This window comes from Brachycentrus maculatus, unplaced genomic scaffold (genome assembly GCF_059751285.1).
Source record: "Brachycentrus maculatus isolate JH-2025_06_01 unplaced genomic scaffold, ASM5975128v1 h1tg000293l, whole genome shotgun sequence".
Taxonomy (NCBI): domain Eukaryota; kingdom Metazoa; phylum Arthropoda; class Insecta; order Trichoptera; family Brachycentridae; genus Brachycentrus; species Brachycentrus maculatus.
The window spans coordinates 344,308-572,500 of NW_028281044.1; the positions used below are offsets into that span (position 1 = coordinate 344,308).

General features: G+C 34.0%; 3 protein-coding genes across 8 annotated transcripts in view; 1 reads left to right on the forward strand and 2 right to left on the reverse strand.

Annotated features, from left to right (window-relative positions):
* Window positions 1–7,043: 7,043 nt before the first annotated feature.
* On the reverse strand, window positions 7,044–131,269 carry dop (microtubule-associated serine/threonine (MAST) protein kinase dop). Of its 4 annotated transcripts, none has more exons than XM_088267382.1 (32): window positions 130,812–131,269; window positions 89,656–89,735; window positions 82,302–82,370; window positions 80,722–80,870; window positions 78,938–79,016; window positions 76,562–76,710; window positions 71,749–71,874; window positions 70,589–70,760; window positions 69,591–69,695; window positions 68,720–68,890; window positions 66,032–66,165; window positions 63,952–64,071; window positions 63,147–63,252; window positions 60,698–60,903; window positions 58,824–58,894; window positions 58,629–58,738; window positions 55,107–55,224; window positions 50,848–50,972; window positions 48,915–49,017; window positions 43,076–43,230; window positions 42,207–42,323; window positions 41,078–41,219; window positions 39,495–39,660; window positions 37,312–37,625; window positions 34,552–34,678; window positions 34,017–34,143; window positions 33,238–33,414; window positions 31,374–31,562; window positions 29,927–30,135; window positions 26,139–26,306; window positions 16,877–17,032; window positions 7,044–16,058 (listed from the first exon to the last, which is right to left on the reverse strand). In XM_088267382.1, the coding sequence occupies exons 1-32, from the start codon at window positions 130,951–130,953 to the stop codon at window positions 13,865–13,867; spliced, it is 6,576 nt and encodes a 2,191-aa protein (XP_088123508.1). In that variant the 5' UTR covers window positions 130,954–131,269; the 3' UTR covers window positions 7,044–13,864. The 4 variants fall into 4 exon arrangements, with proteins under 4 accessions (XP_088123508.1, XP_088123507.1, XP_088123510.1 ...); XM_088267381.1 differs by having other exon boundaries at window positions 41,066–41,219; XM_088267384.1 differs by lacking the exon at window positions 26,139–26,306 and having other exon boundaries at window positions 41,066–41,219.
* LOC148305013 (uncharacterized) lies at window positions 131,075–152,280 on the forward strand. Its single transcript, XM_088267386.1, has 8 exons — window positions 131,075–131,831; window positions 141,623–141,697; window positions 143,490–143,610; window positions 144,403–144,494; window positions 145,024–145,090; window positions 145,724–146,290; window positions 147,950–148,082; window positions 148,434–152,280. Exons 1-8 carry the CDS (start codon window positions 131,769–131,771, stop codon window positions 150,346–150,348), a joined length of 3,033 nt encoding a protein of 1,010 aa, XP_088123512.1. The 5' UTR covers window positions 131,075–131,768; the 3' UTR covers window positions 150,349–152,280.
* Window positions 152,281–183,851: 31,571 nt separating this feature from the next.
* The window catches only part of Shal (Potassium voltage-gated channel protein Shal), a 169,492-nt gene continuing 125,150 nt past the window's right edge, over window positions 183,852–228,193 (reverse strand). For 2 of the 3 annotated variants that reach the window (XM_088267339.1, XM_088267340.1), the window contains exon 6: window positions 183,852–184,523. In XM_088267339.1, coding sequence (XP_088123465.1) covers window positions 184,425–184,523 — 99 coding nt within the window. In that variant the 3' untranslated portion in view covers window positions 183,852–184,424. The remainder of the gene's footprint in view (window positions 184,524–228,193) is intronic. The other variant, XM_088267341.1, reaches the window with a different exon arrangement.

Sequence of the window (228,193 nt, forward strand, 5' to 3'; positions counted from 1 at the left end):
TGAAAAAGAATCATTAATTCACTAGAGACATCTATTGATGTCTCTAGTGAAGTTCTAGTGATTCAAGAACAAGGTTCCTAAATTGGTTCATATATATAGAACTTCCAAGAATTTGAGAAGTGTGGTTGTCAATAATGGGTAGAATTGGTGAATGTTACACGTGTGTAAAGCGATCACTTAAACCAGCCTATGACGTATGATATATGTAGGAGTTTCAAAAATTTTGTAGTTTGGTTGTCAATCACGGGTAGAATTGGTGAATATGACACGTGTGTAAAGTAGTGATCTCTCAACTAAGCCTATGACGGTCGTCAGCCCCGTAAATGCCCAGACCTCTATATTCTTCTTCATCTTTAATGAGATCTCAAAAAATAAAATGAAAAATCATTTACATTTATTTTGACCCTACTGGGAGTCAAACCCGGGACCTTCAATAGTATATGCAGAAGTAAACGGGGAACGGGTAGAAGATTTCCTATACTTGGAAAGTATGTCTTCTAGGGATAGAAAGATTTATAAAGATATAGAAAGGAGAGTGAATACTGGGAGCAGATCGAATGGTGAACTGAAATCAGTTAACATCTCAACATAGATGAAGAAGAATATGGATGTCTGGGCATTTACTGGGCTTACGACCGTCATAGGCTTAGTTGAGAGATCACTACTTTACACACGTGTCACATTCACCAATTCTACCCGTGATTGACAACCACACTGCTAAATTTTTGAAACTCCTACATATATCTCTCTTCTCAATCTCACTCCCACTTCAACACTTGAAATTACCATACATCGCTCACTCCTTTCAAGAACGTCAGAAATCAAAAATCGACAATTTTCAGTTTTGCATATTTTCGGAATGCTATATCCCAGCAAAAGAGGCATATTTTAAACTTAATACTTACCCGCTACAGGGCAGAAAGTGTTGTTTTTGCATTTTGAAGAAAAGGTATTGTTTAATTTTTTTTTAAACAAACTAAATATTTTGTAAATGGAGAAAAAACCTTCAGGTTTTACTTAAAAAGATCTGTTGCACAGTAAGTGGTTTGATATTTATTTTTATTACATTGTATTATGTTTTTAAACTTTAAAAATGTTCTCCTGAAAAACCAAGTTTTTTGATTTATGACGTTCTTGAAAGGAGTGAGCGACATGTCATTTCCTTTACTCAAACAGTAATAAATCTTGGGGGCATTATGGATTAAAATTTATTCTGGATAGAGCAAATCACCAAGGTTGGGAAAAGATTCTACTGCACTTTTTATTCATTAAAAATACTTCACAACTTTGTCCCAACTACAGCGAAAATAAAATTGTCTTATTCAATCCTTCTGTCTTCCGTATGCTACGCTAATGTTTGCTACATTGATCTTATAAATCATCCATAAAATCATAGCATCCGTTTCTTTTTTAATTTTCAAAAAATATTATCATGTTTCACCTTCTCGTACGGAACTAAAATGGCTTCACTTCGACCAGCGCACAAATCTTCAATCTCTCTTTAGCTACTTTGAAATATTCTTCATAACCCCAATGCATCTAAATATCTTGCTGAAAACTTTATATACCTCTCAGATCATGGTCTATCCTTCGTTATTCCCATGAAACAACACTTTCTATTCCTCGCCATAACACATCATTCTTCAGTAATTCCTTCTCTGTCCAAGCGGCCAGACTATGGCATGAATTACCTCTCTGCATATAAAATGCAACTTCTCTAATAACTTTTAAGAAACATCTGAGACATTACTATTTATCATTATAATCCTAAATGTCCATCAAACCTCATGCCTTAGTTTTTCCCTCTACCTCCTTCCCTAAACTCCCTTTTTCCTTTGCCTTCCTTATTTTCGTTAATTTGTAATTTATGTTCTTTTTTAATGTTCAAATACTTTCTATCTACCCGCTGATTGCAAACAGCTATATAAGGTATCAAACGATTTTAACAAATTTCACTAGTCTATTTTGGTTGGTTTGAAGATATTGCTTTTAAGCAATAAGCTCGCCAATGTACTTATTTCTTTTCTGTACGTGAAGTTTAAATAAATAAATATATTGATCAAACTCGTGACATAATGCATGTGAGTTCACAACAGCCATCTATGCTGGAATAGAGAAAGCTTTTATTAAGCAAATCAAGCTTTTATTACCCAGACTTCATCTATATTGAGACGTAGAATTGATTACCCAGATTTCATCTATATTGAGACGTAGAAAATGTAAAATATGTATTATTTATTTCCCTGAAAATATCGTATGCTTTATTGACTTCACTAAGGCGTTTGACCGAGCCAGACTTAATATAATTTTTTTATTTATTGGCAAAGCACCCAAAATTGAGTGACACATGCCATACTAATGATTTTACATAAACATGTTTTTTAATGATTTTATTTGAGGTTACTGAACTGTTTTTGCCATACTTTTAAAAAAATTTTATGACCGCACTATTGACATTTTGGGAGTTCATTGATAAGAGGTGTTGGACATTCAGCGGGAAGGACAAACCCTCCGAGCGAATGTCCTGAATGAACTCAAGGTTAAATATGAACTCAAGGGGCAGTTAAATAATATGTGATCAGCAGTCTCACCCTCACTTAATGATATAACGCAAATACTGGCTGAAAGGGGAACGCTCCCGGAAATAGTCAACATAATCAGGCAACTCAACTCAAACACAAACACCAGAATCAGAGCAGATGGTAAACTCTCAAATCCTGTAGGATTCGGTACCGGCATCAGGCAGGGAGACAGTCTAAGTGCATTCCACTTCAATCTTATCTGAGATGGGATTGTGGAGTATATTAAAGGACTACATAAAGGATACAGACTGGGAGAGAAAACCATCCATGTTGTCTGTTATGCGGATGACTCTGCTGTATTGGCTGAGACTGAAGGGGACCTGCAACTACTCTTGCACGCATTCCATCTTGCTAGTCAAAAATACAACATGACTATATTCGCCATAAAGACTAAGAGCATGCTGTTCTCTCGGATCCTAGTGAGATGTAGCGTGACTGTGGTTGGCGTCTTAGTAAAACAGGTGGAAAAATTCAAATACCTGGGTGTGGACCTGTGTGGTCTAACGGATTTGCGATGCAAAGTGATGGGATAAGTAAACAAGGCTGCAGCCATATCAGGATGCCTGAAAAATTCTATGTTGAAAAATCCTGAGATCGGCAGCAAAATCAAGATTTACAAAACATGTGTCCGACCCATCGTGACGTATGGGATCGATTGTAGAGCGGACACCGTTGGCACAAAAAACGCGCTTAGAGTGTCAGAAATTAAGACTCTAAGAAGCATATCAGGCAAGAGTCTTCGAGATAGAATAAGAAACGCTAAGATCAGGCAAATGTGCGATATCGAAGATGTCATTAGGTGGGGAAGGCAATGAAGGAGACAATGGTATGCGCTTGTGAGGAGAATGGAACCATCCAGACTCCCCCACATTGCACTGTACTACAACCCCATGATAGACGACTCCCGGGCAGACCACCAAAGAGATGGATCGATAGCTGGGAATCGACATCGCAGGAGGCTAGTCCCTCTTGAACACAGGCCACAAGGCCTACAACATTTTTTTCAAGTGTACATAAAACCACCAAAAGAACATTCCATCGTGCGTAGTTCATATCATATCCCATATATGGAAGTATCTCACTATCGTGACATTTTCTTCTATATACCAATATCCGTGTTGACAAGCAATCACGACCCGTGACAAAATTGTTCGATTTGAAGCATTTGGAAAAATGTTTGCTTGAAGCAACAAGATGAATCGTTATCAACGAAACAATTCTGACAAACAAAAGAAGACTTCTCACTAAAATTAATTTTATTTTGTTAACAACATTTTGAGTGTGTCCAAATTCTTGTTTACAAAATCTGGATTATCTCCAATTACAGGAGTTATTTTCATATTATTTTTTGACATCTCATCAAAGATGAAAAGAATATGGAAGTCTGGGCATTTACGGGGCTGACGACCGTCATAGGCTGGTTTAAGTGATCACTTTACACACGTGTAACATTCACCAATTCTACCCATTATTGACAACCACACTACTCAAATTATTGGAAGTTCTGTATATATGAACCGATTTAGAAACCTTGTTCTTGAATCACTAGAACTTCACTAGAGACATTATTTTGTTAATTTTTATTATTATTTTTTTATATTACCCAACTCTAATCTAATAAATATGTTTGATTTTCATTTTTGTTATATCTTCTTAAAAAAATAATAGATATACATATTTCTTGTTTGCTTTGAATAATAAAAGAAATTTTGTTTTACAGCCCGGTAGGAAATATCATTTCTAAAATTTGGCCCGGCTGCTGAAAAGGTTGGCCACCCATAGCCTACACCAAGAAGAAAAAAAATTCAATGAATAAATAAAACACAGTTTATGTATTAATTATAAATCAAACACAGATTTTTTGAGTCTACTAAGTTGTATTTTATTAACAAAAACACATAAAAATTGTACTGTGACAATTGTTTCACCTTGTTAGGGCATTATAGAACGAATGTCGTTTGATAATGCCCTAACAAGGCGAAACAATTGTCACAATATAATTTTTATGTGTTTCTGTTAATAAAATACAACTTAGTAGACTCAAAAAATCTGTGTTTGATTTATAATTAATACATAAATTAAAATGGAGTTCTACAAATTATACGCCGAATCAATAAATAAAACACAGTTTATTAAAGGAAAAATAATTTAATTAACAGTCATTGCACAGAGTTAAAATACGCAAGTATATCAAAAGAATACTTCGAACCGTAAACATAGGAACTTAACATAAACACGTTTTATAGTAAAAGTATTATTGTTACATCAGAGGACATTTTAAAACACTTAATCCATGAAAACTTAAAAAATACAAATTAAAAAATATTAATTTATTTAACAAATGATTCAAGGGTGATACATACATATTGCTTGAGAATTCAAGTAGTGGTTGGCATGCTTTGTTGATATATTGAATGTATGGGCTCGATAAATGATACTTGAAGTCAAAAACGGTATATACATATCAGTGGCGGTACCTAGAAGCCCAAAAGCCCGGCTTGCCTAACAACTCCAAATAAAAATGATTAAATTTAGACCAAATGATTAAAAAAACATAATTAATGCATGACTATTTTTAAATTATCGCGCTTACATGATTATTAAACACTATGCATGCCATTATATGGTGATGGTACTTATTGGTTATGGTTAATATCTGAGGAAAATATATTATTATAGTGAACATTTTCTTTATTTCAAGGTGATGGCTATAACTTACAAAAGTTACATGTTAGCATATTTTTACAATGATTACAATACATTGTTTATATTTATAATACTTTCTGGGTGCTTACTATACTGGGAATGATATGAGGTGAAGAAATTATAGGTACATCATGTATTCACGAATGTGAAAAATAATGGGCTTGCCTTACTGGTAAACCCTAGGCACGCCACTGATACATATATAACTTTTCCTACTTTTACTACATAACTCCCTTTTCACACGAAAAATTGAACAATAAGTAACAGTAATTTTGAATTGGCTACATCATTCGCAAGTACTTTGCGCAGAGATGTATGCAGAAGGTAAAATCACTTTTCATATTGTTTTTTTGACATCTCATCAAAGATGAAGAAGAAAATGGAAGTCTGGGCATTTACGGGGCCCGTAAATGCCCAGACTTCCATATTCTTCTTCATCTTTGATAAGATGTCAAAAAATAATAAGAAAAATAACTCCTATAATTGGAGATAATCCAGATTTGTGAACAAGTAATTGGACACACAAAATAAATCATTTTTATTACTTCTAGAGGTGTTTAAATTTGATATGAACAACAGAAAATGAAGAAGATTTAAACAAATATAGAATTAAAGTATACAAATGGAAATCTCAAGATATTAGCGAAACATTTCTATGATAAGTGAGATGCGTTCAGACATTTATATATTTTTAAAATATCCTATGTTATATACTAACATTAATTTTTGACACTAAATTTGATATTTTTATTTGTTGATTATATAATTGAATGCATGGTTTACGAGAGAATCCACGATGAAACAACATTTAAATATAAAAATTACTTTGTTTAAACCCACTAAAATTCTATGAATAAAACACAGATTTGATTAAAATTCATATATATATATATATATATATATATATATATATATATATATATATATATATTAATATATATATATATATATATATATATATATATATATATATATATATATATATATATATATATATATATATATATATATATATATATATATATATATATGTATATATATATGTATATATATATATATATATATCGCTCACTCCTTTCAAGAACGTCATAAATCAAAAAACTTGTTTTTTCAGTAGAACGTTTTTAAAGTTTAAAAATATAATACAATGTATTAAAAATAAATATCAAGCCACTTATTGAACTTTTTACTGTGCAACAGATCTTTTAAGTAAAACCTGATGGTTTTTCCTCCATTTGAAAAATATTTAGTATATTTAAAAAAAAAATTAAACAATACCTTTTCTTCAAAATGCAAAAACAACACTTTCTGCCCTGTAGCGGGTAAATATTAAGTTAAAAATATGCCGCTTTTGCTGGGATGTAGTACATTTTCTGGGCATTCTAACAACATGCACAACTGAAAATTGACGATTTTTGATTTATGACGTTCTTGAAAGGAGTGAGCGATATGTATAAATAAATATAAATAAATAAATACATACACGATAATATGCTTCAATTCCATTATATACATAAAAAATACATGGCTAAGTGAGCTTAAGTAAAATAAAATAAATTTACAGTAATTTCATCTACTAATTCGGCATTACTAGTGGTGATTTATAAATGTTTAAAAATGATATTTTCAAACAATTAATGATACACGTGTTTCATTCGATGCGAAACACGCGCGAATTATACACGCGTGTTCGATCAAATTGAAACACGCGTAAACAATGAACGTGTTTCGAATTTATGTGGAATTTATTTTGAAAAAAAAAATCGATGTAAAATTATTTAAATTATTTTATTTCGAAAAAATTAGTTTATTTTTATTTTTAAATAATGAGATCATTGAAATACAATGCGAGTATACTAAATTTACAATTATTTAAAGACATTTTCATTGCATTCAGAACTATCGCCGGTATGATTCAATCTATTTATCAATCCCTCTCTAAACTCACTGCTACATTCAAACACCGTCTATATTGCTATTTTTCCACTAAACATTCAGAAAAATATTGCAACAGGAGAAAGTTAACAAAAACACATTTTATTGACGGGAAAATCTAACATAAAAATATCCAGTCATTACATAAAAATTTTATTCCGGACTCTTATTTCACAAAAAAGAGAAATAATTCTAAAGAATCTCACCCGAGTTGATATATCGTTTATTCATACATAAAATTACAGCATAATTTTTACGTACGGTCTTTGAGGAGAATCCATACAACAAAAAATGCATACAAACTTTCCACAACTTATAAAAAATAGCCAAAATTTCATTAAGTATTACATTATAGAAAAATTAAAATAACGCCAGAAACCAACCAAAATATACAATTCGATAAATCACAGACTATGACATTCCTTTAACAAACTACCCTACCCTTCGCTACCTTCGAGGGTGTGCAGATAACAATTACAAAATACTCTATTTGACACAACACATACATACATACATTTCCAGCATCTCAACTCGTATCATCTCATATATTCCATATAGAGATTTTATTTTAAACAAGTAATTTTCTACTTTTATATTTTTTTTAGAAAAATGTAAGTAATATTAGTATACAACCACTCACCGAAATTTTTATGTCTACCAGTTTCGAGACGTACCCGTCTCTTCGTCAGGACAATCACTACCACAGCATGCAAACAATACCACCCTTCACCACCATAGGACCATTTACACACTTAAAACTACACAAAATGTTTATAATAATATAATAATAATAAAACCCTTATCCGCACCCCAATGGTGCATAGGGCACTGCGTCATATAAACGCAGTGTTATCTTGATCGTTTACACATGAAGGAAAGGTGATCAGCCCTCCGCTTCAGGTACCAGTCCAGGGTAATATTGAATAAATATTACAGTGAAAAAATCACTCATATTTATTCTACCCCCCTGGGAATCGAACCCGGATCCTCCAGAACGGTAGCCGAGCGTGCTGACCATTACACCACGGAGGCGGACGAAAATTCAATTGAGAATAAAAATGTTTGACACATGCGATTTTGGACAATTTTTTTTGTCAGTTTGATCAGTTTGTTCTGCACCCTCTAGTGCATGTTGGTCTTCGGGTCGACAAAAATCGTATGTGTTGAACGTTTTATGTAGTTTTAAGTGTGTAAATAGTGCTATGGTAGTGACGGGTAGTACTGTTTGCATGCTGTGTTAGTGTTGTCCTGACGAAGAGACGGGTAAGCATATAAATCTCGGTGAGTGTTATATACTAATATTACTCACATTTTTGTAAAAAAATATAAAAGAAAAAATGACTAACCACAAACTTTAAATATGAATAATATTGAGAATACAAGTAATTTTCTATTCACATACTCGTATATTCCTTCCATCACACTCTCCGTTCTATGATCTGTTCTGCGCTTCATACGACATTAAAGGGACAGTGCACCGAGAAATTAATTAGCAAGGAATAAATATAAATTTTTAAATTTTATATCCCTAACTTAAAAGCAAATTATAATTAAAGTACATATTACAATTTGAATTGAAATAATTGAGCAAAAATCTTCATGCGCAAATTATTTTTAACCATTAAAATTTGAATGATTTAAGTATGAATTTTCTTACAAAAACGTGAACTATCATTCTTCTTCTTCTAACCCTTATTCCCACCCAATGGTGCGTAGGGCACTGCACATTCATCTAAAAAAAAATACTACATAGACTTTTTAGAAATGTATTAAAAATTCATAAACTTGTCTTGGAAAATCATTAAGGAATTATTATATTATTTTTTGACATCTCATCAAAGATGAAGAAGAATATGGAAGTCTGGGCATTTACGGGGCTTACGACCGTCATAGGCTGGTTTAAGTGATCACTTTACACACGTGTAACATTCACCAATTCTACCCATTATTGACAACCACACTACTCAAATTCCTGGAAGTTCTGTATATATGAACCAATTTAGAAACCTTGTTCATGAATCACTAGAACTTCACTAGAGACATCTATTGGTGAGATGTAAATGCCCAGACTTCCATATTCTTCTTCATCTTTGATGAGATGTCAAAAAATAATATGAAAATAACTCCTGTAATTGGAGATAATCCAGATTTTGTGAACAAGTATTTGGACACACTCAAAATGTTGTAAAGGAATTATTATGCTACTATTTTTTTTTAGCCCTTATCCGCACAAATGGTGCTTAGGGTACTTAACGAATGCCTTCAATATTAATGTTTCACACTCTCAATGTCATCTTGTCTCTCATGCGTCGTTATACAGTACATTGCCTTTTAAATACAATATTATACACGATAAGTCATGTTTTAAGATTATTTTATATTTTATGTTCGGTACGGTTAAAACATTGCTCCTATTTTGTGACAAGATTCAAGCGATTTTGCCAGTAAAATCATTTTGGTTGTTTTCAATTAGTTATGAATTATGAATATTAAAACAATCAAGAAAAACTGAACGATTTCATAGAACGTTTAAGAGTTTCAATCAATTTAAATTAATTTTAATTTTTTTTATACACAGTTGCTTATCTCTAAAACATGGAATATTTCTTAAATTATGGCAGTGATGATGAAAATTTCATTTACCGACAAGAATAAAGCATTTTCCATTGACAAAAGGAAAAGAAACCTTACAATATATATTTGAATAGCCCACATATCGCTCACTCCTTTCAAGAACGTCGTAAATCAAAAAACTTGATATTTCAGGAGAACTTTTTTAAAGTTTAAAAATATAATACAATGCATTAAAAATAAATACTAAGCCACTTATTGAACTTTTTACTGTGCAACAGATCTTTTTAGGTAAAATCTAAAGGTTTTTTCTCCATTTGAAAAAACATTTTGTATTTTAAAAAAAAAATTTAATAATACGGCTCACAAACTCACAACACAGTAAAGGACAATTTTTTTTTAGTACGTTTTTTTTGCATTTTTGGACTAAGTAGATTCTACTTAGTCCAAAAATGCAAAAAAAACCTAGTACAAAAAAATGTCCCTTACTGTGTTTTAAGTTTGGACAGCCGAATACCTTTTCTTGGAAATGCAAAAACAACACCTTCTGCCCTGTAGCGGGTAAATATTAAGTTAAAAATATGCCGCTTTTGCTGGGATATAGTACATTTTCTGGGCATTCCGAAAACACGCACAACTGAAAATTGACAATTTTTGATATATGACGTTGTTGAAAGGAGTGAGCGATATGTGTCATTCAATGACAGGAGTCCTTTGTGACCCAAAAATGCCAGCCAAGTGAAAGGGAAAAGTCTACCAAACAATTGTCAGACAGGTACTCCTCTATGGCTCCGAATGCTGGATATATAACACCTAGTCTAGGCAACTAGAAACTGCTGAAATGCGAATGCTTGGATGGTCAGCTGGAGTGTCCCTTAGAGACAAAATAAAGACTTTACGCATTGTAGAAGTCTGGGTGTAACAGGTGTCAATTGTAAGGTAGAGGAAAGCCGATTAAGATCGTTATGGGCAAATAGGATGCAGAGAACCCGAACATATTGTAAACCAGGTGATCGAAATAGATCTTCGAATTTCATCTAGAGGAAGAATAAAGAATTCATGGATGCTGTAGATAATAACATGATACAAAGGCATGGCCTAGGTAATGTTGCCCATGACAGAAAGACCTACGACCTGAGGACGAGGAGAGCTGATCTCAACAGTCTATAAGGACGATAAGTTAGGATGGAGCCATGAAGAAGTGCCTTCAAGACGTGGTGTTGGCGATGCTTGCTCCGAGTTCCCTGGATGGCAAGAAGGACAAACATTTCCATTTTGAAGAGCTATATATGGATGGCAGACTTTTCTTCGTCTGTTTAATAAGAATCCTTCAGTTCTTTGGAAATATCACCAGAAAAAATGATGACAGCGTTGAAAATTTAATGCTCATGGGATGCGTCGAATGCGTTGACTAAGTGCCAAAAGCAAAAAACGTATGCAAAAATAAACTAATCAGTTATTTTTAGCTAGAGTGATACAGTAATACCTTGCTTAATGCCACTCCTATTCACACCGTTTCGCTATAACGCTGTTTTAACACACTTCGGACGGGAAATGTATTTCTACCAATCGATTGATGCTTAAGGACGGGAAGGGTATTTTTACCTTCTGCGCCGGCCTCATTTCAAAGGCAGCAAAGAAGAAATTATCCAACGTTTTTATATGAATATTATAAACCAATCTCTTTGTTAAGATCTTAGCCATATGTGCAATTATCAAATCCTGTCGCCAGCGGTCCACAGGTGTAAAAAATACCTGTCTGAAAATGTGTTAATAGGGCGGTTCAGTGATTCACTGAGGAACAGAAAATGTGATCATTTACTCGGGGTTTCCTAATATTTATTCGTATCGCATCGCATCGGTCGCGTGTATGGCGTATCGACTCCCAATCGTACTGCAATACTGTTTTATAGTTTAAAACGCATGACTTTTTGTATATAAATTCGCAATAATTGAACACTACGTACAAAAATGGCAGACATTTGTGCAAGAAAGTGTATCATTTTGCTGTACCATTGTCATTAATATATGTGGAAAATAGACTTCCCTAAGCACTGATTCGTTTAGGACGCCATTTAGCTGGCATGGATTAATCACGCTATTAAGCAGGGTATTACAGTAAATCGTGCTTTTAAGAGGGGTATTACTGTATATAACGCTTTAAAGCGGGGTAGTACTGTATATCACGCCTTTAGGCGGGGTTTTACTGTATATCACGCTTTTAAGCGGGGTACGACTGTATATCACGCTATTAAGCAGGGTAATACTGTATATCCCGCTGTTAAGCGGTGTACTACTGTATATCACGCTATGAAGCAGGGTATTACTGTATATCCCGCTATTAAGCTTGGTATTACTGTATATCATTGTATGCAGATGCCGAAATAAGCGCTCTGGCAGGTAGGTAGAATAAGCAAGATTTTTTTGATACATCAACATAGATGAATAAAAATATGGAAGTCTGGGCGTTTACAGGGATCACGACCCGTCCCAGGCTGGTATAAGTCTAACGCTTTTACACTGTGTAACATTCACCCTTCTACCCGTGATTGACAACCACACTGGACAAATTTAGGAAGTAATATTTGTGCTTCCATTGAAAATATATTCCATGAGCTAGTTCTTCGGCGACATCTATGATTGAAATTAGTAATAAAAAAAACAATACATAATTTTAATAAAAAAAAAAAATTGTGATATTTTAAGGCGTCTCCTAGTTTAAATAATTCGAACTTTAAATAATTCGAAAAGAATCTTACAAACATTTAATGAAGTTTTTTTGTTGATAAAAAACTAACTAATTTTAACCATAGATGTCGCTGAACAAGTAGAACATCTTTTCAATTGAAGCATAAATACAACTTTTTGAGTACTGGTTGTCAACCACGAGTAGAATGGCTAACATAACAAATGTAAAAAGTGATCACTCAAACCAGCCTATGACCGGTCATAAGCTGTGCAAATGCCCAGACATAAATATTCTTCATCCATGTTGAGATATCAATAAAAAATCTTGATATAAATAACTCTCAAATGAGGCGATTTCCAGAATTAGCGAAAAAAATAAGGTTTTAAAAATGCATTTTTTTTTGTTTACAACATTAAAAACGCTACAAAAATATAGATTTTAAAGTACCAATACAATAATTGAAAATAAATAAATAAGGTATATTATTATATATTATGTGACATTTATTTAAACATATATTTAATTTTTAAAAGGTGCATTTGTAAGCAACGGTGAATACACAGGTAAGAAATAATATTTTACATTTTAAGTCCAGGCCATTTGCTTTATGTTCTGGAGTAAATACCGAGCGCCTTCTATTTCAAATAATTAAGTACTAGCCAAAGTGCTTTTTTATCCGTTCCTTTCATGCGAAGAGTAAAAGCGATCGTGCGATGGCAACACCAACAGAAATGTCAAATCAAACTCGAAAAGAGAATGGAATTTTAAATTCAAAATATTCAAAAAAAGTAATGGAAGATTATGTTGTTAATTTAGTATGGATTGGGAAGAAATTCCACAGACAGGTACTGATGCAATATCGAAATTTAAAATTCTAATGTCTATTTCTGTATACAGTTGGCCAATTACGAGACGACGAATCCAGAGTTTAGATCTGTAAGGAAGTACTACGTTAAATGACGAATCTACAAATCGGATCCGCCGGAAAAGGAAGTACGCCGTTGAATCTATAATTTAGATCTGTCGAAATAGGAAGTACGACGTGTAGTGACGAATCTACAACATGGATCAGTCGAAAAATGAAGTGCAACACTGAATCTATAATTTAGATCCGTCGAAACAGGGAGTACGACATGAAATGACGAATCTACAGCTTGGATTTGTTGAAAAATGAAGTACGACACAGAATCTACAATTGAGATTCGTCAAAACAGGAAGTACGACATGAAAAGACGAACTACAGCTTGGATCCGTCGAAAAATGAAGTACATCACTAAATCTACAATTCGAATCCGTCAAAAAAGGAATTACAACATCACACGGGCAGAATACTTTATAGAAGTTGCTTCGGGACTATTTACTTCCAGAAGAAAAGCAATCCTCATTTTTTCTTCTTCACCATCTTCTCGGCGTACATGAGCACGCTGTTACCCTGTTGGCCTTCCGGCGCGCTGGAACTGGAACTCCCGGGGGCTTCCGGCTTCGGAAGTCCTAGCTTCGAAGACTCCGGAGCCGCGCTGACCCCGGTTTTCGACGCACTCGCACCCGGATTCGAAACAGCGACTGTCTGTCTTTCGTCCGCGGTTTTGACGGACTTCGAACCCGCGTCACTCGATTTGGAATCCTTGGATCTATCGCCGCCCGGATTTTGAGCTTTCGGCTGAACCGCGTCCACTTTGGACACATTTTCACTGCTTTTACTCGATACTTTGACGCTATCCGCTTTTTTGACATTCGCTGCGGGCGGAATGCAACTAGACTTGCTCATCACATCACTGAATTGTTTCTTGCCGACACTTTCATCTTTGAGATTCTTATCTGCATTTAAAGCGAACTCCTTTTGTCCTTTCTGAGTTTCAACTTTCTTTGTGCACTCTTCTACGTTAATGACTTTAACGTGTGCATCAGGAACACTGTTGATCTCTTCTGCTTCTTTCCCAATCGTCGCCTGCTTTTGAATACCTGTGACTTTTTGATTTGCCGCAACTGCTGGCTTTGCGCAACTCGGGTCAGTTTTAATGACGGCTGCGTAAGTTTTCGGAGGACTCTGTTCAGTTTTTGCATCAAGCTTCGATCCTTGTACGTCTTTTATGGTGAAATTACCCATTTCATTTGCGTTTTTGCTGGATCCTGTATCGTCCTTGGGCGTGACTTTTTTCTTAGAGTCGCTTTGCTGAGCCTCCGTCTTGCCTTTGAAGAACTTCTGTTGACTCTCGCTGTATCCTTTGGGGGATTTGCAATACTGATTGCTCTCTTGGACCGACTTGAGGTTCAAGCTTTCCAACTTGGAAGTGATCTGTTCTACCAGAGACGGAGACCGAGGTAATTCGTGCTTTTTACTCGGTTCCGGAGTTTTTTGGAATGTTTGTTGGTCCTTTTTGGATGGACCACCTTCTAGGCTATCTTTCAAAGAATTCTCAGATAAATTTAGCGGTTTGATGTCTCTGTTAGAGAACCTTTTGGATTCATCCGGTTTAGAACCACTCGGTTGTCTGTCCACACTCGCACCCGTCTGTTGTCTGTCCAGACTCGCACCAGTCTGCTGTCTGTCCAGACTCGCACTAATCTGTTTTCTATCTACACTTCCGTCGGTCTGTTGTCTGTCCACATTCCCACCAGTCTGTAGTCTGTCCACACTTGCGCCGGTCTGCTGACTGTCCGCATTCCTGCTAGTCTGTTGGCTGTCCACACTCCTACTTTGACTGGTCGGTTTTGGGAAATTTTTCGGATCGTTAGACTTGAAAATTCCCGAACTATTTGCTTGCAAGTTTTTAAGGATTACTCTTTCAACAAAAGAGTCATCATTCATGCCGATGGAGCTGTCTGATATATCGAGAATGCTGGAGAGGTCTGAAGTGGCCGTGGTGTTGAAATCACTGGATAGATCTATGACGGTCTCCGAAGTTTGAGTGGTGTTCAGCGAAGAGTTGAGGGAATCGAACGTGTCATCCAAGCACGTGAACTGGGGGACGTTTTTTTCGTTTTTTTGATCTCGTAAGATGTGAACGCCTTTCGGATCAAGGATCAACAGTTGTTTCTCCGCTTCGACGATCTTTTGTTCGATGGATCTCTCATCTCCCAGGCTGGTGACCGCCGTGTTAGTCGGCGAATCCTTTTCCTCTGCAATTCTCGGCAGTAATTCTCCAGGAGCTGCCAAACTTAAGGAAAGCCTCGCTTGCCCGTTGTCCATGAACTGTCCCAAAACGTCGGAATTGGAATGGCCGGATGAGGATCCATCATCCGAGTTGCCGTTGTTGGCTTGGTTGTCGGAGTTTTGCCTTTGCGAAGGTTTTTGCTGCGGGATCACGACGGCGAAACTGGAATTAGAAGAAGGTCCCAGGGTGTGTTGCACTGAGCCGCCGAAGTGGTGTTTGATGCTGTTGCCGTTGCCGTTATCCGAAGGTTCGGAGACCCTATCCGCCGGGCCTGCGGTCTGAGGAGCGGCGGAAGCCAGCGGCCTCCACAGAGCTGATCCTCCTTTGCCCCGGGAGTGAGCCGAGTTGGCCGTGGCGGCCTGGGCACAGCACAAGGGAGAAATGAGAGCGCATTTGCTCTCGGCGGATCGCGGATGAAGCCTGGGAAACAAAACCAAATACAAACATTAACAAAAATAATGACAACCGACAAATTGCGAGATGATCGATAATGAAAAATGCGGCACTATGCGAACAGATAAAACTACATGTACGTCTAAACACGACATATATAATATTGATTACAACACTTTTTACACAATCATTCCAGCCTAAATATTACAATATCAAACATTTAAACTAATAACAATGCTGAATTCAAAATGCATCAATGGTTTACTATCAACAATAACAATCATTCGCAATACTTTTATTCTGTAAAGAAAAAAATATTTAGTTAGTCCATTGCATAGTTTCGATGAATTATATTTTTTTTCCATGAAACTCGGGAATCGAACCTGGGATATTTTACGTGCTTCCATTGGGTAATGGGAATATAAAGACACAAATATATTTTATTTTATTTATTGTAACTGCAGACAGTCGGTACAATTCCATTTAAAATTTTTGGGTAATATATCCAAAATTAAACGAGGTTATTGGATTGAATTCTACTTTTATTTACATATATATATGATACAATGTGACGCGTTTCGTCTTAAGACATTATCAAACACTCAAGTACCAGTCCAGGGTAATATTGAATAAATTAATAAATATTAGAGTGAAAATATCACTTATATTTATTTGTCCCCCCTAGGAATCGAACCGGGGACCTCCAGAACGGTAGCCGGGCGTGCTGACCATTATAAACACATGGGGGCATATATAAACACATTAGCCTCAAGATGGTTGCGCATTAGAACCAATGGGTGGGTGTTCCCATCCTCTTTGTTCGCATGAAGGTAGATTGTCCTCACCTGTCGGGGCTGAGGGCCCTCCGCAGCAGCGGCGAGGCGGGCTCGCGCGGCCAGGCGCGGGCGGGGGCGCGCGCGTGCTCGCGGCCCCGGCCCCCCGCGCCCCCCGCCAGCGCAGGCGCCCCGTGCGCGCACGCCACAGCCAGCGGCGACGGGGACCTGGAAATGTACTCTTGATTCGCAAACGTGTCTCTTGGCTCTGCTGCGCTCCTGGGTGACCCGACCTAGCCCTGGCCTAGCCTCTCTTTTCATTTTTATCACCTAACCTAACCTAATACATACTAACCTAACCTAAATTGTAAATGAAAACACTTATTTTTTACCACTTGAGTATTATATTTAACCTAACCTAACCTAACCTAACCCAAGCTCTCTATTCATCTTTATCATCTAATATAACCTAACCTAAATTGTACATGAACACTTATATTTTACCATTTGAGTATTATATTTATTTTTTACTAGTTTCAGATGTTACAGATGCTTCCATCTACGGAATTTAATATAAACATTTTTTTCAACCCTAATCCGCACCCAACGATGCATAAGGCACTGGATCATATAGAAGCAGCGTTATCTCGATCGTTAAATACTCGAAGGAAAGGCGATCAGACTTCAGCTTCAGGTACCAGTCCAGTGTCATATTAAATAAATATTACACTGAAAAATCACCAATATTTATTTCGACCCAACCAAACCTAGCCTTACCTCTCTATTCATCTTTATCACCTAACCTAACTTAACCTGTCTTCATCCTCATTACTTTCTAACAACTAACGTAGTCTGTTCACACTGTTAGGCGTCGTCCTAATACGAGTCCAAATTTTACTCGTATGAATCCCTGATTAAACATATAGATCTGGAAAAATTGTCCAAATTGGCACTCGCGCTATGTGGTCACGCGACAAATTTTTGATAATCTATCCGCGCGAACTAAATTCTACCGATTATTTTATACTACAAAACAAATTGCTTAATGTATTTTTTTAACGTGTACTGTTATGAGAAAACGCCTATTACAAAACGAACTTTCTCCTAAAAGTACATTATTTTAGTTAGTATTTTTAATATATATATATATTTTAATATATGTATTTACCTAAACAAAAAAAAAAAAAAACAAAAAAAAAAAACCCTTATCCGCACCCTGATGGTGCATAGGGCACTGTGTCATATAAACGCAGTGTTATCTCGATCGTTTACACATGAAGAAAAGGTGATCAGCCCTCCGCTTCAGGTACCAGTCCAGGGTTATATTGAATCAATATTACTGTGAAAAATCACTAATATTTATTTGACCCCCCCTGGGAATCGAACCCGGGACCTCCAGTGTGGTAGCCGAGCGTGCTGACCATTACACTACGGAGGCGGACAACAAACCTAATATTTTTTTTTTCAAAACTATACAATAGTCAATACAATATACAATACAATATAGTAAAATATAGCTTTGTATCGGTAACACTATATATTTTAAAACGTAACAAATTGCAATATTGCAAGCAAAGATTAGACAATGTATATTTTTGATTAGATTAAGAATAATATAAAAACTATATACTTTTTTCCACTCACATATCTTCATATAAATTAGCTAGATTTAAATATATTTCGTTACCTGTATTACTCTGCTACTTTCAATAACAAGAAATATTTCAAATACTTCTAAAAATAATAATAATAATAAAACCCTTATCCGCACCCCAATGGTGCATAGGGCACTGCTTCATATGAACACAGTGTTATCTTGATCGTTTACACACGAAGGAAAGGTGATCAGCCCTCCGCTTCAGGTACCAGTCCAGGGTAATATTGAATAAATATTACAGTGAAAAAATCACTTATATTTATTTGACCCCTCGGGGAATCGAACCCGGGACCTCCAGAACGGTAGCCGAGCGTGCTGACCATTACACTACAGAGGCGGACTTCTAAAAAAGAAACCGAAATCCTAAAGGTTTCAATATAAAAATGAAACACTTGTATAAGACCACATTTGAATTTATTGGTGTAAACACAACTGGTTTTAAAACTAACAGTGCCGTAGAACGGGGCTACTTGAACTTTGACGTGTTACTTGAGCCCAGTACAAAAAAAAATTGAGACTGTATTTGGTCTACAATAATGAACGTATCGACACAATTCATTGTTTCCCTGACAGGTGACACTTATTGTCACGATACTTCGATCGATACCACGATCTAAATTTTTTTTTTGTACTGGGCTCAAGTAACACATCAAAGTTCAAGTAGCCCCGTTCTAGGGTGTATAGTTTTTTTCGCTTTTGTTTTATTTGAAAAGTGACCGGGTTTTGCCGTTACAATGATGTCAGTAAAGACAAAACTTGATCACTGGTCAAATAAAATAAAAGTGGAAAAAAAGTAAAGAGATGTTATTTTATTATATAAAATGAATTTCCACCAAGAAATATCAGAACAAAACTTAAATCTTATAACATTATATGATAGCTGTTTGAATGATGAAATAAACAAATCATAGCTGAGATAAGCATGAAATAAAACAATGAAGAAATTCGTAAGAAAAAAAATATCAGGAATAGATCACTTTTAGCTATCACCAAAATATTTACATTCATTAATTCAAACCCTTACCCGCACCCTATGGTGCATAGGGCACTGCATCATATAAACGCAGTGTTATCTTGATCATAAACACATGAAGGAAAGGTGATCAGCCCTCCGCTTCAGGTACCAGCCCAGGGTCATATTGAATAAATATTAGAGCGAAAAAAAAAACATATTTACAGTATAAGAGAAAGATTCATGCTAACGATTCACCAACCAATCGGATACTAAGAGGAAAATTACCAAGAAAATATTGACCGACGTACGCAAAATATCTATGTAAAAATCCCTGCGTCAAAATGATGCTGAAGAAAATGAGATAAAGACTGAAGAAAGAAGCTGGAATGGAGAGATACAGTATTTATTAACACATTGTAGTCGGGCGCTTCGAACAATAGACTCTAGCCTATAGCGGGTGTTTTTCGCGATTAGCGCAAATATATATCGCTTTCTTAAAATTGACACAATTTCTAAACCAAATAATATTTTCGATTGAAATTTTCAAAGAAATCATAAATGACATTTGATCATCAAAAATAAATTATAATCATAATTTTTGATTAAGTATTCCGTATTTCACAATTTTAGAAGCATTGTAAACTATAAAAAATAGTCTTCCCCTCCGAGGTGTCATTCCCTATACAATACTAATATATTCAAATAATAACATACCAAACAGTAAACAAAACAGTGCGAGCGGTGTGAAAAAAAGTCCAATACGTGAAATGGCTCAAACTAAACTTGAGATTGAGATCGCATAAAAACTCTAGATTTCTGGGGATGCCTTTACAAGCGACACACTAGCCAATCTGGACAAGACATCTCAAATAATGTCAACAGACTATCGCCTAGCACCCAGGTAGCAGATTACACTTCAACGCGTTTTATTTCACGCTGATGACAAACCCGTATATTGCCGTTTCCATTGGCATTTGCCGTGTCCCGCAGTTGACCGACAGTCCGCGAAAAACGGCAAATGCCGTGTCCCGCCGACAACGTGTTAATATGAAAAGAAAGTAGAGGAGATTACTGAGTCTTGCGTTAAAAGCGGAAGGAAATAATGCAAAGCGTTCTATTCCAGATTACCTTATATTAATAAGAAGATTTACAATTTGGTGGTGGATAAGGATACAATAGCGCAATCAATACTCTCCGACCTAAAGGGAAAGTAGAGGAGATTACTGAGTCTTGCGTTAAAAGCGGAAGGAAATAATGCAAAGCGTTCTATTCCAGATTACCTTATATTAATAAGAAGATTTACAATTTGGTGGTGGATAAGGATACAACAGCGCAATCAATACTCTCCGACCTAAAGGGAAAGTAGAGGAGATGACTGAGTCTTGCGTTAAAAGCGGAAGGAAATAATGCAAAGCGTTCTATTGCAGATTACCTTATATTAATAAGAAGATTTACAATTTGGTGGTGGATAAAGAAACAATAGCGCAATCAATACTCTCCGACCTAAAGGGAAAGAAACATAGTATTACTTACAACATTTTGAGTGTGTCCAAATACTAACACAAAATCTGGATTATCTCCAATTACAGGAGTAACTTTCATATTATTTTTTGACATCTCATGAAAGATGAAGAAGAATATGGAAGTCTGGGCATTTACGGGGCTGTCGACCGTCGTAGGCTGGTTTAAGTGATCACTTTAGACACGTGTAACATTCACCAATTCTACCCATTATTGACAACCACACTACTCAAATTCTTGGTTCTATATATATGAACCATTTTAGAAACCTTGTCCTTTAATCACCAGAACTTCACCAGAGACATCTATTGGTGAGATGTAAAGAAGCCCTTTAATAAGCAGAAACTCTTATATTAGTATGTGGTTAAAGTGATCACTTAAACCAGCCTATGACGGTCGTCAACCCCGTAAATGCCCAGACTTCCATATTCTTCTTCATCTTAGATGAGATGTCAAAAAATAATATAGTATTACTTCATATAAAAATGTAAAGAAATGTACTTGATATAATTTATATTTGAAGCACTAACTATGTGTTTTTCCATTTTAGAATTAAAATGTGACTTTGGTTTAAAATCACTACAAATTTTTTATTATAACGTAATTATAATGTCTATTGTTGTTTCAAAGCTAACCGGCAGACATTATAATTAAGTTATAATCAAATATTTATAGCGATTTCAAAACAAAGTTACATTTAAATTCTAAAATGTAGGTGAATTTTCTAATTTTCAAAAGTGTTGTTTCAGCCGATAAAACAGTGTGCGACAGAAACCAAGATGGCAACGTTATGTCAGTTTTGAGAAGGACTTGACAAACTTAACTTTCCAGCCTTGAGAAATTTCCCTTGAGCGGGTACGTGTCATAAATTTTATGTCATCAAGTTTTCTGTGTGTAAATTGGGTTTTCTTTATATAAATGTTACGAAATTGCTGTTATGTTATAAAGAAAAAATGATAAATGTACTCAAAAAAATATATATCGCTCACTCCTTTCAACAACTTCATTTATCGAAAATCGTCAATTATCAGATGTGCATGTTTTCAGAATGCCCAGAGAATGTACTATATCGCAGCAAAAGCGGCATATTTTTAACTTAATATTTACCCGCTTCAGGGCAGAATGTGTTGTTTTTGCATTTTGAAGAAAAAGTATTGTTTGATTATTTTTTTAAATACACTAAATATTTTTCAAATGGAGAAAAAACATTCAGGTTTTACCTAAAAAGATCTGTTGCACAGTAAAAAGTTCAATAAGTGGCTTGATATTTATTTTTAATACATTGTATATTTTTAAACATTAAAAACAATCTCCTGAAAAATCAAGTTTTTTTGATATATGACGTTAACTAAATATTTTTCAAATGGAAAAAAACTGATTTCCTATTTATTTTTCATTTAAATCGTTTCCATTATACTTAAATGTATTTTTTGTATTTATTTTAGACGTGTTTTAACAGGAAAACATGTCAGACCAACTGAAGAGAGAAGAAAACAATGGAAGAATTTTTAATTGGAAAAAATAAATTTACACGGTGGTAAAAGACATACATATATTTTTTTAAATTATTTTTTGAAATCTCATCAAAGATGAAGAAGAATATGGAAGTCTGGGCATTTACGGGGCTGACGACCGTCATAGGCTGGTTTAAGTGATCACTTTACATACGTGTAACATTCACCAATTCTACCCATTATTGACAACCACACCACTCAAATTCTTGGAAGTTCTGTATATATGAACCAATTTAGAAACCTTGTTCTTGAATCACCAGAACTTCACTAGAGACATCTATTGGTGAGATGTAAAGAAGCTTTTTACAAAACAGAAACTCTTATATTAGTATGTGAGGTCCGAATCCTGGATTATAATCACACACATGAGAAACGCCAGAAAATACCATTTTCATTTTTATTATTAAAGCTTTATTTTTAAGTTCATTCATAATTTTTTATTACATAACGGCAATTTCATAACATTTATATAAAGAAAACCCAATTTACATACAGAAAACTTTATGTGATAAAATTTATGACACGCGCTAGAAGGTTAATCCAAGTAGGTATGATATTTTGCAATGTATGTGTGTATATGTGAGGAGAATGGAACCATCCAGACTCCCCCACATTGCACTGCACGGCCAACCGCAAGGTAGACTACTCCCGAGCAGACCACCAAAGAGATGGATTGACAGCTGGGAATCTACATCGCAGGAAGCTGATCCCTCTTAAAAACAGGCCACAAGACCTACACCAAGAAGAAGAAGAAGATATAAATGTGAGTGTGTATATGCATTATTTTTTTCTATCCCTTATTCGCACCCAGCGGTGCATAGGATACTGCATCGTATAGGTGTTATCTTGATCGTCACTTACATGATGGTAAGGTGATCTATAAATGTGTGTATATACATGTATATGTGTAAAAAAAAATCAAGATTTCATAATAATCTAAAAAGCTGAAAACATATTGAGTTGCACCCATTATTTTTAGAACTAAAAATGGCAAAGCAGTCTAAATCATGCTACTAAGTTGTTCCTTGATGCCTTTTTATGAGGAACCACAAAAAACATTTCCGAAACTATATGTTGAACCCTTTTGCAGTAGACATTTGTAGAACAAACAACTATTAAACACAAGCATTTAAAAAGGACATATCGCTCACTCCTATCAACAACATCATGTATCAAAAATTGTCAATTTTCAGTTGTGCATGTTTTCTGAATGCCCAGAAAATGTACTATATCCCAGCAAAAGTGGCATATTTTTAACTTAATATTTACCCGCTACAGGGCAGAAGTGTTGTTGCATTTTGAAGAAAGGGTATTGTTTAATTATTTTCTTAAATAAACTTAATATTTTTCAAATGGAAAAAAACTATTCAGGTTTTACCTAAAAAGATCTGTTTCACTGTAAAAAGTTCAATAAGTGGCTTGATAGTTATTTTTAATACATTTTATTATATTTTTAAACTTAAAAAACGAACTCCTGAAAAATCATGGTTTTTGGTATATCGCTCACTCCTTTCAAGAACGTCATAAATCAAAAATCGTCAATTTTCAGTTGAGCATGTTTTGGGAATGCCCAGAAAATGTTCTATATCCCAGCAAAAGAGGCATATTTTTAACTTAATATTTACCCGCCTTCAGGGCAGAAGTCGCATTTCGAAGAAAAGGTATTGTTTAATTATTTTTTTAAATAAAGTAAATATTTTTCAAATGGAGAAAACTTAAAAAATACTTAAAAAGATCTGTTGCACAGTAACAAGTTCAATAAGTTGCTTGATATTTATTTTTAATACATTGTATTATATTTTGAAACTTTAAAAACGTTCTCCTGAGAAATCAAGTTTTTTGATTTATGATGTTCTTGAAAGGAGTGAGCGATATGACGTTGTTGAAAGGAGTGAGCGATATGTGCAGTGCAGTGTTGACAAAATGTAGTATATGTATTTAGTGTTTAAATCAGGGTGCAAAATTAACAACATTAATTGTCTATAAGAATCAAAGTAAACCCCCTACAACGTTGACATAGGTAGTACCCCTTTATCTAAGGGAATTTTATTCTTCTTAACCCTTATCTGCACTCTAATGGTGCATAGGGCACTGCATCATATAAACGCAGTATTATCTTGATTGTGATGTCAACACATGAAGGAAGGGTGATCAGTCCTCCGCCTCAGGCACCAGTCCAGAGTAATATTGAATAAATATTAGAGTGAAAAAATCACTTATATTTATTTGACCCCCTTCTCCGGGAATCGAACCCGGGACCTCCAGTACGGCAGCCGTGCATGCTGACCATTGCACTACGGAGGCAGACACTAGAGAATCAATGTTTTATATTGTATTTTCATATTGTTACCAGCGGAAATGAGTGAAATGAGTCTTTCAAAATTGAAATACAATTTTAAAACATTAACTTTCGTATAACGTCACCTCCGATAACGCGGTACCTATCTCAGCGTTATAGGGGGGTTTGCTGTATACTAATTTACATGCGTTACATATCATCTCAATGGGCTAGATTCAAATATATATTTAAATATATTTGACGCCCCCCCTGGGTATCGAACCCGGGACCTCCAGTACGGTAGCCGAGCATGCTGGCCATTAAACTACGGAGACTGACAAAAAAAAACTAGTAGTGTGAAATAAAACTCAATAATTAGTATAATTTATATTAGAAGCAATAACTTTGTGATTGTACAATTTATAATTAAAATATAACTTTGTTTTATAACATTAAATATTTCATTGTAATTTAATTATAATGTCTACCGGTTTCGAAGCTAACCGCTTCCTTATCAAGACTGATTAATACTAAAACACTATCTTCTTGACAAAAGTGTCGGGTTGTGGTCTCGTGGTTAGTGTCGCAGACTCTTGAGTCAGAATTTCTCGGTTCGAACCCACTCTACCACAATTTGATACCTATTTTTAATAGCGGTTAGCTTCGAAAACGGTAGACATTATAATTAATAATATAATATATAATAAAACCCTTATCCGCACCCCAATGGTGCATAGGGCACTGTGTCATATAAACGCAGTGTTTTCTTGATCATTTACACATGAAGGAAAGGTGATCAGCCCTCCGCTTCAGGTACCAGTCCATGTTAATATTGAATAAATATCACAGTGAAAAAATCACTTATATTTATTTTACCCCCCTTGGGAATCGAACCCGGGACCTCCAGAACGGTAGCCGAGCGTGCTGACCATTACACTACGGAGGTGGACATTATAATTAAGTTATAATAAAAAAATTATAGTGATTTTAAAACAAAGTTATATTTCGATTATATCAATAATTTGTGGTCTAATACAGTGTTCCGCAATCTTTTTCTATTCAAGGCACACCTACCAAATTAAGAAATTTCAGAGGTGCATATTTACCATATCATGGTAACATATTTAACATATTATGTTTAATGCGAAATGTGAGCCTACTTAACTAAGCACAGGCAATCAAAATTTGAAGCAATTGTGTTATTTTCACAAAACTAGACTTTTTTCCGCGGCACACTAACTAATCATCATGGTACACCAGTATGCCGCGGCACACACTTTACAGAACAATGGTCTAATGCATGTGTTAAATTTTCAACAATCAACATGTCATTCCACAGGGTTAATGCCAAACTAATAAACAATGCGACTGTATCGACATGCGCGCATTTCTCATGCGGGGGCCCTCACCTGGTGGGGCTGGAGGCCACGGGGCCCGGGCTGGGCGTGCGCGCCAGCGGCGACAGCGGGATGTGGCCCGCGGACTTGCGGCGGGCGCCCCCCGCGGCCCCCTTGCCGCCGCCCGCCGCCGCCGCGCCCCCGCCCAGCTTGTGCTTGAGCCCGTGCAGCGTCGACGGCCTGCGGGGTTAGTGAGCCGAGTTAGTGGGGTGAGCTGAGACAGTCAGGTGAGCCAAGTTAGTAGACCGCTTTGCACAGATTCTATATCTCTACTCCGACAATCAGCTCTGTAGTCTTTAGTCGAGTGACGCAAAGCAAAATGACTAAATTTTACGTGGTAAATACCACTATTTCTTCAAATGTATTGTGACACGCGTTTCGATGATACTATACGGCTGTCCAAACTCAAAACACAGTAAGGGACATTTTTTTTGTAGTACGTTTTTTTGCACTTTTGGACTAAGTAGATTCTACTTAGTCTAAAAATGCAAAAAAACGTACTACAAAAAAATTGTCCCCTACTGTGTTTTAAGTTTGGACAGGCGTATAGGTGTTTCAACTAGAGATGAAACATCCATGGTATTATCTTTCGATTAATTTTGACAATCCGTTATTATTTATTATTAGACACTGGATTATTCACCCTATGTATGATGTATATCAGGGTAGTGATTGACTGGAGCCTTTTCGTCGTAACGTAACACGTTACAATGCTAGCATTCGTATAGTCAGTACAGCGAGCCGAGCGCTCCGTCCATAGTTTCGGATGCTCGCTGATGCTCGCCGCAAGCGATGTTACGACGTTACGTTACGACGACATGCTCCGGTCAGTCACCACCCTCATGTGGCACAAAATTAGTCACCCTATCCGAAAATGATAGGGTGCAAAATGCAAATGATGTTGTACGTCAATTATATTTGACATTTGTGAACTAGACAAATGTAGTTTACAAACAGAACCAGGGTGGCACAAAATAAATCGTTCAATTTTGTTCTGAAATAAGTTTTTTACTGAAAAAAAAAAGTTTTCAATGATTGAAATCTTTATTTTTGGACCTTTTTTTGTTGTAAAGTAAAAAAGGTGATATTTGTGCCCTTTTTTGTTGTTGAATTACTTACGTCCAAATGACTGAAATCTAGCTACGGCTTATGCAACACCGATTATCATGACCCTACTCAGGCTTCAACTTTTTAAGTTTCACAGCCTTTGCCTACTCGTGAGTGGATTTACTCTTTATGTTTAAAGTTACTATAATTTCATGTAATTCATGAGTGAAAATTCTAGGCAAAAATCAATCTGTTTATGTACTGCATGTCTTGTTCAGGAATGTTAAATATGATTGACGTACGACCATTTGCAAAAATGATAACATCTTACTATAGGGTGTTTCATTTTGCGCCACCCTGTACCTACGAAGTCTCTATACTATCTGTGCGAATTAGTCAGTCAGGTTTACCGGATTCATCGATGAAATGTGCTGTATTAAAGAAGAAAGAAAAGAAGCGTATTATTTGTTACCATGAGATGATCCATCAGATTAATATTAAACAATTTATAGCAATAAACTGTTTGAATATGGCATAGTTGGCACTTAAAATGAAAGACTATTGAAAAATAATTAATTTTCACATTGCCAATAGATGCCTTTACCCGCAATCTTTTACCGTGACCCGCAGGGACGGCCATACAAAATAAGATTTTTTTTTCTAAATGATTTCTAGTATGAATTTGAAAACAACATTTTGAGTGTGTCCAGATACTAGTTCACAAATCTGGATTATCTCCAATTATAGGAGTTCATTTTCATCTCACCAATAGATGTCTCTGGTGAAGTTCTAGTGATTCAATAACAATGTTTCTGAATTGGTTCATATATATATAGAACTTCCAAGAATTTAAGTAGTGTGGTTGTCAATAATGGATACAATTGGTGAATGTTCCACGTGTGTAAAGTGATCAATTAAACCAGCCTATGACGGTCGTCAGGCCCGTAAATGCCCAGACTTCCTTATTCTTCTTCATCTTTGATGAGATGTCAAAAAATAGTATGAATTTGAATAATATAAAATATGGAATATATAAAGACATCCATTGGGATGATGAATATATACTATGATACACATTTTGTATGGTCGGCGTTGCCAGGTTAAAACCATATACCCAATTTGCACATTCAAAGCACCCAACCGCATTCCCGGATCTGATACAGAAGCATCCAGGCTTCCTGACAGACCTCTCTTGCAAAGCAATTTTATATGAACTAAGCAGCGAAAATATAAATTTCATTCAATGGCTTTCAATGTCCCAGTCGCTGCCAATCTAAATTAATCCAAATTTGGAAAACCACCACCAAGTTTCCGTAGAAGTGCCACATCCATAATCCATTTGAAGTGCCGAATAATCCACTTCGTACGCAATTTAAAATAGATTAAATGTAAATAATATGCAAATAGATATCGCGAGGAAAAACATAGGTCATAGCCAACCACTCCCTCCTAAATAATATATAGGAGAACCTGGTTATAAGAGATCTCAATACATTAACCTAGCCGACTCGAAAGGAATCTAAATCCTACAAATACGAATTTTAATTCCATGACTTAAGTATGTATTATAAGAACTACTTATTTCATATTTTTATAAAGAATAAAAATAAAACCCTTATCCGCACCCCAATGGTGCATAGGGCACTGCGTCATATAAACGCAGTGTTATCTTGATCGTTTACACATGAAGGAAAGGTGATCAGCCCTCCGCTTCAAGTACCAGTCCAGGGTGATATTGAATAAATATTACAGTGAAAAAATCACTAATATTTATTTTACCCCCCTTGGGAATCGAACCCGGGACCTCCAGAACGGTAGACGAGCGTGCTGACCAATTACACTACGGAGGCGGACAAATCATATTTTTAGTAATCTTAAAAATAATAATACAGAAAATTTCTCCTTTCTTTGTTTTTATAATTTAAATTTTCGATATAAAAACCACAATCAGTCGGTATTGTGAATTCTATGTGCTTGTATATCGCTCATTTGGTGCGATAACGGAGTAATTACACTTTTAGAAATATCACAGGAGATGCCATTCAGACGTTGTAGCAACAGAAATGGCGCCGTTTTACTCGATTCTACAATGACACTCGCGCCATCTCGCAGCATTTTACCATAAAATCAATTCTGTCCATGTTTCTCTCCATGTAAATAGTCTGTCCGCGCACTTTGTAAGTGGAATTAGGTAATTGTGCACCAAATGAGCGACATAAGGATGTAAATTTTTTGTCTGTTAATGACATGTTACTTCTTTCACTCTAATGAATGTGGTATTACCACAAGGAGAGAGCGAGACAATGAGATGACTACGCTTTTGTTTTATCTGATTTCCAGCCTCTAGCTTATCAGAATGCTGCTGACAGCCTACCTACCAGTCGCCATGCAGCGATGCGCTGGGAAGGACGTGGAATCTTTGACTAGCATGGTGGCGAGTAACGAGTTACGAAGCCACAATATATGATTCCAATACAAATATGAACTGATATGATGGCCGCTGTCAGTCAGCGCTTGACGGCGCCTTGGAAAAGACAAAGCACCTATGACTCAGTCGGCAGCGTGTTGGTATTTGCTGCGAGCTGCGTAATACAATTTCCATACAAATATGAACTGGTATCTCACTTTGGATCCCTTGTAATTTTTGGATGATCAGTACGGGAAAGGTTAGTCGGAAATTCCTATTTTCAGTTGTCCCAGAAAACAACAAATGTTTCAACTAATGGAGGAAGCAAGTCTGAATGTGGAGTGACCTCTGATAGTGGTGGGACTTCTCCCCGAGCAGGGGCCTGTCGCCGGCGGGGCTCGCGGGGCTGGCGGGGGGCGGAGCCCCGTCGCCGGCGGCAGGAGTGGGGGGCCCGAGCAGGAGGGAGGGTGGGGGCGCCGCCAGGCGCTGCGGCGGGCTGCCGAAGCGCGGCGCGGGCCCCGGACCCACGGGGGACGCCAGGCCTGACGAGACTATCTGGAAACCACAAATAGAGAGCTAATATAGTCACAGGTAAAAAAATTACTTACTATGTACATTATTTATTTTTTCGGCATTTACTTTGTAGTAAGACACGATAAAATTATAAATAAAAACACTTTTTTTTTACCACCTGAGTAATATATTTTTATTTTTTAATGATGTGTGACGGAAGCTACAGATGTTTCCAACTACGGTTTTGAATATAAATTGAAATGATTTTATATTACAATCCGTAGATGGAAGCATCTGTAGCTTCCGAAACTAGATGTAACAATATATGTAATATACTCAAGCGGTAAAAACAAGTGTTTTATTTATAATTTACTTGTTACATATTTACATGTTGCAAGGCAAGACCCCACAAGATGGAACCCTAAAATTTTGTGATAGAGACATTGGGAAAATAAAAGAGGCGTCGTAAGACCTCAACCAGTTTTTACCCACTACAGTAGCTATGTCGTTGGACCATCTTTTTGAGTTTTTTTTTTAAATTACCTAACGTCCAAGTGACTCTGAAATCTATCTACGGCTTATGCAACACCGTTTATCATATCCCTACTTAGGCTTCAAGCCTATGCCTACTCGTGAGTGGGTTTACTCTTTATGTTTAAAGTTACTATAATTTCATGTAATTCGTGAGTGCAAATTCTAGACAAAAACACTCACCGATCTTTTTTGAGGTCTTCCGACGCCTCTTTTATTCTTCCAAGGTCTCCATCACAAAATTTTAGGGGTCCACCTTATGAGGACCTGTCTTGGAACATTGTTTGTTCCGCGATTCTTAGAACCACATCTGTTGGTCTTTTCCCTTATCAAAACATTCGTTTTTCGATTCCAAGGGATATTCAATTATATTAAATTCAATTTATTTATTTCATTTAATATACACATTACAAACCATAAAAAATTTAAATTGTATACATTAAAATCAAATTTATGCAAGAACTATTGCTAAAGGTGTAGAAGAATCCAGCTTCAGAAAACTCCTTCGGACACACGGAACAGCTCAATATCCAATGAGATATTGTTCAACATAGCGGTAGCTCTTCCTACAGGCATAACCATCTGCAGGTTGGACCTGTGTATAGGAATGGGAAACAATCTATGTCGACGCTGTCTAAGGTAACTATCTGCATATGATATGAATATCTTACGACTTTTTCGCAATCAACATCGATCCATTTTCCACTTGAGAAGTGTATTACTCAGCAGCTGTCGGAACGTGCCCATACCTGCTGCATCTCGGCCGACGCCCGCTTGCTGGAGATCCTCCGGAACAGCGAGGCCCTCCGCCTCCTCTCGGCCGGCTCGGCCCTGCGCTCCTGGTGGTGCGAGGCGCCCCGGCGCCCCGGAGCCCCGCCGGCGGCGCCGCCGCGCCCCACCGCGCGCCCCGCCCACGCCCCCCGCTTCCTCCCGCCGGTCTGGAAAGGAGACAAAATGTATAGACATCTTCTTAGCATCATTTGCACCCAATGACGCATAGGGCGCTGCATCAAATCGAAACAATGCCAGGCTGATCGCTAATCAAATGAAGGCAAGGCGATCAGTCTTATACTTCAAATCCAGGGTGATATTATATAAATATTAACACTTTACTTGTGAAACTCGGTGTGGAGGAACAAACACATGAGAATAGAAAGTAAAATGAAAATATACAAAACATGTGTTCAACCAATAGCCACTAATGGGATTGAGGCAAGAGAAGATACTTCTAGAACAAAATCCCGGCTTCGACTTCCGAGATGAAGACTCTGATCCATAGCCGGAAACACATTGCGAGGCCGAGTAAGAAATACCGACATCCGGAGCATGTGTAAGACGGAGGATATCGTGAGGTGGGGACGGCAACGAAGACGATACTGGAATGATCAGGTAAACAGAATGTCAGATGATAGACTTTCACGTATCGCCCTTCAAGGAATCCCTGACTCCCAGGCAGATCTCCAAAAAGGTGGAAAGACAGCTGGGAGTCAACATCCCAAGAGCTACAAGCGGAGGCACAAACAGATCCTTTGGATCTAGAAAAAGAAGAAGAGGAAGACATTGCTTGTGGATGGTTTTTTCATCAACCCTAACCCTAATAAGTACTAATTAGGATCATATACTAATCACAAGTAACACCTAAAACACTGGCGTTTTATACATCATGAGATGTCTCAAGTCACTCTGTCACGTGCCATCTCCATGGCTTCCTCCCAGGTAAAACAGATTTTGTAACGTACGTATTGTATATAGATTTATTATTGAACTATCCATAAGTTTTCAGTTAAATTAGCCTCAATTCAAAATTGGGATGAACCAACGCCCATACGAATACGAAACCTTAAAAACGGTGGCATTCTTATAACATGAGATGTCTCCAAGTCACGCGCCATCTCCTTGGCTTCTTCCCAGATAAAACAAATTTTGTAACGTACGTATTGCACATAGCAGGGGTTCCCATAGTGTGCGCCGCGGCGCCCTGGTGCGCCGTAGAAAGTAAAGAGGGGCGCCATAAGTCGATCCTCTATCATTATCCAAAACCACAAATATTCTCGGGTATCTATATAAAGCAACAATTTCTCTTCTGAGAGCTAGCATCTTTCTTCCCAACTACTATTATTGTAGGTAAGTACCTACTTCTTTCAACTATAATATATGTACATACATGTACGTAACTTGTAAGTCGGGCTGAAAAAGATTGGGAACCCCTGGTATATAGATTTAATATTGAATTATGTATGACATTTTGAGTGTGTCCAAATACTTGTTCACAAATCTGGATTATCTCCAATTACAGGAGTTATTTATCATATTACTTTTTGACATCTCAACATAGTTGACGAAGAAAATGGAAGTCCGGGTATACACCGGGGAATTTGAATAATGTGGTAGTCAATTATGGGTAGAATTGGTGGATGTTACATGTGTGTAAAGTGGTCACTTAAACCAGCCTATGACGGTCATGAGCCCTGTAAATACCCAGACTTCCATATTCTTCTTCATCTTTGAATTACGTATGTGTTTTCAGTTAAAATTGGTATCATTTCAAAGTTGGGATCAACCAGGGTCCGTAGGGATCTTGTTTATAACCTTAAAAACGGTAGGGCTCCTTACCTGGATGGTAGTCTGGTCGAGGGGCAGAGCCCTGAGCGAGGCCTGCCTTGGGCTGGCCAGGAGCAGCCTCAGGACCTGCGTGTGCAGCAGCCCGGCGACGCAGCAGCCGTTTAACCAAACGAGGAGATCGCCGGCGCGGAGACCAGCTTGCCACGCGGACCCACCCTCGCTCACAGCCTGGGGAAAGAGATACACAATAATGGTTAATTTATTAATTTAATTAAATTATATCCGCTCCCTAGGTGGAGGAGCATATGGAGTCCACAAATTGTCTCCGGGCTCTTCTGTCGGCTGCCAGCTCCCTTGCATCCTCCCAAGTCAGATCCGCATCCCGAAGTTCTGATGAGAACTGCCGACGAATTGTCAGCAGTGGTCGTCCTGGGCGGCGCGAACCGGATGCCTTATAAAAGAGGCAAGTTTGATTAAGGGTCTCAGGAGGCATGCGGAGTACATGGCCAAGCCAACTGAATCGCCTTTTCTTGACGACAGTTGTGACCAAGATTTGCTGCGTCCTACGCCTTATCTCTTCATTCGTCACAAAGTCACAATTTATTATTTAACACTCTCCTTATCATTCATCATTCACTTTTGTGTAAAAAAAAAAAACACTACTTTGTGACTTCTTCTTCTTCTAACCCTTATCCGCACCCAATGGTGCACAGGGCACTGCATCATATAAACGCAGTGTTATATTGATCGATTCAATAGCATTCAGCATTCTGCCATCTGCACGGAAAATGTTCCAACACCGTTCTTCCCGAATTTCTCTCAAAACTTACCGAAACTAAATGATGCATGGTGTAATAGTCCGTCTCCCCAAAGTAAACCCGGATGGTGTGGATCGTGAACCCGAAACCCTTGGGACCCCTCCTGATGACCATCGGAGGTTTGGACATTTGCAGCAATCTGGAAAAAAAAGAAAATATACATGTATTTATATTTTTTTCATCATACACACAATGGCAAATTACAATACGAGGCTACGCCAGGAGCAGTCAAGTGGACAGAGAGTCAAGTGGTTCTAACAGCCTAAAGAACTTTATACTTTTTGCATTTTTTTTTATCTTCTTCATCTATGTTATCACATTGTTGTCGGGTAGTTTTTTCATCAAGCCTGACCCTAATTAATATACTAATTAGATTTTTTGTTAGTAAATACACTTAAAATTTTAGCTTGTAATGTGTATGTTAAATATAAATAAATAAATTGAAATTAAAATCTGTCAAGCAGGCGAATTTGAGATAAGGATGGCTGATGATGACGGAGCTTCAACCCGCCTTTAGGGATTGAAGGAAGGTTGATGGATTCCTTACCCGTGATGCTGTAGAGATAACGGGGTGAAGCCCTCTCTGCAGGGTGAAGAGTCTCTGCTGGAATTGGTGCTCGAAGTGTTCCCGGCCGGAGGAGATGGGGCTCCTCCCACGGAACAGAAGGAATCATCTGGAATAACAGGGAAGATAAATATATTTTTACTATTATACCTTTTCATTGTCCAATTAGAATCACTAGACAAAGTCATCCTTTTTGTAATCCAGTACCATCAAATAATTATTTAAAAAATTCCTTTATTTATCGAAGTTGTGGGAAATTCACTGAATGCTCTACCCACCTTGATATCACTCACGCCTTTCAAGAACGTCATAAATCAAAATTCGTCAATTTTCAGTTGTGCACGTTTTCGGAATGCCCAGAAAATATACTATATCCCAGCAAAAGTGGCATATTTTTAACTTAATATTTACCCGCTACAGGGCAGAAAGTGTTGTTTTTGCATTTTGAAGAAAAGGTATTGTTTAATTATTTTTTTTAAACATACTAAATATTTTGTATATAGATATAGATGTGTTGCATAGTAAAAAGTTCAATGAGTGGCTTGATATTTATTTTTAATACATTGTTTTAAACTTTAAAAACGCTCTCCTGAAAAATCAAGTTTTTTGATTTATGACGTTCGTGAAAGGAGTGAGCAATATGTTTTACTCCAATCTTTAAAGCTAAATTGTTCGAAATCTTATTAACCTAAAAAAGGTCATTGTATTCCCTGTCCTTTCCTTTTCTTCTTTTCCTATCACTGCCATCTCCTTTTCTCTTTATCGCATCCTTGTCTCATGTCTCTTCTTATATATAGACTTTTCTTATGCATAGTTGTGAAGAACTGTAATTGGTACTCATGATTTTTTTTTTGTATTCTGATTTATCATATATTGTAACTGTTGTTCTTCCTTCCAATAAAATAAAAAATAAAAATAATGGTCAAAGTCAAGGGTGGCCAACCCGCCGGGTGTCTTCTTGCGGCCCGCGGAGCATATCACACATTTTTTTGACTGTACATAAAACCACCAATAGCCATGATACTAGCGAAAAAATCGAACCAATATTCAGATTGTAAATTGGTTAAGGAATGGAAAGGGAGAGTGTCATTAAAATTCTGCATCCAGAAAAGAAAACTGATTTCTCAAAAATAAGCTGGTCCCTAATTTAATAAAAACGATTGATTATTGCCTAACTCATTTTAATAAATATGTTTGATTATCATTTTTTTAATATCGCCTTTGAAAAAACAACATATTTCATGTTTGCTTTGAGTAGTAAAAGAAATTTTGTTTTACGGCCCGGTGGGAAATCTCATTTCTAAAATTTGGCCCCGCTATTGAAAAGGTTGGCCACCCATGGTCTAAGACAATTGGCAAATTGACCTAGATCAGACGAAAAAGTGAAGCGCTTCCCCTTCTCCGAATTCAAACGGCAGTTGAAAGGAAAGAGTGGGAGAATCGTTTCTACTATTTTCATCATGGACAGTCTACACGCATGCACCGCGTGTACTGTATTAACACATTGTTTGCGGGAAATGCACTTAAGCGTCTTTTACATGCAGTTGGTAGAGAGCGGGAGACGCTTATAAGCATTCTATTTGCTTACTTTCGGTAGAGCGCGAGAGACGCCACAAAACATTGTGCAAATCAGAGTTGGGTTTGTGGTTACTTGTGATTAGTATTTGACCCTAATCAGTGTACTAATTAGGGTCAGGGTTGATGAAAAGACCGCCCGCAAACAATGTGTTGATTTGAAGCACGGCAAACCAGCCGATGCTTGCGTATTATATTACGTACTTATGGTATTATGGTGGGGATTGACCGGAGCCATTTTGTCGTAACGTAACATGTTAGGATGCGAGCATTTGTATGGCCAGTACAGCGTTCCGAATGCTCCATCCATAGCGGGATGCTAACGCCGCGAGCGACGTTACAATGAAATGCTCCGGTCAGTCCCTAGCTTTAGCCGAACACGTTTAAATATTTATTAATTAACGTTTTTCACTATTGTTTCACGTAACATCTGTGTTAATTGGTTTTCTTCTTTCTCAGTATCCAGTCGTCTCCATCATCTTCTCAACTCTTCAACTCCGCTACAACGCATGTCGGAAATTGGTCCATATAGGTTAAGGGAAATATGCGCGATCGAAGATGTCATTAGGTGGGGAAGGCAATGAAGGAGACAATGGTAAGCGCATGTGAGGAGAATGGAACCATCCAGACTACCCCACATTGCACTGCACGAGCAATACCAAGGTAGAAGACTTCCGGGTAACCCATAAAAGAGATGGATCGACAGCTGAGAATCTAAATCTTAACAACAGGCCACAAGGCCTACACCAAGAGGAAGAAGAGAATCAAGTGGGAGTCCTCTGTAGTTTGTCCCTTCGCACATACCTTCCGATAGTGTAAGAAGCAAGTCTGATGTCTTATATTATGTCTTTTCTATTTGACTCGCTGGAGTGTTACTTTATCTAGTAATCATCTCGACCCTGCAGCCCTGCTTGATACATCGTTGTTCCCTACATGTTCTGACCGATGAATCCCCAACATGCGCCTGTAGCACCACGTCTCAAACGCCTCCAACCGGCCCTTATCAGGGAAGCAGAATGGGGGCGAGTAGAGGCGTTTGAGATGTGGTGCTACAGGGGGATGTTAGGGATTCATCGGTCGGTACATGTAAGGAACATCAAGGTGTAAAGCAGGGCTGGGGAGTCTAGATGCTTACTAAATAATGTAGGGTTAGTTTCATATAATTACCTGATTGAATGATCAAGGATAGTCCGGAGGCTGAAGCGCTCTTCTTGACGTTCTTGTGTATCGGGCTCGGAGCAGCCTCGGTCTTCAACGCGCCCTGCTGCAGCCCCGAGTCGGTTACCGTCGTCACAGCGGCGGATGGACCCGCGGTGGAGGACACGGCCGCGGTGGCAGGGGGATGGGCAGTCTGGTGCGACGTGGTGACTGTCGCCGAGGCGTGGCTGCTCGCGACAGCCTTGGAGACTGGCGGGAGAGTCGTGCTCATTATCGGCAGCGACATGTGGCCGGTCTCGCTCGAAGAGTTGTTCGTGTCGGCACTGGAAAAATAAACCAATTCACTAATTGCAAATTTAAGTCGCTATGCTGAACAATATCACACCGGATATTGATCTGTTCCATGTTTCTGAGGAGGTATTCCAAAGTGGGATTCTTCTACATTTTTAACAAGAGTGTTCTTGCTACTTTTGAATTTTTATATTAATGTATACACGCTTTAAATTTTAATTTGTAATGTATATGTTAATTTTTATTGAATAAATTGAATTGAGAAAACTATTTGAACTGATTAATTTATACAATATTGTAGACTGTCCCTTATTGCAAATGATGAATATTTACGCCCCAACCAGTGACACGACAAACCGTCAAATATTTGATTGTATAGCCGGACAGTGTCCGAAAAATGATCTGGCAATGAATGAAAGTAAGCCAAAGGTCATGGTATTTGAAAGAGAGAAAGACATAACAGAATGCAATATTATATTACGTAATGAATCCCTAACCTATCATGAAACCTATCAGCGGAAGCTAAACTGGCAGTGCACAACGGAGTCCTGGTTCCAACTCTAATGTATGGAAGTGAAACATGGAGTTGGGAAAAGAAGGATGAAAGTAGACTGAATGCAGTCGAAATGCGGTCTCTCAGAAGAATGTGCGACAAAACGTTGTATGATAGATGTGCGAATAGTGAAATAAGGAAGGAATGCAAAGCTGAGATAAGCATTATCGATAAAATTAAGAAAGGTGTGTTGAGATGGTTTGGACATGTAGAACGAATGAGTGAGGAAAGAACGGTAAAACAAATTTATGAGAAAAACATGGCACGATCAGGTATGCCAAATACTTGAAAGTGGTCAGGTTAGGAGTCGTAATAATCGGCGGGTATGTATGAGGAGATGCATGAACGTGGAAGAGGCGAAGAATGTTTGCAAAGACAGAGTGGTGTGGCATTCTATTCTCTCTGCCTACCCCTGCGGGGAAGCAGCGTGATGGTTAGTTAGTTAGTTATGAATCCCTAGATCAGGTGCAAGAATTTTTATATCTAGGAAGCATATTTACAAGGGATGGAAAAGTGGATAATGATATTGAGAGAAGAGTGAATGCAGGAAATAGGATGAATGATGCTTTGAACAGAGTGAATGCAAATAAAAATATGTCCATGGAAGACAAGCTGGCGGTTCGCAACGGAGTGCTGGTACCGACACTGATGTATGGAAGCGAAACATGGAACTGGCAAAGGAAGGAGGAAAGCAGAGTGAACGCTGTTGAAATGCGCTCCTTCAGACGAATGTGTGGAAAGTCATTGTATGACAGAATTAAAAATGAAGATATTGTAGTCGTACAGGAGAAAGTGACCAACTAACAAAAGGTAAAATGTTCAGTAGGGCCATTTAAGTCACTTTTGCTTGGCAACAAAATAAACATCAATGCAGTTAGTCATTTTTACCAAGTCAATATATTATACTTCCTTGTTTAAAATCCTTTGGGATGTTTTCAGGACAATATTAAGTTAGTAAGATATCAAATAGTCAATTATCACGTTTTTGTAAAAAATGCACTTGGTCACTTTCTCTTGTATGACTACGATATAAGAAAGGGATAATTGAAAAGATTAGGAAGAGTTCTTTAAGAAGGTATGGACATGTGGGGAAAATGGATAACGAGAGAATGACTAAGATATGTGGCAAAAGTGAGCGAGAGAACAGAACGAGGCACGAGCAATCAGAATCTAAAATCTGGTGGTGTCAAAAGTCTGCGCACTCGGGGGGCATGTATAAGATGTATGGGTGTGAAGGAGGCAAGGAGTGTATGTCAGGACAGAAGAGCGAGGCATTCCATTCTCTCTGCCTACCCCTGCGGAGAAACGGCATGATGGTAGTAGTAGTAGTAGTAGTTGAGACACTAACCTCGAGTTATCTTCTTCGATGGAGATAGAGAAGGAGGGAGTGGGGGCGATGGAATGTGTGGTGGGCACGTTCACCAGGGGGGACGACGACGTGGCGAACTCCCTGGACGGCCGGGGCCCTCCCAGCTGCTTCAGGCTACTGCCGGGCACTCCCAAACTCGACGGACCTGAGTAAAAATACAAATGAACAGATAAGTATATGTTTACAGTGAAACCTCTATCTATCGTTTTTAAAGGGACCTATTGAAATAAACTATGAATGCGGGAAAACAATGAATGCAGGATAGAGAAGTCAATACACAAGGCCATACAATCAAGTAAAAATACCGTCCTCCCAATCTGCATAACCATTGGTAGGTTGAAATTTCAAGAATACGAGTTTAAGATGTAAATAAATATATTTATTAAAAAAATATACAAAGTTGAACAGAACCCAAAGATCTTCAGACTTCTTCTGCTGTATCCATCACACAAGCTTTCGATAGTCTGTTCCACACGTTGAAATATTGTCGTCGAATGTAACAAATTGAGAAAATTAATAAGAATGTAAAAAAAAACTGACAAATTATATCAAATATGTAGCATAATTCAAACAATGAATGCGGTAAAACAGTGGATAGAAACGATTGATGCGATCTATTTTTGTATGAAATTAATTTGGTGTAGAAGAAATAAACACATCCGGGAAAACGATTATTCGAGGAACCATAGATAGAGGGTTCACTGTATATACACGAGTGGTGACTCAGGTAGGTCCCTAAACATACAGCGGACCTGTCAAGTTGACAACAGTGAGTTACCGACAACAGTGACGTAGCGGAGGCTATAAAAGCCAACATTTGGAGTGTCTCCAATATTATAGGAGATATTTTAAAAAAAAAATTGACATCTCAACATAGATGAAAAGGAGCATGGAAGTCTGGGCATTTACGGGGCGTACTACCGTCATAGATTGGTTTAAGTGATCACTTTACACACGAATAACATTCGCCAATTCTACCCATGATTGACAACCACACTACTCAAATTCTTGGAAGTTCTATATGTATGTATACGATCCAATTTCGAAACACTAGAATTTCACTAGAGACATCTATTGGTGAGATGACAGAAGCTTTTTATTGAGCTTTTTTTCTGCTGAGTAAAAAGATTCTTTAATCTCACCAATAGATGTCTCTAGTGAAATGATTCAGGCACTATATTTTGAATATGAACAATATATCGTAGTGATACAGGAGAAAGTGACCAAGTGCATTTTCTACAAACACCTGATCATTGACTTTTTGATATCTCTACCAGCTTAATATTGCCCTGAAAAAATTCCAAAGCGATTTTAAACTTGGAAGTATAATATATTGACTTGTTAAAAATGACTAACTGCATTGATGTTTATTTTCTTGCCAAGCAAATGTGACTTAAATGGCCTTCCTGAACATTTTACGTTTGTTAGTTGGTCACTTTCTCCTGTACGACTACGATATATGGAAGTTGGTCGTGTATAACGAAATGAAACACGCTAAGCCAACATTCTACCCGCGTACATGCGTTGTTAGTAGGGACACGAGCACTCACATTTGATCCTACCTGACACGAGTGGCGTGCAGCCGCCGGCCGTCGCGAAGGTGTTGGTGCGGCGCTTCCGGGCCAAGTGCGGGGACACGTCGTCCGAGTCCGTCTGCGAGGACTCGGGGGTGGAGTGGGGGGGGGCTCGGCCTCCGCCCAGGAACTGCCAAAGGAGAACACAACGGACATGAGATTCAGCCAGTTTGACAAGAGCAAGTCATTGGAATGCCACAAACTATCCTTCTAACCCTTATCCGTACCTAATGGTGCATAGGGCACTACATCATATTGACGCAGTGATTTTTTTATCATTAATTACATGAAGGCAAGGTGATCACTCCTGCACTGAGGTCAAGGGATCTTGCATCCCTTATATCACTGCGACCATATTAGGTCTATTGTGACCTCCCTCTGTATTACAGCTCACTGCCAAGACCTACATGAGTCATTTAACTCACGACCTGTCTTGGTGGTAGGAGCTTCACCTTCTCGGAGTCCAGTAGAGGTCCTCCAAGGATGTGACTTCGTTTGTGAGCGAGCGCGTCACAATTGTAGAGAGTGTGGATTGGCGTTTCGTTATCCTCTATACAAAATCTGCATACTGAGGAGTCATGAAGTCCAATTTTCGTCATGTGTTTCTTCATTGCACTGAAGCACTGATTTTATACTCTATTAAATAAATGTCAGAGTGTAAAATCACCAATACTCATTTTCAGCCCCCCTGCGTGCATCAAACTGGGGATCTCCAGCATTGTTAAATGTTTCAAAATATACAATTTTTGATAAAAGAACAATCAGTCAGTGCCGCAATATGTGCTTATATATGAGCGGATATTTTTTTTGTCTGCTAGCAACATGTTATGTCTTTCACTCTAATAAATGTGGTATGTACTACGAGAGAGTAAGACAACTAAACTAGTCTGGTTTCTTTTGATCTGATTTTCGGCCTCTTGCTTATCGGATGGCTGCCGTCAGTCGGCGCTTGACAGCTCGTTGGAAAGGATGTGGCATCTATGACTCAGTTGGTACTTGCTGCGAGCTGCGTACTACGATTTCCATACAAATATGAACCCGGGGTCTTTTGGTACCCCTTTCGGATTACATGCAATTTTCGGATAATCAGTACGGGAAAGGTCAATTTAAAACTCACCGGGCATTTGTGATGAATAGACGGCGGTGTGGCCGGGGCTATGGGACCGCCTATGGTGGGAGGTTCACCCTGACTATCAGGAGTTCCCGGGCAGCTTTCCATGCTTCCGCCCATAACCTGGAATATCACAAAGATATATAAGGATACAATTTTGACATAAATTATGTGACATGTGTCTCTATTATGGACATGTGTACCTATTATTGACATGTGTCCTTATTATTGACATGTGTCCTTATTATTGACATGTGTCCCTATTCTGAACAACTGTCTCTGTTATGGATATGTGTCTCTATTATTTACATGTGTCTCTATTATGGAAATGTGTCTTCATTATGGATGTGTCTCTATTATGGACATGTGTCTCTATTATTGATGTGTGTCTCTATTATGGACATGTGTCTCTATTATGGACATGTGTCTCTATTATGGTCATGTGACTATTATGGATATGTCTCTATTATGGACATGTGACTCTATTATGGACATGTGACTATTATGAACATGTGACTCTATTATTGACATGCGCCTCTATTATGGACATGTGTCATTACTGACATGTGTCTATTATTGACATGTGTCTCTATTATGGATATGTCTCTATTATGGACATGTGACTCTATTATGGACATGTGTCTGTATTATGGACATGTGTCTTTAACACGAGGTTGTTGGTTTTTCAATTAATCTCGTAGTTGGCGTCAATGCGTTAATTTAGCAGAAATTCTTTCCATTTGTATGTGATGTCCGAATCCTGGATTATATTCACATACTTGAGAAACGCTTGTTGATGGTTATAATTTTTTTTGGCAAAAAATGTCAAAAAATTTATGCATTGAAAAGGGTGGTATTCAGCAAAAAGGGCTCACCTTTCCGTCACCAAAGCTGAGATCGGTGGTGGAGTTGGACTGGAACTTCCTGTACTGGGGCGACATAGAGCTGAACGTCCCAAACAAAACGGGACTATCGTCTCCCGTGTCGCAGTCCGTGTCCGCCTCACTGTGATTATACCTGTCACACCGGCCTGTAATTGAAACAATTTTTAGTTGTAGTTGGGTAGACGCTCGACTGCGAAACTGGCGTCGCGGGTTCGATTCCCGCCAGTTGCAAAATAAATTCAAGAAGGATTTATTTTGAATTGGTCTGGGTGTTTGTGTTATAGTTTTTACATTTACCTTCCCTATCCTTACTATCCTACCTGCAGACAAGATTCTAATAGAGGCTTTGCGGGATATTCATTTAAAAAATATATATTTATTAAACAAGACTTAACGCATTGTTTGCGAGAAATACTTAAATGGGTCTTTTACACACTGTCGGAAGAGAGCGGGAGACGCTTATAAGGGTTCTATTTGCTAATTTTTGGTAGAGCGCGAGAGATGACAAAAAATATTGTAGGGGTCGGAATTGGGTTTGCGATTACTTATAATTACTATACAACCCTAATTAGTATATCATAGAACAGGGCTACTTGAACTTTGATGTGTTACTTGAGCCCAGTACAAAAAAAATATTCAGATCTGTATTAGGTCTACAATAATGAACGTATCGACATGATTCACTGTTTCCCTGACGTATTGTTACGATACATTCATTATTGCAGACCTAAAACTAACCAACTAACCATCACGCCGCTTCTCCGCAGGGGTAGGCAGAGAGAATAGAGCGCCACACAACTCTGTCCTTGCAAACATTCTTCGCCTCTTCCACGTTCATGCATCTCCTCATACATACCCGCCGATTGTTACGACTCCTAACCTGACCACTTTCAAGTATTTGGCATACCTGATCGTGCCATGTTTTTCTCGGTCTTCCTCTGCTTCTTTTCCCGCTAACATTTGCCTCATAAATTTGTTTTACCGTTCTTTCCTCACTCATTCGTTCTACATGTCCAAACCATCTCAACACACCTTTCTTAATTTTATCGATAATGCTTATCTCAGCTTTGCATTCCTTCCTTATTTCACTATTCGTACATCTATCATACATCGTTTTGTAGCACATTTTTCTGAGAGATCGCATTTCGACTGCATTCAGTCTATTTTCATCCTTCTTTTGCCAACTCCATGTTTCACTTCCATACATTAGAGTTGGAAGCAGGACTCCGTTGTGCACTGCCAGTTTAGCTTCCGCTGATAGGTTTTTATTTGCTATAACTGATTTCAGTGCACCATTCACTTTGTTCCCAGCATTCACTCTCCTTTCTATGTCTTTATCAATCTTTCCATCCCTAGAAAACATACTACCCAAATACACAAAATTGTAGACCAAATACAGATTTAATTTTTTTTTGTACTGGGCTCAAGTAACATCAAAGTTCAAGTTAGCCCCGTTCTACTGTACTAATTAGGATTGGGGTTGATGACAAAACCGCACGCAAACATTAATTAAACTGTCATAATTATAAGTGATACAATTTCAATATAAATGTTGTGTATTTTTAACACATTAGTTACGGCAATGTTTTGATAAAACTGTATCTTGAGGCGGGCGACATTAGACAGCTGTCCGGAAATATAAAATATGTCAGTGAACTTCATATTTTGAACTTGAGGTTGAACTCGAAAACAATACAAAAACGGTTAAATGGTCTCTAACGTCTCAAAATAAAATCATGTTAGTCCACAAATCACAAAAGTAAAAAAACATGTTAAAAACACTAATAAAATATTAGAAAATAACATCACAGTTTAACAACCGCCGAAAACTCAAAATCTGCGAATAAAAAATGATTTATGGGCTTTCCCCACACGCGTTTATTGCTTTGTAAATACCAACTGCCGACTTAAGTAAAGGACAATGATCTTTGTATTTTATTTCATTTTAGGACAAAGAAAAAAACGCACCGTCTGTATCCATTGTTTAAAGTTAATTTGTAACATTTCCTTCAAAACAGATTACGACCATTAGCTATGTTTTGAACCAGTAAATATCAGTATTATTTTTTATATTACAACGACATCTATCCACTACACAACAAAAGCAAAAAGGCCAAGAGATTAGAAGTTTATGACGTGTTTTTTGTATACTAAATTGAAGGTAGCCGAAATGCACAAAAATGTGCACCCCGCCACCACACAAGGTTTCTGAAACGCACAAATATGTGCACACCGTACACAATGTGTTAATAAAATATCTTATTTTGAATATTTGTTTTATCAAAACCTTTTTGTTAAGTAATAAAAATATTTTTAAATATATTACGCAACATTTTGTAGAATCAATACAAAAATATAACTAGTGTGTGAAATAACACATTCATGTGAACATAAACATACACATTGAAACAGATATTCAAAATGTACATATTATAAATAAATTTACATATGCAAAATGTAAAAAAAGATAGTTATTTACAACATTTTGAGTGTGTCCAAATACTTGTTCACAAAATCTGGATTATCTCCAATTACAGGAGTTATTTTCATATTATCGAATAAAAATATATAATAAAATAATAATAATAGATAGTTATTTATTTAATAAAGGTATGTTGAGATGGTTTGGACATGTCGCTCACTCCTTTCAAGAACGTCATAAATCAAAAATCGTGAATTTCCAGTTGTGCATGTTTTCGGAATGCCCAGAAAATGTTCTATATCCCAGCAAAAGAGGCATATTTTTAACTTAATATTTGCCTGATACAGGGCAGAAAGTGTTGTTTTTGTATTTTGAAGAAAAGGTATTGTTTAATTATTTTTTAAAATAAACTAAATATTTTTTCAATGGAGAAATAACCTTCAGGTTTTACCTAAAAAGATCTGTAGCACAGTAAAAAGTTCAATAAGTGGCTTGATATTTATTTTTGATACATTGTGTTTTATTTTAAAACTTTAAAAACGTTCTCCTGAAAAATCAAGTTTTTTGATTTATGACGTTCTTGAAAGGAGTGGGCGATGTGAATCGAATAAGTGAAGAAAGAATGCTAAAACGTTTTTATGAGGTCGGTAATGAAAGCAGAGGAAGATCAAGGAAAACTTGGCATAATCAAGTACTCCAAAAACTTGAAAGAGGTCTGGTCAAGAGTCGAAATAATCAGTGGGTATGTATGGGTTTGTCCGCCTCCGTAGTGTAATGGTCAGCACGCTCGGCTACCGTTCTCGAGGTCCCGGGTTCGATTCCCAGGGGGGGTCAAATAAATATAAGTGTTTTTTTCACTCTTATATTTATTCAATATTACCCTGGACTGGTACCTGAAGCGGAGGGCTGATCACCTTTCTTTCATATGTTAATGATCAAGACAACACTGCGTTTATATGATGCAGTGCCCTATGCACCATTGGGGTGCAGAAAAGGGTTTAATTTTTTTTATATATATATAGAAGCAGAGGAACACCAAGGAAAACTTGGCATGATCAAATATTCCAAAAAGTTGAAAGAGGTCTGGTCAAGAGTCGGAATAATCAGTGGTATGTATGAGGAGATGCATGAATGCGGAAGAGATGAAGATGGTTTGCAAAGACAGTTTGGTGCAGCATTCTATTCTGTCTGCCTACTCCTGCGGTGAAGCAGCATATTGGTTATACAGTGGAACCTCTCATAATGAGTGATTCGCATAACAAACAACAAAAAAAGTGAAAATTTGCTCTTTTAATGAGGGCAAGGGCTTTTAAGGAGGATGGGCAAGTCCCTTTTTCACGACATTCGCTTGTGAACCGGGACTTTCGCGGCTTGGGAAGGAGATTTACCAAGAGGACCCTCACTTCTGCGATATCCTGGGACTTGAGGTGGATAGCAACGATATTGGAGAGCTCGTGAAAGAGTACAGCCAAGAGCTGACCACCGAAGAGCTTATGGAGTTGCATCGTGTTTCACAGCAATACATTATAGAGAAGAGTTTGTTAATGGAGGAGGAAGAAGTAAAAAAAAAACTAACTAACTAACCATCACGCCGCTTCACCGCAGGGGTAGGCAGAGAGAATCGAACGCCACACCACTCTGTCTTTGCAAACATTCTTTGCCTCTTCTACATTCATGCATCTCCTCATACATACCCGACGATTATTACGACTCCTGACCCGGCCGCTTTCAAGTATTTGACATACCTGATTGTGCCAAGTTTTCCTCGGTCGTCGTCTGCTTCTTTTTCCGACTACATTCGCCCCATAAATTTGTTTAACCGTTCTTTCTTCACTCATACGCTCCACATGTCCAAACCATCTCAACACACCTTTCTTAATTTTATCGATAATGCTTATCTCAGCCTTACATTCTTTAAGAAGTAGCAGAAGAAGAAGTAGCAGAGCAACAATCTTCTAGCACAATAAGAGAAATGCTTAAAGCATGGGAAACTGTTGCATCGTACATTAAGAAGGAGGTGGCTATTCCTGCTACAAATTTATTCAACGATAATGCTGTGACACATTTTGGCCAAATTTTTAAGAGTCGGTCGGCAAAAACAAATGTCTTAAAACAGTTTTCTAGTTAAAAGGGATAAATTATTTGTAATAATGATTAAATAAAACACTTGTTTTATACCGCTTGAGTTTTATTAAAGACTACATGTTTCAGAAGCTAAACTTCCATCATTCAGGTCTGTACAATAACAGTAATAATAAAGTTATTATACAGACCTGAATGATGGAAGTTTAACTTCAGAAACATGTAGTCTTTAATAAAACTCAAGTGGTATAAAACAAGTGTTTCTTTAATCATTGTAGCATGTCTTACCACAAAGTTAATGCCGAAACAATAAATAAAATAAATTATTTGTCATGAATTAATATTTTTAATAACGTTTTTTTCAAATCTAATGTAACATGGCAATATTGATATCAAGGAGCTGGGAGTGATGTCAGCCAATGGATACCCGCCATGTTGCCTGGAGCATGTGTACTGGAAAACAACCGGCAACCCGCACTTCCTCCCCGTATCGAGACCAATGTAGATCATACATAAAGTCGTATTGCGCTTGTGTTGTGAAATAAATCTTGGGTTACAAACCTTAAGTATTTTAACTAACAAACACGACTGCTGTTACACTAAATTATATTCCAGTAAATTATATTCAGTAAGTTTTCACACTCCTTACCAATACATAAGTAATTTTATTTGAGTAAACATCAAAAAAATATATATATATTGTATATATTTATATGTGAAATATTTTTTCCCATACAAATCAATGTTAAATACGATAATGCGTTCCAGCCGAAAGAAAACTATATATATATATATAGTAATAATAAAACCCGTATCCGCACCCCAATGGTGCATAGGGCACTGCTTCATATGAACACAGTGTTATCTTGATCGTTTACACACGAATCAATGATCAGCCCTCCGCCTCAGGTACCAGTCCAGGGTAATAATGAATAAATATTACAGTGAAAAAATCACTTATATTTATTTTACCCCCCCTGGGAATCGAACCCGGGACCTCCAGAACGGTAGCCGAGCGTGCTAACCATTACACTAAGGAACGATCAAGATAACACTGTTTTCATATGAAGCAGTGCCCTATGCACCATTGGGGTGCGGATACGGGTTTTATTATTATTATATTTATAGTTTTCTTTCGGCTGGAACGCATTTTCGTATTTTACATTGATTTGTATGGCAAAAAATGTTTCACATAGCGAGTGTTTCGCTTAATGAATTTGATGCTAGAAGGAATTAACCTCGTTATGAGAGGTTCCACTGTATGTCGTACGTGGACGTAACTGAGAATGACACTAGAAGGAGTATGCATCGGTAAACGTTACTTACTGTCGAAATAGCTAGTGTCCTCATCATTGTCCAGTTGTGGCACAAACTCCGCTTTCTGCCTCAGCAGTGACGTCCAATCCACCCCCCAGAAGAATACGTGCTCCTAAACACAAACAGACAATCCATTAATGAAATATCAAGGTCAAAAAATGGCGATATTACCAATTTGGTAATAATACAGAAATACAGAAAGGAGTAACAACATCAAGATGAAGCTTGTCAGGAGCTTGGTCCACTCCATTTTTCTCTATGCTGCGGAAACATGGACCATAAAAGCAGCAGAAAGGAGAAAAATTGATGCCTTCGAAATGTGGTGTTGGAGGCGCATGCTCCGAATTCCATGGACAGCTAGACGCACCAATGAGTCCATTCGCCAGGAACTACGCTTGGATGGCTTGACTCTGGCCAATGTCTGTACCCGACGGATTCTCCAGTTCTTTGGACACGTTGCGCGTGGCAACGAGGATAGCCTGGAACGACTAGTTGTGATCGGTAGCCTGGAGGGAAAGAGAGGGAGAGGAAGATCCCCCACACGATGGACCGATCAAATTAAGGCAGCAGCAGGCACCTCGGTGGTTGGAGCGCTACGTGCAGCGCAGTCAAGGGATAACTGGAGAAGAGTCATTGCTTCTGCAAGGGTCACAACCCTCAGCAATGAGGAAAAAGACGGAGAAGAATAAGAATAATACAATGGGTGAATAATCAGAAAAAAAGTGCTTTGATATAGTCACTTCATGTTTGAGTTCCCGGCAGCATCTGTGGTTGATTGACGAAAGCTTTTATTAAACAGAGACCCTTTTATTTACAAGTATACAAGATCCTAACCGGATTATTTTACATACTGGGAGATGTGAACAAGGAATTGGACACACCCAACATAATGTGAATAAATGCCTTAAAAACTAACTAAATAACCGTCACCTCGCTTCTCCGCAGGGGTAGGCAGAGAGAATAGAACGCCACACCACTCTGTCCTTGCAAACATTCCTCGCCTCTTCCACATTCATGCATCTAGCCCTATAATGCCCTAGCAAGGCGAAACAATTGTCACATCTCCTTATACATACCCTCCGATTGTTTTGACTCCTATCCTGACCACTTTCAAATATTTGGCATACTTGATCGTGCCAAGTTTTTCTTGGTCTTCCTCTGCTCCTCTTTCCAATTACATTCTCCTCATAAATTTGTTTTACCGTTCTTTCCTCACTCATTCGCTCTACATGTCCAAACCATCTCAACACACCTTTCTTAATTTTGTCGATGATGCTTGTCTCAGCTTTGCATTCCTTCCTTATTTCACTATTCGAACATCTATCATACATCGTTTTGTCGCACATTCTTCTGAGAGATCGCATTTCGACTGCATTCAGTCTACTTTCATCCTTCTTTTGCCAACTCCATGTTTCACTTCCATACATTAGGGTCGGAACCGGGACCAAATTGCCTTTGACTCTCATATTTATTGTAAATCTAGTGATTTTCATAAATTCAAAATCATCAGTATTATTATGTACAACATTTTGAGTGTGTCCAAATACTTGTTCACAAAATCTGAACTATCTCCAATTACAGGAGTTATTTCATGTTATTTTCTGACATCTCATCAAAGAAGAAGAAGAATATGGAAGTCTGGGCATTTACGGGGCCGACGACCATCATAGGCTGGTTTAAGTGATCACTTTACACACGTGTAACATTCAACAATTCTACCCAGAATTTGAGTAGTGTGGTTGTCAATAATGGGTAGAATTGGCGAATGTTACACGTGTGTAAAGTGATCACTTAAACCAGCCTATGACGGTCGTCAGCCCCGTAAATGCCCAGACATCCATATTCTTCTTCATCTTTGATGATATGACAAAAAATAGTATTATGTCTGGGCATCCTCTCTGCCTACCCTTGCAGAGAAACATGGTGATGGTAGAAGCAGTACCTTGACTTGGTTAGTTGAACCGGTCCCGAGACGGTCTCTGGGTGACCGGGAGAGAAGAGCGGTGATGATGGCGCGGGCTTCTTGCGCAATGGGGAAGTCATCCTCATCCGGCCATTCAATATCATCTAAAAACAAAACACAAATAACATGTATTTTATTTACTGTTTCCGCATTAACTTTGTGGTAAGACATGTTACAATGATTAAAGAAAACAATTTTTTTTTTACCACTTGAGTTTTATTATAGACTACATGTTTCAGAAGCTAAACTTCCATCATTCAGGTCTGAATAATAACTAAAATATAAAATTGTTCAATAAATAATATTTATGTTCTCCTTATTTATAGACTTATTTATTGTCCGCCTCCGTAGTGTAATGGTCTGCATGCTCGGCTACCGTTCTGGAGGTCCCGGGTTCGATTCCCAGGGGGGTTTAATAAATATAAGTAGTTTTTCACTCTAATATTTATTCAATATTACACTGGACTGGTACCTCAAGTGGAGGGCTGATCACCTTTCCTTCATGTGTAATCGATCGAGATAACACTGCGTTCATATGAAGCAGTGCCCTATGCACCATTGGGGTGCGTTAAGGGTTTTATTATTATTATTATTTATAGACCAATTTAATATTTTTTATTTTAGTTATTATTCAGACCTGAATGATGGAAGTTTAGCCTCCGAAACTAGTAGTCTTTAATAAAACTCAAGTGGTATGAAAACAAATGTTTTCTTTAATCATTGTTACAAATAACATGGATGAAAAGGACAACCAAAACGCTAATTCAATTTGTAAAATGTTCACACGTAAAACTACCGTCGGCTACCGTTCTGGAGGTCCCGGGTTCGATTCCCAGGGGGGTTTAATAAATATAAGTAGTTTTTCACTCTAATATTTATTCAATATTACACTGGACTGGTACCTGAAGTGGAGGGCTGATGACCTTTCCTTCATGTGTAATCGATCGAGATAACACTGCGTTTATATGAAGCAGTGCCCTATGCACCATTGGGGTGCGGAAAGGGTTTTATTATTATTATTATTATTTATAGACCAATTTAATATTTTTTATTTTAGTTATTATTCAGACCTGAATGATGGAAGTTTAGCGTCCGAAACTAGTAGTCTTTAATAAAACTCAAGTGGTATGAAACAAGTGTTTTCTTTAATCATTGGTACCAATAACATGTATGAAAAGGACAACCAAAATGCTATTTCAATTTGTAAAATGTTCACACATTAAACTCTGGGCATTGACTCCACAAAGAATTTTATTTAAATTTTTAAAAGGATCGCAAAATTGCTATTTTAGAGGCTTATCTGCATGTAAATTAGTAAAGATTAGAGAAGTGCATCATTTTGCTGTACCATTGTCATTTATATATCACTCACTCCTTTCAAGAACGTCATATATCAAATATCGTCAATTTTCAGTTGTGCATGTTTTCGGAATGCCCAGAAAATGTACTATATCCCAGCAAAAGCGGCATATTTTTAACTTAATATTTACCCGCTACAGGGCAGAAAGTGTTGTTTTTGCATTTTGAAGAAAAGGTATTGTTTAATTATTTTTTTAAATATACTTAATATTTTTCAAATGGAGAAAAAACATTCAGGTTTCGTTACCTAAAAAAATCTGTTGCACTGTAAAAAGATCAATAAGTGGCTTGATACTTATTTTGAATACATTTTATTGTATTCTTTAACTTTAAAAATGATCTCCTGAAAAATCAGGTTTTTTGATATTTGACGTTGTTGAAAGGAGTGTGCGAATGGTTCATATATATAGAACTTACTTGTCCAAATACTTGTTCACAAAATCTGGATTATCTCCAATTACCGGCATTTACGGGGCTGACGACCGTCATAGGCTGGTTTAAGTGATCACGTGTAACATTCACCAATTCTACCCATTAACGACAACCACACTACTCAAATTCTTGGAAGTTCTATATATATTAACCAATTTAGAAACCTTGTTCTTGAATCACTAGAACTTCACTAGAGACATCTAAAATTTGAATTTGAGTAGTGTGGTTGTCAATAATGGGTAGAATTGGTGAATGTTACACGTGTAAAGTGATCACTTAAACCAGCTTATGATGGTCGTCAGCCCCGTAAATGCCCAGACTTCTGTATTCTTCTTCATCTTTGATGAGATGTCAAAAAATTATATGAAAATAACTCCTGTAATTGGAGATAATCCAGATTTTGTGAACAAGTATTTGGACACACTTAGAATGTTGTACTGTATTTCAATTTGACTTTAATTAGTTGTATCTTAGTTTTGACAGTCGCAAATAAAGCTAATGTATTTTTTATTTAAAATACACACTGATTTTCAGCACTAAACAAAAAAAAATAAAGGAATAAAATTCTGATCTGGCTAAAATTGACAACTGTATGATTGGTTCTACAGCAAGAATGTTAGAAAAGTAGTTTTCCTAAGTAAAATCGTTTTAAGTTGATCTTTATCAATATTTTAAAGTATGTATAGTGTATTATATTTGATCTTTATCAATATTCCAAAGTATGTATAGTGTATTCCATTAGATCTTTATTAATCTTCCAAAGTATGTATAGCGTATTCTATTTGATCTTTATCGATATTCCAAAGTATGTAAAGTGTATTCTATTTGATCTTTATCAATCTTCCAAACTATGTAAAGTGTATTCTATTTGATCTTTATCAATATTACAAAGTATGTATAGTGTATTCTATTTGATCTTTATCAATATTTTAAAGTTTGTATAGTGTATTCTATTTGATCTTTATCAATATTCCAAACTATGTAAAGTGTATTCTATTTGATCTTTATCGATATTCCAAAGTATGTATAGTGTATTCTATTTAATCTTTATCAATATTCCAAACTATGTAAAGTGTATTCTATTTGATCTTTATCAATCTTCCAAAGTATGTATAGTGTATTCTATTTGATCTTTATCAATGTTCCAAACTATGTAAAGTGTATTCTATTTAATCTTTATCAATATTCCAAAGTATGTATAGTGTATTCTATTTGATCTTTATCGATATTCCAAAGTATGTATGGTGTATTCTTGATCTTTATCAATCTTCCAAAGTATGTATAGTGTATTGTTGATCTTTATCAATATTCCAAAGTATGTGTAGTGTATTCTATTTGATCTTTATCAATATTCCAAACTATGTAAAGTGTATTCTATTTGATCTTTATCAATCTTCCAAAGTATGTAAAGTGTATTCTATTTGATCTTTATCAATATTCCAAAGTATGTAAAGTGTATTCTATATATAGTGTATTCTATTTGATCTTTTTCAATATTACAAAGTATGTATAGTGTATTCTATTTGATCTTTATTAATATTCCAATGTATATATATAGTGTATTCTATTTGTTCTTTATTGATATTCCAAAGTATGTATAGTGTATTCTATTTGATCTTTATCAATATTCCAAAGTATGTATAGTGTATTCTATTTGATCTTTATCAATATTTTAAAGTATGTATAGTGTATTCTATTTGATCTTTATCAATATTCCAAACTATGTAAAGTGTATTCTATTTGATCTTTATCGATATTCCAAAGTATGTATAGTGTATTCTATTTAATCTTTATCAATATTCCAAAGTATGTTTAGTGTATTCTATTTGATCTTTATCATTATTCCAAAGTATGTATAGTGTATTCCATTTGATCTTTATCAATATTCCAAAGTATGTATAGTGTATTTCATTTGATCTTTATCAATATTCCAAAGTATGTATAGTGTATTTCATTTGATCTTTATCAATATTCCAAAGTATGTATAGTGTATTCCATTTGATCTTTATCAATATTCCAAAGTATGTATAGTGTATTCCATTTGATCTTTATCAATATTCCAAAGTATGAATGGTGTATTCCATTTGATCTTTATCAATATTCCAAAGTATGTAAAGTGTATTCCATTTGATCTTTATCAATATTCCAAAGTATGTATAGTGTATTATATTTGATCTTTATCGATATTCCAAAGTATGTATAGTGTATTCTATTTGATCTTTATCAATATTTCAAACTATGTAAAGTGTATTCTATTTGATCTTTATCGATATTCCAAAGTATGAATAGTGCATTCTATTTGATCTTTATCAATATTCCAAAATATGTATAGTGTATTCTATTTGATCTTTATCAATATTCTTAAGTATGTATAGTGTATTCTTTTTGATCCTTATCAATCTTCCAAATCATAGTGTACTGCATTTGATCTTAAGGGCGGAACTCACCGTTGACAGTGTGCGCAAACAGCTCTTCAGGAGTCTCGCCGAAGAATGGAACGCAGCCAATCAGGAACTCGTACAAAATGACTCCCATCGACCACCAGTCCACGGGCTTACCGTACCCCTGAAATCATTCACACTAGTGTTACCATCGAGAAGATATCACAGATGTCTCTAAATAATCTTCTTCTTCTTCAAACCCTCATCTGCACCCAACAGTGCATAGGGTACTGCATAATATAAACGCAGTGTTATCTTGATCATGACCACATGAAGGTGATCAGCCCTCCGCTTCAGGTACCAGTCCAGGGTAATATTGAATAAATATTAGAGTGAAAAAATCACTTATATTTATTTAACCCCCCCCCCCTGGGAATCGAACCCAGGATGTCCAGTACGGTAGCCGAGCATAAATAATAATACTTACTTTACTTATAACCCTTATCCGCACCCAATGGTGCATAGGGCAATGCATCGAATTGACGCAGTGTTATCTTGATCATTACTTACACGAAGGCAAGGTGATCACTCTTGCGCCTCAGGAACCAGTCCAGGGTAATATTAAATAAATATTTCAGTGTAAAATCACTAATATTTATTTTCACCCCCCTGGGAATCGAACCCGGGACCTCCAGCACGGTAGCTAAACACGCTGACCATTACACCACGGAGGCGGACAAAATAATAATACTTCTTCTTTTTCCATGTTCGCTCCCTAGGTGGAGCATATGGCCAACACGAGTCGTCTCCAAGTCACTCTGTCACGCGCCATCTCCTTGGCTTCCTCCCAGGTCAGTCCGGCGTCTCGAAGTTCCGCTGAGTATAGTCGCTGAGTATAATACATATCACATAAAATGCATAATTTAATTTTACAAATATTTTCATTCTCTTCGAAAAATTAGTAGGAAAAGACAGAAATAACCAAATAGCTACATATCCGGTGTTTAAATCATACATATGAAAGATCCGAAATACATCAAACAAAACCTAAAGGTGGGGACTGACCGGAGCATTTCATCGTAATGTAACATTCGCGGCGAGCATCCGACTTCGGATGGAGCACTCAGAACGTTGTACTGACTATACCAGGGGTTCCCAATGTTTTTCAGCCCACGGCGCACTTACAAGCTTAGTATTTTGTCACGGCGCCCTACATTAATGAGCTATTTAGTGACTATATATAGGGTCTTTCAATAAAGTCTCTCAAACTTTCACAGCTAATAGCGACCATATTGCTGATGCCACATCTCTGACGCACACTTATCAAAATTTAAAGATGGAAAGCACTTGAATGAAAGATCCTGTATATATTATAGTCGAAAGAAATGGGTACCTACAATAATAGTAGTTGGGTAGATAGGCACAAAAATTAAAGCATCCACAGTATGAAATTTAGTTTTGTTATATTTATGAGAATTCAGAATTGAAACAGAGAACAACAAAAAAGAAAATCTTAATGGTTTCGGATAATGATTGAGGATCGACTCACGGCGCCCCTTTTTACTTTCACGGCGCACCAGGGCGCCGCGGCCCACACTTTGGGAACCCCTGTATTATATGAATGCTCACATCGTAACGTGTTATGTTACGACCAAATGACTCCGGTCAGTCTCCATACTTCTTTTGGCTATTCATAAATGGATAGTGCAAATGGGTAGATTTAAAACAGATCGCATCATTTGGCCATGTCGCATTTGATTAAATATTGTAAACAATTTCCTTTCATATAATTTTATAAATTAATATTGCAAAATGTGTCCTTGGCACGGGAAAACTCAGTGACGGCACATTATTGAAATTTTGTATTTATAATTATGTATATGATAAAATAAAAATAAACATATCGTAGTCGTACAGGAGAAAGTGACCAACTAACAAAAGGTAAAATGTTCAGGAGGGCCATTTAAGTCACTATCGCTTGGCAACAAAATAAACCTCAATGCAGTTAGTCATTTTTACCAAGTCAATATATTATACTTACAAGTTTAAAATCCTTTGGGATGTTTTCAGGGCAATATTAAGCTAGTAATATATCAAATAGTCAATGATCATGTTTTTGTAAATAAATGCACTTGGTCACTTTCTCCTGTATGACAACAATATATCATACAATTTTTTTTTTCTTACTGTTTAATTTTCCTAATTTATTGTTGCTTTGTTATCGGTAAATATCCAGTGTCCTGCCTCAGTGGCGTAATGGTTAGTGTAATTAGCTACTATGCTGAAGATCTTAAGTTCGATTCCCGGGAGGGTCGAAAATAAATATCAGTGATTTTACACGCTAATATTCATTTAATATTACCCTGGACTGGTCACTAAAGTACAAGAGTGATCCCCTTGCTTTCATGTAAGTAATGATCAAGATAATACTACGTCGATGCAACTGCACCCTTATCCGCACCCAATGGTGCATAGGGAACTCCCTATGCACCATTGGGTGCGGATAAGAGTTAGAAGAAGATGAAGTACTCAGATGTCCATATTGTTCTTCATGTTGCTGAGATATCAATTACATATTTGCAATGAAAAATGAATTGTATACCCACACACAGGCCATGCTTTTGTGGGATCTTTTTTTTGTATTAATATAATGTATTTTTGTTATATTTGTAATTATAATATATCGCTCACTCCTTTCAACGTCATTTATCAAAAATTGTCAATTTTCAATTGCGCATGTTTTCGGAATGCCCAGAAAATGTACTATATCCCAGCAAAAGAGGCATATTTTAACTTAACCTTTTAACCGCGTTAAATTTGTTCCTGAGAGACGCCAGTGCGCGGTGGTATTTCGCCGGTTTTTTAAATGTTTACTTTTATAATGTGTTTAGTTAAGAAACGATCTATTTTCCTAAACAAAAACGTTCAATGGGATTCATTGTGCCTCTTTGGTACTCTATAATATACTTGTGTCACATTATTCTTGAAATATATCGTAATATAAACAAATAAGATCGTAACATAAATAAATCAAAGCACGCATCGTGTGTCACTCTTACCCACTGGCGATGCGCAGCATCGAGAGTGAGACAGATATAGGTCATGATTATGGCGCGGACTAATTACCGACCTCAAGAAAAATCAGGGATCTGTTCTTTTATTTATCCTTGTAAGATCGTAACATAAATAAATCAAAGCACGCATCGTGTGTCACTCTTACCCACTGGCGATGCGTAGCGTCGAGAGCGAGACAGATATAGGTCATGATTATGGCGCGGACTAATTACTGACCTCAAGAAAAATCAGGGATCTGTTCTTTTATTTATCCTTGTAATGTTACAAATTATTAGTCAGATATTTCAACAGATGTCATAAGGCCAAGAATTGACGTATTATTTTATCCAAAGTTCCACACCATGAAAGAAAAAATCCCTCCAAGTTGAACTGAGGTTCGAAACTTGGAGCAAAGTAAAAACACATACGCTTATGTCAGCCGCGTATTGGGCATGTTTTGTGAAAACACATACGGCTATGCGAGCCGCGTGGATCCGGTTAAAGTATCAATTATTTGCAATGACTAAGCGTTACCTGTCTAAGGATCACTTCGGGAGCGATATACTCAGGGGTGCCGCACACTTGCTTGTCAGAAAACTGTTGCGTCTCCTTATCCACATATTCCTCGTAAAGGTTTGTGGCCACTGGAAAAATAGACAAAGAGTTCAGTTAGCACGTCTTTATCTTTATAACATTCAATAATTTTGAAAGAGGTCTTTAAGAACTTACACGACATGAGACCCATCTTGCTAAGACCAAAGTCAGTGAGTTTGATGTGGCCCAGTGCCGTTATGAGCAAGCTGAAATGAGAAAAAGAGACATAGTGATTTTTGTAGTCAAATTCAGAAAAAAAGATATACCAAACAAATGGACCTGCAGATTTGCCAGCAAAGAAATAGCTCAAACTGGTTTGACCGTAGTAACAGCGGTAGTAGTAATTAGTTAGTTGTAATGGTCAGCACGCTCGGCTACCAGACTGGAGGTCCCGGGTTCGATTCCCAGGGGGGGTCAAATAAATATAAGTGATTTTTTCACTCTGATATTTATTCAACACTACCCTGGACTGGTACATGAAGTGGTGGGCTGATCACCTTTCCTTCATGTGTTAATGATCAAGATAACATTGCGTTTATATGATGCAGTGCCCTATGCACCATCGGTTGCGGATGAGGGTTTAAAAAAAGGGTTATGGACTAGAAATACTAGATGGACAACCTTTGTGTATCTAAGATTAGTATTTAAAAAGGTAGTACAGTAGAAGTAGTTTAAACTGCCCCTTACTTCCTAACCTCTAGTTCCTTCAGGACATTCGCTCGGAGGGTTTGTCCTTCCCGCTGACTGTCCAGCACCTCTTATCGATGAACTCCCAAAATGTCAATAGTGCGGTCATAAAGCACTTTAAAAAGTGTGGCAAAACGTTTGAGTAAGTTGTAGTAATCATTCAAGTTAATTTACAGCATAATAACGAAAGGTACCAGTAATGAAGGGTGGCATGTACCATTCAATTTTGGGTGCTTTGCCGATAAAAAAAATGGTTTAAGCATTTAATAAAAACATAAAAACATCATAAAAATTAGAATATATTTTTATATTATTTTGAGAAATAAAAAGACTTTGTTTTTTGATCCACTCACATTTTTATTAACAACCAACTAGTTTTGGCAACAACCTGTTGCCCTCTTCAGGGTTTAATTTATGACCCTCTATCCCTAGGTCGATTAGGGAAAAACAAAGTCCCCGTTACCCACATAATCCCATGGAAATAAACAAGTTTTCATAAAAAATTTACTAATCTCTTATTTAAATTTTAAATATTAACGCCCTAATTGGGCTTTCACATAAAATACAAAGTAATTAAAAATACATTTGATACGTAATAAAATATGTACAGCCCTAAAAAAAAACAGCTAACTAACTAACTAACCATCACGCTGCTTCTCCGCAGGGGTAGGTAGAGAGAATAGAACGCCACACAACTCTGTCTTAGCAAACATTCTTCGCCTCTTCCACGTTCATGCATCTCCTCATACATACCCGCCGATTGTTACGACTCCTAACCTGACCACTTTCAAGTATTTGGCATACCTGATCGTGCCACGTTTTTCTCGGTCTTCCTCTGCTTCTTTCTACAATTACATTAGCCTCATAAATTTGTTTTACCGTTCTTTCCTCACTCATTCGTTCCACGTGTCCAAACCATCTCAACACACCTTTCTTAATTTTATCGATAATGCGATAATGATATTGATAAAAACAGCTAACATAAATAGTATTTAGTTAGATTGTGTCGGGTTGTGGTCCCGTGGTTAGTGTCGCGGACTCTTAAGTCAGAGTTTCTCGGTTCGAACCCACTCTACCACAATTTGATACCTATTTCTAATAATGAGCTGCTTAGGCTCACAGAAATAGTATGTCATTGAAATATTTACGTAAATAATAAAAACACAAATATTTCTCTTTTTTTTAAAAAAACAAAAACAAGATAGCACACAAACAGAGTAATCAATACACTTTACTAATTATTTTGTAGCATAAACAATTATGTAGAACGCCCCGCAGTTTGGGGGACTCCCAACAGATTTACGACCCTGATAGGCACTCACTTGTCGGGCTTGAGGTCCCGGTGCACGATCCCGTAGCTGTGCAGGTACTCCACGGCCAGCACGGCCTCGGCGAAGTAGAAACGGGCCATGTCGGGGGGCAGGGGGCCCCCGATGGCGCGCAGCAGCGCCGCGCAGTCGCCCCCCTCCACCAGCTCCAGCACCAGGCACAGGTGGCGGCGGGTCTCGAACGAGCAGTACATGGACACCTAGGGGCGGAGCAGACGAAATTCTAGCATTAGCATTTTTTATTTTAACACATTGCAGTCGGGCGCTTCGAACAATAGACTCTAGCCTATAGCGGACGTTTTTTGGGATTAGCGCAAAAATATATCGCTTTCTTAAAATTGACACAATTTCTAAACCAAATAATATTTTCGATTGATATTTTCAAGGAAATCATATATGAAATTCGATCATCAAAAATAAATTATAATCATAATTTTTAATTAAGTATTCCATATTTCACAATATTAGAAGCATTGTAAACTCTAAAAATTAGTCTTCCCCACCGAGGTATCATTCCCTATGCAATACTAATATATTCAAATAATAAAATACCAAACAGTAAACAAAACAGTGCGAGCGGTATGAAAAAAAACTGACCGTTATCTACGTACATAAATAAACAAAAAAGATATATAAAATAAATTACGCCTAGTTTTCAGGCGTAAAAGACGGTTTCTACATCAAATTTAAGAATGTGCGACAAAACGATGTATGATAGATGTTCGAATAGTGAAATAATGAAGGAATGCAAAGCTGATACAAGCATTATCGATATAATTAAGAAAGGTGTGTTGAGATGGTTTGGACATGTAGAACGAATGAGTGAGGAAAGAACGGTAAAACTAATTTATGAGGCGAATGTAATTGGAAAAAGGAGCAGAGGAAGGCCGAGGAAAACATGGCACGATCAGGTATGCCAAATACTTGAAAGTGGTCAGGTTAGGAGTCGAAACAATCGGCGGGTATGAATGAGGAGATACATGAACGTGGAAGAGGCGAAGAAGTTTTGCAAAGACAGAGTGGTGAGGGCATTCTATTCTCTCTGCCTACCCCTGCGGTGAAGCGGCGTGATGGTTAGTTAGTTAGTTAGTTTAGATCAAGGGATCTGCGATGTCGCTGCGACCATATTAGGTCTATTGTAACCTCTCTCTGTATCATAGCTCACTCTCAAGACCTACATGAGTCATGTAACTCATGACCTGTTTTGGTGGTAAGAGCTTCACCTTCTCGGGGTATAGTAGCGGTCCTCCAAAGATGTGACTTCGTTTGCGAGCGAGTGAGTCAGTTATAGAGAATATGGATTGGTGTTTCATTATCCTCCATACAAAATTTGCAGACTGGGGAGTCATGTAGTCCAATTTTTGTCATGTTTCCTCAGTCCGCAGAGTCCTGTCAAGGTCCTGGTTAGGATCCTTATATGTTTCTTATTAAACTCTAGGGCTTATGTGGTGAATTTTCTGCTACTACCCCATGATCAGTTCCTTGGCGCGTTCCATCCCTTTGTTTTGTACCAGATTTCTTCAGTTTTTTTCCATTTAGGAGTTATTTTTATTTTATTTTTTGACATGTTTTCAGCAAAATCAAGATTTACAAAACTTGTGTCCTACCCATCATGACGTATGGAATCCAAAGTAGAGCGGACAACATTGCCACAAAAAACGCGCTTAGAGCGTCAGAAATGAAGACTCTAAGAAGCATATCAGGCAAGAGTCTTCGAGATAGAATAAGAAATGCCAGGATCAGGGAAATATGCGAGATCGAAGATGTCGTTAGGTGGGGAAGGCAACAAAGGAGACAATGGTATGCGCATGTGAGGAGAATGGAACCATCCAGACTCCCCCACATCGCACTGTACGGCCAACCCCGTGGTAGACGACTCCCGGGCAGACCACCAAAGAGATGGGTCGATAGCTGGGAATCGACATTGCAGGAGGCTAACCCCTCTTAAAAACAGAACACAAGGCCTACAACAAGATGATGAAGAAGAAGAAGAAGAAGAAGATATGTTTTCAGGCGTTTCCCAGTATGTGTCTAAATACTTGTTCACAAATTCAGGTTATCTCCACTTTCTTTTTATTTTTACTTTTCTTTGTTCGAAGTTGGCAGAACTCGCTTTGTGAAGGAATCCTTTCGAAAATAAGAATGTTAAAACTGTATATTGTAAAGGTGGAATGATGATTAGTGTTTCTTCCAAATTAGTTTATTCAAATGTTTATTTTATAATCCACTTTTCAATGTATGTACTGATAACACAACTTGGCCTAGGCAAGGAATAGACATTGTCTTATCTATAAGAATATTGAAAAAATTATGTGTTTTTGTATGTGCCATAAAAAATTGTGTATTTTTTTCTGTCTCCCTCACCATCAGTGTTCCAGTACCATTAGTCGTAACAATTCGTATGAATTGTATATTTTTGCAGAAAAGTGAATTTTGAACTTACCACAAAAGGGTTGTCGGCAAAACTGAGGATATCTCTTTCTGCAAACACTTGCTCCACTTGGTTCCTTAACATTAAGTTGTTCTTGTTTATTTTCTTCATTGCAAACCTGCAAAAATAAACATAAAACATTCCATCAATAATTCTTCAAAAAGTTCCACCCACAATTGCTTAACTCTTACCACTCTGTAGGCCAGACATTCTGGCCCGTACGATTCTAGTAGGCAGCTCCGTGGGCCACAATGTCTGGCCCGGCGCAGGTACAACTTTAATCACTGATTTCTCTAACACCCAAGTTTATTCTATCAAAAAATATTTCAGATAAATACAGTTAATCTTAATTAACATGGTCATACGAATTACCAGACAGTGTCCCAAATTTTTTTTTTCAAACCGTTATCCACACCCCAATGGTGCATAGGGCACTGTATCATATAAACGCAGTGTGATATTGATCGTTAACACATGAAGGAAAGGTGATCAGCCCTCCGCTTCAGGTACCAGTCCAGGGTAATATTTAATAAATATTACAGTGAAAAAAATCACTTAAATTGATTTGACCCCCCATGGGAATCGAACCCGGGACCTCCAGAATGGTAGCCGAGCGTGCTGACCATTACACTACGGAGGCGGACAAAAGGTGTCCCAAAATCAGGGGACCAAAATATTTATTTTAATGGTAGAAAAATGTTGCATTTTTTGATCAGAGTAGTAGTTATGAGAAAAAATGGTCAGAGTGGAAAGGGTTACAATAAAACATTCCACTCACAAGTATTTCAAAAATATTTGTAGTATTTTGAGTTGTTACCTTTGACGCGTTTGCTTGTGTTTGACTAAGTACACGGCGCCATACGCTCCGTTTGAGATCAATTTTATCACTTGGTAGTCGCTTTCTGTAGGCGAATTACCCCCGCTTCTCGGCTTATTTCTGAAACACCAAACGTAAAGGAATAAGTCTCAAATCCACATTACGTTTTTTGTAAAAACTCATTAGTTTGAAATTTAAAGAACAAATAGCAAGAGAGGGAAGACGTTGCTGAGTGATATCAAAGTGCAAAGTCAGAGTCCGGAAGGTGTCCTATCCGGGGCATGTCCTTAGAGGAGAGGAGTGCGAGATATTACACTTAACATTCTAAGGGCGTTTGTCCACTACACGGAATAACACGGAATGTTACCATCCGGTGCGTCAGTTAGCGTTTTAAAACGACGATTGGCTTGGATCGACAGCCTCATTTCAAAGTCAAAAGAAGGAATTACATAATCAATATTTTTATATGAATATTATGAATCAATTTATTTACAACATTTTGAGTGTGTCCAAATACTTGTTCACAAATCTGGATTATTTCCAATTATAGGAGTTATTTTTCATAAAATGATACTTTCTGGCGTTTCTCATGTATGTGATTATAATCCAGGATTCGGACCTCACATACTAATATAAGAGTTTCTGCTTGATAAAAAGCTTCTTTACATCCCACCAATAGATGTCTCTAGTGAAGTTCTAGTGATTCAAGAACAAGGTTTCTAAATTGGTTCATATATATGAATTTGAGTAGTGTGGTTGTCAATAATGGGTAGAATTGGTGAATGTTACACGTGTGTAAAGTGATCACTTAAACCAGCCTATGACGGTCGTCAGCCCCGTAAATGCCCAGACTTCCATATTCTTTGATGAGATGTCAAAAAATAATATCAATCTCTTTTTTGAGATCTAAAGTGTATGTACATAATTATCAAATCCCGTCGCCAGAGATCAGCAAACGTAAAAAACACCAGTCAGAAATGTGTTAAAACATTGTTTGCGGGAAACACTTAAAAGCGTCTTTTGCATACTGTTGATAGAGAGCGGGAGATGCTTATAAGAGTTCTATTAACTTTTGTTTAGCAGAGCGCGAGAGACGCCTGCAAACATTGTACAGATGGGAATTGGGTTTGCGGTTACTTGTGATTAGTATACTGAGGGTCGGGCGGCAGACTGGGAGAGTATAATTAGGGTCAGAGTTGAGGAAAAAACCGCCGACAACAATCTATTCAAAATCAACAAGAGAGACCATAATTAAAAAAAACTAAAAACTAACTAACTAACTATCACGCTGCATCATATAAACGCTGTGTTATCTTAATCGTTAATACATGAAGGAAAGGTGATCAGCCCTCCGCTTCAGGTACCAGTCCAGGGTAATTGAATTGAATAAATGTTACAGTGAAAAAATCATCTATCCTACCCTGGGAATCGAACCCGGGACCTCCAGAACGGTATCTGAGCGTGGTGACCATTACACTACGGAGGCGAACTATAGCACTATTTACACACTTAAAACTTCACAAAATGTTTAACACATGCGATTTTGGTCGACCCGAAGACCAACATGCACTAGGGATATGAGTCGCAATGCGATGGGTTTATATACTCGTAGGTTGAAAGGAGTGGGCGGGGTTTGAATTGGATATTGACGAATCTTGATGTTGAATCAAATAATGGACTATAAGTAAAATTTATAAAAACTAACTAACTAACCATCACGCCGCTTCTCCACAGGGGTAGGCAGAGAGAATAGAACGCCACACCTCTCTGTCTTTGCAAACATTCTTCGCCTCTTCCACGTTCATGCATCTCCTCATACATACCCGCCGATTATTACGACTCCTAACCTGACCACTTTCAAGTATTTGGCATACCTGATCGTGCCATGTTTTTCTCGGTCTTCCTTTGGTTTTTTTTACATTCGCCTGGGTATTGGAAATATAATTTAAGGACTTTACTCCAAATTTAGTAGTGTTTATCGGCTCCACATGTAATTTTGTTATGTCCTTGTGTATCATGATTATGAATTTCTCTGTTAAAAATCGGTATGGTGTCGTTGAATGAGTAAAGGTTACCATACCTCGGAGAGGAGTGTTCCGGAGGCAGGGCGGCGGGGGGCGGCAGGGGGGGTGGGGGAGGGGGCTCCTCCTGTAGGGGGTCCCTGCTGAGCCCCAACTTGTGGATTATATACTGCGGCAGGTCTGACATTACTCCCTAAAAAATATATATGCAGTTGTAATTAAATTTCTCTTAATAATTAACAATTTAATGCTTTTGAACGAGTAGTATTCGCGGATGGCGCATGTGTCCTAGCGTGCCAACACGAGCACTGTTTTGTTTTTTTTTTTTGTGGTGTTTCCACTTGTTTGCATTATATAAGCATTACCGTAGAATAGGGCTACTTGAACTTTGATGTGTTACTTGAGCCCAGTACAAAAAAAAATTAAATCTGTATTTGGTCTACAATAATGACCATATCGACATGATTCATCGTTTCCCTGACAGGTGACACTTATTGTCACGATACTGCGATCGATACCACGATCTAAATATTTTTTTTGTACTGGGCTCAAGTAAGACATCAAAGTTCAAGTAGCCCCGTTTTACGGTACATAACATACCAATTCCATCACTTTCAGCTCTGTTTGAATTTATTGGATAATCTTCAATAAATCATGAAATTTTATCTTTGTATTATTTTTATTATTTGTTTACATGTTTTATTTTTTTAACATTACGGTTTTTTAAACATTTTCTTTGGACCTATGTTTTGTTGTTGTTGAAGTGGACATCTTTTAAATTATGTAAACCCTTCAAATAAAAAATAAAATAACCTGATATTTTTGAGACTTATATTGGTTCATATTTCAACAACAAAAAAAATTGTTTACTTCTTCTTCTTCTACTAACCCTTATCCGCACCCCAATGGTGCATAGGGCACTACATCGTATAGAAGCAGTGTTATCGTGATCATCAAATACACAAAGGAAAGGTGATCAGCCTTCCGCTTCAGGTACCAGTCCAGGGTCATATTTAATAAATATTAGACTGAAAAATCACTAATATTTATTTTGACCCTCTTGGGAATCGAACCTGGGACCTCCAGCGTGGTAGCCTAGCGCGCTAACCACTACACTATGTTTGCTTCAGTTAGCTGAAATTCTTCCTCTTCATCTAACCCTTACGTACCCAATGGTGCATAGGCCACAGCATCGTATCGACGCAGTATTTTCTAAAAGTAGCAATGCAGTAAATTGCAATTTTAAGAAACCTCACATTAAAAAAATTGATCCAGGAATGGGGGAAAAGGAAGTGTATTGTACATTCAGTGCCTGATACCCCGAGAGACTTTGGCACAAAACGCACAATATCGTGTCGGGTAATTCTTCTTGACAAATCTATATTGAGGGTCACACGAGCTTAAGTACTCTCTTATGGTAGAGAAAGTCCAAAAGAAGTTTCTGAGGTATCTCTACATGAGAGAGTACGGCTATTATCCTCGGCTCTACCCGACCCAGTTTCTCCAGGGTATGCTTGGCTACAATAGTTTAGAGACTAGAAGGAATGTGTATTTGATTACGCATTTTTATCCATTGTTGCACGGTATGATCGATAATCCTGAAATTATCCGGAGTATTGGTCTGTATGTTCCCGATAGTTACCTAAGACAGCGTCGGCATAGATTGTTTCACATTCCTATACACAGGACCAACCTGCCGATGGTTAGGCCTGTAGGAAGAGCTACCGCTATGTTGAACAATATCTCATTGGATATTGATCTGTTCCATGTGTCTGAAGGAGTTTTCCGAAGCGGGATTCTTCTACACTTTTAGCAATAGTATTCTTGCATATTTTCGATTTTAATATATATGCTTTAAATTTTAAGTATGTAATATGTATGTTAATTGTAAATAAATTGGATTGAATATTATATTATTTATTGATTCGGCATTAACTTTGCGGGATGACATGATTATTTTATTAAAATTAAATACTTGAATTTACCTCTTCAATGAGTTTTAATTTATTTACGGCTAGTTTCGAAAACGACAGATGTTTTCATCTTCTGGTACAAATTAAAACAAATAAAAATAAAACTCATTTAACTCTATCCACGCGGCTCGCATAACCGTTTGTGTTTTTACAAAACATTCCCCACACGCGGCTGACATAACCGTTTGTGTTTTCACTTAGGTCCAAGTTTCGAACCTCAGTTCAACTTGGAGGGATTTTTTCATGGTGTGGAACTTTGGATAAAATAATACGTCAATCCTTGGCCTTATGACATCTGTTGAAATATCTGACTAATAATTTGTAGCATTGCAAGGATAAATAAAATAACAGATCCCTGAGTTTTCTTGCGGTCGGTAATTAGTCCGCGCCATAATCATGCCCCATATCTGTCTCACTCTCGACGCTACGCATCGCCAGTGGGTAAGAGTGACGCACGATGCGTGCTTTGATTTATTTATGTTACGATCTTATTTGTTTATATTACGATATATTTCAAGAATAATGTGACACAAGTGTATTATAGAATACCAAAAAGGCACAATAAATCCCATTGAACGTTTTTGTTTAGGAAAATAAATCGTTTCTTAACTAAATACATGATAAAAGTAATCATTTTAAAAACGGCTAAATACCGCTGCGTACGGGTGTCTCTCAGGAACAAAGTTGACGCAGTTAAAAGGTTAAGTGGTATTTCAATTGAATATTTTTGGAGTGCAAAAATGCGATCCAAAATGAAGGAAGATTTTCGCATACCTGAGTCTCTCTGGCCCGGCCTTCGGCCGCCTCCAGCAGCTCGTAGAACTGCTGCGGGTCGAACTCCAGGCACTCCAGGAGCCTGGCGGGCCGCGACACGGCCAGCAGCAGTCGGGTCACCAGCGCCGACACCCGCCCGACGGCCGCCGAATCCTCAGACTTGTCCCTCGTCTGCCAAGAAAAACGAGCGCATTTTATGATAATCAATCGATGCATTGGTGCAACTAGTGCATTGGCCGGCAAAGTGTAAGTACAGCGGCTCTTTTTTTATTATTATTTTCATTTGGGTTAACTATGTTGACTTTTCGTACAAATAGTTTTAAGGATTTATACGTTATTGTTGTTACACCTGCGATCGTTATCTATCATCACAAATATATCTTTCATATATACGGCTGTCCAAACTTAAAACACAGTAAGGGACATGTTTTTTGTACTATGTTTTTTTTTCATTTTTGGACTAAGTAGATTCTACTTAGTCGAAAAATGCAAAAAAATATACTACAAAAAAAATGTCCCTTACTGTGTTTTAAGTTTGGACAACCGAGTAGCAGAGCAACAATTTTATAGCAAGAACTAACAATTTTATAAGAACTTTCTAGATCCTAAGGATCTGTTTGGGCCTCCGCTTGTAGCTTTTGGGATGTTGACTCCCAGCTGTCTTTCCACCTTTTTGGAGGTCTGCCTGGGGGTCTGCATCCTTCAGGGATTCCTCGAAGGGCGATATGTGGAAGTCTGTCTTCTGACATTCTTTTTACATGACCATTCCAGTATCGCCTTTGTTGTCGTCCCCACCTCACCTCACGATATCCTCCGTTTTACACATGCTTACATATAAGACCTAATACTATGATTATCATATATGTTTTACCTCTTGTAGAAGTCGATCCAAGTTCTCAGTCATGTCGTAGAAGTAGCGACTCGTAATCTGCTTGGTTTCCGACTTGTGTAAACAATCCCTAGCCATTTCCAAAACCTGTAACAAAAAGAACAAAATAAGCATGTTTATTTAACGCTTATGTGGTTAACCAACTTAGGTGTTCAACCTTTAAAAATTATTATTAACCCATTGCAACACAAAGCCGGCGAATCTCCGGCCAAGGTCGATTTGTCACTGACTCACAAAGCTGACAAAGTTTGTCTTTGTAGTGATTTTTTTCATATTAAAACTAAATGACAATAACTTTATTCATAAAAATAATATAAATATGTGTTCATTCCAAAATTTTTTAATTTTTTATAAAAATTTGTGTATTAAAATTGTTTTCATAAATGTATGCGAGAAGAACAAAGAGACACAGATTTTTCTCCTTTCTGCTGCTTTTATAGTCCATGTTTCAGCAGCATAGAGAAAAATGGAGTGGACCAAGCTCCTGACAAGCTTCATCTTGGTGTTGTTACTCACACCCCGGTCTTTCCAGATTTTGTCTAGCTTAGACATGGCACTTTTGGCGATGGCGATACGACGTCTAATCTCTCCTTCACAAGTTCCTTCATTGCTGATTTGAGATCCAAGGAACTGGAACTCGTTTATTATCTCTAAACCTTCCAGTGAGTTCCCGAGATCACCAAACTTCTTAGATCGATCTATGATCATGATCTTGGTCTTGCTTTGGTCATCTTTATTAGCGGTGCAATGGGTTTAGTGCCTTAACAGTGCGTTCAATATAGCGCGAACAATTAGACTACTCCGCATTCATTTGATCCGCTTTCCAGCCTCTAGCTTATCAGTTGGCGGCATTCAGTCGGCACTCGGTGGCGCGCTGGAGGGCGTGGAATCTGTGACTCGAGTTACGAGCTACGTACTGTGATTTCCACATAAACATGAACAAGGATGATATGGTCATTTTTGGTAGTTGTAATACTGACCTGATGGTGCACAAATCTGACGATGGGGGGCGCGGAGCGGGGGGGCGGCTCCGCGGCCAGGCGGCGCAGGCGCGCCTCCATGTGGTGCTGGGCGCGCGGGAAGCGGCTCGCAAACAGCGCCGACATCACCGCCACCTGGTCGTCTCCCGACACGGGCGATCTGGCCGGGGAACTGCAAGACAGACTCGAGTCAGTTGCAGCAAGTCAACTTGATGTTTTACCTACAGCTAAACCGACTCTAGAGATTATGGACCCTTCGTTAGTGGAATCCATTTAAAGATATGGAATAAAGTCTTGGGGCCATTCTACAAAAACAAATCTAAAAACGGTACAAAATCTGCAATATTACATAATTAAAAAAAATCTACACAGTTGTGTACATACACCGGTGGACACGAAAAACATCGCACTCGCTAAAAATTACAAAATTTGATAAAATTAATAAAACTTTATGTACAACATAAACGTTTTTTTTCAATTAATTCACACATCAGATAAATTCTGCTTTTCCGTCTTATGCCTCATTACTTTTTTTTGTGGGTTTTAATCCTTGTCCAAGCAATGACTCTTCTCCAGTTATCCCTTGATTGCGCTGCGTGTAGCGCTCCAACCACCGAGGTGCCAGCTGCTGTCCTAACTTGATCGGTCCACCGTGTGGGGATCTTCCTCTCCCTCTCTTCCCCTCTAGGTTACCAATCGCAACCAGTCATTCCAGGCTATCCTTATTCCCACGGGCAACATGTCCAAAGAACTGAAGAATCCGACGTGTACAGACACTGGCTAGAGTCAAGCCATCCAAGTGTAACTCCTGACGAATGGACTCATTGTTGCGTCTAGCTGTCTATGGAATTCGGAGCATGCGCCTCCAACACCACATTTTAAAAGCGTCAATTCTTATGTGTGTCAAGCGCCAAAGTTTATGGTCCATGTTTCAGCAGCATAGAGAAAAATGGAGTAGACCAAACTCATGACAAGCTTAATCTTAGTATTGTTACTCACACCCCGGTCTTTCAAGATTTTGTCTAGCTTAGACGCGGAACTTTTGGCGATGGCGATATGACGGCTGATATCTCTTTCGCAAGTTCCTTCATTGGTAATTTGATATCCAAGGAACTGAAGGGAAATAACATTAAGGGTTAAAAAAAAGAAAAAGGTCTCACCTTAAGCTTCTGCTTCTCGGTCTTCTGAATGGGCTCTGCGGTGAATCCGTGCCGGCGCCCCCGCTGCCCGAGCCCCCGGAGTCCGAGAGCGACTGCCACTGGTTGATGCCAGAGCCCTGCGACCCACTGAAAACACAATCATAAATACCCAATCATAAAACAAGTGAAGTAGGTCTAATTCAAGTGAAATAAGGAAGGAATGCAAAGCTGAGACAAGCATTATTGATACAATTAAGAAAGGTGTGTTGAGATGGTTTGGACATGTAGAACGAATGGGTGAGGAAAGAATGGTAAAACAAATTTATGAGGCGAATGTAATTGGAAAAAGGAGCAGAGGAAGACCGAGAAAAACTTGGCACGATCAAGTATGCCAAATACTTGAAAGTTGTCAGGTAAGGAGTCGAAACAATCGGCGGGTATGTATGAGGAGATGCATGTACATGGAAGAGGCGAAGAATGTTTGCAAGGACAGAGTGGTGTGGCATTCTATTCTCTCTGCCTACCGCTGTGGGGAAGCGGCGTGATGGTTAGTTAGTTTTTATAAATTTTACTTATAGTCCATTATTTGATTCAACATCGGTTAAGCAAGATTCGTCAATATCCAATTCAAACCCCGCCCACTCCTTTCAACCTACGAGTATATAAACCCGTCGCATTGTGACTCATATCCCTAGTGCATGTTGGTCTTCGGGTCGATCAAAATCGCATGTGTTAAACATTCTGTATAGTTTTAAGTGTGTAAATAGTGCTACAGTCCGCCTCCGTAGTGTAATGGTCAGCACGCTCGGCTACCGTTCTGGAGGTCCCGGGTTATATAGGTGATTTTTTCACTGTAACATTTATTCAATATTACCCTAGACTGGTACCTGAAGCGGAGGGCTGATCACCTTTCCTTCATGTATTAACGATCAAGATAACACAGCGTTTATATGATGCAGTGCCCTATGCACCATTGGGGTGCGGATAAGGGTTTGATTGATTGATTGAAATAGTGCTATGGTAGTGACGGGTAGTATTGTTTGCATGCTGCGGTAGTGATTGTCCTGACGAAGACACGGGTACGTCTTGAAACCGGTAGACATAAAAATCTTGGTAAGTGGTTATATACTAATATTACTAACATTTTTGTAAAAATTTTAATAAAAGCAAGTAGGTCTGACCGCTGAAAAGTAAAGGCCTTTCATCTAATTTTATTTCTGATAATAATAAAATAATAATGTTTGCCCCCACATGGGCCATGCCTTTGTGGGATCTTTTTTTGTTTTAATATATATTTTTTTGTACTTTTAATCATATTGTGAAATGCAAAAGACTTAAAAGGAAAAATAGGCCTTCAAGATGTGAGTATAGAGAAATCCTGCAAATCTTTACTTCATCCATGTTTGCTCCCTAAGTGGAGCATATGGCCACTACAAGCCGTCACCATCCCACCTTGTCATGCACCATTATTTTGGCTTGGATATTTCATGGACAGTAGGCATGGGCTTTCAAATTTAAAAAAATATATACACTACGATGTCTTTAAAAATATTTTTTTTATTATTTCAGCTTGATACTTCTAGAACAAAATCTCGACTTCGAACCTCCGAGAAGACTCTCCGATCCATAACCGGAAACATATTGCGCGACCGAGTAAGAAATACCGACATCCGGAGCATGTGTGAGACGGAGGATATCGTGAGGCGGGGACGACAACGAAGGCGATACTGGAATGATCATGTAAACAGAATGTCAGATGACAGACTTTCACGTATCGCACTTCAAGGAATCCCCGAAGGACGCAGACCCCCAGGCAGACCTCCAAAAAGGTAGAAAGACAGCTGGGAATCAACATCCCAAAAGCTACAAGCGGAGGCACAAACAGATCCTTAGGATCTAGAAAAAGAAGGAGAAGTTTCGGCATTGACTATGTGATAAGACATGATTAAATTGTAAATGAAAACGCATAACTAGTCGTTAAAAATAAATATAATACTCGAGTGGTAAAAAACAAACGATTTAATTCATTTATTTTTGAATTTGTGTCAATTAAAAACGATTAGTAGAATGCACAATATTATCGTTACTCTATATTATGATTACAGAAAAGTAGCATGTATCATTTTATCATTTATGAATGAAAATATTATGAATGCTGGTATAAAATAAATTAAACAGTACAGTTGAAATGCAAAATATTCGTTTACATCACTGTATTGCAACATGATTGACATTCCCAAGGACAAAATCATCAAAAGTAATTCAACGGTAAATATGTGAAGTGCATATCGCTCACTCCTTTCAAGAACGTCATAAATCAAAAATCGTCAATTTTTAGTTGTGCATGTTTTCGGAATGCCCAGAAAATGTACTATATCCCAGCAAAAGAGGCATATTTTTATCATAATATTTACCCGCTACAGAGCAGAAAGTGTTGTTTTTGCATTTTAAAGAAAAGGTACTGTTTTTTTATTTTTTTTTAAAAACTTAATATTTTTTAAATGGAGAAAAAACCTTCAGGTTTTACCTAAAAAGATCTGTTGCACAGTAAAAAGTTCAGTAAGTGGCTTGATATTTATTTTTAATACATTATATTATATTTTTAAACTTTAAAAACGTTCTCCTGAAAATCAAGTTTTTTGATTTATGACATTCTTGAAAGGAGTGAGCGATATGTCAAATTTAAATAACGACAAAAAATAAAATATTACGGTTAATAAATAAATTGAGTTCAAACTTTATAAATAAAAAAAAAACTATGTTTTAACCACTATTTATTGGTACACTTATTCCAACCGGTTTCGACAAGATCCTTGTCATCGTCAGGGTTTATGTACTAATTCTAAAACATTGAAATACTCATAGTTCGGTTATAGTTCCAAAAACTTCCTCAAAATGTTGTCGCCCGGAGAGGATATATTCGCTGCGCAATCCTCAATAACAACTCACTAACTAACTAACAATCACGCCGCTTCCCCGCAGGGGTAGGCAGAGAGAATAGAACACCATACCACTCTGTCTTTGCAAACGTTCTTCGCCCCCTCCACGTTCATGCATCTCCTCATACATACCCGCCGATTGTTTCGACTCCTAACCTGACCACTTTCAAGTATTTGGCATACTTGATCGTGCCAACTTTTACTCGGTCTTTCTCTGCTCCTTTTTCCGATTACATTCGCCTCATAAATTTGTTTTACTGTTCTTTCCTCACTCATTCGTTCTACATGTCCAAACCATCTCCACACACCTTTCTTAATTTTATCGATAATGCTTGTCTTAGCTTTGCATTCCTTCCTTATTTCACTATTTGAACATCTATCATATATCATTTTGTCGCACATTCTTCTGAGAGATTGCATAAAATAAATGCTCAATAAAAGCGACATTAAGGAGTTTTTTCCCATTTTTTTTTAACCTTTTAACCGCGTTAACTTTGTTCCTGAGAGACGCCCGTGCGCGACGGTATTTCGCCGTTTTTTAAATGATTACTTTTATCATGTATTTAGTTAAGAAACGATTTATTTTCCTAAACAAAAACGTTCAATGGGATTCATTGTGCCTTTTTGGTACTCTATAATACACTTGTGTCACATAATTCTTGAAATATATCGTAATACATATAAACAAATAAGATCGTAACATAAATAAATCAAAGCACGCATCGTGTGTCACTCTTACCCACTGGCGATGCGTAGCGTCGAGAGTGAGACAGATATAGGGCATGATCATGGCGCGGACTAATTACCGACCGCAAGAAAAATCAGGGATCTGCTATTTTATTTATCCTTGTGATGTTACAAATTATTGGTCAGATATTTCAACAGATGTCATAAGGCCGAGGATTGACGTATTATTTTATCCAAAGTTCTACACCATGAAAAAATCCCTCCAAGTTGAACTGAGGTTCGAAACTTGGAGCAAAGTGAAAACACATACGGTTATGTCAGCCGCGTACGGGGAATGTTTTGTGAAAACACATACGGTTATGCGAGCCGCGTGGATCCGGTTCATCACATTTTTATATGGTGTACGGAGTCTGTGGAAGTTTTTGGTATCGTAAGGAGGCGAGGAGTGTTTTTTTTATAAAATACATATTTAAATATACAAAATAGTTGGTAAATATACAAAATATTGAAAATATAACATTTCTACCTCTCTAATAAAGTAGATACTTGTGTTTAGAGAGGGAGTTCGTTTTACAATTTTTTTTAAATATTTATAAACAAAACAAATTATATATAATAATAAATAAAACCCTTATCCGCACCCCAATGGTGCATAGGGCACTGCGTCATATAAACGCAGTGTTATCTTGATCGTTTACATATAAAGGAAAGGTGATCAGCCCTCCGCTTCAGGTACCAGTCCAGGGTGATATTGAATAAATATGACAGTGAAAAAATCATTTATATTTATTTTACCCCCCTTGGGAATCGAACCCGGGACCTCCAGAACGGTAGCCGAGCGTGCTGACCATTACATTACGGAGGCGCACATACATTTTATAAACAAATTATAACAAAGTAAATTAAATGAATAAAAAAATATTCCTCGGTATGGAGTTTAGGTTGGAGTGAGTTTTTATATTTTTTTTAAATATAGTCTTAAACGTTTGATTTTTTACAGATATGTTGAACTAAACAGCAATACACGCAATACTAAACTTTGCTTATGGCAGACGGTATGTTTCTTGACAGGTGCCAGAATATTATTTATCCATGAGCGATGTGAATTCAACTCATTCTCTTTCTTTTTCATATGAAGCGTTGTTTGGCTAGACTGCTACAATGATCACCGAGAATATGTTGAAGAATATTTCAGATCAGTAACATACCTGATGTTGGTGTGTGCAGCTGAGCAGTGCGCGCAGCGGGCGGGGTGGGCGGGTGCGGGGCTATGGCGCCGTCCACCCGCTCCCCGGATTCCCTCCTCCACGGCCCCCATCGCCATCTGATGCAGCCGCTCCTGCGACGAGCACTGCGACTGGAAGAAACAAAGCATATGAAAATTTCCAAATCTAGTAAAAAAGTTTAAAAATTCTTTAGTACACAACTGTGATAGGCGCTTCACACACAACCAAGGGTTCATGGTCCCAAGAGTGAACAGTAAATATGGAAGTGGAACAATCGATATATTGTTTTTGAGAATAAGAGGGTTTTGAGAGAAGATGAAGATAAGAGAGCTAAAAAATGGACCAATAATAAAATAATGAAGAGTTAGTACTGAATAATTTTAAAATTGCTTAATTTTTTGTTCGCCTCCGTAGTGTAATGGTCAGCTCGCTCGGCTACCGTTCTGGAGGTCCCGGGTTCGATTCCCAGGGGGGGTCAAATAAATAAAAGTGATTTTTTCACTCTTATATTTATTCAATATTACCCTGGACTGGTACCTGAAGCGGAGGGCTGATCACCTTTCCTTCATGTGTAAACGATCAAGATAACACTGCGTTTATATGAAGCAGTGCCCTATGCACCATTGGGGTGCGGATAAGGGTTTGAATTAAAAATATACTGTCCAACATCTTGGTCATGCTCCAGCCCAAGAAGACCGAGAAGAAAGCGCAACAATACGGCGGCTCCACTTTCCTGCCTTCAGACTCAGCCGATTGACGACGTTTTTCATTTATACATTTTTTTAATTTTCTCTCATTATCATATTCATATCATAACCCATACCTGTATAAGCGCCCTTGAGGTAGTTTTTTACGGAAATGGCGCTATATAAATCATCCAAGATTATTATTATTATTATTATTATAATAAAAATCATCACTATCAATAACAATAGATTTTCAAAACAATTTGTCACATAAACGACTGTTACATACTAGAAAAATAAATGTTGAAATAGATAAAAATAATATAAAAAAATATGCAAAAAGAACTCCACTGATAAGACATTTAACACGTTGTCGGCGGGACACGGCATTTGCCGTTTTTCGCGGACTGTCAGTCAACTGCGGGACATGGCAAATGCCGTTTTTGTCGACTGTCGGTTATCGGCGGGAAGCGGCAATATACGGGTTTGTTATCAGCGTGAAATAAAACGCGTTGAAGGGTAATCTGCTACCTGGGTGCTAGGCGACAGTCTGTTGACGTTTTTTGAGATGTCTTGTCCAGATTGGCTAGTGTGTCGCTTGTAAAGGCATCCCCAGAAATCTAGAGTTTTTATGCGATCTCAATCACAAGTTTAGTTTGAGCCATTTCACGTATTGGACTATTTTTCATACCGCTCGCACTGTTTTGTTTACTGTTTGGTATGTTATTATTTGATTATATTAGCATTGTATAGGGAATGATACCTCGGAGGGGAAGACTATTTTTTATAGTTTACAATGCTTCTAAAATTGTGAAATACGGAATACTTAATTAAAAATTATGATTATAATTTATTTTTGATGATCAAATGTCATATATGATTTCTTCGAAAACTTCAATCGAAAATATTATTTGGTTTAGAAATTGTGTCAATTTTAAGAAAGCGATATATTTTTGCGCTAATCGCGAAAAACACCCGCTATAGGCTAGAGTCTATTGTTCGAAGCGCCCGACTACAATGTGTTAAGGTGGCTTGGTGGGTCTTATTTAAAAAAAAAATTATACTAATTATATACAGTGAAACCTCTATGTATCGTTCCTCGAATAATCGTTTTCCCAGATGTGTCGTTTATTTCTTCTAGCCCGGATTCATTTCATACAAAAATAGAACGAATTGATCGTTTCTCTATCATCATTTTATCGCATTCATCGTTTGAATTACGCTCCAAATTTGATATTTTTTACAATAAAAATTTAAAATAGTAATCAATTGTCTTTTTTTTCTTAAATAAACCATGTTGAATACTTATCAATTGGTTTTATTGTCAATTACTATATGTATTACGGCTATTTAGGCATGGCTTGTGTTGAGCTTGAATGTACTTAGATGTTATTACAATTTTTTTTTTTATTTGTTTTTTTTTTTTTAATTATTAGATTGTATACATTACATACAATAGATACAATAACAATTTACAGCACAAAGGTTTTACAATAAAATAATTACACCTCGGTAAAGGAAAGAGATAAAGCAAAATATGTGATTAAATATGACAGAGGCCAGTTATAAGAATGCTTTGAGCCGTGTAACGCCAAACAGCCGCAACTTGAGTTACGGCTAGTTGCCTTTACACATTAGTACTGTAGGTCACAAATGACCATAGACTACTTACCGATAGGCTGGAACTGCCCGGAGTGGTCCCGTACCCAGATGAAGGAAGAGACGCCACAGACCATCGCCTTCCATCGCATCTGGGAAAAGAGGGAATAAAGTAATCCGGGATAATATTAGCATAAATACTAGGCAAATAATACTATGCAAAAATCTGTATTCGCAATATTTGTACATAATGCAAACTATGCCATGTTCTCTCCGATTCCGCGGCTTCACATGTTAGCCAATGCTTTTGAAAGTATAGATTTATTTAATATATTGTTATCCTCCTTGAAATCTGTACTTTCTCAGCATTTCTTCTCCATGTTCTAAAGGATAAATTTAAATGTTGTGTTTCACTCTTTCTTACTGCTCGCCGACAGTGTTTGAAGGAGCCGTGTATTTACCAGTGCTTACTATTTGTTTTTTATTTTATTTTTTATTATGATTTTATGTTATAAGACTATTTGTTACGAGACTTTTTGTTTCTCTATTAGTGTATTCATTAGTGTGATTTTTATTTTTATATTAGATACTGTATATATGTATTATCTTAAAGGCTTCAGCCGTTCAATAAATAAATAAATTACTCTAGTCATTGGAACAAGTGGTAATATTCATTACTTTACAGTATTGAAACTCTCGGCTTCCATTAGCATCCAAACATGCAGTAACAATTAATTTTTATAAAATTTTCAAACCTGATATTGATATTTAATCAATCATGCAAGTATTTTCCGAACAAACAAAAAACTTAATACTCAGTATAAATATTAACCGTTTTAGTGTTGAGATATTTTTTTGAATGTATGCTAAAATTGCATACATTTCTTATATCACTCACTTTTAAAATCGTCATAAATCAAAAATCGTCAATTTCCAGTTGTACATGTTTTCGGAATGCCCAGAAAATGTACTTTATCCCAGCAAAAGGGGCATATTTTTAACTTAATATTTACCTGCTACAGGGCAGAAAGTGTTATTTTTGCATTTTGAAGAAAAGGTATTGTTTAATTATTTTCTTGAATATACTAAATATTTTTCAAATGGAGAAAAAACATTCAGCATTTACCTAAAAAGATCAGTTGCACAGTAAAAAGTTCAATTAGTGGCTTGATATTTATTTTTAATACATTGTATTACATTTTCAAACTTTGAAAACGATCTGCTGAAAAATCAAGTTTTTTTATTTATGACGTTGAAAGGAGTGATAGATATGTATGATAAAATTAAGAGGTTTTTTTTAAAAACGGTTCATTTGAAATGAACATACTAAGGACGAGAAAAGTATTATTTTTTTCCCCATTCGGTCGATAGATGCTCAAGGGCGGGAAGGGTATTTTTACTTCTGCGCCGGCTTCCTTTCCAGGTCAGATTACATATTTAATGTTTTAATATGAATTTATATTTTTTTTTAAATATATATATATATATATATATATATATATATATATATATATATATATATATATATATATATATATATATATATATTTACAAAAATACTGCAATTTCATACGATTTCTGTGAGCCTAAGCTGCTCATTATAAGAAATACGTTTCAAATTGTGGTAGAGTGGGTTTGAACCGAGAAACTCTAAATCAAGAGTCCGCGACACTAACCACGGGACCACAACCCGACACATTTTATGTACCAATCTCTTTGTCTCTTTGTTAAGGTCATAATTATATATACAAAATTATCAAATCCCATCGCCAGCAGTCCGCAGGCGTAAAAAACACCCGTATGAAATGTGTCAACAGTCCCTATCACGGTTCCTGTTTTGCTTCGTTAGCGACTCACAATAGGTCCTTGGCTCTTCTTATGGGCACTCCTCCCGGCAGGGGCTGGTGGTGGAGGGGATGCAGCGGGTGCGGGGGCCCCACGGTGGCCGGGGGCGCGCGGGGAGACTCCAGGGGGCTCCCGCAACGGAGAGGCGAAGTCCCGCCCACCTAGAAACAAATTACACAAGCATAATCGAAAATCTCGGCACGGGAAAACTCAGAGAGGGTGCATTCTTGTAATTTGTACGTATATGATGAAATTTTCTTCTTCTGTTCATGTCATGTCAGGTTTTCCTGATGTCGACTATCACTTGAGAGTAAATGTCCTTGTCTTGGGCAGCTCTAAACAATGCCTCGATGGTCCTAATCCCCGTCCCATATCGTATATTCCGGAGCCAAGAGATCTGCCTTCTGCCCACACTTCGTCAACCCTCTATTTTGCCTATAAGGATTAGGTTCAATAGCTCGTAATAGTCCGCACCCGTGGTGTAATGATCAACACGCTTGGCTATCATACTGGAGTCCTGAGTTCGATTCCCAGGGGGAGTCAAATAAATATACGAGTGATTTTTCACTGTAATCTTCATTTCATATTACCCTAGAAGCGGAGGGCTGATCAACTTTCCTTCATGTGTTTAACAATCAAGATACCACTGCATTTATATGATGCAGTGCCCTATAAACCATTGGGTGCGGATAAGGGTTAGAAGAAGAAGAGCAATAGCTCGTACTTCTCTCCTCTCAGCATATGCCTCATATGGGACATCTTCCGGACCTTGATATCAGTCAGCAACTGTCTCCTGCTCTTGCTCTTTGGAGCACATTTGCGCTGCTGACCATATGGGTCCATGGAATGCGTAGCATTCCACGATGCAGCCACATTTGGAATGCCTCTAGTCGGTTCAGTGCTGACTTTGAGGGTCCACGATTCAACTCTGTATAGAAGTATGATGAAACAAAAAAGAGTATTAAGATGGTGTTTGTACCAGTGAAAATTTTTTTTTTAAATTACATCATAAAATACCCCGACCAATATTAAATTAATATTTCTTGAATCCGTTTTGTGACTGTCCTAATTTATAATTATGCGCTTGATGAAATATAAATGAACAAATGACTAAAATTCAAATACAGAGGATATTTTACATTCCCCTATTTTTTGTTCAGTACCAAACTTCGTCATTCCAATCCATCCACTCGGTTGATTAAGTTCCTCATAAATTTTGACCATCATAAATTTTTCAGATTCCTCTTTACGACGCTTGGCAGTAATCGGACGATTGACTTCTTGAAAAATACCTACTGTAGATGGATGGCTTGACTCTGGCCAATGTCTGTACACAACGGATTCTTCAGTACTTTGGACACGTTGCGCGTGGCAATGAAGATAGCCTGGAAAGACTGGTTGTGATTTGTATCCTGGAGGAGAAGAGAGGGAGAGGAAGATCCCCACACGATGGACTGATCAAGTTAAGGCAGCAGCTGGCACCTGGGTGGTTAAGCAGATAACTGGAGAAGAGTCATTGCTTCCACAAGGGCCACAACCCTTGCAATGAGGACTAAGACGGTGAAGAAATAGTAATCGCTAGATACACTTACCACCAGGGACAGTCGGTGATGGGCTGCATGGGAGTGCATGCGAGACGGCCGCCGCACGCATGTCTCCTTCTGTAAGAGAAAGGGAGACAGACAACGTCAGACAGGACAGCTTGAAAGAGTACAAAAGTTGTTACTTAAACTTTCGAGGAAATAAATCACTCAAATTTTTGGAAATCATACATATATAATTGTCTCATTGGAAGGGACAAGGTAGAAAGTGATTTAATTAAAGTCCAGGTGTAATTATTTTATTGTAAAACGTTTATACTGTAAATTGTTATTGTGTCTATTGTATGTAATGTACATAATCTAATATTTAAAAAAACAAATAATAATAAAATAAAATAAAAATTGTATAAACATGTAAGTATTTCGGCTCAACACGGGCCATGCCTAAAGAGGCGTAATACATTAAGTAAAAAAAAATGTTTGTATGTATAAAATAAATAAATTAAAAATAAATTAAATTAACAATATTGTGACCATTATTTATTTAGACATCTCAACATGGATGATTGACAACCACACTACTCGAATTTTTGGAACTCCTAGATATATCGCACACCTAGATCCAAACTGTATCAACTCAAAAATTATGATTTTTTTTAGATAATCAAGTATTTGGATTCTATATCTCACATACATGACGCATATCGCTCACTCCTTTCAACAACGTCATATATAAAAAATCGGTAATTTTCAGTTGTGCATGTTTTCGGAATGCCCAGAAATTGTACTATATCCCAGCAAAAGCGGCATATTTTTAGGGCAGAAAGTGTTGTTTTTGCATTTTATAGAAAAGGTATTGTTTAATAATTTTTTTAAATATACTAAATATTTTTCAAATGGAGAAAAAACATTAAAGTTTTACCTAAAAAGACCTGTTAAAGACCTGACCTAAAAAGTCAAAAAAAGTGGCTTGATATTTATTTTTAATACATTTTATAATATTTTTAAACTTTTAAAAAGATCTACTGAAAAATCAAGTTTTTTGATATATGACGTTGTTGAAAGGAGTGAGCGACATGTTTATCTAAGATATAAAAAAAATACACACACAAAAAAAAATTATTATAAAAATAAATTATATTACCAATAAACATGAAAAATAAATAATAAGTGAAAGTCCCTCTCCAAGCACAAGAGCTTAGTCTCTTTAAAGAAGAGAACTGCGTTATAAATTTTAAGGTTTTAAAAGAAGAAATGTCTAGAAAATTAAAAACTTTAGTAACCATATTAAATAAATAAAAAAATAATGGGCAGAATGTTGAATGTTACACAAATTTTAAAAAAAATACTTTGAGTTATATTATTTACAACATTTTGAGTGTGTCCAAATACTTGTTCACAAATTTGAATTTCACCACTAATGAGTAAATTGACTTTTTTGACTTCATAATATTAAAAAAAATATATACTGTAAATTGCGACATTTTAAAATAAAATATTACAGAAACTTGAAAATTGGCAAATATGAACAGAAAAACAAAACACTGATGGCCAAAAAAGATTCACATAAAAAACAACTAAAATCCGGTGGTTTCAAAAGACTGCGTAATACGAGTCACGTATGACGAGATGTGAAGCTGGAGGTGTGTTTGTAAATAATATAATTAATTAAATACTGCCATCTATGAATGACGCGCAAAGCGTTAGCCAAGTTTCGAACCGTTACAATCGTTCCATTTCCACAGATGGCGTTGCATTTCACTAAATCGAGTATTATTTCAAACTCAGGTCAATTTTGAAAACAAAATTAAATTATTCACAGGCCTTTTTTTGCATACATTATTAAAATGAAAATACCATACTTGTTTGCCGATAAAATACGTCATTGATCATTGCGATAAGTACTATTGGGTAAAAATTCGTCATATCAGTAAAAAAAATGTAAACAAAACATAAAAATTGCGTAGATTGTATTGTTTACTAATGGTTACCTCTTATCGCAACCGCGTAAACGTTGAGTAGAAAAAAAATTAATTGAAATATTTTATTCACGAAACTAAATATAGGAGGGCGAAAACATGTTATCGTATAAAAAAAAATATTTTTAAGTACCTACCACGTCACTGGTTTTAAACTATGACAAATAAAAAAATCTGACGTAGACTGGTATCCATAAGTAAAAATGTAAATATTATTATTTTTTGACATCTCATCAAAGATGAAGAAGAAAATGGAAGTGTGGGCATTTACGGGGCTGACGACCGTCATAGGCTGGTTTAAGTGATCGCTTTACACACGTGTAACATTCACCAATTCTACCTACCTAGTTAGAGAACTAAGGGAGATATGAAGGTTGAAACATTAAAGGTGTGTTATGGGGCGTATCCCTTTATGTATCTGCTTTATAGAGCTGTAATAGTAGTAGTGTGGATTCGTTGCTGTGACGTCATTCGTTAACCAACATACGAAAACAACGTTTTTACGAAGGCGAATTTTGCAAAAGAAAATGATGAATGAAAATATTGATAACATCGGCTGTTATAAACCCATAATTAGTCTTACACAATCCTTTATAGGTTGAGTATGTTAAATTAGATATTTCTCCCAAGTGATAATACCCTATTTGTCTAATGTTCACGGAATTTTACCGTCCGGCACGTCAGTTAGCATTTTAAAACGACGATTGGCTTGGATTGGATGTGCTTTTGTCCATATTTTTTCGGATCAGTGCTCTCGATCGGTGCGTGAACACGTTGCGCGTAAATTCGATCACGCGAAACAGTCGTAGTCGTTTTCATTTTTCAAAACCGGACTGCCGGACTGCCGGACGGTCGAATTCCGGGTAGTGGACAATCGCTCTAAGGGCGCTTGTCCACGACCCGGAATTCCGTGTGATTTTACCGTCCGGCACGTCAGTTAGCGTTTTAAAACGACGACTGGTTTGTGCATTCGTCCATCATTTCTTCGGATCGGTGCGTGGACACGTTGCGCGTAAATTCGATCACGCTAAACTGTCGTAGTCGCTTTCATTTTTCAAAACCGGACTGCCGGACGGTAAAATTCTGTGTAATGCACAAGCGGCTTATATGTTTTGAATCTCTCGGTCTAATCACCAGGGCAAGTGATGCCTTAGCGCTTGCCACGAGTAGAATAAACTCTAAACAAAGTTCAATATTTATCGTTCATCTCAATTGGTTAAAAGCACCCTAACACCCTTCCTTCAGTCCTTCGGCATTGGCCCAGTTAGTCTCCGATCACGGCGCTTCACTTACCAATCTTCCGCTCCGTTTATTGGCTATGTGTGTCGCCGTTTACCTGCAAGATTACCGGCTAGGGGACTATTCGGAATAATAAAACAATTCTTTTTTGACATCTCATCAAAGATGAAGAAGAATATGGAAGTCTGGGCATTTACGGGGCTGACGACCGTCAAAGGCTGGTTTAAGTGATCACTTTACACGTGTAACATTCACCAATTCTACCGATTATTGACAACCAGACTACTCAAATGCGTGGAAGTTCTATGTATATACGAACCAATTTTGAAACATTGTTCTTGAATCACTAGAACTTCACTAGAGACATCTATGGGTGAGATGAAAAGAAGCTTTTTATTGAGCAGAAACTCTGTTATTAGTATGCGAGGTCCGAATCCTGGATTATAATCACACACATGAGAAACGCCAGAAAATATCATTTTCATTTGTATTATTTAAGTTTATAATTTGACCAGATAATTTATTCAGAACATTTTGAGTGTGTCCAAATACTTGTTCAAGTATTTGGACACGCTCAAAATATTGTGAATAAAACAATTCACTGATACTACATTAAGTATCTGCCTCCGTGGCACAATGGTTAGCGTGTTTAGCTACCGTGCTGGAGGTCCCGGGTTCAATTCCCAGGATGATAATCAATATTAGTGATTTTACACTCTAAACTTTTTTATTACAATAACTGTATACATTTTTTTTTCTTTGCAGAGATCCATCAAGCCACCTTGTGTGTCTTGTCGGTGGAGTTCTTTTTACATACCGTAGAACGGGGCTACTTGAACTTTGATGTGTTACTTGAGCCCAGTACAAAAAAAATCTGTATTTGGTCTACAATAATGAACGTATCGACATGATTCATTGTTTCCCTGACAGGTGACACTTATTGTCACGATACGTCGATCGATACCACGATCTAAATATTTTTTTTTGTACTGGGCTCAAGTAACACATTGAAGTTCAAGTAGTCCCGTTCTACGGTAAGTTTTTTAAATGTTTTTTTTATAATCTATTTTGGCCTAATATACACACAACGAAGAAAGAAAAAAAACTATTTTATAATTTTCATAGAGTGAAGTCTTGATCATTTACGCATTTCTTTTTTTTTGCTTTTATATCATATTTTATTTTGACTTCTTACCTCCGTCGGCAACAAATTGAAAATGTAATTTATATTTGAAGCTCTAACTTTGAGATCTTCCATTTTATAATTGAAATGTACCTTTATTTCAAAATCAAAATAAATATTTTATTATAAGGTCTAAGTATTAAGGTCTAAATATATTACACACATGCAATAGAGGACTCAAATTAGATTACATAGAAATATTATAAATTAAAAAGGCAATTAATAATAATTTACAACTAATAAATACACAAGCAAATGATTTTGCTAAAAGTCCATTATTAAATATGTTTCCAATCACTCATCATCCCTGATCCCTTTTAACTGTGACTGCCAATCAACACAAAAAAATAAAGCCACTTGAGATCTACCCAAGCTTCTTTCCCTAGCCGTCAGAATATTTTGAATTTTGTTTAAGTAGATAGTGTTTTAGTATTAATCAGTCTTCATAAAGAAGCGTTTAGCTTCGAAACCGGTTGACATTGTAATTAAGTTGTAATAAAATATTTATGGTGATTTTGAAACAAAGTTACATTTTAATTATAAATTTAAAATGTTTGGAACGATATATTGAAGTGTTCTCTACTCCCATATTTGCTGTTAATTCTTGGGACTATCAAACCTTCGTTGTGGGCAAATCATGTATCATGGTTGCGTACTAGCTTATTTAATTCTATTATTGCGAGAAAGATTTTAAATGGGTTCTATTGCAATGCATTTTTGAAAAATGTTGTGTAGAACGAATAGATGTTTCAGATTGAGTTAACACAGCGTTCATCCGATAAGGTGCCTTACGTCAGACTTTTTTATAATACTTTTAACATTAACGGAAGGCGTTGAGAATAGCACCTTCGATTTTCGCACAAACAGCGCTATAGTGACGTGCCGGAACCTAACGTCTGAGCGCACATCGCGTCGGCCCACTTGCGTCCGATTATGATTGATATCGTTTGAAAAAATCATCGATTATTCCGTTCGTGTGGCTATATTGCATTGGATACAATATTTTACATTTAGTTATTTTTCCATAAAAAAAAAACAAACTAACTAATTAACCATCACGCCGCTTCCCCGCAGGGGTAGGCAGAGAGAATAGAACGCCACACCACTCTGTCTTTGCAAACATTCTTCGCCTCTTCCACGTTCATGCATCTCCTCATACATACCCGCCGATTGTTACGACTCCTAACCTGACCACTTACATTCCACTTACATTCGCCTCATAAATTTGTTTTACCGTTCTTTCCTCACCCATTCGTTCTACATGTCCAAACCATCTCAACACACCTTTCTTAATTGTATCGATAATGCTTATCTCAGCTTTGCATTCCTTCCTCATTTCACTAATCGCACATCTATCATACATCGTTTTGTCGCACATTCTTCTGATTGATCGCATTTCGACTGCATTCAGTCTACTTTCACCCTTCACCATTATTACAGTAAAGCCTCGATATAACGAACTTCGAATATATTCAGGCAACTGCACGGCTGTCCAAACTCAAAACACAGTAACAGTTTATTTTTAATACATTGTATTATATTTTTAAACTTTAAAAACGTTCTCCTGAATAATCAAGTTTTTTTTTATTTATGACGTTTTTGAAAGGAGTGCGCGATATGAAAGATATATTTGTGATGATAGCTAATTATCACAGGTGTAACAGCAATAACGTATAAATCCTTAAAACTATTTGTACGAAAAGTCATAGACTGCAACATTTTGAAATAATAGAAAAACATCAAAATATAAATAATTATAGTCTTATAATTTACAATATGACAATGACTAAAACCTCCCCCCTTTTGTCTATGTTATAAAAAATATTTATAAAAAACAGTCCTACTACCCACTCTTCATCCTTCAACGACCCAAGGATAAAATTCTTAAATTTGGACTTAGCTTCACATACGGTGTTTGAAAATGATGCGAAATGCATTAAAACACGTGTCACGATAGATTTTAAGAAGAAGTGGTATTTACCAAGTAAACTATAGAATAAATATGGATAGATATTTATTTTAAAAAAAACAGTCCTACTACCTCTCTTCATCCTTCAACGACCCAAGGACACAATCCTAAAATTTAGAGTCTTCACACACGGTGTTTGAAAATGATGCGAAATGCATTCATTACGGGCGACTGTACCGGCTTTACAGAAATGGCCCGTGGAACGGTCTGATGCACAATTTTCGACGCTTTTTGTGCATTTCGAAGCCATTCCAATAGTCGTATTATTCCCCAACCTACTTAGCGTCGTCCCACTTTCTCGTCTCGCCTTACCGTGCCGACACGTCCAGCGGACAGTGTGTTATCTGCAAATACTGAGTTATCCATCAGCTGTTGGCTGTTTTCGCAGAGAGAAAAAACTATCTGGCTCCAGATATCGCTCACTCCTTTCAAGAACGTCATAAATCAAAAATCGTAAATTTTCAGTTGTGCATGTTTTCGGAATTCCCAGAAAATGTACTTTTTTAAAAGGTATTTTTTTCCCAGCAAAAGCGGCATATTTTTAACTCGATATTTAACCGCTACAGGGCAGAAAGTGCTGTTTTTGCATTTTTAAGAAAAGGTATTGTTTTTTTTTTTTATATTAAATATTTTTCAAATGGAGAAAAAACATTCAGGTTTTACCTAAAAAGATTTGTTGCGCAGTAAAAAGTTCAGTAAGTGGCTTGATATTTATTTATAATAAATTGTATTATATTTTTAAACTTTCTCCTGAAAAATCAAGTTTTTTTGATTTATGACGTTCTTGAAAGGAGTGGGCGATATGTATTATGACAAAGGCTTTAGCCGTTCAATAAATAAGTAAATAAATAAATAAATTAATTAATTAATAAATATACAAAAATTTAAAAAAAAAATTCAAATAATCCTGCCACTTATCAAAAACTCCCGGTTGTTCCCGAGAGGCCTTAAGTAACGTATTGCTTATTTTCTAGTACCTTTTCATGGGTACATATGCGGGTTGTAATTGAAAAAAAGTTTTTTTTTTAATCTTACCATGTGATTGGACAGAGATGGCGCTGATTTCCCGAGGGCCGAGGAGCGCATGCGCACCAGGTTGGACTGTTTCGAGGCATCTGGAATTGATAAAAAGAAATAATGAAAATCTTATTAGAGTCGAGGGTAGGAGTGTCCCACCCCCTTAGCGTCTCCGCTCCTTTGGGAGATGGACCAACTTTTAAATTGGTAAACAAGAAATGCTTGTTAAATGAAAAATAATATTATTCTCAGTATTATTAATATTTAAAGCATTTACTCTCTGGTTAGTCATTTTTACTTTTTTTTTTTTACATAAATGTTAATAAAATTAGTATATAACCACTCACCGAGATTTTTACGTCTACCCGTTTTGAGACGTACCCGTCTCTTCGTCAGGGCGTCCTGACGAAGAAACGGGTACGTCTCGAAACCGGTAAACGTAAAAATCTCGGTGAGTGGTTATATACTGATTTTATTAACATTTTTGTAAAAAAAAATAAATAAGGAAAAATTTTAGGTACAGTAATACCCCGCTTAACGCCACCCATATTTATGCCGTTTTGCTATAACGCTGTTTTGGTTAGGTTCGGCAAGAATTCAGTGTTTGTTATATGTACTACATTTTGAGTGTGTCCAAATACTTGTTCCCTAAATCTGGATTATCTCCAATTACAGGAGTTATTTTCATAATATTTTTTTACATCTCATCAAAGATCAAGAAGAATATGGAAGTCTCGCCAATAGATTAGATGTCTCTAGTGAAGTTCTAGTGATTCAAAAATAATGTTTCAAAGTTGGTTCATATATACAGAACTTCCAAGAATTTGAGTAGTGTGGTTGTCAATAATGGGTAGAATTGGTGAATGTTACACGTGTGTAAAGTGATCACTTAAAAAAGCCTATGACGTTCGTCAGCCCCATAAATGCCCAGACTTTCATATTCTTCTTCATCTTTGATGAGATGTCAAAAAAGAATTTGTTATATGTATTAAAATAAAATATATATACAGTAAAACCTCGATATAACGGACTAGTTGGGAATAGGGGGTTTCCGTTAAAGCTAAGTCCGTTATATAAAAATAGGTTTAACCCTCCCTTCCTGGTTTTGTGTACCTTGTACACATTGCTTCTAATAACCATCAACGTCTCTATAAATATAATAAATACAAGGCTAAGATTTTAGGTATTCCTCCATAACATATTTACGCATTGATATAAAAAATAATATAAATAATAATCAGAAATTATCGGGCACATCGGAGGTATTTTGTAAATATCGGAAACAAATTCGCGTATAAATACACTGTGCAAGCGTGAGGAGCTCAAAGCTCAATGTTCTCTGACTTCGCAAGCCCAAAAGCTACTGCCACTAGCGGCTAGCGGGCTAGTGGCAGTAGCTTTTGGGCTTGCGACAAGAGTGGACCTATGCTTGTTCCGTGAGGTTAGGTTAGGTTAGTTTCCGACACGCGTCCGCCAGAACAATGCAGTCTGCGACGAACAATAGTCGCAAACAGGACTTGTGAGTCGGCTGCAGGAATACAAGGCTAGACCATTGGATATAGTGTTACTTGTCTGAATAAGTGGGACGGTCGCGGTGGCATCGATGTGGTCGCATGTCACCCTATACCACCAGCCTACAAATACGAAGGTAATTGTATCGTAATATTCTTTTGACATCTGTTACGCTGGTATTTTCCCTTATCCAAACAACAGATGTGTCTCAGAGAATTGCGGAACAAATGTGGAACTGGGCAGGTCATGTGGTACATATCGCTCACTCCTTTCAAGAACGTCATAAATAAAAAATTGACAATTTTCAGTTTTGCATGTTTTCTGAATGCCCAGAAAATTAACTGTATCCCAGCAAAAGAGGCATATTTTTAACTTGATATTTACTCGCTACAGGACAGAAAGTTTTTTTTGCATTTTGAAGAAAATGTATTGTTTAATTATTTCTTTAAATATACTAAATATTTTTCAAATGGAGAAAAAACATTCAGGTTTCACCTAAAAAGATCTGTCGCACAGTAAAAAGTTCAATAAGTGGCTTGATATTTATTTTTAATACAATGTATTATATTTTTAAACTTTAAAAACGTTCTCCTGAAAAATCAAGTTTGCGGGACAAAAGTGGAACTGGCCAGGTCATGTGGTACATATGTCTGAGGATAGATGCATGATGTCTGCACGACTCACCCAGGGTACAGTGACTGAGGCTATGCATCAACCTATTGTCTGGGCTTGGAGACGCGTTGCGATGATGCATCAGTGTGTCATATTTGAGCAGCCAATTTACGGATCAGAGGTACTAAACATTCGAGGTATATTTGTTATTTTTATCTCAGAGGATTGTTTGATTTATTTGGTTATTGCAACCAAAAACTGCTGAAATGCAAATGCTTGGATAGTCAACTGGAGTGTCCCTTAGAGACTAAATAAAGATTTTTAATTAAGGTTTTATTTAGTAAATAAATAAAATAAAACAACATACGGTGTTTGAAAATGATGCGGAATGCATCGAAACACGTGTTACACTAGATTTTAAGAAATAGTTGTATTTACTAAGTGAAACATTTATGAAAAATAAATAGATTTTACCACAAGTTGACTGCCGAATCAATTGATGAAACTAAATAAAGAGTTCACGCATTCGTAGAAGTCTGGGTATAACTGATATCAATAGTAAGATGGAAGATAGGCAAATAAGATGGTATACTTGACCACACCCAAGCATTTTTTTTACCAAGTTTACCATGGTCTTCCTCAGCTCCTCTTTCCAACTACGTTCACTTCATACATTTGTTTTGCCGTTCTTTCCTCACTCATTTGTTCAAAGGCAATTTGAGACGGTAAGGGGACACAGGAGGTAGAGAACCTGATCATATTGTGAACCAGGCAATCGCCATGGATCTTCCTCGAAAGACATCTAGAGGAAGACCAAAGAATTCATGGATGATACAGAAAGATAACATGATTCGAACGCATGATCTAGGTGAGGTTGTCCATGACAGAAGGACCTACAACCTGAAGACGAGGAGAGCTGATCCCAACAGTCTACAAAGACGATAAGTTGCGAAGTGAAGATATCAATTGCTGTTTCTTTTTACGGCTTGTTTCACGGTTAGAACTGTAGTATTATTGCCTAACATTTTATTAAGTAAACATCGTTCACTCCTTTCAACAACGTAATATATCAAAAAACTTGATTTTTCAGGAGATCGTTTTTAAAGTTTAAGAATATAATAAAATGTATTAAAAATAAATATCGAGCCACTTATTGAACTTTTTACTGTGCAACAGATGTTTTTAGGTAAAACCTGAAGGTTTTTTCTCCGTTTGAAAAATATAAAGTATATTTAAAAAATAATTTAACAATACCTTTTCTTCAAAATGCAAAAACAACGCTTTCTGCCCTGTAGCTAGTAAATATTAAGTTAAAAATATATCGCTTTTGCTGGGATATAGTACATTTTCTGGGCATTCCGAAAACATGCACAACTGAAAGTTGACGATTTTTGATATATGACGTTGTTGAAAGGAGTGAGCGACATGTAAATCATATAAAAACTTCAAGAATTATTTACTTCATCCAATTAATAATTTTTTGTTAGTTTCCAATCCTACAACTCAATTTTAATTTAAATTTTGCCTGAACGGGAACCATTGATATTTGCTGTATTAAAATTTCATTTTTTTATACAAAAAATTATGCTAAAAAATCCAAAACGCACATCGATGGTTGCCGAACCGCGGTGACATCTCGTTAAATCAAATAAAACCTCTCGGCTTTGTGGTTACGTGCTCGAGTCGTGATGCGGAGGCGTGGCGGTCGACTCCCACCCAATTACCTTTGCGTTGCATAATAACTGTATCTAGTCATAAGACTATGAAAATAATCATAATTGCATTTCCATTTTCGTCGGCTTTCAGCGAAGAAATAAAATTTATATTAAAAAAACGCGTTCTTGAACGGCAGGGATACCACGTACTGAATTCTGCGTATTCGAATATTTAAATCATCATCGTATTTCATTTTCGAATATTAAAATATTCTAAAATGAAATACGGTAATCGTATAATATTTTAATACAATTCTTCGAAAACGAAGTACAGTACACACCTACATTCATTCAAACCCTCATCCGCACCCCCAATGGTGCATAGGGCACTGCATCATTAAACGCAGTCTTATCTTGACCGTTATTAACACATGAGGGAAAGGTGATCAGCCCTCCGCTTCCGGTACCAGTCCAAGGTAATATTGAATAAATACAAGAGTGAAAATAGATATAATAATAAATAGAATACAAGGAGTGAGCGATACGTATTAACTATACATTACTGAATAAACAAAACAGGAACTGCACAAGAAATTTAGTTACAAAATCCAAGACAAGCGGTTCCGGGGTGAAAATATTCTAAAAAATGGCAATTACAACATTCAGTCAGGAGAGCGACAAAAGAATGACGCAAACGATCTTCTTTTTTATTTGTTCGTCGTTGCGAAGATGCAGAGACGCTGTGCCCACCGCCCAGCGCGGAGTGAGGCGATGTGGTGATACTTGGCAAATATTCAGGCGGATTCGCGTGCTTTTGCGGTGATTACCGGACAAAGCGCAGCTCAGAACGCCGCTTATATAGAGGATGTGGCGAAAAACATGGTATTTGTTGATTTGGCGTTTAATTTGTAGAACTCCATTTTAATTTATGTATTAATTTTTAAATCAAACACAGATTTTTCGAGTCTTCTAAGTTGTATTTTATTAGCAAAAACACATAAAAAATTAATATTGTGAAAACTCCATTTTAATTTATGTATTAATTTTTAAATCAAACACATATTTTTTGAGTTTACTAAGTTGTATTTTATGAACAAAAACACATAAAAATTAATATTGTGACATTTATTTCGCCTAGTTATGGCATTTTCAAACATTCGTTATATTGATCAAACTCGTCACGCGGTACGTGTGAGTTCACAACTGTATCTATGTTGGAATAAGGAAAGCTTTTATTAAACAAATACTATTTCCATTTTTAGTCCCAAGTATCTAAGTCCGAATCCTGGATTAAATTCATATACTTAAGACTCGCCTGAAAACATGATTTTTTTTGTAGCTTTTAATTTATATTATTTTATTAAAAAAAATATATTTGTGTTTTTATTATTTACGTAAATATTTCAATTTCTACTATTTCTGTGAGCCTAAGCGGCTCATTATTAGAAATAGGTATCAAATTGTGGTAGGGTGGGTTCGAACCGAGAAACTCTGGCTTAAGAGTCCGCGACACTAACCAAGGGACCACAACCCGACACATTTGACCAGTTATTTTATTTACAACATTTTGAGTGTGTCTAAATCTGGATAGTCACCGCTTAGGAGTTAATTTTACGAACTTTAAACATTATTTGTCCCGATTGATTTAGTATACTTAATACCTACCATGTTATTTATTGATTTGGCTTTTAATTTGTAAGACTCCATTTTAATTTATGCATTAAGTTTATATCAAACACTGATTTTTGAGTTTACTAAGTTGTATTTTATTAACAAAAACACATAAAAAATTAATATTGTGACAATTGTTTCGCCTTGTTAGGGCATTATCAAACGAATGTGAATATCAAATGGACTACGGTCTTTATATAGCTACATAATTCTAAGTGATAGTTTTAACACGTGCAGCAATAATTTATAACCTACCATGTTTTTTGATACACCCAGTACATTATTCCCAAACGCGATGCACTTTCCCACGCAACTCCGAGATTTCGACTGATAATAATTATTAAAGCTTATTTTATTTTCTCTCATATACCTGATTGCCCGACGAAGCTCGGCACACGGCGTGTGACATCAATTTCAAAAATAAAACGTCATTTCTATCCCAACTGGCGCGATGGTTTGACATTTAAAGGTCCCCGAAAATGACAAACTGGGACGATATTTATTCATTTATTGATTGATTTGGTGTTTAATTTGTAGAACTCCATTTTAATTTATGTATTAATTTTAAATCAAACACACATTTTTTGAGTCTACTAAGTTGTATTTTATTAACAAAAACACATAAAAAATTATATTGTGACAATTGTTTCGCCTTGTTAGGGCATTATCAAACGAATGTCTTATTATGAATTATGAATTATCAAACGAATTCGTTTTATAATGCCCTAACAAGGCGAAACAAGTGTCACAATATTAATTTTTTATGTGTTTTTGTTAATAAAATACAACTTAGTAGACTCAAAAAATCTGTGTTCGATTTAAAATTAATACATAAAAAACGATATATATCCCCCTAATCCATCTATAATACATAAATATAAACTAACTTATCACGCCGCTTCAGAGAGATTTTCATTAATCGAATTTTTTATCATCATCAACCATTTTCTAATCCTGAAATACTTAAAGAGTCATTTTTGACATCTCAATAAAGATGAAGAGGGGTATTTTATTTATTGTTTCGGCATTAACTTTGTGGTAAGACATGTTACAACGATTAAAGAAAACACTTGTTTTTTACCACTTGAGTTTTATTATTGACTACATGTTTCAGAAGTTAAACTTCCATCATTCAGGTCTGTATAATAACTAAAATATAAAATTGTTCTATAAATAAGGAGAGGGGAAAGTTAAGGGGAGGGGGTTAGTCAAGGGGCGAAGTTTGAAAACAAAGGAAAAATGGAAAGCAAAGGTGAACAATTTTGAAACAATATATTATTTAATAAATTATTTTTAGAATTTAGGTTTTTTTGGATTTCTAAATTTTCAAGATAATAAATAACTTGGCCTTTATATGGAACAAGGTGTAACCCCGATGGTGCACAAGGCACTAGTTCATATAAACGCAGTGTTATCTTGATCGTCAACACATGAAGAAAAGGTGATCAGCCAGCCCTTCGCTTCAGGTCACAGTCCAGGGTAATATTGAATAAATATTAGAGTGAAAAAAATCACTTATATTTAATCGAACCCGGGACCTCCAGTAAGGTAGCCGAGCGTGCTGACCGTGCACTACGGAGGCGGAGAAAATAAATCGAATAAATAAAAATGGATAGATATTATTAATTTTTTTAAATGCATACATACACATACATATGCTTGTGATTCCTCATAAAATAGTATCAAGCAACAAATTAGTGGCATGCTTTGGGCTATCTTTGGCATTTTTGATACTAACAATAATTGTTCATAAAAAATTAATACCACAAACTGACTGCCGAATCAATTAACGGAAAGTGTTGGCAAATTTAATAAAAAAAAATACAAATTTTCATTCACAGGAATAAACACAAAATAATGATATCAATAATCACAAAAGCATAACTCGTAATAATTACGAAGATGACAATGTACGACAGGTCGGCTGTCAGCGCAGATAGTCTGGCGCGGAGTGGTTGTGTAATTTGATCGTTGTCTTGTTCTAAGTGTCTTTGTTGCGGACTACGGGTCACATTGTGGAAATTCAATTTCAGGGTTGTCAAAATTTGACGAAAAACTTCAAATTTGTCGAAGAACAATATGCAAAAAAAAGTATAAATCGCTCACTCCTTTCAAGAGCATCATAAATCAAAAATCGTCAATTTTCAGTTGTGCATGTTTTCGGAATTCCAAGATAATGTACTATATCCCAGCAAAAGAGGCATATTTTTAACTTAATATTTACCCGCTACAAGGCAGAAAGTGTTGTTTTTGCATTTTGAAGAAAAGGTATTGTTTAATTATTTTTTGAAATACTTATACTAAATATTTTTCAAATGGAGAAAGAACCTTCAGTTTTTGCCTAAAAAGATCTGTTGCACAGTGAAAAGTTCAATAAATGGCTTCATATTTATTTTTAATACATTGTATTATATTTTTAATCTTTAAAAACGTTCTCCACAAAAATCAAGTTTTTTGATTTATGAAAGGAGTGAGCGAAACGTCAGACTGTAATAATTTCATTTTAATATTCTGATGATGGAATTATTATTCCGAAACCGGTAGTCACGAATTGGTGCTTATTAAAGTGGTATTACACTAAATGAACGATGAATGATAAAGAGTGTTTAGGATTTAAAAAAAAATACGATTCGATAATCGAAGTATGTGTCTTGTTTATTCTAACTGCAGACAGTTGGTAGAATTCCATATTGAATTGTTGGGTAATATATTTAAATTAAACAAGGTTTATTGCATTGAATTCTACATTTATTTATGTGTATGTTAATACGTGACGCGTTTCGTCTTATTAAGACATTATCAAACATCTACACTACTAAGTGGCCCATGCGTTACTATCTACACTACTAGAATGTTTGATAATGGCTTAATGAGACGAAACGCGTCACGTATTAACATATACATAAATAAATCTAGAATTCAATCCAAAAAACCTTTTTTAATTTTGGATATAAGTATTACCCAACAATTCTATATGTCGCTCACTCCTTTCAATAACGTCATAAATCTAAAATCGTCAATTTTCAGTTATACATGTTTTCGGAATACCCAGAAAATGTACTATATCCCAGCAAAAGAGGGATATTTTTAACTTAATATTTACCCGCCACAGGGCAGAAAATGTTGTTTTTGCATTTTGAAGAAAAGGTATTGTTTAATTATATTTTTAAATATACTAAATATCTTTCAAATGGAGAAAAAACCTTCAGGTTTTACCTAAAAGAATCTGTTGCACAGTAAAAAGTTCAATAAGTGGCTTGATATTTATTTTTCATACATTGTAATACATTTTTAAACTTTAAAAACGTTCTCCTCCAAAAACAAGTTTTTTGATTTATGACGTTCTTGAAAGGACTCACTCGATGTGTCTTGTAGCAACCCTGATTTTTTATTCATTCTCTTCTTAATTGGATCACTTCCAACCTAGCCACGCAATTGACAAAAATCACAATAAGTTTTAATTGAAATGCTAATATTTTTAGCTCGCTCGATAGTTTAAATTGTCCGCCTGCATAGTATAGTGGTCATTGAGCCGCGCCACCGCGCACGGAACGCTGGGTTCGATACCCGGCCGGACACGTGAAAATAAATTTGATGAACTAAATGATCTGTCGCATATTGCAGCCTCTGTGTGACTTTTCCTCGCGGGGCATCGTATTTTCAAGGACGACGGAGGCGTGGCGTCGCCGCAGTGACGCATGGGTGTGTCGCACGAGCCGCGTGTGACACGAGGCGTAGGATGATCGTGCGCGAGGGGCCTTAAGGCCCAGTATTTGTTAAGTCGCATTTTAATTTTCTGTAAATCCAGGTAATATTTTACGTTTCCGATTTTTTTCATAAAACACGTTGTTGCATTGAAAAATATTTTTTTCTTCGAAATAATTTCATGGTTTTGAAAAGAAAATCAAACCCTGAAGAGGGCAACAGGTTGTTGCCGAAACTAGTTGGTTAATAAAATGTGAGTGGATCAAAACACTCAAGTCTTTTTATTTCTCAAAATAATAAAAATCACAACTTTTTACGGCTCTAGGGTTGGCTGTGTTCACACGACACTTTTCGGACGACACCACCCGCATTCACCGGTCGGCTCCACCCAGATCCACGTGTGTGGCCGATCCCACGCGTCTTCCACGTGTCACCAAGCCCCGCTGCCCATCTGGTCATGAGTCATGGCGACAGCGAGCTACCCGACAAGGCGATCACAATGGCGTGAAGTTGAACGATCCGAGCAGTAGCTCGGAGGCGACCAATCAGCGCCGAGCAGACCGGAAGCGGAGAAGAGACCGGAACTGATCGCCGGTTCTCACGGAGGGTACCATAGGTACCTTGTAGGAATTCGATGACGCATCGTGCAAAAAAAATACTTCATATCCAATGTTTATCAATTAGGATATTTAAAAAAAAGTCATATCGTTCTGTGAGTTGCAACCTGTTGCAAGATGGCTCTCACGCTAGGATCTTTGAGATCAATCATACATATTTTTGCCGCACATTCGTATGAGAGAACGCACTAACAATAATTATAATACATATGTATTTCAGAGACTATTTCCAATTGAGGTAAATTACGCTTTGGCGAACTCATTGCTAAAAATTCGGCACAAGAAAACAAGAATGGCGGTGAAAACATTTTTTGGTTTTGGGCCAACAGCCCAGAATGCACATTATTACAGAGATCGTGAAACGGAATACAGGGGACACTAGACTTTCGCACATAATTAATAATAATTGGTAATAATAATAATAATCGGTTGCCGAAATGAGTACGAACGTTGATGCTGATGATGAAAGTAGAGGGATGAAAAAAAAAATGTGACCTACTTTTTTAAGGTGAATGTAATTGTGAATAGAAGCAGAGGATGATCGAGGAAAACTTGACATGATCAAGTATTTCTAATACATATTTCTAATAAAATAAAAATTGAAAATGTATGAGATGCCTGAATGTATAAAAAATGAAAAGAGTATGAAAGAATTTAAAAATAAATGTTTTGTTTACTGTAAGAAGGTGTAAATATGTATATATTACATGATGTAAATTAAGTGTAAAAAATAGTTGGTATTAAGTGTAATATAAGCAATCTGAATAAATAATAGTTATTATAATAAAAAAATACTTAATTTATAATAAGATTAAAACCAATATTTTTAGCTTTTCCACTTTTTTTATTTGACCAGCGACCGGGTTTCGTCGTTTCGCTGGTCTGTTGTTGTTGTTTTGTTTTTTGGATTTGTTGGATTGAATTCTACATTTAATTTATGAAAACAAGGTTTGTTGGATTGAATTCTACATTTAATTTATGTATATGTTAATACGTGACGCGTTTCGTCTTCTTAGGACATTGTCAAATACTCATGTGTTTGATAATGTCCTAAGAAGACGAAACGCGTGTTTGATAATGTCCTATGAAGAAAAACATGCATGTGTTTGGTAATGTCCTAAGAAGACGAAACGCGTCACGTATTAACATATACATAAATAAATGTAGAATTCAATCCAACAAACCTTGTTTTATTTTGGATATATCACCCAACAATTCAATATGGAATTCTACCAACTGTCTGCAGTTACAATAAATAAATATTTATTTAAAAAAATAGAGCTTATCAAAATGTACGTAATAGCGAAAGTCGAGAGCCTCCTGTATTCACAAATTCAAACAAACCAACACGCAATTATTCTTTGAACAGACTAAACCGGCTGCACGCTGCATTGTAATGCATTCCAAGTGAAAATGCGCATTTAAGTAAACAATTTCAAGAAAGAGACTGTGCAATGAAAACCGACCTCGCTGTAACAATGTAAAATATACAAGTAGGTAGGTATTCATTATTCACATTATCAGATCCACAAAGGTGTCGGTAAATATCCGACAATCTCAAATCGAGTCGTAATATGGCGTTTAAATGTTATTTTGCCACATTTGAAAATGGACTAAATTCGGATTAAATTCAACATTTATGAAAAATATAATCGCTCACGCCCTTGAACAACGTCATATATCAAAAATCGTCAATTTTCAGTTGTGCATGTTTTCGGAATGCTTAGAAAATGTACTATATCCCAGCAAAAGCGGCATATTTTTAACAGGGCAGAAAGTGTTGTTTATGCATTTCGAAGGAAAGGTATTGTTTAATTATTTTTTCAAAAATACTAAATATTTTTCAAATGGAGAAAAAAACCCTCAGGTACCTAAAAAGATATGTTGCACAGTAAAAAGTTCAATAAATGGCTTAATATTTATTTTTAATACATTTCATTATATTTTTACACTTTAAAAACGATGTCCCGAAAAATCAAGTCTTTTTTATATACTTATGACGTTGTTGAAAGGAGTGAGTGAAATCTAAAATGCATAATTTGTTTGAACATACTTTCGTTATCAGAGTAGGTACTCATTTGTAAATATAATAACTGCATTACTATTATTCATTTTATGGTATCCCTGTAGATAACGTTGCTTTTGCTATCGCTGTGACATTTATTATTTTTGATAACAATAGGCGATAAATATGTTATTTTTATTTTACAGCACAAATGGTTGTAAGTTTTGATTTTCAACCTTACCTCCAACACGTCGCGATTGACAAGATTTCAGTGCATTGAACCCTCTATTTATACGGTAGATATGTGCCATATCATACCCTGTAAAAAACGTGTAAAAAAAGTACATACTTATATTTTATGGTACAAAAAAACCTTCAGGTTTTACCTAAAAGATCTGTTGCACAGTAAAAAGTTCAATAAGTGGCTTGATATTTATTTTTAATACATGGTATTACATTTTTAAACTTTAAAAACGATCTCCTGAAAAATCAAGTTTTTTGATATATGATGTTGTTGAAAGGAGTGAGCGATTTGATATTTTTTTTAATATAATTTAATTAATATACTTAAGTAAATTCGGTGTTACCGTTTCACTGATAATGATAATTTCAATGGTATCAGCCCAGGCGTGGACAATACTCGAAATAGACTGGATGCTAGAAGCGAAACTGACCACTGCCTATGTACGTGGCCCGTACACGCTAGAGGCGAGATTTTCACGACCGTATAAAAGTGAAACGAAAAATGCGTCGACCACGTGGTGGCCTTGGATGTCCCAGGCGAGAATAATATTTATTATCACAATAAAACATTGCCATACTACAATACATTGTGCCGGCGGCAGGTTTAGTACGTATTGTATTATATTTACAACGTATTAATATAATGAATCACACCGTAAAACAAAACCATTGAAGTGAAACCTCTCAGGTTGCTAATCGATAATCGATAATTGGACGAAAATCGAGAGTGATTTCGAGGATGCCTAACCCTTTCCGGTCCCCCAAAAAAGAAAAAAAAAACTAAGTAGACAGTTACAATCCATTTGGAAAAAATATTTTGTCCTCTGCTCCACATACTGTTGTAACAGATACGAGTGACAAAAATGTAAGCTTGGAATTTAATTAAGTAATACTAATGATGAAAAAATATCGAATAACATCCGACATGGGACCTAAGAGCAAAAAATCCATGTCGTTTGTTAGTAGGTCCACCTCCGAAGTGTAATGCTAAGAAGCACGCTTGGCTACCCGTAATGGACGTCCCGGGTTCGATTCCCAAGGGAGGGTGAGAATAAATACAAATTTGCGATTATACACTCTAATATTTATTTAATATTACCCTGGACTAGTCCCTGAAGTGCAGGAGTGATCACCTTGCCTTCATGTGAGTAACAATCAAGATAAAGCTTCGTTAATACGGTGCAGTGCCCTATGCACCATTGGGTGCGTATGAGGGTTAGAAGAAGAATTTATGTAATGAATCACGCCGTAGAATAAAACCATTATTAAAGTGAAAACTCTTAGGCTGCGATAATCGATGATTGGACGAAAGTCGAGAGTGAAATTTCAAGGACGCATATAAGGCATATTTCGCTATTATTTTCGTAAATAACTAAATCCCCACCACGCCGCTTTCCGGCAGGGGAAGGCAGAGAGTATATCTAATCGCATTGGCAAGTTTTAACCAGCTTTCTTTTGCAGCAACTAACTATGAAGCGGCTTCCTCGCTGGGGAGATTGAAATTTTGTATGCAAATATTGGTGTGGCGTTCTATTCTCTCTGCATACGCCTGCAGCGATGTAATGGTAAGTTAGTTTTTATTTTTATTTTAGAAAAAAAACTATATGTTTGCTGTTTTATTATATAAAATGCAGTTCCACCAAGAGACGTCAGTACAAAACTTGACCGAAGCTAATATAATAAAATGAAAATGAATTGTTTTTCATGTATGTGATTATAATCCAGGATTCGGACCGCACATACAAATAAAAGAGTTTCTGCTCAGTAAAAAAACTTGTTAGGTTAGGTTAGGTTGTCAATAAAAGTAGAATTCAATCCAATAACCGTGTTTAATTTTGGATATATTACCCAACAATTCAATATGGAATTCAACCAACTGTCTGCAGTTACAATAAATAAAATAAAATAAACTTCTTTCATGTTCAATCATGGGTAGAATTGGTGAATGCTACACGTGTGTTAAGTCATCACCAGCCTATGACGGTCGTAAGCCCGTAATTGCCCAGACTTCCAAATTCTTCTTCATTCACATATCGCTCACTCCTTTCAAGAACGTCATAAATCAAAAATCGTCAATTTCCAGTTGTGCATGTTTTCGGAATGCCCAGAAAATGTACTATATCCCAGCAAAAGCGGCATATTTTAAACTTAATATTTACCCGCTACAGGGCAGAGAGTGTTGTTTTTGCATTTTGAAGAAAAGGTATTGTTAAAGTATTTTTTGAAATATACTTAATATTTTTCAAATGGAGAAAAAACCTCCAGGTTTTACCTAAAAAGATCTGTTGCACAGTAAAAAGTTCAATAAATGGCTTGATATTCATTTTTGATACATTGTATTATATTGCTAAACTTTAAAAACGTTCTACTGAAAAATCAAGTTTTTTGATTTATGACGTTCTTGAAAGGAGTGAGCGATATGTCGAGATGTCAAAAAATATTACACAAAACTTGAATCTAACAAAATCTACCGACAACTGTACGAAGTATTGACGTGCCAAAAGAACGCTAACAAGCGACCGATTTTTTTTTAGTCGGTTGAGACATGATCAATGCTATTGTAGTTTAAATTGTTGAGAAATTATCGATGGCTCGAAGTCGTTCATTGAATAAATCAGCTAAAAGAAGACAGACATAGTCGAGATTCGAGGTCAATTTTTTGACCTGTTACGTGAATATAATAGAAAAAAGCTGTGCATTATATTATTCAACAATTGCATAACCTTATCGTAATAAACGTATTGTGAAATACTGACTATATTAGACCACGCATTACTGTGACTCAGTCTGGTTAAATGGAAGAAAAATAAAATGGAAAGCGCACATTCTGACATTTACATGAAACAATGAAAAGATTAAAAATCCATGAAACAACAATGCAATCGAAAACAGTAAAAATACTAACCTCTCAATTTATTGATTTGGCGTTTAATTTGTAGAACTCCATTTTAATTTATGTATTAATTTTAAATCAAACACAGATTTTTTGAGTCTACTAAGTTGTATTTTATTAACAAAAACACATAAAAAATTATATTGTGACAATTGTTTCGCCTTGTTAGGGCATTATCAAACGAATGTTTGACATTCGTTTGATAATGCCTTAACAAGGCGAAACAATTGTCACAATATAATTTTTTATGTGTTTTTGTTAATAAAATACAACTTAGTAGACTCAAAAAATCTGTGTTTGATTTAAAATTAATACATAAACTAACCTCTTAACACTAAGATCTCAACCGTTCCGATCAGAATGCGCTCGACAGCGCTTAGGACTGCACGTGACTTCGCAGTCGACTTTTTTTAAAATAACGTATAATGGATATTTATTTTTATTTTTTAGAATACATGTGTATAGAAAAAATATTTTTCTATATTTTTAACTCCTTACCTTTCAATAAGTCTTTTCTTTTCAAAACAATATATAATTATATCAAATAAAAACTTTTTTTCAATGCAAAAACGGTGTTCTGAGAAAAGAAACATTTACGTAAAATGTTACCTAGATTTAGAGAAAATTGAGTTGCGACTTATCGAATACCGGGCCTTAATTTCAAATACAATGAAAATATTAAAAACCTATGAAACAAACAACCAATCACAAACAATGATTGCTAATCTGTTAAGCAAACTATTCGTCATGAGCTATTTCAACTATTACGTGTATTGCTGTAAAGTCTAACAGATGGCGCTGCCATGACGGTAGTAAAATTCTGTTTTTTTTTGTTACCAGCCACAGGTATATAAAATCACGGGCGTATTCAAATGCATTTCAAATCATTCAAAATGGTGAAGGAGTGATGCAATATATGTAGATGATCGACAACGGGCAGAATGGTGAACGTCACACAAGTGCATAAAGTGATCACTTGATCGATTTCGATTGATAGATTTCGTGTATATATGGTATATAAAGAGTCTTAGGGTTTTATTTTTTGTATATAAATTGTCATTCACAAAGTTAATACTAAATCAAATGATAATAGGATAAAAATAGGATACAGGGGATGAGGAATGGTATGAAAAGTTTTTTTTTTTTTTTTATAAGTACGGACTTTTTGCATTAAGGTCAAACATTAATGGATTTGTGAAAACGGGTAATAATTAAAAAAATCTCTCGGTAATTTCAATCTGAACGCTACTCATTCATTGCCTTGAGAATTCAGCTTTCCAATCGTATCATTTTATACGAATGCAGCTCGTTTAATTGACCATATTTAAATAAACTTCATTTGGTTTGTTTAACTTATTTGTTTAAAAGTATTACTGCTTCGAGGTTTTAAATTAATACCAATAGTTTCGGGAAACAGTCCTATCTTCTATAAATAAATCGATCGATCGATCGAACCCTTATCCGCACCCCAATGGTGCATAGGGCACTGAATCATATAAACGCAGTGTTATCTTGATCATTAACACACGAAGGAAAGGTGATCAGCCCTCCGCTTCAGGTACCATTCCAGGGTATTAGAGTGAAAAAAATTACTTATATTCATTAGACCTTTGGGAATCGAACCCGGGACCTCCAGAACGGTAGCCGAGTGCGCTGACCATTACACTACGGAGGCGGACAAAATAAATAGTTTAAATAAATAAATAATAATTATACGATATATAAATAGTAATTATCAAATATAACAATGTTAATGCAGAAACCATATTCATTAGCAATATTATTAAATTTTTATTTATTAAAAAAAAATCCGGATAATGCCTATAATAATATTTTTTTAAGTATGTGCAATAACAATAAAGAATACACTAATAAAATTCATCACTTACAATAATCATCACCATCAATAACAATAGCTTTTCAAAACAATTCGTCACATAAACGACTGTTACATCTGCAATGGGCAAAGTTATCTTACCAGCTCGCAACCAACGCACTAAATTTAGCGAGCGTGCCTTTGCTGTTGCAGGACCGACGGCGTGGAATGCTCTTCCACCAATGGTTAGAAATAGTGAGAGTGAGATGATCTTTAGAAAAAGACTAAAAACACATTTGTTTGCTAAATCATTTCCACTATAATATTTTCCCCAATTCATTCGCCGTGAAGCGCCCTTGAGGTATTTTTTTACGAAAATGGCGCTATATAAGTTATCCAATTTTATTATTATTATTATTATTACATACTAGAAAAAACAATCTGGAAAGACTTTCAGATCAAAATTTAACGTAGTGTATGACTATGACATATCGCTCACTCCTTTCAAGAACGTCATAAATCAAAAATCGTCAATTTTCAGTTGTGCATGTTTTCGGAATGCCCAGAAAATGTACTATATCCCAGGAAAAGAGGCATATTTTTAACTTAATATTTACCCGCTACAAGGCAGAAAGTGTTGTTTTTGCATTTTGAAGAAAAGGTATTGTTTAATGATATATTTTTAAACATAGGTACTAAATATTTTTCAAATGGAGAAAAAACCATCAGGCTTTACCTAAAAAGATCTGTTGCACAGTAAAAAGTTCAGTACGTGGCTTGATATTTATTTTTAATACATTGTATTATATTTTTAAACTTTAAAAACGTTATTTATTGATTCGGCATTAACTTTGTGGAATGACATGATTATTTTAATTAAATTAAACACTTGAATAATCCACTGAATTGAGTTTTATTTTTATTTACGACTAGTTTCGAAAACGACAATTGTTTTCATATTCTGGTACAAATTAAAACTAACGAATAAAAATATATTTAGGTGTATATACAGGTTAATAATATAGGTAGGGGGGTTAAGGAACAACATTTTTTGTAAAAGGAAACATTGATAATAATTAAACATTGATATACTGTTTCAAAATACGTCACCATTATTATCAATGTTTCCTTTTACAAAAAATGTTGTTCCTTAACCCCCCTACCTATATTTATAAACCTATATAAGTATACACCTAAATATTTTTTTATTCGTTAGTTTTAATTTGTACCAGAAGATGAAAACAATAATCGTTTTCGAAACTTGTCGTAAATGAAAATAAAACTCAACTCAGTGGATTATTCAAGTGTTTAATTTAATTAAAATTCAAAAACGTTCTCCTGAAAAATCAAGTTTTTTGATTTATGAAGTTCTTGAAAGGAGTGAGCGATATCATTGATTCCGCGCGATACCACCATGTGCGTTTTGCTTTGTACAAAGTGTAGGTACCAGTGTTTTTTTCTCCGAATATAAATAAGTAAATTGAAGTTCACCGGCCAAATTGGACGAAAGTGTCTTTTATCAATCGTCGATTGGATTCCTATTATGTCACCGCAGTCGGGTCGGCCCAATTGGGACACTTTCCTAATCAAGATTTCGGTCCACTTGTCAGCACACCAATAACAGTCATAACATCACATTTCGCAATACGCCTCTACCAAAAGTAGCGGCCGCTCGTTTTGTAATAATCGATTAAAACAGTCGTCACAAATTCGCCCACAGGGATAAATATTTATCAAACTTATTTATTTATTTTATTTTTATTTATTTATATTTTTTTGTTCACATTTCACGTCTCATAATAACATTGTAATAAGTATCTTGTTTTACATTTATATATAATCATTTATATTTAAAACATAAACAAAATATCTCACAAATGTGTGTGCGTATACAATGTTAATACATAAGTATTTGTAATATATTATTAGATTAAAACCAATATTTTTAGCTTTTCCACTTTATTTTTATTTGACCAGCGACCGGGTTTCGTCGTTACCGACATCACCAGTCTGATGTGAAAGTTTAAAAATATAATACAATGTATTAAAAATAAATATCAAGCCACTTACTGAACTTTTTACTGTGCAACAGAACTTTTTAGGTAAAACCTGAAAGTTTTTTCTCCATTTGAAAAACATTTAGTTTATTTTAAAAAAAAATATTAAACAATACCTTTTCTTCAAAATGCAAAAACAACACTTGCTGGCCTGTAGCGGGTAAATATTAAGTGAAAAATATGGCTCTTTTGCTGGGATATAGTACATTTACTAGGCATTCCGAAAACATGCACAACCGAAAATTGACGATTTTTGATTTATGACGTTCTTGAAAGGAGTGAGCGATATATTGAAAATAAAGAAAAACTAATTTTAATTAAATATCATAATGAAACTTTTTACGAGTAGCCTCGAGCGACTGGGAAAGATATAAAGTATCCGCAGCGACGGGAACTTTCACCACTATTCAGGAAATAAAGCATTCGCTGACGTCATCGCCGTGAAACAGCCCTACAGTTCCACAGAAAAGCTGCTGGCTATGACGTCATCTGGGATAAACCCCAGGCTTCGTTTTACGACTCAAATCCAGACACATAAAACTTAAGCCTTAGTCTATTTCGGTGGTTCCCAATCAGTTATTTCAGTGGTTCCTAAATAGTTTTTCCTGCGCACCGCTTCAAGAAATATTTTAAAATCACGCACCCTATATTGCGGGAATGATAAATAAAAAAATGAAATTCACAACTTGTGAACTTGGGTGTGTCCAAATGCTTGTTCATAAATCTGGGTTTCTCCTCTTTTACATTTTGACATCTTAACGTAGATGAATTCTACTCATTATTAATTGATTTGGCGTTTAATTTGTAGAACTCCATTTTAATTTATACATTAATTTTAAATCAAACACAGAGTTTTTGAGTCTACTAAGTTGTATTTTTCCATTAATTGATTCGGCAGTCACTTTGTGGTAAAATCTATATATTTTTAATTAACGTTTTACTTAGTAAATACCACTATTTCTTAAAATCTATTGTGACACGTCGGCTGTCCAAACTCAAAACACAGTAAGGGAGATTTTTTTGTAGTACGTTTTTTTGCATTTTCGGACTAAGTAGATTCTACTTAGTCCAAAAATACAAAAAAAACGTACTACAAAAAAAAATGTCCCTTACTGTGTTATAAGTTTGGACAGCCGACGTGTTTCAATGCATTCCGCATCATTTTCACGGTGTTTGAAAATGATGCGGAATGCATCGAAACACGTGTCACAATAGATTTTAAGAAAAAGTGGTTTTTACAAGTAAAACGTTAATTAAAAAGTTGTATTTTATTAACAAAAACACATAAAAATTATATTGTGACAATTGTTTCACCTTGTTAGGGTATTATCAAACGAATGTGTGTTTTTGTTAATAAAATACAACTTAGTAGACTCAAAAAATCTGTGTTTGATTTAAAATTAATACAAAAACTAACCTCTTAACACTAAGATCTCAACCGTTCCGCTCAGAATGCGCTCGACAGCGCTTAGGACTGCACGTGACTTCGCAGTCGATTTTTTAAAATGAATTCATAAATTCTACTGACAACCACGCTACTGACATTTTTGGAACCCATAAATGAATATATCATAAATCTCGGGATTCATCCACGGTTGGTTTGATAAAGCTTTTATCTATCAGTAATCTAGTCTAACCTAACCTAACCTATCCGGATCATTTGACTTACAGTGAGACGCTAGTGAGAGTAATGATGTTTTTTTTTAATTTATAAAAATACATCAATTTCATACTGTTTCTGTGAGCCTAAGCGGCTCATTATTAGAAATAGGTATCAAATTGTGAGAGAGTGGGTTCGAACCCAGAAACTCTGAATTGAGAGTCCGCAACACTAACCACGGGACCACAACCCGACACGTCAAGAGATTGCCGCAACTTGATGCAACCACCGATTGAGAAACACTGGTCTATTTCATATTCCGCACGGGGTTCTGACTTCCGATTTAGGCGACAGAAATACCACATTGGTACCTAATGATAATAAAAATATTATCTGATATGGACTAAACATCTTTCACATTTATACTAAAGGTGTCTCAACTGTGTAACACATAATTCAGCCATAAATATACAACTCACCTAAACCCGACTAAAAGCGCATGTGATTAACATTTTGTATGAGTGTGTGAGTAGTGCTATGGTAGTGACGTGTAGTATTATTTACATGATGGTGTAGTGATTGTCCTGACGAAGAGGCGGGTACGTCTCGAAACCATCTTCTTTTTCTTCCTGGCTCCATCCTAAATTATCGTCTTTGCAGTCTGTCGGGGTCAGCTCGGCTGTCCAAATTTAAAACACAGTAAGGGACATTTTTTGTAGTACGTTTTTTTTTGCATTTAGTAGACTCTACTTAGTCCAAAAATGCAAAAAAAAACGTACTACAAAAAAAATGTCCCTTACTGTGTTTTAAATTTGGACAGCCGAGCTCTCCTCGTCCTCAGTGAAGGTCCTTCTATCATATACGACGTCGCCGAAGTCATATCTTCGAATCGTGTTATCTTTCTGGATCATTCATGATTTTTTCGGTCTTCCTCTCGATGTATTTCGAGGAAGATCCATGGGTACGTCTCGAAACCAGTAGAAAAAATCTGGGTGAGCGGTTATATACTAACATTACTAAACTAACTAACTAACCAACACGCCGCTTCTCCGCAGGGGTGGGCAGAGATAATAGAACGCCACACCACTCTGTCTTTGCAAACATTCTTCGCCTTTTCCACGTTCATGCATCTCCTCATAACTTTACAAACATTTTTGTATAAAAATAAATAACAAGGGAAAAATTACTAACCACAGTTTGAATGCTTTAAATATTAAAATTTTAATATTTAAATATGTATATTTATAAATTTTAATATTAAAACACATAAATTGTTGAAATAAAACTTTTTAACAACATTTTGGGTGTGTCCAAATACTTGTTCACAAACTGGATTATCTCCAATTAAAGGAGTATTTTTCATATTATCTCTTGATATCTCATCAAAGATGAAGAAGAATATGGAAGTATATCATAGGCTGGTTTAAGTGATCACTTTACACACGTGTAACATTTACCAATTCTACCCATTATTTACAACCACACCAATAAAATGCTTGGAAGTTCTATATATATGAACCAATTTTGAAACATTGTTCTTGAATCACTAGAACTTCACTAGAGACATCTATTGGTGAGATGAAAAGAAGCTTGTTATGAGGCAGAAACTCTTTTACTGGTATGTGAGGTCCAAATCCTGGATTATAATCACACAGTAAATGCCCAGACTTCCATATTCTTCTTCATGTTTGATGAGATGTCAAAAAATAAACTTTTAAAATCTAAATTTTTAATCCAGTCGCCCCGCCCGATTTCCTTCATAAAGCCGTATATTAAAATCCATTGTGTCGTATTTACAAAGAAGCTAATTGCTCACTGAACCGCTAGTAAAATTCAGGACTCGAAGAACAAACGCTCTCCCTCACAAGGGAACAATGATAATACAAAATCCCTAATTTCAGAGGATAATAATCGGCCTTCACTTAGGCTAAACGATGCGTCAAATCGCCTTGTACGGAATTCCCGCAGCTCGCGAATAAATTAGATATAAATATTGAAATTTTCCCGTTCCTTCGAAGTGTAGGGATTTATTCTTAGAAATAAATACGCTCATAGCCCGAAGTTTCAATTCGTGGCAACAATATTTTCTCAGAATAAGGGAAAATAATGTTTCCTGAATGTTTTCGCAGATACTTTGTGGCACATTTTATAAACTTTATAACTTTGTTTTAACCACTTTTTATTGGTACACTTTATCCAACCGATTTCGACAAGAACCTTGTCATCGTCAGGGTTTATGTACTAAATTCAAAAACGTAATATAACGTATTACGTATTACGGTGTGTAACGTGTGTGTATTAACGTATTACGTAATATATGAAAATGATGCGGAATGCATCGAAACACGTGTCACAGTAGATTTTAAGAAAAAGTGGTATTTACTAAGTTATACATCAATTTAAAATGGATAGATTTTACCACAAAGTGACTGCCGAATCAATTAATGAAACAAACATATTATTTAATTCGTTTATTTTTCTGAAACCGTGTTACAAAAAGTGTGTAGAATACATGCGTATACAAAAAATATACCACAATTTATACATCCGTGTTATAAAAAACCGTGTTATACGAGGCCCATGTGTATTTTTTAAAGAATTTTTGAAAAAAAAGGTCATAATGAATCACCCTTTAAAAGTGTCAAACAAACCGATGAATGCAATGTCACACGCCATACCGACAACCCGGAGTGGACAGGATAGCAGAAATAAACAGAGTAAGACAAAATTAACGCCGGTGGCGATCATTTGGCACTTATTTCGGTGTACATTTCGTAAACGACACCCGTTAAAAAAAACATTAACAGGTGGGCTCGATCATTCGAAGAAAGAAAAAAAAACAACAGTATATTTACATGCGAAAATCGCGAAATTAAGAACAGTCACATTCGATACACGGTGCTCAAAAAATAAATGACATTGGAAAAAAAACATGATAAAAAGTATGATAGAAATCCGTCTCTATAGTGTAGTGGTAAGCGCGTTTAACTACTATGCTGAAGGCCCTGGGTTAGAATACTAGGGGAGTCAAAATAAAATTAGTATAATAATAAGTATACCGACATCATCATACTGGTCTGATGATGTCGGTAGTGACGAAACCCGGTAACTGGTCAAACAAAATAAATGCGGAAAAAATACATAGCTGTTATTTTATTATTTTATATGCTGTTCAACCAAGAAATGTCAGTACAAAATTTGAATCTACTTAAATATTTTTTTATTCCAATATTAATTTGACATTTCGCAGGAATGTTCACCTTGCCTTCATATAATAAACTATCAAATTAACATTGCGTCGCTTTGATGCAATGCCCCATGCACCATTGGGTGCTGATAAGAGTCAGTAGTAATGATAAAAAAACGACATTTAAAAAAAACTTTAAAAACAATTAAAAAAATTACAAAACGTAATTTTTTGAAAGTCTAATTCATTAAATTATTTAATACTAAAATATAATATATTAAAAAATTCTAAGATTTAAGACGAAATTGCATATCGTAGTCATACGGGAGAAAGTGACCAAGTGCATTTGTTTACAAAAATGTGATTATGAACTATTTGATATCTTACTAGGTTAATATTGCCCTCAAAAAAAGCGATTTTAAACTTGAAAGTATAATATATTGACTTCTTTAAAATGACTTAATGCATTAATGTTTATTTTCTTGCCTTGCAAAAGTGATATAAATGGCCCTCCTGAACATTTTACGTTTTGTCAGTTAGTCACTTTCTCCTGTACGACTACGATATATGATTTTTTTTATTATATATAATAACATCTCCAGACTGGTAGCCAGACTGATGATCTCGGTAAACCCGGTAACTAGTCGAATAAAACAAATGTCGAAAAAACTACATACTTGTTATTTCATTACATAAAATGCAGCTAAACTAAGAAATGTCAGTATCAAATAAATAAATAAAACGCCCATAAGACATTAGCCACCGTGTATATTTGGCATCTTGCATTTTCGCGTAGGCATTTTTCGCGCGGATAGGTAAAGCGAAACAGTAATTTCTCATGTAACCCCGTGGCCCGACGCGACACGCCGACTTGGCACGCACGACGCGGCGCGTGCGTCATCGCCAGATACACTCGTGCGAATGGGCACTTAGTTGCGGGACATTAGCGAGAAGGTTGGCTGACACTCGGGTACTTAGCGCCCTTAGAGACGCCACCCACATCAAGAGAACTGAATCAATCGCAAAATTTCGGCAACTAGCCGTAACTCATGTTGCGGCTGTTTGGCTTAACACGGCTCAAAACATTCATATAACTGGCCTCTTATCATATATAATCACGGATATTGCTCCATCTCTCCTTTAGGAATGAGCGATATACGTTTAAGAACAAACTACATATTCTCACATAACACAAGAAAGCATCTCCCAAAAAATCACATAAATCACAATTCGCTCACTCTTTTTAACAACGTCATATATCAAAAATCGACAATTCTCAGTTGTGCATGTTTTCGGAATGCCCAGAAAATGTACTATATCCCAGCAAAAGCGGCATATTTTTAACTTAATATTTACCCGCTACAGGGCAGAAAGTATTGTTTTTGCATTTTGAAGAAAAGGTATTGTTAAGTATTTTATTAAATATACTAAGTATTTTTCAAATGGAGAAAAAACATTCAGGTTTTACCTAAAAAGATCTGTTGCACAGTAAAAAGTTCAATAAGTGGCTTGATATTAATTGTTAATAACTAACTAACTAACTAACCATCACGCCGCTTCCCCGCAGGAGTAGGCAGAGAGAATCGAACGCCAAACCACTCGGTCTTTGCAAACATTCTTTGCCTCTTCTACATTCATGCATCTCCTCATACATACCCGACGATTATTACGACTCCTGACCCGGCCACTTTCTCTCCTTTAATTGTTAATACATTGTATTATATTTTTAAACTTTAAAAACGATCTCCTGAAAAATCAAGTTTTTCTTATATATGACGTTGTTGAAAGGAGCAAGCGAATTGACACACACTATGGAAACGTATATACTCGTAAAACCTCAAGATCCAAAGGACAAAAACATATCAAACAAAACCGAACACTACCTCTTTTGGTCAAAAGAACTATTACTATGCAATAAAGTTGTACAACCTGCTTCCACTATCCATAAAGTCACTAAAAATAGAAACTAGATATAAAAGAGCTATTCATAAACGGATAATTGAAGTGAGCAGATCTCAATATTCGCAGCATTAGTGATCTTTGTATTATGTATTAGTTTTGGTTATTTAAAAAAAAATATTTTTTGTAACTTTATTATTTATATAATTTATATTCGAACCACTAACTGCTTCTTTTTTAAGACTGATTAATACATTATAATTACAACATTTTGAGTGTGTCCAAATACTTTACGTTCACAAAATCTGGATTATCTCTAATTACAGGAGTTATTTTCATATTATTTTTTTTAACATCTCATCAAAGATGAAGAAGAATATGGAAGTCTTGGCATTTACGGGGCTGACGACCGTCGTTACACGAGTGTAAAGTGATCACTTGAACCAGCCTATGACGGTCGTCAGCCCCGTAAATGCCCAGACTTCCATACTCTTCTTCATTATTGATGAGATGTCAAAAAAAGACATTATAATTAAGTTATAATGAAATATTTATAGCAATTTTAAAACAAAGTATCTTTTTAATTATAAAATGGAAAATCACAAAGTTAGTGCTTCAAATATAAATTAATAATAATAATAAAACCCTTATCCGCACCCCAATGGTGCATAGGGCACTGTGTCATATTAACGCAGTGTTATCTTGATCGTTTACACATGAAGGAAAAGTGATCAGCCCTCCGCTTCAGGTACCAGTCCATGGTAATATTGAATAAATATTACAGTGAAAAAATCACTTATATTTATTTTACCCCCCTTGGGAATCGAACCCGGGACCTCCAGAACGGTAGCCGAGCGTGCTGACCATTACACTACGGAGGCGGACATCACAAAGTTAGTGCTTCAAATATAAATTAGAGTATTTAATTTCTTCGTCTGTGTTGAGATGTCAAAAAAAAAATTATGGTATGTATAAGGGTGTGGAAAGGGCGGTTCCCATTTAGTCAATATTTTCGTGCAAAAAGCGCTATATAAAAATGCGCAGTCAAAACGACATGTCGCTCACTCCTTTCAAGAACGTCATAAATCAAAAAACATGATTTTTCAGGAGAACGTTTTTAAAGTTGAAAAATATAATACAATGTATTAAAAATAAATATGAAGCAACTTACTGAACTTTTTACTATGCAACAGATCTTATTAGGTAAAACCTAAAGGTTTTTTCTCCATTTGAAAAACATTTATTATATTTAAAAAAAATAATTAAACAATACATTTTCTTCAATATGCAAAGACAACATTTTCTACCCTGTAGCGGGTAAATATTAAGTTTAAAATATGCCTCTTTTGCTGGGATATAGTACATTTTCTGGGCATTCCGAAAACATGCACAACTCAAAATTTACGATTTTTGATTTATGACGTTCTTGAAAGGAGTGAGCGATGTATTCACTGTAAAAACAGAAATAAACATGATTCATACATAATTCGAGTAATTTAGGCTGACCACCGAACTGAAACATAGGAAGCGAACAAAATGCAATCGTAAACCACAAATTCTACTAAAAAATACCTACGTGTTTTATCAAGAAATAAACATTAAAATGCTGAAAAATATTATTTATTGACATCTCATCAAAGATGAAGAAGTCTGGGCATTTATGGGGCTGACGACCATCATAAATATAAGACCAGCATAAATTTATGGAGAGAACGTAGTTGGAAAGAGGAGCTGAGGAAGACCACGGTAAACTTGGTAAAAAAATGCTTGGGTGTGGTCAAGTATACCATCTCATTTGCCTATCTTCCATCTTACTATTGATATCAGTTATGCCCAGACTTCTACGAATGCGTGAACTCTTTATTTAGTTTCATCAATTGATTCGGCAGTCAACTTGTGGTAAAATCTATTTATTTTTAATTAATGTTTCACTTAGTAAATACAACTATTTTTTAAAATCTAGTGTGACACGTGTTTCGATGCATTCCGCATCATTTTCAAACACCGTAAGTATGTTGTTTTATATTATTTATTTACTAAATAAAACTTTATTTTTTGACATCTTATCAAAGATGAAGAAGAATTTGGAAGTCTGGGCATTTACGGGGCTGACGACCGTCATAGGCTGGTTTAAGTGATCACTATACACACGTGTAACATTCACCAATTCTACACATTATTGACAACCACACTACTCAAATTATTGGAAGTTCTATATATATGAACCATCTTTCAAACATTATTCTTGAATCACTAGAACTTCACTAGAGACATCATCTATTAGTGAGATGAAAATAAGCTTTTTATTGAGCAGAAACACTTTTATTAGTATGTGAGGTCCGAATCTTGGATTATAATCACACACATGAGAAACGCCAGAAAATATCGTTTTCATTTTAATTCTCAAGCTTATAATTTGACCAGATAAATTAATTACATTTTGAATTAAAAAAATAATAAATTAATAAAATTAATTATATACATGTTAATCTCAGAAAGAAAAAAAAATATATTTTTAATACCAACAAACATAAATATTAAGTGTAAGTCTCTCCAAGCACAAGAGCTTAGTCTCTTTATAGCAGAGTACTGCGTTATTAATTTTAAGATTGTAAAAGTAGAAATGTCTAGAAAATGAATTCAAATTATAAAAAAACTTTGATTACAATATCAAATATTTTAAAAAGTAACCCCACCTCCGTGGTGTAATTGTCAGCACGCTAGCCTACCGTGCTGGAGGTCCCGGGTTCGATTCTTAGGGGGGGGCGTCAAATAAATATTACTGATTTTTTCACTCTAATATTTATTAAATTTTATCCTCGACTGGTACCTAAAGCGGAGGGCTGATCACATTTCCTTCGTGTGTTAATGATCAAGATGACAGTGCGTTTATATGATGCAGTGCCCTATGCACCATTGGGTGCGGATAAGGGTTTGTAGAAGAAGATAAATACACGGCTATTTTTTTTTATCCATGAACGAGAATAAGTTAATATATATTTTAATAAAATTTATAAATTAAAATCACTTAGTTTTTGGTAATCAATCAAGAAATACTGCAAACTTTCAAATCACACGCTAATTGTCGCCAGTACCTACCCGCGAGCTCCCTCTCAAGTTGAAAGCAAATAAAAACAAGACTCAGGTTCGGAGAAGGCCTTTTTTTTTGGTCAAACGGAGATGACGCTTTAGCGTATTATTTATTGTAATATGGAGTTAGAAGGTTTTGACTCTGATGCCACTCACGTTCGCAGTTTGCATGACCATTTTGTGTCTGAGCAAAAAATGATGACTCATGGAACACACCAGAACCTTCTTCTGGCCATAACGAACGAAATGTGCACTTCTATACTGTTGCAAGGTAACAGCAATGAAAAATAAAACAAAAAAAAAAAATAAGAACAAGGTTTCTAAATTGGTTCATATATACAGAACTTCCAAGAATTTGAGTAGTGTGGTTGTCAATAATGGGTAGAATTGGTGAATGTTACACGTGTGTAAAGTGATCACTTAAACCAGCCTATAACGGCCGTCAGCCCCGTAAATGTCCAGACTTCCATGTTCTTCTTCATCTTTGATGAGATGTCAAAAATAATATGAAAATAACTCCTGTAATTGGAGATAATCCAGATTTTGTGAACAAGTATTTGGACACACTCAAAATGTTAACAAAATAAAATTAATTTTGGTGAGAAGTCTTCTTTTGTTTGTCAGAATTGTTTCGTTGATAACGATTCATCTTGTTGCTTCATGCAAACATTTTCCGAATGCTTCAAATCAAACAATTTTGTCACGGGTCGTGATTGCTTGTCAACACGGATATTGGTATATAGAAGAAAATGTCACGATAGTGAGATACTTCCATATATGGGATATGATATGAACTACGCACGATGGAATGTTCTTTTGGTGGTTTTATGTACACTTAAAGAAAAAAATGTTGTAGGCCTTGTGGCCTGTTTTCAAGAGGGACTAGCCTCCTGCGATGTCGATTCCCAGCTATCGATCCATCTCTTTGGTGGTCTGCCCGGGATTGTCTATCATGGGGTTGGCCGTACAGTGCAATGTGGGGGAGTCTGGATGGTTCCATTCTCCTCACATGCGCATACCATTATCTCCTTCATTGCCTTCCCCACCTAACGACATCTTCGATATCGCACATTTCCCTGATCCTAGCGTTTCTTATTCAATCTCGAAGACTCTTGCCTGATATGCTTCTTAGAGTCTTAATTTCTGACACTCTAAGCGCGTTTTTTGTGCCAACGGTGTCCGCTCTACAATCGATCCCATACGTCATGATGGGTCGGACACGTGTTTTGTAAATCTTGATTTTGCTGCCGATCTTCATCTCAGGATTTTTCCACATAGAATTTTTCAGGCATCCTGAGATGGCTGCAGCCTTGTTTATTTATCCCATCACTTTGCATCGCAGATCCATCTGACCACACAGGTCCACACCTAAATCACACATTAATAGACAATCCCTTGCATGGATAAATAGCTATAACTTAACAGTAGAATATAACATCTACAAATTGAATCTATAAAACTAACTAAATGAGTGAAGAAAGATCAGTAAAACAAATTTATAGGGCTAACATAGTTGGAAATGGAAGCAGGGAAACACCGAGGAAAACTTGGCATTATCAAGTATTTCGGATACTTGGACGCGGTCACGTCAGGAGTCGGAATAAACGGCGGGTATGTAAGTATGTATGGAGAGATGCATAAATAAGAGGCGAATAATGATTGTAAAGACTGAGTGTTGTGGCGTGGCTTTCTATTCTCTCTGTCTACCCCTGCGATACAGCGGCGTTTCGGTTAGTTAGTTAAATATGATTGGCTGTGAAAATACACCACCAGGACACAGCAGACCGAAGCAAAGACGACTCTTTCATAATTTCATACATTTCAGCCCGTTACAACGATATATAACGACGTCTAGCGCGTTAAAACTGGCGATGCTAAATAAAAACTTATCGATTGAACGCACTCAGCACACTTCGCGGGTTATGTTCAACTCTTAACCCTTTCAGGACAACTGGTTACTGCTACTATCCACAAATTTAAAATAAATTGTCTAAGTGCCTACAGGTTGCTAGTTAAAACCATAGTGCAATATGTATTGCCTATGTAACAGAAATAGTGCTTGTATAGATTTCATGTTGGTATCATTGTCTTGGAGCTTATTTCAGACTATTTATTGTGGCGATGTGCACATGTCGGGATATTTATAGGTTATCTGTATCTTAGTTTATCAATTTTGTGAGGTTATTGAATGAAATAAACAAAATGACAAGTGAGTTATAGTCATAATAATATTGAAAATAAGTAGTATTATATATTACCTCACATTTTCAAGAATAAATGCTTTTATTTATACATTATAAAACATGGTCTTAGTTGCTAACTACCAGACACAAAATGTGTATTTTTTATTTTATTGAGGGATAAATATTGTATCAATCTGTGTGCACAATTTTCAGTAAATTTTCAGTTGCTGTATTATACACTTATTTGTAAATAATTTCTAGAAATAAAAATGTGTTAAGTAAAATATTTTTTATTCTGTCCTCAAAGGGCTATGCGAGGTACGTGGAACGAAACGGCGTATCCTGAAAGGAAGATGAATTTTTCTTCTGTAAAATTTCATGAACATATTACTAGAAATAAGGATAAAATAAGACAGCAATTTAAAAAAAACCGAGTCACAAAATTGTGTAATATATAAGGGTTTGAAAATGTATGATGAGATGCCTGAATGTATGAAGAATGAAAAGAGTTTAAGAGAATTTAAAAATAAATGTTTTGTTTACTGTAAAAAGATGTAAATATAATTATGATGTATGGTAAATGAAGTGTAAATAATAGTTTGTATTAAATATATTATAAGCTTACTAAAGAAATAAAATAAAAAAATAATAAAATGTATTGTGAAACATAAAACTTTGTTGCCTTTTGAAATTTCTCTAGAAAACTTCTTAAAATTTTTCTTGAAATCTAAGGGACGTAAGTACATATACCACTTATGTTAAATATTTGATTTATTCAATTCAAGAATTTTCTACCATAAAAAATATGTCTATATTTTGTCTTTTGATGTGCATAAAGGGACAAGGTAGAAAGTGATATGATTAAAGTTCAGGTGAAATTATTTTATTGTAAAACCTTTATACTGTAAATTATTATTGTATCTCTTGTATGTAATGTATATAATCTAATAATAAAAAAAACATATAAGTACTCAATATATATTTTTTTTAATTTAAAAAAAGTTTAAACATATTTTGTCCGCCTCCGTAGTGTAACGGTCAGAACGCTCGGCTACCGTTCTGGAGGTCCCGGGTTCGATTCCCAAGGGGGGTAAAATAAATATAAGTTATTTTTTCACGGTAATATTTATTCAATATTGCCATGGACTGGTGCCTGAAGCGGAGGGCTGATCACCTTTCCTTCATGTGTAAAACGATCAAGATAACACTGCGTTTATATGACACAGTGCCCTATGCACCATTGGGGTGCGGATAAGGGTTTTATTATTATTATTATTAACATGTTAGTATTTCGGCTCAACACAGGCCATGTCAAAAGAGTCGTAATACATATAGTTAATGAATATATGAAATAAATATGTATCTATGTATCTATGAAATAAATTAATAAATAAATATAAAAAAATAATAATCAAAAATTAATATATGTTTTTTTTTTATATTTTTTATTATGTATTTTAGATAGTTGAATCAAAATGACACACATCCCCCTACCCCCACCCCTTCCCACACCCCTTTCCTCATCCACCCGCGAGCCCCTTGTTAAAAAATTGGCGGCCACCCCTGCATAAAGTGTAGGTACATGAGCGCATATGAATCTGAAGAATTCTGTGCTGTTCGCCGGCGTGTCGCTCGACTATGTAAGGCTTTTTTTTATAAGTATTTTTATATTTATATTATTAGTACGAATACCGACACCGTACGAGGTTCTCTATCCGGGTCAAGACTAACTACTTAGTATTATAGCTATACGCGAAACGCTGTAAAGAAATCATTATCAGAGGAACATATACGGCGTTCAGCTGACAAAGAACTGAGGTAGGTAGTCTACTATTTACAATACATACATAAGTACTTATATATTGTTTTTTTTTTTTATATATATATATATATTAAAAGCATTGATAACTTTGTGGTATGGTAATAAAACATATATATATATATTTGTATATATACTGGCAGTACACAATGGAGTTCTGGTTCCAACCCTTAAGTATGGAAGCGAAGCATGGAGTTGGCAAAAGAAGGATGAAAGCAGACTGAATGCAGTCGAAATGCGATCCCTCAGACGAATGTGTGGCAAAACGATGTTTGATAGATGTTCGAACGATGAAAAAAGGAAAGAATGTAAGGCTGAGATAAGCATTATCGATAAAATTAAGAAAGGTGTGTTGAGATGGTTTGGACATGTGGAGCGTATGAGTGAAGAAAGAACGGTTAAACAAATTTATGGAGCGAATGTAGTTGGAAAAAGAAGCAGAGGACGACCGAGGAAAACTTGGCACAATCAGGTATGTCAAATACTTGAAAGCGGCCGGGTCAGGAGTCGTAATAATCTTCGGGTATGTATGAGGAGATGCATGAATGTAGAAGAGGCAAAGAATGTTTGCAAAGACAGAGTGGTGTGGCGTTCGATTCTCTCTGCCTACCCCTGCGGGGAAGCGGCGTGATGGTTAGTTAGTTAGTTAGTTTATATATATATATATATATATATATATATATATATATATATATATATATATATATATATATATATATATATATATTGCTCTTAGGTAGTCTACTCTTTTCAATATATATACTTATGTGTATCTTCTTCTTCTTTTTCTTCTTTTTCTAGATCCTAAGGATCTGTTTGTGCCTCCGCTTGTAGCTCTTGGGATTTTGACTCCCAGCTGTCTTTCCACCTTTTTGGAGGTCTGCCTGGGGGTCTGCGTCCCTCAGGGATTCCTCGAAGGGCGATACGTGGAAGTCTGTCATCTGACATTCAGTTTACGTGATCATTCCAGTATCGCCTTCGTTGTCGTTCGTGTATACATGTACATATATTGCACTCTGTATATAAGGTAAACGGCTATAATACTGACACAGTTGGTGTCTTAAGCTGGTCCATATTTTTAACATACTTTTATTTTTCAATGGGATAGGTTTATTCTTACAAAGTTAAAAAAATAACAGTCAAAAGTCAAGTGCATATCGCTCACTCCTTTCAAGAACGTCATAAATCGAAAATCGTAAATTTTACGTTGTGCGTGTTTTCGGAATGCCCAGAAAATGTACTATATCCCAGCAAAAGCGGCATATTTTAAACTTAATATTTACCCGCTACAGGGCAGAAAGTGTTGTTTTTGCATTTTGAATGAAATGTATTGTTAAGTTATTTTTTTAAATATACTAATTATTTTTCAAATGCAGTAAAAATCTTCAGATTTTATCTAAAAAGATCTGTTGCACAGTAAAAAGTTAAAAGAGTGGCTTGATATTTATTTTTAATACATTGTATTATATTTTTAAACTTTAAAAACGTTCTCCTGAAAAATCAAGTTTTTTGATTTATGACGTTCTTGAAAGGAGTGCGCGATATATTAAAATCCACGCCATAAACAGTAAAATATTTTATTCCTAAAATTTGCTATTGCTATAGCTTGGGTAGATCTCAATTGACTTTATTTTTTGTGTTAATTGACTTTTTTGCCTAGCTGCCAAAATATTTTGTATTTTAATTTAGATTTTTTTTTAAATATAAATATTTCTGTTTTTATTATTTAGACAAATATTTCAATTTTATACTATTTCTGTGAGCCTAAGCGGCTCATTAATAGAAATAGGCATCAAATTGTGGTAGAGTGGGTTCGAACCGAGAAACTCTGACTTCTGAGTCCTCGACACTAAGCACGGGACCACAACCCGACACAATTTGTGTTTATCTAACACATTGAGAGTCACTCCGCGGATTAGACGTGTCATCATCGTCATCAAGCGAATGATTTAAGGAAATCGGCCGTGGCTAGATTGATTCGATGCATTTTTGAGAAATACCTTCGTCCGGGAGTCGAGCCAAGAATCTCACGGACGTCAGTCGTAACGCTAAACACACAGCATACCGACGTCTGATGGAATTCGTGAAATTAAACAACAAAAATGTATTATCGTCCTGTTATGCAAGAGACAGAAAACATATTGCAGGAAAAATAACGGGTTTTAGTCAAGTTCTCTGATTTCATGAATTGGTTCATACATTCTTGAAATTTCGCGTGGGGATTGCGATAGAAAATATAATATATGGGCCGAACCGCGAGAAATTTAAAGATAAGAATTCAAGAACACCGTAGCGGTCTTGTTAGTAACTATTTTTCGGAATTTGCAAATCACATAATAGATACAAATCACTCATTACACTCTCATAAACTAAAATTATTACGCCTAGTACCACTCAAAGGCCAAAATATGAATAACTTGGAAAATTTAGAAATCCAAAAAAACTTTTAAAATTCTAATAATAATTTTATAAATATTATATAAGTATTTTGTTTCAAAATTCTTCACCGTTGCTTTCCATTTTCCCTTTATTTTCAAACTCCACCCCTTGACTACCTTAGCAACCATCGACGGACAATATTATTAAAGACATGATCACTACTGGAATTCGATATAAAATCGATGTCATCGCTTCAGGTACCGATCGTGAGTAATATGAAATACATACAATATAATACCGTGCTGCGGTAGGGTAGACCCTCGACTGTGAAACTGGAGTTGCGGGTTCGATTCCCGCCAATCGCTAAATCAATTTGTGAAGCATTGTTCCGGGTGCTTGAGATGTATTTTTCACATTTACGTTTGTGTGTGTGTGTGTGTGTGTGTGTGTGCGTGTGTGTGTCTGGTAAACAAAAATCCACTGCATAATATACGCCCGTTATACAAAACATACTAATCAATAATTCCTTATCTTGGCTGTAAATATTATTCATAGATAAAAATTGATTTCTATGTTGAGAAATATATTTATCAAAAATTACATAATCGTATTATGAAAAAATCCATCGTTTTATTTAATGTACTAGCCAAAAACGAATACACTAAACTCCCTTTTTATACGATTCCGGAATAAGACGGTTCAAAAAAAGAGAAAAAAAAACATTTAAGCAACTATGCGAAACAGTCATTTGGAATTTGCTACATCACAATCCTCGCATGTACTTGAGTAGTGTGCTTGTCAATCATTAGATTAGTTAATGTTCCACGTGTGTAAAGTGATCACTTACCCAGCCTCTGATAAGTCATAAGCCTTGTAAACACCTTCATATCCAATAATCCTTCTTCATCTATTTTAAGATGTCAAAAAAAGTTAAAATAATCCTAAAATGGAGAAACCCAGATTTGTAAATTTGGACACGCTCTAAATTTTGTGAAGCAGTTTGAATTATTCATTTTTAATTTAAGTTTTACTAAGTAAATATTTCTTTTAAAAAATCTTTAAAAATAAGAAACAGCTCCCACCCCCAAGAACACAACTCTAAAATTTAGAATTAGCTTCACATACGGTATAATAAAAAAGAAAGATAAAATAAAACTAAACTAAACTACGAAACGAGTCGTGTATAGTAAAAATAAAAATCATTAAGTGGTTTTTTACAAGTATTTTTTTTAATAATCACAAACGGTGTTTGAAAATGATGCTGAATGCATCGAAACACGTGTCACAATAGATTTTAAGAAATAGTGGTAATTACAAAGTAATACTAACTAACTAACTAACCATTACGCCGCTTCCCCGTAGGGGTAGGCAGAGAGAATAGAACGCCACACCACTCTGTCTTTGTAAACATTCTTCGCCTCTTTTTGTGGAGAATGAAGAAGAAGAAGATTGTGAGGAGATCCTCATACATACCCGCCGATTGTTACGACTCCTTACCTGACCACTTTCAAGTATTTGGCATACCTGATCGTGCCATATTTTTCTCGGTCTTCCTCTGCTTTTTTTTTCCACTTACATTCGCCTCATAAATTTGTTTTACCGTTCTTTCCTCACTCATTCGTTCTACATGTCCAAACCATCTCAACACACCTTTCTTAATTTTATCGATAATGCTTATCTCAAAGTAATACTTAATTTTAAAATGGATAGGTTTTTTGACTGCAGAATCAATTAATGAAAGTTTAAAATGTTAATGAATAATAACATTTTTTGATATCCTGAATTGATTTTTATACAAGGAATTCATCATAATTTTTTATAATATACATAAAATATAAGTATGTAATTTTTTTACACGTTTTTTACAGGGTATGGTATGGCACATATCTACCGTATAAATTGACTGCAGAATCAATAAATGGAAGTTTAAAATGTTAATGAATTTTTTTGATATCCTGAATTGATTTTTAAACAATGTACATAAAATATAAGTATGTACTTTTTTTACACGTTTTTACAGGGTATGATATGGCACATATCTACCGTATAAATAGAGGGTTCAATGTACTGAAATCTTGTCAATCGCGACGTGTTGGAGGTAAGGCTCAAAATCAAAACATACAACCATTTGTGCTGTAAAATAAAAATAGCATATTTATCGCCTATTGTTATCAAAAATAATAAATGTCACAGCGATAACAAAAGCAACGTTATCTACAGGGATACCATAAAATGGATAATAGTAATGCAGTTATTATATTTACAAACGGGTACCTACTCTGATAACGAAAGTATGTTCAAACAACTTATGCATTTTAGATATCGCTCACTCCTTTCAACAACGTCATATATCAAAAAACTTGATTTTCAGGAGATCGTTTTTAAAGTTTAAGAATATAATGAAATGTATTAAAAATAAATATCAAGCCACTTATTGGACTTTTTACTGTGCAACAGATCTGTTTAAGTTAAACCTGAAGGTTTTTTCTCCCTTTGAAAAATATTTAGTATATTTAAAAAAATACTTAAACAATACTTTTTCTTCAAAATGCAAAAAACAACACTTTCTGCCCTGTAGCGGGTAAATATTAAGTTAAAATTATACAGTACATTTTCTGGGACATTCCGAAAAAATGCAAATTGAAAATTGACGATTTTTGATATATGACATTGTTGAAAGGAGTGAGCGATATGTGATATGGGGATTATTATTGTTATTGATAGCAATTATACATAAGTACCTACATAGAAAATACTCTGTTTACTCAAAGTGCATGCTCAGATAAGATGCTGAACTATGATCTATTGACTTCGAAGACTAACAGAACTATTGATATTCTTTAAATACACACATATATACATATATAACCCTAATGATAAGGTACTCGTATACAGAGGCGTGCATTCTATATAGGCAGAAAAGCAGTGCATACCCTGGATATTTTTTTTTTATTCATTTGATATATTTACATTTTTATTTATAACATAATACATTTGAATCATTTATACATATGGAGAACTTTTATATTTCGATTCGCTGTGCCTCTCCATAAAAGAGACTGTGCTCTTGTGCTTGGAGAGGGACTTACACTCGTGGTTTAATGTTATATAATAAAATATTTAATAGTCTTTTTTTTGTATATTTTTTCGAGATTTAAATGTATAGAGCTTTAAGTTTTTTCTTAAGTATCTTTATATCATCTATTTTTTTCTATTTCTTTAGGCAGTTTATTGAAATGTTTGATTGCCAAATATTTGAAGTTTTGGTGAAATTGCTTGGTGTTGCATTTTGGAGTAGAAAAATCGTTTGAGAATCTCGATGGTAATTTTTTTGTTAAATTTAAATAATTGTCACCCTTTAGTATTTGAAACTTTGCGGTTTTTTTATAAATGGATTCTATATTTGGGACATGAAATTTTTTAAATAATAATTTCGTTGGATACCTATATGTTTTTTTTTTTAATAACTTTAATTATGGTTTTCTGTACTATTTTCACAGAGTTCAGTATGTTGTTGTATGAGCCTCCCCATGCAACAATGCTACACTGTAGTAGTGAGTGTACGATAGCATAGTAAACTCTTTTTAGGTTGTCGATGGTTAGTATGTTTCGAATTCTAATAAATATATATAAGTATGCATTTTCTTATTCGTTTTACTAGTTCATTAATGTGACTATGGTATTTCAAGTGTTGATCTATTATTACACCTAGATATTTTATTTCTTTTTTTGGACATAAAACAGAACATAAGTTTTTGTAATTTGAATCCCTGCAAGTCACCATTGTGAATTGTAATTTTTATATTTGTCGGTATTTTGAGTTTATGGATACAAAAAGGGATAAAGAATGTTTTATCTGTATTTAGAGATAATAGATTATTGTCAAACCATAATTTTAGGATTTCTTTCGCTTTCCGTATAGAAACACGTCCAGTGCCTATTGTGCCTATTATGCCTTATCCTTACCCAATCCTTTTACCGACCCTGATTAAAAAATCTGTGCACGCCACTGCTTATTACTCTGATGTATATGTACTCTATTACAATCAAAAGATGTAAATTATGATTTTTAAATACCCAAAATTCAACGTATAGAACTGGCATTTATTTATTTTTTGACGTCTCATCAAAGATGAAAAAAAATATGGAAGTCTGGGCATTTACGGGGCTGACGACCGTCATAGGCTGGTTTAAGTGATCACTTTACACACGTGTAACATTCACCAATGCTACACATTATTGACAACCACACTTCTAAAATTCTTGGAGGATCTATATAAATATGTCCTATTCTTGGAGGATCTATATAAATATATACCCTAACTGTCCATCTCCTCCTCCCCTGACCCCTCCTCTCTTCCTTAAACTTGCTACCTGATTCTACCTATTTATCATTAGAATCCTAGAATATTTTTTTGTAATTTTTTTTTTCATTTTCATCTTTTTGTTTTTTAGTTTTTTGATAAAATCTATTACATCAGACAATAATATGTATTAACTTTTAAAAACGTCTGAGACATTACTATCTGTCATTAGAATCCTAACTGACGATCAAACCTCCTCCCTCTACCTCCTTCCCTAAACTACCTTCTTCCTTTGCCCTCCTTATTATCGTCTTTTGTTAATTGGTAATTGGTATATTAATATGTAATTTATGTTTTTTTTAAATGTCAATTTGTAATTTATGTTTTTTAAATGTTCAAGTACTATCTACTCTCTGATTGCAAACGGCTATATATGGTATCAAACGTTTTGATCAATATCACTAGTCCGTCTTTGGTCGGTTGGAAGATATTGCTTTTTAGCAATAAGCCCGCCAATGTACTTTTTATTTTCTGTACATGAAGTTTAAAATAAATAAATATGAGCCCATTTTGAAACATTGTTCTTGAATCACTAGAACTTCACTAGAGACATCTATTGGTGAGATGAAAAGAAGCTTTTCATTGAGCAGAAACTCTTTTATTAGTATGTGAGGTCCGAATCCTGGATTATAATCACACATGAGAAAAGCCAGAAAATATCATTTTCATTTTTATCATATTAGCTTATAATTGGACCATATAATTTATTTACAACATTTTGAGTGTGTCCAAATACTTGTTCACAAAATCTGGATTATCGCCAATTATGGGAGTATTTTTCATATTATTTTTTGACATCTCATCAAAGATGAAGAAGACCGTCATTTATTTATTACATATTTGTAACAATTTATAGATTCAATTTTTACAACAGATTTCTTATTCTACTGAGAATTTCTTCGAAGTGATAGCTATTTCGCCATGCAAGGGATTTCCAAAAATATAAATACTGGAGATTGAAATTTCAGGCATCATTCATAAATGACACTATATAAAGTATCCACGATTTGAAAAAATACAGGAGATTCTCGATTCATCAGGATGAACGGTGAAAAAAATACTAACTAGTCCAAAAGTATAGAAAAATTAATGATTTCGTATACAAATATAAAAGATATCATTTAGGTTATATGTATTTCGTAAATATTTAATATCAATTTAATATCTTTACGCACAGATAAAAAAAAAAGTCCAGGACAGATTGTAACTTTAATAACAAGATCAAATGCAATTCCACGAAGAGAGTTTGACTCTAACCGCGGTGACTTTGTGTCAAAATTATACTCACAATGTAGGGTAAGCCGTAATTTCACACTGTTTACAAATTGTCAAATGAATAATTTTCATACCTATATTGTAAATGACAGTTTTGGATCCGATGGCTATTTTCATTGCATAAATATTTGGACACTCGCCAAAGGTGACTAACACGCTCGTACTATAAAGTTTCAAGTGACATTAACCGCCGGTATTCATAATATTGATTAGGTAATTAGTAATTAGGTATGTGTTTTAGAGACATATCAAATAAACACCAAAATAACTCTCAACTCTAAATCTATAAACTGTTTGTAAACCTATTCTGACATTTCTCTTGTCGACCGTTGCCCGACGCATTCTCGAATACCTTGACAGACGAGGTAAAAATAAAATACGAGCGTCAACAGAACATTGTGGTCGATTGTCTAACGCCATGTTATTCGTACGGAATGATTCTATGACCGAATTCGTAAAGGTGAAACTAGCACACCTGAGAAAAAAACAAAATGTAAAGGCATCGTGCGCATGTATATTGCATAATTTGTCAATGGCAATCGTGTTTAGGAAAAGGGGGGGCATGCTGCGTTATAAACTACACACTACTGACCTTCCTTGCTGTCCTCGGATATCGAAGATGACTGAACCAGCCCGCTCAGAGGACGTTCCTTCAACGGAGGTTCAAAAACCAACGTCCGCGCCGAGTGAGGCGTCCCGCGACCCCTATTTTTCCCGTTCTTATCGACATCCATTCCCGCAACACTCTTAAAACTGTCACAAGAAACCGCCTAACATGACTATTTTCACTTGCGGTTAAACCATTCTTGTAACATTTTAATACACAACACACTGACAGAACGCGAATAAAACGGCATTATTCGCACGGACTCACGTTGCGCGGCGGACGTTAGACCTTCGGGAAAGCATCGCGAGTCGCGAGCACCGTCGTACGTTTCACAGACTAACTATGGTACGTTTACAACAAAATTGACGTTTCGAATACCTAATAAAAACCGGGTGACTCGCAATCGCACTCGAGTCAAACTCCGACGAATGCGCGGAGGAAACAAATTTTCCACGGTGAAATATAAATTTAGTTCTGTACTGTGCCGCCAGGCACAAACACTAGCGCGCGAATTAAAATGACAACTAAAAAGACAGTAAGCTGGTATCAAATCTCTAAGGACGAATAATGTTGTCAGTAGTAAAAAATATGGCTACCGTGAAAAAATAACGTCTTTCTTACTGAAAGCTTTCTGTATATTTTTTAATTATGATAAAAAGATGGTTTATTTTATAAAATTTTTGAGGTATAACACATTGTAGTCGGTTTATTGTGAAGGGAGATATTATTTTTTAAAGATTGTCACCTAGCGGCGAGTTGCACGAACTACGCCATTTTACGAACGAAATTCACGAAATCACCCGAACGCGAGACGCATCGGTTTGATATCAGCTGAATTATTCGGCTGGAGTGCCCTGTCTGGGCCATACGTAGTTTCTGGGTCAGCCATTACGCCTGAACATTACACGTTTGTCTTATTTAGTTGAATATTTTGGAATATAAATGAGTAACACCGCTTATGATTTAACAAAACGTCTTCTTAGCGCTCTGGACAGGAATTACAATGTAAGTTTACGGCCATTTATGAGAAAAATGCGTTTTATCCAAAACAGCCCATCACTTTGACGAAATGTTGAATGTATCTACATGTACAGATTGGGATTTTCGTATTTTTGTTCGAGGTGTTGCGATTTTGATACATGATATTCGCCGTTTCCGAATCTGGAGTGTTAAAAGCGTATTTACCGAGTGTTTATAACCTTTCAATTGTGATCTGCCACGGGATGTGATACGTCCGAGTGCCACACTCGACGCTGGGAACTGACGTTAGAGTCCTTGTCACCAGGCCGACGGCGAGGCTCCGAGTACTTGGAAAATGCGGTTTTTTCGCCGATCGGACGTGCTAAAAGTGAAAAATTCGCGAATGGAGGTTTGGTTACCCCTTTTTTGCAGCCATGTGAAAGTTTCATCCTAAAATGACCTTATGTGATGTTATGACCGAAGTGTACACTACGGAAATCTGATATTCCTTTTATATTCCCTTATCCGACATTACCTTTACCTCTGACACATACATATATAATAGGTTATAAGGATTTCTCAAGGATGATCCACAGTGACGAAATTTACCTCTTGTGGCAGATGACCACATATAGATTGGAATTGCCAAATTTTAAAAGATGACCAATTCGAGTATTAAATTCCTAAATTTGTCTTCTCTGGCTATGTTCCAATTGCAAAACTCTTCATAATGTAATTTTTCTGTTGAGAAATAAACAAAAATCCTCGCAAAATATCTTCACAGAATGAATATAACCTATAGAAAATTTGCAACTGCACTGATATTGACAAATCACCCTTATGAACATATTTCTTTCTTACATAAGACAATATTTCAACATTTGCATCATACCCTCGTTCCATATCATACCAAGATTTTAAAAAAATTGACCATTTTAGATAAAAAAAAAAGTATTTGAAAATTGCCATTTATCATGCCAATTAAATTTCATGCCATTTTAAAAGTAATGTGCAAATAAATGTAATTTTTTTGTCCTACTAATATTTTAACCACACCTTTAGATAGAAAATAATTATTTAAACTCAGATTTATATAGACAGTACCTAAATTTCAATAGTTTTAAAGTGAATTTTTTACCTAAAACACTAATGCTTTAGCGATGATAGTATTAAAATGTACCTGACTTATTTAAGGAGAATTCAATTACTTTCATTTTTTAAATCACTTTATTTGTATACCAATATGGTATCCAGGGCTTTTTATCGTTGCGGTGGAATGCATTCCGGCACCTTCTTTCCCTGATATATATATATTTTTAATTTTCAAAATTAATTAGACGAAACAATGTTTGCGCTTACATAATTACAATCCATATTAATATAATTCGTCAAAATTATCAGAAAAGTTGCTTTAAATTTTATGTGAATGATATTTGAATATAATTTGTTTTACCAAAAAGCTTCCGCCTCCGTAGTGTAATGGTCAGCATGCTCGGCTACTGTTCTGGAGGTCCCGGGTTCGATTCCCAGGGGGGTTAAATAAATATAAGTGATTTTTTCACTCTAAAATTTATTCAATATTACATTGGACTGGTACCTGAAGTGGAGGGCTGATCACCTTTTCTTCATGTGTAATTGATCGAGATAACACTGCGTTTATATGAAGCAGTGCCCTATGCACCATTGGGGTGCGGTAAGGGTTTTATTTATTATAAAAAGCTTGACATGAGATGAGTTCCAGGACCTTTTTTGTTTATAAAAAAAGCCCTGTATATATCAATTTAATGGAAGTGACCAAAATTAAACTAAAATGCAAAAATAAAACATTGCAAAATATGGTAACTTTTGATAACTGAACTCCCGTTTTCTGGAAAAAAAAATCTAAATTATTTACATATCAATATATTTTCTATTTTAAAAGCATTTGAAAGTGAATGATGAATGACTATGAGAGCGTTACATGTCAATATCGCTATATTTTTAAAAAATATTACTACACATAGTATTCTTCTAACCCTTATCCGCACTCAATGGTGCATAGGGCACTCTATCGTATTGCCGCAGTGTTATCTTGATTATTAACACATGAAAAAAGGTGATCAGTCCTCCGCTTCAGATACCGGTCCAGGGTAATATTGAATAAATATTAGAGTGAAAAAAATCACTTTAATTATTTCACCCCCTATGGGAATCGAACCCGGGGCCTCGAGAAAGGTAGCCGAGCGTGCTGACCCTTACACTACGGAGGCTAGACACAGTACGCTCGTGTTAATTAAATTCATGAAAAAACCTTATTTGAACTATAGTGTATTTGTATCGTATTCTCTACTCCAATTTAATACGTTATGAGTAAGTCTGATTGCAATAATTTGTAAATGTGTAGAAAATCATTTCAATGCGATGCTTTTGTATGGGTGATATTTACCTCTATTATCACATTGCTGTCGGGCAGTTTTTTCATCAACCCCGACCCTAATTAGTATGCTAATTGGGGTCATATACTGATCACAAGAAACCGCAATCCCAATTCCGATCAGCACAATGTTTTCTGGCGTCTCTTGCGCTCTATCAAAAGTAACAAAATAGAACGCTTTTAGCGTCTCTCTCCCTCCACTGACAGTATGTAAAAACACTTTAGCGTTTCCCGATATATATATGGTGTTGGAATAAAATAGTGTTCAAACAATTAACTGTTAAAGACTTAAGAAGCGTGATGATGTTCCTCCCTGTGAATCTTTCCTCGCGAAAAGTACGGTATAATGTTTGAACGTGGCCGCCTTTCGATTGCATTTATTTTTGACCGTTGTTCAGTTTGTCCTTGCAGTCGTCATGCGTTTTATATAAACAAAACTCCCAGATAAAATTTACATCCATTCATACATATCCGCTCATATGTAGAGCAGATGAAATCCATAAACTGCCTCCATGTTCTTCTGTCGGCTGCCTTGCATCCTCCCAAGTCAGGAACTGCTGACGAATTGTCAGGTACGTCCTGGGCTGCGGGAACCTGATGCCTTGGTAAAGAGGCAAGCTTGATGGCGGCTCCCGGGAGGCATGCGTATATGTGGCTTAGCCAACTTAATCGCATTCTCTTGACAGCAGTTGTGACCATGGACTGTTGCGTTCTGTGCCATACTTCCTCATTTCTTACAAAGTCAAACTACTAACACATGTGTAAATTCTTCGCTGCAATCTATTCTCAAAGCCGAGTATGTGGCCACTTTGGGCCCTTGTAGGATGCCATGTAGTGAGTACAAATCCGATCTCAGACAGCCTTCATATCTTTTTTATTTGGATTTTACTTGGTAAATACTACTATTTCTTAAGCATTCCGCATCATTTTCAAACACTGTATGATGCGGAATGCATTGAAACACGTGTCACAACAGATTTTAAAAAATATTGGTATTCATTGAGTCAAACTTAAATTAAAAACTTATTGATATTACCATAAAGTGACGAATCAATTAATAAAATCCTTCATACTGTTGAATTTAGTACCCGCAAGCCCTAAATGCACTCTTAGTTATTTTTGGAAGCTGCCGTTTTCCGCTATATACACTTTCAACCCTCTCAATGAGCTGTTTACTTGCATCAAATTTTGTATCAAATCAAATCATTCAGTCGTGATTTTACGCCAAAGAAAAAATAATTTAGAAAACTTCCTGGTAAAAAGGTATTGCACTAAAACGGTTGGTGAATCTTGAATAAAACATCACAATACAACCAAACCACGCTAGTCATTCGGTGTCCCGATAATTTTGATCAACAATTTACCAACATAAAAACTAATCCAATATACCCGCTTGGACAAAATTCTTTGAATATATTTTTAGAAATATTTGAATACTGTGCAGTTTTGTCATATCGTTGGAATATTATCATTTACTATCTCAAGTCTTATGCGCCATAAAGAATTGTAATTCATTTTTGAGTGACGCATGCAAATGGCTTACTGAGAATCGATTCCTTATCCTGATGTTATGGATTATTTATATTTGGTTTATTGAACCAAATATTTAGATATTTAAAAGCAATATTCATATTGAATTGCACTAATATTTATTATGTCTGTTACATAGCTAGAAATCTTACCTCGTCTTTTAAAAAATAATATATATTTGTGATTATTTGGCCCTGTTAAGGCCTTACTTGCAATAATAGAATTCATAAAGCATCTGGCTGCGCTGAGAGCCAGTCGTGAATTTATGCTTAATTACATATAAATAAAGAACAAATAAAAAAATTTAAGGAAACATTTTGAATTAATTTATTATTTTTTAAAAATATTTATTGAAAAAATATTTTTCTATTTTTTTTAACTCCTAACCTTTCAATAACTCTTTTAATTTCGATATATACCTACGTATTTCGACGAAAAACTTTTTTTTTTAAATTTGATTTTTTTTTTTAATCTTCATAATAGTACATTTTTTGTTTCAAAATATTAAAAACATGTGATTTTCGATTTATTCTTCTAGAAAATATTTACTTGATATATGGTCAAATCCAATGATACTTGATCCAGTGGTCTAATGTTCCGTATCACCGTGTGTTATTTGTGATCTATGAAGACATTTTATTTATTTCACTCTAACTACTGTGCGCCACAACTGTGTGGAAGCGAGATAGCAATTATCATCTGCACTCTTCCGATTATTCACACCACGATTTGTGAACATACTTCTGACTTCACGTTGTGCGTCACAAACGCCGTATTATTATTACATACAATGGTTCTATGAATAGGATTGGGGTCTTTCAAATACCCTCTTCGGATCATGCGTAATTTTTAGACAATTTAGGTTAAGGAGGGTCAACCCGTGAAAAAAACCTACAATGAAATCAAAGAAGTTTTTTTTCTTGCATTGTATTCTATCTTTAGTCACCTTTTCAGTCATAATCAGCAATACAGTAAAACCTCGATATAACGGACCTCTTTTTGACAAACTTTGGATATAACGGATAAAAATCCGATAAATTTTTGTAATTTTAGAGAGTGGATTAATAAAAAAATATATTTTCCTTAATTGATTCGGCAGTCACTTTGTGGTAAAATCTATCATTTTTAATTAATGTTTTACTTAGTAAATACCACTATTTCTTAAAATCTACTGTGACACGTATTTCGATGTGTTTCGATGCATTTCAATGCACGGTGTTTTGAAAATGATGTAGATTTTAAGAAATAGTGGTATTTACTAAGTAAAATATTAATTAAAAAATTATTCTTTTTCTCCGTCTTATTCCTCATTACTGAGGGTTGTGACCCTCGTGGAAGCAATGACTCTTCTCCAGTTATCCCTTGACTGCGCTGCACGTAGCGCTCCAACCGCTGAGGTATAAAAAAATATAGGAAACTTCAAAAGTGCAAACGAAACTTGTTTCGTTTTTCAAAGTAGGATTACCGAAAGCAAGCACGTCGATATCAAACAGCAACGTCACTTCATGATGTGTCCGAGAACTATAAATATAATATTGTTTCTGTTTTGTGTTTTTTATTTGTCTAAATACAGTGTTTATATATTTTTTTAAAAGTTTTTTTCATATTTTAAACCTGTTTTTATATTACGGACCTTCGGAATGAACAGACACCCCCTCCCCCTAATTAGTCCAATATGTCGAGGTTTTACTGTGTTTTTATTTTTTAAATTTTAACTAACTAACCATCACGCCACTTCAGCAGAGAGAATAGAACGCCACACCACTCTGACTTTGCAAACATTCTTTGTCTCTTCAACGTTCCTGCATCTCCTCATACATACACGCCGATTGTTACAACTCCTAACCTGACCGCTTTCAAGTATTTGGTATACCAAATTTTTCTCGGTTTTCCTCTGCTCCTTTTTCCAATTACGTTCGCCTCAAAAATTTGTTCGTTCTTTCCTCACTCATTTGCTCTACATGTCCAAACCATCTCAACACACCTTTCTTAATTTTATCGATAATGCTTATCTCAGCTTTGCATTCTTCCTTATTTCACTATTCAAACATCTATCATACATCGTTTTGTCGCACATTCTTTTAGGAGATCGCATTTCGACTGCGTTCAGTCTACTTTCATCCTTCTTTTGCCAACTACATGTTTCACTTCCATACATTAGGGTCCGAAAATTTTAAATCAAATTTTTAAATTTTAAATCAAATTATCTGTTTTTTTTTTAATTACATATATTTGATTTTTCTTCGTCAGCCATCTTGGTAATAAAAGCGGTGGCTTATCACATTTCATCACAGTTTCTTCATCGTTATCTCAGACTTGTGAAATTTTGTCATCTCAATGTTCAACATCCGATCAAGAGTTGCGTAATACAGTCGATACATTTCTTAATGGCGGTACTTGCATTCACGAATCTTTCCATTGCCCGTAAATGTTAATCCATCTCTTGTTATTATGTTCCTGTAACAATTTTGGAACCTCTTTCATCCAGAATAATTAAGGACTCCGGAAATCTGCATAGTAAGAATAGAAAAACAAATACTCAGACTATTTATTATAGTCTGTCTCTGTAGTGTAATGGTCAGCGCGCTTGGCTACCGTTCCGGAGGTCCCGGGTTTGATTCCCAGAGGGAGGTCTAATAAATGTAAATGGTTTTTTCACAATAATATTTATTCAATATTACCCTGGACTGGTACCTGAAGCGGAGGGCTGATCACCTTCCATTCGTGTGTTAATGATCAAGATAACACTGCGTTTATATGATGCAGTACCCTATGCACCATTGGGGTGCGGATAAGGGTTCAAATGAATTTATTACACATTTTGTATATTAAAAGCATTGTTAACTTTGTGGTATGGTAATATATTACTCTCATTATCATTCATTGTTCACTTTATGTAATAGCACTTTAATGTTGTATTACTCAATGTGAAGGATGAATGATAAGCAGAGTATTATTTACTATGTAGTTTTTTTAAATAAGAATGTAAATTTACTCATAATTTCCATGTTGATCTGTTCAGAGGTCACATATTTGCATTATTTTTTGGAGAAACCCCTGAAACATAACCATCTATCATAGGAACCCTAACTGTTCATCATATGATCCTTTCTTGGTTTCCTCTACCTCTCCCCCTCAAATAACAATTTATTTAATATTTTACATTGTAATTTTGTGTTTAATCATATTATAATTCCTTTTTTTATTGATACTTACGTGCAAGCATTAGCAGCCCTCACAAACGGCTGTATAAGGCTCAAACTTTTGAACAGCATCACTTGTCTGTTTTTGGTTGGTTAGAAGATATCAATATATTGGATGATCAGCTCAATGAACCGATTAGAGGCATTTGAAATGTGACCACATTGTGCTACACATTCCATGGACCGATATGGTCAGCAATGTGAATGTACTCCAAAGAGCAAGAGTAGGAAAACAGTAAATGACTGATATCAAAGGTGTCCTATCTGGGACATGTGCTTAGAGGAGAGAAATATGGGCTATAGCACCTAATCATAAAATGCAAAATGAAAAGTTGACGAGGTGTGGGCAGAAGACAGATCTCCTGGCTCCGGAATATACGAGATTGGACAGGGAGGCAAGAGCAGATACTTCTAGAACAAAATCTCGACTTCGAACTTCCGAGATGAAGCTTCTCCGATCCATAACCGGAAACACATTGCGAGACCAAGTAAGAAATACCGACATCCGGAGCATGTGTAAGACGGATGATATCGTGAGGTGGGGACGACGACGAAGGCGATACTGGAATCATCATGTAAACAGAATGTCAGATGACAGACTTCCACGTATCGCCCTTCAAGGAATCCCTGAAGGACGCAGACCCCCAGGCAGACCTCCAAAAAGGTGGAAAGACAGCTGGGAGTCAACATCCCAAGAGCTACAAGCGGAGGCATAAACAGATACCTAGGATCTAGAAAAAGAAGAAGAAGGACGGTGATCAGGACCGTTGAGGCGATGTTTAGAGCTACCCAAGACAAGGACAATTACTTTCAAGTGATAGTCGACGTCAGGGGGACCTGACATGACACGCACAGAAGAAGAAAATCTATGATTCAAGGGAGTTCAAGAATTGCTCCGGATAGTGCTGAACAGGGAGACTGAGGTCATGGCGAGAGCCAATATCTGGAGAATCGGATAGGACACTTAAAGAAAAAAGGAAGACAAAATTATGCATCGGAAACACTCTAAAAATACCGCTTTTAACACTTCTTCGACTTTAATATTACGCTATCTTCTTCCAACCCTTTTACCCACACCAAATGGTGTAAGGGGTTGGATTGCATTGACCCAGTGTTATCTTTACTGTGAATTACATTAATGCAAGGTGATCAGTCTAAGATGAATATAGGTAATGTATACCTTGACCGTCTGGGGTACTAGATTTCCAGCACGGTACCCAAACGCGCTAACATTTGCAATACTGAGACGATAGATAGATATATGCAATAGATGTCATAAAATATCTTCAATTTACAACGTCAATGCTTGATTATGATTCTTTGGCAAATATGTTTTCTTTGTTTTGATTAAAAAAAAATTCTGCTGTCAGTGCAAGTTACTTTTAACTGTCGTAAAAATAATCCAATATAGCATTTGTCGAGAAATCGAAGTCCAACATTAATATAATAAAATAATAACTATGTATTTCCACATATCGCTCACTCCTTTCAACAATGTCATGTATCGAAAATCGTCAATTTTCAGTTGTGCATGTTTTCGGAGTGCCCAGAAAATGTGCTATAAAAATGTAAATTCCAGCAAAAGCGGCATATTTTAAACTTAATATTTACCCGCTACAGGGCAGAAAGTGTTGTTTTTGCATTTTGACAAAAAGGTATTGTTTAATTATTTTTTAAGTATATTAAATATTTTTGAAATGGAGAAAAAACCTTCAGGTTTTACCTAAAAAGATCTGTTGTATAGTGAAAAGTTCTAAACGTGGCTTGATATTTATTTTTGAAATACATTCTTAAACTTTAAAAACGGTCTCCTGAAAAAACAAGTTTTTTGATATATGACGTTGAAAGGAGTGAGCGATATATTTTATTTGACCAGTGTCCAGATTTCGTCATTACTGACATCATCAGTAATTAAATTATACAAAATAAAATTATATACTGAATGAAATTATGCTTAAAACTTTTGCCATAACTAAAATGTAATTATTATTATAGTACAGTACTTTAATTCATTCAATTTAAAGTTATTTAAAAAATTTTTTATATAAAATCATTTCTTTGATTTTCTACCCCCACCTTGTTTTGTATATAACATGAAATTTTGTCTAGCCTCACACCAGTCTGATGATGTCGGTAATGACGAAACCCGGTCACTGTTCAAATCAAATATATCGCTCACTCCTTTCAAGAACGTCATAAATCAAAAATTGTCATTTTTCAGTTGTGCATGTTTTCAGAATGCCCAGAAAATGTACTATATCCCAGCAAAAGAGGCATATTTTTAACTTAATATATACCCGCTACAGGGCAGAAAGTATTGTTTTTGCATTTTGAAGAAAAGGTATTGTTTAATTATTTTTTTTCAATTTTCTAAATATTTTTCAAATTCAGAAAAAACTTTTAGGTTTTACCTAAAATAATCTGTTGCATAGTTAAAAGTTCAATAAGTGGCACGATATTTATTTTTAATACATTGTGTCATATTTTTAAACTTTAAAAACGTTCTCCTGAAAAATCAAATTTTTTTGATTTATGACGTTCTTGAAAGGAGTGAGCGATATGTGGAAATACTATTTAGTTCTTGCTTTATTATATAAAACGCAGTTCCACCAAGAAATTTCAGTGCAAAACTGAAATGCAACATCAATATTTAACGTGTGAATTTGAGATGAGGTTATTTTATGTTACAGGTTATCGATATGTGTGCCATTAGTGAGATCATATCTGTTTTGGAAAGTGTTAACATCACAAAAGAGCTGCTGGAGGTAAGAATATCCTATTTTAAGCATGCTATGTTTGAAACCGTTTAATTTTGTATTTATGTACACATGACAGTGAATAATGTATGGTAGTGAAGCATGGAGTTGGCAAAAGAAGGATGAATATATAATAAAAATAAAACCCTTATCCGCACCCAAATGGTGCATAGGGCACTGTGTCATATAAACGCAGTGTTATCTTGATTGTTTATACATGAAGGAAAGGTGATCAGCCCTCCGCTTCAGGTACCAGCCCATGGTAATTTTGAATAAATATTACAGTGAAAAAAATACTAATATTTATTTTACCCCCCTTGGGAATCGAACCCGGGACCTCCAGAACGGTAGCCGAGCGTGCTGACCATTACACTACGGAGGCGGACAAAAGAAGGTTGGCAAAAGAAGGATGAAAGTGCACTAAATGCAGTTGAAATGAATTCTATCGGATGAATGTATGGTAAATGTTGTGTGATAGATGTTTGAATGGTAAAATAAGATGGTCTGGACATGTGGAACGAATGAGTGAGGAAAGAAGGGTAAAACAAATTTATGAGGCGAATGTGTTTAGAAAAAGGAGCAGAGGAAGACCGAGAAAAACTTAGCACGATCAGGTATGCCAAATACTCGAATGTGGTCAGGTTAGGAGTCGACATAATCGGCGGGTATGTATGAGGAGAGTAGTTTATGTTCGCCTCCGTAGTGTAATGGTCAGCACGCTCGGCTACCGTTCTGGAGGTCTCAGGTTCGATTCCCAGGGGGGGGGTCAAATAAATGAAAGTATTTGTTCACTGTAATATTTATTCAATATTACCCTGGACTGGTACCTGAAGCGTTGAGCGTCACCTTTCCTTCATGTGTTAAGGATCAATATAACATTGTTTATATGATACAGTGCCCTATGCACCATTGGGGTGCGGATAAGGGTTTGAGGATGAATGTATGAAGGGATGCATAAGCGTGGAAGAGGCAAAGAATGTTTGCAAAGACATAGTGGTGTGGCATTCTATTATCTCTGCCTACCCCTGCGGGGGAAGCGGTGTGATGGTTAGTTAGTTAGTTGTTTTGTAATTCTACAAAGTAATGTTAATGCGGGTTGTATTCCTGTGGTTAGTGTCGCAGACTCTCAAGTCAGAGTTTCTCGGTTTGAACCCACTTTACCACAATTTGATACCTATTTCTAATAATGGGCCACTTAGGCTCACAGAAATAGTATGAAATTGAAATATTTGTGTAAATAATAAAAACACAAATATTCTCTTTAAAAAAAAAAAAAATCAATGCATATCAATATGTGTAATTATAAAAGCGATTGGCGTTAAATGATCAGCTTATCTGGCTGTGATCAAAATATTATTGTATATTCCTCCTAAATACTGTATTATATATTATGCCGACTTTGTATATTTTATTTTTAATAGCATAAATATTTACATATCGTAATGCTGACTTTAGCATCATTTAAAATTGTTTTTACAACCATATAAATGCATGTAAAAAAATTTCTTCATTCACATTGTCAACATTGTATTTTTAGACTGACCGCAGCATTTCGTCGTAACGTAACATGTTGCAATGCGAGCATTCAGGCAGTCAGTACACCAAACCGAGCGCTCCATTCATAGTTTCGGATGCTCGGTGATGCTCGCCGCGAGCGATGTTACGACGTCATGTTACGACGAAATGCTCCGGTCAGTCTCCACCTTTGAGTGCATTTGAAAAGAACATCACGGACCGAAAAAAATCAAAGATTACACTCAGATGCGTTAATTGTTTCTCTCTCTCTCTCTCTCTTCCGCAGACCACCAGACTGGGTAAACATGTAAATGAGCTGCGAAGAAAGACGAGCGACGTGGCGTTGGCTCGCCGCGCCAAGCTGCTCGTCAAGCGGTGGCGAGACCTCGTCATCCCAGACAAAACAGGTCTACTATACTTGTCATCACATCTTGATTTTTTTCCGACGTTCAATGTCCGTCGAGAGCGTCACACGCATTTCAGGGCGACGCCTGCGGTGGCATTCAAAGCGCCTGGAGATGATCAAAGACAATGGTTGAATAGGGTATTAATACGATTTGTTTTTATTATTTATTCATTTATTTATTTAACCATTCCCATTATGGTGACAAAAACTTTTATTTTATACACAATATGAAAATGTGATATCAGAAAGGGAAAAATGTGAATATGTCTACATGTTGCTTTTTTTGTCCGCCTCCATAGTGTGGTGGTTAGCGCGCTAGGCTACCGTGCTGGAGGTCCCGGGTTCGATTCCCAGGGGGGGGGGGTGTAAAATAAAATATCAGTGATTTTACACTCTAATATTTATTCAATATTACCCTGGACTGGTACCTGAAGCGGAAGGCTGATCACCTTTCCTTCATGTGTAAACAATCAAGATAAGTTTATATGAAGCAGTGCCCTACGCACCATTGGGGTGCGGATAAGGGTTTTATATATATATATATATATATATATATATATATATATATATATATATATATATATATATATATATATATATATATATATAAATAATGTTTAGTTTTACTTAATAAATACCCCTATTTCTTAAAATCCACCGTGACACATGTTTCGATGCATTCCGCATCATTTTCAAACACCATATGTGAAGCTAAATCTAAATGGTTAGCACAAAGAATGACGGTAAAGATGTATATTCACAATTGTAATATCACTATTGTTACCATTCCTAGGTGTGAAGACAGCCCCCGTCTCCGGCAGTGTAGAGCCCGGATACCGAGAGTCTCCACTCACTTGGGGAATCAATCCAGCGGTCACTCCGGCCGTAAGACAACTCTCTTCATTTTTCACATATCGCTCACTCCTTTCAAGAACGTTATAAATCAAAAATTGTCAAATTTCAGTTGTGCATGTTTTCGAAACGCCCTAAAAATGTACTATATCCCAGCAAAAGAGGCATATTTTAAACTTAATATTTACCCGCTACAGGGCAGAAAATGTTGTTTTTGCATTTTGAAGAAAATGCATTATTTAATTACTTTTTTCAATATACTAAATATTTTTGGAATGGAGAAAAAACCTTCAGGTTTTACCTAAAAAGATCTGTTTCACGGTGGAAAATTCAATAGGTGGCTTGATATTTATTTTTAAAACATTGTGTTTTACCTTTAAACTTTAAAAACGTTCTCCTGAAAAATCAATTTTTTTGATTTATGACGTTCTTGAAAGGAGTGAGCGATATTTTTTCCTTCCTCCCTCCTTGAAAAAACAATTTTACTTACCACTTACTTCAGCCTTATTTTTTTTTAAGTTAAAAAATAATATGGCTTACATGGTTTTGCTATCCGTCACAGGTAACTCCCAGATTATGCAGTTCGCAGATTCCTCCGCCACAGGGATTGAGTCATTCGCAGAAACAAGGTAACTACAGCCGTCTTTCAATACTGGCTTATTTTTCATGTGAAGTCTTGCATATTTGCTGATGATTTTTTTACCATAACACCTTAACCACTTAATGCTAGGGTTTTTTTTTTTAAATAAAAATTATTTAAAAAAAGACGTTTTTTTTTCAATGTTTTATTCAAAGTTTATCGACTTTTCAAACAAAATATAACAATTTAAGCATATTTAATTTACAATTGTGTCTACAATATTTTGTACTACATATTTCATCGTCCAAAAAGTACTTGAAAAATTAATATGGTTGAGTGAATGATAAAGTTTCCTCATTTATAAACGATATTTCTGTAAACTCAAATGGGACTGATGATCCTGGTGTGTCTGCTTGGATGTCCATCTATGTCCATGGGTTTAAATCATGAGGCCGGCTGGGACGTACTTCTTCTGATGCGGAACTCCAAATTGACGAATAGGAATTACTTTCGCATTGTTCAATATCAATATTTTCATGTTCATTATCAATATCTTCACTATTACTCTCCATTTAGGATTTTATTTGAAAAAAATATCTTTTTTGTTACTGTGACTCAGTTTGGAAAACAAGATAACTCCATAAAAAATTATGGATTAAAATTATCAATAATCATCCCTCAGGTTCATTGACTCCATCATCGTGTGGCATCAAACCCGGACTCGTCCCGCAGAGAAGACAACCGCTGACGTCGCCGGCATTGCAAAACTTCTCTCAGGCCCACAGAAACGTCTCTCCCGGCGCGAGAATAGCCATATCCCCCGGAGTCAAGAACCCCTCGCCCGCACTCAAGAACATCTCCCCCGGATTGAAGAGCATATCACCCGGATTGAAGAATATCTCACCCGGATTGAAGAACATCTCACCCGGATTGAAGAACATCTCCCCCGGGCTGAGGAACATGTCTCCCGGTGTGAAGAACATGTCTCCTTGGACGCAGGCTGTGACATCACCGAGTGTCAAAAATACGTCTCCCGGACATGTGGGACCGCCCTCGATGAAAGCCTCTTCTCAGGCGGTGAAGAATCTTTCTCCGGCTCTGCGGCTGGTCACCGAGGAGTGGAAGAACATAACTCCGTTTAAGGGCTACGACTCGGATTCGCAGGATGTCATTTTTGTGGACGACGACGAAGCCGTCACGGAGGTTCCCAAGAATGAGAGCGCATTCCAGACGGGAACATTTGTCAAAGGTAAGTGAACATTCATTCCCACTACTACTATGCACTTTCTTCTCCATGAAGAGATGGCGTCAGTCTGATGGGGACTGACGCTTTCTCCAGGATCCGACTGTGGGGCAAAGAACCAGATTGTCCGGCACAAGGGTTTCCAAAGTGTGCGCCGCGGCGCCCTGGTGCGCCGTGAGTCGATCCTCTATCATTATCCGAAACCACAAATATTCTCGGGTTTAAAGCAACAATCAACAATTAATTAATCAAAGCAACAATTTCATTTTTGAGAGCTAGCATCTTTCTACCCAACTACTATTATTGTAGGTACCTACCTATTTCTTTCGACTATAATATATGGATATACATATATAGTCACATTGTCTTTTCCAAATAGCTTACTAAAGTAGGGCGCCGTGACAAAATACTAAACTTGTAAGTGCGCCGCGGGCCGAAAAAGATGCAAAATGCCGATCCCTTTTGGTTTGTTGACGACAGTCAGCAGTCCGGCTTCTACTCAGATTTTTTATGTGGTTTTGAGTAAAATAATCCAGTTAGGATCTTGCGTACATCTAAATAGAAGGAGTTTTATGTGGTTTCCTCCCGGCACTAAGCAAATGCTGAGAATTTCCCGATTAGCCCACAGTAGTTTATCCCTCCTGTTCAACATTTTCAATACTGTAGGGACATATTGTCCCGGAGAATTTCTAATAATTACTAAAACAATTTAAATGCTTACAAATGCATTGGGATCTGGGATTTTAGTACTGTACGGTCATAGGCGGTTCGTAAACAAGTCCAAACCTGTCTTTTTTTCTTTTTTGTGCAACATATATTTTATATGCTCCACTATTTTACTATAATTACTACTATTTTAGTATAAAATGCTGTTAGGACACATCGCTCACTCCTTTCAACAACGTCATATATCAAAAATTGTCAATTTTCAGTTTTGAAAATGTACTATATCCCAGCAAAAACGGCATATTTTTAACTTAATATTTACCCGCTACAGGGTAGAAAGTGTTGCATTTGCATTTTGAAGAAAAGGTATTGTTTAATTATTTTTTTGAATATGCTAAATATTTTTCAAATGGAGAAAAAACATTCAAATTTTACCTAAAAAGATCTGTTGCACAGTAAAAAGTAAATAAGTGGCTTGATATTTATTTTTAATACATTTTATTATATTCTCAAACTTTAAAAACGGTCTCCTGAAAAATCAAGTTTTTTGATATCACTCACTCCTTTCAAGAACGTCATAAATCAAAAAACTTGATTTTTCAGGAGATCGTTTTTAAAGTTTAAAAATATAAAACAATGTATTAAAAATAAATATCAAGCAACTTATTGAACATTTTACTGTACAACAGATCTTTTTAGGTAAAACATGAAGATTTTTTCTCCATTTGAAAAATATTTTGTATCTTTAAAAAAATAATTAAACAATACCTTTTCTTCAAAATGCAAAAACAATACTTTCTGTCCTGTAGCGGGTAAATATTAAGTTTAAAATATGGCTCTTTTGCTGGGATATAGTACATTTTCTCGGCATTTCGTAAACAAACAAAACTGAAAATTGACGAATTTCGATTTATGACGTTCTAGAAAGAAGTGAGCGATATATGACGTTGTTGATAGGAGTGAGCGACATGTTGCAATATTTTATGTTCTTCATTTTAGGGTCTAAAAGGCCCCGGTCACCCGTGAATGGAGATCCGGGGAATCTCTTGGATGACAAAAGTGATGCGGGTAGCAGGAGAGATGCCAAGAAGGCGCGTCGGGAACCAGGTGGTCGGAAGGCAAAAAAAAGAAGGTGAATTATTCCCTTCCTTTTTATTTTTTATTTTTATTTACCCTTACCCGCACGCCAATGGTGCATAAGGCACTGCATCATATAAACACAATCTTATATTGATCCTTAACACATAAAGGAAAGGTGATCAACCCTCCGCTTCAGGTACCAGTCCAGGGTAATATTGAAAAAATATTAGAGTGAACAAATCACTTTTGTTGGGTAATATATCCAAAATCAAACACGATTTTCGTTGGATTAAATTCTACATTCATTTATGTATATTTTAATATGTGACGCGTTTCGTCTTTTTATTATCAAATACGTGTGTTAGATAATGTCCTAAGCCTAATATCGAATATGTACTTTCAGAAACCATACTAAGTCGGAAAATCGAACAGTTGACCACAGCCTGGATCCCGTGCCCGGGTCGCCCTTCCTGCCCGTCAGCTCGGCCTCCACATCCCCCGCCCTCGCCCTCGCCGCCTGCGGCCTCAAGAACGGGGTGAGCCCCGCCCCGGAGCAGCCCAAGCCCGAGCCCAAGCCCCGCACCTCCAGGAAGAACGGCTGCAAGAAGCCCCCGCTGGACATGGAGGACTACTCCACCTTCATCAAGAACAAGATCCCGGCGGCGGGGAAGAAGGTCAAAACTACCAAAGAACTGCTCGAGGACATCCAGGCCAGAAAGTCCGGCAAAATGGTCTCCGTGGAAAGCGAGTCTCTCAAGCCTAAAGAGGACTTCTTGACTGCGTACGACAACCAGAAGAAGAGAGAGATCGGGCCCATCACGGACGTAATAGAGTTGAACGATTCCAATTCGAGTTACAAAGTGATAGAACCTTCGCCCGAGAAAGAAATCGTGGCGGAACCTAAAGAAGAACCCAAAGACGAGACGGGCGATGCGCCGGTCAAGTTCGAACCTCTGGAAGTCATCCTGGCGAGGTTGCCACCCATCGACAAGACCCGGATCGATTTCCACGAAGATGACTTCCCGGCGTGTACCTGTTCCTTGATCTACAGCACTCCGGATGTGGAAATCAAGATGCCTTCCCCTCCCCAGCCGCCCAAGAGATCTATCTTCGAAATGGATTACGAAGAAGCGCCGAAGGCCACCGAGGATGCGACGATCGGCGCCGTCGTCATCCCGGCGCCGCCGCTGTTCGAAGAGCGGTTGGATCCCCGCTGCGAAGCCGCCGTCGCCTTCCACAGCCGACCCGCGGACGTTTCGGACGGGCAGGTCTTCGCTCTGCACAACTGCTACATCGCGGACGTAAACGGGAGCTCGTGCGACAGAGCGGCGGGGGCTTCCCAGGCTCTCTGCTGCAAGTCGGACGTCTGGGGGCAGCGCCCCTTCTACGACTGCCCTCGCGACCTCTTCCTCGACATCGTGCCAAAGTTCAAATATCTCGACTACAGCCTCGACCGCTGCGTCAAAAACTTGACCAAGATAAACCTGGACAAGTACGAGCCGGCCGAGGCGGTCGTCAGCTCCCGGGAGTGGCTGGAACGCCTCGAGAGCGAGAACGCGAGGCTCGCGCGCGAGAGAGACACTCGGAGCGAAGACTACCACAGCCCGGCCGACTCCCCCTTCAGCGAAAAAGAAGACGATCGGCCGCCTTCGTCTCTTAGTATTAGTTTTAACGTGAATAGTGATAAGGACAACGAAGACTTAGATAGGGACGTTCCGAGTCCGGTTCCGCCGCCTGCGGACGCCCGCGACGAGACCTCTCGGGAGGCTTCCGACCGCGACGAGTGCTCGCGAGACGGGGACGCCCCGTTAGTGATTAAGAAAAGTGAAGTGAGAAGACCGCGAAGGTTCACGTACGGCGACAGTGTCCTGACGCTCCCCCTGAGCCTCGCGGCGCTCAACGCGACCGCGGGCTTCGTGGAAGACCGGGACGACGACGCGAGTGACTTGTCGTGCGTGTTCAGAACTAAAGGCGACGCGAGCGACCCGACTTACGCCTCGGTCTCGGAGCCCGTGACCCTCGAGATGAAGGACCTGACGGACGGGGCCGTGGACCGGCTGCGGAGGTCGGGGTCCCTGCGGCGCGAGGTCTTTCACCACGACGAGGACGCGCTCTGTGCGGGCGACCTGCCCGCAAGTCGGGTCGACGCGCCTTGCGCGCAAACCGGTGCCTTAGAGGAGTGCGCGGGCGGCGGGTGTCCGCGCTGGCTCGGCAAGCTGACGGCCGGCGACGGCTTTCGGGAGTGGCACGAGCCCGTCGTCCGCCCGTCGTTCAACGACGAGCCGCTGACGATATTACCCTACGTCGTCATAGACTGAACGCTATATTATTAATTATTATACTACACGCGATATTGTAGGTGAGTGAAAAAATTTATGTAAACAAAATAATACAAGATTATTGAAAACAAAGGTTTGTTATGAATATTGAGAATATATAAATATATATATTTGCCTTGATTAGAATAAACGTGTTGAACCGTATTTCTTTGTTTCGTTGGTCTGCTACGTATCGGGGCATGACGATCTGACTTCTATCCGTCTGATCAAAGATTACATCGCAGTTTGAGCTATCTCAAATCAGGCAATATCAAATACTTCAAAAAAAATATTTTTCAATGTGTTTTTTTGATAAATTTTTGTTGATATTATGTTACATAGAAAAAACAAAAAAATGTATACATCGATCTTCACTCTTCTACCCTTCTAACCCTTACCCGTACGCAATGATGCATAGGGCACTGGATCGTTTTGACACAGTGTTTGCACAGTCCATTTATTCTTCACATTTGTGTGAAAATGCCATAACTAGGTGAAACAATTGTCACAAAATTAATTTTTTATGTGTTTTTTTAACACTAAAATACAACTTAGTAGACTCATCCATCAGTGTTTGATTTAATATTTAATACAGTGTTATCTTGATTGTTACTTACATGAAGGCAAGGATCACTCCTGCACTTCAGAGACCGGTCCAGGGTTATATTAAATAAATATTAGCGTGTAAAATCACTGATATTTATTTTCACCCCTCCCTGGGAATCGAACCCGGGACCTCCAGCATGGTAGCCGAGCGCGCTGACCCATTACACTGTGAAGGCGGACTGATCTTACTTACATGGTCCACACATTTCTCAAGAGTACGGTGTAAAAAAAGGATACTAATATAAAAATAAAATTATAGTGGATAGGCTTCCTTGTGTGAAAATCAACCAGGATGTCGTGATATGAAATGAACGAAAATTATTCACCTAGCTTCTTTTACGCATACCTCTCTAAACACAGTACTGAGCAGTAAGTACATGCAAGGGATGTAGCAAATTACAAACTGCCTTGCATTATTAAATGGAATTTTCAATTTTTCTCTTTTTTTGTGTGTTATTTCAAAATTATAAAAAGGTCAGTGTATTGATAATTTTTTCCACAAATCCAAATTGACTGTTTTTAAGATAGTTCATACTGTTTTATAATCAATGGTGTGTCATAATTTCATGGCTAATTACTGCAGAACTGTCATTTGTTATATGCTGATTCAAATCCTATAAACTGACTATTCCCAAAATATCTAAAACGTTATCCCAATCGATCCGTCCACGAGTTTTTTTTAAATGTAAAATTCTTGTATTAATTTTTTTCTGTATAGAAACAACAGAAATTAGATCAGTCTGCCTCAGCAAATTATGTTCTGGAAAGCTCTCCAATATTTGTTTTGACAAATTGATAAACACAATATGTATTATGAAAGTATTGGAGGCAAACATACTCATCTCCCAAGTAGCAAAAAAAAACACATACATAATTTTTTGACTGTTAAATGAAACATCCTAAGTTACCTTGAGGTAGTATTTTACGAAAATGGTGCTGTAAAAATTATTTAAAATCATTATTTATGTATCCTTTTGTTACGAATTACCGGGAGATCATAAATGCCTCATAGCACCGTGCACTATTGTTGCTAAGGCAACGTAAGGTTTAGTATATTATAAAAATCCAATCTTTACTGTGTTTTTGATTGTTCAATGGACCCTATGACATATCCTCAATTTTTTCTTCATTATCACCTTACAGTAAAAAATAAATAAGTTATATTGTATTTCATCAGTTTTCTGAAGTATTTCAGATTTTTTTCCGTGGTCCAAATGAAAATTACAATTTCGATCTAGAGTCCCAGGAATCATAAATGCCTGAGTGTATTATCTTCTTTTTTTCTTTATCTTAAAGTAACTTAAGTAATGTTGTATTTCATCAAAAGGAAAATTGCAGTTTTAATCATGAGTACCATGAAATCATAAATGCTTCAGAGTGCTGCGCATCATTTTTGCCTTAGGTCGCTCACAGCTAAAAATGTGATAAAAAAATCTCTACTGTGTTCAATTGTTAAATGAATCCACATGTCATATTAAATTTTTCTTTATTGTCATCTTACAGTGAAAAGTAACTAAGTTTTGTATTTCATCAAAGGAAAATTGCAGTTTTAATCATTAGTACCAGGAAATCATAAATGCTTGAGAGTGCCGCACACTTTTTCTACCTTATGTTTCTCATGGTTATGAATATGATAAAAATATATTCTTTACCGTTTTTCAATCAAGTGATAGATCCAATAATAAATTATCTTTCAATTTTTTCTTTATTGTCATCTTACAGTGAAAAGTACATATTGTATTTCGTAATTTTCTTAAATTATTTTGGTAATTTTTTCCCCTTATCAAAATAGAATTTGCTGTTTTAATTTTAAATACCAGGAGACCATAAATGCTTTAGAGTGCAGCGCACTATTTTTGCCTTAGGTTTCTCATGGTTAAGAATATGATAAAAATATATTCTGTACTGTGTTTTCAATCGTTTAATGGATCCAACAATAAATTGTCTTTGAATTTTTTCTTTGTTGTCTTTTACAGTAAAAAGTAACAAACTAATAGTAAATATTTCTTTATTTTTCTGAACCATTTTGGTGTTTTTTTTCCCTAATCAAAATAAAAGTATAGGTTTTAATTTTTAATAACCAGGAGTTGTTAAATTCCTGAGAGTACTCCGCACTATATGATAAAAATACAATCTGTACTGTTTTTCAATATTTCAATAGATTCAATAATATATTACCTTTAATTATTTTCTTTATCGTCATTTTACTGCAAAAAGTAAATAATTTTCCTGAAGTATTTTGGTAATTTTTTTCACTAGTCAAAATAAAAATAGCAGTTTCAATATAAAGTACCAAGAGTCCATTACTAAAGTTGTTTTTTTATCGTATTTAGTGATTTGGTAATTTTTTCTTTTCAAAATTTGAATATTGAACATAGGCTTATAAATTTTGGTTACTATACATTGTAAAAGAGAGGCAAAATTGTCACTTCAGAGGTATCGAAACCACAGTATTCTTATACATATTTTTGTAAGTAGACAATTTATCGTGAAATAATTATCTATCGAAATTGTTTTCATCTTCCTTAATTGTTTATGATATTGGTAAAGTATACAACTTGCAATTTGACACAGCTCTAATACAATTAATTAATGTTTTACTTAGTAAATACCACTAATTCTTAAAATCTACTGTGCCACGTGTTTCGATGCATTCCACATCATTTTCAAACACCGCAAATGTATAAAAATGATACGGAATGCATCGAAACACGTGTCACAGTAAATTTTAAGAAATAGTGGTATTTACTAAGCAAAACATTATTTAAACGTGGATAGATTTTACCACAAAGTGACTGCCGAATCAATTAATGAAACTAATACAAAATTTTAATAATTTATTATCATATTAATTTTCATACTTTGTTGTTTCAAGTAATAAAAAGAATCCATATCAATTTAAGACACTATTTCTTTTTAATCTGTAGGTGATAAAGTGCAATTAAATTCCTCATCGTGCAAATTAAATATAACTTCATCCAAAATTATCTTTATATATATCACTTGGAGATTGCTATGTTTGCTTCCAATACGTTGAACCATATGTGACAACGTATAAAAAATTCACATGTGTTCAAGTTTCAACAAAAAGTCAGTTATCCCTGTACGTTTTATGTTCAATTAATCTTTGCAGTGCAATACTGAATATATATATATATAAAACGAATATATTTTTTTTAACCCGCCTTATTCTATGAGTATTTTAAAAATATATGTAATTTTTTTTCTTTTTGGAATTTTTATTCCTTCTGAAAATAATTTGTTTATAATTTTGGTACGTTTAACTGAAAAGATGAACCAATATGTATGTAACACCCTGTCTACAAGGAAAACTGGTTTACGTCAATAATCAAAAAGATTTACAACATTTTGAGTGTATCCGAGTACTTCACAAATCTGAGTAAAAATTTGAGTAGTGTGGTTGTCAATCAAGGGTAGATTGGTGAATGTTTCACATGTGTAAAGCGATCACTTAACCTGCCTTTAACAGGTAATAAGCCCTATAAATACCCAGACTTCCATATTCTTCTTTATCTGTGTTGAGATATCAAAAAATGTAAAATGATTTACCTTCGTACTAAAAATTAAAATCTTTTATGGCATATCATTTTTTATTCAGTATTAAATATTTATTTTATTAAATTTATGCCCACACAAGTATTCGATAATAATAGTAAAAAATCCTCATAGTTTGGTTGGATTTACTCAAAAATTAAACAAATTCTTTTCTGAATTTGTGGAACTTTAAAAATTTCATTAATTTTCTTTTCTTTTTGCAACGTAACTCAGTTTTACTTGTGGACATCCAGCCAATTCCATGTATTTATATATATTTAATAATATCAGGAAGTATGTTGATTGTGATTCCTTCTTTTGATTGCTCAAATAATTAAATTGTACGACCCTGTTTTTATTTTTCTTGTGAAATGTATTTTTTTCTGTAACAGTAGCGATTTGGAATACTCCGAATTTTAAGTTAACAATTTACCTACCGCAAATGGGATAGTTATTAATTTATTTGTATTGCTTTGTGCCTCTGTAGTAATTGTGACTTCATTCGGAATTATCAGTGGTTGAAAAGATAAGGTAAAAAAAAACAGCCAAGGTTCTTAAGGACGGCTTCAGAAATTACGAAATATCTGCTGTAGTGACTGGTAAGACGCAATTATGCGAATTTCCTTCCCTGTAAACTCCATTTTTTGTAAAGTATCTTATACAAGACCATCGTATTTTTTACGCACTGTCAATTCGCTCACTCCTTTCAACAATGTCAAATATCAAAAAACTTATTTTTTCAGGAGATCGGATTTAAAGTTTAAGAATATAATGAAATGTATTAAAAATAAATATCAAGCCACTTATTGAACTTTTCACTGCGCAACAGATCTTTTTAGGTAAAACCTGACTGTTTTTTCTCCATTTGAAAAATATATAGTATATTTTAAAAAATTATTAAACAATACCTTTTCTTAAAAATGCAAAAACAACACATTCTGCCCTGTAGCGGGTAAATATTAAGTTAAAAATATGCCGCTTTTGCTGGGATATAGTACATTTTCTGGGCATTCCGAAAACATGCACATCTGAAAATTGTTGATTTTTGATAAATGACGTTGTTGAAAGGAGTGAGCGATATGTCCTTCTGTCCTGGATAACGTCACCTAGGCCATTCCTTCGAATCATGTTATCTTCCTGCTTCACCCATGAATTCCTAGGTCTTTCTCTAGATAACTTTCGAGGAAGATCCATTTCTATTGACTGGTTTACTACATGTTCTTGTTCTCTGCGTCCTATATGCCCTTACCATCTCAATCAACTTTCCTCTACCTTCCTATTAATGTCATTCTACTCTCTCTACCTCTTTTTTAAGATGGGGGGTTTCATTTATTATTTTCACGTTAGCCGCAATGTATGGGATCCTCGATTCGTCCATCCTGTTGACATGGTCTCTCCGAAATCTTCTTCTTTCTCTATTCCATCGCACAACATCGCTAAAACTGATTCAGCTAATTGTTATTTATAGATTTGGTGTTTAATTTGTAGAACTCCATTTTAATTTACGCATTAAATGTTACTTACTTAACTTGAATGTGGTCAGGTTAGGAGTCGTAATAATCGTCGGGTATGTATGAGGAAATGTATGAACGTGGAAGAGGCGAAGAATGTTTGCAAAGACAGAGTGGTGTGGCGTTCTATTCTCTCTGCCCACCCCTGCGGAAAAGGGGCGTGATGGTTAGTTAGTTAGTTTAAATGTCAAATCAAACATTGATTTTTTCAGTATACTAAGTTGCATTTTATTGCTAAAAAAAAAACACATAAAATTCAAATTTGTGACAATGGCATTCGTTTCAAAATGCCATAACTAGGCGAAACAAATGTCAAAAAATTGATTTTTATGTATTTTTTTAACAATAAAATACAACTTATTAGACTCAAAAAATAAGTGTTTGATTTAACATGTAATACATAAACAGCTTATTGATTACTACAGCCGATATCTCGTTATTCCTATGCACGTCATCCCTGTATATTTTTCAATTCGATATATCGAATCCGCCGCAGATTGTGAATTTCCGAGTTCCATCACTATTACTTCACTCTGGCACTTTTGAATTTAAATTCTTAGTCATTTGTACGTAGCGAGTTTGAATCTTTAAGTTATGATTATGCTATTATTATTATTATTATTGTCATTATTACTATTACGTTTTCAATTCTCCTGCACATTTGTTTTATCATTAGGGTTTATATTTAAAAAAAATGTTAATTTGCGTCAAAGACATGTCAATCGGCGTGGCAAATTATCCGCTTTGCTCTTTGATTGAACTTTTGTGTGTGGATGATTTTGCAGAAATTAAGGAAAAGTCATCAAAAATTTATTTACCAAGTGTCATACACTTTTGCATTTTCTGTCTCCGGATGTCAGTATGGTTTTAAGTCTGTTTCATTTAGCTCAGCTTGTCTAATTGCACGATCAGCTACAAATCCTGTCTCTGATTTTTATAAATATATCAACAGAGAGTTTCGGAAGGATATGATATGATATGATGGCAGTAGTGAAACAGTTCCTGTTACAAGGAATATATATATATATATATATATATATATATATATATATATATATATATATATATATATATATATATATCGCTCACTCCTTTCAAGAATGTCATAAATAAAAAAACTTGATTTTTCAGGAGAACGCTTTTAAAGTTTAAAAATATAATACAATGTATTAAAAATAAATATCAAGCCACTTATTTTCTGTGCAACAGATCTTTTTAGGTAAAACGGGAGGGTTTTTTCTCCATTTGAAAAATATTAAGTATATTTAAAAAAATAATTAAACAATACCTTTTCTTCAAAATGCTAAATGCCGCTTTTGCTGGGATATAGTACATTTTCTGGACATTCCGAAAACATGCACAACTGAAAATTGACGATTTTTGATTTATGATAAATTTTAAATGGAAATTTTGATTTTACTTCTAATGTAACACACTTAGTAACATTCATTTTTCTTGCCGTGACTGACAACCACACTACCGAAATTTGATTATCCTTCACTTAAATCATCCAACAAAGCCATGGTTTGTCACGTCCGAAACATGTTTATTCTTAGGGTGGAGACTGACCGGAGCATTTCGTCGTAACGTAACATGTTATACGATGCGATCATTCAGGCAGTCAGTACAGCGAGCCGAGCTGCTCGCCGCTCATTCCGAATGCTCCATCCGAATTCGGATGCAATTTTAGGTCAGTAACAAGGTTGGCAATCTCTGGAAAATTCCCCAAACTGCAGGAAATCTTTTTTTCTTTATCTGGAGTAAGCTGTAATTTATTGAAATCACATAAACAAGAATCAAGCGTTCGTCGTCCGAGATTTTAACTACAAACGCGAAGATTCATACAGATTTTAAATTATTGATTCTATACAAATTAAATGCAGATTTCTAGACTGTAATTCAGATTTTTTGGTTTGGCATATGGCAACACTGAGCACGAGGCCACAAGCGAGCAGTTGTGTTCTATACTAGCACTAATCGCGGTCAGTCAGCGATGCTGTAACGTCGTAACGTAACATGCTCGCCGCGAGTGATGTTACGACGTTACGTTACGACGAAATGCTCCGGTCAGTCTCCACCCTTATACATATATATATATCTGTAAAGTTTGTCAACATGTTATGTTATATAACAGTTAGGAAAAAAATTGTACATTTGTATTTTGTATAAATCTTACTTTTGTTTCTTAGAAAATCTATTATTTTTGTTTTAAAATGTTATTATTGATTTTGCTTTTTACGTTATTGGGTCGTTCTGTAAGTTATGCGGTGTTATTCAAATTCGTTCAAATACGCCATATCGCTGATGTTTGGATAGTCATTCAATTAATTTTGATTTCAATTAGTTTTGATGAAGAGATAAGTTACGTTTTTGTACTGGGTCAACAAGTCACTCACAAATCATTGAATGTTGAATATGCATGAACACTGATATGCCATTTCCGAATAGAATTTTTTACTTTATAACTAAAATGTAACTTTGTTTTAAAATCACTATAAATATTTTATTATAACTTTGTCCGCCTCCGTAGTGTAATGGTCAGCACGCTCGGCTACCGTTCTGGAGGTCCCGGGTTCGATTCCCAAGGGGGGTAAAATAAAATATAAGTGATTTTTTCATTGTAATATTTATTCAATATTACCATGGACTGGTACCTGAAGCGGAGGGCTGATCACCTTTCCTTCATGTGTAAACGATCAAGATAACACTGCGTTTATATGACACAGTGCCCTATGCACCATTGGGGTGCGGATAAGGGTTTTATTATTATTATTATTATTATAACTTAATTATAATGTCTATCGGTTTTGAAGCTAACCGCTTCTTTACCAAGACTTGTTAAAGACAAGAAGTTTCCAACACATGGCTGGATGGTCCCATGCCTAGTGTAATATCGTAGTCATACAGGAGAAAGTGACCAAGTGCATTTTTTTACAAAAACGTGATTATCGACTATTTGATATTTTACTACCTTAATATTGCCCTGAAAAAATCCCAAAGCGATTTTAAACTTGGAAGTATAATGTATTGACTTGTTAAAAATGACTGACTGCATTGATGTTTATTTTCTTGCCAAGCAAAAGTGACTTAAATGGCCCTCCTGAACATTTTATGTTTTGTTAGTTGGTCACTTTCTCCTGTACGACTACGATATATTCAGAGTCAGAGGAAGGAATTATCCACGTAATAATTAATAATGTAATAATTGACATTCGTTTGAAAATGCCATGACTAGGCGAAACAATTGTCAGAATTTATTTTTTCTTTTTTGATATGCATTTTTATAATAAATAATAATAATAATAATAAAACCCTTACCGCACCCCAATGCTGCATAGGGCACTGCTTCATATAAACGCAGTGTTATCTCGCTCGTTTACACATGAAGGAAAGGTGATCAGCCCTCCACTTCAGGTACCAGTCCAGTGTAATATTGAATAAATATTATAGTGAAAAAATCACTTATATTTATTAAACCCCCCTGGGAATCGAACCCGGGACCTCCAGAACGGTAGCCGAGCATGCTGCCCATACACTACGGAGGCGGACATAATAATAAAATACAACTTTAACTTTTAAATTTATAATGGCATTGCATATAAAATATATTTCTTTTGCCAATGCCTCCCTACAGATATCTTCTCATCCTGGTGAGCAGGAACCCACTTATCCACAAAAAAAATATATATATATTTAAAAATATATATATATAAATATATATATTTATAAATATATATATATATAAATATATATATATATATATATATATATATATATATATATATATATATATATATATATATATATATATATACATATATATATATACATATATATATATACATATATATATATATATATATATATATATATATATATATATATATATATATATATATATATATATGTATATATATATATATATATATATATATATATATATATATATATATATATATATATATATATACATATATATATATACATATATATATATATATATATATATATATATATATATATATATATATATATATATATATATATATATATATATATATTATATATATATATATATATATTTATATATATATATATTTATATATATATATATTTATATATATATATATATATATATATATATATATATATATATATTAATTTTTTATTTTTAAATACAACTTAGTAAACTCGTAAAATCAGCGTTTGATTTCAACATTTAATATGTAAATTGAGAAGGTATGGGAACGTTGATAAAACATCAAATTGTTTATTTTATTTTAATAGAATTTGTTGAAGACCGCATTGACCGTGGAATGACCCAGTATTTTCTCCTTTTTGATGTTTAATCATAAGTTATGGTTTCTGTATAAGGTTTGTATTATTTGATTTTTTTTCGTGTTGAATTACTGCTGTGATAAATATCGTCTTTGTATCTAATGTATTAAGAGACCAAATACCATGGTTCTATAATTAAACTGTCCTTTTCATACTTCCATACACAGGTGGCAAAATTAATGTTTAAATGTATTAATGTTGAAGTGAATCAATGTTAAAATGCGGTGAATTAATGTTAAAATGTATTCATGTTCAAGGGAATCAATGTTAAAATACGGCGAATTGATGTTAAAATGTCTAAAGTATATGAAAGTGAGCTCTTGATATTTTCTAGAGTATCATGTTCTGCCAATATGCCTATAATAATCGCAAAAGATGTCTCTACTAAGCAAGTATTTCACCGTTTAAATTATTGGCTCAATACCAATTTGATCTTCTTCTTCTTTTTCTAGATCCTAAGGATCTGTTTGTGCCTCCGCTTGTAGCTCTTGGGATGTTGACTCCCAGCTGTCTGTCCACCTTTTTACCTGCCTGGGGATCTGCATCCTTCAGGGATTCCTTGAAGGGCGATACGTGAAAGTCTGTCATCTGACATTCTGTTTACATGATCATTCCAGTATCGCCTTCGTTGTCGTCCCCTCCTCACGATATCCTCCGTCTTACACATGCTCCGGATGTCGGTATTTCTTACTCGGTCTCGCAATGTGTTTCCGGTTATGGATCGGAGAGTCTTCATCTCGGAGGTTCGAAGTTGAGATATTGTTCTAGAAGTATCTGCTCTTGCCTCAATCCCGTAAGTGGCTATTTGTCAAACACATGTTTTGTATATTTTAATTTTACTTTGATGTTTGGCATAATATCAATTTTTTTTTTAATGTTTCACTCATTCACCGAGGTATTATTGTACTTTCAGCTATCTCCAATTTCTTCTTCTTCTAACCCTTATCCGCACCCAATGGTGCATAGGGCTCTGCATCGTATTGACACTGTGTTAACTTTATTGTTACTTACATAAAGGCAAGGTGATCGCTCCTGGGCTTCAGAGACCGATCCAGGGTAAGATATATAAATATTATAGTGTAAAATCACTAATATTTATTTTCACCCCTCCCCCCCTGGGAATCGAACCCGGGACCTCCAGCACGGTAACCAAACATGCTAACCATTACACCATGGAAGCGGATATCGGATTTCCCGAATATTTATGTATTAACAGGTCTAATGTTGCATTCTGTGCTTATTTTCATGAGGTCCTGGGTTCTATTCCTGCTCAATAAAATTTTAAGTATTCTCACTGCGTATATAATATGTTTATAACCAAATTATTCTTACTGAGAAATTGGATATCATAATTTTTTTTTTTAAATGCTTATATTATACAGCATTAAAAATATTTTCATTTTGATAGTGTTATTTCAAATTTGCAAGAAAAGGGAGTAAAGTGTATTAAAAGTTTTAGATGAGCGTTTTAAATAACAAACATTTCTTCTTCAAACCCTCATCCGCACCTGATGGTGCATAGGGCACTGCATCATATAAACGCTGTGCTATCTTGATCGTTAACACACGAAAGAACGGTGATCAGTCCTCCACTTCAGGTATAAGTCCATGGTAATATTGAATAAATATAAGAGAGAAAAAATCACTTATATTTATTTGTCCCTCCCCCTGGGAATCGAACCCGGGACCTCCAGTACGGTAGCCGGGCATGCTGATCATTACACTACTGAGGTGGACATTTACAAATTTATAAAAGCTTAGTTAATATTTTTTTATACAAAATGGAAATGCTTTGCTTGTACCGTATTGGTCAAATTGTCACTAAACCACCATTAGTTGTTTGATATATCGCTCACTCCTTTCAAAAACGTCATAAATCAAAAAACTTGATTTTTCAGATCGTTTTTAAAATTTAAAAATATAATAAAATGTATTACGCATTTTAGATATCGCTCACTCCTTTCAACAACGTCATTTATCAAAATACTTGATTTTTCAGGAGATCGTTTTTGAAGTTTAAGAATACAATAAAATGTTTTAAAAATAAATATCAAGACACTTATTAAACTTTATACTGTGCAATGGATCTTTTTAGGTAAAACCTGAATGTTTTTTCTCCATTTGAAAAATATTTAGTATATTTAAAAAATAATAAAACAATAACTTTTCTTCTTAATGCAAAAACAACACTTTCTGTCCTGTAGCGGGTAAATATTAAGTTAAAAATATGCCGCTTTAGCTGGGATATAGTACATTTTCTGGGCATTCCGAAAACATGCACAACTGAAAATTGACTATTTTTAATTTTTGACGTTGTTGAAAGAATATGTAAAGGACAGTATTTTTTTATAGTCGGCTGCGGTATTTAGTTAAGTGAGACACCAATCGCAAGTTGATCGATCTCCGATTGACGCGTGACCATGATGCATTATGAAATTGTTTTGTTGCAACAGGCGTACGTGCAAAATGTTTTTCAGAATTCTTTCTCCATGTCGAAACATGGCCTTTTTCATATTCGCTTCCCGAAGATGGTACATCAAAAGTATTATAATTGTATTTCTCGTTGTAGTCTCTTCCAAAATTTATATTTTTTCATTATCTGTGCTCTTTTTCTTCTGTCAGTATTTCCAGATGGGTCCTACTTTTGCTAACATTACCGGCTCATTACAAAAATGAGATATATTCAACTATGTTTTTAAATATCTTAATTTGAAGGCTTGTAATTATGTATGTCGTATGAAAATTTTCAATTTTATGTCAATTTTACTCTATTTTTAGTATTATTCTCTTTCAACATCTGGTGATGTATTAGAGCAGCCATACTCAACCTGCGGCCCGCCAAGCTTTTTTGTGCGGCCCCCAACACATTTATTATCGGGAACATGATTTACAAAATCAGGCAATCTATAAATATAGAATCGTATATCTTGAGATTTATTTCGACTTTGACGTACAGACATGGAAACCCGAAGAGGATGGTCGTTGTCGTGTCAACATCAGATCTGGTATAAGAGTGTTGCTACTGCACACGCTAGATTTATTCCCAAAAAACAAACATTTGACAGACAAATATGATGAATGAAACCCTTATCCGCACCCCAATGGTGCATAGGGCACTGCGTCATATAAACGCAGTGTTATCTTGATCGTTTACACATGAAGGAAAGGTGATCAGCCCTCCGCTTCAGGTACCAGTCCAGGGTAATATTGAATAAATATTGTAGTGTTTATTTTACCCCCCTTGGGAATCGAACCCGGGACCTCCAGAACGGTAGCCGAGCGTGCTGACCATTACACTACGGAGGCGGACAAATATGCGCGTTATTATTATTCTGTTTTGGTCATATTTTTATAAATCTCAAATGGTATTCCAAAAAAACGGGGGTGGTGGGTTTCATGATATTTTTTGTCATACCAGTATAGTGTTGCGGCCCGCGTAGCTTTACAAATATATGTATGCGGCCCGAAGAAAAAAAAGGTTGAGTATCATTGTATCAAAGTCAATAGATAACGCATTAACTATGTAGTATGATCAATTTTGTACTGTTATTAAAATAAATAAAAAAAATAATGACTTATTTCGAAACTGGTTGAAGTTAAACACACCGTTGTCGGGTGGTTTTTTCATCAACCCTGACCCTAATTATTATCATAATATAATATAATATAATAGTATATTTATCATAATATAATAGTATACTAATCTCAAGTCAACGCAAACCCAACTCTGATCTGTACAAGGTTTTTTGGCGTCTCGCGCTCTGCCAAAAGTAAGCAAATAGAACGCTTATAAACGTCTCCCGCTCTCTACCAACAGTGTGTTAAAGATGCTTGTATGAGTTTCCCACTAACAATGTGTTAAGTGACTTTGAAATATAACTACGGTTTATGCAACACCGCTTATCATGTTCCTACTTGGGCTCCAATTTTATAAATTTTATAGCCTATTACTACTTGTGAGTGGGTTTACGATTAAAGTTACTAAAATCTCATGTAATTCTTGAGTGAAAAATTCTTTGCAAAATCACTCGCTATCTCGTTAAAGGCATGAGTTCAAGTTTACGTTGCCGATTTAAAAAAATTAAGGTTTTTTACCTAATGGAAATAATGTTTTCTATGCTACATAGTTAAAGCGTTAACTTACATATTATATTGACACCATGGCAAGAAATAATTGAATCATTTGATGTAACAAAATCCCTTGCTAAAGTTGTATTAAATGGAGAATTTAGGAAATAAATTTTTTGCATTTTTAAATTATTATTTTTTGTATTGCATTTGTTGAAATTTCATCCGATCTACTCTGGATTCAGATATATCAGCATATTTTTCTATGTTTTTGAAGCCTATGATTGAATGAGCTTTTGCTGTTGTAAATTTATATAATATATTTTTAGAAAACAAAATTATCTTTCAGCGTTTGACTGGATTTATAGTTTTTCGTTTGTAATATATTTTTAAATCGACCATTTTGCGGGTGGGGCTTTGTTACATTAAGCGATTCAAATGATAGATTTTGTGTATTATTTTTATACGTGTGAGTGTATTAAAAACACAGATATCGCATTTTAGCAGTGAACTAGCAAATGTTTTACATACAATTACATTAAAAGCATACATTTGTCCCGGAGACAAAAATAAATATTATAAACGCAAAATAAAAGAGATATGTCATTGTTACTTATTCATCGAATCATATTGGTTTTTCTTTTGAACATTTCATCATATATCGATAGTTTAAAGTTGTAAAAATACCACATGCAATGATAAAACTGACCTTTATCGAATGTTTGAAGTGAAAAGTGATCACTTTACACACGTGTAACATTCACCGATTCTACCCATTATTGACAACCACACTACTCAAATTCTTTGAAATTCTGTATATATATGAACCGATTTCGAAACATTGATTGTTCTTGAATCACTAGAACTTCACTACAGACATCTATTGGTGATATATTATTAGATTAAAACCAATATTTTCAGCTTTTCCACTTTATTTGTACCTTTATATACTATACATGTTATACATGTGAATATATATTGTAAATAAAGTGGAAAAACTAAAAATATTGGTTTTAATCTAATAATATATTAAATATGCAATTCCATCACAAAGTGTCAGTGGATAATATAAATCTATTGGTGAGATGAAGAGAAGTTTGTATGAATGTTAGACGTGTGTAAAATGATCACTCAAACCAGCCTATGACAGTCGTCAGCCCCGTAAATGCCCCGACTTCCATATTTTTGAAGTTAAACATGTGAATATATAATATTTATTACCTTTGAATTTAATTACGAATTCGTATTTTGATGTGTTGACAATAATATGAATCATTTCGATGACGTTTTGTTTTGTATAGATACATGCAGATCAAATTATCGTTAAGGGTGTAAAAGAGTGAACGCCTGTCCGATGTGAGGTAACCGAATTTGTATTATATTGTACCGTGTACAAATCTATCAATCTGTGAGTGAAAATTATGACGGAGAAATTTCTCGACCATCGGGATTGGGTTACATTTACGAAGTATGTCTTACGAAGTTCTCGTATCCATACGTGAATGTGATACGTTAGTATTTGCGTGGTTCAGGGACCTCTGTGTGATTTTCGCTCTTTGATTACAATTGATACCAAAAATGGAATCTACGAAGTCTCGCTGTTATTTTTTCTACTGTTGCAATGAAAGTGTATAAACATTATTTCAGTCATATTTTCTTTTTCCATTTACTTACCACATATTATTATATTATTAAAGATTTCTAAATTATTATGTTTGTTTTATTTACTACGGAAATATATATTTTAAACTGATCTTCCACATCCCCCCGTCGTAGGTCCTGGTTATGCAGACACAGCCTCTGGAGCCAACAGGAAGAGCAGGGAAGGTGAATGTCTGATGCATTTTTCTCCTCTCCTTTTATATATATAATATATATATATATATATTATTTATTATATATATATATATATATATATATATATATATATGTATGTATATATATATATATATATATATATATATATATATATATATATATATATATATATATATATATATAAATATATATATACATATACATATATATATATATATATATATATATATATATATATATATATATATATATATATATATATATATATATATATATATATATATATATATATATATATATATATATATATATATATATATATATATATATATATATATATATATATATATATATATATATATATATATATATATATATATATATATATATATATATATATATATATATATATATATATATATATATATATATAAATATATATATATATATATATATATATATATATATATATATATATATATATATATATATATATATATATATATATTTATACATATATATGTATACATATATATACATATATATATATATATATATATATATATATATATATATATATATATATATATTTATATATATATATATATATATATGTATATATATATATATATCTCCAACCCTTGCCCGCACCCCAATGGTGCATAGGGAACTGCATCATATAAACGCTGCGTTATCTTGATCGTAAACCCATGAAAAAAATATATAAATACATATATATACATGATATATATCATGTATGTATAAATATATATCTCCAACCCTTGCCCGCACCCCAATGGTGCATAGGGAACTGCATCATATAAACGCTGCGTTATCTTGATCGTAAACACATGAAAAAAAATATAAATACATATATATGTATATATATATATATATATATATATATATATATATATATATGTATATAAATATATAAATATTTAAAAAAAGGTAGTAGGTAATTAAAAACATATTTTTTCTAATTGGAAATAGATTATATTTATAAATAATCAAATGTAATAGGAATATCATACAACAATTATTTATTTAATCTGCTTAGCAGCACGACCGATAGTACCACTATGTATGTCTAGTAGGCAGTACTATACCTAATCACAAACTCAATACATCGTGAGAACATAAACGTTACTCTTTAAATTATACCCAAACAAGAAATCATCCTTGACAAATCTCATAATAAATACATTTTTCACATGATCAGGTGACATTTTGGCGTCATGAATGCATAAAGCCATTTAAAAAACACATTTGCCTAAAGAAAATATATGGAAAACAAAGATCTTTCTATTGTTATGTAAAAATGAATTAAGATCTCATCCTAGTATGCAATGAAATATTGCCATTTATATGTGCCTACTAGCAGTGGCGTCCACAGAGTTTTTAATCAGGGCAGGCAGTAGGGTTATGTTAAAATAAGGTCTGGTCGAGTATCTATATGGAAGGCGAGTAATCCAAGGTAGGCACTGCTTTTCTGCCTATATAGAATGCACGCCTCTGCCTACTATATATGAGCGGTTCACATATTTAGCTACCATTTGTGAAATCCCGGGTTCGATTCCCAGTTGATCACCTTACCTTCATTGAAATATACTTGAAATCACACCGCATCAGTCTTATGCTGTGGCCTATGCAAAATTGAATTTTGATAACATGATAAATCTAAATTTACCTGCAGCTATGTCTTGATTACAATTCCATTGAACCGCGAAAAAAGGTTGATTTAAAACATGCAGGTAATATATCTAATGGTGCATAGAACACCGCTTCGGATCAACGAGATGATGACTTTGTAAAGGCAATGCAATCAATCCTGCACTTCAAATTTGTCACTTTTAACCACCCTACCTTCGAGTTACATATTTTCAGGCATATTTTTTATAAACAAGCGAAAAAATCACAACGTTTGTTGTCACAAAATATAGTCAGGTATAAAACCTGACAAAAATTTGTCATTGTATCCGGTACGCATGAAATATTTTTGGAACAGATATCTTTTCTCGTAGGTCATATGGGTAAGCACGGAATGGTGAAGAAAAACCATGCGAATCACGTACGTTTGTATGTGTAGGTCGGTTAAACTAAACTGCTTTCACATTGTTTTGTTGTTTTATATATTATTATTTATTTCTGCCCTTGACTTTACAGCAAGCTAGAAAAGTTGACAAGAAAACGATATTAATCAGGAGATCGAACAACTTTTCTAAGAACAAACCTACTTAACATATTGTTGGTGGTTTTTTCATCAACCCCCGACCCTAATTCAACTTAGAAAATCTGCCACCCGACCCTCCGTATACTAATCACAAGTAACTACAAACCCAATTCCCATCTGTACAATGTTTTTTTACCTCTCTCGTGCTCTGCTAAAAGTATGCAAATAGAACGCTTATCAGCGTCTCCCGCTCTTTACAAACAGTATTTAAAAGATGCTTTTAAGCATTACCCACAAGGAATGTACAAATGAAGTACTTTTTTAAAATTATTATCAAACTATTTGACCATTTTATATCCAAATTTTCACAAATAAACAGTACTTTGATCTGGATTCTTAAAGGCTATTTATGATAAGACCTTAATAAATTTTTACCCAGTTCAATGCGATATTTTCACAAGATGAAAAATATTGGCTAAAAAAGAGACATTCCGAGACAGCGGAACGTTCTCAAGTAAATTTTTACAACCCTATCCTAAAATAGGGCACTTTCTAACTTTTGGCTTAGATGATCGCGATTGGCATTCAAGAAATTCCATTTTACGTTAAATGTTTTCCGATTTTTTCATTTTTTTAGCTATAATGCAAACATGACACCAGTACAGCAATTCTTAGCAAATCTATTGCGTGGAAAACTTAATGATTGAAATTTATGGTTTGATTTTCAGTTGCAATGTATGATTAATTTAATGATCTAGCAGACGAAAGAATAAATATGGATTGATTCTGCATTTTAAATGTAACTTCATCTCCAATAAACCAAAATAGTTTTAGAAATTTAAATACGAATATGATAATATTTAAGTTACAATAACGGTAATTATTTATTACTTATATTTACAAATGCAAAATTACACTAATCATAAGAGAAAATTTATAATAATGTAAAGATATTTAAAAGTTAAAACATATGTCAGAGAAATTTAGCTAAAATTTATGTTCGTTCATTTTCTTTCGTTTCACAAAAACCTCCCTAATTGAACATTGAATCACAAATTTATGGAAATATAATTTTTATTAAATACTTAACATCTAAGAACGAACCGGTAAAACTTCCAAAAATGTCTCAAGTAAACCACATAAAATATAATATATGACATCATTTTTACTAACCATTGATAGATATATCATATTATAACAATCAGGGTACTAAATGTAAAGAAATACAATAATAATGTCATATTATTACTGGCAAAAACCATTAAATCAACTGAATTATGTATTTGTGGTGTATTTCACATGTATTTTATTGCCATCTATGTATACTTGATGTAAACTCATCAGTACAGTCTGGTGGGGAACTTTGCTATGTAGCTAGTTTGTAGATGGCACTATTATAGATTTTTTTGTTATTTTACAAACTATTTTGGGAATTATAACATATTTGAACTAGGTAAAATAAGGGTCTGCCTCCATGGTGTCGTTGTTAGTATATTTGACTACCAAGCGTAAAATATAAGATTTTTTCACTCTTAATTTGTATTAAATCCTTAACAAATTTCAATATTTTGTTTGGATGAATGACTTAATTTTAAATTATCTACCGTCGGAATCTATGTTTTTTGGAGTATCTTCAAATTCGAGTTCAAGTCTCAGACTGCCAGCAGTTGAAGGACTCCTTGAGTTAAATCAATTTTGTATTAATTTATTAGTTCTTAATATCCAGAATAATTATTGGAACTATTAATGGCAGAATTATGTAATGTCATAGAAAAAAAAATTAAGTTATTACAGTGCTCGGAAAGTATAAGGGAAAACCAAAATACCGCTCAGATTTTTGGTTTTGTTCAGATATTTTTTTTTCAAATACATATAATTTCAGTGTAGAAGCTGGAACTTTCAATCATACAAGACAAATTTCGCTCAGGTTGGTAAAACTTTCCATATTATGATCTTGTTTGTTATGTTTTTCGACTTACGAGTTGTTGCCAGTAATATTATATCTACATATGCTTAAAAATAAGATAACATATAATAAAATAACACATTTACTTTTGGATTAACGTTTAACGTACATCACTTTATTTTTTTTAGTTTATTACTTAAATGATTGCTTGCTTGATCAATGAAAAAATCAAGACTTTATTTATTGCATTTGAAATATTATTTTAAAATATTTATTAAAAAGATGAATTGATATTATACTTCAATTATATAACAAAGAAGTTATAGAATATAAATGATTTTTTATTAAAACTTTCATGTATACACTGACTTATTATTATTGTTTTCAGTGTATACAATATTTATTTGTTACATTTCAAACTTTTTAAAATAGTATAATAACAAATTTATCCCCAGTTAATTTGTAGGGGTAAATTTTAATTGTAAATCAAGTCAAATTTATTTATTATTTTCACAATATTAGAAAAAGGTTGACATTTATAAAATTAAAAATTAATCACTGAAAGTATTTTAAATAATTACATATTTTCAACTTATAAATCTATGCAAATTGGACATTTGGATAGTCAGAAAAATTACATTTAATATACAGACTTACACTGTTACTTTCATTATAAAATATATAATTTTGTGGACTTTCATGATGAAAAAACATGCATAACAGTGACTTTTTCCAATTTTCTGTAGGTTTTTCTGTGATACATACCCATAAAAATGACATGATCGAAAGCATTGAATTTATATAAATAAATTTTAAAGTTACCGTATAATCACATCAGTTAAAAATGTCATTTGAGCATATGAAAATTGTGGGGTTACATTTTGATGAATCTAAGAACACAACGTTTTGGTTTATAATTTATATGATAATCTGAAAAAATAAGTGGTTACATGACAATTTAGTACCTGACCTGTAGTACAATTAAAACATTTAAGGATCCTTTTTACTTACATGGGATTTCGCTACAAAAATACATACATGAAATTCGTAACTCAATGAGTAATTTCATCAGATTGTAATATCTTGACTTTGTATTATGACACTCTAATGTACCCTCAAATTGTCATTGGTGAAACCAAACATGCTCTGGGCAGCTAAATACAATCAATGGGAAAATAAAGCATTTTTATTGTAATATATTATATCATTACGCATACACAAGGTTTTGGAAAATTTGTTGCATTATTGTTAAAACAGGTAATGAAATTCAAATATCTCGGAGTTGACATCAGTAGCTACGGTGATCTTTATGGTGATACTCAGAAACAAATAAACAAGGCTGCAGTTATATCAGGATGCCTCAGAAACTCGGTGTGAAGGAACAAACACATGAGAATAGAAAGTAAAATGAATATATACAAAACATGTGTCCGACCACTTATGGGATTGAGGCAAGAGCAGAGATGAAGACTCTCCGATCCATAACTGGAAACACATTGCGAGACCGAGTAAGAAATACAAACATCCGGAGCATGTGTAAGACGGAGGATATCGTGAGGTGGGGACGACAACGAAGGCGATACGGGAAGGAACATATAAACAGAATGTCAGAAGACAGACATTCACGTATCGCCCTCCAAGGCAACCCTGAAGGACGCAGACCCCCAGGCAGACCTCAAAGACAGCTGGGAGTCGACATCTCAAGAACGACATGCGGAGGCATAAACAGATCCCTAGGATCTACAAAAAGAAGAAGAAGAAGTTGACTTGAAGAAGAAGACTGTTAAAACGAGTGCGCGAAAATTCCTACATGCGTCAGCACCCTGCTTGCATTATATTATTCATCAACAAGGAATGTAATTTCAGCGGTAACAGAGGTCATACGTTTTGAATTCCAATTCTTACAGATGTAACATCTTGTGTTATTGCAACATTTAATTGATTCAATTCGTTTCCGATTAAATTAAAGATTGTTTCACCCTTAATTTTTGTATGCATAAAAACCAGAATACTACCAATTGTCTTGTATTTTGTTTATTAATTTATTAAGCAAAAAAAAATCAAACGTATTAAAATTGCCCATTCAAAAAATGTATAAAGATTATTTACTATTATCGTATTTTATTTTTATGATAAAATACATATATTTACGGGAAAATGTGACAATTAATAAAATTATGTATCACTTTTAAATTAATTAATCATACATTTACTCTGATTTGAAACACCCATTAATATTTATATTACAATATTATATTACTAAATTACGATGAAAAAATATTGGATCGAAGCTTACAGATTAGGATCATTTCATAAGAAACTCTTTCTAAAGTAATTATTATTCTATTGTCGACAAGGTGGAACATCAATTTTATTTTATTTAACTATGGATTACTTGAGAACCTCGGTTATCCATACTACCCAAAACCATACTTTTAACATGTTGACTGCCAACTACGAGATAACTCGTGGGCTGCATTCTTTGCTAGGACTTTGCTGTGTTTATTTGCCATGTTCGTGAAGTTATGATAAAATTCCTCGTATATCAGTGCTAATATAGATAGATGGCGCATGGGAAGAGAACAAAAAATTAATATGTACTAGCTTACATGAACAGAAAATTTATTAATAAATGAACAGAAAATGTAATTTAAAACATTTTGCTTCCGCCTCCGTAGTGTAATGGTCAGCACGCTCAGCTACCGTTCTGGAGGTCCCGGGTTCGATTCCCAAGGGGGGTAAAATAAATATTAGTGATTTTTTCACTGTAATATTTATTAAATATTGCCCTAGACTGGTACCTGAAGCGGAGGGCTGATGTAAACGATCAAGATAACACTGCGTTTATATGACGCAGTGCCCTATGCACCATTGGGGTGCGGATAAGGGCTTTATTATTATTATTATTATATAAATACTTCTTTAAAAAATACTACAAAATCTGGATTATCTCCAATTACAGAAGTTTTAAAAAGAGTTAAAAGTTAAACCAGCCTATGACGGTCGTCAGCCCCGTAAATGCCCAGACTTCCATATTCTTCTTCATCTTTGATGAGATGTCAAAAAATAATAAGAAAATGTATTTTTTTTAAAGTATTATTAAATTACTGCTGGTTCTTTGTATTTTCCTTTAAAACAGTGCTAAAAAAAAAAGTTTTTTGTAACTTATAACAATTTTGATGCTGTTCATTTAATTTTCAACTTTTTAATGGAATTGGTATTTTTTACCCTGCCCATATTTTGTAATCTGATGATTGATTCTATTGAATATCTATTAAAATATATAAAAAAAAATATTGTGTCAGCAATTGCAATCCCTAAACCAATAACTTTATCATGAGTACCATGAAGAATTTAAAAATCAAGTATAATAATGCTTTTAAAGAAAATTTTTTTTTACCGGAATTCTGAAAATTGTCGTGGCAGTCAACGTGTTAAAAATCTCTATTTAAATTCACTTTTGTACAACAAGATTTCTGCTATTATTGAAAAAATCAAAAGTTAAACTAATATTTTAATAATAAAAAAATACTACATCTTATCTTCTTCTTCTTTCTCATCTCGTTAGAGTCTTTTTTTCATTTCCCGAACTATCTTAACCCTTATTGAGTGTGGATAACTGAGGTTCTACAGCATATCTAATATATACAGTGAAACCTCTATCTATCGTTCCTCAAATAATCGTTTTCCTGGATGTGTCGTTTATTTCTTCTACCCCGAATTCATTTCATACAAAAATAGATCGCATCGATCGTTTCTATCCACCGTTTTATCGCATTCATCGTTTGAATTATGCTACATTTTGATATAATTTGTCTGTTTTTTTTTACTTTTTTTTAATTTTCTCAATTTTGTTACATTCGACGACAATATTTCAACGTGTGGGATACAGACTATCGAAAGCTTGTGTGATGGATACAGCAGAAGAGGTCTGAAGATCTTTGGGTTCTGTTCAACTATGTATTTTTTTTTTAATAAATACATTTATTAACATCTAAAACTTGTATTCTTGAAATTTTCACTTTCACCTACTAATGGTTATGCAGATTGAGAGGACGGTATCTTTACTCGATCGTATCTCCTTGTGTATTGACTTCTTTATCCCGCATTTATTGTTTTCCCGCATTCATGGTTTATTTCAATAGGTCCCTTTAAAAACGATAGATAGAGGTTTCACTGTATAATATATTATATTTGTATATAGTTTAGAAATTGCATTAGAAACATAACTAAGATATCTCATCTGTAGGGGAATGACTATACAGTATTACCTTAATTGAAAGATATCTATTTTGAAAGGAGTTTGTCTATTTTTTATATATTATAATTCAATTTTGATAATGTAACATACAATTAGTTTCTATTATGATGGATGGTACTAAGACACAAATTATTACTTTTTACTACTAGATTATTTAATACCTAACGTTGTGTTAGAGAAAAAATATATTTTTATAATTTCCAACAACTGCATTTTTTATTTACATTTTTTATATCATACATAAAATTCTCAATCGGAAAAAAGAGAAAATTTGAAACACAAATAAATTAAGTTGCATACACTGTTTCGATTTGAAATTTTGTCAGTCGATAATATGAATTTCTGGTGTTTCGAAAGTAATTAATTAAATTAAGAAATAAATAAATGTCCGCTTACGTAGTGTAATGGTCACCACGTTTGGCTACTGTACTGGAGGTCCCGGGTTCGATTCCCAGAGGGGGGGTCAAATAAATATAAATGACATTTTCATTCTAATATTTATTCAATAGCACCTGAATCGGAGGGCTAATCACCTTTCCTTAGTGTGTTAATGATCAAGATAACACTGTGTTTATTTGATGCATTGCCGTATGCACCATCGAGTATGGATGAGGGTTTGAATGAATAAATAAATAACTCCAGATTATTAACACCATATTGTGACAGGTAATTGGAAAACAGTCGAATTGAGAATTTTTTGTATAATACAAATTAAATATTATTTGAGATCACTGCTATAAGTCAAACCCCTACTGTTTTTAATTGATTTATAAATAATTTAGAAAGCAAAGTTACAAAATGATGCATATTTATTAAGTTTTCGTGCATTTATCTGGGTGTCGTTCAAATATGTTTTTTCTCATACATATAACTCTAAATTGAAATTCGAGACTGCTTTTTTGTATTAACTAGTTTTTTCGACTTAACGATGTAAACAGAATGAATAACTCTGTGAATGTTTTTCATAATTATAAATCATTCAAAATAAAACATAATTTATCTGATAATTTTTTTTTTTTAAATTACATCTAAATATTGTAGGGACGGCCCACTTCTGAAAATTACAAAAAAATACGGATAGTCTTTAAAAAATTCTTATCATATAAGGAAATTTTGGCTTACAGTTATTGAAACTAATGTCGAAAGACAGTATGAATAATTACATGGCAACCGTATTTTAAGCAGAAATTAATTTTAATCTGAGAATTTTATTTTTATTATGTTAAAAATTGTGGAACCTATAATATTAATATGTGTTAATCAAATCTGTAATAGTTTAGTTTGTAATAGCAATACAATTTTTAAACTGGCACATTTGTGAAGTTTTGTATATCAAAAGCATCGTTAGCATTGTGGTATGGTAATATAACAGTTTTCTTATCATTCATCGTTTACTTTGTGTAGTACCAGTAGTATTACACAAAGTGAACGATGAATGATAAGAAGAGTATTACATTTATATGTAATATCTGTCATACTGACATCAAGACTTAAAACCGTTTCTGTCCACTTTAAATTTTTTACATCAAAATAATAATAAAAATATTTCTACTATCCAAATTATGTTCAGATCCTGAAAAAAACAATTAAATTGATTTTTATAAACTTCATCTGTATTTTATTTCAGCTATCAGTTGTATAATGGATTTATGAGAAAATGTCAGACAACCATATGTAACTTGACCTTAATATGTTTTTTGTGAATTTTTAAAAAAAAAAATATATTTTTTTTTTGGAACAAAACGCAAATAATAACATATAAAATTCTTTGGAAAATACGGAATTAGTAACGTGAAACAAATCATAATAATTGTCAAAACTATATATATATATATATATATATATATATATATATATATATATATATATATATATATATATATATATATATATATATATATATATATATATATATATATATATATATTTATATATATATACATAATTTATTAATACCAACACATATAAAATCAATACGTTAAAATATAAACAAACAAATACACATAAAATTTATTTCCACAACGCAAATAACACAAAAGGCTACAAGAAAAACAGTGTTACAAAAGTGAACATAATAATGAAGGGCTTTTCTTGCAATATTCCGTATTATCTGTAATTTATTTAGTTATACGCAAGTACTATGTGTGGAATATAAACTGCGAAATTATGCAAACGAATCGTAAAATTTCCAAAACAAGTAAGTCAAGAAAAAAAACATATTTGGTTCTATTTATGACATACCAAGGACTATCTGTCTATGAGGACATTCCGATGGACGAAGAAACTAGGTCTAGATTGGAAATTCTGATAAAATCATGTTGAAATGAAATAAACACGTAAGTCAATATATTTTGCACATTAATAGCATTGTTTACTTTGTGGTATGGTAATATAACATCTTTTAATTTTTTAAAGTGGTATTATACAAAGTGAACGATGAATGACGAGGAGAGTGTTACGTAAGTCAATTTCCAAGCCATGTAATAATTGTTGTGTTTTTAAAACATCAATCGTTTTAATTTATGTTCTTTTAAATCGTGAAATCGAGAGAAATTATTAAGTATACTGATTGAAAAACATAAATATGATAAATTAATTGATAGATTCGGCAGTGACTTTGTGGTAATACTACTATTTACCAAGTAAAATTTAAATAAAATACTGGTGTTTTAAATATAAATGTATACTTAAACCAAGTAAAATTTGAGTGAAGAAAGATTTACTTTTCATGAATTCTTTCAATAAACCTGTTTTCGTGTTTTCAAAATTGGTTTTCATTTCATCCACAACACTAAAAAACATGTTTTTATCAGATCTTTCTAGTACCTGCATATGAAAAGTATCTTCACATATTTGGTTTTGCACAAAAAGAGATTTTGTGAAAGTTACGAATCGAAAGAAAACATATGTAGCTATTTTGTCCCTTTTGTGAATTTATACAATAAACAACCAATTTTTAATCATACATATAATTTTAAAAACGTGTAAAAAACATTCTAATCAATTCTTTAAAGACATGACGAAAATAAGAAATTCGCGTTAAATATTTTTTTAATATGATTAGTAATATTGTTTGATACACAATATAGTAAAAAATATTAAGTTTTTTATAGATTTTATTAAATTATATCGATTTTTTTTAGCTGTATTTAATACATAGTAATAATTAAATATAGGATTTGAGTTACTATAAGTTTTGTTCGATTGAATTGAGAGATATTTTATTTTTTGGCACATGTTTGAACTGTAAATAATAATTATAGGAAAGAAATATTAAATAACATTTTAACACAATAAATAAAATATGAATCGACCGACCTACTATGCATTTGTTTACTGAACTATACTATAATATTAGGATATTGTGGATATATATTGTGGGTATACTGGCAAAAAACGTTAACTCTAATATATGCAATTTGGACTTGATGCATATTATAAAGTTTTCAACGTTCTATACACTGCCAAAATACACTAAGTAGTTTAAAATGTTATATTTATGTGGTTTTAAAAGAAAATTCTAGTTTAAGTTCAATAGCGGGTATTTTACTTAGGCTAAAAGCTTTAAATAACAGGGATTATTCAAAAAGGTATTTTAGAGTTCACGTTTTTTGCCAGTATACCCACGATATGTCTAAGGCGGATTTTATATGGTTTTAAGAAGCAAGCATAAAATTAACAATTGAATATTAATTTCACAATTGATATTTTTTTAAAGAGAAGTTATAAAAAATAATTATTATTTATGTTCTAAGGAAAATGGAAATTATAAAAGCAACATATTTAATTTACAAATAGTTACATTAATTGATTCGGCAGTCACTTTGTGGAAATATCCATTTTTAATTTAAAATTTACTTGGTAAATACTAATATTTCCTGAAACCTATTAAGACACGTGTTTCGATGCATTCTGCATCATTATTAAATATAGAGTTTATATATTTGAGTATTTATTAAACAATTTATAAATGATCGTCGGGCATGTACGAGGAAACGCATGAATGTGGAAGAGGTAAAGACGGCTTGCAAAGACAGATTGGTGAGGTACTTTTTCTTTCTGCCTAACCCTGCGGGGAATAGTGCTGCCGTTGCGGTCAAAAAATGTAAAAAAATGTTTTCAGCTGTCACCTGAGTAAGGTGGAAGAGGAGAAGATTATTTTGGAGATGGTGGTGTGGTGTTCTATTCTCTATTCCTACCCCTGTAGAGTAACAATTTAATGGGTAATTTTTTTATCATGCATATATATATATATATATATATATATATATATATATATATATATATATATATATATATATATATATATATATATATATATATATATATATATATATATATATATATATATATATATATATATATATATATATATATATATATATATATACATATGGTACATACATAATGTTAATGTTGATACTGAATGCATCAAAACGCGTAACACAATAGAATTTTGAAAATCGTTGGATTAACCAAGTAAAAAGTTTATTAAACATTAAACGAATAGTTTATTTAAATTAAAAATTAAAGTAGGAATATAAATCAAATAATTACCATCGGGAGAAATACATATTTTAGTAGGTTTTACTAAAAATTTCAAAATGCTTAATTTCATTCCTTTCGATTGTAATAAATAAAAATAATTAATGGATGACGAAGTTAAAATAGTTATTTTAATTGCACATTCAGTTAAAGATAAGTCTTAAACAAATATTGCGTTAAGTTTCGAATAAAATTAAGGTTAATCAATAACAAAGTATTATTTTTAATGGAATAGGAGTCGAAGGGAGTGACTGTATACGCTTATCATGAGTCAATTACTTACTGAACTAGCATTCAAAATAATTAACAACTGCCTTTTATTACCAAAAGGTTAAAATTCTTAAAACACTTATATTTGTTCCCGTCTGGCTGTCGATACAATAATGAATGGCGACTCGTGGAAAAAAGACACATGAAAAAAAATATTAAAAATATATATAATTTTATCAATTGATCAGCAGTCCTTTGTAGTAATATCTATCTATTTTTAATTAAAGTTTTACTGGGTGTATACCAATATTTTGTTAAAATATAATGTGACTCGTGTTTCAATAATACAATAGGCAGGCGCCGAGGCGTAGTGGGTAGACGCTCGACTGCGAAACTGGCGTTGCGGGTTTGATTCCCACCAATTGCAAAATGAATTCAGGAAAAAATTATTTTCCATTAGTCTGGGTGGTTGTGATGTATTTTTCACATTTACCTGCAGACAAGCATCTAAAATAGACGCTTTGCGGGTTTTTCCTTTTTTAAATTAAAATTAATGCACTCTGCATCATTTTTTGTGTTTTAAAATGATGCGGAATGCATCGAAACACGTGTCACATTAGATTTTTTAGAACTGTTGGTTAATCAAGTAAAATTTAAATTAAAAATCGATATTTTTAACATGGAAAAAATATTTCGTGTAGACTTTTTAAAGTGAGAATATTACGACACTCCGTGGGTCATAGGTCGAAACTGCATTTCTGACTATTTTGTGTAACAGCTTTTATTAAATTGCGAACAATACATGTAGGTACGTAAATAAATTAAAAATAATAAAAAAGTGACACAATAAAACTCAAACTTTGTTTTTAACCACTTTTATTTTTAGTGCTTTTAAAAAATCGGTTTCGACAAGCACCTTGTCATCTTCAACGATGGATGGATATATGCTGTGAAAATGAAAAGGTGCTTGTCGAAACCGGTTGGAAAAAGTACTTAAAATAAAAGTGGTTATAAACAAACTGAGTTTTATTTTATTAAGTTTATAAACCTCCATATTTTTTAGCCCACCTCCGCAGTGTACCGGTTTGGCTCGTTTGGCTACCGTACTGGAGGTCCCGGGTTTGATTCCCAGGGGGATCAAAATAAATATCGGTGATTTTCACTCTCATATTTATATTATATAATATCACCCTGGACCTGCAATTAACGATCATAATAACACTGCATCGCTACGATGCAGTGCCCTATGCACCATTGGGTGTGCATAAGGGTTAAAAGAAAAGAAAAAAGATGTTTTTAAAATGTGCCATAAAGTGTCAGCAAAAATACAAGATGATATAAACGTGGATGGAACTACAAACATTTCAAAATCCGTAAAATAATTTTATTTTGGCTTTTACACCAGCCTTGTGTTCTTGGCCACCTTGCTTAAGGTCCCGGGTTCGATCCCCAAGAAGATACAAAAATTTCGACCTTTTTCGCAGAGAATGTCGATTAATACGTCGACAAAACACTTCAACTCACGACATGAAAAATTCGCACGACGCGTCGAAATTCAACAACGCACAGCTCGTCTACAAAATTTAACTTTTTGATTTTTTTCATTATGTATACAACAGTCTTCTGGGAATTTGTAAAATATCTAATCAATCCACAGTACTTATAACGATATTAAGAAATATAAAGATTTTACATACATACTTATTTTTAATTAACAAAGCACACGAATGATTTTCTCTTAATATTCTTTTATTTATTAATATATTATTAAATTCAAATATAGCTTATTTTTTTACCAAGTTATTCCTTAAAGGCGAATTCTTTTTTTTACAAGATTTACTTAAAATTATCCTCAAAAAATGTGAGTTGAAGTGTTTTACCTTTCAATTAATCATTTAATTAAAAAATAATTAAAAATACATAAAATGTTTGTTATTTTTTTTAGTAATATTGTACACGAGTAAAACAGAATATGTAAAGAAAATTATCAAATATTTTTCTGTAATTTAAGAGTTTTTTTTGTTTGTTTCGGTTTAAAATATGACCCGATGATATGTTTTACCGAGTAAATCTCTATCACGAGTCGCCATTGATTAGTGGGACCATATTGAACGAGAGAAATCCAATCATGTACACAATTTACATGATATACACAATCACATATGAGAGAAATCAGATAGTGTATAGAATTCACATGATATACCTTTCACATATGAGAGAAATCAAATGATATGCACAATTTACGTACGAGAGTACTCAAATCATGAATACCATTTCGATGATGCACAATTTACATATGAGATAAATGAAATTATGTATGCCATTTGTATGCTGTACGATTGATAGAATACAATTCACATATGAGAGAAATCAAATCATATGTACAATTTAAATACGAGGGAACTCAAATCATGTATACCATTTATATGATGTACAATTTACATTCAAGGGAAATTAAATCATGTATACAATTTATATGAAGTGATGTTGAAATAAACAAAATAAAGGGGTGAAAATTAATATTGCCATCATTTAAATGACAGAGATTTCAGTGAAATAGTTTTTTAATAGATTTTTTAAATGCATAATAATATTTGATTTTTTTACGAAAAATGGAAAAAATTAGAACTGATTTAATGATTGGTAAATGCCCGAAACTGTCTGAAAAATCAGGTGAAAATTTATGTTATAATTAAAATGAAACTTGATTTATAATTAAAATGAAAATTTATGTTATAATCAAAATCACTCACTAAAATAATTTATTATAACTTAATTATAATGTCTACCGGTTTCGAAGCTAACCGGTAGACATTATAATTAAGTTATAATAAAATATTTATGGTGATTTTAAAGCAAAGTTACATTTTAATTATAAAATGGAAAATCCAAAAGTTAGTGCATCAAATATAAATTTTATAAACGTGTTTGCATTTGCGTATGTGATGGATTCATTTAGAGACATTTTTTTATAATGCTCAAAATAATACAATTATCCATTTCTTTCTTCATCTCTCTCTCGTTCAATATGGTGCATTTTAATTCGAAAATCTTTTCATCATACCTTAAAGATTGTCCAATATATAATTTTCTCATTCCAATTCACTATTATCTATTTATACTAGGCTGGTCTTGAAATATATATATATAATAATAATAATGACCTAAATTTAACATAAACTTCCGTTGCTATTTTTTTACAGATAACCTAAATATTATACAAATGAAAAAGAAATTTTTTATAAATTATTTCCCTTATTAAAAAAAAATGGAAATATTTTATTAACAAAAGTAAGTCTGGAAAAATATCCTGGGTATGTTGACATATAATTTATACAGAGTGATCGGCTTTAGTGACAACTAATTCCAATATATAGTTACTCATAAATTAATAAAATGAATATTATTTCGAGAAATAAAAATACTTTGTGTTCTGATCCACTCACATTTTTACTAACCAACTAGTTTCGGCAACAACCTGTTGCCCTCTTCAGGGTTTAATTTATTACTAAACCCTGAATAGGGCAACAGGTTGTTGCCGAAACTAGTTGGTTAATAAAAATGTGAGTGGATCAGAACACAAAGTATTTTTATTTCTCGAAATAATATATCAATATGATCCACAAAGTTAATGCTTTCAATATTCAAAACATAATAAAATGAAAATTTAATAAGGACATTTGTAAAATGAATTATAGTTTTTAAACTTTATAAAAAATCAAACGTTGATTTCGGGTCTAAGTATAATTTAATTTGAATATTAAGTATATTGATTTAAAAATTCCAGGATTTTTTTGAACGAATAATTTGTTAATATTAATAATAATAAAAAATACTTGTGTTTTTTATTATTCACACAATTTCATACTATTTCGTGGTTAGTGTCGCGGACTCTTAAGTCAGAGTTTCTCGGTTCGAACCCACTCTACCACAATTTGATACCTATTTCTAACAGTGAGTCGCTTAGGCTCACAGAAATAGTATGAAATTGAAATATTTGTGTAAATAATAAAAACACAAATATTTCTCTTGTTTCAAGAAAAAAAAATATGTATGTAATTTTTCATTAATAATATAAATGACGTAACGAATTTACTTTTGAATCAAATATCAGAATATTGTAATGCAATGAATGTATGTTTAAACATAATTAATATTTATTTCTTACATATATAAATTATATTATATTTTTATATTTTTATATTAAATTATATTTTTCACTCTAATATTTATTCAATATTACACTGGACTGGTACCTGAAGTGGAAGGCTGATCACCTTTCCTTCATGTGTAATCGATGGAGATAACACTGCGTTTTTATGAAGCAGTGCCCTATGCACCATTGGGGTGCGGTAAGGGATTTATTATTATTTTATTATTTTATTATTTATATATATATATATATATATATATATATATATATATATATATATATATATATATATATATGTATATATATATATATATATATATATATATATATATATATATATATATATATATATATATATATATAAATTACGCATTGAATTTGAATCGGATCATTCAATAATTAAAGAAAATTGTAAAAAATATATTTTTAAATTCTCTGGCTAATTTTTTATCATCATAAATGATAACAATTCGGGTAGACCGAAAGCCCGATTCACCCTGTATAAATTATCACAATAAACCTACGGAAAAGTTTACAGCATCAACAAATCACAAACGCCAAACATTACGTATCTCCCCTTTGGGGAAAACAGTGGCAAGTACCTACCTAAAAATCTTCTCCTCAAAACAATAATAATATATAAAATACAAGCAAAACGTTAAACATTTGAATAATTCATAATATTTAAATTGGAATACACTATACCTTAAAACGGAAACATTCATTAAAATTTGCTGATCCTAATTACACGTGTTTTGTTTTACAAAATATTTATTTTTTTTATCCTTTGTTCACTTGGCGCGAGAAACGGCGACACTAGCGCCGCCGCGGAGAAGCGACGAACTAGCTGGTCGTTTCTATTCACCCCGTCTCTTCTGGCGATTCTCTTCGTCTTTGAAGTCCACTTTTCTTTCTTTTCTTTGTTTTTGCGTTTAGAAGGACGCCTCTACCAGGTAGGTTCCGTCCATCCCTACGCCAGTCTGGTTGCTCTGAACTCCCGAAGTAGCCGGGATATACTTTCCGCAAGCCTGCTGCAAATTAACAAAGCCAACATCAGTGAAGTATTCGTAAATATATTTCTAAACACGCAAATCCATTCAACCGAGCGAAATATCAAAATTCCTTGTACACTTTAATCAAAACATAAATATTCATATTTATTATTGCAAAACACATAATGTTCTGGACTGAAGTTTTTGACTGTGAATAAATTATACAAATAAATAAATTAAAATTTGAAATTAATGTTTTTTTTTCATTTAACCTTCCGAAATAACTTAACATGCTGTAAATGTTTTTGCACAAACAATGCCAAGCACACTGGTTAAAATACAATTTACTAAACAAAACCACATTTGAGTCTATTAATGCAAACACGACTAGTTTCGAGGACATCTCTAGTTCTCAAAACTAGTCGTGTTTACATCAATATCAGAAGTCTTATTATACAAATGTTTGATTTTTATAATTAAATCTTCTTTAAATATATTTTATTCATCATAGATGAAGAAAGAATTTGAAAGACTAAGGATTTACACGGCTCTTGACCTGTCATAGGCAGGCGCTAACCTATAACAGGACAGTCTATGACTTAAACCAGCCTATGGCAATCCGTAAAACCTGTAAAGACCCAGCCGTTCATATTTTTTTTCATCTTTGTTGAGATGTTTTAATGTTTAAATAACTGGTGTTTAAACTCATTGTAAACTTTATGAATTGTTTATGCTAATTAATTAAACTTTTTTTCTGGCTTGACGTCACATTGTATAATATTATACATTGTATTGACGTCACATTGTATAATATTGTCTTTGGTGTGTCGTATCAAATAAAACGAAAAACTTTCTCGTACGTATAAATTTTTTGATTTGCTTTTCCCAGAAGTTGAACTCTCGGGGGTAATAAATAGCAATGGCAGCCATCTCGTAACAAAATATAAAAATTCAAAGTGTTGAATAACTCCCTTTCATTTTAAATGAAGTCTTGTGAAATATGTATTCTTTCTCTGTCAAATATTTGCGTTGTTTCTTTTCCAGTGTATCGGTGTATACCTTCATCATTGCTGATACAACGTTTACGAATTCATTTTTAATTTAAGTTTTACTTAGTAAATACCACTATTTCTTAAAATCTACTGTGACACGTGTTTCGACGCATTTCGCATCACTTTCAAACACCGTATGGTGTTTGAAAATGATCCAGAAAATTCATAACAAGAATAAGGGAATATTTATTATTTAATTAATTCAGCAATCGCTTTGTTGTTATATCTATTCATTTTAAAATTGAAATTTTACCACTATATTTTATTATTTTTAGTTTTTCACTTGATAAATACAAAGTTTAACTTGGTACTTACCGAGTAAACCTCAAATAAATCATTTAAAAAATCATGATGTTCAAAAATAATAATTTTTCATTCATTAAGAGTCGCTAACCATTTACATACTAGATAACAATGACAAATAAATTAAAATTAGAAACAGCTCCTACCCTCTCTTTATCCTTTAACGTCTCAAGGATACGACTCTAAAATTAAGACTTAGTTTCACATACGGTGGTTGAAAATGATGCGGAATGCATCAAAACATATTGCTCGCTCCTTTCAACAACGTCATATATTACAAATCGTAAATTTTCGGTCGTGCATGTTTTCGGAATGCCCAAAAAATGTACTATTTCCCAGCAAAAGCGGCATATTTTTAACTGTATATTTACCCGCTACAGGGCAGAAAGTGTTGCTTTTGCATTTTGAACAAAAGTTATTTTTTAATTATTTTTTAAATATACTAAATATTTTTCAAATGGAGAAAAAACATTTAGGTTTTACCTAAAAAGATCCGTTGTACAGTAAAAGTTCAATAAGTTGCTTGATATTTATTTTTAATACATTTTATTGTATTTTTAAACTTTAAAAACGATATCCTGAAAAATCACGTTTTTTGATATAAGACGTTGTTAAAGATATTATGATATTATGTCACAATAGATTTTAAGAAAAAGTGGTATTTACCAGGTGAAATTAAATTAAAAAATGAATGTAATTTTAATTGAGATGATTTGAAATACTATTTTTAATTGTGTATAATTTATTCACAGTCAATTTAAAGACGTAAAATAAAACTTCACGACCAGGATTAGATATCGACTATAAAAATGAGAAACGGTTCGACCCCAATATTAAATTAAATTTACAGAAATTCGAGCAACGTATAACCTTTGGTTCTTCGTCAGAATTGTAAGCATATGATACGTTTATCTTTAGAATTTATATAGAACCTTACTACAGATATAAAAAAAACATTAAAATGCCAAAAAAGAAATAAAATTAATTATTTATTTGTTAATACAAGAAAAAAAAGACAAAATAATTATTTAAAAAAAATATACTACAAACAAATATAAACAATAAATAATAAGTGTAAGTCCCTCACCAAGCATAAGAGCTTAGTCTGTTTATTGGAGAGAACTTCATTATTAATTTTTAGATTATAAAGTAGAAATAACTAGAAAATGAATAAAATCATAAAAATACTTTTGTAACCGTATTATGCAAATAAATAAAAAATTAAATAAGTTTTTTTTTTTTAAATTAATTTCTCAAAGTTTTATAAATCACTGTTATACAATTTCCTATACGACTGTAATATTATTTTTGTCCGAGCTTATCATTTGAATAATAACATTTGAAAAAAATGGGTTGAGAACTAACTATTATATGGTCGATATTATAAACTAAATAATGTGTTTTGTTTTTTTTTTAAATACTTATGTTTATTTTAATTGTACGTTCTTGAGAATAAATAATACAAGAATTTGATTTAGTAATAAACGCTTCAGTTTTTTATATCTCCAAATATATTTAAACAAATACTTGATTAAGCTCCTGATAGAATATTGTAAAGATTTTTATAAATATATCAACAGAGACTTTCAGAAGAATATGATAGATGGCAGTATTGAAACAATTCCTTTTAAAAGGAATATATATAGGTTTATAAAACTTAAAATATAACTTTGTATGGTTGTTTAAACGAAGGTTGAATGGTTTTCAAAAAAAAACTTAGATCTGCCAATGAAAGAACAAAAGTCCAGTAAATTATAAGAATTCCATACTTTATTTTAAAAATGTATGTTTGTGTACATATATTTGTCTCAGTTGAGATATATATACAAAATCTGGATAATTATTGTTATAAGACCACTTCGAATACTGAATTCACTGTTTTTATTAACATATACTTCTTTACCTCAAATTTTAAGGATTGAAAACCATACCATGAGTAACATATGTTTTTTTTAATTGGTATATTAAACATAAAAACACATTTCTTTTATATTGTTTATTCATATATTGATTTGGCATTAACTCTGTGGGACAGCATGATATTGTAAATATAAAAATCAAACACTTTTGTAAGACCACTATTGAGTTTATTCATGTAAACATGACTAGTTTGTACTAACACCACTAGATGAGAACATATAAAGTTCTCAAAATCAGTCATGTTCAAATTAATAAACTCAAAAGTGGCATTGTCCAAGTGTTTGATCTTATGGTTTTAATTATCCTTAAAATCTTAAATGTGAAAATGTTTCAATTAGCTTTTTCTCGGCTATGAATATTTTTTTTACATAAAAATATAATTAATACTGTCACTTGGTATAGTTTTCGTTCGTTTATTAGCACTTTCGATTACATTAAATTAGCTTTTAACTCAAGTATATTTACTAGCTTAATTCACACATATCGTCACTCCTTTCAAGAACGTCATTAATAAAAAATTGTCAATTTCCAGTTGTGCATGTTTTCGGAATGTCCAGAAAATGTACTATTTCCCGGCAAAAGAGGCATATTTTTAACTTAATATATACCCGCCACTGGGCTGAATTCGTTGTTTATGCATTTTAAAGAAAAGGTATTGTTTAATTATTATTTTTTAAATATACTTAATATTTTTCAAATGGAGAAATAACCTTCAGGTTTTACCAAAAAAGATCTGTTGCACAGTAAAAAGTTCAATAAGTGGCTTGATATTTATTTTTAATACATTGCATTATATTTTCAAACTTTAAAAACGTTCTCCTGAAAACTCAAGTTTTTTTATTAATGACGTTCTTGAAAGGAGTGAGTGACATGTTATACTTACAATATCATCATAAAAATATTCCTTGCATGCCTGTAAATGTATATTTAACCTTAGCGATTGTGTATAACATTATTACATCTTAAAATTAATTAATGAAATGATTAAACATTTAATAAACATGATTCTGTATGTAATTCTTTAAAACTATTATATGTGTTTGACGTATGTTTGTATGTTGAAAATAATATGATCAATAAAGGAATTTATAAGGAATACAGAAAATAAATCATTTAAAAGTAGTCCTGTGTCCAAATATATTGGAATCTCACTAATTGATTCGGTAGTCAATTTCTGGTAAAATCTATTCATTTTTAATTTAAAATTTACTTAGTAAATATAATTATTCATGTATGGAAAATATGTAGTGATTTTAACTAAGTAAACTTATATTTAAGATATAATAATAAGAATAAAACCCTTATCCGCACCCCAATGGTGCATAGGGCACTGCGTCAAATAATATAACCCTTATCCGCACCCTATGGTGCATAGGGCACTGCGTCAAATTGACGCAGTGTTATCTTGATCATTACTTACATGAAGGCAAGGTGATCAGTCTTGCGCTTCAGGAACCAGTCCAGGGTAATATTAAATAAATATTAGAGTGTAAAATCACTAATATTTATTTTCACCCCCCCCTGGGAATCGAACCCGGGACCTCCAGCACGGTAGCTAAACACGCTGACACCACGGAGGCGGACGAAATTATTAGGATATTTACGGTACATTAATTTCTTTGTCTAAGAATTACTATATTATGTAAGAATATAACGTCACTGTAACGTCGACTAATTGAAACATTTACTTATTTAAAGCTGTCGAAGTTTTATGAAATTATATGTTATAAAAATGAAGAACGTAATTTTGTGTATTTTATTAAGAACCTATTTTTCCAGAAAATAAATACGTATTCCTTGTAAATTCCCTCCAAATCTTAGAAATAAATAAATCATGTGTGAATCCTACGTGACGTGTGAAGAAATAATGTAGATTTTTTTTTCGTTTTAAAATATGGTGTACGATTTTTTTTTAGTATTTCGTGTTTTAGTGATTTCATGCAAACAACTATATTTTAGTCCAAACAGTTTACATCTAAATAATACATGAATTAAAATAATTCTACCACACAAATCTACAACATACATATAAAGAAAAGCGCAAAATTAATCACGCTATAGGAACATGTTATAATTTTTGCAAATGGCGTAATACGTTCGTCATATTTGACATTTGTAAACTAGTCAGCGGGAAGACCTTAACCACATTTTCTATGTTTGCCCAATAAATGACCAAATGCCAAATTTTTTTAAATCTCTGGCCCCGCTTATTCCCCTCCCTACAGATATCCATCTCATCCTGGCGAGCAGGAACCCAATTATGTACAGACTGTTAGTTGTTTTTCTGAAATTAAATGGAATAAATTTATAGTTTTTCTTTATAATTTATAGTCTATCATATTTTATAATTAAGAATTCAATTAACTTGACATTGGCAAATGCATTGTATTACATGTGCAACGCCATTCTATATATATATTTAAAAAAAAAAGTCAGCGGTAGTTTACAAATTGATAAAACGAGTACAAATATGTATCTATACTGGTGGGAGCAACATGGTGTATATCATATTTGCAAGTTTACAAAAAGAAGTAAAAATCCAAATAAGGGTTGGCATTTCTTAAAATACTTTTTTTTTTTAATAAAAAAGTTGTCTTCAAAGAAAAGTGGATGGTTAATTTTCCGCCATATTTAATTTATTTGTATACTTCAACTGTCTTGTTTGCTAATGTCAAATATAATTGACTTACGACTCCATTTACAAAAATTTTAACATCTTCCGATAGGGTGATTTATTTTGCGCCAACCTGTATATATTATACATAGTTATACTTACATGAATTTATGTATATACACATAAAATACGATTTTATTCAAAGCACGTTTCATTTTAATTAAAAGAAAAGGATCTAAGGAGAAGGAAAATTCTATATTTCTACTCGTCTATAAAACTTCTACATACAAATAATATACACATATAAACAGGGAAGAAGAAAATACTTACAATTTCCTTTCAATTAAGGTTTTTTTGTATACATACCTAATTTTAAGGATATCGAAAGAGAAATAATGACAGATAATATACAAAATTAATTAATGAAGAAAATCAGTTCAACAAAACAGTGTTTTAAATTCTTTATACATATATATATATATATATATATATATATATATATATATATATATATATATATATATATATAATATATATACATATGTCTTGATGTAAACGGATGCCATATTGTACGATAAGGCTTTCACTATATAATAAATAAATAGATTAGTTGGTGGTCACTTTGTGGTAATATCTACCAAATTAAAATTTGATTTGGTAATGGTACACACCCCTTTTATTAAAATCTTTTCTTTCACGTATTCCGATGCATTCAATATCATTGATATATTGTTTGATAATAAAGTTGTATGCATCTAAAAACGTGTTATAATAGTTTTTAATAAATGGTGTTTTTACTAAGTAAAAGATTCATTTAAAATTAAAATATATACTTCATGTAAGCACGTTTAAGAACATAATTTTTTCACAACATTTTGAGTGTGTCCAAATACTATTTCACAAATCTGGCTTTTCTCAACGTTTTTTTCATCTCAAGATAGATAAAGAAGAATATGGAAATCTGGGAATTTACAAAGGCTATGATTTATAGGCTATGACAGTCATAAGCCCTATAAATAACCAAACTTACAAAACATTTCATAATCTATGTGAGAAGTAAAAATAATGTACATATTACTTTATTTCTTGATAAAAAATTATTTAGCCATGCTATTTTTTTTAATTGTTAATAATTTTATTGATTTCATTTTGTTTTGTTTACGAGCAGTCAGGGGTTTAATCATAATTTTATCACTTGGAGACAAATATCACCGTATAAAATCAACATTTCAGAAAACTACAAATTTTTCCACTTTTGGAAGTTCTTCAATTTAAACGTAGCCTTCCATTGGCACGAATATAGTAAGATAATCTTTTTGTTGTAGGATAGTTGGTTAGTTTTCCAATTTATCGAGTATATATCGCGGTTTTAATCGACATGCGATATAATTATTACTATGTCCATCATGGTTTCATCTTTATTGAAATGATCACTCCAATTTCAGTCATAACATCCTTAAACTAAGCATGCAGTATCAACAGAAATGTTAAATAAGGTGATTTGAATACAATAATTAAAGTATTTGGGAAAAATCATACCAAAATGTTTTTTTTTTGTATGTAGTCATTTTCATTAATCGACAGTTGTAGACAGTTTCATTAATCGATTCGGTAGTCACTTTGTGACAATATCTATCCATTTTTAATATAAGTTTTACTCGGTAAATACTACTGCATAATTGTGGTATTTAGCAAGTCAAACTTATAATAAAAATAATTATAATAGGTTTTCCGCAATCATGCTCAAAAATCGACTATTAAAACTGATTGGCATCCAAATCAAAGAGCCTTACTTAAATTGAGTTACAATTCACGGAGTTTTTTTTGAACTTTGCAAAAAATATTCTTAATCTAATATCTCAATTAAAGTAAACATCTTTCTTCCAGAAAATTCATTGAATCAATATGTAACCTGGATCCTGTTTGTAGGTTAAAATAATAAAATGACGAGGAATAGAGTTTGGATAAACGGGAATACGAGAAAAGATATATAACTGAAAGTATTGGGTTCAAATTTAGATTTATCCACTGAAGAAGTTACTGAGATACCTGTTAATAATATTTTTAGTTCTTTAAACTAGTCGTGTTCACATTAATGAACTTAAAAAGTGATCTTTTACTAATATTTTAATTTCATATTTATATAATTGTTAGCATTTGAAATTATAAATTTCGTCTGTAATATCATTTATTTATAATTTATTATTAGATTAAAACCAATATTTTTAGCTTTTCCACTTTTTTATTTGACCAGCGGCCGGGTTTCGTCGTTACCGACATCATCAGACTGGTGAGAGGCTATACAAATCTCTCACCAGTCTGATGATGTCGGTAACGACGAAACCCGGTCGCTGGTCAAATAAAAAAGTGGAAAAGCTAAAAATATTGGTTTTAATCTAATAATAAATTAAAAATGCAATTCCATCACGAAGTGTCAGTGGATAATATAAATCATATATTTATGTATTTGCCTATCAATACCAAAAATAGGAATTTTAGAATGCTGCCCAAACATTGTCTAACGTTATTTTTTTAAATGTCTTAATAAGATAGTGTTAAGAATTAATTTGTCCTGAGGAAGAAGCTGTTTGCTTAGAAACCGGTCACCGTTATTAAAAAATATAAATCGTTTCATTAATTGACTCAACAATCACTTTATGGTTATACGACTGTCCATACACTTTTGATTTTAATTTTACTTAGTTAACACCACTATTTCTTAAAATTCATTGTGACACGTGTCTCGACGCATTCCGCATCATTTTCAACTTATCGTGTTTATACTGTGTTTGAAAATGATGTGGAATGCATCGAAACACGCGTCACAATAAATTTTGAGACAGTGGTATTTACCAAGTAAAATTAGAATTAAAAATATAAAATTGATTTTAAACAATGTTCTTAGTTTTATATTTTACCCTGTGTTTGTTTTGTTTAATTTTTTTTATCATTTTTTTTAAATTTTATATTAGTTTTTCAGTCTAGTTAACCTTAATCCCATGTCCCAAAATGGGAAACGGAAAATACTCACGGAATATTACATATGTGCCTTATAAATATAAATTATATGTGCAATATCGCTCACTCCTTTCAAGAACGTCATAAATCAAAAATCGTAAATTTTCAGTTGTGCATGTTTTCGGAATACCCAGAAAATGTACTATATCCTAGCAAAAGAGGCATATTTTTAACTTAATATTTACCCGCTACACGGCTGAAAATATTGTTTTTGTATTTTGAAGAAAAGGTATTGTTTAATTATTTTTTTAAATAAATTAAACATTTTTCACATGGAGAAAAAACCTTCAGGTTTTACCTAAAAATATCTGTTGCACAGTAAAAAGTTCAATAAGTGGCTTGATATTTATTTTCAATACATTGTGTTATATTTTTAAACTTTAAAAACGTTCTCCTGAAAAATAAGGTTTTTTGATTTATGACATTCTTGAAAGGAGTGAGCGATATGCTAAAAATAAATCAATTATAAAACGGAAACTCACCAATTTAGTGCTTCAGAAATTAGTTATATTAATTAAAAAAATAAATTTGTTGAAACTTTCATTTGAAGTATCAATATCGCTTGCAACTGTTCTTATCTTTTTATTTTATTTTATAAGTTATATAAATAAGGAATATTTCGATTTTATTGGATAACGCTAAGTTTGCACCGTACCCTGAAGTATACTCAATAAAACGTTTAACGGCCGTGAAGAGCTAGCGATGGATAGCCCATATAACAAGGCTAGAAGCATAAATATATGTATGTAAAGTACATGTGAGTTTAGAATCAGAAAAGACTACACACAGACTCCTTAAAGATTTACGACGTTTGCTATAAACAAAACTTTAAAATATAGTTAAATTAAATAAATAAATCACGAATTGAATATAAACAAGCATTAAGTTTTTTTTTTCAATTTAAATATCTACGAAGTTTGGATTGTAAAAACTAACATAAAAAAATATAAAGCTGTTTTAAAAAAATAACTTCTTCAACTATGGATACTTAATTATTATTTTCTACAACATTTTGAGTGTGTCCAAATACTTGTTCACAAAATCTGGATTATCTCCAATTACAGGAGTTATTTTAATATTATTTTTTGACATCTCATCAAAGATGGAGAAGAATATGGAAGTCTGGGCATTTACGGGGCTGACGACCGTCATAGGCTGGTTTAAGTGATCACTTTACACACTTTCCAAGAATTTGAGTGGTGTGGTTGTCAATAATGGGTAGAATTGGTGAATGTTACACGTGTGTAAAATGATCACTTGAACCAGCCTAAGACGGTCGTCAGCCCCGTAAATTCCCAGACTTCCATATTCTTCTTCATCTTTGATGAGATGTCAAAAAATAAAATATATTTTCTCATTTCTTTATTTTAAATATGCTTCTTACCTTATGTTTTTCTCATTTATTTCTTTTAAATGTGCTTCGTATGCCTATTTTTTATACCTGTTTATTGTTTCTATATTTTGCCGTGTATTAGTTTTGGTTATTTAAAAAAAAAATTGTAACTTTATTATTTGCGTTCCAGTCTTGTTAACCTTAATCCCATGACCCAAAATGAGAAACAGAATTTACTCATCGCCAATATTATATATATATGACTTTTGAATTAAAAACAAATAAATAAATAAATACGTCCCAAAATGAGAAATATAAATTACTCATCGGGAATATTATATATCGCTCACTCCTTTCAACAACGTCATATATCAAAAAACTTGATTTTTCAGGACAGAGTTTTTAAAGTTTAAAAATATAATAAAATGAATTAAAAATATATATCAAGCAACTTATTGAACTTGTTACTGTGCAATAGATCTTTTTAGGTTCCTGAAGGTTTTTCTCCATTTGAAAAATGTAAAGTATGTATAAAAAAAAGTTCAAAATATGCCGCTTTTAGCTGAGATATAGTACATTTTCTGGGCATTCCGAAAACATGCACAACTGAAAATTTACGATTTTTGATATATGACGTTGTTGAAAGGAGTGAACGATGTATGACTTATGTATGTAATATGTTTTGAAAAATAAATAAATAATTCACGTTTTGTGTTTTTTCATAGGAAATTAAGTGCATGCATAATTTAATATAAACTTTTTTAAATCGAATTATTAAGAGAATTTTTATTTGAATTATACTATTATACAATAATATGTCATTATGTTGCATATTTATATCGTATATAAATCTGATAAGTTTTCTAAAAATCCTACCAATATTCCGATAAATCGTACTTATTGCAACGTGGTGGTATTCAAAAACGTTTGGCTACCGTACTTAAGGCTTGATTCCTGAGGCTATCAAAATAAATATTTTAATATCATAAGAATAAACCCTGGACTGTACCTGAAGCGGAGGGTTGATCACCTTTCCTTCATGTGTAAACGATCAAGATAACACTGCGTTTATATGACGCAGTGCCTTATGCACCATTGGGGTGCGGATAAGGGTTTTTTCTAATACAAATTAGAAAAACTATAACGCATATTATTTATATTTCCTACGTTTTATTTCCTTCGAGAAAATTAGATTTTTTTCGCATACATTGAAAGGAAATTAGCGGTTTATTTCAAAGTTTTTTTTTTTTAAATAATGTTTGTTTTATTTTCAGTTTAATGACGTCATTTCCGTGGCAACTGGCGATTTATGTTGAATCGATCTACCTACATGTTTAAGCGAAACTAATTTTTTCTCAAAAATAAACTGCTTTAACTAAACAACTTTTCCAAAACTATCGCGTGTTTCGATGCTTGCCGACCACGCGAGCAACTCACATGATCTTATTATAGCAGTAACTATTACTATTATTATTATGTGTCCGCCTCCGTGGTGTAATGGTAAGCGCGTAAGCTATCGTCCTTGAGGTCCCGGGTTCGATTCCCAGGGAGAGGTGAAAATAAATATTAGTTATTTTACATCCTAATATTTATTTATTCACAGAATTTTTATATATATATATATATATATATATATATATATATATATATATATATATATATATATATATATATATATATATATATATATATATATATATATATAATAATATATATATATATAAATATAAATATATATATATATATATATATATATATATATATATATATATATATATATATATATATATATATATATATATATATATATATATATATATATACATATATATATATATAAATATATATATATATATATATATATATATATATATATATATATATATATATATATATATATATATATATATATACATATTTTTTTTTTTTTTTTATGTTAGTAATATTAGTATCTAGCCTTAGGTAAGTGGTGATATGCTAATATTACTTACATTTTCGTAAGAAATTTAAAACTTATCCCGAATATTTATTTAATATTATTACTTAGTTAATACCACTATTTCTTAAAATCTACTGTGACACTTGTTTCGATGCATTCCGCATTATTTTCAAACACCGTATGTGGAGCTAATTCTAAATTTTAGAGTTGCGTCCTTGGGACGTTGAAGGTTGAAGAGAGGGTAGGAGCTGTTTCTTATTTTTATTTATTTATTTAATCTATAAAATTATAGGAGATGCTATTCACACGCTGTAGCAACAGAAATGGTGCCATTTTACTCAATTCAACAGTGACACTCGCGCCATCTCGCAGCATTTCAACACAAAATCAATTCTGTCCATGTTTCTCCCCATATAAATAATAGTCTTTGCGCACATTTTGACATTTTTAACCTGTTTTTAAAAAAGTTTTATCACATAATTATTGCACCAAATGAGCGATATTTAAATGAGGTCTTAGTTTTAATCCGGTTTTATTTGATCACCAATATTCAATCAATGGTCCAAACTTGATCACTAATTTTTTTATCATAATATATAACGTTATTTTTATAATTTAGAATTTTATATGAATTTTTACAGTTTTGACACTTTTTTAATTCAATACATTCTAACATAGCTTTAGTATCGCGTTGAAAGCAAAGCAGCCTGCAATCGGAAGTCATTTTCTTGGTATAAGTGTTTTCAGTCGGGTGTGTTTACATTAGTCTACTGTGTTTTTACAAGCTTCGCATGTTAACATATTATACTTTTGATATTCGTTTAACACGTGAGTACAGTGGAACCTCTTATAACAAGCACTTCTCATAACGAGTAATTCGCATAACAATCAAATTACATTTGTGACATTTTGTAGATGGAATGTTACAAATATCCGTTTTATGTTACTTATTAATGTCAATATATTTATGTACCTGTTCTGTAAAATTTCCAAATAAAATAATAACAATAACGAACAAAAGAATATGAAAAAATTGCTCCCTTAACGAACGACATTTTGCATAATGAGTTACAAGTCCCTTTTTCACGACATTCACTTGTGAGTCGGGACTTCCGCGCCAGTCAAAGAAAATGTTTCGTTTATTTATTGATTTGGCGTTTAATTTGTAGACCTCCATTTTAATTTATCTATTAATTTTTAAATCAAACACATTTTTTAAAGTCTACTAATTTGTATTTTTTAAAAAAAACATTAAATTAATATTGTGACAGTTGTTTTGCCTAGTTATGGCATTTTTAATCGAGTTCGTTTAAAAATGCCATAACTAGACGAAACAATTGTCACAATATACATTTTTATTCCTTTTTAAACAATAAAAAACAACTTAGTAGACTCAAAAATCTGTGTTTGATTTAAAAATTAATAAATAAATGTTTCGCTTAACGAGTAAGATTTTGGAACGAATTACGCTCGTTATGAGAGGTTCCACTCTACTTGAAATACATATTCAGATTTACAGATAATAAGTTATAAGCAGCTAGCGAAAGCCATTAACAAACCAACATTATTAAATTAAATACACTTTATGACGCACATAACATGTTCCCCGCAGTGTTATCGTTCGCCTTTCCACAGACGCCGGATCGTGTGGTCACCGCAGCCATTATTCTAGTTTTATAGTGACGCTCCATACGTGCTGAGAAATAAATACAATGCCTCAAATACTGCCGGGACATGGAACAAAGGACGGGACGTCATTGGCGCGTCAATCGTTACCATTGTTGCGAAACATTTAGCTGGTATACAGTGTAGACCACAGTTTCCCAGAATGGTATTCGTGGACCCCCAGGGGTCAATTTCAACGTTAGTAAATGGATAAAAAAAATCCATGTGAATGGGGTTTATGTCAGATTCTTCTTCTTCTTTCTCTGGGTGTAGGCATTGTGGGACGTTCGTAGGATGCCTAGCATTCTTGTTAAACATGTAGCTGGTACAGTGTAGACTACAGTTTCCCAGAGTGGTATTCATGGACCCCCAGGGGTCGAATTCAATGTTTGTAAACGGATAAAAATCCATGTGAATGGGGTCTATATCAGCTTCCTCTTTTTCTTTCTCTTAGTGTAGGCATTGTGGGATGTTGTGAATTCTTGTAAAACGTGTAACTGGGACTATAGACCACAGTTTCCCAGAGTGGTATTCATGGACCTCCAGGAGTCGATTTTAGCTTACGTCATGTCATCTTCAACTTCTTTCTCTTTTGTTTTTAACGTGTGGTTATAAGATGTTCGTGGGATGTCTTGCAATGTTGAGCAACATTGGGGACCACAGTTTCTCAAAGTGGTATTCATGGACCTACAGGGGTCGATTTCAGCTTACGTCTTGATTAGCATTTTCTTATTTTTCTTGGTGTATGCCTTGTGGGATGTTCGTAGGATGCCTAGCATTTTGTGAAACATGTAGCTGGGACAGTGTAGACCACAGTTTTCCAAAGTGGTATTTATGGTCTTCCAAGGGTCAATTTTAACTTGCAGGGGGTCTATATCAGTTTCTTTTTTTTTTAGTGTAGGCCTTACAGCCTATTTAAAAGAGAGATTAGTCTCCTGTGATGTCGATTTTCAGCTGTTAATCAATCTTTTTGGTGGTCTTCCCGGGAGTCTAACATGGGGTTGGCCGTGCAGTGCAATGTGGCGGAGTCTGAATGGTTCCTTTCTTCTCATATGCACATAACATTATATTATTCATTGCCGATTATCACGAGTTCCTTTGCTTACCTCATTTATATTCCTTCAAATATATTTCATTCTTAAATCCCAGAATTTGGAGCATAGGACGAATCACATCGCCTTAATTAATAATGATCAAGTTAACACCGCAACCATCGGATGCGGTACTCAATGCACCATTTCGGGACTTGTTATGAATGTGAAATTAATTAAGAAGCATCTTTATCAGTTTTACTTTCATCTCTCAAAATGAAACATCTGTAAATATGATTAACCTGAGCGCCTACAAATTGTGCGTTAGGCAAACTGCACAGCATCAAAAGCTTTCTCGAATAATGTACTAAAACTTCCGTGATATTTTTAGTTTATTTTACTAAAGTACAAAAATGATTAATAATTAAAGTAGTTTACTGAACAATTAAAACTTGAGGCATGTGAAATCCTTTGAATAATTCTGCAACTTTAATTAATCGTTTTTTCAACCATTCAACTCATTCAGTCTTATAAAGGTTCGGAAACGATCGTTATTTTCAATGATATTCCAATTTTAACTTTGAAAACTCGTGTTTGTACTTTACATATTTAAATGAAACTTTATTAAAATACTTATTTTTGTACTTTACGTAATGAAATAACATTCTTTTAAGATTTATGATGATGTCGGTAACGACGAAACCCGGTCGCTGGTCAAATAAAAAAGTGGAAAAGCTAAAAATATTGGTTTTAATCTAATAATAAATTCTTTTAAGATACTAAAATAACGTTTAATTAGTCTTGTCCGCCTCCGTAGTGTAATGGTCAGCACGCTCGGCTACCGTTCTGGAGGTCCCGGGTTCGATTCCCAAGGGGGGTAAAATAAATATTAGTGATTTTTTCACTGTAATATTTATTTAATATTACCCTGGACTGGTACCTGAAGCGGAAGGCTGATCACCTTCCCTTCATGTGTAAACTATCAAGTTAACACTGCGTTTATATGACGCAGTGCCCTATGCACCATTGGGGTGCGGATAAGGGTTTTATTAAATTAATTTTAGTATACATGAATTGGTAATTTACATCTTAAAATAAAGTTTTACTAGCGTACTTGTGGCTGTACTTCACATAATAAACGTTTTATGAAGTTATCTACATATATTTTTACTTTACATAAAAATACGTTTTATCAAATTACCTGTATATGGACTTTACATAGCAAAATAACGTTTAATAACGGTACCTGTATTTATATTTTACATAGTAAAATAACGTTTAATAAGTAAACCTTCAATTAGTATTGATGTTTAACGGAATAAAAAAAAGGTTGGTAAGTTTACCTGTATTGGTACTTTAGGTAATAAAGTAACTTTAATTAGGATACCTGTATTTGTAATTTAAGTGATAAAATAAGGTATAATTAGATTAAAACCAATATTTTTAGCTTTTCCACTTTATTTTTACTTGACCAGCGACCGGGTTTCGTCGTTACCGACATCATCAGACTGGTCCAGTCTGATGATGTCGGTAACGACGAAACCCGGTCGCTAGTCAAATAAAAATAAAGTGGAAAAGCTAAAAATATTGGTTTTAATCTAATTATATATTAAAATGCAATTCCATCACGAAGTGTCAGTGGATAATATAAATCTAATAAGATTAGGTTTTATTAAGGTACCTGTATTGGTATTTTTTCATAATAAATTAACATTTTGTAAGTAAACCTGTATTTGTACTTTACACGACAAAATAACGTTTCATTTATATGTACCTACTTCATAAAATAAAATAACTATTTATTAAAATACCCGTATTTTACTTTCTATAATGAAATAGCGTTTTAGTAAGATACCAACCTTTATTTTACTTAACACAATAAAATACCGTTTATTCAACCGTTTTTCTCTGATCTTATTTATATAAAAATGTATTTTGTTCGTTAGAGCTAAACCACTCAAAAATTGAAGCTTTAAAAAAACCTATATTTGTACTTAAAATAATAGTAAAAATTACCTGTTATTGTATTTAACACAATAACAACAAAGAGTATACAACTTGGTTTACTAAATTTATTTTATTAAAATTAAACATTTGAATATACCACTTTATCGAGTTTTATTTTTATTTACGACTAGTTTTGAAAACGACAGTTGTTTTCATCTTCTGGTACAAATTAAAAATAACAAACAAAAATATATTTAGGTGTTTATATAGGTTAATAAATATAGGGAGGGGGGGTTAAGGAACAAGATTTTTTGTAAAAGGAAACATTAAAAATAATGGTGACGTATTTTGAAACAGTACATTATTAATTATTGTTTTATCTGAATTTAATTTTTTATATATTTCTAAATTTTCTAAATTATTCATGACTTGACCTTTATTTGTAACAGATTGTAATAATTTAAGTGAATGAGAGTCAAATGAGTGGTTAGTTTCCATGATATGATTTGCAAATTCCGAAATATAATTACTTGTTAGTCCAATAATGATAATAATAATAATTACTTGGTTTACTAAACACCTAATACAATTAATTCCATCGAAAGAAACTGTTACATAAAACATTCAAGAAAACTTTCCAGCTACATGTATTTATATCAATATTATTGTGTATAACTTAATGTAAACGCACTGTTCTTTATTGTTTTTACATTTAATGAAAGGCCACTGTGCCGTATAAATAAACAAACAAAATAAACACATAAATAAAATACCGTTTCACCTCTTCTTGTACTCTACATAATAAAATAACGTTTTATTAAGATACCCTTTGAATTTGTTAAGAATTCCATTCCAAACGTCTCGTTTGTACGATTGAATGATCTGAATAAAAGAGCTTTTCTCCACGCTTGCGACCACCATGACCAATGTTGCTCTACGAGGGTTGAGTGGCACCCCCGGGGGCCATGCCATGGGTTTGCAGGACCAACAGTTCAATTTGTTAAACTGTGGGACCCATAAAAATGCCACGAGGGTCGTGAATAAAAATAGTCTGAGGAGCTTTGTACGAGTACTACATAAATGCGAATTCAATAGAGATGGAGAGAATTAATGAATAATTTTTAATTTATTGCTTCGGCTTTCACTTTGTGGTAAGACATGATGAAATTGTATATATGAAAAACATTTGTTTTTTTACCACTTGAGTTTATTTTATTATGACGACTAGTTTTGGAAGCTATGTTTCCATCTTCAAGTCTAAATATAAACTAAAAAAACTAGTCGTCATAAAAAAATAAACTCAAGAGGTAAAAAACAAGTGTTATTCATTTACAATAAATTTAAAAGTACTGCACTTTTTTTAAAATTAAATTAAATATCAGATTGTGAACAAGTGGTTGTGTCTCGTAGTCCCGCGGTTAATGTAGTGGATAAAATTTAAAATTTAAAAAAGTTAAATATACATACATGTATAAATAAAATATATATATGTACATACATGGATATGTATATATATATATATATATATATATATATATATATATATATGTATATATATATATATATATATATATATATATATATATATATATATATATATATATATATATATATATATATATATATATATATATATATATATATATATATATATATATAAATATATATATATATATATATATATATTATATATATATGTAAATATATATATATATATATATATATATATATATATATATATATATATATATATATATATATATATATATATATATATATATATATATATATATACATATTTTTATATATTTATATATTTATATATATATATATATATATATATATATATATATATATATATATATATATATATATATATATATATATATATATATATCTTGAACAATTTCACGATCAAACCGTCAATGATTGAACACGTCGCAGGAAAGAGGTCTTGTGCCATTAATAATTATTATTTTAATTGAATTTATTAATAAATACCTGCAACAATTCCTTTACTGTGATTTCAAAGGGTTAAAGGTAATATGAATGTATTAGTGTCGCACATCCCACCCAGATTAGTACCTACATATACACACACCATTGTTATATGTTGCTATGCCGCCTTACTAAGAACACAGGGGGTATCTACAATATAAGCGAACCAAAATGAGTCATTCTGGCTGTTGGTTTGAAAACCTCTTAAATGTCTTTAACAAATAAGATTGTAATTGCATGAGTAACGTTGATAATCATGACTTTATCTTTTTCTCAAAAATTACAAGCTTTTATTTGAAATCGATCTAAAAACACTTCAATAAAACGCGTAAAAATATATTTTTTTAAATCCAGAAAACGTGAAATTATTTTCGTAAATGTTCTTAAATGCTTAGAACTTCTAACCGCAAATATTGCAAATAAAGTATTTCTCGGAAAATTAAGATAGTATTTTGAATTTAAGAATAAATATGTATAACTTTCCAAAATTGCTAATAATGTGGTTTTCAATCATGGGTAGAATGGAAAACTTTAATAGTGTATCAAAGGATCACTTATACCAACAAATGGCATACCTGCTCTATATAAACCTAGTAATATTTCAAACTTCTATTTCGTAATCTCAACAGGTTCTTTATCCGTTTGAGATTTCAATAAAAATCTTAAAATCAGAAAAGTTAGTAATGAGTCGCACTTTTGTGCAATTTAAAACATAACACATAATGTAAAATTTTGGCTAGTTAAACATCGTGAATTATTGATTTGGCATTCACTGTGTGAATGTCAAATGTGTAATGTCTTTACCCATTTTTTTTATTTAACCTTTATATATAAATCAACAACTAAGTATATATATTTTTCTGCTTTTGTTTTATTTGATCAATTAATGGGTTTAGTCGTTTAGTCGTTTAGTCGGCTACGAATAAACCGGTCGCTGGTCAAATAAAATAAAATAAAAAACTGTATAGTAGTTGTTTTATCAAATTAAATACAGTCCCGCCAAGAAATGCCAGTACAAAACTTAAATTTAACTTCTACTTGCTAAATTCTACTCTTTACTCTATAAATACCACTATTTACTCAGTAGATACCACTATTTACATCGTAAATATTACTTGATACCATTATTCTTACTTTACATTAAACAGTGGTGTTAACCGAGTAAAATAAGTTGATATTTTTTACCGCAGTCTTTTTATTTCTAACTTATCCGCATATTCAACAGTCACAAGTTACAGAAAGAACTTAATTCTCCTCTAGAATTAAAGAGAGAGAACTCGTTCTTTATAACGAAGCTGATGAAATACTAATTTATTAAATAATCTCTCGAGTAAACTTCCAAGTTAGGTCCAAATATAGGCTAGGCGTCAGTTACCCCCTGTGGTCTTGGGGTAGCAAGGCGGGCACCCACCTACCCCTAGACTCGACACTGAACACGCTATACTCAATTGCCGGCAGTCACGTGAGTTTAAATTTAGACCACTCTTATTTCCTGTTTTTTCACGCCGCCTTCCTTTCTTCGAGACTATACCTCATTCGCGGTGAAATTGCAAATCGACATCTGAATAAAATATATAATAAAATAATATGGAACTATCGTGAAATGTATGAATATAAGAAAAACCTACATTTTACCAAAAAAGTTTACTAAAACATTTAAAAATAAGCCCTAATTAGTTTTTTGAGAACTTTATATAAATACAAACATAATGTATTAGTAAATAACTAAGATATGTAAATGCTAGTTATCATTACATTCTTTACATATGTTGCCTCAGTGCTATTCACAGATTGGATGCCCATCGTAAATTTTACGAATGTCCCGTAATCTAAGAAAAAGAGTTGTTACTTAATTTTAAGATTAGATCATTAAAAATTTATCTCGCTAATGAGTGCCGAAATTTTGTTTCGTATTGCGTATTTCTAACTCTTAGTATTTGACAATTTGTCAAAAAAATTTAAGCTGGAAAGATACACGATTATATAACCGAGAAAAAGTAACGAATGCCGTTCCAATAAGGTAATCGAATAAGTAACAGTTATTCATTTGTCACATCTCTATAATTCACCTTGTTTTTCGATATATTCATCTTCTTATATCCCTCATCCTCTTCAATAAACATCATTTTACATATAATTAATATTTAAAGCACTAGCTATGTGATTTTCTGTTTCATAACTTAAAAACTAACTTTGATACAAAGTCATGATATGTCTTATTTTAACTTAATTATAACGTCGACCAGTTTCGAAAGAAATAGCTACTTTCTCTTGACTAATTAATTTCAGTAGAATTTCTGTAGAACCCTAAAATCCTGTGGTTTAAAAAAAGTAGGATTTTCAGAAAACACAGAAAAATATAGATTTTCAGTAAGATAAAGAATATCTCAACTCAATATAACGTCAACGTATATTGAAGCAAACAGCTACTTCCCAACTCGAATTACAATTACACAGAAAATGTAATTATATTGTTGAATAATCCTTTGTATCTGTCACCTTAGCATTATGGTAAAAAAAGTTGAATTATTAGAAAATACAGATACATACGGATTTAGGATAAAATAAACAATATCTCAACTCCATACAACGTAGATCAACTTTGAAGCAAACATATACTTTATCAACACGAATTACATTTAAGTATATAGGAAAAGTATCATTACAGTAGAATCCGTCTATAATATGTTATATCACAGTATAATCAACAGAACAGTACAATGTAATATTACAGTAGAATCCTTCTAATTTGTCATATTTTGGTACTATGGTCAAAAAAGGTCGGATTATCAGAAAATACAGACAAGGATTTTCAGTAAAATAAACAATATCTCAACTCAATACGACGTAGACCAGTTTTGAAGCAAACAGCTGCTTTCTAAAGACTTCGATTATAATTTCAGTATAAGTTTGAGACTATGGTAAAATAAGGATCAAATTATCAGAAAACACAGAAAAATACGTAATGAGTGTTAAATAAACCATCTCTCAACTTAATAGCATTGACTTCGAGATCAAAAACCTTTAAATAAAGAGCACAAAACTTATTATTATTAAAAAAAAGAGAGATACATACATGTAAACATTTAAGGTAGCTTACGGTAAAAAGTTATTACTGAAAAAGAGCAATACATGCATGTAAAAATTTACAAAATTTATAGTAAAAACATACAAAGTTATAAAATAATCGGTTAGATCATGATCGAATTATTCGGAGAAACACCGGATAAAAATTTAAATGAATGATGTATATTCCTTAAGGGGAACCACCTTTGTTATTGAAGGGGAGGAAATAAAAATAAAACCGAGACAATATGTCCGGACACTCGGTTACCGGTAACTCAACCATTTGAATATTTAATACGGTAACGAGTTCAAGTACCTGCTAGTGATATATTCATATATTATGTAATTTATTCGTATGTATTTATTTATTATTTCATTGGCTCCTTAACCCACTAGTGACTGAATATTTGAAAAAAAATGCATTTAAGTTTTGACATATCGCTCACTCCTTTCAATAACGTCATATTTCAAAAAACTTGATTTTTCAGATCATTTTTAAAGTGTAAGATTATTATTAACCCTTCACTGCATGACGTTTTTTGCATGACTGCATGACTGCATTGACAGTTCGTCTTCGAGAGACAAGTAAAGTTATTATTTTGGCGTTCATGGCGCATCTTTTGGCTAATATACACTATGCAGTGAAGGGTTAAATGTATTAAAAATAAATATCAAGCCATTTATTGAACTTTTTACTGTGCGACAGATCTTTTTAGGTAAAACCTGAATGTTTTACCTCCATTTTGAAAATATTTAGTTCTTTTTTTTTATTTTTTAATTAAACAAAACTTTTTCTTCAAAATGCAAAAACAGCACTTTCTGCCCTGTAGCGGGTAAATATTAAGTTAAAAATATGCCACTTTTGCTGGGATATAGTACATTTTCTAGACATTCCGAAAACATGCACAACTGAAAATTGACGATTTTTTAAATATGACGTTGTTGCAAGGAATGATCGATATTTTGACCTATATTTGTGCTACTGTTATAATTTATATGGAGAATGTCGATGTGATGTGATACTAATAACCATACAGTATATATGTAAATGAATTATTTTATTTTGATTATTTTAATCAAATATACAATGAGTGTAGAAAAAAAACATACGTATATATCATTTTTCGTCCTACATTTTGCGACTTTAAGTGCGTCTTGGTAGCGATGTAGTTAACGCGTTTGGCTACCATGCAGTATGTAAAGTGATCAAGCCAGCCAATGTCATATCGTAAGCTCTCTGAATATCGAGATACAAAACAGGTTTTATTTTTACTTCAAATTGGACTTTTTACGAATCAATTTGGCCATTATATTGTATTTTTATAAACAATACAAATTTTAAAAATATATTCATATTAGCACTACAAATACCGTCAATGTGAATACCTGCTAACATATTTTATTTTGAAGACTAGCAAGTGCGCTGGTCGTCAAGTTGGCAAGCCAGCGAGGTACGCTGTCATAGTCTTGGATCGTGATTACTGCTTTGAATATATTTGAAAAATGATTTTTTAATATATTTTATTTTTTAATTATAAAATACAATAAAACGTCCAATTTGAAAAAAAACCCCTATAATCTTAATTTTTAAAAAAAGCTTCGTGTCTGTTGATTTATCTTTTATCCCTTAAATAAATAATTTATCAACCCTTATCCGAAAAGTGTTGTAATCAGCAGTACGATCCGTTTTGTTTAAAAATCGACCTTTCAAAAACGTGTACAGCATCGTTTAAAAACCGCAATTAAATACATTATTCATTTTATTCATTTAATATATTTACATTTTTATTTATAACATAATAACATTTGAATCATTTATACATATGTAGAACTTTTATATTTCGATTCGCTGTGCCTCTCCATAAAAGAGTCTGTGCTCTTGTGCTTGGAAAGGGACTTACACTCGTGGTTTAATGTTACATAATAAAAGATATAATAGTTTTTTTAATATATTTTTTTAAAGATTTAAATGTATAGAGCTTTAATTTTTTTCTTGAGGATTTTTATATCATCTATTTTTTTACATACATTAAAATAAAACGTGATCATTAAAACATATTAAATTACCAACCATTTTATGTTCAGGAATAAAACGTGTCATGAAAAATATTGAAACATGCAAGGAAGAAATAAAATACGATTTACTATTATACAAGTACATACGCGCAGTTCAAACCATAATGAGAAAACATCAAGATACGAATTTCATTTCTCATGACTTGTGTTCTGTTTTATTTTGTTATTATGTTTTATTATTATTGAAGAATGACACCATTCGAATTTGAAACCTATGTTTAACCCTGCACCGCCCGATGTAGCAGATTTGATACGTGAGTTTATAAAACACAAAAATAAGGTGTTATTATGTACATTCTAACCCATATTGTATTTTCGTGACTTTGAAATGGTGATCGAATTTAAGTAAGCGTAAGTTATAAATTAAAACCTGTTTATTTTGAAAGTTTATTCGTCTATTTTGTCCGCCTCCGTAGTGTAATGGTCAGCACGCTCGGCTACCGTTCTGGAGGTCCTGGGTTCGATTCCCAGGGGGGGTAAAATAAATATAAGTGATTTTTTCACTGTAATATTTATTTAATATTACCCTGGACCTGAAGCGAAGGGCTGATCACCTTTCCTTCATGTGTAAACGATCAAGATAACACTGCGTTTATATGAAGCAGCGCCCTATTTATAAACCGGATAAGGGTTTTATTATTATTATTATTATTTTGAAAGTTTATTCGTATGAAATTTCTCAACAATCTTCACCTCTTCCACATTTAAGCATCTCCTCATTCAGACCCGCCAATTATTCTGACTCCTAAATTGTCTATTTTTAAGTATTTTAAGTAAATAACCACGCAAATTTTCTTAGTCTTCCTTTGCTTCTATTTCCAAATACATTCGCCTCTTTTACCGCTCTTTCCTCACTCACTCGCTCCACATGTCCAAACCATCTCAACGCACCTTTCTTAATTTTATCTCAGCTTAGAATAATTTTCTTATTTTACCATTTGAACATGCATCGTTTTGCCGAATATTAATCTGATCGAATTTAGACTGCATTCATTCTACTTTTTCCCCTTTTTCATCATCTCTACACATCACTTCCAGACAGGGTATAAAATGTATGTGTAAACAAAAGTATTTTATATAAAACCGTATTTAAAACAAAAAAAATACTAAGTACCTAACCAAACACCACGCCGCTTCACTGCAGTGGTAGGCAGAAAAAACAGAACCCCACATCAATCAGTCTTTGCAAAAAAAAAATCGCGCTTCAACATTCATGCATCTCTTCATACCAAGTGTTCCTCAGCCTAGCTCTGATTCTATGAAATGGTCAGGTTAAACCTTGACTGTTTAAAAAAAAAACATGAATTAATTTCAGGCGGTGCAGGGTTAAAAAAACTGTCTCGAATCATTATTGCATGGGCGTGTTCTTAATTCGGATTGTTTAAATCTTGTGTTCGGATCGCTTCGAAGAACGCTTCGAGATTGAGAAATGCGAATGAATGAGTTCTCGAGATTTGAAATTCTCTAATTCGAGACTGTGACGAGAAATGAAAGGGCCCACCGAGGGGGGGCGCGGTTCGGGGGAAATTAATGTTTTCTTTTCATGGGCTGAAGGGCGCTTTTTGCGTGCGTTACTTATTATCGGGCCATTGTGAACTTGCGGAGAAGCGGACCAACAATGACGTAGTGCGGAGTATTCTATGTCGGGATACACCCTTATTCCGACGGGATGATAAATATTTATTCGTCTCTTTTGCGGGAGACTTGGGAAAAGTGTACAGGCGGAAATTGGGGTATATATAATCAAAATATGAGCGATCTTTGTCAAATAAGTACTTTCTCATAAAAACCAAAAAATATATATGAAATATGAATAATATTTTTAGAATAATATAATCAAACAACTTACATAGATAGTTTCATAAAATTATTTACATGTATACATATTTATTTATATTTTGAGCAGGGGACTTGGAAAAGGTGTACAGGCGGAAATTGGGGTATATATAATCAAAATATGAGTGATCTTTGTCAAATAAATACTTTCTCATAAAAACCAAAATATATATGAAATATAAATATTATTTTTTAATAAATATAATTAAACAACAAACATAGATAGTCTTATTAAATTATTTATATGTATCCATATTTATTTGTCTTTTGAGCAGGGGACTTGGAAAAAGTGTACAGGCGGAAAAATCTTATATATAAATATATAAATATATATATATATATATATATATATATATATATATATATATATATATATATATATATATATATATATATATATATATATATATATATATATATATATATATATATATATATATATATATATATATATATATAAATATATATATATATATATATATAAATATATATATACATATATATATATATATATATATATATATGTATATATATATATATATATATATATATATATATATATATATATATATATATATATATATATATATAAAGAAAGCCTTAAAAAATTCTAAATTCTAAAAAGTGCACAATGAATAAAAGTATTGTGCATACATTTGCAGTTGAAAAAATCCTCAAATTTAAGTATGAACAATATTTTAATTGTGTTACATTTTTTATACACATATACTAGATGCCCCTCGATGTGAGGTTGTTATAATTTTAAAGATATCTCAACACAGGTGAAAATTTATAAACCTAACTAACCATCACATCGCTTCCCCGCAGGAGTAGGCAGAGAGAATAGAACGCCACACCACTCTGTCTTTGCAAACACTCTTAGCCTCTTCCACGTTCATGCATCTCCTCATACATACCCGCCGATTATTACGACTCCTAACCTGACCACTCTCAAGTATTTGGCATACCTGATCGTGCCATGTATTTCTCGGTCTTCCTCCGCTCCTTTTTCCAATTACATTCGCCTCATAAATTTGTTTTACCGTTCTTTCATCACTTATTCGTTCTACATGTTCAAACCAGCTCAACACACCTTTCTTAATTTTATCGATAATGCTTATCTCACCTTTGAATTCCTTCCTTATTTCACTATTCGAACATCTATCAAACATTGTTTTTTTCATACATTCTTCTGCGAGATTGCATTTCGACTGCATTCAGTCTACTTTCATCCTTCTTTTGCCAACTCCATGTTTCACTTCCATGCATTAGGATTGGAACCAGGACTACGTTGTGTACTGAAAGTTTAGCTTCCGCTGATAGGTTTTATGAGTATCTAAGAAAACTTTTTATTTTTGTTAAATTTTTAACCAAAATTTTTTATTTCTATTTCAACAACTTCTCCAAATATGTTGAGATATCAATAAACTAATAATATATATATATATATATATATATATATATATATATATATATATATATATATATATATATATATATATATATATATATATATATATATATATATATATATATATATATATATATATATATATATGTCTACTAATAAATATATACTAATAAATATATAATGTTATATATCAATAGTAATATGATCAAACAAAAAAAAATCAACATGATTTATGATAGGTACTACAGAATTTATTATGTGAGCTCATTTTTATTTATACAGCTTTACACGTCACTGTAATTTTTTATACGTGCAAGAATATAGAAAAACAAATTGAATAAAATAATTTTACCATACGAGTATAACTGAAAACCAAAAGAAAAAAAAATCAATTCGATTGTATTAATCCGCGCTTAAAATGCATATAATTTAAATCGCTCACTGATGTTGTACTTTTGAACAGGTAGCTTCTAGAAATTCAGTTAGGTTAGGTAAAATTTTAAGGTGATAAACCCTTGTTTAAATACTAATCATTTGCTAGGTTTATTGAATTTGTGCCGGTAATTTCTAGAAAATCAATTAGAAAAGGTTAGGTCAGGCTAGATTTTAAAATAATAAACCCCTGTATACAAATCACATCCTAGGTGCCCTGAAATTTACTTTTGAACTTGTAATTTTAAGAAACTTAGCTAGGAAATGTTAGGTTAGGTTAGGAAGGTAATTTCTAGAAACTGAGGCTAGGTAAGATTAGGAAGGTAATTTCTTAACAGTTGAGAAAGATTACGTTTAGTTAGATTTGGAAATAATAAACATTCGTTAAAATACAAATCACATCACTGAACTTTTACCTTTTAACTGGTAATTTCTAGAGACTCTTCTAGAAGGAAAGGTTGGGTTAGGTTAGGCTTGAAAATTACACATCCTTGTCATCGAAATACATATCGTTTGCTGGGCTCGCTGAATAGGAATTTTTCTAGTCCAATTACTATTCAATTACTCGTAATTTCTAGAAATTCAGTCGTCTAATTTACTTTCAAGTAGCAAACAATAACATTCCAGTCATTATTGATCAGTTCTCCTTTAGTTCGCATGCCTAGCCCAAGGGTATTCCAGCCGCAAGAATTTCCAAAGATTTTTATCTCGAAACCCGCGGTGTATATTATCTGCAATAAAATAAATCTACCCAAAAAACCCTAACGAGTGTTTAATGCCGCAAAAGTTGGAAATAATAGCCTGTGGCGGGAAAGTGCCTACCTACTTTAGTTATTATTCGTGTTTGCAACATTGATTTCGTTATTTTCATGTTGGCAGCATTGATTTCTGACAAACGCTAAATGGCGCCAACCGAAAAATAAATGGTGTTTTTTTACGATGTATTAGCGATTATAATAAACGGCACGAATGGTTTTACGTGGATTTTGATCAAATATGGTTCCACCTTGCATGGATTTCCAATATATATAATAAAAACCATATTATGTGTAGAAAATTGCGTTGAAAACATTAATTTTAGGGTAAAAGATTAAACTTTTGATTTATAATAGTATTGTCGTTGTATAGTTTGAATTAAATCAGTTATTAAAATCGCTCAATATTTTTTTATTTAAATGCGTGCCGTTGTTTTAAATTTTCATTTTGTTACTAACTGTACCCGACCACGCGTTACTGTGGCTTAATTTGTTTTCTAATATGTTTAATTTCATAATGCTTGTGGGAATACAATATTGTAGTGGCTGTCAAGAAATACGGCGTCCGCCATGATAAATTTTAATAAAATATTAAAGAATAAACGATAAATATATGAAAAGATTTTTTTGTTATTTTTTTCTAATAAACGTAAAATAAATCTATTTTGTGCATATCAAAAGTTTAGTTAGGTAAAATAATTTTGTTAAGTTGACCTGACCTATATAAATATGAGTATGTGTATACCTATCATCTGTAAAAATACATACACTTTGAAGAATTCAAACGACACTTCAAAAAGGGTATAATTATTCATTATTTTTTATATCTATCCAAAAACTTAACTTTCAATTGGTAAATACCACTAAATATTAAAATATATTATGACACGTGTTTTGACATTTAACATAATTATGTATAATTTATTATTAGATTAAAACCAATATTTTTAGCTTTTCCACTTTTTTATTTGACCAGCGACCGGGTTTCGTCGTTACCGACATCATCAGACTGGTCATCATCAGACTGGACAAACCAGTCTGATGATGTCGGTAACGACGAAACCCGGTCGCTGGTCAAATAAAAAAGTGGAAAAGCTAAAAATATTGGTTTTAATCTAATAATAAATTAAAAATGCAATTCCATCACGAAGTGTCAGTGGATAATATAAATCTATTATAATTATGTATTATGCTTGATAGTGATGTTGAATGCATCGAAATACGTGTCATAAAATATTCAAATGCTTAGCGATATTTACCTAGTAAAAGTTAAATATAAAATGAGTGAACGATTATTTCCAGATCATAAGAAGTTATATTTGTATACTAAAATAACAACTTAAATAGTTTTTTTCCACATAAATTTATGTGAAAAAAAAACAAAAACCATCAGATCCAAAATGACATATCGGTACAAAACAGAAATTCAATACGTATATTTATATTTTGTATAAGATTTACACAAAACGATATTTTTCCAGCTAGTTTTGACGACGTGTTTTGGGTAAAGGATCGATTTTTTATTGTAAATTAGTACCACGGGTTTTGCACCAAATTTGGTGCTAATATCGTATTTTAACGTGTGCACATTTTCACACGCATTTGGAAATTCTAGCGGCAGGAATCAGGTTCAAAGCAAACAGCGATTCATGGAATTTAGTTGTTGTTTTTTTTATTATCCTTACAGGTGACGCCATGTTCCGGTTGACCGTTTCTCTGGGGCCCTCCATAGTGACTCTTTTGCTTTTTCTAGAATCTAGCAGCAACACCTGTATATACCAATTTATAAACGGTCATTACACCTTCAGCTCAGAGATGGCAAACCTTTTTAATCTGTAATTTATTTTAAATTAATGTCCCCGTTTGGTCTTCATTTCGACGCCTGGACATTAAGTGTCGGGTTGTGGTGCCGTGATTAGTGTCGCGGACTCTCAAGTCAGAGTTTCTCAGTTCGAACCCACTCTACCACAATTTGATACCTATTTCAAATAATGAGCCGCTTAGGCTTACAAAAATACTATGAAATTTAAGTACTTTTGTGAATAATTAAAAAAACTCATTTATTTTTTTTTAAATATACAAATTACTTTCAATAACTATTTCCAGTCTTCTACTAAATGTTACCGAGAGATATTTTGAAACATTTTTTTAAGTGTATCCTAAAACTTCACAAATCTGGATTATCTCGAATCAGGATTTATTTTTTTAACATATAACATCTTAACATACATGAAGAATAATATAAAATAGTATTTACAGGGCTTACGATCATTTTAGGCTTGGTGAAAAGCCTAAGATGGTCGTAAGCCCGTACATGCCCAGACTCTCATATTCTTCTTCATCTTTGTTGAAATGTCAAAAAATAATGTAAAAAATAGCTCCTTATTGAAGATTTTCCAGATTTGTGAATAAGTATTTGGAAACACTATTTTGTATTTCAAAAGCAATGTAAACTTTAAAGTATGGTGATATAACACTCTCCTGATTATTCATCGTTCACTTTGTGTAATACAACTTGAAACTTATAAGTGGTATTACACAAAGTGAACGATGAATGATAAGGAGACCATTATATAATCATACCACACAGTTAACATTTTTTTATGTACAAAATTCCAATATTTTAATCAGGACTCGAATAATGCATGCTTATTAAATTATCTTTCAGGCGCAGTTTTCAAATATTAAACTACGACATTTTTTTCAATTAAGAATTGTATGCAAATATGGAATCCTTTTCCTGCAGTTATTTAAAATCCATCAGATTTAATGCCTCATTTACATATAAATATTGAAATTACATAAAAATATTAATAGAAAAACGGGGCTTGTAATTTAATTTAAAAATTGCGAATCAAAACTAAAGAAATAACTTTATATTTTTGGTAATGTATACGTAAAATACAAGTACATGATTAAACTATCTGCTGATGATATTGAACGCTAAGACGTACCTATCTACATATTAAGCAAGTTTGGTAGAATTAATTAAATATATTATTTTGTGTTTCACTTTACGTGACAATGCCAAATAAAAACATGAAATAAACATGCTTGTAAGTGAGTAAAACTTCGATATGTTTAGTACAATCATTCATATTCAAAAGTTACATCTCCCCAAACTATATTTTGTAACCTTGGCACGTCCCTGAAAACGGGTTTGTCATCTCTGATGCATAGACAGGTGATCTGTCAAACTGGTCAGCCATCTTGTAAGATGGCGGACCGGATACAGCGCGAAGTAGCCAATCAGCGACAAGATACCGCGTTTTCTGACATTTCAAAGAGGACGCTCGAATAACCATGGAAAAAGACAACAGAAATCTGTTTTTTAGGGATATTTATGTACAATGTTAGCAGTAAACACGGTATTTTGTCTGTATAAGGTATATTTTTTTAAACTTCCTATCAAACCACAGATAATAAAGTTGTCAATCATCCGATTTGTACATACGCATTATTATATAAAATTAACTTAATATTTAAAAACGTCTCTTAAAATAAGGTTAACTAACATCAACAGGTATAAATTGAGAATAAATAACCTTATCAATTTATTGAAGTCTCCATAAGTATAACTAAATAATTTGTTCGATTAGATTTTGATATACAAAGTTATGTAACTCCCCTACCGAAACAAATAAGGATCCTAACCAGGACCATGACAGGACACTGCAGACTGAGGAATCACGTGACAAAAATTGGACTACATGACTCCCCAGTATGCAGATTTTGTATGGAGGATAACGAAACGCCGATCCACATTCTCTATAATTGTGACGCACTCGCTCGCAAACGAAGTCACATCCTTGGAGGACCTTTACTAGACTCCGAGAAGGTGAAGCTCCTACCACCAAGACAGGTCGTTAGTTACACGACACATGTAGGTCTTGAGAGTGAGCTATGATACAGAGGGAGGTCGCAATATCCCTAATATGGTCGCAGTGACATAAGGGATGCAAGATCCTTTGACTTCACAAAAAAAACAAACAAATAAACTCCCCTGTCATACAAGGCAAATAAATCCTTGAATTTAACAACCATTAAGTTTTTCTATGATTTTCGGTGGTGGCGAAGTCCTACCACTAAAAGTCATTTAAAAACTAAACTTCCTCTTATTTCGGATATAGAATTTCACCACCACGGGATAATCATAGAAAATTCGCATGGCCCACCGTTTAATTCGGAAATTTATTTTACTAATGTAAATCAGGGTTTCAGTCGTTTAAAAATAAGTTGGAACATAATAATACTCGTATTTACAAAAAAAACAGATATTTAAAATATTTATAAAAAAAAAATACTGTAATACTGGGAAAAAATAACATTGGTCGTAAAAGTGAGTTCCCTTATTTTAATTTTGTATTGTAGTCGCATTTACTTCATAAATTTCCATATTACATAATTGATAAATGGCAATGTAGACTGAAAGCAGTCGAAATTCGTACTCTCAGATGAATGTGCCGCAAAACGTTGTATGATAGATAAAAAAATATATGCAAGGCATTATCGATAAGATTAGGAAAAGTGTGTTGAGATGGTTTGGGCATGTGGATAGAACGAGTGAAAAAAGAATAGTAAAACAAATTGGTAAGGCGAACGTGGCTGAATTTCCTGTCCTCAGTAATAATTGTGTTTATAATTTTACATCGCTATTAAAACAGAATTAAACCTCAAATCGACTTATTTTGATGTACGAGGTATGCGAATCACGATTCACTAACGGGAACCGATAGTTCGCTGGCAATAAATGTCACAAATCATTTTGAATTATGACGTATTTCGATTTAAATACTCAATCAACTGCTATTAGTTCTAATAACCTAAGTCTTCTTGTCCACCTCCATGGTGTAATGGTTAGCGTGTTTAGCTACCGTGCTGGAGGTGCCGGGTTCGATTCCCAGGGGGGGTGTGAAAATAAATATGAGTGTTTTTACAATCTCTAATATTAATTTAATATTATCCTGGACTGGTCCTAAAAGCGCAAGAGTGATCACCTTACCTTCTTGTAAGTAGTCAGATAACAGTGTGTCAAATAGATGCAGTGCCCTATGCACCATTGGGTGCGGATAAGGGTAAGAATAGAATAACCCGAGTAAGTAATAAGGATGAAAGAAGATTGATAATTTTCGATGTTATTCGGACGAATACGTAAAAACATTTTATCTCAATTCATAATTTTCGATGTTATGTAAATAAATGCGTAAAAACACATTGATATGATGGATATACAACATTTTGAGTGTCTCCAAATACTTGTTCACAAATCTGGATTCATCTGGACCTCACATACTGATAAAAGAGTTTCTGCTCAATAAAAAGCTTATTTTCATCTCATCAATAGATGTCCCTAGTGAAGTTCTAGTGATTCAATAACAATATTTCAAAAATTGGTTCATATATATAGAGCTTCCAAGAATTTGATTAGTGCGGTTGTCAATAATGGGTAGAATTGGTGAATATTACACGTGTGTAAAGAGATCACATAAACCAGCTATGACGGTCGTCATGCCCAGACTTCCATATTCTTCTTCATTTTGTGTCGGGTTGTGGTCCCGTGGTTAGTGTCGCGGACTCTTAAGTCAGAGTTTCTCGATTCGAACCTAATCTACCACAATTTGATACCTATTTCTTATAATGAGCCGCTTAGGCTCACAGAAATAGTATGAAATTGAAATATTTGAGTAAATAATTATTTCTCTTTTGAAAAAAAATAGAAATAAAAATCTTTGATGAGATGTCATAAAATGATATGATAAAATGGATATATTTCATTATATTTTATATGTTATATGGATAATTGCGTAAAAACATATTGTCTTTAGTTTAATAGTCGTTCAATTTTAAGTATCAAAGCATACATAGGAAATCAATTTAGTTTTAGTGCCATTCATAATGTATGTCAAATACAATTTTACGGTACCATTCGCGTTTCGAGATGTTATTGCCATGTGAATGTCGCATTATATTAATGTTATTTCGATTATTTACGATGGCAACACTGATTTAATGACATGATAAATTATTTTATAGATGATTGCAGATAAAAATAAATATCGTTGACGATTTTACTGCCTAAAAATTCGATATATTCAAATAGGAACTAGATTATAAAGTATAAAAAGTAAGGATAACTGATTTTAGTAACATGATTTTAATTTTTTTACTTCTTATAATATCTATTGTATTCTTGCCATTGCCTTAAATATAATGTATACCCACACACACAGGCCATGCCTTGGTGGGACCTTTTTTTTATAATATTTATATTATTTTTTTGTACTCGTATCTATATTATGTTATTTTATTTATTGTTTCGGCATTAACTTTGTGGTAAGACATTTTACAATGATTAAAGAAAACACTTGTTTTTTACCACTTGAGTTTTATTAAAGACTACATGTTTCAGAAGTTAAACTTCCATCATTCAGGTCTGTATAATAACTGTTATTATACAGACCTGAATGATGGAAGTATAACTTCTGAAACATGTAGTCTATAATAAAACTCAAGTGGTAAAAAACAAGTGTTTTCTTTAATCATTCAATATTATGTTGTTAAATACAAAATATTGTCCGCCTCCGTAGTGCAGCGCGCTCGGGTACCGTTTTGAAGGTCCTGGGTTCGATTCTAAGAGGGGGGTCTAATAAATATAAGTTAATTTTTCACTGTAATATTTATTTAATATTACCCTTGACTGATACCAGAAGCGGAGGGTTGATTATCTTTCCTACACGTGAAAACGATCAAGATAACACTGCATTTATATGAAGCAGTGCCATATTCACCATTGGGGTACGGATAAGGCTTTTATTATTTTTTTTTTTTTAAGATTACAAAAATGGAGTAAGTAGCTCTTGTAATAGCTACAAGAATTAACGAATTAAAAATCATATATGGTGGATTGCCATTCGTCTATTAGATCCAGGTAGGTTAAACTAGTAATGCATTGTATTGAATTGTTACTTGCGAAGAAGAGAACTCCAGGCAACAGACTAACGTAGACCAATAAACCCACACATTATATGTGTCGCCTACTTTCAAAATACGCCAGATCCATGTAAGTCGATTTTACAAAAAATGCAAAGTTCTCCGGGTAACATTTATGTTTTAAAGATTTGTCTATCTTTAGATAAAATATTATGAAATATTTTATCTAAACATAATTTTTTATCAGAGAATTTTCCCATATTTAAAAAAAAAATTCAGTATTTAAAAAAAAACACGAGACACAAACCGATAATGACGTCATCTTAATATTTGACATATTCCCGCTCTCTGATTGGCCGATATGGTTCAATGAAAATAGCGGAAATTTGAAATTTAACGCTGTTTGTAAGTATTTTTAGCAGGATTTTCAAGTACATAAATATTTTAAACAATAAAACCCACAATTGGCATTCAGATAGAGTATTTATTTTAAAATCTTATAAAATTGGATCTGACGGATTTTGAAAGTAGGCTCCACATATCGTGAGTATACAGGCAAAAAACGTTAAATTTAAAATCCCTGTTTGAGTAATCCCTGTTATTTAAAGCTTTTTGCTGAATAAAATACCCGCTATTAAACTTTAAGTTTCTTCTTCTCCGTCTTAATCCTCATTGCTGAGGGCTGTGACCCTCCTGTGATCTCCTTGGCTTCCTCCCAGGTCAGTCCGGCGTCTCGAAGTTCCGCTTAGTATAGTCGGTGAATGGTCGTCAGCGGCCTTCCGGGGCGCCGGAATCCTCGGGGTTGGAAGAAGAGACATGAGGGGTTGATGCCCTCAGGTAGCATTCTAAGGACATGTCCCAACCATGTCCACCTTCTTCTCTTCAGGACTTCCAGTATGAGGGGCTGTTGAGTTCTTCTCCTCACATCGTCATTCCTGACGAAGCCATACCACTTTATACCCAGTATTCGCCTCAGGCACCTATTTTCAAAACTTGCTAGCTTCTTGCTTTGAGCTTTGGTGAGGTGCCACGACTCACACCCGTACAGCAACACTGTTAGGATGCAGGCGTTAAAGAGACGACACTTGGTTTTTGTCGAGTAAAGCAGTGAGTCCCAGACATTGCGCATTTTATTGAATATAGCTCCTGCCGTTCCGAGCCGTACATTCAGTTCCTTCTGGACACTACCATCCTCCACCATGAGTGTTCCAAGGTATCTGAAGGTGTCGACTCGAACGAGCGCTCGTCTCTCACAAGTAAGATGTTGATCTCGGTCCAGGCAGGCTGACTTGCACATGACATTGGAAACATTTCAAACTACTTAGTATATTTTGTCAGTTTTTAGAACGTTTAAAATATGTATCATTAAGTCAAAATTGCATATTTTCGAGTTAACGTTTTTTGCCAGTACAACCTGTGCTATTTTTCTCATCACCTATATACGTTGTCACGTAAAAATACCTCCAACCGTGTAACTATACGACACAGCGCACCCAAATTTCACAACAGATACAATTTTCCCCGCCACATTTTGCACATCGAATCGATGGATATTGATTTTATCTTCTGAGGCAAATTTTCCCTCACTTAAACGCGTTTCCTATTAAAGGTCAAGGCCCAAAGCTTATGTCGAATTGTGAAAGCCTATCGAGAGAGATTAACGAACTTGCGATACGAAAAAGACAATTTATATATATTTTTTTTCGAGGCAGAAATATTGTCGTTTTCTAGCTGCTATCTTTCGACAAGTCTTTAAAGAGCTATATTTCAACCTGGTTGCGTAAGCTATACGCTGAATGACCAAAATAATCAGAAAGGGAATTAAAACGTGTTACAGTATCCCCCCTATAACGTTATAAGGGAAAAGGCGAAATATAAGGAAACGAGAGGAATTTTATTTTATAAGTGATGAGTAAAATTTTCGACGATCTGATACAATTAAAAGTTTTGCATTGTGACACAACCCCTTCATTCAAAAAAGTTTGTATTAAAACCAAAGTTTTCTCAGTCTCAGATTTGAGATTTTAGTGAAAGCGATTTTGACAATCGTTTATCAAGGAACGGTCTTAAAAACCACTGGTTCTCAATCTTGAGAACGGAGTTCGAAATAAATGTTAGTGTCTTAAATTTTAAAATGTTAAAAAAATGGTCTTTCATTCAGTACAAAATTTGGGATGCTTGATTTGGAGCTGTGATAAAAATTATTATTTTTTTAAAATCATGGAGATCTTATAATGTGTGTGGTAAACAAACAAGTATGTGTATGATATATATATATGTATATATATATATATATATATATATATATATATATATATATATATATATATATATATATATATATATATATATATATATATATATATATATATATATTTATATATATATATATAATACATTTTTTAGACATATCTAAACGCATTTCATCGAGTAAATTAAAAAATAATGATTTATAATATATACATCTTTATATATTTATTCAAAATATAAATAATTCAAAATGGAATTTTACGTTGCAAATGCCACTACAACTACAACTACAACAAAAAATGTTTTTTTTTGTTTTTTTTTTGCATTTTTTTAACGGTTGAGAACCACTGACTTTCGGGCCCGACTGGGAAGTGGGCATTAGAGAAAGAGGGAATGTGACAGAATGACGAATTTATAAAGTTAGACTTGTGTTTAGAGGAATCTCTTCCCAGAGCGATATAGAGCTAACTCGCGTACTTAGTTCGCTCACATCACCAGATGGTGTGTAAAATGGTGTAAGTTAAAATGTCGTACAAGTAAATGGAGTGTAAACTTTCACGCAGGGTGACACGATCAATTATTGGCAGGGTAACAATTATTGACACGAGACCAATTATTGACAGGGTACCGATTATTGACAGGGTACCGATTATTGACAGGGTACCAATTATTGACAGTGTACCGATAATTGGCAGGGTCTGATCATTGGCAGGGTGAAAATTATTGACGTGTCACTTGTGGAACAAATTTGAAGAAATTTCATGTCATGTCACCAATAATATAAATTATTTTGATAATAATTATTATTTAGGGAACCTATTATCGACAGGACACCAATTATTGGCAGGATACTAATAATTGCGGGGTACTATTCATTGGCAGGGATACAATTATTACGGGGCACCAAATATTGCCAGAAAACCAATTATTAATAGGGTACCAATTATTGATAGAATACTAGTGATTGACATGTCCATATTTGATGGCTGGGTATCTACCATCGACATGGCACATATTATTGTCAGGACAGTGAAATATTATAAGAAAGGTTACTGAATATTCTGTTAGCTTTTTCCGAATTGTTTGGTAAATTTGTATATGCTTTTAAATTTTTGTTAACTTCACGTATGGGACTGGTGCAATTAATTCGATTTTTTGCTTGTTTTATTTTAAAGAAATCACCGTAGCACTATTTTCGTGTGTGTTACCTTATTCGAATTATATATCAACAAAATAATAAGAAAATGACACAGAAGAACGAAAACTTAATAAGTATTTTGTTTATTTTTTCACATTATACATAATTATTTCAATTTTATTTATTGATTCGGCAGTCATTTTGTGGAAATATTGATTTTTAATTAAAATTTTACTTTGTAAATACTACAATTTTTTTAGATCTATTATGACATGTAAAAATATAAAAAATAATAAACCCATAATAAACAATATGACAATGATTAAAACCTCACCCCTATTGTCTTTGTTTCCACTGATTAAAAATTAAAAATAGCAAACAGATCCCTCTTCATCCTTCAACATCTCAAAGAAAATTCTAAAATTTAACTTCACATACGGGATTTGAAACTGATGCAGAATACATCGAAACGCGTGTCACAATAGATTTTAAGAAAGAGTGGTTTTCACCAAGTAAAACTAAGATTTAAAATATTTATTCTAATTAGTCCGCCTTCGTAGTGTAATGGTCAGCACGCTCGGCTACCGTTCTGGAGGTCCCGGGTTCGATTCCCAAGGGGGGTAAAATAAATATAAGTGATTTTTTTCACTGTCATATTTATTCAATATTACCCTGGACTGGTACCTGAAGCGGGGGGCTGATCACCTTTCCTTCATGTGTAAACGATCAAGATAACACTGCGTTTATATGACGCAGTGCCCTATGCACCATTGGGGTGCGGATAAGGGTTTTATTATTATTTATTATTATTCTTATTAAATATCACAAATTAATTTTTTAAGTATAAAAAATATTTAAGTTCAATTTACATTATTATTTATACACTAATGATTTTTTACTAATATCTAAACATGTGTCATTATTTTCTAAATTGTAAACGTGATTTCAAAAATATTTATACTAATTGACTAACATAATATACGAAATGGGTGATTTCTTTAAAAATTGTAGTCAACTAAATAAAGTAGCCTTACTTTGTAAACTAAAGGTTAAAAATTCGTTGATTAAATTATTGGTAAACATTGAAAAGATGGATTTTTTCCTTCTATTGACCAATAATTATTATTCCAAGTAATAAAAAATTACAAGAATTTTTTAAACATTTGTTAGTCAAAATTATATCTAGAATAAATGTATAATACCTCAGTGAATGAATTAAAGAAATGGTTTTTATTCACATGTTTATATGTGTAATTGTGCAAAATTGAATGTGTCCATTATAACGTGATTTTTTTACACATATGATAATAATTATTTACCAAAATACGTGATGAAAGCTGTTCATATTAATGAGTACTCGATTTGTAAAATATGTGATTTTATAATAACAGGATGGCTAAAATCGACAATTAATTTTTGATATGGTAATATGATACTTCTAGCCGATGTAGAGGGTGGAAATATATCAAACAGCATTGCTTTTAACTCTTAAAATGATATTTTTAGTAAATGTAACTTTATACTTCTGTGTTTATAAAAACAATTATAACTGTAAACGAATATAACTAAAATAATTTAATTACGGAAGTTCTAAAAAAAACATAATTCACGCATGTATGTACATTATACAAGAACTTATGTACTTATATACAAATTTTAAAACATTATTTAAACTAACTAGCTAGTAAGCGGCCAGAATAGAATGCCACACCAAATTCATCTCTTCAACATTCACGCATCACCTCCTGACATAGCTGATCTTGCTAAGTTTTCCTCGGTTTTTCTCTGCTTCTATTTCGCCTCATAAATTTGGTTTCTTGTTCATTCTAAATTCATTCGATTCACACGCCGAAATAATCTCAATACACCTTTTTAATTTTTATCGATAATGCTTATCTCAGCCATGCATTTTGCCTTTCAATCATCTTTCGAACATCTATCATACATCGTTTTGACGCACTTTTGTCTGAGAGATAGCATTTCGACTAAATCCAGTGTAACTTCATTCTTCTGTTGCTAACTCTATGCTTACCTAACTCATATCTATATCAAAAATCCAAAAACCTATCATTTTTACATTTTTTGACGCATATTCGTCTGAGATAATGTCTACGTTAAAAAGTACGATTTTTTTGATCGTCCTTCTTTGGGATTTTTTTCAGCTCAGTTTTAAGCTAGTAAGATATCAAATAGTCAATGATCGCGTTTTTGTACAAAATGAACATGGTCACTTTCTCCTGTAGGACTACGATATGTTTCATTGATTCATTTTAAGTTAAAAACAATGCTGTTTTAGTTTATACATTGTGCTAGGTGTCGCGTGGTACCAACAAGTGGGCGAAAATCTTCACTACGAATTTTCCTTTATTTTATTTTACTTGCGAATCAATCTTCCGGGTCTGTTAGACCTCCGTGTGGACAGTTTTGGGCAGTGGCGCATCGTCTAGCTGTAGGTCGGTGGGTCTCGGTTTGCTGAACAAGGGGTACGCCACTGAAAACGGCTGCCCTCTGTCGGAAATCTTGAAGGGTCATAAAATTTAATTCATTTCTTTTTCTAAATCACATATGTACAAATTAAATTACATATGACAATTTATATACTATGCTATGACGCTTGATTCTACGTAGATTTAAGTATGTATGAAATATTTCTATACTTTTCATGAGATAATGTTGATATGGGTCTGTGAGATTCTTTTACTTTGAAGTATAAATTGATAATGTTTTAGATGGTCCACGAAGAGAACATTTTAATATGTCGTATGAGAAATTGATTTACAACATTTTGAGTGTGTCCAAATACTTGTTCACAAAATCTGGATTATCTCCAATTACAGGAGTTATTTTCATATTATTTTTTGACATCTCATCAAAGATGAAGAAGAATATGGAAATCTGGGCATTTACGGGGCTGACGACCGTCATAGGCTAGTTTAAGTGATCACTTTACACACGTGTAACATTCACCAATTCTAATTGAATTGGCGAATGTTACACGTGCAAAGTGATCACTTAAACCAGCCTATGACGGTCGTCAGCCCCGTAAATGCCCAGATTTCCATATTCTTCTTCATCTTTGATGAGATGTCAAAAAATAATATAGAAATTGATTTATTATTGCTAGAAATATATGATTATATGGGTCCGTTATACTCAGACGTTTGATTGTGTGTATGAAATATTTCTATACTTTTCATGAGACAATGTTGATATGGGTCTGTGAGACACTTTTGCTATGACGTATTAATTGATTACGTTTTAATGGTACTTGAAGAGAACATTTTAAAATGTTGGATGAGAAATTGATATATTATTACTATAAAAATATGATTATATGGGTCCGTTATACTCAGACGTTTGATTCTATGTAGATTTAAGTGTGTATGAAATATTTCTATACTTTTCATGAGACATTGATATGGGTCTGTGAGACACTTTTGCTATGAAGTATTAATTGATTACGTTTTAATGGTACATGAAGAGAACATTTTAATAAGTCGTGTGAGAAATTGATTTATTATTGCTATAAAAATATGATTATATGGGTCCGTTAAACTCAGATCTATTATGTTTGGGATAGATATGAGTGTCTAATGAAAGACTACATATATGTTATTATAAAATTAATATATAAGATAATTATTTTTCACCGTTAATTAACCGAGACGTTCAATAAAAATTAGGATTTACTTAGTATATTTATAATAATATGGATTCATGAAATGCATCCACCCATTATATTGTTCATTTATATATATATATATATATATATATATATATATATATATATATATATATATATATATATATATATATATATATATATATATATATATATATATATATATATATATATATATATATATATATATATATATATATATATATATATATATATATATTTATATATATATATATACACATATCATTCTGATAAAATCAACGCATATTTTTCTTGGCAGTTTTCCAGCAAATTCTATACATGTTTTTGTCACCTACATATTTTATTCAATTGTCTTTTACTTTAAATAAATGTTTTTTTTTATATTTCATAATAAATACATTCATTTTTTTATACAGCAATTTAAAAAGCACTACATATAAACCCAGGAATTCAGACAGTTAATATTTTACTAACCCTTTAAACATTAAACTCAAACTATTCTTATAAGTTAGTTGGACGATATTACTCTTTATAAACATTAAAAACATATGTAATTTCGTTTTAGTTTTTTTTTAATTTTCTGTAGTTTTTTATCATTGTGTGTTAAGTAATGTACATGTCGCTCACTCCTTTCAACAACGTCATATATAAAAAACTTGATTTTTCAGGAGATCGTTTTTAAAGTTTAAGAATATAATAAAATGTATTAAAAATAAATAATCAAGCCACTTATTGAACTTTTTACTGTGCAACAGATATTTTAAGGTAAAAAAACCTGAAGGTTTTTTTCTCCATTAGAAAAATATTTAGCATATTAAAAAAAAAAACAATAACTTTTTCTTCAAAATGCAAAAAAAAACACTTTCTGCACTGTAGCGGGTAAATATTAAGTTAAAAATATGCCTCTTTTGCTAGGATATAGTACATTTTCTGGGCATTCCGAAAACATGCACAACTGAAAATTGACAATGTTTGATATGTGACGTTGTTGAAAGGAGTGAGCGATGTATAATGTAACCTTAGAGACTTGCACACGTCATCTCAAGGTTTGAAATAAAATTAATATAAATAAAACAATGAAATAAACGAAAGCATGAAGGAACAACTCGGTACGAATACAAAGTTCTTCATTTGATGGAGTATCGTAAAATACTATTTCTTCCCCTGTCTTTATATCTCCCAAGGGTGGTAGTCGTAACTCAAAAAGATTGATACTAAACTGATGTACAAGCATTGTAAGAAGACTTACTTTCCAGTACATAAAAATGACCTTTACCCTCAATGAACGATTTCCACAAATTAAACGACTAACAGCCCTTTTCGAATTTGAC

Coding starts and splice junctions, on each gene's coding strand:
- dop (XM_088267381.1), bottom strand. CDS start 130,953: ATGGATGTCGATAAGAACGGGAAAAATAGGGGTCGCGGGACGCCTCAC. Junction 76,711..78,937: donor CGGGCAGTTCCAGCCTATCG/GTAAGTAGTCTA, acceptor TGTTTCTTCCAG/TCGCAGTGCTCGTCGCAGGA. Junction 68,891..69,590: donor TGGATCGACTTCTACAAGAG/GTAAAACATATA, acceptor TTTTCTTGGCAG/ACGAGGGACAAGTCTGAGGA.
- LOC148305013 (XM_088267386.1), top strand. CDS start 131,769: ATGAGTAACACCGCTTATGATTTAACAAAACGTCTTCTTAGCGCTCTG. Junction 131,832..141,622: donor CTCTGGACAGGAATTACAAT/GTAAGTTTACGG, acceptor TTTATGTTACAG/GTTATCGATATGTGTGCCAT. Junction 146,291..147,949: donor GACGGGAACATTTGTCAAAG/GTAAGTGAACAT, acceptor TCTTCATTTTAG/GGTCTAAAAGGCCCCGGTCA.